Raw genomic sequence first — 288,358 nt, forward strand, 5'->3', positions numbered from 1 at the left:
TAGGTGCTGGAGCCCGATTTTATTGTCGGGGAGCACAGGAGTTTTCTTACAGAAAATGAGAAAGTAAGAGCAGTGTTTTTCACTGTGTGCCACATTTTACTTCATTTTTAATTATTATGGGCTTTTGTACTACAGAGTATAAAAAATTATATGCCATTTGCCCGCTGCACCGCAAATCCTTTGTTGGGGATCCTCAGCTCCACAAACCACACCAGCTGAATCACGAAGTTAAAAACCGGCAGGAAGGAAGCATCCTCCCTCCTGCTTTACACTACAGAAACTTTGCCACGAACGCGTCTGTGGATGAATTTTCATGGGATGCATGAACCATTCATGTAAGGTGAGGTAAGATATGGAAAAGATAAGCTATGGAAAAACAGATTTTTCCTGGGGAAATTCTAGCAGGGCATGTTCTGCCTTAACTCCGACCCCCCACGGAGGAAGGCGGCCGCGGCCCCCGGGCGCCGCCATCGCCTCAGGACGCCGCCATCGCCTCACGGCGCGGCCGCGCGGAGGGCGGGTCCGGCGGGGGGGAGGGGCGGAAGTCTCGCGAGAGCGGCGGGCGGGGCGGCCGGCCCCTTCCCCTGCCGGTGCCGGCGAGCGAGGCCTGCGGGAGGCCCGCGCCGGGCCGGGCCGCGCCGGGGCGGGCGGCGGTAGCGGCCGCGGCGCGGGGGCGGCGGCGGGGCGGGCGCGATGCCGGGCGGGCGGGTGTGCGCCGCGTGCGGCGGCTCGGAGATCGAGGTGGACGCGGCGCGGGGGGACGCGGTGTGCACGGGCTGCGGGTCGGTGCTGGAGGACAACATCATCGTCTCCGAGGTGCAGTTCGTCGAGAACAGCGGCGGCGGCTCCTCCGCCGTGGGGCAGTTCGTGTCGCTCGACGGTGAGCGCCGGCCGCGGCGGGGGCGCACGTGGGCCGGGCCGGGCCGGGGGGGCGTGGTGCTGCGGGCAGCGGGACCGGGGCGTGGGGGAGAGGGGGTGTGTGGGGCCGGGGCGTGGGGGAGAGGGGGGTGTGTGGGGGAGAGGGGGGGTGTGGGGGAGAGGGGGGGTGTGGGGCCGGGGCGTGGGGTAGAGGGGGGTGTGTGGGGGAGAGGGGGTGTGGGGGAGAGGGGGTGTGTGGGGCCGGGGCGTGGGGAAGAGGGGTGTGTGGGTGGGAGAGGGGGTGTGTGGGGCCGGGGCGTGGGGGAGAGGGGTGTGTGTGGGGGAGAGGGGGGGTGTGGGGCCGGGGCGTGGGGGAGAGGGGTGTGTGTGTGGGGGAGAGGGGGGGTGTGGGGCCGGGGCGTGGGGGAGCGGGCGGGGTGTGGGGCCAGGGCGTGGGGGATATGGGGACAGGGATAGTGCATTGGGGGTCCTGGGAAGGCATAGGGGAGAGCGTGCTGTGGGGACGTGGGGCAGCCGGTCAGTTCATGGGGGGCTGTGGGGCAGGGTGCCCCTTGGAGAGGGGCTGTGCGTGGGGAGAGGTGCTGTGGGGAGGTATAGGAGCAGCGACTGGAGAAGAGCGTGTTGGGGGATAAAGACGGCGTGTGGGGGGAAAGGGTGTTTGGCAAAGTGCACGGGGGACAACACAGGGAGAGGTTGGTGTGCGTGGGGCAGTGGGGATGAGGTGCTGTGCGAGGTGGGGGGACAGGGGTGGTATGGGGAGGTGTGGGGAGGCCAGGATGTATGGCAAGAGAGGGCAAGGTGGGGGAGAAGCTTCATGAGTGACAGGAATAAGGATACGAAGGGCTGGAGCTTTGTGTAGGAAGGGCTGGTTGCACGGGAGAGGGTTGGGGGCTGCGTGTGGGAGGGTGCAGAGGGGATGAGGTTGCGCGCAGGAGGATTTGGGGTGAGGGACAGGAGATGTGCGTGGGGGAATTGTCAGTGCCTGGTGGGGCAGAGGGAGCCCATGGAGGCGCAGAGGCAATGCGGTGGGAGTGAAGGGTTGTCTTATGTAGGACAGGGAGTTTCCCACTGGGAACTGAAGGGCTGGGGTGTCAGTGTGAATGCTCTGGAGGATAAGGGCTGTGTGCGGAATAGGGCCACATGGAAAGGACGTGGTGTTGGGAAGGGGAGAGGGAGAAGGAAAAAGAGTGTGGGGAATGTGTATAAAGAGAAAGAAACATAGGCAAGAAGCATGGGAGCGAGCTTTATGGAGGAACTTAGCAGTAAAACAAGCAGGACTGAAGGACCTGGTTGCAGGGAAGAAAGGAGTTGTGGGGGACAGGGTGCCAATGCATATTGGATTTGGGAGTTTGTAGTCTAGGATTACCCTAGATGATGTTGTCTGATGCCGTACTTGCCTGCTAATGCAGGGCAGCACCAGCATTACTTTCTTTTGCAGTTTATGAGTAACTCTTACATCCTTCACTTTTTCCTGTAGTGATGTGGTGAATACTTCTGTAAGGGCCTGTACTGCTTTTTTCCCTCCCACCCAACCACCGTTATGCAGGACAGATGGCATGCAAGCTAGAGCTCGTTTTGGGATGCCTTTACCCTACAAAGAAGTATCACAAGGAAAACTAGGAACTGCAGCACGCTGAGACTGTGTTTCTTCTACTGGGTGAATTGCACAGTAATTTTCTAAGTTTCTCTGAGGGGCTTTATCCCTTTTGTACAAGTCTTGGGGTGCTGTTGTTGGCTACTCAATTGCCCTGGATAGCATGTAATTCCTTGTTCTTGTATAGCTGGTTACTTACCATATATTACTCTGGAAGATAATTCTTGCACCTGTGAAGACAGATAAGCACTGTGAGAGTGGGTGGGTGTGTGGAAGTGAAGATATGATTGTAGCACATTCTAGCATTCTTACACTGGCTTTATCTGGCTGGCACAAGATGGGACTGCAGGGGCTTCACTATCCATATTGTGCCCTGCCAGCACTTATTGAGTCCCCGTGTGCATTAATGTATGTACACTGGTGAACAATATTGTTTGCGGAAATGATACAACAGGACTTTCAAAAACAGTGTTCTTTGTAGTTTTGCTGACATATTGCAAGGATGAGTGAAAGCGCTATTTCATGCATTGAATATTTTAAAGAAGTTCTATTATGGGTGATTTATACTGGTATAATTCTTCAAGTTCCAAAACAGTTGTTTCTGTTGTATTTTGAATAATTTTTTGCCTCCTTTAAACTGAGCAAGACAAGCTAATCTGAAAAGATGTCTTTTTGCTAGAATAAAGTGTCTTTGTGGTATATGCTTGTCTGTTATGCTTGTATGGCACTGATTTAAGTCTTTGCATGGGAATGGGGAGAAAAGTCCTTTCCTGTATAAGCAAGACAGAATTCATATCTATAGAGTGTTGTGCTGGCTGGAGAATTTCCAAAGGAATGTATATTTCTTTAAATCAGAAAACACATATTTGCTGAAAGCAACATTTTCTGGTCAGGTATAGCTTTCAGTGAATCTTCCTATTGAACGTAAGCAGGTTTCCATCAAAGTTACCTGATTTTAACACCTTTTCCTGTCATGTCTTTAGGCTCTTTTGGTCTGTGGCCCTGAGAGGTCCCCTGCGTGTGGAATGCCTTGGGCTAAGGCTCGCAGGACTGCAGTTGGGTGCTTGAGGGCAGCCCTATCCTATGGAGTGTCACTGTGTCAGGGTACAGACTCCTGGGCTGCTCTGTCTTTGAGACCCTGGCTCTCAGGCAGCAGGAGTGGGTGTCTCGGAGGGAAGGTTGTTTAGGTTTTGCAAGGTGTAAAGAGCTGTCTAACTGGGAACTTAGTAGCCCTGACTTCAGTGGGGCTTTTGGTGTCTAAGGAGTACAGATTTCCTGGTTGTACAACAAATCTTGCAAGATCCCCAAAACTCTTCCAGGCTCCATGCAGTCCATGAGGACTTCTCTTTGTTTGCTAATATATCTAGGATGTGTGCTTATATATCTTGAGTAGTTATAGATGCTTTTTTTCATTGTTTATTTTCATATGCATCAAAAAGAAGCAAAAAGGGAATGGAAAGCACTGAAATAATGTTATTGGCTTCCCTAAGGTGCATCTAGCAACATCTTTTAGTTTGGGAAGCTGTGTGTTAAGGATTCAGACTTTTGCATTTATATGCTGAAAGAGGAAAGTCTGTGCCTGTATGTTAATACAAAGTGACCTATCTGGATTGTGCCAGGTCCTTGAGAGTAAGCCCAGCAACCTCAGTATAAAACATGGGAAATCCCTCCTGTTGCTCCATCGGGGTAGGAAGAAGGTGTGAGATCCAAGTTCTGTTGCCACAGTCAGTATTTAAATTCAGTTATCAATGTGTGATACGAAGCCACAGGCTCAACACTGTTGTCTTTCACAGAGAAGTTTAGTATGTCCTGTGCTTTCCAAAGCAGGTATGCCAGTTTGCTGCTTTCTATGGTTTTGATAGTTTTAACAACTGAGAGTTGACATGCTGAGAAAGTGAGGGCTTGTGCTTGGATTTGGGTGAGAGATCTCACCCAAAGCAGTTTGGGGAAATGCAGACTGATAAATCTGTTATCTCTGTTGGGCAAATGGGTAGAAGCAGTGAAGGGCGAAATAGGTGGGTGTACAGGTAAATATGTGGGAAAAATGTTTTTCAGCAAAGCGAGGTCATGCCATGTGGATCTTTTGGAGCTTTCTGAAGAAGTCAGAAAGTATGTGGACAAGGAAGATCCTCAGATTTGTAAAAGGAATTCAGCAAGATCCTTCACCAAAGGCTTTTAAAGAATCTGAGCTACCATGGATAAGAGAAAGTCCTTACAGAGTAGAATAGCTGCTTAAGTGATGAGAAACATAGACTGGAAATAAATAATGAATCCCCTAAGGGAGGTGGTAGTGAAGTCCCACAGAGATCTGTGCTGTCTGATGATCTGGAAAGTGGGTGAACGGTGTCGTGATGAGGCTTGCACACTAAGTTTTTTGGGGTAGTAAAGACTGTAGAGGGACCAGTTGCTCTTAGTGGCTGCGTTACTACCCAGCACGTGGACAGCACATGGGATTCAGAATTTTTGGGAGAGTTAGGGTCATTCCTTTCCACCAGACGTGGGATGGTGGTCTCTGGACTGAGTGGTATCATTCAGGAAAGCTCCTTCGGTTGTAGTGGATAACTCTTTAAAAGCATTTAGCTCAGTGCTTGTTCGCAGTGCAAAGAAAGGTGAGGGAAGGGGAATGTTAGAAGTTAATTAGGAAGAGAGTATGACAGCACATGTCACTTACATATCCACAGTGCTGTCTGCAACTTAAGTACTGTGTACAGTTCCTCTATTTTCCTCTCTGTCCTCAAGAAAAGATCTAATAGAACTAGAAAAGGTACAGAGAGGGCAGATGAGATGATGAAGAGGAGGGCTTCTTTAAGAGCTTCTCAGTGAGGAATGATTAAATAGACTCATCTGCTTCAGGCGGAAAAAGAGATGATTGACTGGGGACATTGTAGATGTCTGTAAAATCTTGAATATCGTGGCAAGGATGAACAAATGTTCAGTAACTCATAATGCAAAATCTAGGGTAAATGTAAAGTAAGCTAGCTAGCTTACTTTAAAGCTCGCAGATAGCTGGTTCAGAAGCAACAGGAGGTATTTTTTCAGAACGTTTACTTAAATTGTGAATCTTAAGTTGTGGATGTTAAAAGTTTACATGGGTTCAACAATGATTAGACAATCCTGTGACTCTTCAGAGGAAGATCCTGTGCTTTTTGATATCTACAAAGATGCTTTTCAGAGTTTTGACAATTCTTTTCAAACCTGTCCAGGAATCTGAGGAAGATGGTTCTGTAATAAAAAGAATAGATATCCCTTAGTATTAATACCTGTTTCTTGCACCTTGTGTTTTGGCAAGTGATGAGCACAAAACTCCTCTGATGTTGACAGTAGTATAGTATGCTCTGTCTTGAAAAAATTTGGCTAAGTCTTCTGATCTCTTTATGAGAAATTGGTAGTAGAAATACTTATGACTGTGAGAAAGTCTGCAATAAAGTGTCCAGAAATCCAGACTGCAACACAAAGATTTATTTAGAGCAAGGTTTATCAAGTTACTTATGCAGTACTTTGCAATATGGACTATGAAATCTTCCCTGATGGTATTTGATGCATATAAAATGAGGTGGCGTGTTTATATAAATTAGCAAATAGAGAACTAGGCCGGCCATGTAGTCCTGTTTGGAAGCCCTTTGGAGGTGGGCATGTCCTAGCTGTCTCAGCATAATAATAGTAATGCTTTTCCCTGATATTGTCTTGGTGGAAATGGAGGATATGATTGCAGGTTAGCCTAATCCCACAATTGTTGTTAGTGTTCTCTGTATCAGGGAGTGGCAGATCATCTCTTAGCTTCTGAGGTACATGTCACTTGCTGATCATGAGCTGGTCATGTGAAACCCTTCACTAGGAAGAGATCCCCCTTCATGCCCTAGAAGGGGGCTACTGTGCATCTTTCCTTTGATCTTCTAGTAGGAAAGTCCTCACAAAGCTCAAGGTAGTGAAAGCTTTGATGGGCCCCATACTGGTCCAGTTAATTGTAATTCTTAATTCTGTTGCAAGTGGTCAGAACTAAGTAAGAATTTAGCCTCAACACTTAACCCTGGACATGTAATTCTCTTGAAGCTTGTGAAGGCCCTGTGTAAGAATGTCATTCTTGATATTTAGTTTTTAAGCTTGACTGATTTAACTCTGGAAAAATATGCAGATACTGTTAGAAAAGGGTTGTCATGCACATTTGAGCTCCAAATAACTGTTATTTGCAGAGAAAACGTTTGAGGAATGTGCTTTGTTGAAGTGAATCTAGTTTTGAAGAAAAAGTATCCACCTTATAATTGATGGCTAGTTCAGACTTTCATGAACTAAGATGTTGCTCTCTGTGGCTTCCTGCTGAATTCATGGAGGATTTGAATTCAAGTTCCTCATTCTCTTTATCAGAATACATGTAGTCTGTTTTTTCTCTTCATACCTAAGTTCATAACAGACTTACCGGTTATAACATTTGAACATATCCCAGCAATGAAATACTGCAATAGAAGGTCTGAGACTGGACTGTGTCTCTCCTTCTTCATTTTACTGTGGTTGCACTGGAAGAAGGAGCTCCACTGCATCCCTCTGTGGTCTGCACAGATATTTCAGCTGCTGCTTCTGTAGAAGGGCTAACTGTGAGTTGTGTGCTGCATTTGAAGGGAGTAAAATCTTTGATCGCTCTAGTACTGTGCCTTAATGGGAGTCCCCTAGGCTTGTGGTAGTTGTTGCGAGAAACTGTTTTCACAAGTATGTCTCCCGAGGCTGAAAAGTAAGTATGAAACTGAAGAGAGTAAGAGAGTAAAGCTCAATGTGGTGCAAATGTTGATAGTCCAGAGTGCTCTTCAGGGTTTCATTTCAAGAAACTGAGAAAATGGAAGTCTAGGGCTTCCATCCAACACTGGTTGAAGGAGAGGAAAAGAGTCTCATCTGAGAAGGCTGATTCATAAGCAGTCCAGTGGTAAGCTGAAAGACTAACTGAGAAAATAAAACATGGGAAAATGGCACCGCAAGGCATACTGAGCTTGTGTGTTCCTTTGATCCTTCTTTTGTTCTCAAAATTGTCTTTAAACGCTTGATAGTTAACGGAGAGAAATAGCATCTGGAGCAGCTTCTTAGGAGTAAACCGTAGGGCAAACTGGATAACTTTGTGTGTATGCAGTCCAGCAGCAGGAAGAAAGCTATCTACTTGTCAGGGCCTGGAGTGCCCTGCCCGGCCACGGGCCTCATCCGTACCCCGACCCATGGGGCACATCCCAGCCCAGCCCTGGCCTGTCCCCGTCCCTGCGGAGGTGCCCGATGGGCTGCTCCCAGCTGCCCTGCTCCCTCGTGGCGCAGTGGGACGGGCCCTGCCCTGGGGATCCCCCGTGGCCCCCGAGGAGCTCATGGCCCGTGCGGCGCCCAGCGCTACTTTGAACTTAACAGAGAGTTGCTAGAAAGCTTGTGGTCGCATCTCTAGTGAAAATTTAAATGAGAATTGTTTTGCAGAAGCTTTTAACTAGCTCGTACTTAACCAGCTGTGCATTTTTTAAAAAAACGCAGAAACTTATAGTTTTGAGACCTCTGTCCCTCTATCAGATTTGTTTGAAACTGGACAGTGGGCCTAGAATAAATGGGAGGAGACTGATGGACAGTGCGTTCCCCTAGGGAACCAGGCTGAAAAGTGGAGATCAGTGTAACAAACTAACCTCCATTATCTGACATAGATTAGTCCTAGAGCAAGAGTCCCGTTAGTTGCCTTTGAGAAACAGATTAAGTTTTGTGAAGGTTTTGTAGGTAAAGGGATTTTCCAAACAAAGGGAACTAAATAGCAGGGAAAGGACTAATGCTAATAATGGGGAGGAAGGTTTTATTTTTTCTGTATGAGACTGCGTATATAAAGATAATGCTAAGGGACCACCCTTAAGTCCTAGAAGCCCATTCCTAGAAATCCAGTGTGAGCCAGTCTGGGAAAAGAAGTTAGCAGCAGTCAGGGAGGATCCCCAGCTTGCGTTGAGGTGAAGATCTTGCTTTTCCTTATCTTACTCATTCTCTGCTAGACTTGGTCAAAAGAGTTATGTAGTCACGTGAAGAAAACACTGTATTGATCAGTTACCAGTGGCTGTCATAAAAACGTCCCTGGTAGGTAAGCGGAGGTGGTGGCGTTTCTAGTCGTTGTTACCCTGACACACTGTTTTCAAGCTGGCCGGTTCATGGCAGCGTGAAACAAGATCGTACATCCATTTAGCCACGGTCATTTTGGTGACAGAGCTGTGGGATGGAGAAAACAAGTTGGTGGAACTAGGGGCATTTGTCAACTCCAGATAAGGCCTACAGGATACAAATCAATCAAATGTGTGTTGTGGAAAGCCTCAGCAGGAGGATTTATAGAGTGATTTTAGGCTGGGCGCCAAAGTGGATTTCTTATCCTATGGAGCTTACCTGCACGTGGGACCTGGGTAAGTACACATCACCAGTGTGTCTGAACAGACTGAGTGACTTAAATTAGCATTAAATCAGACTTTAATGAAAAAATGTATTTTATAGTTATTTGGATTTTTTTTTGTGGCTTTCAATAAAAATACTTAATACCCCAAATTACAGATGCATATTTTCTCCAAATGCCAGCTTGTCAGTTCTTATTTGAACTATGCAATCATTGGTGTCTATAGGAGAAAATTGAGTGCTATGCATTAGTCTCTTAGCTTGTTCTCACTTGGTGAGTAGCCCAGGAGATTTGAGGAGGGTGACTATTACGCGGACAGTCACAGAAGTGGAAGGCTGCGAGGGGCATTGGGAACATTACTCCAGCTTCAGCACTGAGGCACGGTCAAGTAAAACTAGACTCATGGCTCTTGTGCAGCATACACACGTTAAGACTCCAAATGTTCAGGAGTTCACAAGACACTGAACTGAGTCTGCTGGGAAGAATGTTCCTGGTGGAAAGTTATTTGCTCCCTGTGGCTTGTAGGGAGAAATGAGAATTGTGAACTGGTAACCCAGAACAGACCAACAAGTGTTTGTTAAAGCTCCCAGTGTTGGAGGTTCCACAGCGTTTGTAAGTAGGCTGTTTCAGATATCTTGGCACTCTAGTATATCGGGGGAAAATTTCTTGCGGTTAAATTTTATTTTGTTGCAAATAAATTGTAAGCAGTTTACTGCAGTGCACCAAGTGACTTGCAGCGTGATAAATGCTGAAAATGTACTCTTGCTCTGCAAGCTTCCTTGGCAAATTTAATGTAGCATGCCCTTTAATAAAGCTGTGGTGTGTTCCATTTCTCAGGTATGCATGTGGAAGCTTACTGTGAAGTTTCACTTTCTAGTTCATCTTTGGTAACTTGCGTACGTTCCTTTATATCTAGGAGTGTGAAATATGTTGATCTCAAACGTAGAACTTTACTGGGGTTTGACTTGATGACAGTATTTCAGTCTTTTGGGGTTTGAAAATTGTGTGTTGGACAATGGAAAATTACAGTCAGCAAACTGGTAAGAGTAAGGGACTTGATACAGGGTGAAAAACCTTCTTAAAATTCAAGCCAACCTTATTAGCTGTTCATCTTATAAGCCTTCTTTTTTCTCTGGAACTTGATAACTAAGACAGAAAACTGACACAAAAAGTGCTAGTGAGGTGGCTGGTAAAGAGAGTGAATTCTGTATTCATATCAGATGCTTTAGTTTTGATTAATCCTTTAATAAAGATTATTGTGTATTTTGCTGTCTTACAAAAATGAAAGGATTAGAGGTTTTATTTTGAATCAGTAGTTAATGAAGTTCCATGTAGGATATGCTGACAGACCAAATCCTGATCTAAAATATTTCTATAGCGCAGTCTTGAGTAGTCCTGAAGCCGGTTGTACTGCCAATACGCATACTAAAGTTGAAATGAAAACAGTGCGTGCTGAAACAGAGAATAATGATAATGGCACCAAAATTCCCCTTACATGTGGTCCAGATCTCTAGAAATGAGACTAATTCATGGTTAAGCTTAAAATATACAGAGTGGCCATAATGAAGTTGCAAGAGAGAAGAAGTTATGGTTCTGCACCTACTGGATTTACAGATCTTTGGGGAAAACCTGAAGAGTACTTACCTTTTTTACTTTGTGCTAGATTGTCACTTTTCTGAGTACGAAACCAATGCATTTTCATCTTGTTTTGGGAAGGAAGAGGGGAAACTTGCATCTATTTCATACAAAAAATTACTCTCCACTATCCATTTTAGTGAGATGCACTAAATTTCTTTTTGCTTTCTGCTTCTCTTCTGAAATCCTCAAGGTGGCAATCTTGCATCACAGTTGTGTGTATTTTTTTTTCTGGCACTGCTTGTCTCATATGCTGTCCTTGTGATGGCAACAATTACTTGCTTGAAGTACTGCAGAGTATTCATCTGTCAGTTGGGAAAATGCTGAATCTTGCATGTAACTTTGGATACAAACTGGTTTGCACACACCTGTGCAGTTCTGAACTCAGGTGTAGTGGACATGGTAATATATTTATGTCCTTGGTTGGTAGTTATGAAAATAAGCTTATAGATAGTGAGCTACAGTGGAATAGACTAAAACTTTGTTTGTGTAAGTTTATTCAGCGTTAGCATTTTATCCGGCTGTGGTGCCTGCATATCCGTTCTCTTAGGTATAAAACTGGCTGACAGGAGAAAATAAGCACTCTTTCAGTTATGGACTTTGTTTTGTATGTTCAGAAAGGCTTAATTATATCTTTTTGCTGTTATCGGCCTGAAATGCAATATGACATTGACCTGCTCTGCTTTTGAGTTTTATGATATAACTTAAATAGAAAGCTTATTCATTTTTTGTATTAGATGGCCAAGTCTACCTTGGTTGTGAAACAGTTGCTTTCATACAGTCTGCAGTCTTTACAGGTTTTATGATGGATCTGTAATGTTTTAACTTTTAAACTGAAGCTTTTTGTTTTACCTTGTACTGAAGAAAGGACTGGAGTTTTCCAGTTTTAATTCACAGGGAGGGATGCTGATAGTACTGGTCCTATCAAATGGTAGATATCCTTCAGTTCAGGTTGCAAGTGAAGTTTCATCCCGTCTTCACTTGCTCATTTATTCAGAGGAAAACAAAATCTGTAACAAGCACTGCCATTCCCACTGTTTATGTTCTTCTAGTCACCGTTTAAAGTTAGCCACAGACTTCAGACTTGCTGTTTTTACTACCTGGGGAGCGTTTTTGTAGCGATGATTAGTGATGTGACTCTTTAGTCAATGCCACGGTACCTGGGTCTGGCTGTGGGCACGGCGGCTGTGCTGTGTCTGCGCAGGGAGCAGACGTGGCTGCGCTGCTCTTGGCTGCTTGAGGTGCAGTCGCTGTGGTTCAGCCCTGGAGGAACCCCGGGGGGTGGGCTGGACCTGGACCTGGACGTGTGCAAGCTTTGCCTCAGTGTTGTCTGGTTTCCAGGTATATCATCTCCCTCATGTTCTGTTCCCTTCTTTTGGTGTTTCAGGGCACTATAGCCTGCTGAGAGGACCCCCCCCCCCGCAAAAAAAGAAAAAAACCATCAGTTGAGTAGCTCTACTTTTGGGCTGCTTAATGCATCTCTTTACACTTTTACAGTCCAAAATTTCCTGTAAGTGTCCAAGGCTAAGATGAAGAGCAGAGTTTAGTTTACCAAAGCCTTGAGAATTTGAGTTAGTTTCTAAAAATAATCAGGAGATGACAGTGTATAACAGGAGGCGCCACCTCCCTTAAGGAGCCTGTATATGTTGACTTAGAGAAATCTTCAAAGAGTTTGCAGGCAGTACTTGCAGACACCAAATACTTCTAGGATATATATTTTTTGTTTATCTTGAAAGCTAAATGTGAAAAAACAAAAGCATGTTTAATTTGCTTTTGAAGCTGCAGAGGTAAAAAGTCAAGCTGGAATGTTGATTTGGTTGTACCTCATGATTGCTGTTCCTTTTCTTTTTGCTTTTTAAATGACTAGCTTTGTAGGGTCTTTTTTTTTCTTAAATGAATCTGATGATTTCACAGATTTTTCTAGGATTTATCTTTTTATTACCCAGCCGAACAGTTGCATTAATGAGTTTGCTTTGTGTTTTGCTTGTAAAGATTGAAGCTGATGGTGAGACTTCATAGTCGATCGAAACACTGGTTTGCAATTCTGAGAGCGTAAGTGCACAACAGACTAGTTTTCTATCAGTTTTCAAAGCCAAATTCTAATTCAAGATGCACAGTCTTCCCAGTTAACTTGCTGAGAAATGGGGGCATCAAATCTGATAGCAGAATTTGTCTTTGAGATAGATCTATTAGTATCTGCTACAGACTGCATATCTTTGAAAGAAATGACTTTTATGCCTAACATAACGTTATGCCTGGCATAACATAATGCCTAAAATGTGATACCTTGATGTCTAATAAGAAGGATCTTTTAATGAGCAAAAAAGAGCTGAAATCTCAGCTTATTTTTTTCTTTTTATTTTATCTGGATTTTAGCTTCTGAGTAAGTTAAAACTATTTTGTTAATGGTATTAGATCATTTGCTTAAGCTTTTTAGTAATAGGGAAACTTGTGAAACAGTAATGTAGCTGTTTTGATGATGGTAGTCCAGTAGAGTTCAGTATTTTGGTGCATTAGGACTGGTAAGTGCTCTAGAGCCGTTGTGCCCAGCAGGGGCCAATCCCTTGATGGTGGCTTTGCAAAACCTATCTATGAGCCTGCTGCCTTCAGCATGCCCTGCTGCTTGGTCTTGCTCTTGTCCTGCTGTTTGTGGCCTCCTCAGCTGTGTTGATGCTAGAGCGCGTGATCTCCTGCTTTAAATTAGACAAGTGAGATAGCCCATGGTAAAGCAAACCTTAAAAGAAAAAAAAAAAAAGAGAGGATGGGAAAGAGAGAATTTCTAAACTTAGATTTACTACTGAAGAAAATGTATGTAAAACTCTACTGCCACTGTTATTTTTATATATATATATATATATATATATATATATATGTATATGTACGTACAAGTGTAGGGCTGGGTGAGTTATTTCTGTATTGAGTGAAGAGGTCACTGCTGAAGATTTATCATCTCTAACTAGGATGATGAACTGTAATACTCAAGCTGTGGGACATTTACATCACAACTTCTGATTCCTGTTTGTTGAAAGGGTCTGTTAATGAAGGGCAGGTGAAGTCAGTTTGCTTTGTGGCTAGAACAGAAAACCTAATTTAAAGGTTGTGTGGAAAATTAGCTTAGAAGGCTTATAGCTAATAATTCTACAGGAATATAAATTTTAACCTTTTTTTTGTTTCAACATAAATGTGCATTAAATACAGTTGAGGGAAGAGTATCTGAGAAAGTCTAGTAAGAGTGTATGTGGATGAAAGTGCAGGTGACAGTTTCCCATCACTTGGACCTGTTACAGAAGTAATAAAATTCAGGGGTGTAGGAGAAATGTCCTGAATTGCTTTAACCAGTATGTCACTCCTTTGCATGTTCCTGTCCCAAAGCCATGCTAGCTGGTTCTGAAGAACTGGGCCAAGGTGGGAAGATGTGGTTATGTGAACTTCGGCGAAACTGTGTAAACACGATAGGGAACAAGACTTTTCTCTCTTACTCTGAAGAGCAGATTGCTGGAATTAAGTAGAAGTCCAATTACTAACAAATTAATTGTTTTCAATCCTATGCAATTTAGCTTTTTGGTCTCAGTGGCTGTTAAGCTGATAGATTCTAATATCCTGCTTGAGGTAGCCTGATTATTTTTTTAAAAAACTTCCTGCTTTAGTGAGAGACTATTTCTGTCCTGAGTAGTTTAATTCCCTGTTCTGCCAGATTGGTTTGCATGAGTAGCTCCATTGACTCCCAGAGGACTCCCAGCATTCAGACTGCTCAGTGCTGGCACTGATGCATAAAGCAGCCTCTAGTTTATGCTAATTTACAACTCTGATTTATTTTAGTCTCTAACCTTTCAAGGTGTAAACATAGCAGTCCCAGACTTGCAGTTTTTGTAGCCCAAGCTGCAGTGTGTGCGCCTAATGTTACACTGAAGTTATTTTAAAGTACGTGTTATGTGTGTACTAGCCAACACAGTCATTATTGAATGGTAACCATGTTTTCTGCTCTGTAATACCAGTAATTAGCTATTAAAATTCGGTATTGAATATTCTCCAGAGGAAAAAAAAAAAGTAACTAAGCAATTGTTTCCTCATTTACTTTGAGGAGTGTTTTACAATATTGATTTTAATGTTTTGCTCAAAGTAAGAGGTGTCACATTATTGTGCTTTGAAGCTGACATGGGGAGAGTTATGGTGTCACGTATTTTCTATGGTATTCCAAGGAGGAAATAAGCTGCACAGGGTTTGTGCTTGATGTTTTAAGCCCCTCAAGCGCCTCTGTTGCCTTTCTTAATGTAATTTGGCATGTTGTAAATTGTACAGATACTGAGTACGATGGTGCAGTAAGATTTCCTTTGATGTTTAAATTCAGTTATTGCCTTTGACATATCTGTCTTATTCTAATAGGTGCCGGCAAAACACCAACTTTAGGAGGAGGATTCCATGCCAACCTGGGAAAGGAGTCACGAGCACAAACTCTGCAGAATGGTACTTGCAAGCTTTAAACTTATTGATATGACTTTTTTTCTTCTTAATGCGATTGATTGCAATTAATTTTTAGTTTTGAATGTCACCTCAAAACCTTGGCAGGCCCCTCATTGGAGAGTAGACAAGTCTGCCCAGTGCTGATTTTACATTGTGCTCTCATTTGGTTTTTACACCTGATTTATGAGGTCGGATAGCTGGCTGAAAAAGGATAATGGCAGCTGACAGTATTATCATAGTATAAAAGGGTTTTTTCAAGGCTGACATGCCCATTTCACCTTTTTATTATCTGGTACCCTACTGTGGCTTTTTATTAATTTTCAGGGTCCATGGAATGCTTTATTTATGTTTATTTTCAGGTATAAGTGTTCAAATGCTTTTATTTGTATGCTGTGTAATAGGAAGATAATACATGCATTTATGCTCATCTCATAGTAATCCCATGCTTACTAGGAAGTTGTTGAACAGAGAGGGGAAAAATGGAAAAAAGATCCTAGTGTCCAGAGAATTTTTGAATAAACGTTTTGATTACATGCTGTACGTTTTAGCTGAGATCTGTATAATGTACACTCTTTAAAGAGAATGAATAAAAACAGCTTTTATTCCAGAAACAGAATGGTCTTCTAGTTTCAACTGTTGTTACTCATATCAATGGACAGGAGATGTCATTTTTGGCTAATTAATACTGTTGTTTCATGACTTTTGGAGATGACAGCTGATGGACTGTCATATCAAAGACTGAAAAGCTGACATTTAGTTAACCGAGGGATGTAGATAGGTTTTACTAATATGGTGTTTGTTTTTCGGAATATTTTAAATAAATGAATTTCCCTCAATTAGTCTTTCACATGCCACTTGAGAACAGAAAATCTTGACTGATATCATGTCTGCATAAGTATAGAAGGGACAAGATTGATTTGTGCAATGGAAATGTAGCCAGATTGCTTTACTGAGCTTTATTCAGCTGATTTATATACAGATTGTTTTATTTGGCTATTTGTGCTGAGTAGTATCGTGCCCTACTTGTTTGGCAGAGTAAAGCACACACTGTATGTGAGCAAGTATCACTGCTTCCTTCAGAATTACTGTCTTAGGAGTTTTGAAAATGCCTGAATAAACTCTAATAGTAAAAGCAGTTGAGTAAAACCATGAGAATGCCTTTCACAGTTAGTGATGTTTGTAATTGAATGAAAGTACTTAATTCCAAACTTTGATTTTGCACAGGTATTTTAAAAATAAATTGTCTTGTTGCACATAAGGACTGCCCAATTCCTTGTGTTTAATTGTAGGAAAGTAAAATGCTGAGGGGGAGGGAAATACTGTCCTCTTGCTTTTGGAGTGCTGGAATCATTTGAAAGCCCATTTTGTTATCCTGAACTGTAATCACAATTAAACACAACCTAGGTGTGCTGGAACCTAAACACGGCTTCTTTCTTGAATGAATGTTTGCTGGGGAATATGTCTGAGCATCCTCTATCCCAAGAGGTTTTGTGTATACTGGTCTCCTGAGGACTTCCTAATCACATACAATGATCTTTACCTGGCTAAAGTCTATTAGCATTGTAGAAAAGAGATTATAGTTGCTTAAATTGAAAATTTCTCCCAAGCAGTTTTAGAACAGGAAGATAATTTTTCTTTTTAGCTTCACCTGTCTGAGGCTCTTTACAGTTTTTCTTCTCTCTTTTGTGGTTATCCTTTATATAAGAAAAAAGAACTTGGGTCTTTGATTTCTGCAGCCAACCTGTATTTGTCACGCTGCCAATCTGTCTCTGAGAAAGTCCTTTTCAATGAGCTGAGCAATGTTTCTGTGCAGTCCCAGGCAGGACAACAGCAGCTGGTACTTCAGGTAGAGCAATTGGTGTTTGAAAGGCCCTTCTTTCTGCTGCTGTATAATGAGCTAGTTGTCTGCTGCATTTAATCACATTTTGAGCTTTACATGGTTCTTCATTGCAAATTGAGCTATGGCAGTGAAATTATAAAATCTCACTCTGTCACTGTCTGCCCATGATCGTGGCTTTCTTTTCTTTCTTTCTTTTTTTTTTTTTTTTGAAATTATGTTAATACTCTTTGCATTTGAAAGTGCAGCAAGCTAAGTGAACTTACGATATATATTTTAAAGGAAAAGTGTGGGGTTTATTCATTGAATAAAACTGAAGAGCACTGGTGGCTGACTCTACTAAAAATGGACTGTTGTCCTTGGAGCACTGTCTGATCAGAAAAAATGCTGAACTTTTTTTTTTTTTTAATTATTTATTTGCTGGTACTATTACACTTGCATTTCCAAATTATCCAAAATGAACTGTTCAGATGAGCTCCTGTGGAGATTCTAGTGAAGCACAACTCGTGAACACGTTTCGTATATGTTTCAGGAGCTCCGTTTCTTGAAATGCATCGGTGGTTCATCAGTCAGGGTTGCGTGCCACCTTTCAGCAGTGTAGGCACACCGTTTTCTCTTAAGTCGTGCTCTCTGTCGGATATTGCCAAAGGGAAGAAGCGGCGTCTGTGGGAAGCCTAGATGGGCTGTGAAGCCCAGACTGCTCTGGAGGTTGTCTCCAGTGCGTTGGAGAGCAGCTGAGAGCGCGTGCGTGTGTGGTCCGAGCGTGCTGGCAGGTCTCACAGCGTGCCTGCTCTGGCTGCCAGCAACCTGTAAGCTTGACGTGGGCCAAATTCTCCCTTGCTGTATTGTCTGTCTTTTCAGCTGAGGTGAAAGGGAGGTGATTTGGTCCCACTGTCTCTAATTTAATCACTAGTAAAGCATCTGGGATTGGCTAAATTTGTGATGCTGCTGCTTTTTGAGGCTTGTGATTAAGAGATGTTTTGAATGAGATGAAAAAGTTTTTGATTAGAATACCTAAAAGCAGTAATTTACGGTTTTGTCTTTTCCTCCATTCCAAAGTGAAGAAATTAAAAAGTAAAACCTCCAGCATCAACAGTTGCTTAACACTTCTGGATTTTCCTGCAAAGTTACAATTTTGCACGTCGATGTTTATTATACTGTCTATGCAAAGCTATGGGCAAACCCTGGTGGTTTTACAGTTTCCAGATTTGTGTAAGTATGTCTAATACAAAGAACTAGTCTCTCATCACATAAGCCTTTGCTGTATTTTTCCTTGCTGTTTATACTGCAGTGGTGCATGGCAGTTGGCATTCTCTGCCTTTCTTTACTGAACCAGGTGATGTTTGTGGATGTTTGGGAATTGGCTGTAGTTATAAAATATGGAATCTTATTTACACTTGTTAAACTGTTTATCCCTGAAAGACCCAATACTGTTGTATGTGTTAATAATTGGTTTGATTTTTCAGTGTGTTGTACTGTGCTATTTGACCCTTTCCAGCTCTGTAAGTGCTATAAGGTAACAAGCTCAGGACCGCAAAACAGTTCGTATCTGTTCATATAGAACTCATTTTTATAGTAAAAACCTGTACATCTGTGCCATGATGTAAAGAGCTGTTTCAGCTTTGCTTTAAAGGATTTGACAAAACGGCCAGTCAAATGGTGCTGTTATTTGTGAAAAAGAAGAGTTATGAATTAAATACTAACTCAGAGAGGGACCCTTTGACAAGACTCCTTTCTTTGTGTTCTAAGCCTCTTCAAACTGCTGTGTTATTGCCCAGCTTTTATGGGTACTTAGAGTGCTGAAATTCAGAACTCTGTCTCTTTAAATCTTATTTTACAGCTCTGAGCTATGTTACATAATCTCTCTAAATAGCTGGTTTATTCTTGTTTCCTTGCAGACAGTCTGCTCTTGCTATATCCATGTCAGATTCGTAGTTACAAGTGAGTTGTTCTTGACTTGGAGCTCTGATACTTTCAATAGAGTATTCAGTGGCCAAAAAGAAAAGGGAGAAGGAAAGGAAGGTCATTGGCATGTTTATAACTTGAAAACTTCAGTTACAGATATTTAAATTTGGTTAAAACTAAGTTTGAAGATTGCAGGTATGTTTAGCTTAATCCAGTTTCTGAACTGTTGTGCTGTGTTTTTAATCATTCCTTTAAATGAGTATGTGTATTTTCCTTCAATCCTCTTAAATACCAAAGCATAGCTAGCAGTAGTTTATATCCTAAACTGACCAGCATTACTGAAGATGTTCTTTAATGCATATTTTGACTGTTTGCTTTGAAACAATTTGCTTAATTTTAAATCTGTGTTACCATCACTAACTTCATAGCTGGTTTATTATGAGTGATTATGAGAGGCTCTACTTTCTACCAGGACTATGCAGTGTGATTTACACTGGGATTATAAAGTATGCATGAAGACTAGATGTATCCAAAGAACAGAAATAGAGAACATACCTTCTTTTAACAAAAAGAAAACTACAAGAGAGTAGAGGATAGCAGAATCATAGGATAATTTAGATTGGAAGGCAACTCTGGAGATTCACACTCAAAGCATGGTGGCTTTGAAGTTGCATTAAGTTGCTCAGGGCTTAGTGTAGTTGAGCTTTGAGTATCTCCAAGACGGATATGATGCAGTCACTCTGGGCAACCTGCCCTAATGCTTGACCACCCTCATTGTGAAGAATTTTTTTCCTTGCATCTAGTCAGAATTTATTTTGCTGAAAGTTGACTCTGTGGCCTCTTATCCTTTTGCTGTGCATTTCTGACAATTCTGGCTCCATCTTCTTTGTAATTTTCCACTGAGTAGTTGAAGATAGCAACAAGATATCCCCCTTAGACTTTTCTTCTAAAGGCTGAATAAACTCATCTCTCAGCTTGAAGTCATGTGCTTCAGCCTCCTAATCATCTCAGTGGCTCTCTGCTGGACTTGCTGCAGCATGTCAATGCCTTTCTTGTGCAGGTGGTTCCTGAACTGGACAAAGTACTCTAAATATAGGCTTACAAGTGCTGAATAGAGGATAATAATCACTCTTCTTGACCTGCTAGCTGCATTCCTCATAGTGTAGCCCAGTATGTAGTTAGCCTTCATCACTGCAATTGGGTATTGCTGACTTAAGTTCATTTTTTTGTTTGTGAGGACTCTAGATCCTTTTCTGCAGAGCTGCTCCCAAGTAGGGATTCTAGCAGTCCCCAACCTGTACTGTTGCCTGGGGTTCCTCTGCCCCAGGTGCATCCCATGGACTTGTGTAAGCAAGCCCAGTTTGCTTAAGTGGTCCCTTGCCCAACTGCAACTAAGTACAGAGACCTGGGAGGCCACTTAGAACTGCCATTGCCAGTGAAGACTGAGGAAAATCATAGGCAGCTGTAAAGCCAAGCTCGTCTCATGCCCTGCCTGCTCAGCTTCCTGCGTATCAGTACGGACTGTTTTTGAGTGTTGAGGAGATTGTCCTTAAAGACTGATCAACTCTCCTGGCCCCTTTGCCCTTTACAGCAGGATCCCAAGGGCTCCTGCTTGCTACTTCTCTGAACAAATTGAAGTATGCTTTTCTGAAATCCTGGGTTGTCATTAAGCCACTTCCCTTTCTCCCTTCCTGCAGGATCTTAAACTCTGTCATCTCAGGGTGGCTGTAGGCAAACCTGCCATCAAACCTGACAACCTCCACCACTTTTTCTTTTTTAGGAAATAGTAGATCTTCTAGTCAACTTGTCCAGCACCTGTGTCAAAAAATTGCTCCCGATACATCCTGGAAGTCCCTTGTATTGCTTCTGCCCCATTGTTTCCCTTCCAGCAGATGTTGGGGTGGTTAGAGTTCCCCATGAGAACCAGGGCATCTTCCCACTGTCTAAAGGAGGCTTCATCTTCTGGATCAGGTGGTCTGTAGCAGATACTCACCACAGTGTTCCCCTTATTGGCTTCCCCTCTGATCCAGACCTATTAACTCCTTATTGGCCTGTCATTTCTTTTGCAGGACAGCTTCCTGTGTTAGAGTTGTTCCCTTGCATAGAGTCCCCTGTCGCCTTCCCTGCTTGCCTTCCTGAGGGGTCTCTAATCATCCATCTCATGATTGCAGTCATATAAACTAACCCACCCTGTGTTGGTGATCCCCAGGGAGGTTGTAGTTTTGCAACTGCGTACAGACTTTGAAGTATTACCATTCGTTTCCCTTGCTGGGTGCCATCTTTTCTTTGATTCTTCGCCGCGTATCAACTACAAATTATCTGGTTTTGATTTCAGTAACAAAACTACTAGTCTAATCTCTTGTTATTTTCTTGTCTCTTCTGCTTTCATTTCTTTAGAGATACAAGCTTGTCCCAATTCTCCTGACTCAGGCCAGTCTCCACTTTTACTTAGTGTCCCATTGCATTTTTTTTTGTTGCCTCTTAAACAACTGTTGCTTTAAGTTCTCCTTTTCTGGGTCTGTCATGTATCCTCCTTAGTTTCTTTATTTACTAAGGCTTCGAAAGACTTATTCTTCTCTATTCTTCAATCTTATCCTCTTTGATCTGTCTGCTGCTTTGTCCCTTATGAGTCCTTTGTTATTGTTAACAACTTTTGTCTGATTCATTTTCTTCATCTTTCCATTTGATGCATTAGCTTTTTCCTTCTCTCCTTGAGGAGGATCTCTCTCCCCCCCCCCCCTTTTTTTTTTCATCGCTTCAAATACAACCTTTTCCTCTAGAAAATTTCTTCATACCTGACATCTCTCTTCCATCCAGTCCCATGTCATGGTTTGAGCTAGGGTGGGATTTAGCTGGTAAAGTTTACATGTCTGTGTGAGCTAGTCATCCTAAGCTCCCTTCACAGTCTCTGCAGAGAGGCAGACAGCTTTTGGGTGCGATTAATTTCAGCCAAAAGTGAGTCAGATGACTCATATTCTTAAGTGCCTGTTTCTCTTCACTCGCTGAGATGAAGTCTAGATTGACTAAGCTCAGATGCTCATCTCTAAAGATAAGGGTGATAAATCCTACGCTTCAGCATCTGTGTTTGCGTATCTTCTTGTTGACGTAGACTTAATATGGCCAAAACTGAACTACTGAATTGCATCCTGCTGTTTTGCCATCTTGCATGGTAACAAGCTTCCTCCTTTTGAGGGCACTCACAGCTTTCCCTCCTTGTCTCTTGTAGATCTGTCTTCTACAGCTTCTGCTAAACCCAAGCTGAGTCCTAGCCCTAACACTTGCATGTAAATTTCTTGCACAAGTGTCTCTTGACCTTCTTTGCTCTTCCTTTTTGATCAGAAAGTGCTCCAGAATTGATTTGCAGAACCACTCCCCCCTCTCTCAAATGTTCCTTGAGGAATTAACTCTTTTTGACAGTCAGCATGTAAAAATATTCCTCCTATTCTAAAATATAATATTGTGGGGAAAGATTGATGAGACGAAATACAGAATACAAGTGGAAATTGGGAAGCTGTCACCAAGGTACACTGAGAAGCATACTGCTAGGAGATGGTTGGAAGGAACAGAGGAAGGAAAACAGAAAAATTGTAAACTGGGATATTTAAAAAAATTTTTTTTTTTGGTATCTGAATGTCTTCATCAAATAACTTTAATAGGAATGTTGTTTTCCAGACTTGTTTGTCCTTTCACATTTATGATTGCTTTTGCCATAACAGTCCAATGGGGAACTTTTCCGAGGTCATTAGGCTGCTGTGTTTATTTCCCAGCATGCTGGACCTCTGTGCTGCTTAGGCTTGCGTCTCAGTAGCTACTGGGTTTCCTCATCCTCTACCCTGATGCTGGCTCTGGTGAGCTGGAAAAGTACCGCCCACAGCTCAGATGCTGCAGTCCCTGGTAGCTGACGTTCAGAGTGTATCTCAGTAGCTCACACACAGGAGATTTTGTGTTTACTGGTATTGCCACTAGTCAGTGCAGGCTGGAAGAGGCAGACAAAGAAACCATTCATTAAAAACAACAACAACCCCCAACAACAAACCAGAGAGAGAGTACTAGCTCTTCACTTCAGTTAGCATAAGATATTCCAAGAGTTTGGATAAAAGAAACAGATCAGTGCATTTCCCTGCCTGCTTCTTTATTACTCTTGGTGACCTGTGGAGTTTCATTCAAAGGCATCTGAGGGTGCTCCGGGTCTTGCTGTCCTGTTTGCAGCTTCTCCTCCGGCACGTGGATACTCTCTTCTTCCTCAGGTGACTGATGAGACTCTGTTTCATGATCTCCAGTTATCTCTGTTAAAAGACCAGTCAGGTTCATCAGTTGATTGGGGACCACATTTTGGTTATGTGTTGATGATTAACTCCTTGAATTCAGACTTGAAAAATTTTCTTGCCTTATGTGTTGGCCATCTTTGTTCAAATGTGCTTTGATAGGCAGGGACGAATGAACTGCACGTCTCAGAAATGCTTTCAGGGCTTTCTGTGCACTGGTTGTCCTCCCGGCATTACTGATGCAGAGGATCCAGGATTCTTTAAGTCAAAAGATTGGGATCTGCTAGAGCTAATGTGCTGGTAGAGTTTTCCCATGAGGATGATTGCGACTTTGAGCACAGCGTCTCACCCAGTTGAAATGTATGAGTGAGCCAGGCTTTACTGTGCTTCCTTATTCTGTTCTTGTGTTTGCTTAGCTAGAAAAAGAAAAAATTAGAAAAGGGAGTTTTAAAACCTGTTGAAGGTACTGGTTCAGTCCGAATTTGGACTCGGGCAGATCTCTCTGTTGTCTTTCTTTTCATTTTGAGATTGTCGTTGAAGCTGAAAAAATAAAGGAAAAAATTGCAGACTTAATTCAAATAAGTTAACAGATGATTTCTGTTATCATAGATAATAACAGAAATTACTTGCCTGTTTGGCCACTTTGAACTGGCATGATTGTGACCTTGAAGTTACAGGTGTCTTTCATGGTTCTTTTGCCCTGTCTTCTTTCCTGTCTCTCTTCTGCTTCTTAGTCCATTCGCTGGCTGTGGGTGAGAAAACTGTTGTGCCAGGGAAGCACAAATCTTAGCTTCGTTTTCACGGGCGAATGAAGAAGTTGCCTCTGATAGTCTGCACATTTATGAAATTTCTGACTTGGATATTAAAGTTTTGGCCTCTTTTACCTTAGATTTTTTTTCTCTGTTTTAACTTTGACAATTTCTATTTCTATGTGACGTAGAATAGGACGATATATGTCATGTTTGTGGAATTCATTGACGGAGACTGATCTCCCTGCAGCCTGGTGCAGGTAATTGGAACCTGTCATTTCTCTTGAGAGCAGTCCTTTATGTAAAGACAGTTTAGCTAGCCGGCTAATGTTTTTTAAAACACTCACTTTTTATAGTACCATTCATAAGGAGATGAATTTGGATATTAATAGGTCTGACTATCTTCCTGCTTGCACGCTGTGACAGACAATAGGTAACTGCTCCTCTCCCCTTTCTCCCCATTCCAGTAATGTCTATAAACTTCTCCTCTGGTAATCTCCTTTTTTGAAACCAGCTTCTGAAATAAACCATTTTAGCTCTGAAAGGGTGTTAGACAATGTAAAAGATACTTCGGGTAACAAAGCTTTGGCTTTAGTTCTGTGTAGCTGCTGCTCTCCATTTTTGATAATGAAAATATATATGCTATTCATATGATTTGCCTTAGCGTTTTCTTGCCAGTGAGTTGCTTCTCAAATTTTCCCTATCATTTATTCAGTTTGGATATATAGCCTACAGTGCTTCTTTCTTGCATTATGTACAAATTATTACTACTCTAAATCATAAAGCAATTTTTTTGAAGTCTAACAAAACTCCCATTACTGTAAAAGTCTCTTCTTTTTAGAGTACTAGATGTGTGCTGTAATGCTGGCATGTGGTGAATGTTCTTGGAAGAGGCAAAACTTAAAAGCATGATTAAAACAGGGCTGGGAAACTGCTATATAGGACTATAACTAAAAAGAATATCTGAAATGCAACTTATTTCTTGATGTGGTTATTCTAAGTAACATTGCTCTGAGTAAGATGCCATCTTGTACAGCTTAGAGCTTTTGGGGCAGCTGTGGCTGGGAAGGAACACTTGTTCAAGATGATGCCTTCTGCTGTGTGGCATAGCACTGGTTTTGGAAACGTTTACAGTTGATTCTTGAAATGTCTGTGTCGTTTTACAGGCATGATAGTTCAAAACGTGAGTGGTGAGGGGTGTTTCTTTTTAATGCTGTGTTCTCTGATAGCAGCTAATTCTATACTTTGTGCATTGAAAATGTGGTGTTATTGTGCTTCACTAAATAAATTGGAGAACTTGTGACAAATGCCTTTGAGTGTGTGCTTTTTCGCATGCCGTGATGTGCTCAAGTGTGGTGCCATACAGCAGACTTTTGGGGGAGGCATCTGATGCTGTATCCATCTCTGGGCCTCCAAGCCCGTACCACAAAATGCTGTATATGGATGCATCTTTTGCAAAAACTGCAACTACATATAGGAGACTTTGGTAGGCTTTTATCCAAGTGAGGAAAAGGCTGTTCATTAATCAACTGGTGTTACCAACTACCGTGGGCTGTGCTCGAAAGTGAACCAGCAGGCTGACCTACGTCAATCCCTTTGGCCTTGTAGCAGGAGATGCTCAATGCGGGACCACGTTGCGAAATGTGCTCTTTCTTTCTCCATCTTCTTTTTTTAGCACACGTTTATAACCCACGGTCCTGTTCCGTTCAGTCCTGCACAGCCAGAGCGAAGGAAGGTGTTTTCTGTTCTTTTGGCTTGGCTTAATCTGAGTGGGAAGCCTTTTAGAAATGTTCAGTTCTGCTGGCAGATGGATGCTCTCTGCTTGCAGTGCCGCAGGCCTTTGCGGCTTCTGTCCCCTCCCTGCCTGCCTCCTCCCTGCGCACGCAGCCTCGGCTAACGTAGTCACAACATAAAAAGGAATGATGAAGAAACAACGTGCTGCTCTAATAGCCTTTTTTTTTTTTTTTTGGTCATTTGCCGTGTCTTTAGGGAGTACCTCTTCATTTCAGGATCCCCAAGGATTTCTTCAGCGGTGTGGTAGTACATGTTCTGTGATATTTTGCTGGAACAGCAGGGAAAATACTTAATGCGTGAGGACCAAAATGCTCATTCTGCGTACGTGTGAATCAGTTCAGAATATACAGAATACATGACATTCGGTTTGAGTTTTCAAGTGATTTTCATAACCTAGGCTTGACTGTTGCTTGTTCTGAGGTGGCCTCTCAGCTGTATAAACTATACAGCAGGCCTTTAAACAAACAGTTCGTTAACTTGATGTGTTAAAACATTTGAATGAATTTCTGAATTTTGCTAAATTGGCAGTTGCTGTGTCAAGAGCCTTCCCCACTTACAAGCAGCAGTTGGCTAACACTACAGCTGAAGAGTTTTGTTCTTTTTTTTAATAGGATCGCAAAATGTTACTGTTTACTGACATGCATTGCATATATTTTAATTGAAAAGTTTCCAAATTATACATGACCAGAATTAAAACCCATTCTTCTACACACATCACTATGCCTTAATGTAGTGGATGTCTTAAATACTGTTACAGCTAAGATCACCAGGTGGTGCTGTTACACATTGTTTTAAAACACTTTTTTAAAAATAAGTTTTAATCCTGAAAGAAAATGCCATGGTCATAGTTACTCAGTTGTGATTTCATGGGAGGAGCTGGGAGAAGGAGAACGTGTTCTCTTTGACCACCTCTTAAAGCAGAGCTTTTCTTGAAAATTTTGTTTTTGCTCTTTTGCTAAGTGTCCTGAGTGAAATGGCCCACATATGTTTTTTACCTGTCTCCAGTCCAGAACTGGTATAGGGGAGAATTTAGGAGGTTGCGTGATGAGTATGATGGACTCTACCTAGGTTACAGCTTAGGTGACTTCTTCTCGGGTGATGAGCTGGCTTATGAAGTCCTACGTTACATGATAAGGAAAGATAACACGCAAGTACTATATGTTTTAGTAAAGATGGAAGAATGAAGTGATGTCCCCTCCTAAACTGGAAATAACCTGTTTCTTGAAGGGCATTTAATTTAACTTTCCAAGTTTTGAAAAGCAAGGACTGCAGCTTGCTGTGGAAGGAGGCTCCTTACCGAAAAAAGAAAAAAACAGGCACATAATAAATGACTTCTTTTTAGCGTGTTCACTAAATTTAATGCTGTTCCCCTTATTTTAGAAAAGCTTTAGATCATACATACAAAATAAAGTCATTTATTTCCTCTGAAGTTGTACAGTATTTAGAATTACAAGGAAAATTACTCGTTTCTTAAGCCTTTACATCAGTGGCTATTTTTAGATAAGCTGTGGAATGGGAAATCATGTGTTTAAAGATGCAAGTCCTTCCTTAAGATGAAGATTTTTTTTATTGTCTTTTTGTACTCAAGTAATTGACTCATTTTGGGCAATATAGACAACTAATTAGTAGTGAACAGAGTCTAAGCCTAGCAAATGTCAACCATGTAGGTAAAACTGAGGGAAGGTTAAATAATTGGGGGGAGAAAGGGTTGTCAAATGGATAATCCTTTTGGAAAATATTACTGTTACTATCATTTTATACATATTCCTTATATGGAGAATATAACTCTTCAAAAATGAATTTTATCGTGTTTCATAAACACTAGAATTTTTTTTTGCTTTGATTGTGTTTTAATAGAAATTATAAATGTCTATTTATAGAGGTAGAGATAGAAGTACAGTGTGGACTTCACGAACTCAAGCTCCAGTGGGGCTAAGAACTGCTACCAGGGTAGCAAGGAGCTGGGCTGAGCATGCTTAAACCTGTTTTTGAGCTATGCTATTCAGACCTACCCCTGGACATCAGCAGGAGCTGATTGCTTGGCCTTATTGTTTAGGATCCAAAATACGAATTTAGAAGCCTGGCTTTAATCATGTCGGTTTAAAGCCTTTGTACTCTTATAACAAAGCTCTCCCAGGCAAACACAAGATAAACTAAGTGAAAAGGTAAGTGATTACTTAGTTATTCTAAAGTCCATTCAGAGCACTTCCGGATTTCCAACCCGAAGAGGCTTTTCCTAAGCTGGAACGATAGAAAAATCAATCAAAGATGGATCTTTCTTCAAGGAAAAGTCATTAGCCCTGAATACAACAAAACAAATGGTTAATTATGTTCAAATACATTGTTCCCTAAGAAATTATATTACGCTAACGAGCCTGTAAGTGATTTTTTGGTCAAATTATTTAGGGATGGGGTTTTGAAAGAAAATGGTATATTTTTCCTTTACATGTTATAAGCCGCTCAGTTGATTGGTAGGCTTTTGGAGAGTGTGTTATGAAACATATAACACTAACAAAGCAGTTTAGGGTCACAGTTCCGGTATCTGGGAGTATACACAGAGCTGGGTTCTGGTACAAGAATAACTCATACATGAGAACGTGTGTCTGTCACTCGTTACACGTAAGAATGTATGTGAATGCTATTTACATTGTACCCTAGATGTGCTAATTTGATTGCTTTTATAAGTCAGTATTCAGGGAAAGCAGTCCATGCATTTTTATGGTAGGAATCATGAACCTGGTGTGGCTACAAAGGGGACTGTGTAAGTTTCAGTCACTTGCACTTTGCTTTGTAGTCCATTTAAGATGCATTCCTGAGAACAGGTTGCCCTCCAGAAACTGGACATTAGGGCTGGGCTGAGGTTTCTGAAAGCAATACAGAGCATACTGAACCTGAAGGTCACTTATACATTAATTTTGCAAGGACAAGAAATAAGTTACAGCCATCTTCAGGGCTCTTCCCTTTTAGAAAGCATCCCGTGATCTTGCCTAAAAGGGACATACGAATAGTGCAGAGTCACCAGCCGTGCGCTCCTGGGGTTTAGCACAGGTGCTAATCCTTAGCAGTCATTCTGTGACTTGCTTTTAGGATGTTGCAAAGCCACTTGATGTAGAAAGGCAGTTCTGGTTCCTTTGGGCGTGTGTACACGGACATGCAAGCTCAGATACACAGAAATCCTTTTCCATGGGAAAAAACACACTTTTTAAATCAGGCTAGGAGATTGTTCTCTTTGCTCATAGAATATGCATGTTACAGATTTTGAGGCGGTACAGACAGCTGTTAACCTGTACTTCCAAACTCCTTGTAGCATCTCAGACAAGTCAGGGGCATTGCGTATTACTGCTGAGCTGCTCTCGAGGCTTGCTGCTGCTGCAAAGGAGGATCTACTCCCTTTTCCAGCGTCTCACTTCCCTGCCTTGCTCTGGCTGTGGTGCTCATCAGATCCTGTGCTGAACTTACTGAACTCAGTAATCCGGGAGAAAACTGCCTGCTTTTTCTTTCTTTCTTTCTTTCTTTCTTTTTTCTTTTTTTCTTCTCCTCTCTGAGTTAGCAGCTCAGCACAAAATCTGAGGAGCAATAAATGGGAGATGGTGCAAGGGAGGGGCTAGACTGTGTGATGGAGATGAAAGGGGGAAGTGAGATTTCCCCTTTCAACCATCTCAGGGAACTTCATCCTCTGATATTTTACCTGATCTGTCATTAAAAAAAAAAAAAAAAAAAAAAAAAAAAAAAACCCACAGATTTCTTCTAATCACTAAAAGATGTAGGAGCGTTTTCCTAAAAATACAAATGATTAAAAGTAGAGCCCAGCTGCCCCCGTTGCGCTGACTCTCCTGACTGTGGTTTATCATTGCCTCTCTCTTATTTCTTACCATAGGTCTGCTGTGGAGTGAAAAAGGGAAGAGCAGGCCTAATGTGAAAAAGCAGGAAGTCACTAATAGCTCTTAGTGTACCATTCACTACTTTCTAACTACCAGCCTCCATTTTAAATGTGAGACGAATCCTCAGCATTTGCTAATCCAAATTCATCCGCATTTCTGAAGGTGAGCGCAGCTATCTCCCCATCGTCAGCAAATCGGCAATTGCAAATGAGGGAGATTTTAGAGGGGTTGCCTTATTATTCTGAGCCCCATGCAGCTTACCAAATCCAAGCAGGTGTTATATTTGCTTACTTCCCTGGCCGTGAAAGCTCTGTGAGCTCAGGGAAATAGCTAGAAATAAAATTATTGAATGTCAGCTGAAATCCTCTAAGTGATTTCATAAGCTGTACTAATGTGGGTGAATAGCTTTGCAAGTACAGTCCCTTTCCTGAAAATATATTTCCAGAAAATATATTTCTGTTCTGAAAGGCTTCTTTCTTTGGGGAGGTGTGTGTGTGAAGCTGGAGGAATAGTCTGACATTGTTTTTAGGTGCATGAAATCTTTGTTTTTAAGCTCAAATACAAGGAAAATAATTTATCAGTTTTCTTAGTGCTTTTACGGGGAAATGTGGATGCTGAGACTATTTAAAATCATCTCAAAGTTGATTTAGAGACTATGGTTCCTACCATGCACTAGGGAAAAAAAATGCTGCTTTTGGTGCAAGCTGAATTAGTCCTTGAGCATGTCAAGAAAGAATACCACTTTTCAAGTGATTTTTGGACCGAATCCAGGGTGCTTGTGAGGTGACGTTTGTTGTCTGAGTGGTCTGTGTTATTCCAGCTGGCCGTATACTAAAAGTTAACTCTTGCTTGCTGCCAGCTTCTTTCTTGAGAGCAAATGGGTCTCAAGCAAAATAGCTTTGGTCAAAATAAAGTTGTTGGACATCCTGTGGATCATAAACATACTTCTGTGTCTTTCCATTCACAGACCGCAGTGAGTCTGCCGTGCGTTGATGGCAGATGTACACTAGTCTCCTCAAGGGTAGTTTGCACCCTGTTTCTAATCCTGGAGAAGTGGGAATAAAAATAACATTGTTTCTGAACTGGAAATAGAAATAAGGTGCACCATTACAGTGGCGCTTCTAAAACAAGATGTAGCACATTTTCTTTTTGCCATTGACTAGACAATTCTCCTACTGTACGTATGGGTAGTTTTATTTTCCCCCTAACTATGCTCTTCACTTTTTGATCTGACAAGTACAACAAATATTTCATTCCAAGATCATTGCAGTGTTTGATATCAGCTTTAAGAAGAAAAAGAATCTTGACGTTGATCAAGGTCTTTGACACAGAGAACTAAGGCTTTGAGATGGCTTTGGATTTCTGAGAAACATTGATTTGTCATGCCAGGAAATTTAAGTTGTGAAATTACACTGGTGCTGAATATTAATAAACAAATATAACCATAAGGAAACTTCAGCAGAAGGTAAACATGAGCATCAAGGAGTGTAAGGGGTGATATAGAAGCAAGAGTGTATTTGGAGTGATTTTTTCCCTCTGCATCTCATCTGCCAGCAGAAGTGATGGACTGCCACGTACCTGAGCAGTTGACTGTGGAGAATCACGTGTGGTTTTTCTCCTCTTCCAGAAGTACTCGCTCACCAGTAAGCTGAGAAGAAGGATCCTTATGTCAGATACCCGTTGCTGATTTAGTCTGTGGAAAGGATAAAAGGCAGACAACAGCAGCCACTTGGAACAAAATGTTTCACTGAAGTTTGAGTGCTGTGATTTCAAAACGGTACCAGGCACAGTTACCACAGACTACAAACAGCGTTGATTCAGAGGCTTCAGAAATGTTTGGCTGTTACAGCAGAAGCCGAGTTCAGCTTCTCATCTGTAGGAGCATAGCTTTCAAGAGGTAGTTGAACACTGAAGCATTTGTAACTAAAGCCGGGTTAAACAAAGCAGGACCTATACTTGTTATATGATAGTGTGATAGAATGGTGATTTGACTATACAGAAATGCTCACCTAAGTGTCCTGTAGTTAACTTAGCTGCCAGGGCTCTTGATATATGGATATAAGGTCATCTTGCATAAAGTGAGGCAAAATTTCATCTGCCTCTCTGTTTTTCCTATGATCTTAGAGAAAAATACAGAAGGTAGGAAAGAGACGGGACCAAATTACAGTTGTTTTGTGGGGGGAAAAGCCTGGTCCTGGAGGTTGCCTAACTACTCTAAGTTCTGCTGTAGCTGTGGAACTTATGAGTATGGTATAAATAGAATTTACTTTATAGATTCTACCAATGCAATATGTGTGTTAGGTTCAAGATGATCCTGATATTAAATGACTCCTTAAGGCAGTTTCCTTGATTGCAGCTCCACAAAGTCAAAGAGAACAACTGTAAAATCTGATTCTGATGTTTACAGCACCAGCCTGATTGAAACTCTGGGGCAGGTAATGTTTTATAACAGACTTTTTATTTTTAAAAAAAGGATTTTCCAGACACAGTCACTAATCTGAAAAATGTTATAAAGTTGAGAGCTGTCTGTCGTCAGACTTGGTTTTTTTTTTAAAATTCAGACAGATCATTCTCACAACTGTTGTAGGAACTATTTCTGAGGTGGGTTGCAGTCAGTGCTCTTCCTTGTGTTAGATATCAATGTGTACTCTGTAGGAGCAGTGACAGTATCAGGGGGGAAGAAACCGTGTCTCCTTTAATGAGATCTCTTAGGTTGCTGAATAGCAATCATCACATAAATCCACTGATTTCTGTTTAAATCTTTAGTCAGTATGTTCTCTGATAGCTATTTTTCACCATGCCATATTACCTAGGGGAAAATGAATTAATAATGCATCAAGTCCTGGGTATGTATGTTTAATGAATGATCTCACATCCTATCTTGGAGTCATGCTGCACAGGAAAACGTGTTGTAATTGATCTTTGAGGTTTGGCATGTGAAGAACAGGAAAATGTAATTGTGCTTACCTGAAATTTCCTTTAACTACTAAGGATGGGCACACTGGAGGTGAGTGGATCATCCAGAAAAGCAAAGGAAGTTGATATCTAAAGATGTTTTTGTAGCAAAGTATGGCAATTTTCTTCCATAATCACACGCGTTGAGTTTATTCTTCAAAGTGTCATTAATACAGTATGTAATTTTAGGAAAATAGAATGGAGTTGTGACTAGGGGAGTTCTTTTAAGAGGCAGGAACTCGGGTGGGTGGGTCTTTGCTCTGCAGGTTGGTCAGATGGTCTGACTGGCGTTGGGTCTGTGTTGTTCTGCTACCAAACTGCAAGCAGGCCGAAATGCTGTTCTACTGAATCAACAGAGCTGGCTCATTGGGGAGGAAAGGAGGAAAAAGCTTTTTTTTGAGGCTGTATATTGAGAATACAGAATAATTCTGTCATGCAAAGTAGTTGCAAGTTTCTCTCTGAAGCTTTCCAGTTTTGCAAAAGCATGAGAACTTCCTTGAACCCGGTAAATCATCTCGCCCCATTTTTCTCCTTCTGCAGGACCATTCGCTATCATACATTCTTCTTATTTTTTGCCCTTCCTGGATTCGTGTGTTCCAAGCAGTGGGGGTTTCCGCCGGTTCCCTTGGGAAACTATTATAAGGTCCAATGAGTTGTATTGTAAGGAAGTTCTTGTTAATACTATGCTTACATTTTCCTTTAATTTCACATTATTAGTCCTTAGTCATGAGTTCATGCTTATATCTATTTATGGCTTAAACTTCCATTATCTTCCAGAAATCTGGTGATCTTCTGCTCCCTTCTTAACAATTAATGTTCTGTTATTGGATGAAGGCTAAAAGTTCAATCTTTGGGTCCTTAACACCTCCCCTCTCCCCCCTGTCCCCCCTCCCCCCCCGGCTCTCCCTCTTTAATTCTAAGATGATTAAGGGTTCCTGAGGAGGAGAGCAAAGTCGAGCAAGAATTCTCCGCTGCCAGAAAAGTTGCTAATGACATCCCGTGTGTGAGGAGTAGGTTCATGTAAATGGAAAAGATTACATATGTGCAGATGGATAGCACTCAAATATGCCAAAAATTTTCTAAGAGGGCTGTGTCGGCTTTGTAGACGCACATAGATGTCATTGTAATTTTAATTCTTTACTGGAACAGTCTGTAAATCTGACTTATATAAATGTTATTGTATAAAGAAATGCAAGGCTATTGCTGAAATATGTGCATTTTCTCTTTGAACATAAATCTCCTTTCAGCTCAAAGGTGAAGTAGATAGCGCAAGAGACGGGTTTGATAAATAACGTCGCAGATGCGCTTCATTGTTTAGCTGAGATTTGTGGCAACCTTCACTTATTTTTAGTTTAAGAAGGAAGGAAACATAAAAGTTGCGGCTGAAGCTCTGTCCATAACTTGTCCCACTGTCTATGGGCAGTACACAGACAAAATGATCTGGAGCAGTTGTAGCTCTGATCTGAATAGGTGTTTTGTATTGGTCAAGAAGAGCAGCCCCCTCAAATCCATCCTCCTTGCGTGTTATCCGTAGCCGATGGACTCAGTTGTCGGGGACAGACTAAGGGCAGAGTTTCATTCCCTAGCTGCGGCCTGAATAGAGATTAACTGATGCTCTCTTTCCCGACTGCTGGGTTTCTTCTTACCCCTTCCGTTTAAAGGAACGAAGTATTTGACTGCAGTTGTCAGCTTTGTATAAAAATGCCTTAAATAAGTATTAACCTAATACAGTCTCTCTTGCTTTTGTTACGCCTCCGTGCCTTTCCCAGCTTGATTTCACTTTTTTTCTCCCTTTCTGCTTCCATTTTTAGATTAGGTTTTGTCTCTTATCCCTTTGATATCTTTAATAACTGCCTCCCCCCCGCCACTACTTCTCTCTGTCTTCATCCCTTGTCCCTTGAGACTTTCTCACCACAATTCCACTTTTTGTGATGACTTAAGGAATTTGATATTTTTTTTGAAGTTTTTACTTTGGGGATTACTGTGTCCTGGGCTCCCTGCGCCTGTCGGTGAGGTAAAGGTCTGGATGGGGAGAAGCTGTGGTGTTAGTCGCCCATAGCATTAGCGATGGGGGGAGAGAAAGCCCCCGAAGCCAGGGCCTTTTTCAGTCCTGGAAAAAGCAGCAACCGTAAGGCCAAGTACAGCTTGAGAGCAGCATGGGTATTCATCTCTGTCAGTGAGGTCTTTCCTGCCTACACAGCTGGATGATGGAGAGTGGAAATAATTTACCGCTAACAGTTTTATTTTGACAGCACAACTGCCGTGCGGAGGGGCAGGCTGAGCTCTAGGGGGGAAAACCGTTTTGCATGTGTCTGAGGACAAGTAAAGTCTCAGACACGTTGCTGAAGGTAGGTGCTAAAAGGTGGAAAGCAGGGGAGGTTCGCTGAGATACATGGTCACCCTTTGGTGGAAAAAGGGAACGGGCAGACTGGCTTTTATAGCGGGGAAGCGGCTTTGCTGTAACAGCAACTATGAAGGTGGATTAAAGGGAAAGTGTTCTTTCTTTTTTTTTTTCTTTCTCTTCTTAATCAACCTCAGTACGCATGACCTTAGCCAGCCAGGACGGCAGCACTGCGGAGAAGTGGTAACTGCTCAGCCGCGGTGGCTCAATTACTTTTGATCGTGTCTTCATCTCCTTGGCCTCAGTTGCGGTCCTGGCCAGGGAAAGCCTTCACCTCCTGCTCCCCCGCGTCCTGGCAAAGCCGTGTTGTTGCCGCTGTTCTCGCCTCTTTCCAGGGTATCCGCAGGACTCTGAAAAAGAGCTCCTGTCAGTTTTCACTCCTCTTTACCGGGCAAAAGCCCTGATGGTTGGGGAAGGCGCTGGAGCTTTCTGTCAGCAAGCACGTAGCGTTGCACTGATCAACACGCTCTTCGAGTCCAATGAGCTTTTCATTGCAGAAATGGACCCGTTTGTGTTCAGAACCTTCATTTTTGTTTTGCTTTAAGGACACTGGTAGCTTTCCCCAACAGGCGACTCACGGTATCCTTGAATATTTTTTTTTCTTCTCCCTAGCTGGATAGATCATTAGCTAAGTGCTTTTTGCTTTGTATGCATAAAGCAAGTTCTGACCTCTTTAATGTTGCTAAATTACTGTTTTTAAAACTTTGAAAAAGTAATCTTTTCCCAACTGTCAGATTATGTCATGAGCAAATCCCCCCCCCCCGCAGCGATGTAGAAATGACTCTAGATTTTGTTAAAGTTAGTGTTTGGATCAGCAGTAATACTGTGTGACAGCAGAAATGTTTCACTTCTTGTTTTGACAAGAAGAAGAATTGGTAATTGATAAGTATGGGGGAAAAAAAGTTTAAAACATATATAGATATATAAAAATCTCTAGGAATAACTGTCATTTAAAAAAAGAAACACTGTCCAAGCAAAACAGAGGAAGATTAAAGCAAAGTCTGAATAATGGTGCTATCAGAAGAAAGTCTTGCATGCTCAATAACAACCTCTGTGCTAAAGTTCCTGGTATTTAAAATTTTTCTTTCTAGTCCTGTTAATGTCAGACAGGTAAGGGCTACATCCCATTATATGAATGATGCATGCGTTCCTAATTTAATGCACCCTTTCAGCTGTTTCAACTCTGCAACAGATGCAACTCTTAGGTGAAAAGAAAATTCAGTTGGCAAAACTTTAGGAATTAAAAAAAAAAAATCTGTATTTGCTTGCTTTTGAAATTAATCTTAAGCTACCTGAAGCATTTCACTATACAGACAACTAATGAACACGTTAGCATTTATTTAAGCTGTGATAAGAAGGACTTTTCTGTAAGCACAGTTGTCTGAGAAGAGCAGTGCGGGCTGGGAGCAGAAGCAGAGAAGCAGAAGCAGCCGGGGCAGAGCGTGTACTTTTCTCTTTGACCCATTTAGGCTGTAGTCTCACATTTGCCTTAAGTCGATCCACGTGTACGCTGCTGCTGACAGCATTTCTCCTCGCCCCAGCCACCTTCTGCCAGCATTAGTGCTTGTGAGGCTGTTTGTTGAGTTATATGAGGGAACTGGTCCAAAGGAAAATTTAACTTTTTGTTGGTTGGGCTGATTTTCGGCAGAGCAAGTTCCCTTATCTGTATCAGCATGTGGCTGTGTAAATGTAGTGCTGGAGGTGGGAACACTGCTTTCAGCAACAGCTTGGGCTTTAGCTTGACTGAAAACAGTCGTGATACCATGCCTTCAGATGGTAGCAAATCAACAGACCAGCTTTTTGGGTTTTGTTTTTCCTTAGCATCAGCATTGGCTGTGGTTTTCCAAATCTTGATTGATGCCAGAAGTGAAGAGAAGTAATCTTCAGTAAAAAATTTATTAGCAAAAAGTTCTTTAGCTATATTAAAAAAGTGAGCAAGGCTAAAAGCAGCAAGCCACTGTCTAAGGCTGATGGGGCACAGATCAGCAGTAGTTCAGGGGCAGCCCCATAATAAGCAGGTTGCCTTCGGCTGTCGGCCTTCGTTGAACTCGGGGTAGTGGTTAGATGGATAACGGGAATGCGATTACCAAAGTACCACTGGCGCAGGAAGCAGGATTTCAGGAATGGGATGCAGAGAATCAGAGGAACTGCTTGCTGTGCCAAACTCTACAGAATTATAAGGCAAATTACTTCAAATGGCCAGTTGCAGTATTTGAGAGAGTCTGTCCATGTGGGAGTGACATGTTATAATTGGAGAATGGCAAAAAGTGTGTGCGGAGGTGGGTGGGGGAAGTTGTGTGGGCACGTTGCAGGCCTGTTTTGGCATTGGTGCAATACAAGGACTTGCAACAAATTCTGAGCAAACGAATACTTAAAGTACAGATAAGCTCTGGGAGAGAGATGTCAACAGCAGGTTTTCTAGGTGAAAGAAAAGTAGTTTAGTATCGAATATTTAAGAAGTGCTTGGGGTCGTCACCACTAGCAGGACTTTTCTTTGCAGTTGTTAATATTAGAGTTTCGTGCGGGTTATTTTTAGCTGAATGAATGAATGTTTGACATGCAACGAAAGGGCTTTACCAGGGGAAGCAGTGAGGCTCACCTGGTAACGGGGCATTCGCCTGGGAGGTGCAGGGGATGGGTTTGGTTGCTGTCAGCAGGCGAAGACTTTGAGTACTGGTCTGTGCTCTGGGATGGTCTGGTTTTGGCCCTAAAAGATAAAGTGGGGCCATCAGTCCTTCAGGAAACAGGTCTGCGTTGAGTCTTTTTTTAATTTCCCGGTGTTATTTTTGACGTGGGTCAGCTCAGTGGTTTGATTTTCTGCGCGATGCCACACACAGTTGTGCTGGCGCAGCTGGTGGGATATCGCAGGGGAGGGGGGAAGGCTGGGCACTGTCTCATACTGCGGAGCAGACCGTAGCAGCCTCCGACGCGGGTCTGCCAGGCGACCTAGGCAGAAAGGGGGCCCCTGTCGGAGCGGGTTAGGCTGAAGTTAGGCAGAGCGTGGGAACGAGGCCAGCATCTGTTAACTGCTTTCCTTATAGGCAATTAGGTGTTGCTGGGAATAATTCTTAGCTATCCTTAGTAAAATAAAAGGTGGTTATCGTGCCAGGTCAGCACTGCTGTGATGCCCTACGATGTCATTCCCATTACTCTTCATTGGGCTTTTTCATTATAAGCTCACGGAGATAAAGCTGCTTCTCGCTTGCCGTAGTGTGTGTGTTGCTGGAAATACGCAGGCAACGCTCGGGTTTCCTTCCTTCCTTCCTTCCTCCCGCGATGTTACTTGGTGTTTAAATGGTTTCTTGTCTTTGATCACGGGACTCTGATGCTGATTAGGCTTCTGGGAGCAGCCCTGATGCGCGATGCTGTGCTGATGTTCCCGCACTGTCCCCGTGGTGGGTTGCTTGGTTTGTTTTGCTTATTCGTAATACAGATAACCTAGATGGAAGCGTGGCGTGGAGCAAAGAGCAGGAAATTCAGTCAGGCTTTGAGCTGCAACTTGCTGGAATTGGAAGACAGGACAAAGCACCCAGGGATGCCCACGCACAGAGGCGGCTATTTCTTCTCAAAGAGCGAAAATAAAAGGAATGAAAAACTGAACGCAGGATAAAATCTGCACACATAAAATTCAGTCGGTAAAGTAATTCGTATCCTGCTGATGAATTCCCAAGTAAACATCATCCAAAACATTTCCTTTAATAGGATATATAGTGTTTGTTACCATAACTTTGCAGAAAGGATTAGTGCTGTTAACACGACTCCTTTGCCGCATTCAGGTACTGTTAGTTCCCAGTGGCCCTGGAGCAAACTGCAGAAGGGGAGAAAATCTGTATGCCCCAATTTCGATGATGCATTTTGGTATTGTGATAACTGATCATGTAAGCTCTGGCCGGGTACTGCCTGTTATTTCCTCGGAAACTCAGGCTTCATGCCGCAATGTGCTATTTGGAAATAGCGGTGTTGCTAATAGTCGTTGTCTGTGGGAAGAGCTGCAGATCAGCTGGCAGAAGCCAGGTGAGACTAATATAGAGCTGTAGCTACTTGACATTACTGACTTTCAAGTGATCCAAAAAAAGGTATGATTCCTCTTGAATGATGGGAAAGAACAAGATGTTTCTGTAGTAACCAGGCCATAAAAAAAGAAAATTGCTTGTAAAGATTGGGCCTGATTTTCCCCCTTTCTCTATTTTGCTTCTATAATAATTTAAGCTGCAGTTTTGCTATCAACTGCCTCTTGTGTAAGCAGTTAATATTACCAAATTTTTACTTCAAATATATTTTTGTGACAGTGATTTCTAGCCCACACATGTTGTTTTGTAATAACCACTGTTTCCTCCATCAAAAGGACAGAAATTTTCTGAAATAAAATGATAGCAGAATTCAGCTGTCCTATCTGAACTTGTCAGTTCAAGTCTTACATGCCAGTCCAAAGCATTGAGCTTGGCATCAGTTGAGAAGATGATAGCGTTTTATTTCAGCATGCTGGGAAGAGTTTGATGGAAACACGTCTTTAGCAGACTTGGAACTGAAAACTGAAATAGAGAAAAGGGCCTTTTGTTTCTAGATGGAGATTCAGGAGCGTGATAAACTTTGCTGCTTGGTAGCCTGGGAACTTGATTGTGTGTGTTGCGTGGTGGGTTTTTTTTGTTTTTTTGGTTTTTTTGGACAGTATGTGCCTTTGAGAAATAAAGAGGATTGCCTGGTATGCGTCTTGTATTTCACAAAATTTCAGTAGTTTTTAGTTTTTCTTTTTCTCTTTAACTGAAGAAAATATGCTTGCTGTTTCATAATGGTGTGTATGGGGGATTTTAGTATCCTTGCTGGAGTACTTGCTTCGGAAGTATGCTATTCCCAGTCCTCTTCCCAAAGATACTAGGTCACCACTTTAATGCCATCGCTAAATTGCAAAGGGAGCACGAAGTGTAAGCTTTGACCTTAAAGACTGTATTTCTTTTGGTACGAAAATCCCAGCATCTGTCAAAGACCTGTAAGACCCAAGAAAGGAAACTATTATTACAAGCTGCCAATACGAAAAAGCTGCATCTACTGAGGGATGACTTGTTTTTTTCTTAAATATTCTACCTTTGCTTAGCAATTCTGTAATAAATAAGTTGTTAAAATACTACCAGAGTGGATGTGATATGTGGTGGCTCTTTTTCTGCCTGTTCCACATGATGCCATGATGCTATTCTTTCATAATATTTTCATAGTATTGCTCAAAGGAGTAATATGGCTCAAGTTATAATATGCTATTGCCCAAAGGACAAGGCAGGTTTAATTTGCTTTACTGTTTTCTGGCCAAGGAGCAGTGGATCACAAATCTTGAGATCACAGTTGCAGGTTGTTAAGGGATAATCCCCCCCAAACTTTCCCCTCAACCTTCTGCTGGATAAAATGGATGAGAGAGTCAGGAATTTGTTGTCTCGAGTTTTGCTTTATAACCCAAAGCAAGATACAGCTTACATGTCTGGCAGTTCTTTTCTCTTCCATCCAGTAGAGCAGATCAGTGCGTTTGATGAGTTCCTAACGCTGCAATGTAATCTGGTGAATACCGAGTTGAGCAGATTGCTAATAAATTGCATTGTAACGATGGATATTCCTACTGTTCTGGCCGAGATCTTAAGGCGTGTTGCGTTCTTGCAGATAGCTCGACTGGCTAACTGCACACTGGGACCATATGGTCAAACTGGCAGAATGGGCATCAGCCAGCAGTTAGAGCTGATTGAAACTGTGCTGGTAGTCTAGAGCAAACCATAGAGAAAATCAGGAGATAAACAGCAAATGGAAGGTTATAAAATGCCACCCAGCTTGCAAGGAGCAGTGGGAGTAGAAATGCTTTCAAAGGCTGATAGACATAATGGAGCGTTGTAGGTCTGCTGGAGGGAATTGCTTATCTCCTGAGCCCTGTAGCTTGCAGCTGCTCTGCAATTCCTACCCAAGTTGACCATCTTGCTGGAGGAGCAGTGGATGATTTAAGAGATACCGAAAAGCTTAGCAGGCTTGTGGATACCATTGCAAAGGTATAAGGACTTTTAGTGTGGAGGACTGGCAGTGTGAAATGGGTATTTGATCTCTGTCGATGGTAGCTGGAGCATTGGAGAGAGAATTTATTCTGGTAAATTATTTTCATATGTCCGAGTTCTGTGCATATGAACATCTGCTTTTCAGATGCAAACAGATTACATTGCTGTATTTATAATTAAATAAAATATTACAGAGACACATTTTTCAGCTCTGGAAATGTCAAGTTGATGAGACTGGCAGAAAAGCCTGGAATCACAAAACTATATTCTTTTAGTTGTCACCTGACTGGAATGAAGACGATTTAGCTGTTAACATTTTTTTTTTTTTTTTGACAGTTACCTTTTGAAAGGAGATGCTTCTTGAATCTGTGAAAGAACCTGCAGGAATGCAGGTGTTTCATATTCCTTATGTAGAAACGTAAAAAACCTGATTGCTAATGCTACCTTTTCCTACTGATTTGTTATGTTACATAAGATACCAGAAAAGTAGGTGTTTGTTGCTACATCAAATTCAAGAGAAAAAGGTCTTTTGATCTTTCTTTAATAAATAGGAGATTGGTTGCGGAACAAAAATATTTATCTTAGATGATGCTGTAAGCAGTAGGCTTCTGCCTCTTGTAAGAGATGAGGGTGAAAACAAATTAATTGTTGAGATATGCACCATTTCTAAGATTCTTCTTCCTGTCCTATGCTGAGTGAAGGTGTTCGTTTTGAGGATCAGTGACAGTACTGTAGTCATCTTATTTTCATGTGAATTGTATGATTGACATGATACCACAAAGCAGCTCGAGGGAGCACTAGCGCTCTGAAATAAAGCCTTCGTTGGTCTGCTGAAGGTTGAGTAAAACATTCAATGAAACATTTCTGAAGCGGACGAATACTGTTTTGGGCTCTCCAAACTCTTTTGATATTTGTCTGCAGACAATGACTGGCCACCTCTAAAGTAATTACATTTTTTAAATATTGATGCTGGATGAAAAGCTCAGCTCTAAAAGCATATATTACTTAAAAGCACACTGTTTACCTAGGATGGATTATGATGAATTATGTTTCTACATTTGAAGATGAGAAAAGGTTAGGTATGCAGAGAATACTAATGGTAACTTGGAGATGGGACCAGCTTGGTGGGAAAGGTTGCTTATGAAGGAACCTGATTTAAAATATCTTCCTCAATTGTTTTTTTTTTTCTTGGATGTTCTTTGTTTCCTAAGTGCCCTCCGAGGTGTGGAGCCTTGCAGGAGAACATGAGAAGGAAGGCCTCGTTCTAGGGACGGGCCTGGAGGCTGCTGGGGGAGAAATTTTGTGTATGCTTGCCCTGTTCTCACTCTTCTTTTTCTGGGGAGGGGCGGGGGGGAGGAGGTATGGTCTTCTAATGACTAAGGCAGACAGTGGTCATGGACTGTGGTCATGAGAGTGGGAGGGAGGAGGGGGAAGAGTCCACCTTACTTGCTTCTGCCCTGTCAGCAGCAGCTCCTCCAGTAGAGCCCATTTGGAGTCCTGTTGCCCCCCCCCACCCCCACCCCCATCCTGGAGGCTTGGAGTGGGAGACAGGAGATGATCCCAAGGTTTGTTTCTCTTCCCTGTTCTCCCTTGTGGCATAACTACAACACATGTGGTTGTCGCTGATGAACAGGTGACAGCTCTTGTCCCTGTCCTTGCCTTAGCCCTCACCCATTTGCTTCCTCTGTGTGTTTCTGGCACAAGGCTGCTTCCTGGAAGTTGTGAGAGCAGAAATCTTGGTTTGGAGTCCACCCTTCCTTCCTCAGGCCCAGGACCCACATGAGCTGCTGCTGTGGTGATGGTGTGGCAGGCTCCCTTTAAACCTTTTTTTGCTTGGTGACCTGCAGCATTGTGGTCCCACTGTCTTGTCAGGCTGGGCTGGCCCCATATACTGGTTCCGCCAGTAGTCCAGGAAGCATCCAGGAGTGCATGCAACTCTTCCTTGATGTAGGAGCCACTGCTCTTTTTATGTTTTTACAGAAGCTTTGCTTGTAAATATTGTCTGAATTGTGCTTTAAAACTTCTGAAATCTCTGCTTGGTGCCAGCAGCCTTTGTGACTCTGAGGACAATGAATGGGACTGGTTTTTATTTAGAAGGGATACTGCTCTCGCTGTTGCAGTATTTCCACTCTGGATCTCCCTGAAGCCAGGGAGAGAGGTGCATGGGCATGGCCGTGTCTGTCTGTCTGATGGTTCATCTACATGTAGTGCCTATAACCTCTACAGATGGCGGTTCTTTATGTCTTCATCTTGATAACCATGCGTGACAATATATGACCAGAATGGAGAATACCACTGCTGAATGGAGAAAGGCACTTCTGATATAAGTGCCCTCAGTAGCCTCCTTGGAGGTTGTGAACCTCAGGCTGATGGTTTTTGTATAAAAGGGGAGCTTCTTCTTGCCCCTCTCTCTCCCAGGAGCTTGTGCTTCTTGGTCCGTATGGCAGTGAATCGCTTCTGATGGGCCTCTTTGAGCTGCATGTCTGTTCTGTTGGCCCAGAATACTGGGCTAGACCGATCCAGTATGGCTGCTCTTGAAAAATAAGCTTGGAGGACAGAAATCTCTGGTAGGGCCAGACCAGAGCTGGCTTTAGGTGTAGGCAACTGTAACAAGGGGAGCAGCAAAATCAGCTTTGGTGTCCTGAAAGGCAAAAATGTTCCCTGTGTGCTGTGAGCATTGCCACAGGCTGCTACATGGCAGGTGCAAACTCCATGCTTAAAGTGCAGAGCAGGGCAGCATGATGGGCAGTGCGTCCCATCCTTGTGGGACTTGCTAGCTGCACAGCACCTGTCTTTGCTTCTGTACCACGCTGGGATGCTCTCAGACATGGTAAGCATGTGCAAAGCTTTGGGGATGATTACACCTCTCTGTCTTTCCCTGTGTGTGGAAGGGAAGAGGTGGGCTGAAGATGGGGGTCTCAATCCCAGAAGTGGGGACAGGGAGACCTGGAGTCACCTGTGCCACCTGCAGCCCCAGCTCTGCCCATGTGTTGCTTCTGGACCAGGCTCCATATTCAGTGCTGTCTTGTACCTTGCTGGTTGGGTCTTCAGAGGGATTGGATTGGGAAGACGGAAATAGGGAGCTTTAGTGATAGCTAGAGGCTGCTTTCCCTAGTCACACTGATATGACCCATGCTGACTTCTGTTGTGGACTTGCTCAGGGAGGTGGTGATGGGGGAAGCTGCTTTGCTGCTGTGCAAAACTGAATTTTAATACTCAAGGGTAAGTGAATTTTTACTGTCTGTAGATGAGAACAAATTGATTATTTCTCAAAGGCTTAAGAGGTGTGAGCCAGCCTTAGAATACAGGAGGCCTGGACAGGAGGTTGCAGGTGTGAAATAAAATTCGGGGGAGAGAGAGTGCAAATTAGTATCTTCATTTCAGAAAAATACAGTAGTTGTGTTTGAGACTCTTAAGACTAATAAGCACCTGTCCAGTGCCTGCTGATGTTAGTGGAATAACTATTGACTTAATGGGTTTTGGATTATTCTTGAGTAGCTTATTGTCCTGATACCTCTTGTGGAAGGTGACACACATCCTTCCTCTGTCACTGATTCTCCGTTTGGATGTGTTACACCTGATTGCCCAGAAGTGACCTCAGGGAGATCTCGTTAGTGAGCATACTAATTACCGGTTGTGCAGAAAGGAGAAGCTACAGCTTTGTAGCTTCTATTTGGCCAGTTTTACTTGTCCTGGTTGGGTTTCTGGAGCTGCAGTTTATTAAAGCTGAGGTGAAAGTGTTGCTGGCAAAGGTTGTTCAGAGGTTGAGCACTGTAGCATGTTGTTCATGATGATTGTGTAGGAATTTGCATAAGATAAAGTACAGCCTGTATACATACTGGTGTTCCTCTGGTAAATATTTTGTGATCACAGCTGTTTGTAAGAAATGGTGGCTAAACTACGTGGAAAGCTTTATGCCCGCTTCAGCAAAGCTACTTGTAACATCTCTGAACAGAAATAGAAGAGTGTTTCCCATAAAAACACATACTGGAAACATCTGTCCAGCACATTGAATTAAAGGATTTTTCTTGATGTACTGTCTGACCCCTTATGTTGAGGTACTTCAGTACTTTGTTTTCCTCCTGACTTCCCCCATCTTTCTCTGAAGCTGTCTTTTCGGCAGACTTTTCCATAGCTGGAGTTGTGAGACGGGGCTGGACGTTGCTTTCAGCATCTGTCTTAGCAGCTGTACTGCTTCCTGCTATGAATCATCTGCAGTACTTTTTTTTTTAAGGGTGAAGGCACATTTGCTTTCCTGAAGCCACAAAGTAATCTCTGCAGTCTGGCAGCCAAGCCTTAAATGAAACCTCTGCTGTGGAAGTGTTCGAAGGAAGGAAGTGCTCCCCTGTCAGCGGCGATCGCCGAGGAGCCCTGAGAACAGCTCCTTTCCTTACGGGTTGAGTTTGTGGTTAGAGGAACTGCAAACTTCACCGGTTCTCAGAGAGTTGCAGCAAAACATCTAATTTGTTTGCACCTGAGTGTCAAGCATGCCATGAACTGAGGTTTTCAGAAATTCGTCTCTAGAGCTAACCAAGTGCTAATTTTCAGACTCTCTTCAGCAGGGGAAGAACAGTCTTTTGCCTGAGAGGTCTTCACTATGTTTTGACACCTCCCTTGGGCTGAAGTGTGCACCTTCATTTTCCAGGGCTCAGGGATTGTGTGTGTTTGAGTACTGGGAGTCCAAAATGAGTCATAGACTTGTCTGTCTGTCTTTCTCCTGAGGATCTGAGGATTTATAGCTCCCAGAAACTTCAGTGAATACTAAATTCTAACTTATGTATTTCACACAGACATGAAAACCAAAATTTCCTCCTCAGTTTTGTCTTAAAAAAGCACAGAAAAAAACCTAAAGCACATTAATTGCCAAGTTGTTAAGCATTCTTTCTTTCTTGTTAATTTTTCTAGGGAAACGTCAGATTCACCACTTGGGAAATCAGCTTCAACTCAATCAGCATTGTCTGGATACCGCCTTTAATTTTTTCAAGATGGCTGTGAGCAAGCACCTAACCCGGGGGAGGAAGATGACCCATGTAATTGCTGCATGTCTCTACCTGGTGTGTAGGACAGAAGGAACTCCTCGTATCCTTTGACATGTGTGCAATATGAGAGTTATCACTCGGACCCCTAGATAAAATGCCTTAGCTGTTTGATGGGGGAGGGAAGGGGAAAGGCACTGTTCCTGCAGTGGCAATTAAAAAAAAAAGATACTTTTAGTAAGTCAATTATTTAGTTTGACTTTTTCTGAATTTGAAAAGGTAAGTGTTCAGGACGTAATTTCATAACTGCTGATTTTGTATAATGAAGTGAGTGGGAATTTTTCCTGTGTTCAGGTAAAATTTTTCTCTTTCTAAATGTACAGTACTTAGTGTTACTTACAAGGATCTATTAATTCCATTCCGCCTCCCCTCAGTAAGTCTTAATTTCTTGTTTCTCAACATTTTCTTTTGGGGGGGAAAAAAATTGTACTCTTCCTGCTCTTTGCTAGGTTTTTTTTTTGTTTGTTTGTTTTTTTGTTTTTTGGTTTTTTTTTTTTTAAACACCAAAATTTAACCCCAAGTCTCCTGTGCTGTCTGCATTAAAGAACAGATCTGAGTTCCGCTAGGCCTTCCATCAAGATACATGGATTTCCTTCTTTTAATTCCTGTGGGAAGGGCAGTATCATTACCATTTTGGTTTTGTGGGAAAAAGATATTTAAGAAATTACATAATTTGCTCAAAGAATCATACAGGAAATCAGTGACTGAAGATTGAACTGCACACAGGTTTAAGTTGCCAGTGAGTACTCATTGCTGTAGAGCATCCTTACTTTTGTATTGTAGAACTTTGTTAACATCCCTGTAAGCTTTAGATACTGTTGGGCATCCAAATTTATTTGTTTTATGTTTATATTTTTATTTATGTTGTGTTTCAATTATTGGAATTTAGATTTAGTATTGCAAAGCCAAGAGAAGGCAACTAATTACTTTTGTATTGCATTAGCTCTCCTCCTCTGCTTTAAAGCGATATTTGTGCATCAACAGTATCTTATTTGATCTGATTTGTTTTAAGTTTACTTCATTTCATTCTATATTTCTTATAGCAGTTGGACTGATCTGAGATTTTTGTTTTTTAGTTTCAGAAACTATATTCAGAATCTTAAAATTGGTGCTTTGTGGTCATGTTGTGGTCATTATGTTTGCGTGTTAAAAAGGAGTTTCTGCAGGAATAATGGAATTATAAAAGGAAGGCTTTACTATTAAACTTCTTTTTTTTCCAATGAGAAATCTTCTTGTAAACTTTGAACAGTGTAAGTCTCTGTCATTACTGTAAAGACAGTATTGAATTATAAGCATTGCCAGTATTTTTTTATGCTCATGATTTTTTTTTAGGAGTAATTTATTTGCAGCCATTATTTAATATTACCAAATGATAGCCTAGCCATAATATACAAATCCATTTTTCCCCCTGGTAGTGATAAAAAGTATTTGAAGCAATATGGCTGTAATGGGCGAGTAGGTATATTGTAGTGCAGCAGCCATCTGTGTAGCCAGTGTGGGTAACCCTTCCGGCAAACCACCAAGTCCTTTGCGTGTTTTACACATCCTTCTTCAAGGTGTTTCAGCTTGTATCCCTGCTATGTACAGCATGTACTGGTCTGGTTGACACTTTATAAGTACCTGAATTTATTTTTCCCACTCTTTTTTCCTTCTTATTAAATGGAGAATGCTTCCTGTGTGATATTTCACATATAAAATACTAGGAGCATGGTATGAATAAGACTGTGAAGATGGTCTCTATCATCTATATTAATATCACAAAGTCCTTCATCTTCTCTTATGTGGTACTTTGCCATCTGGGAATCGGGAAGTGGTAGTGTGTGACTGTATGGCTCGTTTTTGTTAGTGTTGATTTTTAAAATCTGTTACATAAACTTCATTTTGTAGTTGACATTAAGAATTCAGCTGTGTTGAAAATCTCTGAAGATAGGAGCTTTTTACTTTGGGAGAGTGAGTTCAGGTTATGGTGGATGCACTATGCCGGTGTTTTGCAAAGCCATTAGTGTTTTTTAGTATTTCAGGTGCAGTGTGCTAAAAAAAAAAAAAAAAAAACACAACTGTGGATTCTAACACTGAATTATTACTAGCTCTTCTGGTACCTTGCCCTTTCATTAGAAATTTGGAAAACTGAGAGCCACAGATGTGTATTGCTGACTTCTGAAATTAAAATACACTCAAGTCTCCACAGACCAATGGTGATGATCGTTATCGGTGTGTTATACTGGTTTCCAGCCTGGCAATGTACAGGTGGGCAATAGGAGGCAGCCTTACTCCCAAAGCCTTTGATCCAGAGGGACCAGGAGCCACCGGTAAAGGACAGCAAAGTGGCAAGAGGCTTTAGCAAGAGTGAAGCTGCACATTCAGGGCCATGATAAGCTTTCCAGCTGGTTTTGGTCTTCTGGAGAAACGAGTCGAGGATGGCATGCAGAGAGGAGAGAGATGCTGTACAAAGTGCATCAGTATTTATAACACTTTTAGATTTATATAATACCGCTAAGCTGTAGATTTAGAGACTTTAAAGTGTTCATTGTTGTAGTAGAACTTTTATGAAGAAATTATTTGGGAGGAACTTAAAAAAGGAAGTTAGGACTTTGAAGATCAGAGTGTATATTTTAGAGGAGAGAGATGTGGAAGAAGATGCAAAGGGCAGCATTTTCAGAAGTCAGAGGCAGTGCCTTGGTTTTGGGCTGCCCAAATGAATCAGTGGGGTGATGTGGGAGTCATAGAGGATGGAGAGGTTAGATAGGAACAGATTAGTCTTTGAAACAGAAGACAGCATTTTTCTTAAAAAATATTATGGTAGAAGGAGCAAAGCTATGGCCTGGGGAGGTACAGCCAGATGTAGATGTAGTCGGGGGCTGAAGTGGCAAGAAATGTGTGCTCACCACTGGCAGAGCTGAGGGAGTGGGAAGGGTTTGGAGAACAGGATTTAATTGTCTGCATTGAGTTCAGTCTGAGGGATGGAATGTATTATCTTGTGTGGATATCTGCTTATTCTCCTTTTTTCATAATATACAGCCAGCCTCCGTGAAAATATAAGGAAAATTCTAGCCAAGTCTAATGGAACAGTCTGAATTTTGCCTGAGTAAGCCTCAGTTTGCAACAGAAAAACATCAAGTTCTCCTTAGCTCTTACGTATTGTTTAATTAATATAAAAGTGCAAAATATTATTTAAGTAATAAAAATACACTTTTATGTTCTCTTTAAGTTATAAAACTTTTTTCAGGTTAAAAAAAAGTATCTGAAGTACAGCTTTTGTTTATAGCTCTTTGGAAAGTTTAGGACTGTATTTGAGATCTGAAATCATTTTAGATCAGTTTGTTTTTTATTAGCTTGTTCGACCCAGAAACCCACAAGGCAGTAACGTCAACATGGCTCTTCTTTTCCTCACCTTGTTTATACAACTTGGCAGTGCTCCATGTTTCAAAGGGAAGATGGCTTATTAGCTATCAGCTAAATTGGGGTGGCGTTTTATCCTTTTGATGAACTACCGGTGAAAACTTTAATTCTCTTTATAAAATGTATTTATATTATTAGTGCCAGCAATAAAGACATACTGCAGAATACATATGGAAGAAGTAATGATTTTAAGTCCAGCTTGGCAGAGTTGGCTGTCCTACTCGCAGGGTCCGGTTTGGGGCGATCCTGAGTGTTTCCAGTGACATCTGCCATTAGCTGGCGTCGTGGACACCCTGTACGTTGCAGAGTCTGGCTCGTAATTTGTTTCTTGGAATAGTAACAGTCCTCAGTTGTTTCTCTTTAATGTTTTGAACAGCTTTTCCACCCCTACATATGATTGAATGGAAACAAAAGAGCTTTTTAGCTGGCACTGCCGTTCCCGAGAGCGAGCGCTTTGCAAGAGTCAAGCGCAGGATTTGACCGACTTGGGGATTAGTGTGTAACCTGTGGCTGCCCTGGGGGTTGCGCCGAAACGAGGAGAGGCTCGGCTAGGGTTTTCCAGGGGGGTGATGAGTTTGTTTTAATCGAGGCACGTTTTGTTCTGTTTTTAACCCTTTTTGCTCTACGTGACTCTTATTAAAGCAAAACAAAACTGTATGCTTTTGTTTGTGATATTTTCCACCCTGTCACCTACTTTTTTTATCAGTGACATTTTGCATGGCAAATGTCTTTTGTCTCCTGCCCCCTCCCTTTTTTTTTTTCCTTTAAAGCTCTCTGAAAAATGCGCCTGTAGTTGTGAACCCAATCCTGTCTTATTAGTGCTTAGTAAACAAAACCTTTTCCACATGAGAAGAGTCCTCGCAAAGTTCCCTGGCTGGCTATCTTGTGTAAACATGCCCGTGTTTGCCTGCGGGGTGAACTCGGGGCAGGATCCCCCCCTGCAGCAGCAAGGCTGATGAGCCCGGGCGCACGTGTGAGCCCTGCGCTTCTGCCAGGGCTGTAGCCGCGCTCTGCTGCCTTCCCACCGCCCGAGGCCAGGGCGGCCTGCAGCTGAATGTCCTGAGTTTGGTCGTCCTGGTCATTGGAGTTTGGTCATCCCGGTCATTCGGCTCGTCTGCAGAGGCTCTTTGGGTTGTCAGAGGGAGGAGATGGCCTCCTCCTACAGGTCCGGGGCGCCCAAGTCAGGCCTCTCTTCTGAACTGTTCTTGGAGGAACCTGTCTGCGGGTGGTGTAGGAGAAACGGCCTCTGAATTTGAGGGTGACGGGAGAAAGTTTGCTTCCTTTGGTTTCCACTATGTGTGAACTTGCACTGGGTTGGGAGGTGTAGGGTGCTTTTCCTCCTCCGCTTTCTGTCCTCCATGAACCTCCCTTTTGCTCGAGGAAGGATCAGGAAGACATGATGGGCTCTTGCCAGGCAAGAAGGGTTTGGGGGGAAAAAACTGGGCACTTCCTTGTCGAATGGGGCAGGACTTTGTTATTTCCATGTAGATTTCCTATCTGTCTGCAGTGCTTGTGCTCTACTGCCAAGCTATTTGACTGCCTCCCGGTTTAATGTGTTTATTTTCATGTCACAGTAAGGGGAAGTTGAGAGTATTTATCTTCATTTTCCAGGTGCAGAACTGAAGTTAAGGGATACATTCAAAGCTACCCAGAAAATCTGTGATGGAGTAAGGAATTGAACTTGGGTCTCTGTAATCCTAGGTTAGGTACCAGCTACTGAACCATTCTAGGTTTTTGGAATTTGCAAGCAAAGTTCAGCTAATTTCCTTTGGAGCGTTTGCAAGCTCTGTTGGCTTCCCACACTGTCTTGGGAGGCTTTGTGTAGCCTCACCGTGAGAGCCTTTGATGGATACATTCTTTGTTTCCCTACTAACACTTCAAGGTCTATCTCTGCAAGGAAAAGGGCAAGGCTTCCTTTTTTACTCGAAATGAAAAATTAGGTCTCCAACAATCTTTTGACCTCTACTAAGCTTGCTGGAGCCAGCAGGCCCTAGTGTTCCCAATTAAAAAGTTAACTTTTGAAATTAGCCTTTAATCAACAAAATTTTAGAGCTCTAGTTAGGAAGGTAATAAAAACTTTTAAATTTTTCTTCTGCTGTGGACTTTTATTTTTTAGTCACTGTCCTTTTACTTTTGGTTAAATAGAGTTTCATTCAGAATTTTTTGTGTGCAAGTGTTGAGTGTGACAGGGGCATAACATAAGAGATTAAAAGCTGCTTTTAAACTGTATAGTTAAAAATACATGTGATATTTACTAAGACAAATTATTTCATTTCCCTAGAATTTTTTTGTGGGGTAAAAAGTGGTAAGATGTTACTTCCCAGACTTAAAGAAGTCTTGGAAAAGCCTTGTGCACTCACTTCCAAATGAAGTTTTAAAAGTGACGTGCTTTTGAATGCATGCATTTTAGTTAGTTTAATTTTTTTAGCCTATTAATGGAAATCTGCAACCTGACCTATGGTGCGGCTATTGTTGCCCTGTGTTAGTTGCATATATTTCCAAATAGTTCATGTTTTGTAATGCGTGGCTCATGTGATCATTCTCATTTTGTACTACAGGGGAAAATGCTATAGAAATTTAGGACAGAGGGCAGCCAGTGGCAGCAATAGAAATTTAATTTCTGCACTGTCAGTTCTCTCTCTCACCCTCTCCGCAGCCAAGGTTGGGACTACTCAATCGAGCAGCAAGGCTCATGACCTGAAGCCAGTGCATCCTGGCCTCTCTTCCACAGAGTGAAGCAGAATCATCTGAGTTTTTTCACTTAACAGTCCTGCCTCACACCTTTCTGCTGTGCAGAGAGATAGAAAAGTGTGTTGGTGAGAGAATGAAGTGTTTCATCTTTCCTGTCAGAGGAAAAGATGGACAAATTTTTCTTCTGTGTACTAGCTGATGTTGCATGCAGACCTCTCTGCGATATTATTTGCCATTACTCTGAATTTTGCCCAAATGATGTTGAGAGTTTTAACTCTTGTGTCTTGGGAAGCAAATCTCTGTCTGCTTGCTGTTGCACAAGGGAGCTTGTTTTAGAAACCTTGTCCTACTGCCATCCGGGGGCCAGTCCTCTATCTGGCTTGTTTCTTCTTGCAGCTGCTCTTCTCGCCGCCCGAGCGATGGGCACAGAGGCAGCACCCGCAGAGGAGGCTGGTGACGGGTGCTGTGCCACTGCAAGGTCTCTTGTCTGGTCTCCAGCCATACTCCAGAGGAGCTTGAGTTTCCCTTAGGTCCTGTGTCGTATCCGTGAGTCCCCTGCAGATCTCTTCATCCTGTGGTATCTGAGGTGATGCTGGGTACCTGTGCTGAACGCTTGAATTGTTCCACTTGTGTTTGATAGTTTGTGGTGCCTTTTAAAAATAATTCCCTCTTAAGAAGAACAGGACCTGAAGCCAGGGGGACAGGGCTGGGGAGGTGGTAAATGGCCCTCGGATGCTCCGCTGATCACTTGGAGAAGAAAGCCAAAAACCTCACTTGTGCGTGACTCAGATGTGGTAGGAAGATGGTGAGGGTGACTGCTAAATAGCGTTTTCCTCCAGGGTGCCCTGTCTCTGAAAGTCATCAAAGCTGTCCATGAGGAGACCGTAATTTTATTGTGGAGAGTTGGTACTTGGGTGAATTTCTTTGCCCTTTTAAGATTTTGAAAATAAAAAAGGGGAAAGGAACTTTACATTGTGGTGTGTTGCAGCTCAAAACGTTACTGCTTAAATCCTTGTGCTAAATAAATGCCCATTCTGGATGCTGCAGGGAGGGAGGGAGGGGGAAAGCTGCTGTAAGTGCAGTAGTGATAATTGACCCACTTAAGAGAGCTGCTCTAATTTTGCATGTTACAGCATCCTGGAAACTCAGATAAGAATGTTGATCTCTCCAGCTAATGGGATTTCTATATACACTATCCAAAAGGAGGAGGAGGAGGACTGCAATTTTGTGTGTGTTAAGGCTAATATTTTGTTTAAGAATTATACACTCTGGAAATCTGCTTTTCTGTTAACTTGTTACTAACTCAGGATAGAGAAGTATTTAACCTCTCGCACTGGCAAGGGGACACCTGATCCTGCCCCATCAAATCCACAGCCAAAATTTGCACTGGCTTCTCTGTGGAGGAGGGGCCAACTTTTTTCCCTTAGGTTACTGGCACCCAGCAGGTGGCTCAAATTGTCAACTTTTCCATAATGCAGCATTGAACGAAGTATCTAGAGATAACGGGAGGGACAGAGTCACAGGATGGCCTATAAAGATTAGGCTGGTTTTGATAGCTTTGTTTTTTCTGTTTTCCCCATTTAAGTGAAATTTTGAACAGTAAAGGTCAAAACACTCCTTTTTGGAAATTTGAGTGCAGGAATATTTTTTTGCTTTATGGAGCAAAGCGATTGAAGTCCCAAAGCAGTTCTTTCTCAAAGCACGTTGATCGGTATGACTGCTGCAAAATGCAGATTTTGCTGACAAAAGAGCTTTGTACAGAGACAGTTTTAATTTTGGAGGTCCTTTTCCCTTGCCCATCGCACCTTTCTGTGCTGGGACAGAGACAGTCATCATGATCCCTCCTTGGAACAAAGGCACAGGCTTTATCCTGTAGATGTTTGGATTAGTTCCCCTGAAGCCTTTGTAGCTGTGGGCTTAAATTACAGCATGGGCAGGTAGAACAAGCGTGTACTGTTTGGCAGTCTGGCGCTCTGTCACTGTGTTGGGCCTTGTGCAACACCGAGTTACTTACAGTAGAAGAATCTGACCCAGATTTTTTATGCATATAATAAGGGTCTATTTAAATTCAGCGGTGGTCTGTGTCTCGATAGTTTGGTACCGGGCTGGGGTTTCTGGAGGGGTGAGATATTCCCATGGTGGAAAGCAAGCATGGACAGAAAGAGGAGCAGGAACAGAAGAACTAAGAGGGCCTCAGTGATGCTGGGATAGAAAATACGAGGGGCAGCCCTCAAATACCAGCACCCCCGTGCGAGGGGGCGATGCTTTGAAACAGCGGTGGGGCCATGGGAGCTAATGAGGTGAGCGAAGGCAGGAGGAGTGCTGGGCGGGGAGACGCGTGGTGGGTGAGCAGAGGGAAAGGCGAGGGCAGAGGGGCCTGCTTCAACTGAAACAAATGCAGCGGCGGGACGATAAGGAAGGGGATCGCACCTCTGATGTCTGTGACCTTCAGCGATCCTTGCGTGGTTGTGAAAATAAATATTTAACAATCTTGCTAAAGCTTGTTTGCAAGAGGAAGTGATTAGGATGGCTCTGTGCTTAATTCAGAGCTTCATCTCTGGATCTGAATTTTGGTGCTTTTGTAGGCAATAACAGCGTTTAGCTGGGTAGCATTTTGACCTGATGGGAGCTAATATATTGCAAAAAACAGCTAATAAAAAGCAGCAGGGAATGGCCAGTGATTGTGTATCACATTCTTGCTTTTGTCAGAGGATGTGCTGGATGTGATGTGGGATCTGGAGGAGACGCTTCTCCTTCGTTCTCTGCACCCCTACCCCCCTTAAAAAAAAAAAAAAAAAGAAAGAAAAAAAAAGTTACTTGATGCTTTGTTTAAGTAAGTTCTCGTAGCAAACATGCTCAATTACTGTTGATGTTTTTGATACATTCACTGAAAAATATTCCTGGTCTTAGCCATGACTAATGATTTTTGCATTTTAATACTTTAGAAGTCAATTAGAAAAATAAATGCTCTCTTTCATTAAAATAGTTTTGAAGATTGTGTATTTGCATTTTAATGCAGTAAGAACGATGCCTTAAAAGACAAATCCATATTCTTAAATGCTTTAATTAAGATCCAGTAATACATAATAGGTTAAATAGAAGCCACTGCATTGACAGCTACAAGCACTTCTGTGCTTGCTATCTGCAAGTATGATTTTAGCTTGAGGTCTTCTAAAACTGTCTCCACTTTCATCATATTCTTAAGTCTTAGGCAGTTTTATGTCTTGTACTTTTTGATGTTGTAAGAACAGAGTGAAAATGTATCAGAGAAACAGTGTTCTCAAACTTGTTTTGGAAAAACACAAGTCATTCTCATACCTGGCCTTTCCCCATATCTTGAAAGAGGTCTTGATAATGATTTCTTACATCCTAAAAAAGTATAAGCGTTTAAAAAATTAGTGAAAGTATTTTTCAAGAGCTGCCTTATTTCTTCAGATGCTTGTCACTAGGGTTTTGTTTGCATGACAGTCTTCATGCATAAACTTCATTCTGGAAGTGCTTCTTAAAGAGTTTTAATCTCATGCCAAGCAAAATGTGAGATAAGCCTTTTCACTGTTAGCCTGTCTTTGTGGCAAATTCTCGTCCTTCCTCAAAGGCAAAAGAAAATGTCTTTTAAGTTTAATTGCCAGCCTGGACCAGCGTTGTCCTATGAATGAATGATGTCATACCTAATCATGTGGCGATCTGTGCGCTTCCCCCCAAGAGGGAGGATCGTCTTTGCATCTTATCCAGTTTCAGCGCTTTGGGAAAACAGGAGTCTTAAATGAGCCCCCAAACAACCAAAATCTTGATTTCTTCCAGAGATCTGCTTTTGAAGCAAAATGTTCCCCATGCCTCCTTTATTTTGACTTGCTAATTGGAAATAAGATGTTCAAGATAATGTGTGCTTTGAAGCTTGTGTATTGTGTATTTTATTTAGATTTGATTCTTTAAACATTTGACAATAAAACATAAATTGCAGCACTCTCATCTTTAGATCAGCTGTAAGTGAATCATTTAAGTTTTCAACATCCTTCCAGCTTGGGAGAAACACAGTAGTCTCAGTAATGTTTTGACTGCATGTGTTGGTAAAGTGCAATGAGATTTGCTAATCAGTATTTTTAAATGGAGATCTATAACTGTTTCTTCAATGGAGGAGCAGCTCGTCTGCCAAGAATAAAGTCTTAACTTATGCCTTGGCATGGAGTAGAAATGAAAGTGCTCTCCAGATGCCTTTTGTATTGCAGAAAGGTATGGTGAATGTATATTTTTTGTTACCACATATGAGCTATTGCTGGAAAGTGAATTCTGAAAGAAGGGAAAAATCTCTTAACCGTATAGGCTGGAGAAAAGAGTCTTTTTAGTTTGGACAAAAAATTGTATAGATTGTATTTCACCAGTGCCGTAGTCTTTATAATATGAAGAGAAAAACGTGCAATAAAAATACATGTTCAGCAACATGACTTTGGGATGTGATTAACTGAAATGTGCAAGTCTGTTGTATACAAAACAGAACTCTAAATATTGCCTCTGTCTTATTATCAGGAGAAGTTCTCACCTTATCTGTTTTACAGTATTTTTCTTTCTATAATTGGACCTTTTTACTTTTTTGTTGTGCTTGTGGAAAGCCTTTTGGCCTTGCAGTTTCCAAAGGGAAACAAAGTTGTTGTTTCCTTTCGGGTAAAGCAAAGTGTAGCAAAATTCTATGCCAAAGAGCTGGTAATTCATGTTAGACCGTAGAAAATTTGCGAAGTTACCTTGATAGTTTGTGTGAAAACACTGCTGTGTCCTTGTTGTGCAAGGATTTTGTCCCCTGCTAGCTAACCTGCATTGAGAACACACACTTCCCCCCCCGCCCCCAGTGAAGTCATGGCCTCAGACTTGGGGAGTTCTGCCTGTTCAGCTGTAAAGGTTGTGGGATTATAGATGCTCTTCTTGTGACTTTTCCTGTTGGATGAAAGAGTAGGGGTCTCTGAATTAGGAACGTTTCTTTTGACATTTGCCCCTGAAATTACTGGTGGATCATCCTTGATCTTCAGCAAAACTAGAAAAAAATGTAAGATAATATAAGTCATTGCTGAAGAAGTCTTTTCTAAAGAAGCATCTGGAGTTTTCAGCTGCTGGGTCTTGATCAGTACCTGAAAACAGTCTATTCTGTTCTTATTTGGAGTTGAAAGTCAGGTTTCCCCAGGTGAGTGTCATTAACTTCTGCAGAATCTAAGTTGCATTTTCTTTTCTAAACGAAAAATTCTGGTTCTTAAAGGCTCAGTCTTGTAGTGAATGCAACAGATGGACTGCATCTGTGCTGCTGTCTGTGAGGGGCTCCCACATCACTGCATTCTTGTCACATCTGGAGGACCCAGTTCATTGCCAATGATTATTTTTAGCACATATTTAGATAACACTTTTTCCACTTAAAAATATTTCATAAACCTTCAGTGTAATATTTATTGAGACCTACCTTTTGTCTTCTACCTAGATTCTAAGCTGTTGCTGTGAGAAAAGACAAACTCAAGTATTGGTTGCTGCTGTACTCATTCGTCAGGCTTTGAACTGGTGGTTTCAGTGTCCCAGCTGTTTCTCAGTCATTCAGTGATGAGACGAGTCTCCAGTCTTTGGTTTTCACGGACAATATTGGCAGTCCTCCCGGTGTGGCTGGTAAACTGGTCATTTGCTTTCTGTTGCGGCTGGAGAAGTTGGGAGCACAGACCTCTGGTTGAGAGGTAGGTGACTGGAACCAGAAGAAAGTGTCTAAAACAGAAGCTGGAAAACAAGTAGTACAACAGCGGTTGTACTTAGGAACCTGGAACTGAACATAGCTTTCCAGCGGCATCCTCGCAGGTACTGAGCAAAGGGGAATAATCACTTCCCTTGACTGCTGCCTGCACCCCTGATAATACAGCCCAGTATGTGCTTGGTCTTCTTTGATGCAAGAGCATGCTTGCTGCCTCTTGCTCAACTTGTCCATGGGGACCCCCAGGTTCTTTTCTGCAAGTTTCTCCCATGTCGTCAGTCCCCAGCCTGTACCGGGGTTATTCTGTCTCAGGTGCAAAGCTTTGCATTTGTCTTTGAACTTTTTGAAGTTCCTGTCACCTCGGTTCTCCAACATGTTGAGATCCCTCTAAATGGCAGCCCTATTCCAGTGAATTGCCTGCTCCCTCAACCTGACTTGCCCAGGGTGTCTTCTGTTTTGCTGTCTTGTTGTTGATCAAGACAGTTGCCCCTGAGACATGCCAGTAGTTACCATCTGCCAGGTGGACTTTGCACTATTAATCACAGCCCTTTTAAGCCTGACAATCCAGCCAATTTTATGCCTACCTTATTGTCCCGCTGTCCAAACCATATCTCGTTAATGTGACTGTTAAAGGACTGTGGGAGACTGTGCCTTTAGCCTTGCTGGAGTCAAGGTAAGCAGCATCCAGCGCTGTCCCTTGTTCTCTGAGACCATCAGTTAGGTTGACACGTAGAAGTGGTCAGTAGGTAATGCTTTGCTCAGTGGTGCTTCTGAAATGTCTTTCTGCTTGGCAGTTTGAGTGTTTGGCATGAACTGTACCTGGAGGATTTCTCTTTGCTCAAGATCCAGAGCACTCAGTCTTCTCCTGAGGGTAGAGACGCAGTGACAGGCGCTCATCGATTTTAGGGCTGGTGCCTAAGGTCCCTTCTTGACTAGCAGAAAACCTGGATTCTGTTCCGTAAGGGAAATTCAAAGCCAATAGACTCGCTGGGGCCCTGAAGCTGACTCTTCTCCTTTTGGAGCTGTTGTCGCTCTGCAGTCGAGAGCACAAGAATTGCAGGGTTAAGAGGAGAGCAAACAAGTGGAAGCTTTTCTGGTTGAATGATCAGGCTGTTTAGCAGAGAGGGGTTATATTTCATCTGACTTGCTTCTCTCAGGGTTATTTCTTTATGTTTGTTTAATTTTTGTTTTATTAATATATTTATTATGTATGATTATAATGACCATAATGTAAACAGCCCTAGCAGCAGGATTGCAACTTGAGTTTGCTCCATCATAGCTGAGGGTCCAGACCATTGAAGTACAGAGTTTATAGTACTTTATAGAGCAGGTCAGTATTACAATCCCCATCTTATTGATGGGGAAACCGAGGCACAAAAGAGAAGCAAAATGACTTGTTTAGCAGGGCAGTAATAAGATCTAGATCTTTTGTGTCCCGTATGCATCTGTACCTTGTACAGCTCACTGCCTCCCAGAACGTAGGAGTCCTGTTCTGCATATTATTCTTCTCTCTGATTTTGGTAAGACAGTGGGATATACTTATGCAACTGTATTTTTAGCTAATTGTGGAAAAAGTGTTAAGTTTTGCAGGCTCTCTAGTTCTGATGCTGCGCTGATCTTGACTGCAAAATTCTAGGCTGAATTTGTAAGTCTCAGCAGTGAGGAAAAGAAGTTATTTTTCTTGAAAGCTCTGCAAATGTGACACAATCAGCGAGCAGCTGTAAACATGGGATCCACAATAGCATTCTTATTCGTTGTTCAGAGTCAAGCCGTTTTTTTAAGAGATTGCAGTCAGTGCACTGTAGAATGTTATTTGAAATTACGCTGCTTCGTTACAATAAAACTGCTGCAACACTGTGTGAAAGGAGCCTGAGGAGATCTTTCCCAGCATATCACTGGCAGTTTTTATTTTCCCAGAGGCAGATGATATGTACATCATTACTGATTTTTTTTTTCTCTTGAAGACTTCCAGCAGCTGAGATAAGTTTACAGCTTCTTAAAAACTGATAATGAAAGAGCAGTCTCTGTGCTGTAAGAGAGACATGAGATAAGTGCTTGCCATTGCTTGAGCATTCAAAAGAAGATAATGCAGGGATAAAAGTTTAAAATGACACTTCAGGAGAAGATTCCTCATTTTCCATCTTGATTAAAGGCATTTAATGAAGGTTGTTAACTTTTAAGAACTTGAGAAATGCCATTTGCAAGTAAATTAACTTCAGTGTGTTCACTAACTGATGCTATGCAACATTGTATTGAAATGCTTTGCAAGTTCCTACTTAAGTGAAGTAAATATTGACAGTACCGTCAAGGGAATTGTAGTATCTGTGACAAGTAGAGAATTGCAACAGGCTGGGTACTGAAGAGCTGTGCATTTCCATTAGGATAAGTCTGTGCAGATTCTGCCCCCTTCCTACCCTTTGCCCCCCATCAGGGTTTTCCTATTGCTGCTTACGGATCCTCTCATGAAGAGGAGTAAATGATAGACAAGCAGTTAACATCTTTTTAAATGCTGAGAATTGGTACGTGTATGTGTGGAGTGATTTTTAGAGCAGACTGGTGTGAAATTGAATTGAATCTTAAACTGAATAAAGGAATTTAAGGCTGTTATGGGAGCTTCTTAGCCATGTATTTTGGGTAATTGAGGTATGAAAATTAGGCCTGGCATACTTGAGAGGAGAGGCTGAATATGTAATATGGATTGCCTCTATTTTCATTATGAAGGACTCAGTATGTCACTTAGCTTTTAAGCTTTTTTGTATTTTTGGGCAGGTGGGCAAATTTCTGCGTTGATTGGCAGAATTGTGAACTCACTGGATTTATCGGGACTTTGCCTTAGGACAGCATATAGCTTGGGTCTCTCAGGGGCAGGGAGATAGTGGAAAAAATAATTATTTACTGTAAACTTAACTACTGGGAGATTATACTGCAAATGCATTTGCAAGCTTGCATCTCTGGCTCTTGGGGGAGACTTGAGAATCCCAGAGTCCTAAAAATGTGTTCCAGAGATGTGTAATCAGAAAGTTTGAACGCATTTTACCAAGGAGGTCAAAACTGTCATCTCCATTATAGAAGCATGGTCTAGAAGGGTAAAGTGTTTTCTGCAGGACAGGCAGTGGCAGAACTGGGAACAGAAAGCCAGTGTCCTCAGCCCCAGCCTCCGGTCCCTCTGGACAGTGCCTTTCATTTTCGTGGGGAAAACTGATTCCAGAAGAGAGGCATTTATTTCCCACCCTCTCATGTAGATAAAATACAGACCGTATCAAATGCCAGCGCCTGTACTATCCCTGCTCAATAGATCATCTCTAAGATATATTCTAGTAATTGAACTCTCTGGAAAGTTAGCTACCTTTAAAATCTCAGATCTGTCGTCTGTCTTCCCTGCAGTGTAAACTCCTCCCTCCCCTGCAGTATTACACATGTTCAAGGACCAAATTTAATCTTGTTCTAGGGGCAACCTTTCAAGACATAAATTTGTCCTAAATTTAAAATCCGGTATTTTATGTCCTTGAAGAGGATTGCGTCATGTTGAGAATTGTATCTATTTCAAAGTATGATGCATCACTTGTCTCTAACCCTGGAAGGTACTTAAAATTGGTGTTTGACATTTTTCAAGTTAGAAAAGCTATTGCAGTTTCTTTTTCTTTCTCCTTGAGAGAGAGTTGGGCTGGCAGAAAGTAAAGATACCTTCTTGTCCTGACAGTGACAGCTAAAGGTGATCTCTTCCATTTTGCATCGCTGTGAAGTAGAAGCGCAGACACAGTTGCACATTGTGTCTTGTCTACAGGGTGGTAAATGGAAACAGGCTAACTCAGGAGTGCGTATGTATGGTAGTGCACCCAAGGCACCTGGCTAACTGTCCAAGGATGTAACGAGTAGAAACGAGCTTCTAGATAAACCTCCCTTGAATGCTCTTACGGCAGTAGTGTAAAGCATAGCCTGTGCAAGATGCATTATGCTTTATTTGGTAAAATGCTTTATTAGTAACTCATTTGGGATAAGCTGTTATTTATGAATCATAAAGTAAGCCCAGTTTAGAAAACATAACTTCTTAAGAAAATAGCAAATTGCGTATACCTCTGTGCTGCTATGACTTATGTAGGTTTCTGCCACAATGCATACTCCTATGCAGAAATACATTATACAACATATGTCAATATGATTCTCTTGAAGCTCTTTTAGCATGGGAAACTTAACACGTTTGGTCGTTGGACTTTCCGCTGGAGGCCATTTAGAAGTCATCAGCCTCTGAGTGGCAGGGATGGGCTGCCTTGCTTTTGAAAGCTCAACTTTCTTTTTAAATCGGGCCGCCAATGCCAGTAAATTTCTGTTAGATAAGAAAGAGTGGCACTGTATTACATATAAAATATTAGATAATACGTACACACGGGTAGATGGAGTTCATCGATAATGGCAGTAAAGCAGTGTTTGAGATTCTGGGCGAACTCTGCTGCGTCTCAGGGCAGTTGTGCAACAGCTGCAGCCCTCCTGGCTGAGCAAAACGCTGCGGGGAAAATTCTCCGAGAAGCAGCTGATACCAGTGCATTAGACTCAGTACAGGCATGCAAGCAAAGATGTAACACTTGGCTTCTAGCATGGAAAATACAAAACATCATGTATCTATAGAATCTGCTTTTGTTCTGGTTTAATTGAGTAGGGTAGTGCCACTCTTCTAGCACCAGGGTATCTGTGTGTTTACCGTGTGTAAGCTACAGCAATGCGATGAACTTCTGCACAGCAATGGTCTGCATATTTAAAGCAGCAAAGGTGTTACCAGTTTATCGAATTTTGGATTGCAATAAAGCAGTTACTCTGCAGGCTTTTGCTCCTTATTTGTTTTAAGGTTTCCCTTTCAGATAAGGTAGGTCTTCGTGTTTTGGGGCAAGCTGGGGAGCATTCTGCAAACAGTGCGACTTTCAAGAGTAATTTGAGTAGGTGGGATGGGTGGCTGAGAGATTGTCTTGGGCTCTAGTTTTGATGAATGCGTGAAGCCAGCGTAAGCTGGCGCGGCTTCAGAAAGAGGTCATCTCGCTTTGCCCTTGCCTGCTCATTCCTCCCCCGGTCCGTCCCCTGCCTCCTCTCAGGCCAGGTGTTTGTGCAGCTACATGCGAACTGGGGAGTTAAACCAGCTGAAAACAGACAACAAAACAAAAGAAAACAAAAAAAAAAAAACAAAAGAAAAAGAAAAAAACTGTTTATTTCGGTCAGTTCCCTGGGCTGGCATGCCCTGTCGCTGCCCAAGCAGCAGTCCCGTGGAAGGGGTGGTGGCAGCCGGTACCAGCCAGCGTGAGATTATTCTGCCCATTCGTTTTGGTGTAAAGTGCTGGGCAAACTATATAGCTTTAACACCTTTTAAAAAATCTTTCCAAATGCTTCGGTTTTGGATTTTGAGCAGAGCACAGTGTAAGGCTTGTGACAGTGCCATTTTTCCTTTGCCACCTCTGGGCAAGGAGTGGTTTTCTCTGCTCCTGATTTATCTCCCTTTCCTATCTCTGCCAGCTGATTCACGTTTCCAGGCTTTTTGGCCCTGTGCTGGACTGAATACCTAGTTGTCATCTCAGAGTAATTCTTCCAAATCTGCACCTCTAAGTTTTGTGAAACTTCTTTTCTCTCGGTGTTGGTACAAGGGCCGTAACCTCTGCTGCTGTCCTCTTTGCCAGCTGCTTTTTTAAGAGCTCTTTCCTAAATCCCGCAGTGAACATCTGTCTTTTGCCCATTCTGTGCAGTTTCTTGGACTGTGCAATTTTGTATGTGTGCGTAAGCAAACCTGCTTGCCAGACCTCTTTTTAGGCACCCACTGTTTTCTGTGGGGATTTTACCATTTACTTTGTTCCTTTCTTTTTCTCTTGCAGTCAGCGCTTTGCTGCTTTCATGGTGCCTCCCTGCCAGCCCCACTCTTAAGTTCTTCCTTAGACGTGCTGCTCCTAGCAACCCCTCTTGTTTTCCTCATCCGGGCTTGTGCGATTTACTGTGCAGGGGAAGGGTCTTTCTTTTTTTTCATGTTTGGAGACTCTTTGTTTTTTTGAATATAGCCAGCTTGTATTTATACGCGGTCACATCATCTGGGTTGTAGATTAACCACGCAGCACTAAAACCAGCTTTTAAATTAATATTTACATTTTCATTCTATGCCTTAATTTTCTTTCTCCAAAGTAAACACACTGGCTGGATTATCTTTCTGTAGCTTACTTCACATACTCTTTGCTGCTTCTCTCCGTCCAGCTTCCTGAATAATTGGGGGTTGACTGTAGAAGCGGTTTGGGGCAAGAAATGCATTTTACACGTTTTTTGTTGTGTCGCACTGTGTTATAAATTTATACCTGACTGTGTAAATAATTTGTAATGTTACACAGCAGATTTATTTTCCTGAGGTCAGCGACACAAGTCGGGAGTGGGCCTAGCCTGCGCTCTTTGAGGACTATACTCTCCAAGGGCGTCATTTGCAGAAGGGCCGATCACTCGCTGAGTATTCAGCTGGGTGACACGATTTTGAAAATGTTTCTGTAAATGGCAGTGACTCTGAAGACAATTATTAAGGAAAGCTACAGCATTAATTTTGTAAAGACTGGATTGTATGTGCATTTGGGAGTCTGAAGTTTAACACAGCTTGCAGGCTTTGGACTCGTCCAGCCTGGCGGGCTGAGGCTCCAGAGTCAGTACCGAGCTGCCCTAGAGCCGCTCCCTAGGTGCTGGAGATAGAGGAGCAGAGAGGGAGATTCGGTGTCAGAGCCTAATTCAGGTCTCAGGTGAGCTAGAAAGCTGAATTTCTAACCTAGACATTTCAGGCGAAGCCATAAAATCAGGTAGGCTAAATGTCTGTCTGCTTTTTAATAGCTCTGCCTAGGTTATCATACAATGCAGAATCGATACCATTACCTTTCTCACAATTGTTAAGGCAAAGGAGCTCCATGCAATGAAAAGGGACTACTAGCGAAACCCGCTGACGTACCCGGGGAAGGAGTGCGGCAGTACATTTTGTCCTTTAACAATTAGGCATTTTAGAATATAATCCTATGAAATACAGACATGCAGTTGTGTGAAAGGAAAAGAAAAAAAATAAATGCACACACACCAAAATGCAGTCCTCCTTTTGCCCATCCATTCATCTGCATGTCAATAAAATGAGCATGTTATGAAAATGGCATTTGTGCTTACCAGTTTGGTTTAAGTGCTCTGTTTATTGATACACTCAAGTGTAGCCTGTGCTGTGCATGCTTCCTTTTTGCATGGACAAAATTGCAAACTTGGGAAACTTTGGAAACTTGCTCCATAGGGTTTTAACCTAAAAGCTCTGTTAGAGTTGTAAGAAATGAGTTTTCTACGAAAGAATTGGTTTTGGTTATTGTTTTCTAATCCTGTTATTTCAGTGTAGCTGGGAACAGAAATGTTTACTTTAAACAATTATTGTTGTCAGTTTTATTTAATTGCTAGCGTGGGTAATGTTTGTAAAGCAGCACAGATTTAATTGTGGTAAGTCATAATGAGAAATTCACTTGCTGTATGAAAGTATGGAAAGGCGATTTTTTGATTTGGTTTGAACTGGAAAATGAAAACCCGGGTTTGGGGTCAGTCAAATGCTGTCACTAGTTTTCCATCCTGGTATTACTCCACTTCTTTGTCAACCCACCCTTTCTTGTATCTCCGTGTGCTTATATCCTAAGTGCTTCTGCAAAGTTCCCATCTCTATGTGGCTTATACAGGACCATAACATTGAAATTATCACTATTTTGTTTGATACAGAATTTGAAAAAAATTCTATATAATATTCAGATTTTTTCTTCTTGGCTTTTCATTCAAATTTCTTATTAATCTTTGCTTTCTTGTTTGCAACCAGCTAAATTGCTGTTGTTAAATACAGAGAGGGACTTCATATTTTTATATTTTATATATTTAATGGATCTGTCAATAGTTTTTGTTAGTAATAGAAAGCATCCTGGTTTCAAATGCAAAAGGGAGTGTTTCACTAGTGGACAGCACAGCGTTCACTGATGTCACACATCTGCTGAATGGATTGCAGCCCTGTAAGTTTAAAATATAAGTAACAGTTTTGAGACTAATGTACGAAAACAAAAAAAATTCGAATACCAGACTTTCTGCCTCCTCCATGCTGTTCCTATGTGCTTATATATCCTAAATATGACAGGCTAAGGATTTTGCTGCAGTAGCAAGAAATGATCTGTCTGAGAGTCTGATTATTGTAGCTTCTGTCAGAAGTTAAAACTAAGGCAATATTTTTTAGAAGAGGGAACAGCTCTACTGTAAACTATGGTCGTTACTTTAAAAGATGTTCGCAATTATCAAAAGCTCTTGCACAGTTATTCCTGCGTGTCTGTATATAACTTTTCCAGACGGCAGTCTTGCTCCTGGGAAATGACAGCACTGAAATCCAAAGGGATTTTGCTGCATATAAATACTTCAGAATTGCTAGAATATATAAAACGTAGGCCTATCTAAGGACAAATGCATGTTTGTTTTGGTATTTTGGGTTTTAGGTTTCCGGTACTATTCATTTCATCGTGAACTTTTGTTTCCTGTGTTGCCGAGAATGAGATCATTATTGCTGTGATTCATTGTGCTTTCACATTATCCACAGATTACTAGATTATAAAGGCAGAAAAGGGAGTGTTTTGACCTCTTGCATCACATTGGTCAAAGGAGCCTCTTGAATTCAATCTTCTGAAGTAAAGCTTTTAGATTCATCTCACTTTGATTTTAAAATTACCAGTGATGGGTAAGCAGTTGCATACCGTGGTGAGGCTGGTTAAAAAATAAACAGTGAAAGAAAAGCAGCTGAAACGGCTGAAGTATGGAGACTTGTTTTCTTTTCACTCGGGTCCATTTATAACCTAAGCTCCTTTGTGTTTATATTCTGTTATTTTGTGTGTGTATATCTGCGGTATCAGTAGCTTTCTCTCCCTTTGAGAGCTTTTCCATGTGCTGGCATTCAGTGCATGTAAAAGTATTATTGTTTTCTTCCTGCTTCAAAGGAAACATTTATCTTACGATTATATAATTTGAAAATACATATTAAGTATTATCGGCTGTTTTCAGTTGTTGTCGTATGTTCTCTTGCGCTGTTCCAGCTCTGAAAAGGAGCTGGAAAACAACTGCCTGTTTTTACAACTACTTCCTGCTGATAACTGGGCTCGCAGTGTGTGCAGCAAGGGCTGTCCCGCGCCACGCCGTGACTCAAGTTTCCCCTCCGCTCTTGCCTCGCTCCGGCAGCTACGCAGCTAATCGCAGAGTGCCATGGCTGGAGGCTGCTGTAAATGAAATCCAGAAATGCCACATTTTTTACCGTGACCTTTGCTTGCAATTTCAGTGGACACTTGAACTAACTTCTCCAAGGAGCAAAGCGACCGTGGCTTAAGCATCTATAGTATAGCTCTAGATTGCTGCAAAGCTAGCTGAGCCCTGCGAGTGAGTTTCCCAGCTTATTAGCTCTGATATTTTGTTCCTGCAGCTGCATGCAGTGTGTTCCCGGCTTCTCCTTACTTGGACAAAAGATTGGGTTTTTTATTTTTATTTTTATTTTTTTTAAGTAATGAAGCCTGAGCACTCCTAAGGTGGTGTTAAGTGTAGGTCTTCCACCAGGATATTTTTAACAGTTTGATGAAGATGAAGAATACTTCAGTGTACAGATTTGATGGCTTGAGCTGAAATGCCTAGGCTAGAAATCTAGCGCTCTGGCTCACCTAGCACCTGAATGGGGCTCTGATGCCGGTTTTCCCTGCCTCTCTGCTCCTCTGTCTCCAGGGCCTATGGAGCAACTCCAGGGCAGCTTCAGTACTGCTCTGTTTAGGTTTCTCATCACTATTTTTTCTTATGGATATATATATATATTTTTAAAGAAATTTCCTTACTGAATTAAATTTTAAGATTAATGTTTTGTGTAATATTTTCTATAATGGATTTTGATTTTTTTCAGAGAATTACTGAGATTTCCCCTAATTAATACGCTACAACACTGTGTTTTTAACGCTAAAATTCACTTTCACCTAATAATTTTAACATAATACGATGTACTGAATCTTGAAACAAATTTGGAGTACTAAATTCATGCAATTTTAAATGCAAACTAAGGATAGAAGTGCTCAAGGATAAAACTTCTTAGTGAGACAAATGTTTATATATAAACTGATTACATTATCTGAATTATTCCTCTTCCACAGCTGATAATATCTAGGGAAAATCTGTGGTGTGTTAGTTTGGTATACTTTAAAAAGTGTATACACTGACACTTACATTACCAGAAGGTACCAAATTATGGTGAGGTAACTTGCAGCTATTTCTGTGCTTCTCGATACTGGATTTCTTGAAACATTGCTATATCAAAACACACGTCTGCCCTCCCATAGATGTGTTCTCTGTCTGTCTGTCTTTCACGTTTTACTTTGACACTCCTTTTAATGGTAAAACCGGAGCTCTTTTACAGCCTGTGAGCCACACCTGGCTTGCTGATATCAAAGCCAGCATGTGATCACTGCTTTGGCATCAGTGAGACAGCCACCTTTGTCCTTGAAGCTTGCTGCTTTTTTTTTCCTTCTTCTTCGATATTATTAAGACAATGTATTTATACATGTGCTTAATCCCAGTAAAATCTAATGGAAAATTGTAATGATTGGGGCTTGTTGGATCCTGGTGTCCTGAGCGTAGGAGGCAGATGATGCTATACGTTTCTTAGATGAAGCGCAAGAGCGCTCTGTCTCATTACTATTCTTGTTATTTACTATTATTGGGTCTTTTTTAGAGTGCAGTATGTAGTGGGTAGCTGCAAGGCACTCGGGGTGTTGGCCTGTCCTTGGAGACCGTCATCCGACGTGCACAACCCGTGCTGTGCTGGCGGGATTTCCCCCGGAGCGGGCCCGATGCTCCCTGCTAGCACCCAGCACCCAGCCCGCACCTCACTGCTGCCGTGTTTCAGTTAAACCCCGCTTATTGCTTCCTTTTTGGGGGTGGTAATAAAATTAAGAAATGCTGTCAGATCATCATCATATTCCTTGACTACTTCACAGACATGTTACTCGACCTCAGTGACCTTCTTCAGGTATTGTATCTATTTTTATTTGCGACTTTTGTTGAATTGTTAAACTTTAAGATTAATTGCAAGCAAAGAGCTGTCAGTACGCGCTATTTGGGGTGCTTTAACTTATATCAAAAAATTCTGAATGGGAAAAACACTGGGTTTGTAAAGCAGGATAATTGTTAAGCAAAATTAAACATCAGATATTTTTGTTTGTAATGTTACAAATAATGCATCAGCGGTTAGTGTGATCCTTCCATCGGGGTCATTGCAATGGCACAGGGTCAGATGTTACACGTTTTTAAAATAACAGTTGTTGAAGACAGAAATAACTTTTTTTGGTAGGTAACACTGTGTAAACGGATTAGTGTGCTAGAGAGACATGCTCTGTAATGTGTATTTTAGGAGAAATGTGTTCTTGCTCTGTATGTAGAAATAGAAAGCTCTTATTGACGTAAGCTGTCTTACTCTCCTTCTCCATGTTAAAACTGTTTTACATACAATGTGGTAGGTTAGTTGTATCTATTTTTGTCTTCCCAGCTGTCTTTGTAAATGGCATCCCTCTGAAGCCTATTTATTGCTTAAAGCAATCTGCTGAAATTGCGGTAACCAAATGAATCTTCAACTCTTAAAATTACCAACTTTTTTTTTTATTTCTTCCAAATTCTCACTGAATTAATATTGATTATTTATAATGAAATATTGCCTGTGTAGAATGGGCAATTAAACACTGGTGATTTTTCATACCAGCTGTTATGAAATAGGATAATCACAGCAATGTGAAGACTGTTCACAGCATATGAAGAATCAGAGGTATTGTATCTGTGGGGGAGAAGGGGCAGAAAGTCACTTTTTTTTTTTTTCTTTTTTACTATATGTGCCAGCCAAAAAAGGTGGTGAGATGGGGCATAGGAGGAGCAGAAGGTTAAAGAGGGGTAACTGAAGAGATGGGAGAGCCAGAAATATATTAGTAATATGGAAATAATCATTTCTGGAAAGGGGAAAAAGTGGCAACACATTTTAAATATTAACTGTCTGTAATTTCCGATGGCCTCCATTTTCTAGCTGCTTCAAAGATGGATCTGAGTAAACAAGATCTTAAATGTCATTATTATCTTTAGTGAGCCAGAAGCAAAGGTCCTTTTTAAGGATGCATGAAAGAGCTTTTTAGGTCTTCTCTTGATTTTCTTTTTTTTGTTTGTTTTGTTTTCCTCTGGAGCTTGTTTAAAAAAAAAAAAAAAATCCTCCCCAGCTCCCCTAATCAACTATACACCTGGCTAAAATGCGGTTAAGCTGCCTGCAAAGGGCTTCCTAGGTGGTTCTTAGCTTTTGCTACTTCAGTTCCCTTTGCAGCTCATGGCAAAACAGTTGCTACCCGTGCAGAAAGCTTTGGTAGATTTTGCTTTAGATCAGTCTTTGTTCAAAGATTGCATGCCTAGGAAAGAAAAGGAATTCATTTGCTATACCGTGCTATTACCTTGAAGTATCTTTTTCAAGGACAGCTCTCTGAAGCTGGGATAAGGCTGTCATTAAAGAAAAAGAAAGTAGTAGCAGTGGTATTATCTGTCCAAAATATTAACTTTTTTTGACTTGTGTATACAAAATATGTGTTGCTAGTCCAGGTAATTGTTTTTCTCGGTCACAAATGAGAAAGATGTTAATTTCCTGCCAGGAAAAAATGACATTTGAAAGTCTAAAAACCCCCGAGTTACTGCTGAGTATCACTAACTCTGGCTTAAGGAGCTACTAGCAAATCACGTTTTTCTGTAGAATTTTCTGCTTGCGGCAGCTCTGCTGCTGCTGGAGGTGGGATTTTCTGGAGAGTGTTGCTAAGTAAAGCTTTATTCAGTGTCTTCCTAGAGGCTGCTGAGAAAATTACTGAACACCTCAGAGTATATTCCAGTACATTGGGGGGGGGAGGGAGGGAGGCACAACAGCCTTTCATGTATCTGTTCATCTGATAGAAAAACAAAAGTAAGCCTCTTAACTCCAGCTACCAACAAAAAGGATAAATGAAAGCCAGTGGAAAAGGCCATCCATTGCTTCCTTTAGCATCTTGCAGCAGGGGCAATAAATGCTGTGCCATGCTGCTCCCTCTGCATCGGTGACCGCTGACCAGGGACTGGGAGAGCTGAGACTCTCTGTAGCTCATGACCTCAAAGTTGGGTAGCTAAAAGTGAGGCTGATATGGAGAAGGCTAGAGCCTGGTGTTGCCTGCAAGTTGTTTTTTTACTCATTACCTATGATACATGTGTTCTTCCTCTCTTATTACTGGGTTTAGCTTTTCAAAACAAAAAAAGAGGGATGGATCTTAAGTGTGGTCTCCTAGGCTCTGGTCTATGCCTCTTATACAATGTCTTTTCCTGTCTTTATAAAGCTGCTTTAGGATTTGGCCCCCATTCTCCATACAAAAATTAAAAAGCCTTCCTATACAATATAGCATGCTTTTAGCGTAGCATTATGCTGCTAAAAATTATCAACAAAGGGGCTAGTTTAATTTTCATTGTTAATGGACAATCTATGGTTAAGAAGTCATTATCAGCTTTCCTCCTGTAGAGATGGCTGAGATGTGGGAGTCTGGCTTGTTCTACTGGAGAACAATAATTATGTTTCGTTCTAGTTTTTGGGACTTCAAAATTGGTGCTAGCTTGGAATAAAACAAAATGACCGGGTTTTTTTGGTACTGGAAAGGCTTGGGGGGCAGCACTTCCAATTTTTTCGTATTTTAATCTCCCCTCTTCTCTCCAGGTGAAATATATCCTCTGTCCTGGGAACTTCTCTTGGAAGTGTTGTCAGAGTCAATATGCCTCTGATGCATTTAGACTTTGAAGTGAAAATGTACAGACCACTTCTGCAAATCAGGCTCTTTCCTGGTACAGCGTGAAGGATCATGCTGCATGTTGATCGAGTTGGAAGCATGATCAGTCATTTCTCTCTCTCTGGGAGAGTACTCGTTTGTATTTTCAGATACTGCATTTTACTTGCAAATATAGTCTTTAGAGAGGTCTATAATCAAGCCTTTTGTTTCCTTTTTTGTTACTCCAATCTAACTGACAGGCCTTGCTTGTTTAGGAGAGTTGAGAAGCTTGTCCAGCCTCGGCCCAACTTTTGCACAGCTTTGGTTTGCTCATCTGTTTCAGAGCACCTTCATTCCTTCCACCTGGAGAATGACTTGGCTAAAATTTTGATCTCAATGTGGTAAAATATTGCCTTTCTAATAGTGGGAAATGCCAGTTTGTGTGTGTGTGTGTGTGTGTCTTTTTAATCTTGCTGTCATCTCTAGTGTTACAGTCTTTGCAATGTGGTCATAAAAGACTTCGGGAAGAGATGTTGGCCATGCTTTGATCTCTGATTTTTGCACAATAGAATATCATTTTTATTGTGCCTTCAATGTGTCCTGCTGTTAAATAAGGCTAATGCTTACTGAAAAGATGTTAGAGAGAACCAGGCTCTTTATAGCAATGTGAGGCAGGAGGATGAGCAGCAACGGACATAAATTGAAATGAGAGACATCAAGAAAAGGTTTTTCACCACGAGAACGGTCAAGCATTGGAACTGGTTGCTTAGAAAGGTTTTGAAGTCTCTATCCTTGGAAGTTTTCAAGACCCCGAGCAACCTAGTCTGATCTCATAGCTAACCCTGCTTTGAGCAGGAGGCTGGGCTAGAGACCTCTCTTCCAACCTGAATTGTCCTTCAATTCTAGGGTGTACAAGAAGTGAAAATTAATAAATGGGTCTAGATTTTTCTCAGTTTCTCTTCCACTTCAAAACTTTACTCTCGAGCCCCTATTTCCTTCTCTTGAGGTTGTCCAGTGAAGTAACAGTGTCTTCTTGTCCAGAAGCATCTTCATTGTGAGCTGTTTTTGGAAACTTGTAGATTTTGAAGCAGCATTGGCCTCCCTGATTCCTCTACATTTGCCACAAATTATTCTTTTACTTTCTTGCATAATTGGTATTACACGGCTTACCGTACAGCTGTGGTGTTGGAGGAAGAATATGAGGACGACAGCATATGTGATTAGCAGACGCAGACTCTCCCATAGGAGGCCCCAGACTGAAGGCAATGCTTTGCAGCATAGCTTGAGAGCAAGCTGCTTAATTTGGATTGGGGTCTCTTCTTGAACTGCAGTCTGACAAGCCGGGTTTGATACGTGCTTGTAGTCTCATGCATTGCTTGTCTTTTGGGGTTAAATGAAATGTTCTGGTTGTGGTATGGACCAAAAAAAAGAAGCTTCAGCTTATTGTGTGGAGAAGGGTAGAATAGAATAATTTTTAAAGATGATACTCATTTGCTTTGGTTTTTAATACTCTTTGTTCATTTAAAGATATTAACATGTTGACTGCATTTGCCTTTATTGCCCCTATGCAAATTTGTATGTTGATTGAGTTAATATAAACAACCTGGTTGGGACCTTCAGGCATTACTATAGTAGAAATGTTAATAATGAATCAAATAACCACAGGTGCCTCTTTCCCCAGCAACAGACACTCTCCTTAAAAACTCATTTGCTTTTCATGCTTGCTTAATTATTTAGGCAAGCAGCCATGGATGTTTCGCAGTGTGAATTCGCAGCGAGCTCCAACTGCCCAGGCTTCGTCTTTCCGAGAGACGGAAGACCTTAACCACTGCCAGCCTCTGCAGCCCTTTTGCAGGATGCCACCCCGTGATCTTGCAAAGCCTTTTTGAAAATTGCTCCTAGGGAAAGGGTGCTTGTTTATGAAGTTAGGGAACTTACTGAACGTTTTTGCTTGAGCCTGCTTATGGCATTATTGACTGTGGCTGTCGGGAAGTTAAAGTGATCTGGTAACGGTATGAATGTGTGACTCTGTGTTTTCCAAAGAGTTTTTAATTCTGGAGTACGTTAGATTGCTCAACAGTTGAATTCCCTGGTTGCTAGAATGTGGAGGTATTTATTATTATTTGGGAAAGTGGAAGTATACTGGTGTTTGTGACCACATCTGGTATGATGTGGAAGAAAATTGCAGAAGTTATGAAAGGGGAGAAGTGATTGAAGAGAAGAAAGTGCCCCCCCCATGGGAGTGTCCCTTTACAGTCGGCATCTGATGACTGACGGATGTGAAATGAAATGACTGTGCCTCTGAAAAATAATTTACTGTGAAGGGCACAGAGTATAAGAAGTAGGAGGATATTTCTACAAAAGATGTAACTAAATAATTTAAAGCCATCTCTTCTGCAATGGCTGCTTTTAACTAAAATAAAGTGTACCTGTCACATGAGCAGAAATTAGCTGTCAGTAAAGGGCAATGTCTTGCAGAATCTTAACTTCCCCTGTAAAAACTTAAGGGTAAAAATGGCTTGTTTTGCTGTGCTTTGGTAAGCATGTACTTTTTCTCTGAAAGATGTCTTCCTGCTGGAGAGTCTTCATTGAAAAAGAAAAGCAAGAACCTCAGAGTGGCAGGTCCATATGTTTATAAATGGATTGCTTTAAGTGGGGGCTGAATATAAAATACTGTGGGAAAAGCTATCGGGGTGTGCAGAGAGCTTTAAACACCCCCTCTGAAAGAGGGTGATGCCACTCTTCAGTGTATTGGATATTGATGCTCAAGCCTAGGGATTGCTTGAAGTTTAGGAAATTTTAAAATCTGTCAAAATGTGCCAGCAGTGCAAGAGAGCACAGGTCTCGTGAAAGCCTGTAAGACTGATGTTACACTTTGGCAATTGTACTTTGGGAGAATTTGGGAAAATACTGGTTTTTCAATGATCCTTGTAAATGAAGAAGTAGAGGAAAGAGACAGAAGTTTATGTGGTCAGCTTTAAAGTTGCACCAATTCAAGTCTAAGCCAGAGACATTCTTTTAGAAGGGCATTTTTGTTTATTTACCATACTGAAGACTCGTATAAAACTAGGTTTTATGTATGCAAATGTCACATGGTTCTAAAATTGGAGGGCTAAGCTTTCTATGGATTGGAGGATATGAATTTTCATAAGAAGTTCTTAATGAAGGAAGGACTAGAAATTAAAATAGGCCTCTAAATTAATTCTTTTAATTTTCTAAGCTTAGTAGAATGCAAAAAGCATAAATACAAATGATGAGACTAAAGATATCTATGGTTATTTATCAGTGATAAATGTCATTGTATATTGCACACACAGGATGTGTATGTGCGATAGTTCAAATTGGTGACAGTGACATCGAGTTTTAGTGGAAGGGCCTTTTTCCACTAAACCAGTTCCTAAACATCCTGCTTCAGCAGTGCAGCACTGTTCCTGGTTTCTGGCTGCGCTTTATGCCGTCTCTAAGCTCTTGTTTATGAGGAATGCCCCAGGAACTGTGAGCATTTGATAACTTTTCAAGATGAGAAATATATTCTTTTAGCATGCCTGAAGTATCTCTTAGTACAAATTTGCCAGGAAAACTGGAACCACTTAAATATTCCTTGTTCTTTTTGTGATTTTTACACTGGGATTAAAAATACATGACCTTTATGAAGGAAACTATATAGCACGTAATCCACTGCGTGTCATACTTCCTTTCTAAATTGGTAGTAACCAGACACTGCAAGCAACTTGCACTTGTGATCAAAAAAAAAAAGCCCTTTGTGCCATTTCTGTTTGAATTTATTGTTTTGTATAAACAGACTGCCTACACCTTGAAGTCAGTCGTAAAGCTCTGATGATGTGGGTGAAGTGGAAAAGCAGGTTACATTTAAGCATGTTACTTCTCAAATAGACCATGGATCTAGAGGCTTTTAAACCAAGGATAGGAAGATAAAAATCGGTCATAGGGCAATTCTATAATGCATTTGTCTCTGCTTTAGATTTAATTCAACTCCCACTTTGATTGTTAGAACATCACTTTAAAAAAGTGCTTCCTTGTGTCTCTTTGCATATGTTTGTTCTTTGAGTGCACTTACGGAAATTTTGCTTGGGAGGAGTTTCTTATAGAGTGACATGGTTAGATGGGGGCACACATGAAATATTTGGATATCCTGGCAAAAAAGCAGGAGGGAGGAATACTGGTCTGAATTGGAGGGTTTTTTTTGTTTGTTTTTGGTTTTTTTTGTAGACTAAAATGAAAGTTTGTGAAGCCTCTGATGGAAAGATCACATGTGCTTGGCTCTATTGAAGTAACTTTATTGATTTGTGCAGTGAAATCCTTCTTGCAGAAAAAGATCTAAGTGATGAAGTTTAAGATTTATAGCAACTGGGCTAGCCAACTAAGGAGGCCGGAACGACAGCCAAAAACCCCACTCTTTATGTTAATATTTTTAAACAAAGGTCAAAGCAAACCACCCCAAACTTGCAGTGAATCTAGAACATCTAAAGCCAACTGAAACACTGCAGATATTTTGCTTTAGTAATGTCTGTTTTATCTCTGTGCCTCATGGAAAGTCACATGCTCTCAAACTCCTATAGGAAATGTTGGATTAAGCAGATGTTTGTTTTTCTGTATAAATTTCAATGACTTAATAGCTGCGAAATACGCCCCTTGTTCAAAGGGTATATTTTTGATCACTTCCTTTCCACAGGAGAATATTTTGATCTCATCTGACATTTTTTTTGGGGGGGGGGGGGCGGGAGATAGTAAAATTTAAGATTGTAATTTTGTATTTTCTAGGCCAGTCTCACCATTGGTCAGTCAAAGTGTGGAAGATATTTAATGCTTTCCACTACATTACAGAGTGGATTAACGTCACCTACACTTGGCTGAACACTCACTTTCAGTTTATAAGATAATTCTGAAGACTTCTTCCAAGTTCTGTTTTTGTCTGAGTTTGCATAAAGAAAAATTCATGTTAAAATTTTTCACGTAAAAATTCTAAGTGCAAGACTAGGTGAAAACGTGTCAGTATTTTCACTAGCTTGGTAGGAGCATCTGCACATTTGGGAGGAGAATGTGCTTTTAAACTAATGTTTTTAAAGCACTTTTGTGAAAATGGAATACAAACCTGTTGCTGGGTATTATATTTCCATAGGCTGGAAGCATAATCAACAACTCCGTTGTGTGATTGACTGCTTTGTAAACACCTTTGTTATCCAGGCATAGGAAAGAGAGGCAGTTCTGTTGCATAAAAGCAATAGAGTATATGCTATCTTAAGGAAAAAAAACCCTATTTGTTTGCAGTGTAGGAGGCTGGAGTTTTTTATACCGTCTGACTTTGACCTTTATTTATGCCTTGGGGCAGCAAGGTGTGCATGGAGCTTCGTGGGAACATTCAGGGCTCATCAGGAACTGAAATAAACCCTGCCTTGCTTGCTGGCTGCAAAAACACATCTTAAAATAGTGAAATAAAACATCTTCAGACTTTAAAATACAACTGTAGTTGCCCATGCCATAAATTACGAAGCAGAGTATGGAGAGTAACTCCTCCGCAGCAGCAAAGGAGGGGACGGGAGCAGGGCCCTGGGCCTGGCTTTTTAGCAATCGGGTCTGAACTTAGTTTGTTTTGCTTTATTTCATTATGTATGGCAATGTCCAACCAATAAGAAATAGCAAAATATCCTTTGGGCACGAAGCACCACTCCTTGGTGGAAAATTTTGGTGTTTGGTTGTGCAATGCTTAATTATCCCACCTCACATGATTATACAGAGCTGAAATTTGCACTAACGTGATTATTTGCTCAGGTTTTGTTATGAGATAAATGACAGTTTATGTATATTGATGTTAAAGTCTATTAAATGCTTTAAGTATTAGGTGACAACTGAAAAGTTGTCCAAGTAATTAAGAACAACACAGTCCACTGAAGAGCGTAATGAACAATTTTTTTGTAATTCTTTTTAGTATAACTTGTGCTTTGATTCACAGTTCTACATTGAGCAGATTTTGACAAGCACCTGTATTATTCTGTACCTATGACTTGCAGTACTTTTTTTTAAAGCAGATTGCTTAAGATGTCAAAAGTAATTTTTCCTCTCCATGTAAATACTCTATTAAAATATTTGTGGTTTAAGATTTAAGTAATGCTTTTTGTCTTTTAATAGGTGAATGTCTATGTGCTGGGAAAAACTTTCCTTCTGTTGGCCAGAGAACTCTGCATAAATGCTCCAGCTATAGGTATTTTTTTTGAGTTGACTTTTGAATATTTGGGTATATTTTCTGCATGGTTACTTTTAAAAAACATATATATGTATGTATACATAGTATTGTGTCTTATATACTAAAGAGGTAACTTAAAGTGAAGCTATAATCAGTCTAGGCGTAGAAGTGGTGCCGACTGTAGGGACCTGTTCTTCTTTGTAGAAGACTCTCCAGGAGTTGGATGCAATTTTCTTTTACAGTTAATTCAGCTGCTTTTTCTGGGAGTAGTTCAAGCCATAATGAGACAATGGGCTAATGCATCACAAACTGGTGTTCTTCTACAAGTTTACACATGCCTGTCAAACTTCAGTTTGACAAAGATGCAGCATTAGATAAATGTTTGCCAAACTTAGTGTTTGTCTGTCACCTGTAGCTGAGATGATCAGTGCTTGAAATGCAAGTGGCTTGATGGAAAATGAGGAGCAACTTTTGCAAGTATGTTGATAACTTTTTAATTAATGTCATAATTGAAAAAATGCACTGTGATAGGAAGGCAGTTTTTACCATGTTAAAAGCTGGATTTGGTGCTAATAACCTAGGCAATAGCGCATACTCATCACATTTCAGTACTCTGCTAAACTTCGTAGCTTTTAGGCCAAGGGAATTCATGCCAATTCCAGTGAAAAGGGCAAGTTTATAGCGAGGTCTTGTGACTGTTACCCACCTCTGTTCAGGAATTTTTCTCCTGTATCTTTACCCACTCTCACTCCCACTCTCTCCTGTCTATATTGAGAAAATCGTGTGTCATTGTACTCAAGAACAACACGTGCACATACACACATCTTCACATTTTCTCAGTTGGTCACATAACTGCATTCCTGCTCTCTTAGTTTCCAGCAAGAGAACTTGCCTTGCACATACTGAGCACTGTCATACAGTATCCAGATAGTATGTGGCAGGGAACAGCAATCAGCCGTCATGGTGAGCTGGCTTACTTGCAGTAAAAAGCTGCCCTTATTTTCAAGACTTCAGTTCCCTGCCTATTTTTCATTGTCACTTTTTTTTTTTTCCCTTAAGTGAGAACAGCAAGAATTTCACTGCAGTTTAGTTTCAAGGTGAAAACTAATGATATACAACAGTGAGGAGAAAGCAGGCAACCTCCCCCTGCTCTCTCAATTAGATTAGAGGTACTGATTATGCATTGGGGGGAAGACACACACACAGTTTTAGACTGCTATTTGAGTACTCCTTCCAAGGTCATTGCATTTATAAAGAACACTTGGTATTTCCCATTGGATCATCCATAATGATTGTCAGATACTTCAGGAAAACACCTAGTTTTGCCACTCTTTGAGAAAATATGCTAGGTATAAAATGATAACTGATAGTACATACGAGGGACTATATATCTTGGTATAGGACAAGATGACCCAGCAGCTTTTAAGGTGGTACCTCATAATTAGTAATTTTGAGCAAACTTAATACACTGAGTGAACTTGGGCATTTCTCTCATGTCTGCTCCTAAATGTGAGCAATGATGTGCATGTAGATTTGCGGCTGTCAGTATTTTAGCTCTTGGCTAAATCAGCAACAAAACCCATCACTGTATTAGGGTTCAGCTGTATGTCTTGACTCTGGCTGTTCAAGTCTGTTGCAATTTGACAGGTGCAAGCATCAGTTTAACCTCAGATTGCCTCGGAAACAGTAAATGCAAAAGATGCCAAAAGCATAGCGTGAATGCACATCTTAAGGTTTCAGATATAACCACAGGATGACTTTAATCAACTTTGGTTACACTCAAACTTCTTGTCTGTGTCTTCAGCTTAGGCAACGCACACACAAAAAAAAGCCTGAGTTTCCACATGTAGCAGCTTCCTTCTTCCTGCAGTAGGGTAGTTTCAGGTACCAGGTCGGGGAACCTCTGTCTGGGTGGTGGTACAGATGCCTTCTGTCAATCACCACATGGGCCAGACTATGGCATTAGCACTATTGCTAACAGCAGATAGTTTAACAGACACAAGCCATAAGATCAGCAATGATCAAGTACACAGAATTTAGGGCAAGTAAAAATGTTTTATATTTCACAGATTCATAAACTGCTCTAGTTTAGAACATTCTGTTTAAGTCAGCTGCAGTCTGCAAGTTAGTTATCTATATACAAAATAAATGCACAGTACGTGCAAACTTTTAACATTTCTTCCTGCTTGTTGCAGTCTTAATAATTAAGTCAAATAGCTTATGAATAAATAAAATAAGATTAAATTCAAGAGCATTCCTTCACTTATTTGATAGCCTGATGTAGTAGATAGGTAAGTAGCATAACATTCCATACTGCTGTAGAGTTCTGTAGTAAAATTGAAAAATCCCTTAGTGTGCATAGCAGTATTGGAAAACAATCAAAGTGAAATGCATCATGCATAGAAGATGAGCTCAGGTATTTGTCCTCCTTGTACTCCAGTCCCATTAGTACTGTCTGAGGAGCACTGGAACTGGAATGTCACTTTGCCACACTGCACTTCAGTCATTCCCTCTTGCCCAAAGTAACTGAGTTCATTGCCATCAAGAATAGCACTTACATTGTAAAAAGTATCTTGCTCGACCTGCACAGGGTGTTCAAACCATACAGAGAAAGTATTACTGGATCCGTCAGAGGTAAACTTTGTCAGATTTTGAGCAAGGACCACTCCTAAGCGTTTCAGTTCAATTTTGACACTGTATTCAGCCTTGCCACAGCTCGACCCATACAAACCCAGTCCTGCTATAAATATCCGTTTGTCTACAGCAAACTGAATGCTGTCACACCGCCCTCTGTACCTCCACTGGTTACTGCGATACGCAGACGACTGGAAGCGGTGGCATCGCTGAGGTACAAGTCCTTTCCTTTTGGTCAGCGGGAACTCTAGTTTGGGTTTATTTGCAGCTGTGTACCATAGGAATATATTGTGAGTTTCCTCGAGCGTAAGGATGTCAGATTGGGCAGCTCCGTTTGCAAACTCTTCCAAAGTCATGGTTGGAATCCGCACCAAGTACAGAGCTTTTCCCAGCACATTCCTCTTGTTCCGCGGCGTAACCGGCAGCCCTTGCCGTTTGCATTCAGCCTCTGCCCAGTTGAGAACAGCCTCAAAAACCACCACTTCCTTGGTGTTGAGCGCCTCCCGGGTTACAATGATCTCTAGTGTTTGCTGATCTATTTCGCAGAAGCCTTCTGACTTCAGTGCCATTTCTGCTTGAGCATCAATCACTTCCCAGCAGCGCTGCGTCAGTTCTGGCTCCTCGAAGAGCCTGCTTTGAGACAGCAGGACGCAAGCGTTCTTCGCCTCTAAGCTCGTCTCCAGAAAATTGACACAAGCCTTTGCTAGGGCCGGCACAATGTACTTCTTGGCAGCATACAGCGTAGCCAGAACCGTGTCTGCTTCCAGGTCAATCTCATCACTGTACATGTATCTGGGTGGGGGGGGACAATAAAAAAAACACAATCCTGTATATGTTTTTATATATGGTTTCTTAGGAAGAAAATTAAGTACAGGCCACAAAAAAATTAATCTATAGTCAAATCTGCTGGCAGTGAGCAATCTGACATTCAGTATTTGTCAGTGCGCTCAAGTATACAACAACACATGCGAATTGCACAATGCCAATTAAGAGAGAGATATTTTGTAAGCTACTTTGATTATGTCCACACAATTAGTAGACTTGTAGTGGCCACTTACTTTAATAGGATTAGAAAGGCTGCAGGTTCCACATCTGGTATATGGATTTCAGATTTGACCTCTGCAAGATCACCGTAAAACATAGCGTAGAAGACAGAGCTACCAACTGCCAAGACATACTGCAAAATAAAGAAAGAAGCCTTAGTAGTGCATATTGGTAATAACTGGATGTGCTAGCTTTTGATAAGAGCTACACTTAGGGAGACTTAAAAGCTGCAGTTGAGACACAGAACTGTCTAAGGCAGTTTTCTTTAATTAAAGATGGACCTGAATTACTTTCAAGATTAGACAAGAACCGTAATTAGCAAGATGTAACCCTGCTTTTAAGGGGGGAGGGAGAGGGGACCCGTACAACACTGTCTGCACAAACCTTATGGGCAGGAACTTTCTTGGATGCCCCTGGCGGGCCGACGATGAAGTGAACGTCAGCCATGAGCTCGTTATTGAACATCAGCGCGTTCCTGCAAGTTCGGAGGGGGGAAGAGGCCGGGTCAGCGTGTGCAGCCCCTCACCCGGAGCCGCCCGCCCGGTCCCGCGCGCCGCCAGCCTCCCACCGCCTTCCCCCGCGCGCCGTGTCCGTCCGTGCGGTCAGTCCTTGGGGGCCGCCCTCGCCGGGGCAGCCCGGCCCTCGCGCCTCGCCCGGCGCAGGTGGGCGGCAAGGCCGGCGGAGGCAGGGAGGCCGCGGCGGCGGACCTGGCCCTTACCTCTCGCGCAGCGTGGGGTGGAAGGACTGCCAGTTGGCGCTCTCCAAGTTGTTGTTGTTGAGGTTCTGGAGCTGGGGCGGCGGGGGCGGCTGGGCGCTCTGCTGGAGCTGCAGGGCGTTCTTCTTGCTGTTGGCAGCGGTGGCGGCGGCGGCGGCGGCAGCAGCGTTGCTGTTTGCGATATTGGTGTTGGCGCTGGCAGGGTAAAGTTCTGCAGCCATCTTCTTCTTGAGGGACAGGGGCACTATCTCATAGCATGCTGGCACCTTGCCGTTTGACTTCACGCTCTTTTTGGACTTCTTTAAGGTCTCTGGAAGCAGAAGAAAGAAAGTCAAACACTTCATGATCCTGCCATTGAGGCACCCGTGGGGCAGTGGCATGAGCGAGGGAGCGACCGGCTCCCGGGCGCGGGTCCCTCCGGCGGGATCCTCCGCGCGCTCCTCGACGGCGGGGCGGCCCCTCGGCGGTGTCGCGGCCCGGCGGCCGGGGGCCCCGGGCGCCTCTCGGCGGAGGCGGCGCTGCGGCGGGGCTCGGCGCTCACCTCGGCCGCCGGGGCCCGGCGGGGCGCGGGGCGGGCGCGCAGCTCCTCGGCCCCAGAGCGCGGGCGCGGCGCGGGCGCAGCCCAGCAGCGAGACGCAGCAGGCGCGGAGCAGCAGCGAGAGTCAATCCACGAATCCGGCGCGGGCCGCGGCCGGGGAGAAGCGCAGCCAGCCGCCGGGGCCCCGCTGCGGGCGAGCGCCGCTCCGTCCCTGCCCCGCGCGGCGCTGAGGCATCTGCGGCGGGTCGCGGCGCCGGGCCGGGCCGAGGCGGCGGCGCTCCGCGGTCCCGCTCCGGGCGGCCCCGCCGCCCCTCGCTCCAACTTTCTCCTCTCCCGCGGCGGCCGCCGCCGCTCGGCGCTGCTCCTGCTGCCGCTGCTCGGCGCTGCCGCTGGGGCCGGGCGCGGGGCGGGCGGGCGGCGCTGCCCTGGGCGCTCCCTGCGGCGGCGGCGGCGGCGCTGGTGGCGGCGGGGGGACGCGGCGCGGCTCTGCCGGGCCCTGCCTCCGCCTCCCGCCCTAATAGGCAGCCGCCGCCGCGCGCGTCACGCCCGCCCGCGCCAATGGGGAGCGCCGGGGCACGGCGGGGGGAGCCGCCCCCACGCCCCGGCACCGTGTCATTCCTGCGCGCGCCCCCGGCCCCCCCCGCGGCAGCACCGCCCCGCGCCAGCGCCCGCCCGGGGGCGCTGTGCCTGCAGCGCCGAGCACCGGAGGGGGGGGGGGGGGTGTCTGTACGTGCAGCGCCGAGCACCGGAGGGGGGGGGGGTGTCTGTACGTGCAGCGCCGAGCACCGCGGGGGGGGGTCACCGCGGCGGGGGGGTGTCTGTACGTGCAGCGCCGAGCACCAGGGGCGGCGGCTGCACTAGGGTGCGTGCGGCGCCGAGCACCGCGGGGGAGCTGCACCGGGGGGGGGGTGTTTGTGTGCAGCGCCGAGCACCGCGCTCCGCGGGCGGGGGGGCGACACGGGACGCTCCGCGCTTCCCGGGCGGCCCGGGCGGGGGCGCCGCCGCGCCGCGCTCCGCCGCGCAGCGCCCGCGGATTGGGGCGGCCCGGGCTGGCGGCGCTCGGGGCTGGGTTACTCAAGGGGAAGTTGCGAGTTTTCTGGGATTTTTTTCCCTAGAGGAAAAAATCAGTATTTTTCCGCCCCTTCTCTCGTTTTCTTCCCCCGTTTATTTCGGGCGGGTGGCGGGGACTGTGTCACTCCCCCCCGCCCCGCGCCGAAATCGCGGCTGCCTGTTGCGGCTGGGCCGTCGCGCTCGTAAGCAGAGTTTCCTAGGAAAATTCATCCGTCCCCGTTAATTACCGTGCAAATCCCGGGACTTGTGCAAGGCCGCGCAGGCGGCAGGGCGCACAGGGCGGGCGCTCCTGGACAACTCCGTAAGGTTTTAGACACCTGCTTGACAGCCGCCTCGCTCCCCTTCTGCCCCCGTTATCGGCGCACGGCTGCAGCCCAGGGGGTCTCCCCCAGCCGCTGGCGCTTGGGCTTGGTCCTGGGAAAGGCGCGAGGTTTGGGTTCAGCATATGTTTTTAAACTTCTTTAATTTTTGAGAAAACTTTGCGGCCATATAGCAGCTGTGGACATTAACCTCGGCCCTGCACTTAATTTGGGTACTGCTCCCGCCACTTACGGCTCTTCGCTTTGCTTAAAACCAAAGCGCATTTTCTGACTGTTTTGGTACTTTCAGAATTTAAGGACGTGTAACATTTTGTCGGATGACCCATGGGCATGAAATTTCGGAGCAGCTACAATACAAAAGTGTGTAAATGCATGGAAATGGGAGGAGGGAAAGCTGTGAAGAGCTGACCCGAGTCCTGCCGCGCTGCCTTGGCCCCTCGCGGCAAAACCCGCCGTGGCTTCGGGGCGTCCCGGGCGCTGCTGCGATGTCGCAAGGAAGGTTTGAAGGTCTGTTGAAGCGGGCTGAAAGGTTTCTTTTGGTGTTTTGGAACGGGTTGTTTCTGCTTATGATCAATTCACAAAATTATACTTTTTTTTTAAAAAACTCTCATTGTGTTAATACATCTTCTCACAAGGAAATATTTGAGGATGGGTTTTCCTAAGCCGTTCTTGCAGATAAGATATTCATTTGTGACCGGCACCTTAACATACATAGAGTAGCTAGGTATCTGCCAGCACGTTCCTTGGATAATTAAAATACAGGAAAAACAGCCCTTATGAATCACAGGGGCTGGTTAATCTTTCATAAACGCTTCTTTTTGTATAACTGTGTTTGGGGAGTGACAGCGCTTTGGCGTTTCTCACGTTTGGAGGGAGATACATCTGGGAGCTTCTGCTCGGGACACACGCACGTGGCGACAGGGCACATCGTTAGGACGTTGTGCTAAACGAGGCTGCTTTGATTAATTGCGAATCTGTAAGACCAGTTGAGCGTTTTTAGCCGCGTTTTCATCTTTATCACGACGTGCCTGCGTAGGGGAGCAGCTAAGGAAATTGAGTTGAGACTAATAGTTAACAATTTACCAAACCTCATGGATTTTCGGTCAAGTGATAAAAGGCTGGCAGGAAATGAGAACCTGATCCCTCAAATAAGAGTAAACATGCGTCGAACATAGCTTTTACAAGATGGTTTGATAAATTATGAATTGGCTTAGGCAAAGCACTGCTAGCTTGTAGCTGATAACGCCAGTGTTTGAAATAAGTTGATACATCAGGAGGCAGGTCCTTGGCTGATGTAAATTGTTATAATGCTGTTGACGTTAATTGGGCTCCGGCAATTTATGCCGATGGAAGGTGCCTCAGTGTTTGTAATGAACGGCATTTTGTGTCGGTGGAATGGGAGTCTCTGGAGGAGCTGTAATTAACTCCGAAGGTGGACTTTTGCTAGGAACACAGCATTTTAAGCAAACGGCTTTTGTTCAAAGCTTAATTTTTAGGTAGGTGTGAGAGAAGACGTGCAAGTTAGTTTATTTGTTGCTTTGCAGGGAATGTTAAAAGTTTTGGACCTAAGTTACCTCCTTAGTCTGCAAAAACTTTTGCAAAAGCTTAAATGTGTGTGTAATTTCACCGATACCAGAAACACTGCTTGCGTGTTGGATTCAGCATTTGGACCCTGAAAAACATGTGAAAAAACAATATTGTGCAGTGCTTTAAAAGCTTCTGCCTGTAAAGCAAGAAAGGATTTTACTTTGACTGTACCCTTGCTAAAAAGGTGTTTCTAAAGTTTGGTAATCAGAGGATCTGGCAGCAGCAGAGTCTGCGCTGTTGCGAGTGTTGCTTTTTGTCCATGAACCATGTAGCGAGCCAGCCGTGACATGCCGGTGGTGCTGCTGCTCAAGCGACGTGTTTCAGAAATTCAAGCTCAGGATTAGAAATAATTGTGTTTTCTTCTGTTGCAGATCCATGCTTGTACATCCCTCGTTTTGCACACATGCTTGAATTTGGGGATAAGAACCACGAGGTGTCCATGACGGCCCTCAGGCTGTTACAGCGGATGAAGAGAGACTGGATGCACACCGGCCGCAGGCCCTCCGGCCTCTGTGGAGCAGGTACGTGAGATCCCGGGATGGTGCTGCACCCGCGGGGGAGCCGCCTGCTCTGTTGGATGGAAGAGCTTGGAGTTGGGTACAGATGCAAACTTTTGCATTTCCTCAGTGGTGCCTTATTCTCCGGGTTTTGTTGGGCCCCTACAGATTATCCAGCTCTTCATCTAAAGAGCTTCTGAAACTCACACTGCTGTTTTACTCCTTGCTCCTGCACGCCTTGTTCAGATCCTGTGCATCTTGCATGTTGGATCTGCTAACGTCCTTCCTGGCGCTCCTCTCACCTGCCATCTCTGCAGGCGCTCGCTGCTAAAATATTCCCTTCCTGTTGTCCTCCTTTGCCCCTTCGTTTTGCCTGGAGGTCTTCTGGTATCTTTTGCTCTGTCAGATTTTCACTGACAACATTGCTGCCCCTGTTCCCCCACCCGTATGGTTTCTCGTGTAGAGTTACCAGTTCCTTCCAACTTGTGCATGATGCACGTGTTCTGACTTGCTGTTTTCTCCTTTCTCTTGCCTGTGTGGGTCTGCCTGCTTGAAAACTCCTCTGCTGCTTCTGACTGTATCAACTGGTTTAATAAACATACCTCCTGAGCCCACCTACTGCTCTTTTCTCCTTAGATTATCTCAGCTAAAAGTATCCCATTATTGCAAACACTTTGATGTGTGTCTTTATGCTGCATCTTATGCAAGAAATGCCTTCTCTAAACGTATTTTTGAGGTTAATGCCCTCTCCTTCTTCATCTCTTTCCAAGATCCATTGCTGTTGTGGTGCTTCCAAAAATCTACTGGTTTGGAAGGACTAGATTAAAAGGTAGTCAGTAGCAGGCAGTGAGGTCAGAGTAACAGAAAGCATGTGTAGTCACACAGTTCATGTATGTGCTTTATTTTATTTGAAGGATCTTATATGTGCATACTTGAATGAAGAACAGCGTATAAACCTTAGGCAATCCACAGCTGTGCAATCTCCGTGAAACTTCTGGCCTCTTCCAGTTAGTGACACTTGTTCATTGCATGTTGTTCCAAATTCAGGTACGGATTCTGTGTCTAGACTCTGTGTCAGACGCATGAGCAAGTGATTTGGTTCAGAAAGCAAGCACCAGTAGGCTGAAGCAGTTGGTGCTGAGTCCCCTACACCCATCGGCATGTGTGCAGTTCACGGGCTTTGCTCTGGAGCAGGTTTCGTGTGGTCCCCTGGCCTGAACATCTGCGGCACGCGATGCTGGGAGCTGTCTGAAGGAGCAGCCGTTGGCTCAGACCCTGCTGCTCCCATGAGGAGCGGGAGCGCTTGAGATGCCCACCTGGAGAGGAGCTCGGGCTTGGCTTCCTCGGAAGGGAGCTGCTTTTGCATGCTTAAAACTGTGCTGCGCACTGAACTGTGCATGATGGATGGGGCTGATGAAGGGTTTGCTTCAAAACTGTGCTATTGCTCTGAATCAAAATGCCAATGTAAACACAGCCGGTATTAAAATAGGTATTGAGGTGTATAGCAGTACTGCGTGAGTGTGCCAGGGCGCTTGCAGAGCAGCGATAACAGTGACAGAAATGAGAATAACAGCTTAAGCAGATTCAGTGTTTCACTTCCAGCTTCTCCAGAGTTAACTGGAGAGTTTTATTCAAGTCTAGCAAATTCTGCTAAAAAGATGGTAACTTTGAAAATGTGTGAATAGTCATACATTCTTGTGCTGTATTTGAGTAGCTCACCACAGTTTCCAAGATGAGCTAAAGCACAGGGTTTTCCAGGGTACGGTTTGCGATCAGCTTAATTTTACTGAGTAGGAAGCAAAGTTTGCATAGACAAGTTAATCATCTGTATTCAAGTATACAGCTGAACATTAGCATTTACTGCTCTTTAACTGAAGGTAGGGACAAAGATAGGGTATGCTTATCTCAGGGTTTTCTGCCTTTCTTTGGGAGCTTTTCCTCTTTTTGACATTGACTTTCCTTGCTTCTTCTCTAGCCCTGCTAGTGGCAGCAAGAATGCATGATTTCCGACGCACTGTTAAAGAGGTCATCAGAGTGGTCAAGGTTTGTGAGTCTACATTAAGAAAAAGGTCAGTGGAATTTTATTGCTTTTATCTTCCGTTTACAGTACTGAAAAGCGGCGGAGTCTAAAATGAATGTGGATCAGAGAGAAATAGGTTCTTTTCCTTTTCAGATGTGCCAAGAATAAAATAAGTACAATGTGTTCAGCTGGTCACTTTTAAGTAATAACATCTTCCCCTTATGTAAGGCCTCAAATGCTTAGCAAAGTAAGAAGCATTGTGTCCCTTTAACAGGTGAGGAGTTTAAGGCAAAAAACCTTTATGTGAGAAATGTCAACAGCATTGTCGTGTATTCAGAAAAAAACTGTTTCTCAAAGCTGAGGGTGCACCATGGGATTTTTTTCATTAATCTGGAATACTTGAAAAGTCCCGTTCTACAGCTGCGATTGAGCAGAACGTCTAAAAATTATTTTGATAAAATATTCTTTTCCAATAGTGTTGCTCTGCTAGTCAGTAGAAGACAGCACAGTGAGTCTAATGATAACTTCCCTGAAGGGGTCAGAAGTCAAATTATCATCAGAACATGAACCTGAAAATGGAAATTTCCCATGTACCTTTGGTGTGTTTTTTTTTTTAAAAGATCTACTAATATTTTCCACCTTTTATGAAGGAAGCAGAAGTAAAAATCACCCAGTTTCCTTTATTTTAGGTTTGAAAAGTTATAGCTCTCTGTTTCCTCCCAGGTTCGGTGAAAAATGACCTAACTGAAATACCATGCTTTATATTGTCCCCAGTATGAATTTTTTCACCACTTGTATATTCTGAAGTTTGACCAAGATTTGTCTTTCGAGAGCTCCCTGGCTGTCTCTCTTTTTCCCATCTCGCTGAGATCAGCCTGAGCACATCCAGCTGAATCTAACATTTGTTGATAATATTCTCTTCTTAATTGTGAAAAATGTTTGTGCTCCAGATCCTCATTTGTGGAACAGGAGTAATGCTATTTCCCTACCTTGAATGGATAGCATAGGGATGAATTTAAATTAATGTTTGAAGTGCTTTAGGGTACTATGACAGCAGGGATGTATCAGTACAAACGCCACTTTTTTCCTCTGGTCAACAGATCATGTTTTTTAATGTGCATTTTGTATAGTTAATGATTTATGCAGCCGTAATCTACTTCAAGATGCTCTGGTTAAATAGTTAAAGAGTTCATTCTTACTAAGAAAATAAGCATAATAAATTAGCTTTGGAAGGAAAATTAATTTGAGCAATTGTTTCATGCGAAGAAATCTTACTTCAAAATTCATGCTTTGAAATGTTTACTCAAGTCACACGCATCAACTAAAATGACAGCCTTATTTACTTTGACAGGGTAAACGTGACAGCTGAATTATTTTCAGGCAGCTATAATTACAACTGTATTTATCACGAATCTATAAATTTGATTGATGTTTTTCAAATAAGAGCACTTTATATAGTATTTAACGAAGGCAAATAAAAAAATTCCTTTGAATAACGGTTTTGCACCGCAGGGTTTTTCCTCTTCTTTCAAGAATTCCTCTCAAAATGCCATTGAGTGGAAGTTGTCTAAATTAATAAGCACTTCTTATACATTCTTAAAAATTTCTTTGCTTCTCAATTTGATGTACAGTTTTATTTCCTTTAAATTATTGCTGCTGTTAATGGGATTTGTAAAGAGCTGCCCTTGCTTTGTGTGGTGGGAGAGGGTCACGTGTGGTTGGGTGAAAGTGGAGGACAGTTCTTGGGAGGCCGTTCGCAAAAACGTGGCATAACTTAAAACCTTCAGGTCATAAAATGAATGACCTGGGCATAAAGGGAAGCTGCTTTGGAAGGAAGATGCAACACAGCCTGCAAGTGGCACGTGGACCCTGTCCCCCATCCTTGAATCAAGAGTTCTTGATTTAACTACCTGCTTGGCTAAAAAGCTGCGTGTCTTTCAATTTTTGGTGAGATCTTGGTAAGAAAACATCGTAATTATTTCACAGAGCCTTTTAGCTTTATGTTTCGAAGCGCACAATTAAAATGTAAAGCTTGTTGCTGTTGTTGAGAGGGAACGTATTAAATATTAATAAATGCACTGATAATTCTATCTATCTCATTTCCAGTCTAATTGAAAGGATATTAAGTTATATATCACTTTATATATTCAAAGCACTGTACAAATATTAACTAATTAGTCAAATTGTTATTTTCTGTGTAATCATCTGTGGAGATAGCAGAAATTAACTTCTAATAAGCCCAACCCTTTTACTTGGTTTTATCCTCATGCTTACGCCTGTTTAATGCACCTGTCCTCACTACTGCCTTTTTTACCTTTGCGTATTCTGCTCCTTCGTCTGTTTAGTCACCTGTTGCATACTTTTTCTGCATACCAAATGATACCTTATCTGCAAGGGGAATAATTTTTGTGATATTTGTCCATTGTGCACTATCTAATACTGTACGGCCCTTATGCCTATTTGAAGATCTTAGGCACTTCTTCAATAGAAATTAAAATAAATCAGCTTATTGTTGTTAACACTTGCATTTTACTGCTTTGGCTTGCTCTCTTTATCTTTAAGTTGAACTGCTTTTTACATAAACATATTTCTTCTAAGTTCCATAAAGTGCTGTCTGTTATAAAACCTATTTATGATGAACTTTCAGGAGGAGTGAATTTCAGTAGAAATAAAGCTTCATTTAGAAGGAATTGAAATGAAGAGCCAGAATCGATTTAAAGCACTTGACATTTATTTTTGAGGTGTTTCTCTTCACAACAAAAGAGTATTTTTGGTGAAGGAAGGCGAGACTTCGTTACACAGTAACTGCAGTCACCAAGCTGGGTGAAGGTACTGCAGGGGTTTTCATGGGTAGGGTCCTTTGCTGATACCCTGTGGATCCAACTGTAGCTCTTTCAATGACTGCATTGGTAATTTTCTGGAAAAAAAATTAAAGATTCATGCATAGAGAGAAATATGTTGCCTGCAGCTTGTCTTATTTTCATTGCAGCGATATATAGCTCACGTAAACTTTGTGCCCAAAGAGCTAGCACAGTCCCAGGCTGGGTAGACTTCTGCAGCGGCAAGCGAGGAGAGGAGCGGTTTGCCGTGGGAGCGCAGGCTCGGGACTGAGGAGACAGTGGCAGGGAGATGCGTGGCTGCGAGGTGCTGCGGGGTTGGGACTCCGGGAGTACCGTAACCGTATCGAGCTCAGGACGCTGAAAGGAGAGGCTCGAAGAAGTGTGCGTTCTGCTGCGATGCAAGTCAAATCCGTGCCCAAGCCCCAGAAAAGGTATCTATCTGATGAGTTAAGTGAGAGGCATTTCCTTAAGCTGTGTGAGCGTGGAGAAAGGTGGAGGATGTGCAGGGAGGCAGTCGAGCAAGTGCATTTGGTTAAAGTGCTGCATGGAGAGAAAAGTGGGCAGGTTGCCCCAAGTGAAGGAGCTGCTGGTGGTTTCCCCTGTGATCGTGAATGAGCAGCCATGGAGCTTCCTCACTGACCGCTGCTCTGGTAAATGAAGAAATTAAACTGAGAAATATTTGATGTCTCAAGTTAAATAATTTAAAGTGGCTTATAAATGATTTCTAGAAATCCTTCTGGTAGAGTGGGTTAAAAGTGAGCTTGATCCATGCAAGTTGGAGGTGCATATCTCTGCAAGTTGGATTGTCTGTTTTAATGGAAAAAGGGCTTTATTTTTGAAGACTCCAACTCGCAGGCAATGTTATTATCTAAATCCTGCTTCTATACAACTAGTAAGCTAATATATTAATTAGATTCCTCATATGTTTCAGTACTTTGTACTTTTTAAAATTGGCATTTCAAAATTATTTTGTCTGTTGCTTTTGATACGGTAATTAATTTATTAGCACTAACTCGGGCTTAGATCTTGTAAACAGTTTTCTGTGTTTTTGACTTTCCTCATCTGAGTGGTTCTGTTAGGAAATTAAGCAATATGCCATTTTTCTTTTCCAGGAGATCATAGAGTGCTTTGACATGCCACGGTGGAGGAACCATGCTTATGAAACAAAATTTTAAGGAATGCTAAAACATTTTGTTTCATTGGTATGATGTGAACACTTGATGGGGGGCGGCGGGAAACTGGAACAAAAATCTCCGAAAGCTTCCGACTGACAGATTTCAGGGATGCCAAGGAAGATGTGTCAGGGAGATTATTAGTGGGTTAACCATGTGCAGAAATGTTAACCGGAGTTAACCGTATGTGTAGGTGTTTGCAGAACTTCATGGTAACAAATTTGTGATAAGTTTAAATCTCTATTTTGATGTAAGCAAGCAAAAGCAACTGATTCTTAATGGCACTTTTCATTGGTACAGGAATCAATCTTTCCAGGTATCTGTTCTTTAATACTTACAGAAACCACAGAGAGCTGCCAGCAAATGAGCACAACAAATTATTAGTCACCAGTTAATTTTCAGTAAACGGCTGTGTGTGCATGCTCCTAGTCCACTGCAAAAGAGCGGTGAAATGTATCATGTAACATATCGTGAAAGTTGTTTAAGTGAAGATATTTCTCTTTGCAGTTGCATTGGGCTAGGAACAAAGTAATCTAGCACAGTTCAGTAATTGTAAATTAGAAAACCATAGTAACTAGATTACTTCTGATTTTGTGCTTACCTTTAATACGAGATACTTGCTGATGCAGTCTTTAAGAATACCTTTGTGTATAAGTATAAATCAAGTTATAGATAGGTATAATGATTATCTGTAAGGACATTACACTTTTGTTTATTTTTGTATCGGCGAATACTGTAAAATACTTCTTATATATTGTAGGAAATATTAAGCAACTAGTTCTGACATATATCCTGTACTAAGTGTCACTGTTAGGGTATGTTTTTGCATACTTCCATAAATAGTTCACACATAAGCAATGTCTGGCGTGGGAAAAAAAATAAAAACAAGGGGAGAGAGAAGGCTGATGCAATAGATGGTTACATTCGTAGTATGATAAATAATGGTTGCTTAAAGTTTGCCACAGCAGCGTGAGCTCTGAACGTGTCTCGGGTTAGCAAGTACGCAGTGAGAGCAGGAGGCAGCAGTGAGGGATGTTCTGCTACGGCCATGGGGATATAGTGAAATGTTGTGACACTTCACTGAGATACAAATCAGTTCCTTACTTTTCCAGAGTCTGCAAACACTGGAGTTGTCAAATCGGCTGATCTATTTACTAAAATATTTGTAATTAACATGACAGCTAAGATTGTGGAGATAATAGAGGTCCAGCGCAACCTCTTTTTAAGCTATCTGCTTCCTAGGACCAGACATCGATTGTGTGCTTAGAGGCGAGTGAGGAGATGCTGCGTGGCTGACCAGACTTCGCGGTCCTCCTCCGAGCCTGGCTGGCAGTTTTGGTTGTTCTCCCTCTCATTTGAACGGGGAGGGACGGCCGGTGTGGCTTTCTGCTTTGGCCCTGCTTAGAGGTCCCTCTTGGACTTCCAGCTCCTGGGCCTCCAGGAGCATTTGGGCTGGACTCCAGAAGACCTTGCACGGTTAAGGGCTTCGTTGCGCCCCACCACTCCAGAATTGCGAGGAAATGGTGGAGCTGAGCAGCTAGCGCTGCGTGCGAATCTTCTTCTTAGCTGCAGACTGGGTTCAGAAGTCTCCACTGGACAGGCTCCCCGAATCCAAACAAAATGAAAAAAACATTGCTCATAACTTCAAAATGCCTGACCCATTTTCCCTTATTGGGAGCTAAATTAAGTGTGAATGGAATCGGTTTGCTGTTCTGTGCACAAGAGTGCTTTATCTGCACACTGGTTGAACAAAAGCCTTGGAAATTTTTCTCTGAAAAAAAGGGTTGAGGTTAGCGGCAGATGACACCAAGCTCTGGAAAAATTTTTCTCCCAGAGGAGTTTGCTTGAAAGAGCCTGTGAGAAACTCTAAGAGGAGCGTTTATACTGGAAGTTGAGCCTTAGCCTGAACTGCAGCGATTGCCTCTGCTTCAGCTATAAATAGAAAATACTTGTCTGCCAATTTTTAATTTTTAGAGCCCTTCTGAATTAGTGCCAAAGAAATAATATCTTAATTTGTGTATCTGTTTATTTTCCTCCTTCTATGCATGACTTAAAATGGCTACTTTTATTAGATATGTTCAGATTAACAGAAGTACAAAATGAACTTGGATATTGTTTTTATGTGGAACTTAAAAAATAGCCCGTAGCTATTTTTTCTTCACAAGGGCGCTCCCTTGCCCCTGAAATTATCATGCTTATAATTAAGGTTGCGTCAGTTTTCGTTAGCTGCCAAACTAATGTTACCTTGTTTTATGCAGCGTAGACTGCGGCGTGCATCAGTGTGTTGCCTTGATGGCATGTGTCCAAACACTGGGTAAAATTAAAGAAATGTTTAAAAATATGTAGGCAGGATATCATCCAGTGTAAAACACCAAGGCAGACAGGTGGTTGGCAAGCGCAGGTATTTATTTATATCGATTTAAAGGAGAAGATGTTGAGCGAGCAGATCTCCCTCCTGCACTGTGCTTATCGCCAGGCTGTGCGGGTCTCGGTCCCGCCACGTCCGTGTGCCTGCGCTTGCGTGACACCAGCTGTGGGACCCAGGGACCTTTGGTGGTCACCTCTGCAGAGCAGGGACCGCGTGTGGCTGTGGGGGTCCGTGTTTAGCAGACTCTCATCCTCATCGTGACTTAGACATCTCCATACCAGTAGTGCCCTAGGGAGTGAATTTAGCTGCACAACTTTCAAGCTGTGAGGCTGAGAATCAGGTGGGGCGCTTGGTTTCGGGAGGAGGGCTGGCCTCGTGGTTAAGGCCGGCCAGAAATTAGGAGATCGTGTGCCTCTCTGTGATTTGGGGCTGGCCACTGGGGGTCCTGTGCATGTACCATCGTGCTGGTGGTGCTCACGGCCAGACTGCCGGCCCTCGGCCACAGTTCGGCTCGGATCAGGACTGTGGCGGAGGAGTGCGTGGGCCTGAGAGGGACCCGGGTGGCTTGGTTGGGCGGCTCAAGCCGTGCCACACTGTGGGTTGGAGCTCGCCGTCCAACATGGCCAGCAAAGACCACGCAGATCTGTGCCGTCCTAGTGCAGATACACTGCAGGTGCTAGGATATACCCGTGCTGCCGGTTTAGCTCAGTGCTGAAGCTGAACCCTGAGTCGAGGCTCATGCAATCTGCCTGCAAGGTGGCTCACCCTTGGCGGGACATCTGGCGGGTGCAGGATGGGTGACGTCTGGTGGTGCAGGGTGGGTGACGTCTGGTGGTGCAGGGTGGGTGACATCTGGTGGGTGGAGGATGGGTGATGCCTGGTGGCGCAGGGTGGGTGACATCTGGTAGGTGGAGGATGGGTGACGTCTGGTGGGTGGAGGATGGGTGATGCGAGTCATGCAACAGGACGGACCGGGTGAGGGAGCACAGACTGGGCCTCTGGTGCCTGACAGGAGACCTGTGTGGGTTGAGGGGCTGAAATCCAGGCTTGGTGATCTCATCCCCTACCTTCCTTCATAAATGACTGGTTTTGTCACTGACATTTTCTCAGTTGCTGTGCACGCCTAGAAGTGTGGCCATTTTGGCGGGGCTGGGTGCCTGGGTGCCCATCTCAAACTCGGAGCACACATGGGATAAAGCAGCAAGGGATCTGTGCCAAAGCGGGTGCTGGCTTTTGACAGCAGGAGAGAAGATAATATTCCAGCTCAGTGAGGCTGGCTGGTCTCAACCATCTTGTTGAAGTGGGACTGCCGGCAAATGTTAGGCAAATACAGCTGAAGGGCAATCACATGAAGAGACAGATGACTGCGTAGTTTAATGATGATGGCTGGGAAACGCTATGCTTCTAAAATAATGTATGGATTTGGCATTAAATGAATCTTGAATTAAAATAATAGTAACGGCCTCATAGCCAAGTTCTGCCTCCAGCCGGGTGGATGAGGCTCTCTCCTGGAAGGTCGGTGATGCATGCTGGAAGCCCGTTATGCCGAGAAGCATTTCTAGTCTGTTAAATAAAAGCTAGATGCTCCCACCACCAACAGCATCCTCCTCCGCTGCCGACTTTGATTTGAAAGAGAAGGGAAGGGAGCAGGTCAGTGATGCTCTAAGAGGACATTTTGGCAATGACGTCAAGGAGCAGGTTTTGGGCTGGCAGTCACTCTCAAGTACCTGTCGAATTTGGTGCTTCGTGGAGATGCCCAAACTCTGGAAGAGAGACTAGATTTTGGATGCTTTCTTCTCCTCGGCAGTGCTGGTTTCAGCTGGCACAGCTGCGCGCGTGCTCAGGATGCCGCTCACTCCTTGTTTCTGTTTAGTAAGCTGATTTCTGCAGTTGATTTCTGTTTATAAGGTGAGGACTCCCTCTCATTTGAGGAGGTAGATAACTAAAATACAGGCACTGATACTGAGTTAGGGAGAGAGTGTGATCAGGTGCTCTTGGCGTTGGCATTTGAATTGGAGTTTGTTGGAAACTGAATTTCTATCGCAGAGAAAATTCCTACCTGGGAAGGATTTTTGTTGCAATTGGAGGCAAAAGAGAAAACCATGACTGTTTTTTGGGGGAGCGAAATACTGCAAGGTCCTGTTTTGGGAGCACTGAATCACAGTCTGTTAGTTTCCTGGCTTTGCAGATGGGAGCTCTTGTCAGCTTTGCTTCTTCTGGAAGATGGGAATACTGCAGTGAAGCAGCTGCAGGCCCGTCACTGCAGTTTTCCCATGGAAAATGTTGATATTATTAAAAGGGCACTTTCTGTCAGAAAAGCATTCTGCCAGACGCTCCCTGACCTGCCTTTGTACTTAACCTTTTGTCTTGTTTTCTCCAGCTGTAAAATGGATATGATCATTCTCAACCACCTGTACAAAACGCTGAAATTTGTGGGTGAAATTATGACAGAGTGGTCTCTTTTCAGTTTCAGTCCTTTGAAAGATTCAGCCGGTTTCATGGCAATTCCCTGTGGAACTATTCATCTCTCTCTTGTAGGTAGTAACTTTAAAAATGCAAACATGGAACAAGGGCAAATTACATCATTATACGATTATATGCATTTATCTAATCCGTGCAATGTGCAGATGATCCCTTTACTTCACGGCTGCCTGTTTGTGTCCTGGGAAGGTCATTTGTTGTCCCTCTTAGAGTCGGTTGAAAATATGTTACTTTAACATTTGCTTTGTGTGAATTAATCATGCTAATACATTAAGAATATTTTTGAGCATACTCTTATGCTGTAATGGCAGACATTTTAGTTTGGGAATCTGGGATATTTTTTGGTGTTGATCACAAAAGCAGCGGGACAGGAGGAATGAACTGTATTTCTCATCTCAGTTTTTTCAGTCTACACATAATTGACCTTAGTGCCTTCCCCATTTCTGTTCAGTGTTTGTTCATCAAAAAAGTTTTTTACATAATCTAATAAATCAAAGGCTAATTTGTGATATGAAAAGATGCTTACTTAGGAGCAGAGGAAACCATTAGTATCACTTCAATTTTAATGTCTTCTGTGTTTGAGCTGAAGTTTCTAAGGATGACATGTTTATTCTATAATCTAGCAGTTTGACAAGTTTTGTTACTTTTAAAGAAGTTCTTAAAGATGTTACAGTAATATACTATACCCTCTGGCAGGTTGACAGAATTTGAAGATACACCAACAAGTCAGCTAACCATAGATGAATTTATGAAGATTGACTTGGAAGAAGAATGTGATCCTCCTTCGTTTACAGCTGGTCAAAAAAAACTGAAGATACAGCAGGTGGGCTCTGAACTGGATGCCCTGTGTATTGCTCTCCTCTCTCCTCCCTTCTGTATTTTCCTTTTTGAATCAGTTGATGCTAATTCCTAACTGACCGGCCTCTGATAAGGTTTCGTTGCATCTATTACGAGGTTCTTAGGAGATGGAGGAGTGTTAGCGTGTATGATGCCCATAAACTTAAGGATAGTTTTTGCTTGTTTTATTAGCTGGGCTTCCCAGTAAATAAAAGTTGAGAAGTTTTTGTTCCGTATCATTTTTGCTCACTCCTCCAAAGAGGCACGTGCTTTCAGATGTGTGCCAAATGTAGCTGCAAATATCCCCTGACGAGGGATCGAAGCATGGCTGCAGTCTGAGTCAACCGCTGCGGGGAGCACGGAGTCGCCGCTTGTATTAGTGCACATCCAGGACGTTTGGTGGCTGGGTAGAGGAGCACCAGCCGAGCTTCTGGTTTTGCAGGATAGCAGCATTTGGTGCTTAGCACGTGACTGCCGTGTTGCAGATGAGGGCTCAGTAACTCTGCCCAGATGCTGCCCCTGTTTGCAAGGTGGTGCAGTTACGCGAAGTGCTGCTCTCTCCTTTATGCTTGCTTACCTGCTGCGTGTGTTTCTGTTCTCGTGCTCAGGGCTTTTACCTAAGCCTCAGATCTTTTGGTCTTTAAAAAATTGGGGTCTCTCATGTGACAAATGAAGCTGAGCTGGTGGCATGTAGATCTTGGGTAGCTGTCCTAACATCTGTACTTTTATATGCTGTATGCAGCCTCCCATCCTACTCAGCAGAGATCAGAATTGGAAAGGTATATGCTTTTTAATTAAGAGACCTTGTGCTTTTTTCAAGAAGATACCACAGTCGGGAGAACTGCCATTGCCTATAACTTTTTTTTTTTTTTTTAACACATATGAAAACACATACCCTAATTGCTTTAGTCAGGCTGCTCATTTTATTCTGTGGTATATAGCACATGCTGCCACAGAGACTAGTTTTAGTCTGTGGCTTAATTTCTTTGCAAAGCATGAACTAAAGGTGGCTCCGGAGAAGAAGATTCTGTAACCATCCTACCCACATCTTACATTATTCATGTTTCAGGGTTTTGCTTTTAATATGCTAAATATTATGCTATCATTTAAAGATCTGTTAGCGTGTTTATGGCATCCTCAAGAGTCTGTCGGGTATTGCCGGTCAGTACATCAGTCTGCACTTGCATGTGCGCTGTGTTCAGCGCTGTCCTTGCGCTTGCTCACGTCTACAGGCACAGTCGTAGGGACTGAAGAGCAGGGCCTTTTATGTGCCATTTGCCAGAATCAAAGTTCCTTTGGAAGAATCAGGTGAGAGAGAGAGATTGGTGAGATAATGCTTGAAATCAGTCGGCATTTCGAAACTTGTCCATCTTACCTGTCTGACACTACAAAGTAGTTTGAATTGTGATTCAGAACCTGCTTATTGCTTTTAAAATACCGTGCAGTTGTGTGTCTGAATATATAATTCACAAATAGTACAAAGGTTTTTTTTTTAGTAATTTCACATTTAATTTGTTTTGTTGATTTTCATTTCAGCTTGAGAAGGCGTTATCAAAAAAGCTGGAGGATTTTGAAGGTATAAGTCATGTTCAGTGTAACATATCACTCAGTTATGCAGAATTACATCAATGATGGCCGAGTTTTATTTTTATTTCATCGTTACAGGTGAAATATCGAGCTATCAAGATGAAATAGAGATTGAATTAGAAAACAGTAGACCAAAAGCAAAAGGAGTATTTGCAAATTTCACTAAAGACGGTAAGTCTATAAAATGTTGTGACTATTAAATAATAATGGGTTCAGATCCAGTCTTGTGTGTATGAACTTTATTGTAATAACTGTGAACGTGTATATGCTTGTATTGTAAAAGATCTGTATTTATCATGTTGGGGTTCTCTCTGCTTTTGGATACGTATTATCAGTTAGTTATTACAAATATCAGCCTTCAAAATAACCTGAGTTGTTTATTAAAATTACAGTTCGTTAATGACTTCAGTTGTTTTTCCTTCCTGGTACAGTCTGTTTGGCACTAGTACCTGAGAATGTTCCTTTTCTGCATCAAAACTGTAGTGGACCAGCACCTAGGCCCTTCTGTCCCTGAATCCCCTAGTTAATGAATTGATGTGGAAGGGCTTTGTGCAGGTTCAATTGGCTATTTTTTATTCATAATTATCTCGGTAAGTAGTTGGCTCCTGTCGCAAAACCCTGCTGTATTATGATAACACAATGCATCTATTTTAAATGATGACTGTATTCGCAAAAATATGTTTTAATAGCCAAGGTAATGAATTTAAAGAGCATCTGGAAACTCCATATATTCATACATTGTAAATATTGTGTATTTCTTCTGCAGATTTTCTCTAAAGATTTTTATTCTTTAAGTGAGTGCCTATTTATTTAGCTTCTGTAACAGATGGTGTGCAATGATTTGTTGGGTTTTTTTTTCCCCTGTACAGATTCTATAGAAGATAATACCTCTAGCATATTTGGAGAGGAGGAGGCAGAAGATGAGGAACTGGAAGCAGCTGCTAATCACTTAAACAAGGACTTTTATAATGAACTTCTTGAGAAGGACAGATTAAAAACAAATGAAGACGGAGAATGCAAAAATGGGAGTGAAGCTCCTGTAAGGCCACCCGCCCTGGAATCCTTGCTCGGCCCGCTCCCCACTGCGGCTAGTCTTGGCATAACGGAGTCCATAAAAGAGTGCATATCCACTAAGGACCGAGAGCCTGGTGAGTAAGAGAGCTATTCAGTAAATATCCGAGAGTGGAAATGTTGGACACGTGCAGCCAGTAGTGGTTTTGCTGTGTAATTTCCGTGTATCTTGATGGTTACTGGGGCAGCAGTTCTGTGAGGCACTCTAACATAGAGATATAGGAGTCATGAGACTGGATGAGAGCAGCAGTCTGAGTCATTGACATTGGTCATGGACATGTGCTCCTCAGGAAGACCTGGAGAGCCTCACATTTTTCTGAAGCTTGAGAATGAATATCTCTTAGGCAAGTAGGTTTGCAGTCATATGATAACTGATGGGCATATTTCGAGCCATGCAGACTCAATTATGAAATTAGAGGAAGCAAATTTCTGTAAATATAACTTGAAATTACAACCCGAGTATGAGAATTGTAGATCAAGGCAGGCTTTCTCAGGAGACATTTTATTGGAGTCAGACATGATGCAGTCTGTCTCTCTGACTGAGAATCTTCTGTCATTTGCAAATGGCAAATATTTAAAATGTTTGAAAGAGAAAATAACTGGTTGTATGTTTTTTTTCCTTGATACAGATTTTGGTGTATATTTTGTTATATTCCATTTTTCTTAAAACCCCCAAATCTATCTGTAACACATAGCACTGCATAGAACAGTAAGAGCAGGACTGATCAACTGAAGAATCTAATTTTGCCAGAGCCATAAGGCAGAAAATACTGCAAACAGCCAGTTATTCAGGCAGGTTTGTTTGCTTTTTCTTATGTGTGCTTGAGGTTTATGGTGATGGCATTGTTTTTAATTTCATCTGCATCTTAATGAAACTGAGAACTGAACATATTTAAAGGGCATTTTATTCTTTTCTTTGTCATAGTTATTTTTTCCATCATAAAATATACCTGTCTGAATCATTTTTGTTAGTTGACTTGGGGGTCAATGCACCAGAACATTTTGATCTCCAAACTGTTCTGATGCTAATTTGTGTTTAACAGCACCTACTTTTAACAGTGTTATCCCTGCCTCAGCAGATGAACTGAATGCATTCAGGTTCTTATTATGTTAGCATTTGCATCCCAGAAATATAGCTGGATGATTGCATGTTTATATTTTGCCCAAACTAAATCATATAGAAACAGTTGACTGGTTTTGTTTTTGTTTTTTAATTATGATTAAGAAAATGGATGGCTCACGGCTTGTCTTTCTCCAGGAAATCAGTGGTTCATGTCTAAGAGAGGTCAGTAATGGCTAGGAGCTGTTGTTGTCTGGCTAGCCAATGACCTGTAAAAATGAGTTCCCAGTGATGGACGTTTCTCAGCTGGCATCGTTATTGACCATTTTAATGGATGGGCTGAGGACTAAGTGAGATGAAGCTAAGCTAGTATAGCCAGATACATTCCTCTGAGTTGGGCTTCAGGCAGGTGGGCAGGAGAACGCACGGCTGCTCATACTGTGGCTTGTCTGCATTTTGCTGTTTTTTTTTCCAAAAGTGGAGGACCTGTCAAATTAACTGAATGTTCAAAATCAAATAGGTTTCAGTGTATTTGTTCTCTTTGAACGCATCTGGAGAATCATTGCAGGCATTTGAACAGGTACATATTTTCTTTGTATGCTGTGAAGATGGTTGCTGAATATTGCTTTGATTGTGTGTTGATTGTCGGTCCTGCCCAAAACTTTTTTTTTGCAGTGACTCTGACATTTTTAAACATTTAAAAGTTTTTTGTTAAATCAGATTCACTTTGGCTATGTCTGTACTGTGGGGCAGTTGCACTGCGGTGCAATTCCCTACCTCGAAACCCTTGCCACATTACGATGGCTTGGTGCGGCTGCAACAAGATGCGAGTGTGCATCATCCCTTTGAGGCCCTGGTTTCCTCTGGGAAGTCATCTGGGTTCATGAAGAGTAGCGGAGCCTCAATGCGTTTTGGAGGATCGGGCGACAGGGGCAGGCTGGGAGGTGCACCTGGGTGGCAGATGGCATGTGGCCAGAGCCTGTCCCTGTGCGGCAGCGTGAAGCAATGTTGACATAGCCTGTGTTGATGATCTCCGTGTTCTGCACATGAAATGGATAAATTAATTGTCTGAAACTTTGAATAAAATATTCAGAGTGTTCATAAACAAATATAATTAGTGAAGGGAAAGGGAGCCAGAAGGATATGCTCAGCATTCATGTCTGACTTTACTGCAAAGTCGAGTTGAGTTGTGAGCAGGTATTCCCAGTTGAATTGCTGCAGCCTAACTACCTAGTACATGTGTTATATACACATAGACTAACCCTCCTCAATTTTACAGTGTGATTTTTGATGTCTAGTTCTTATGTAGAATAAAGAAAACTACTTGTAAAGATGCTTCCTATAGCTCATTTGTGCATCATAGCTCTGAATCCTGCTGAAAAACAAGTATAGATGTTTCTGTCAGCACAGGCAAGGGGGCCTTGAATTCTGCCCCATAGCTCCAGTAAACGAAAGATTTGTACGTAGAGGTAGTATCTTCTATCAGGCCAACTGGTACAGTTGGAAAAATCAGACAATTTCCAGGCCCTACTTCATGTCTGAAAAAGAAGCGGCAGTTTTCAAAGCTAAATATAGGTTGAGAGCAGTTGCTCAGAGTTTAATTTGAGATGGCTCAATTACAGATCATCTCTGGAAATGAGTAGTTGGTACCTGTGGAGGGGATGCTAGTGGGGAGGAGGAAAAGATTAAAAGATTCATGTATTTATTCTGCGTATTTGAATTTAGTTCAAAATCAGTCTGGATTTGTTCTATGAATTTGAGCGTGAATTTGAGTGTAACTTACAGTGTGAATCTTGGTTGGCCATAAGTTTCTTACAGTACTTCATGTTCCAACGCCTAAGTCCAGCAGAAAAGGGAGAGAGTTATCATAACATTGCACCCTCAAGGTGAAATTCTGTCCATTTACCGCAGTTGTGTAAATCATGAAACAGAAACCTTTCCGTCTCTCTGGTTCTCCTTCAACCCCAAGTGATCTTGCACTGTGCAGAGCATCTGGGGTAGGTTGGGCTGGAGACCTTCGTCAGGATGGTCTTATTTCTCCTGCTGGGCTCTGCGTGTTATTGACGGATGGGGGCATTAAGTCCAGCCAGTGCAGTGTCTGGAGGCAGCCTACGTGTTGCTGCATGGTGAAGATTCACCGAAAACTTCATGGGGATGTACTGAGTGGTCGGGCAGGCTGCTATTAAATAGGAACTCAGCAAGCAGGTGCAGTACGTGCAATTTTTAGCTTCCCTAAATATAGGGTGTCTTCTCTCCTCTCTGTAATGATCTCTCTTCCTCAGAAAAAGTCTGCTGTAGGAACCTTCTACAAAGTCTTTTTATTTGGCTTTTGCATGTGGTAATTCAGTTTATAATTGCCTACATCAGCTGCTTTGGGAAATCTTCCACCTTTGTGCTACAGTGGCTGCAGCAGCAGCAGAAGGTTTCTGTTTTCACAAACTGCTTATGCAGATAAGAGTTAGGTGCAGAACCTAAGTATTAAGGGATATTTAGTATATTCTTGCTCCACTTACAATTTGTGTTTGAGCAGTGTGAGAGTGTCTATGTGAATTTTTTATGGAAAGTATAGTATTTTAGCAAATTTGCATTACAAAGAGAGCATGTAAGGTACTGGGTTAATGAGACTGAGGCAATAAAATGCTTGGAATAAACACTACATTTGACTATTTTTCCTACAAAGTATTTTAATTTGGAAAGACATTTAAGTTGAAGTCTTTGCAAACTGCTGCCTTCTTGTTCTTCGTACTAAAAGGGCTTTATAGTGGGAACACTGCTTCAGAGATGGAGGTCTGGTAGATCAGTCTGTCCATTCTCCTGGCAGTGCAGCATCCCAGCATCCTCTCCACTGGGATATGTGTTCATCCTGACCCTGAAGTTCCTAAAAACGAGGCACCATTTCTTTTAGGAGACTGCCACAGTCAAATACCATGGACTCTGTTCTCAAGAAATACATTCTTCTGTATAAAATTTCCCTTTTGTAATTTATTTTTTTGTCCCTTTGTACCACTTCGAATAATTTATCATCTTGCTTGGTGTTTCTGTGCTTCTGATGTCTGCAGAGTGTTTCCCTGCCCTTCCTGTGTCACGTTGCCAGGCTGTACAAAGTCTGGGTCATCTCTTCTTGCCACATAAATCGAGTCATAAGCTTAGTTCTGACCAGGGTTAAAACTGAGGAAGGTCTAATAATAACAGAGATAAAGGTAAAATGCAGGGTGTAACTTACAGACTGACTTTATACAATTTACCTTTGGTAATGTAGGTTGTATTTCAGACTTGGTTCAGTTTTTGTTTTGAATCAAAATTCGCACGTAGTCATTTTGGGCAATAGTTTCAAGTAATGGCTGTGAAGTGGGTGGTGACATGCTGCTGCACGTCCTCCTGAAAGTAAGCAGCTTTTGCAGGGCAAAATCGCTTTGCGTGTACCATCTTGCATTGGTTAGGTGCCCAGCTAACTGCGCACGGTACTCGTTTAGCAAAGAATACATGAGAGAGGTTTTGTGCTTACTCCTGTTCGTAATTAATAGTTTGCTTATTTATTACTCCTTGTATTTATGCCTCCGTTTCTGCTGTCGGCATAATCTAACGTGGGCTGAGGTCGGAAGATGTTTCCATTGATTTCTGTGGGTGTTAAAGACCCCATGCAGACAGCTCGCATTGATCTAATAGTTGTCATCCCTGCTACCAGCAGTTTTCAACTTATCGGGGGACTATGTGAGAAGTGGCTAAAGATGAAGTTGTGCGAGACGCGGTGGGCTGATCTACCAGCCGTCGCCGCTGAGAGGGTGTTTTTCCCGCCGGCTTCCACCCCGCGTGGCTGGTGAGGAGGCTCGCTGCTGCTCTGTTGCTTGCTGTCGCTTTTTAATGAATCCAATAATGTCGACTCCCGCTGCGGGTTGGTTTCTTCTTCTGCTATCTTCCCGTCTCAGATTTCGTCTGAGTGCATCAGTGCCACCCGTTTGAAAATATATGAATGTATATGTGTATATAAAAGTGTATAAAAAGATATAATCAGTAATTAGGGAGAACATTATGAAGCCCTATTAAATCATAATTACCATATACATGAGAAATAAAGCTGCTGAGCTGAGCCCTAATTATGTTATATATGCAAAGTACACTTGGTCATCAGTGTAAGCATGCGTGTCCCCATCCTAATCACTCTTCTTGCTCTGACTTTAATGGTGCAGTTGCTTTTGTGGTTTTAAGCACCACCTGTGGAAAACGGTAGCATGGGTGACCTGCTAGGTACCAGCTTCTTCGTGGGATACCACCATAGCACTTTGAGGATTTGATCTTCTCTATGTGCTGTTTTCTCACTGGAAAATATTTTTTGTGGCAGGACTAGCTCAATTTTGAGAACTAAGTAATAAAAACCTTGATACAAGCTAATCTTTCTAATCTAGCCACTATTTTCCTATATTTGGCAGTCTTGATAGACTGTATCCCTGATTGAGCCTTCATTATGTTGTTAATGAGATGTGAAGAGCTTGCTGCAGCCAGCATGGTAATAGGAGACCACCAGCTGCTTTGAATGCAGGTTTTTGATACCTGAAGTCTTTGGTATGAATTACAGATGACATGATTTTCTTATTTAACTATGTATGTCATTCACACATGATGTTGCGTGTTGCATGTGCTACTCTAAAATCTGTGTACGCGTTTTTTCAGGCAAGATCTTTGCATTTCATTCAAGGATAGGAATGCTGTAAATATGCTGCGCATTCATGCTGCAAGTTACTAGAAAGGTTAAGGGAAGAAAACTAAACATGTAGGTTGGCTAAAAGACTGCTGAGGAGGAAGAGCTCTCCAAACAAACGTGGAGAGGAAGTGTGGAGAAACCTGCAGTTTGTTACAGGCATCAGAGAGAGAAATTCGAGGGAAAGCATGAGCTGAAGCACGTGAGTATGTTGTTTGAGGCAATCATAGATAGATTTGTTAGGAATTTTCTAAAGGATTTGTTTATCAAAACAGAAACTCTCTGTAGGAAAGTTCATGCCATTTTTGTCAGAAGTCTTGGTCAAGAAACACTGTATACTGAAGGCTGTAGTCAATAGACGGTATCAGGGGTGAAGGTTCGGGTTCCTGGTCTGCATGGAGCAGACCAGTGACTTGACCCAGACTTGGTCATGTCCCAAGTGAATGTCCTCAGCTATTCAGCTGACACAACCTGGGTGTCCTGTTATCACAACTATTTCGGGGGAAGTCTGTTTCTCCCTTTCTCTCCCCTCTTCTTCTCTTTCTTATTTTTTGTTTCATAAAGTTCTGGTGTGGAATGGGAAATGTTTTAACATCTTAAAAGCTTTTCCGAGTTTTTTTTTTCCTCTGACTTGCCTGACTCCTGCATCATCCCCGCTGCACAACGGGCAACAGACAATGTCTTTTCTGTCTCCTGAATTTTTCTGATAAAAGCATGACAAAAAATCAGTTTTATTCTCAATTTGAGTAAAGCAAAGCTTTACATTGCTTTGTGATGAGAAGGCTAACCTGCTTTTTAAGACCTCATCCTCCCTCGCTTGGGGAAAAAAGGCAAAAGCTGCTTTATCCTCTCTCACTTCTTGAGCCAGCTGCTGGCTGGAGGCCCTTTGGAGGAGGAGGCAGCAGTAGCTGTTTCTGCAGCGGTTGCTCAGAGCAGCTCAGCTAGAAGAGTTTGGATGTGCCAAGTGGGGGCTCTGGTGTGTCATTCTGAGTTTTCATGTTTGAAAGATGTGTGCTGCTGCATCAATACCACTTTTTAATGGAGTAAAGCAAAGCAATCAGAGCATGCTTTCTATTTATTGTTTTCCTGTGCATTGAGGGGAAGTCCAGGTTTGCCATCATCTTCTGTGTCTGCTTTACAGGCTAGATTTAAAGAGATGAAGATGTCCAGAGACAGAGAAGAGCAAGCAGGGAGAAGGGGAGGGACTCGACTGGGGCTTTGGAAATGATCCTTTTGCCATGCATAAATAGCAGAATTACAAAAACAGTTGTTCCCCGAGTACTAACGGAGAGAGTTGTGCTTTGTGGTTGACTCAGGTGCCTGAGAAGTTTTAAGCTGCAATCTAAGATTTTCTGGTTGTTGGGGCTTTTCTCAAGGTTTCTCTCCTGTTTGCACTCACTAGTGTCTAAAAAGTTGCTAGATCTCAGTGTGGGCTTTCAGTGACAAGATACTTTCAGGGATATTTATAATTGCTCCCTTCTTTCCAGCTGCTGATTCTCATGGCAGCTATGGAAATTTAGCTTTGTTTGGGATCACCACCCCTCTCTTAAATCTTTGTTGAAATAGGCTGTGGATTAAACCAAAGTTGGGAGGATGACGACACAGACACGTATAGGCACACGCCCAGCTACAAATCTGAGCGACTCCCCGCTAGTATGCGAATTATATGATATTTCCTTTTCTGCGCCTGCCAAAACCTGAGCCTATTAATGATTGCAGTTATTTAGTTAGGTCTATTTTCAGAAGAAATGGACATTCCTGCCCTATCTTTCTGCCAAGAAAGGAAGAGAAATCTTTCACCAAAAAACTTGGTGAAAACTGAAATTGTCCATTAGAGAGTTGTGGAAAGTGCAATGTGTGGAGACTACAGAGAGGACATTAAATTCACGTAGAAAGCTAACTGCTTAGAAGAATGTTATTTGAGCAATTCATCATGGTATCTGAAATGTCAGGAACACAGACCTAGGTTCAGTTCAGGGAGGCTTCATGGTCTCAGTTGTTATTGAGACTAAAGACTTATTAACCTAGGTCAAGAAGCCACGAGACTTGCCCTTGGAAGACGGCAATGCAGTGCTGACAGATTTGCAAGGCTTAGCTACTTCTAGTTTAATATGATGGACAAAAAACCATGTGCGTTGCTATGGTGGATCCTGACCATTTTGCATTTGCCCTACATTTTCTGAAAAAAACTAAAATAATCCTCCATTTAGTGTTTAATTTTCCTGTGGTACAGATTCAGCTGCTCAAGCTAATGTTCTGCAAACTGAAAATCCACTGAAATGAGCAATTTAAATGGCATGTCATTTCTGTAATGTTTGAATATTTTTGTGTAGCAGTTCGGGAAATTTTGCTTCTGTTTGGTAGCTTTGAATTTAGCTTGCAAAATTAGTTCATATATCCTCTTAAGGTTTAACTTGGTCATACCCCTGTGTACTTCAACTGTTTTGTTTGTTAGTCTGAAATCCACGGGACTGTCGTGATAGTCAAGGTAAACATGTATATGGATATATATGAGTTTGTTGGAGTGCAGACTTGCATAGACGACCCTCGTAATAGGGGATTTTCAGGTAAGACTCTATAGATAGTAAACAATGTCCTGAGTTTAGCCTTATATAGTAGTAGTTGGACATTTTTGGTTTGCTGAATGCTTCCGTAGACTAAAATGGGTCTTTTATCCAATAGAAGAGTATTACTAATGTTGACGCTGTTGGCAATTAAAAATAATTTTGAAAACCAAATTTGTTACTCTGGTTTGCATTTGAAATAATTTGTTTTTCAATATTACTTAAGATTGGTTCATTTATTAGATCTTTTTTCTTGTATGACAATGAGATAATTGCTGTTTATTTTTTATTCTGTAAGCAATTATAATCAAAGCAGTCAAAAATAGACTGTGTTGACCTGGAATCAGAGTGACCTGTCAACATGAGGCTACAGTACTCTTCAGCTTTTCAATTTAAATTTTGTTTTCATATGTGCTCGCTGGAATGCATTCAGTAGGGCTGAAATAATTGCTTTTAGAGTTTTCCGTATTCATTAATTACAGTGATGCAAAGCAGTAGAAAGTGGCAGCTAAAACCAGCTTTAGGTTGGTTATTAATAACGAAAATTGTGATCTTCTGTTTAGGATTGTGTGGGCTGTGTAGGACCATGTTGGGTCAGGATGTCCATACTGGCCTGAGGAACACATCATCTGGTAGCTGCGTCGAGCGAGTTAGCTGGAACGGAAAAGAGCTGTGATTCTGCTGATTTTTTGCAGCTAAGTTTTGCTAAAAGAAAGCAGAAAATACATTCTTTTAGTTTCTAAGTTAGCATTTTTTCCATCCTTTTGACATTTAACTGAGTTATGTAATTTTTACTCAAATAAAGGTAAGGCTCAGATTCCAAATCTAAACGCGTATAGCTGTTTCTGTGATGAAAGACCTAGACATTTACAGCTGTATAGTTCGAATAAGAGAATGAGGATGAAATAAGGGAGAGTAAGTAATACTGTTAAGTAGCACCAGGAAGAAAGTTCAGGAGCAATGCTCTTGAGATAGGTATAAACTTATAAGCCAGATGTAAACAGCTATACAGTGGGTGGAAGGATACTACCTCTTAAGTGCAATATTTGATTTAGTTACGGTGGGGAAACTACCATGTGTTCACAGATGGTAAGGAAGTAAAACAGTTCTCTGTGGCCAAATTGTAACGGTTACATAGGAACAAGACGAATGATTGATTTTGGAAGTAATGCTCAAATGTTCTTTGCTGTTAGAGGAAAAATATGCAAATCTCATTACCACAGAAGTCAGGTATTGAAATGCAGCAATATCCCTGTCAACATGAGACTGTGTCACCAGTGTCAATATTGTATTCTGTTAGTATTTTTCACTGAATAAAACATATTTAAATGAGAAATTGCTTTTCCATGAAGTTTATTTTTGCACCTTATTTTCAAGTCAGACTTTATTGCATTTAATGGAAGTGCTTTCCCTGCCTCCATAATAAGTGTCCTACAACTCAGTAATTGCAGTCGTGTTAAGTTCTGCAAAGATAAAGAGCAAAGATAAGATTTTTTTCTATACTGTACTGATTGAATTTGGTCCCTGATTTTAACACAGAGCAGCTGTGACCAGATGTGATGTTCTGGGTGCAGCTGATTGAGGTTAAGGAGGGTCTGTGCTCATCACTTCCCCCTCAGATCTGCTGGCCTAAGTGCACGTGTAGTTGCCCCCCTAACCTGGTTCTATCCAAAATGCCACAAGTTCGTGCACACATTTTTAATAGCAGGCTTTTTAGCGAGGGTCATTTTGGCAGAACCAGATTAGGCAATGACGCCTTGTCGGGTGCAACGGCAGGGCTGTGGGAGGCAACCCCAGCAGCAGGGAAGGGGCGCGGGGCCGAGTCGCTGCAGGGAGAAACCTGCTCACCCCATGTGGCAGGGCTTGGAGAAGCCCTTTGGACCCTGTCCTCTCAGAGAAGCTGAGCTCTCCGTGTAACTTCTGGGTCCTGAGAGCTGTAGCACAGGAGGCATTTCTGAGCACCTCCTTTCAGTGTTTGGATTGTATTCCTCCTGTATCAGCATATTGCACTGGAAGTTCCCAAAAGCCAGATTGCCAGCTTTTTTTGTTCCCTTTGTTTCATGCCCACGTATGGTACAAGTGGACCTGTTCTGATAAAATCCCAGGTGTAGGCTCTTCTTTGTAATTTCAAAATTAAGTCCAGGAAAAGGTACATTCCCTGCCTTTGTGATAGCTGCTTTGAGTGATGCAAAGGTTAGTTGTTGCTTCAGACCCATCAGCTGATTTTCGGTCTCAGAAGGGCAGCCTGCTCCCCTGGGCTAGCGTGCATGGTGAGCCTGGGAGGGTACACCCTTGCAGGGATCCGGCGGGTAGCGATGCAGTGCGGGTAGCAGAGTGAATAAGGGCTGTGAGCGCTGGGTTGATGCCTCGTGGCTGCTCTCTTTTCCTGTAGACCTGCTAGGGCTGTTGCCCACATCTCCACTAGATCCAAGGTTGCTCATCTTCTGGGCAATATCTTGAGTGGGAACATGTATTTTTCAGGCTGGGAGTGGCATTTGTGCTGGCACTGAGGTATCAGTGCAAGAAAGGCTTTATGGCCCATCAGTGTATGGGAATGGGTTATTTTAGATAAGCTGTTTCCCAGCTTTGTTATGTATGCAGAGCCTTTGTGCAGCGAGCAAGGTTGATGCTTGAAGTTCAGCTCTAGAAATCCAAGGTGTAGAAATCTGTGAGTGATGAGGAAGCTTGGTATAACAAGGTGGAAAGGAGATTGAAAAAGATATGCTGAATTCTCCTGAAAACCAGTGTTCTTTTTAATTTAAAGTTTATTGCTTTAACTAGACTTTCAGAAAGCTTGCATGAAACCTCCTTGCCTTTGAAAGCTTGATATAGGCTCTTGAAGTATTTTGATTGAAACAGAAAATTTAATATTGAGACATTTTGAACACGGAACATTTTTTGTGGACAAGTAATTTGAACAGGTACTAATATGAAATGGTATTGTACTTGAAAGGATACAATCCATGTACACAAGCAGGGTAGAATATCACTGGGAGCAATAAAAATCCAGGAATTCTTCATACTGCTTTCATTGCAAACAAATTTTATGGTATGGCCTGTGAAGCAATTGAAATGCAGAAAGCTGGCACATCACTAGATTGATAATTCCTCGTGCTAGCTACAACTTATTCTCTGTACAGATGTCCCCAATTCTTTCTTTCTATCACATTAAAGCTTCCTGTCTCTTTCCATTTCATGCCTGCCTCAAATGTAGCATTTTTTGAAATTGTCCCTGCACTTTCTTGTGTATCTCTTTAAAAGTTTATATCTGATGAAATTTAGCTGCAGTTTTTTATCAGAGGGTTTACCCTTAAACTCTTAACAAGCTCGTTTTTAAGAACAGTCCTTCCTTGAGAGAGCACTTGGCTGATATATCAATAATTATGTAGTAATAAAGCAACTGTGTAAAAATGGCACCTACTTACTGAACAGATTGGTTTGCAGAGCCAATGGCAAAGATAAACGTTTATTACATTTTACTGCTTTTGGTCCTGCAGATGCAATACAGCTATTTTCTTTCTGGCGTAAGCATCGTGAGGACTAATTTCCAATTGTGGAATGTTTATGATAATAAGGACGTACAACTAGCGAGGGCCCAGATTGACTTTCAAATACCAGCTTGAGTTTGCAGTGCTGGCAATTTAGACAAAATAAACAAAGAAAAAATTTTATTTTATTTCTTTGCTTAACCAATTTTTTAAGCAATCACTGGGACAGAACACACATGGAACCCTGCAGTGTCATGTAGTTACTCTTCAGAATATGATACAAATTAAATGCTACTAAAACCAAACTGTATTAATTTTTGGCTCCCCCAGAATTTGGCAGCCTTCCTCATTCTCCTCACTGCGTCCAAAGATTTCTACTTTTAATTTTACTACAATATGGAGAAAAATGTAGTGTCTAAAAATAATGAAAGCCTGACATTGTTGTTCTTATTTTCTTTCTGTTTTTTTAAAATGCTAGTATAATTAATGCTGTGATTTAGATGACCATGAATTGTTCAAATCTGTCCTCTTCTTTTGGGCAAAATGGGAAATACTTAAGTCTGTAACTTTTAATATGGACCAGTAGCTGTGCAGTCGTGTCAGTCGGTCAAGCCTTGGCATTCTGGTTGATGCTGGTGCTAATGCAGCGGTGAAATGGTCTCCAAACAGCGCTTGACAGACACCTGGAGAATTGAACCTTTGTGGATAGAGACGTTCAATCGCTGCCTTCGTAGCCGCAGACAGGGCCTGGCGGCGGCTGTTGGGTGCTGCTCATGGGTGTGGACACGGTTGTGCCTGCAGCCTTGGCACGGATGCCCTGGCTACCTGTCAAGCTGTGTCTTAGCCCTAAGTGCTTACGTATTGACTTATAAAGCTCTCCTGAGCGAAGGCCAAAAGCCTCGCCAAGTCACGGATTCCCTCTTTTTCACTGCCAGAGTAATCACGTGGCTTGGCCTCTCTCGAGCCTGGCGTGGTGCAGTGGGTCCCTCTCCCGACAGGTCCTGCCGTGGGGTAGCTCCCGCGTCCCCCTGCTCCCGGGGCGGTCGCAGCGCTGAGGTCCGTGCTGCCTGGGGGACAGCGGCGTTCGCTCATGTCCACCCACGTCCACCAGCGAGGAGGACCTCTTTCAGAGCCCCGTTGGCTGCCACCTCCCTTAAAGTCGTTGTGGCAGCTTCTAGCTATGTCAGCAAACACTTTGAACCCAGATTATTCATTTTAATTGGCAGTCATTGACAGTAATGTTTCTTCGCTAGGATTTATTTTAGCATTTAAAGATTTTTATGTTGATTTTTGACGGCATGAAGGAAATTGCATGGGAATTTTAGTCTGGACTTTATTATTCTCTGCCGTATCTAGCTAATAAGATTCATACTCTTACTCTGTCAGGAGACAGGTTTTTCTCTGTGCGCCTTGCTCACTCTTCCCTCATCTGTGCCTTCTGTCAGCCCAGTTTCCTGTGCTTATTTCACTGCACAGCTAATGATGCTTAATCCTCCTGTGGAAGAAGTTTGCCTAGTTAAAGCTAATGTACAGAGCAGTCCGTCTTATCTAAAGAAATAAAATACAAATAAGCAGCTGTTCCATAGAAAAGGACACTAGGTATGAATTTACAAAGATGCTCTGGTGGTTTTTGTTTCATTTAGTAATAGAGGAGTAGTAAAATGTTATCCAAATCTTGGTTTCTAAGCATAAGTTTGCTTGGTTAGTTTAAAATAAACTTTCATGATTTCAAAGAAATGAATATTGCATTTAATGCTGAATGCTTTTGAATGAATTGGTACAAGAAATGGGCATCTCTGTCTCCAACTGGGCTATGAGCACATGGTCCTATTTCTGAGGATCACGTCCATAATGCAGTATGTTATCGTGAACTTAGATTAAACCTCTTGGGACAGCATCATTATCCAGTTAAATAAAGGAAACCAACTTTGATGTTACGCCATATGCTGTAAAATAAATGGCTGCATGGCACGAATGAAGCCATGAATTCTCTCACTTTATGGGAGACTGGGTTATGATTTGTGACCTTCGTCCTGCCTCTGAAGTACCAGTGTTATGTAGAGGCCTAATATGTTTAAATGAAGAATGAATTACATTTAATGGACTGCAGGACCTTATCTTTTCTAGTATTCTCCTTCTAATGTGTTATCAATCTATCTAGTTTTTGAGACTTACTAAGATTTTTCTAGCCTGATCACTTCACCTGTTTATAACTATTTAATCAACACTTGAACAGTTTCTTTTGTGTGCATATAACCCAGAGAAGGCTGGCAGGTTGGTGAAAACCTGTAAAGTTAGCAATGCATAACTTAGCTAAAATGACATATTAAATATATTCCTATTACTATATAAACTTTATATGCAACAGTCACATATTAAGATCAGCCAGAATGACAGGTTATGCAACCATATGGCTGGCCTTTCTGGTAGCCATTAGCGCAAAAGGCAGGCTTTGGAACCGGCTCTGTTATTTATGGGTGAATCATGCTGCTGAGCTTTGTCGGGAAAAGGTTGCTTTTTTAGCTCTGCAGAAGCTGCAGAAGGCAGAGCCTCTTTCTACAGTTCCTGGAGAATATGAAGAACTATTCTGCAGGAGCTTCACAACTTTCTTCTTTGGAAAGTTGTGGTATCAGAGGGCATTGGCCTGCTGTGATGCTGCGTCTCGAGCATATGGAGTACACATGCTAATTATACGGTGCTTATTTCATTCTATCCAAATGCCAAGGCCTTGGGGCCTCAGAGCTGCTGCAGGCAAAATATTAAAATCCTGCACCACTGTCTACTGTGCATCTGGGAAAATGCTCACTAAAATCCCCAAGAACATCTGGGGAGAGGAGGAGGTAGCAAACGTACGTCCTCTGCAGGAGTTTGGTAAAGTGTGGTGTCTGGGAGAGGATGTTGTTGTGATGTGATCAGATGAACCCAGGAGAACCTGCCATGCTGCACTACCACCAAAGCCTGGGCCCGCCTCAACAGTGCTTATCCTTTGGGCTGCAGAGGTCCTTATATGCATCCCCATAGCTGCCTGTGCGGACACAAAAAAGTCCTCGTCCCTGGGACAGGGCTCCTGAGAAAGCTCCATTTGTGTTCAGAGCAAGACAGAGAAGCACTTTACCACCTACCTGTTTCTCGGTCATTAGGCATGATCAGAGGCGAAAAGATAGCACTTCATCTAACCTAAAGCAGTGCAACCTCTGTGGTTTTTATTTAAAAGCATGGTCTGTGCTGGCTGCAGCCATGTGTTGTGTAGCAGAGTAATGCTCTTAACATAGATCCCCAGTTGTGTAGCTGCTGCCTTTGAAGGACTTCAGACCTGCATCTCTTCCTTCCAGGTCTGTATACCTAAGTGGAGGTCCTGATCACTAAACCAGAGTCAGGATCCTGCTGTGTGACCTGCCCCTACCCCACGTCTCTGATACTCCTGGCTGCAGAAAAGACTGCCCAGTAGCTGTTCTGGATCTGGCTGACGTCCACTGCAGAGGCACTCTCCTTTGGGACTGGTTTCCACATAACAGCTTCATTTACAAAGCTCTTGCTTTTTGTAGGGGAGTTTCTACTCTTGCCTGACTACTAGAATAAATAATAATAATAATAAACTTTTCTTACCTTCTCTTTGCCTTCCCCATCTCTGTAATTCACTGCTTGCTATTTTCATTAGCAATGAATGAGGGGAGAAGCTGGGTAACAAAATGAGAAATTTCTTACCTGATAATTTTCTTCCAGTTAACAGCTTCTCTCACCGTCCAGCCTGCTTGGATAGCATGGTAAAAGACCAGAATACAAATTGATTTTTTCCCTCTGAATGAAGACTCAGATATATATAATTTAATACACTGTATTAGGTTGTTGTCTTAACGCTAATAATTGCCTGCTGAAGCATTTCTGTAGTCTGTGGGGCTTCTGGTGGCCTGTCTTGAGCTTTTTGTCCAATCGACCATAGGCCAGCCCTGAACCTTGAAGAGGCGTAGATGTTACCCCACTGTTGCTGGGAGAAGAAAAGATTTATTAGAAGGAAATTATCACTGGAAAGTTCGGCTTGTTGCCTGTGTCAGTTATTTTGCTAAGTGGATTTTAACCTGGGGGAGTTTGGTGGTGCAGATCACTGTAACTGGCTGCACAAAAGCCAAGGAGAAGACAGTGTGGTGGGGAGGTGAGTGGAGCGGGGCAGGAGGAGGACTGCTTCTTCAGTGGGAGAACTGGCATATGCCGTGGTGAAGTGCATGTGAATGTGTGGCCTTTAGATGTTTAAAGCTGGCCTGTGTGAATGTCCCTGGAGGTGTGGGATTTGGGGGTAAGAGCGCAAGGATAAATATAGTAACACTGACGTGGTGAGAGATGTGTCAGAGTAAGGCTGGGCTCTGGTTTGCACTTCATCATGAGAGTTCAGCCATTTGTATTTCTGTTCAGGGAAACTTGCTCCAGGATACTGGGCCATCATCTGAGCCAACCTTGAGTTTTCAGTGAAGTCCTAAGAAGTTAACTGCATTTTGGAGTTCTAACCAGCTAAAGTCAGCCTCTAAAATGCTGCATTTTGAGTCGCTTGCATCTTGCTAGCTTAAAAACTGTGTGTATACGTGAGTGTATACATTTAATTTTTTTCTCAGTAGAAGAGAGATTGATTCATAATTTTTTTTTAAAAGATGAGAATAATCCAAGCAAAATTCCAGGACTGGCTTTTAAGTTCTTGGCACTGCAGAGCTCCCCATCTCATTTTGCTTGGGGCAGGGAGGGCAGTTCACTGCAGGTATAGATTTGGTTCTAAATAAGACGTATGTCCTGCTCAGGGGGGTGACTGCTGGCCAGGTCAGGATCCTGGGGTTGCTAAGTGCACTTAGTACACACAGCAAGATCTGGCTACTTAACCTGCTAGCTGCAGTTGCAGAAATGGTGCTTCAACACTTAAACATAAAACCAGCTGTTCCCTTTACAGCTGGCTCCCGTGTAAAGTGCTTGCTGTTTTACATAGTGATCTGGCAGCACAGAAAAAGTGACTTGGAGGCTGTGATCTTAGCCTGGTTTCCTTTGCTGTCTGCTCTCCAGAGCTTAATACAGCCATAGGCTTCTGCATGAGCTACAGCAGCACTTTACACTTGCGGAGTTTGAAGGGGGAACTGATTAAGATGCTGGTCAGTTCTTCTCCCTGGCCTTTCCCTTTATATAAACTGTTACTGTTGGATACCCTGCAGAGATTTAAAAAAATGCAGAAAATACAGGCCAGAAGGCACCAAAAGAAGGAAGGCTGGGGGAAGGGAAAAGAGAAAAGATGCCAAGAACAGCATAAAATCCAGTGGAGGAAAATACAGCAGGGAATTGGTGACTTTTTTCCGAATCAGATGGAAAAGAGCAATAAGTAGGAGAAAGCCTCTGTCTTTATAGTCTCCATTTTAAAAATGTCCCGATTTTTCAGTTCGTAACTACACAGGCAAAAGGGTTTGAAGGCGTGGAAGGGTGCTTAGGTCCGAGAGTGTGCCAGGCCTCACGTTGCGCCTTTCACGAGAAGAGCTGCGTATCCGTGCTGTCATTGCTGGGTGCAGAAGTCACACGTTGGAGAAGACTCGTGTCTTCGTACCAGAGCTCGTACCATTCCGGTGCCTTGGAGCTGAAGAATGTCATTTGTGATAGCTAATTAGTACGGTTCTGGGTGAACATTTGTCAAGCTGGTCATTGGTGATTATTGGCTTCATCAGCAAAAATAGCTTTTGTCATATTGTTGAGAGCAGTCATCTAAGCAGTTAAGACGTGATCATGATAGCAAGAATTGTGATCTTAAAAAAGGATGAAGAGTAACGTCAAGTGGGTTGCATAAGGGATTCTCTTTTTTTCACTGTTTTCAAAAGGTGTTGAAAGGACACAAACATGAAAGAAGAAAAACATCTGCCGCTAGTTTTGAGGACAATGTCAAGATGTTCTTCAGTTGAAAAGCTTAACTTTCAGCTGTATTTATTTTGGGAGGCTGAAAGGATTTTTTCCTAAGGGCTTTTTATTTTACCATGTAGTTCAATAAGCATGAGCTTACCTTTTCTGAAAAAAATCTTCAGAATCAGAAGGGTATTGTTTATTGCTGGATTGTTTTCTCTCTACCTGCTTTAAAATATATGTATCTGGGGGGATTTATGGAAAGAATGGAATAATTAACTCTTTCTGTAATTAGTTAGTGTCCAAGCTAACAGATTTCCATGTCTGCTAGACTAGTGGCCTAACCTTTAACTGAATACAAAATGTTTATGTGTAGTTTAGTTAGGTCCTTTGTGGATCGTGAGACGAAACAATAGAATTTTTATTTTCAGTGTGGATGTACTACCAGGAAAGCGGCATTTTTTTTTCAGTTTGAAATTTAGTTTCTAAAAAAGTATGCTCAGTAAATAATAAAAAGTTTCAGAGTCACAATGACAGTCGGAGAAGTGACGGTCGGAAAAGTGCTTCTCATAATGGCTAAATTCGCTGTAGGAGCTTATGCATATCATTAAGCACACCCATCTAAAATTCTGTTCTTGTGATGGGATGGTTTTCATGTGACCACAGTATGGATGCGGCTAATGCAATGAGGCCGTCAGATCTCAGTCAGCTGCCGCAGAAAAAATGTAACAGCTGGAGTTTGGATGTCAGTATGAGGAAATAGAGATGCAGCCACATAATAAGGACGTGTTTGTAACGCTGTGTTGAGTTAACATGCAATCTTAACGGGAAACCTCATTGCACGTACGGTGACGTGAGGTGAGCGTAGCGACTGCCAAGCAGCTGGCGGCTTACGCTGGCTCGGGCTCCTGGGTGCTCTCTGAGGAGCTCCCGTTTGCAGCAGACGGGAGCGAGGAGATGCTAACGCGCCCGTACATCCCTGTTTGGGAGAAGACTCAACCTTGCGCAGCCACTAGCTCACACTTGCAACAGCGCGAAGGTATGTGGGATTTGTTTTATTCGATGAGGCTTTTTCCCTTTTTGCCCTTCATTTGCCCCTTCCAGGCTTTGCCTTTCAGTCCGTATGTCAGAAGCTGGCTGCTGGGTATTTTGGAGCGCGAACACTAGCTGTCCTTGTGCTCGTGGGAAGCGTGGCGCCAGACAGCGCCGCGTCCTGCCATCTCCAGTCAGCAGGAATGAACGTTTCTGGGAAGAAGGGGCCTCACTGTTCATGGCGTGGTGTGTTTGCTTTCTCTTAAGAAGCTAGGAGGCTGGAAACTTGGCTTCAGCTGGAGAGGACCCCTTAACCTTGCCTTGGCAGAAGGAAATAATAATGTGACAGACTTCATTTATCTTTATGCTGTATGCATGGCCTCATGTGCTCTGTAGTCATTTAGACCTAAATTCTGATGTCGAATTGGCACTATGAAAGAGTGGACTGTAATTTTCAAGGTGGGTTCAGGTAGGATAAAAAAAATAAACATCCTCACTTAAATATGGAAATGCAATTCATGTGTTTTTGTGACACATGCTTTGTCATTACGGGCGAGTGATTTTACTCCATCCTTACATTTTGCTTTTCATTTGTGGCTTATTTTTGTGCCGACAGCACGTGGTGGCATTGTCAGAGGTGACTGGGGGAAATCTGAGCCTTTGGCAGCCACGGAGACAATGCTCTGGGGCTTGGGGCAAGGAGCGGTGGGCTGGAGCTGTGGAAGAGGCATCTTATCTGCAGTTCTCGTGTAGGGCAGTAAGCAGTGAAATTGCCAACAGTTAAAACTGCCAAGATAACCTTCCAGCCTGCTGCAGAGACTCCTAGCCCAGTATTAATAAAACTGGCAGCGTACCCTGCTCATAGACCCCACGCTCTGCAAACACCTTGACTTGTCGTGGGCTTATTTGTACCCAGACCCGGCATCCGTCCTTTTGCACCACACTGCATGCCGTGCTGCTGCTACCGCTGCCTTTTCACATCCATTTCTCTTCCACACCTGGCTGCCGCACCGCTTTGCCAAGCGTGTGCTGTTTCCGCTCCCCTCCCCGTTACTCAAGCTTAATGACTGTTCTCTTCATTCACCCCAGTAAATCAGTTTTCTTCCCTTCCAGATGGGTTCTTGTCCTCTCTGATCAACTAATCAATTATATGCTAGTGGAGTTGTTCGTTTTATTTTTGCTCGAAGCTACTGCCTTCTGGTAGAGCTCCTTGGAGCTCCAGAAGTGGCAGCAACACCTCTCGTCGGAGGTAGCTGCAAAAGCAGCCCTGTCCTGCTGGGTTCCTCCGATGACCTGCAGAATGCTTTAGTGGCTCCTGTTGTTTTAATCCCTCCCTGGAGAGCAATAACGAATCCAACTGTTCTGATGCCTGTGCTCAGGGGTCAGGTATTTGGTTTGTTGTTTATGTATTTTTCTTAATGAAAATACCCCTCCTGGCTATTTTTAGATTTTGCCATGGTCTGGCCCCAAAGCATTTGGGAGTGCTCACTGTCCAGCATTGTGTTGCGTAGGTAGAAGGTTCTTTGTTTGAACTGGTTCAGTTCTTTGCCTGCTATGAAATTGGGTGGCGGAGGATGTATTTGCTGTACGGGACAAGAGCACCAAGTGCCTTCTGTGCTATAAGCTCCAGAGGATTTCCTGAGGAGGGTTCAGCCTTCATTGCTGTCTGTAAGGAAATCCTCTTATCTGGGCAGTGCAATAAATAGTTCTGCCTCCTGTAACAGCAGTAGAAAAACACATTCTTAAAATGTCTGTGTTTAAAAATGTGGGTTTTTAAAATATATCAGCTAGAATTATTCTTTTGTAATAAATCCCTGTAATATCATGCTATATATACATTTAACTAGGTACACAGAGGTAGAGAGAGGGGAAGATTGTGTTAAAGGAGGGTTTAGTATGCATTCAGTAATGATGGCAACAGTAAATAATCCTGCAGGTTTACAAACCTAATCCACAGTGGCTGTTTGTAGCCCTCATGTCTGTTAAAGTTGGTTGGCAGAGATGTTAAAGGCGGTTAATAAAGGGCTTTTTCGCTTTGTATTTTTAAATATTGTGGGAGCTGGCTGGGTGACAGTATTAAGTTACAGGAATGTAGCTGGTTCAGGACCTTGGCTGCAAGCTCTGGAAGCGCCCGTCTTCCTCCGGCTGCAACAGGGAAACTAGGTGAGTAAGGAGTGGGCCGCTTCTTTCTCCAGTCTGAATTGGATTTTTGGGTTTTGCTGTTTTTAATGTAGAACTTATTTTTTTGTCCGTGCCCTGCAATAAAGCTGTCGTTTTTATTAACCGACGAAATCCACAGCGTAGGAGAGCCACGTCATGTGGCGCTATTGCTTTTAAATAAGCTTTTAAGAGGTTGGACCAGATGTTGGCCACATCTGTGTTTTCGTTTCATTGAAAATTTCATTTCAACCCTTTTATTAAAGGAGAAAATGATCATTTAGAAATTGTTTTGAAAAGTTTAGCAGCTGGGAAGATCTTTGTGGCATATAAAAAAACTAAGGGGCATACTTTCTGTGCCCTGGAGTGAGCTGGGTAACGTGGAACAGAGGAATGTTTATGGCTGGTCGGGTCTACTCGTGTTGGAAATGATGGCTATGGAAAGTTTTAGATCAAAATGGATGAGTCCATTTCTGAATTGGCATTCTATAGCAAAACTTAGCATTTTTTTTTAATGGAAGTCTTAAACTAGGGGTTTGAAGGTACCTTCTTCTCTGAAAAACTCCTTGAATTTAATGAATATCTATCACGTTGGCAGCAAAAAGGACTACTTGCAGGCAGAGTGGATACCCTGCAACTGCTCCCTGTACGGCTATTTTGGGGTCTAAGAGATGCTTATTATGTATAACTTGCTTCTGGTTTCTTCTCTGCCGCTTACCAGTTGGCGAACGAGTTTTTGGTCCCTGTTGCTAATTGATCCAATGAGAAAAACTGGCACCTAATTCAGTAACAAGTTATATTTAAAATGACATGTGAAATTGTTCATAGTGCCTGAAATTACATCATTTTCAGTCTGGCTGTATAAGGAAACAGACATCTACTGTACTGTGACATATTAAGCTTTAAATCTCTGATCCAAAAATATAGCAGCATATAGAAGAAGCGAGGTGCTTAATGACTAATAAAAGCTGTTGCAGCTTGATTTCAGTGGGGGTATTTTTATTATTTGTAAGATGCTCTGGCAGTCTTTGCAGCAAATAATTTTGGGATGCACAGAATTTTATGTGAAGTTGAGCTGTGCCTTGGGTCCAGAATAGTTCTCCGACACAGATACCAGATTTTGGTTTTCTAGCCTGGGATTTTTAAAACCTATTAGTGATTTTTGAGGACGGCTCCCCTTTTCTTTTTCCCTAATTCCAAGCCTATGTAAACATTTGATATTTTTGTTTATCTGCTGAAGGTGGAAAGCAAAAATCCTTTCTTGATTCAGATAAACCAAATTGAAAGTTTTGTTCATTTCCCAAAATCTTGAGGGGAGAAAAGGGCAGATGAAACAAAGAGGGGGAGAGAAGCTCCCTTCTGGGCCTCAGCGCAGTGGTTCAAGCACCTGCTCAGCGTACGGGAGGCCCTGTTTTAATCCCAGTTCTGCACAGACTCTCTCAAACCTAGCAGATAAGTTATTCTGGCCTGGGCGCACTCTGCTTTCGAGCTCTCGTATTTTGTGTAAGGAATGAAACTTGCCTTGAATCCGGGTGTACAATCTCCGGGAAAGGCTTTTTAACCCTGTGGTTTCACATGCTTCGGGCAACCGGTTGAAACGCTTGAGTGTTGTCGAAGAGGGGATCATCTGGGAATGCTCACGTTTCCTACCTCTGCTTGTTTCCACTCAAATCTCAAGGCCCTGCATCGCGAAAGCCTGCCGTTTGATCACTGAGGTCCTGCGCCGGTGGGATCCCCCTCTGCCGTCGCAGTGCTGCCCTTCTCGCTGGCTCTGCATTTGGGAAAAAATACCCAACTGGGCGAATCAGACTATTCAAAGGTCTTGAGAAATGGGGAGGCACATAAGCATGAGTAGGGAGCGGTAACCGAGCTGTTAGATGGACTGGAGATGACCAAATTGCTTCATTCCTCAGAATAAGTCTTCCTTGAATAATTTTTCTTCTTCTCTACCTGGACTGCATTAATAGCGCATTACTACTGTAGGTTAATGTGATGTGGAAAACCAGTTTTTGCTGCTGTAAATTATGCCAGTCCCTAAATAGGCCTCAGTTTTGTGCTATCGCACTTTTTAATGGATAGAATGAAAACCCTTCTGTTTTCAGAAGTCTTAATAAATATAAAACTAGAAAGTAAAATTGTAATTAAGGAAACTCATTAATCCTGAGCATTTATATACCCTTCCATAGCTTTTAAAAATTATCTTAAAATTTGGAAATGTTTTAATAATTCCCATTTTACAGATAGAAAAACGAATATACATCTTTTTACAGGATTGATGTGGGTTAAGTGGTTCTGAAAAATCAGATGATAAGTCAGAATCAAGATTAAAGCCATGGGAGGACTGTCAGCGTGATGTAGTATTCACGGTTCCACGCTGCTTCCCTGATAACCGAAAATATTTTCTACGTCATAATTTACAGACGACTCCTTGACCCGTGGGCTCGGACAGAAAAATTCATGTTATGATGAAAGAAAAATGGTGTCGTCTTCCTAAAATGGCTTCCCCAGCTTCCTAGTGAACATTTGTGGCTGTAAATTAAAAAGGGGGAAAGAAAAGCGCTACTGGAAAAGTCTGACAGATTTTCAGTACTGAAGAGGGCTGTAGTGATCCCTGAACTGTAAATTTTTTCCGAGTGGCGAATCGTTGTCTGCATACACCCGTGCTGAAAATAATCACGCACATGTGAAGCCTCGCTGGTGAAAGCGGAGGGACGAAAATTCCTGAAAGACGGTCGTTTTGTTAAGTGTTGCTTTCCCTGAGCACCTGACTTGCAGTCGATTTTGTGGGCGCACCCACCTAACCCGGATGTGTTCTTTTGCGCAGGTGAGAATACGGGAGATGGTGAATTAGATCTCAGCGGCATCGACGACAGCGAGATAGACAGGGTAGGTATCGGCTCAGCCTGCGCCCCCCGCCGTTTGCCCGTCGGAGAAAGAAAGACGATTCTCATCTGGTTTGTCCGCTCCCCTCCCTGCCTCTCCACTCCAGCAGCACTTAGTTTCGATGTATGTAGAGATTAAGTGATTTGGGCAGCCTGAGTTCAAAACGAATGTTCATACAGGCCCATGAATCGAGCATGTTCCTTGCCCATTTTATATATCGGGGGCTGTTGCTGCTCTTTCCAACCATGCTGGAGTAACTGTGTTTTAGAGCATCCTTTACTCTTAAGAAGGACTTTTAAAAGTTTTTTGGTAGCTTTAAACTTACTATTTAATTAAGACATAGTCAACATGTGATGCTGCCATGCAAACTGAACTGTAGAAACGGCATGCACCGCTTCTGTGCTCATTGAAAGGTTTCTGCAACTTTTTCTCTATTTATTATTATTTGTGTGGCAGTGAAAGATATCCTTTACTGTGTGGCCCAAATATAGGTGACGGACAGCCATGGAAAATGGCTTATTGAAGGTCACCCAGCAGGTCAACACTTGAAGGCAAGGCAGAGAGGCCAGCTCTTCTGATCCTTAGCGTGATGCCTTCTCCAGTCAACAGGCTGGTTTGAAGGGAAAGGTGTAATTTGAACAAATAATGCTAATGCTACCAACTCCTTTAGGAGTACTAAGTCTTTGAAAACTATGGGGTTGCATAGATATTGCTGAGAATTTAAGTTGCTCTGCAGGATATTGTTGGTGATGGATGGATGCGTAGGAAAAGGCTCAGCTCGGCATCAGCAGTGAAAGCAGGTTTGCCAGGCTGGCAGCTAGAAAAAGCGTCTTGGAACCGGAGTAAACTTGGTACGCAGGCAGCAAGGAGACCGTAAATGTGAAACCTCACAGAGGTGATTTTAATGCTTTCCCATATAACAGATCTGTAATTTAAACAAAAGCGGGGAAAGCGCGAGCAGATTTTCTCCTCCTCCTCGACTCTGCCGTGAGGTCATATTTCTGCTTTTATGACCTCACATTCATTTCCATGGCGATAGACTGCACTGTTGTGAGCTCGAGATTATGAACTCTCCAAAGGGTGAGGAGGATGAGTAACTGAGCCGTAGGGCAGCGAGCTTTCGCTATTACGACCTGCCTTTAATAGAAGCAGATGAAGCAGTGAAAATATTGGTCTGATAAAGCAGCAGTAGCAGAGCGGTTTTGTTTGCCTCGTTTGCCCTCATAGGAAGGACTCCTCCCTGCATCACTTGCATTTGATTAGAGCGATTTTTCTCCTAAAATCCTTATGTGCACCTTTTACCTTGGAAAAACTCTGGAAGGCTAAAAAATATAAAATGTAGAAATATCAAATTGTTTTACTAGCACTTAAACATCGTTTACAAGTTTTGGGTCAGCTCCCGTAAAAATAAAGTGTCTCGTTCATGAAAGATGATCCAATTTGTCTTCTCCGTTCTGCAGAAGTTCCTCATTCCCAAAGAGCATCAGAGTCACAGAAGCTTTGCTTCACGGCCAGTCGTGCTAAATATTGCCTTGACTTTTATACCTAAGTAGCTGAAGAAGGAGATCTCCCTCCCTCTCTCCCTCTTTCTGTCTGTCATTCTGTCTTTCTGTCTGTAATTTATCTGAATAGTTCTAGGTGTGTTTTTCAGCTCCACACATACTAACAATGTTACTGAGACTAAATGGATAAAACTGAAAAGGTTTAGATACAGGCACTGAACCCAACTCTCTAAAAGCTAGAGGACTAAAATACCAACAAACTAAACCAGTTTCATCCACAGGCAGTGAACTAATAATCCTAATAACTCTGCCTAAACCTTCACAGAAACCTAGCCAGAAGACACATGTTTCTGTTTTGGTAGCACAGAGCAATGGTTTCCATACTGTTTTGAATTATAGACCAACATCAACACCCAGAATTGCTTGCAGACTACTGTGTTGTCATGGTAGTCTCTCATATCATCTGAAAAAGATCATGGAAACAGGATCACTCGGTACGTTAATTATGGACCATTTGCAACGAGTCCTGGATGGCTATTGGTCACCCCATCCTGGTTTGGAAACCACTGGCTAACACTGGTTTCTTAACACATGCTGTTGTTTCTGCTAGCTTTAAAAGTTACTGGAAGTGCTCTGCTTGTTGCCTCTTGGTTATATTTTCCTTTGTTAATGTATTTTTTAAAACAAAATGTGAATAGACCTTGCCGGTGTTTTTTCAATTCAGTTTTTCTCTATGGTGTTCAAGTTGATTTCTGAAAGTAGATGAACTTTGTTTTGCATTTTAGTATATACTTAACGAAACAGAAGCTCAGATAAAAGCAGAGCTGTGGATGAAAGAAAACGCAGACTATCTGAAGGAACAGAAAGGTAAGTATATAGGACTGAAATTCTCCTTTTGGCCAGTGTTGCTGAAACAGACAGTCTATGTAATCTTCATGCCGGTTACCCTTTTGTCATCTTTCAGAAAAAGAAGCGAGAATAGCAAAAGAAAAAGAACTTGGGATTTATAAAGAACACAAGGTATAAAACTGTGTACTAACTGTGTTTGTTTGAAAATGTCCTGGAAATTCATTACATCTGTTGATCAACTGAATGTAGGATGTATGGGGATAATGGTACAGGTCACCACTATACCAGCAGAACTTATTATATGTCTACATGTTACTGAAATGCAAGGCTCTAAGTTTTCAGGTGGTGAGTAAAACACTTTCTTCTTGCCTGAACTTTTTTTAAAAATGACTATTACGAGAAAATGCTTTGCACTGCAAATTCAGAGCTAGTTCACTGCATTTATGATTACTGTTCTAATTGCTTGCTTATTTAAATACAATTCTTAAGACATGCCTGATTTTTTTTTTAACATGTGCATGTGGAATTTGTTTGTACTTGCTATAACTTCAGTAGTTTTCTGTGCTGTTACAATAATGATTTCTTTATGAAGAACTGAACAGATCTTTGTTACAGCAACTTGAAGGAATATTTTGTTCTACCTTTCATAAAGAATACGACATTTATGTTAACAAATGGCATGTCCTGTCTCTGAGTTGAAAGCAGCCTAATTGGCCGCATATTCACGATTTACAGCATTAGTATTTTGTGTAATTGAGCAAGTGACAAGTCAAATCTGTGCACAATCTTCCACATGCAACTAAAAATCCATGTTAGTTTTTAGTGTGCGTATCCTATATCTTTGCTTTGACTAATGTGAAAGACAGAGTTTCCTACTTCCCCTAGGTATTTCAACAATAAAAACAAAACCAGACAACGAACCACTGTTTTATGCCTCAGAGTTTCTCATTCATCCCGCGCTTGCAGAGACGTGGCATTCTACCAGCAATTTCCAAAATTGTATAAGTCTTTGGCACAGAAAAGTAGCCCAGACACCCACCTTTTTGTTCTGACAACATAGGAGTTTTTCTGTAACTCTGTATTGTTTCTGACAGCCAGAGTAGAACTTGATTAATATAGTGCTTTCCAATTTCAAGGTAGCACTTGACCCATGTAGGTAAACAGAGGGGCTATTATACATTAAAAAATAAATCTCCAGCAGAGCTTGGTGTTAAAACCTTCTTTTGAAAAGGCAAATGCTGAATGAGAAACAGAGGATCTTTTTTTCCTACCTACCCAGGCATGAGGCATGGATAGAAATGTTCTCGAGTGTCATTTCTTTGTCTGAATTTGTGCAACATCCAACTGTAAAGCTTAATGTTAGGCTTGGACTTGCAACTCTTGGCCATGATGGCAGGGCCTCCTGTTGTGTGCAGGGACGTCACCGTTGCACTTGTTGTGCGTCTACAACATTCCGTTTCTTGTCCCTCGGCATTAATGCCAGTCTGCGCTTGTAAAGCTGCTGCTGCTATTCTTGGCCTTTTTCAGCTTGGAGGAAGAGCTGGGTGAATATTCTCACTTGCAGCTTTCAGACCTCATCTAAAATACTGCTGTAGTCTTGATACAGCCTTATTGGAGAGGGAATAGTAACCCATCTCAACTCTAATTTTGAAGGCAATTTTAGCGGGGGAATTTCTTTATTTACATGTTGGGTGATTTTATCAGGATCCCAGTTCCTGTAACAGGAGTACGTTCCCCTTTTTTTTCACGTGTGGGAAATGGCCCGTGTTTCTTTTCTGGCAGCAATACAAGTACAAAACACTAATCTAGGTAAAGAATTTGTAATAAACTGTGTGGGCATTAGGCAAAAATACAAAAGGGCACCCTTGTCTCTTGGAGAAGAGAGATCTCTTGCTCCTGTTGAGTCACGGGGCAGGGAGCACTGACTTCAGCCGAACCGCACCACCTTCCCCGTCCCCCTGACAGCAGCACCTGTAGCAGGACTGCTGAGCTGCAGATCACCCCGCCGTTTCCTCAAAATTTTTGTTTGTGTCTACATCACTAATTTTATATTTTAATTAAGCCAAAGAAATCTGCAAAGAAGCGGGAGCCAATTCAAGCCAGCACAGCAGGAGAAGCAATTGAAAAGATGTTAGAACAGAAGAAAATCTCAAGTAAAATTAATTACAATGTGCTAAGGGACCTGAACAGCAAAGGAAGTAACACACCAAAGAAAGAGGATGACAGCACTGATGACAGCACCAACACCAAGAAGCTGTCAAGAAGAAAATCTATTGCCAGTAGGAATATAGCCAACCCTGTAAACAGTGTGGGAAAAAGGTACTGCAATTGTTCATTTATATCTCTGTCTGTGAGACTGTCTATGTATCTTTCTGAGCCCGACAATGTAGGTACTGAAACATTTGTTTGAGGCTAAAATAATGTTGGGGCTCTGTTTTTATTTATTTTGCCTGCAGTGCTGCGGTGGAACCTTATTTATAGTTCACATAGGAGAGGGCTGTTTTGGTGTGAGTTAAATCATCATGGAGCAAAAAAAAAATCTCAGTGGAAATTCATAAATGTGAATCTTTCCGCCATGGACACCTTTTCTTCATATATCCCTGACATTTGTTGTCCTTCCTTTCTGAGTTGCCTGTGTTCACTAACATGACACTAAATGTTCTAAAGCTTTGGCTTTTTGCGTGATTTGAAAAATATAGTTCCCATCTGTTTTGACAGCTAGCTGTTTTGATTAGCTTTTATTTTAGTTTTATTGCAAACTTTTGTTGTTAATTGATGACACAAATATAAAGCTGTACAGTAAATACGCTTGTCGGTTTTCTCGTCTGCATTTGCAAATGTTTTATAGTGTGATGAAAGCTACTACTTTAATGAGTAAAATATTCAGCCTTGCTGGGAAGATTTGTACTGTGCCGTGAGGTGTGTAAGGAGATTGATGTGTGCTATCTGCAATATTCAACGGTTTTATTAGTCTTCAGTTTATGAAATCACATCAGATGATCATTTGAACAGCCTCCACATATAGTAATTTCTTATTTGGATGTTATATGCTTATTTATTGCCTGAAAGACATAGCTTTTTGCTTCCAGAAGCGTAGGCCCTACGCCACAAGGAAATTTAGGCCTTTAATTCTGGATTTAATTCCTAAACGAAGCGGGTTTTGGGGGCGGGCGATTCCCAGCCGGCCGCAGGGTGTGGAGGGGTCTGTTGAGGCCAGAAGGGAGACGGGGGCTACCCGACCCGGGGAGGTCAGCAGGGATGGTGGGTACATGCCCCTCGGCAGCTCAGCAAAGCAAGCATGGTGCAAGAATAAAAGCCTTATTTTGATGTGATTTGTAGCATTCGGCTTCCAAGCCAAAACTGAAGCCTGCTTGCGTCGCCTTGCTGTCACTGCGACACAAATTTTCGTGATGCAACAATTTTTTTCCCCTCCTATTCCTTCTTTCTTCTGTGTTTTCTCCAGACGGCTTCCCTTTCGTTCATCTTCTTACCCTTAATATCAACAGCTTTTCTTTCCAGTTCTTTGCTCACTGAGGATTTTAGTCTCCTATTTAAGTTTCTCCTTACGGTCATGTCTAATGACCCAAGCACACGCGTTCTCCACTAGTGAAGGAAAGCAAATGTGTTGAGGATTAACTACCAGTGCTTAACATATGTGTTACTTGGAGTTAACAGATATTAATGAGTCATATTTCTGGTATTTGTAGTAAAACAAGGCTCGATTCAGTTGCCCGAAATGAAACGGTGCGATGGGAAGTAGGGGCTTGTGAGCATCCCGCCGCGTTGAGGCGGGAGAGCAACCGTCTCGCTGCTTTGCCGCACCTCTGCCTTGGCCCTCTGGGGCCTCGTCTGCAGGAGCGTCGGGCGCTTGGCGCTCCTGTTGAAGTCGGCACGTTAGACGCTTAACAGGTGTTAAACTCATTGGAAAATCACGCCATAAATATTTAATTTAACAGTGGTGCAACTTGAAAAGGTTTCTGAATAAATACAAATCAGTATTTTCCAAAAGCAGGTAATAAAGGATGTTTATTTTTCCCCTTGAGAGCCTAAAGTACATCCTTAAGATGCATAACAGAGTTTTCTGATGATGATTAGCAGATCTCAGATACAAAAAATTTTGCAGCGAGACTCTTCAGAGAAGGTTGAGGATACATGCAGATACATGAGTTAAGAAGATTTTGCACTCCAGAAGTAGGCAATGTTCCTGCTTAACTAGTATCAAGGATGTGGGAAACCATTAGTGGGTTTTTTTGCTTACAATTAAAGATTTATGGCATACTTTTCATTTTTTTTGCTAGTAGTCTAAATGCCATGCCTTTTAAATGGCATGCATAAATTTCTCTGTTCAGCATTGTTCTTATATGCCATGCATTCATTTCTTTTGTTCAGCATTGTTCCTCTGAGAGGTGAATGGCTAAATACTTTTCCAGTGATACAAAAATCATGGTAATTTATATGCAATTAATAATAATGCACACCCTGAGCATTGCTCATTAGAAAACGAATGAAGCACATAATATATCTGTATCCAGGAGGCATTTGCTGAGATCTTGCTAACCATTTTGGTTTGTAGTGATTTACAGTCCTGCATGTTTGTCTTTATGTGTCTTAAATATTTAGTAAGCTGTATTTGACTGCAGAAGCACCTTGCTTTAATCTCCAGCCCTTCAGTTCAGCTGAGTTATACTCAGGTTTTAAAGAGCTGCTGATTTAGTCCTGATCCCAATTAAAAGGTAACAGTACCAAGCTACTGTGTGCTCAAAAGACTAGGAAAGGAGTGCTGGTTCTTGGTGATTAAAGCAGAGATAAAAAAGTAGTATAGTGCACTGTTATTTCTGGGGAAAGGATCTGGAATATCTTTAAAGAAAGAAACTGTCCCAGCCAGATGTGGCGTAATTTCTGCGTGGTTTCTCTTTTATTTTAATACCGCAGAAAATAGCGGTTAGAGTATTAATCAGTTACATTATTGGGGGAAAAAAAAGTTTTGTTTACTGACGTCATAATGATAAGCAAATTTTGTAGTTTTGGAAAAAGTTGCTAATTTCCATCACATTTATAAACAGTTGGAGTGCTAAGCATGTTTCAGGAAGCTTGCTTAAGCTGGATAGTCTTTCAGTAAGTGGACCTTTTAATATAGCTTTATTATTTAATGTAACTTTATTATTTAATGCAGCTTTAGTTGGTTCCAAAGACAGTAGAAAAAATCCTATTTTTGAAATCTTAGAATTGCTTGCTTTTTTCTGAAATTCTGATAAAAAAGTACTTTCAAAGAACTTTTTTAAGGATCATGCAAAGATCTTCCTGTTTAGATGAACAGATACTATGTATCGGTATTTTCAGAAACAAACTGGATTTCTGAGAAATTTTCTTTACCACAAATGCTGTACAACTTTTTGACTTTAAGAAAAAGACAAATTTCCCAGAATTATTCTGGGGTTGTGCTTAATGTATCTGTCAACGTGGTAGGAAACTGGTAAAGGCAGTGTAAGTAATTTTAAGAAAGCTTATTTCGTGTAAATAGTTTTCATTACTTTTCTTACTGTCTTTTTTTTTTTTTGGTTCTAGTGGGTGTCAAGATTGGTGCTTCATGAGAAAAAGTCCTTTCATTCTCTGTGTGTTACAGAGATGTGGCACAGTGGATGTTCCGATAATAGATGTTGCAACTTTAATTTCAATTACCAATTGCACAGTTTATCTTCACTAATGTCTTCTGTGCATATGAAACAGGTGTCATATAAGTATAATATGTTGAACTCCTAGAAAATAATAATTGCCACTTTGAGCTACTTAAAACCTAAACTCTAGTTAGAACAGAGTCATGCTCTTGAGTTCTTCAGTAAGGAGGGGGTTTAGGTCTGGAAGCTTTCGATTACAAGCTTAATAATTTATTTTATATTTACTTGACCTGAATTTTATAATGTTACTCATGAAGTGAAATCTGTTGTACCGAGAAAATGTTGGAATGAAAAAGCCTTTCAAGTCACTACTTTTAAAAAATTTTGAGCCCGTTTATTGCAATGTACTTGAAATTGGTAATGATATCAGAGAGGACAGGGTATATTATCAGGGGAATAAATGTGTCAGGTTAATCTCCTGAAGAACTTGCCTTGGAAGAAATGAAGCAGGACTGCAAAGCACAGCTGAATCCACTGTAATAAAACAACGTTGTTCTGAATGAAAGCATATGAATATATAATAGAAAAGCAAATCATGCTTGCTGTGAATATGACAAAAGCCCTTGGTAGAGTTTTCAGATTTGATTAGATTTGGAAATACACCTCCAAATTCTCCCCGTGGTCTCAGTTGCATTTATCGACTGTCCATTTTGCTGGTGAATGCCAACCGTTGGCAATACGGCTCCGTGGGTGCTCCTGAGTCGCGAGGTCTGCCTGTGGCTAACCGTGCGTCTGAGGCACTAGTGCCCTGTTCCGCTGTCTGAGCTCCTGGCCTCGGAAGGACGCCTCAAATTAGCATCTGCTCTAGCTAGGTTTTTCCTATCTTTTCAAGGGGTCTTACGACACCAGAAAAATCCCCTTTTTCATTAGAGGGAATATCTGCAATACTGCATGTCCTGCGTTTTGCTCCGTAAGGTGGAAGTTTGTTTGGATCTGATTGGTTTTGCTGGATTATTTTTGGTGAAGTAACGTCAAAGAAAGGCTGTCGGCACCTACGGGCTCCTTTATTGCATTTGATATTTTGCAGCCTGACAACTTAGGTGTGGGAGTGAGAGGGCCTGAAATGCTGTTTGTCTTTTCCAGCCTGAAAATTTTCTGTCTTTTCCAGTCTCTTCAAATGCATTTTTTGATACTGTGCACGTCTAGCAGAATCCGTATCTTTTTTCCCCTGGCGAAGAAGAAGGGAAGAAGCCCCCAGACATTTGTTTGCTTCTCATCTAGGATCACTGATAATTATGAACCTGTTATTTTTTTGGTTTGCTGTTTGCACAGACAGAACCGTTGTACTGCGTGACACGCCGTTTCATTGCAGGACGGTATTAACTCAGCTGGAAGTCAATGTCCGTAACGCTTTTGCTACATTTACCATGACTTGTAATTTGTTTTTATAAACCCAAAGCAAACAGGTTTTTGCTTCGGATGTGCAATATTGCTATTTTATTTTACATTATGAGACTGGTATTTATAGAGGGGAAGAGAGTGAGCTCAGTTTTTCCAGATTACTTAGATCAATCCAAGACAGCATGAAACAAAGTTCATTTTAAATAATCCAAGGCATTTGTGGGCATCTGGAAAAAAAAATGCAAGTGATTACTGCGTTATGTTTCTGCCTAGCTTATATATCAGTTAGACCCAGGTATTTCCTTTGGTTACAAAGCACTTTTGAGTCACTGTATCCAGAAAAGAGCTGGGTGTTTCAGAACCCCTTTTAGTAGGAAAAATAACGTTGAAATGGTGGTTTCAAAAGTTGAGACCTGGCTATGGTAGAGGTTCATTGCTTGCAGCTGCCACGGGAGGCTGGCAGGCTGGCGTGCACGGGCCAGGAGCCGCTCCAGGTTCGCTTTTTGGGGCAGAGCAGGGCTTTGAAAGAGGCAGAGAAGCCCCTGTGTTTGGCGGATTTGAAGCTTTTTAGAGTCTTTTCCTGGCAGCTTTGGTATGCATTCTCTGTACAAATTGGTCCTTTGAGATGGGATCTTAAGTGTGTTTTTATATGCTTTAATTTTTCCGCCATTTATTTTTATTTTTCAGCATTGCCTTCAGCTCTTTGTCTCATTTACCTTTGATATCCTGTTTTTCCCTCTCCGCTTTGAAGCCGGTTACACGGCTTGGAATTCATGTGTACTGCTCAGTGGGAGACACTAAATTGTATTTCTTGTCTCTTCTTGTGCTTCAGGCCTTTTCTTTATATGCGACTAACATGCTAGCACGTATTTCCCACTTGGGATAAAATTCCTTACAGAAGATGCTCAGCCTGGAAGTGCTTGTTGAGATAGTCGTTACGAGATTCTTCTGTAGCTTAATTGATTTTTTTGGGTTGTATTTTGGTCAGTGTTTCCTCTTAGAGCATCTTGTGATGGCCAAGGGAGGTTGCGACTGTTGGTATGGCTTTACATGTGTGAACCTTCCCCGTGAGCCTACGGAGTCAGCTTTTGGGTTGAACAGAAGGTACTTGGTAAATAAATTCTCTAGGATAGAGATGCTGTGACGTAACTATTTTCTTACGTGATCTGTGCTTTGAGAATTTCTCTGGAGTATAATTTTATGTTTGTGCTTTGCTGCAGTATATAATTATTTAAATCAAAGGTTAATCAAAATGATTAATGATTTTGAACAGGAAAATGGTGACATTTGATGAGTACCACCACTCAAAATAAATCTTGCTGGTACTTTTTACTCTCCTAACTTTTAGAAGGACAAGTTTATAGAAATTATGTTTAGTATTTTATTTACAAAAAGCAAAGCCAAGGAAAAATGGTTTCAGCCCTTCCAAGCTCCTGCTTTTCAGGTCGTGCATCTGCCTCGTTAAAGGCAGTTGTACGGGGGGGAGCTTCCCAAAAGACCTTGAAAGGAGCTGACACACGCATGTACTTGTTCACAGTTGGCTTGAGGAGTCGATCTTGTAAAGCCTGGAGTAACGGTGTAACCTGGCTCCCGCTGCAGGTCACTGCTGTTCATACGGGCTAAGAAGCCTCTTGTAATAAGGAGATAAATCAGAGGCAAGAAGTGGAAGTACATTGATTTGACCCAACATGTTTTAAAATGTTTTTAATGTCTGTATGCTAAAATCTAGTGAGCAGCAGTCTTTCCCCCTTCATTAAAGGAGGACACAGGAGGAAAGAATATCTTTCCTTCTGTGCCTAACATCACATGCCCAGGCATACCCGGTTAGACAGGCACCTCCAAGAGATTTGGGAGGGAGAAAAGCAGCACACTGTTAGGGGAAAGGTAGAGCAGGTTTCCTTTCCCTCTAATTAATTTCTCTTCTTACTGAGTAAGGAAGGAAAGGAAAGATTATTTTATTTTATTAAGAAAAAAAAAAGTTCCTCAAACCCAACTGTGCAGGAGCTGGGTATTTGTTAGGATTTGATGTTTATTTTGGCTGTTCTGAAGCTGTTTTGAAGATTGATCCTCCAACATGGGCAGACCTCAGTATGAATAATCTCATTCTTCTTGCACATCTAATGGGCTTGATACCCCTGAAAGCACCGCTGCATTGAACTCTGAACCATGCATCTGTAGTGTTTCACATCAGGCAGATGTTCTGTACAGTCCAGAAATCAGCTCCTCGCCAGCTATTGTATTGCACAGATTCAGTCTTCAGCCTGCAGTATCTGGGCATATTCGTGGTTCTCCTGTAGGAACTGTTTCTGCCATTGACTCCCAAATCATTTGCAAGCGCGTAGGATAGAAGCTCTGCACTTTTCTGTCATGCAGAATCGGTTCATCAAGGTGAGGTTACCAAAAAGCTCATCTCTTCATGTGTGTGGCCCTCAGTCCTTTTCTTTATCCTGTAGGAAGGGAGTTACAGAATTGTTTCCCAACCTTTCATGCCTGTTCTGCCAGTGAGCTGACAGAACTGAAGTTTCATGTTTCCTAATTTGTTGCCTTATTAAAATGGAGTGTTTTTCCTAAAACCGCAGTTTTGGAATTGCTCACTTTTGAGTACTGGAATTTAAAATACCAAAATTTCTGTACCCACCACAAACCTGCATGTATTTTCACTCTGGAGTGTATAATTGGAGAGAAAAGCCCCTGGAATATCTTAATAATAGGACCAACCACTTAAAAACACCTTCTCAATGCAAACTAACAATTTTTGTAAGTTCAGTGATGCCACAAATCATTTCCAGTTGTACATTTAAATTTTATAGTACAGACATTAAATGCTGTCAAAATTTAGTTTAGTGTGAACATAAAGGAACATGGTCAGCTGTTACTGCAGAGAAATATTCCCATGTTGTCATTTATTTAGTCTTATGAGAATATTGGGGAAACATGTATAAATAAGCCCTTCAAGATAGGGTGAAGAAACATCTAGGGTTGTATGAGAGTTTCAGCAGTAACAAGCCTCTACCAGATTCGGTGCTTGGCTCCATTTACCCAAAATGATTAGAGCGCTTTCAGTTTGAAACTCCAAAGGCATTGATCTGGGTTGACCTTGTGGCCCAGACACAGGTCAAGTCTCCTTATTTTTACAGCAGCCTTGTTGTTTGTTTAATATAAATTGGATATTGCTTTTCCGCCTCCCACTCAAGAAAAGCATCTCCTTGTAGGATTCCAAGTGAGGTCAGCTGGGCTGCACAAAAACGCAGAATGGACTTTTGTGACTGTCTGAAATAATTTCATCATGCACTTGAGACCAAATAGGAGCAATTTTAGCCCAGAAGATAATTCTGTGTGACAGTTGTATTGAGAGCTCCTTGTTTATCTATGCTCTCATTTTCAGGTTTATTATAAGAAAATGCTCTGTGATCTTTTTCTTCCAAATTACACTCAGTATGTCTAATGTGAGACTTAATATAAATATGTATGCACAGTCTGTTGAACTTTAATAGTGTGCTAGCAAAAATAGCCCTGTGTGATTTGGGGGATGAGAGGGGAGGGAGGAAACAAAGAACTAGAAAGTGTTGCGGTTCTTGTTATCAGAACTTAAAGGAGCATATCCTGCTGTCACGGCTGAGAGTGCTTGAACGCTGTGAAGTGCTCGAGTCGTTAGTCTTCAGGTTTTTCTGATTTATTTCTTTGCTTTTCCCTGAGTGGAAAGTGATTGGCTTCTGAGCTGATTTTCCTTTGACCCTAGTCCAGCAGGGTCTGTTTGTTCATCTTTACAGTATATATTTGCTCGTTCTTTTTTAATGTAAAACAAAGGGTATGTCTAATGTGTTTTAGATTGCAAATGAAGTTGAGTTTTCAGTGAATATTCATTAACTGTTGAAGGAAATGGAGCAAAACAAAAAGTTAACTTTTTCTCAGTACAGTATGGCATATGTTATTCTACCAAAACTAATACCCAAACCAGGAAAGCAGTCAAATTAAGCAGTTTGTTTCTTGATGATTGCATACATTACCAGTCCAGATAATTGGCAGTCATTAAATTGTTATGATTGCAGTTTTTGACTGTAGCTGGGTAAAGTATTGGAAAGTTATAGCAGTTTTTTTGCAGAACTTGAGGTACTATGTTTTTTGTTCACGTAATATTTAACAGGATCTCCATAATTAGCTTTAAATTGGCCGGTGTACTGTAACTTACTCATTTATTTAAGTGCTATTCCATTACCCGGTGATGTTTCTGTTGTGCTGACGGATTTCAGTTTTGCCTTGCTGCAGTTGTTACTAAATATAGGATGAAACATATTGAGATAACTTTTAAACGTGGCCTTGGAAAATATATGCAGAAAATTTAACTTTTTCTTCTGTTGCTGATTTTCCAATTTCTTCTAAGTCAGAAACTTCTGCCCAGCATTTTCCCCTGCCTCCAATCCAACACAGAAATAGACTGAACAACCTATTTGCCATGCTTAGGATTTGCAGGGACCAAGATAACTTGCCTGTCCTCTCTAGAGCCACAGCTCTCCGTCTCTGCTCTGATACAAACCACTACTTTGTGAACCAGAAGTGTTGGGGGGAAACCACTGACTTTTACTACATTTTCCTCTCCCTCTACTTTGACACTGGAAGAGAAACCTGTGCTGTTACAGAGGTAGGAGGGGAAGGTGCAGGGTAGGGGATGATGTATGTGGACCTGAGGCCATGCAGCCTGTCTCCTGAGTGCACAGCAGCCGAAGAACCTTCCATCCTGGGCGCTTTCAAAGGCACCGGTGGCTTCAGCAGCCATCCCAAACTGTGAACTGTCTGCAACCTTCTTTTTCCAACAGGACTGTCATAGCTGGGAGTGAAAGAATACAATAAAGCCATTGTAGTCCACAGCGTGACATAGTGTGATAGATTTGAAATCTGTATTTATATTCAAAATCGATGAGCGTAACCTTGTTGGACTGGCTGCTGTAGGATACTTGGACATTGAATCCTTCTGAGGTCCCATAGAGAGCAGAGCTATTGGGTGTATATTAATAGTCTGTTCTCCCTTTTTTCAGAAGTGGTTTTAGATAAGGTATGTATGTGAAAGAAATATATGCTAAATACCATAGTGTTCTTTAAAAAAAATCAGTATGTTTCATCTCATTGTTTTGAGATCTGAAGTATGATCGACGTGCATACAAATTTGGAAGCTGAACAAAGTGTCTGGCTTATTTATTTCGTCAGGTTACCTTTGTCTTTCTGGAGTGATGAGACGGCAGTTTTAATAGAAAAAAAGTCTTTTGCATGGATTTGATTGTGCAATAATAAAGAAACAAAATAATTTAGAATCCTAATAAGACTACTGTTGCTGAAGTTGAGCAACACAATCATCAGATTAAAGCTATAGTTTAATCAATCAGTCAGCTGATGAATTAATAACAGAGATTAAAGTCAACAGTGAATCAGATCATTAGATGAAGAGAAGCAAGACTGAAATTATTGTGTTATATAACGTATGACTGATTATTACAAAACATTAAGCCTCAAAACCATGGCGAACATACTTTGCTTCCCAGCTCTCAGAGGCAGCATCCCTTCCAGTCTGTTCTTTAGTAAGTAACTTTAACAGTTAACTCTCTGCCTGAAGGCGCTACTTAGATGAAGGTGGTTTAGGCATTCATTCTTCCATTTCCTATCAAATGAACTTCGTGCCAGCAGGCTTTATTAAGCAATATTGGCTTTAAAAATTGATATGCGTATATAGTATGCCTTGAAGATGTTTGCACGTTATTCATAGCTTTAAAGATATTACGGAAGAATTGATGGGAACAGAGCCGGAAAAGGTTAACTCGTTTGTGCAGGTTGTTTGGGGAACGTCAGGGGCAGGAAAGCAGCTCGGGTGGGTCATGTCACTGATGGATGCCTGCTGTGTGCGGGCTTTCTGGGGGGGGGGGGGGGACTTCTGTAGCAGGCTGTGACTGGGGAGTCTCTTCTTCTCTTACTTGTCCTCTGGACGGCGTTTAGGAGATTAGGATCCTTAGTGTCACTTGGTGATGCAGTAGTGCCAAAACTCGACCTTTATTGCTGAGCTGTCCATTTGTGATACTGACTCTGCCCTACCTCTTGAAACATTCCCCATGCTTTGGTGAAATAACAGCTCTGTCCTCCTCCAACCTGGTCCAGTCCAAATGTGATTTTGACCTTTGGACAATTTGGAAAATTAAAAATTTTCAGGCCTTCCTGTCAATTTTTATATAATTTATTCTTAAAATCGGGACATGTGTGCTCCAAAAGCATGAAGAGAGGAGCTTGCTGAAGCAACTTCAGTCTCATTGTGAGATAACAGCTCAGAGTACTTGTGACTTAAATTTTCGTAACTTCCTGCAGCAATAGAAGCTACACTTCATCCATATATCCATATTTTCATTTTTTCAATATGTCTTAAAATATTCCTGTTCCTTTTCACTAGCAAAGAATTGAGGGAACGGAACAATTTTTTCTAATTGGATTAGAAAAGTAACCTTAACAAAAGCAGAGGTATCTGGAATAGTATACAACTAGCTTAAAATACTGCATTAGCACATCAAGAAAAAATGAGGTCTGTAGATACCAAACATAAAGAAATGGGCCTCTTATTGAGAAATGTGTTATGAGTGTACACACATTTACTGTTTTATGGAAACCGTTTACATTTCTGTTGATAGGTCTTTTTCAGTCAATGTAGTATTGCGCATAGGTGGTCTGTAAACTTTGCTGATCTTACTACATAATGTTCAATTTAAGAAACACAAAAATATTTTATATGGGCAGAATTTAGTTAGGAATTTTGGTCTGCAGTTGACATGTCCTTACAGTTTTCTTCCTTCTGAATGCTCCTGATGAGCTACGGCTCAGAATGCCACGGTGTTTTATGGCTCAGCTGGGCTGTGCCGTGCATTTCGTGAAAGTAAACCTAAATACTTATTCATCAACTCTAAAAGCATGAAATTATAATGCTTAATTCTGTTCCATTAAAAAAGAGAGAAGGGAGGGGCTCGGGAGCGAGGAAGGGAAGAAAAGAAAAAGAAAGTACTCAATGAAGGATTTAAAGCTGCTGTTTTTTTCCAGCTGCTAAATTGAGTCCAGTGTGAAGTGTGGCATGTGTAAGCTATAACAAATCATGAATTCTGTATAATGCAAAGTATCTGAGTACTATCTGAGAACAGTAAAAAGGTATCAAGTGACTTACTAGCTAGCGCGGTCTTGGTCTTATTTCTGTAAAAATAAACCTCATCTTGCTGCCCTTTGCAGACCCTTGCTGCCAATCTCTCAGTCCAACCTGAAGAGATTAGGAAAGCCCTTAACATCAAAGGGAACCGTAGCCACTATTGTCTCCGAGAGCCCCATTGTATTCTGCAGTGATTTATCAGGATGCAGCAGCCCGCCTGCTCTGGAGCCTTCACCCGCTGGCACCCACAATGCGGCAGTAGCCGTGGTGCTGTAGGTCAGACTTGCAATCTCCAAACTTTGCCTCGTAAAAACAACGCACATCTCATAACATGATAGATGGGAAACCTGTCTCCGTGATTCATTCGCCCAAACTTGTTTTGAAGATTTGCTGTTTTCACTGAATCAACGTTTTCAAGTGCTTCCTGTATTTCATCCCAGAGTGGAGAACTAAGTCATATTTTGTTCAACTAAAGAGAACACGAATATAATTAAATAATGTAGAAAATTTGTCTTTGAGCACACAGTAATCTTCAAATTCTGGATTTTTATATATATATCTTGTACAGAAAAAGATCTTTAAATAGCTGTTGGAGGAAAATGAAGATTTTATGCATTTATTGCCATATCAACCCGAGAATTGACTGAGAACATTTCTGAGATTGGATGATTACTAGGATGTAGTTTTTATATTAGCTTTAGGTTGCAATTTGAAATTGCCCCTTAAAACATAAGCAGGTCTTAAATTATGAAACGCTTGGAAATTCTGAGATCCAAGGCCTTAAGTGGGCGTGAAGTATAGTGTATATACATTATTTTGTTTCTACTTAGTAGCTCACAAGTATTAAGCACAGTGTTTTATTAACTTTTTAGTGAAGACCAGAGACTAGAAAACTTAGTTGATGGTTCAGCATTTGCTGATAGGATTTGCAACTTATGGAAATCCAAATCTAATATGGTTTTTACAGAGTACATGAGAGGAGAGCCTCAGTAATGGATGCATTTTTGTTTAAATTACTTTCCCTCTCCTTTCAATTTCAATATCTGTTGATTTCATTTTAAAGCCCATTTTAAACCAAATGAAATAGCTAAGGCTTTTTCTATCACAGTAATCAAGACCTTTAATATCCTACTTCTCTACAGACCATAGTTGTAAGAGCTCGTGTTGTGGTGGTGGCGGCTGTGTGGGACGTACCCTGTGGGAGATGTAGTGGAGCTGATGGTATCCCTGTTAGGCTCTAGTTTGAAGTGATTTTAAAAGTTGATCAAGATTTTCAGACTTTTAGGGCAATGCTCATCTTTTGCTGAAGCACACTCCTGAGAACAGCGGAGCTCCTCTCGTGCACGCGTAGTGCTCCACGTTGCAGAGTCAGACGTGTCTGGCGAGCTTCCAGGTTGAACTTCACTTAATAGGCTAAATCTGAAATGATTTAAACACTCCCTGTTTACCACCATAACCAAAGGGTCAGAGTCAGGATCCTTTGAAGCACTAATAATGTGTAAGAGAGTTCTTAGAGAGGAATTTAAATATACCTGCTGTAAAAATGTCATTAAGATGAGATGGGAAGTGTTTTAGATAAGTGATTTCAACTGAGTCCTGTATTAATGGATCACGATCAGATTTTATGTACTGTGACATACCTAGGGATGGATTTCATCCCAGTGACCTCGGGGGACTTTGGTTCGCTCTGTTAAAAGGTGGAGCAATGTGCATTTTGGTATGTGTACGAGCACCGCAAAGAATTGTGAGACTCAGTCTGTAATGAGGCAGACAGCGGAGGGAAAGTATGTCCTCAGTCTTTGTGCACACTTCTGGAAGGAAATGGTGAAACAATCTACTTAAGAACATCTGAATTTTTGCCAGTTTGTTACAGCTTTCCCTAATAAGTTCTTTACTATGTTGTCCATAAAAATTATTTTCCTTTTTTTTCCTTTTGCCTCAGTTATGCAATTTTTTTAAGATGGGCATCACCCATCATTGTGTTTAATGACCTTCCTTTCCTATAGCTCTTATCAAGTGTATTTCAGTGTTAGTATCTTTCTATTTAAGTTAGGCTCTAAGGTGATTTGTTGACTGCAGTCTTTTTCAAAATCTAGAAGAATCTTTCATTTTGCATGAGAAGGAAAAAATGGCAGTTTTTTTTCTTTTCCTTAGGACTTCAACAGCACAAAAAAAAAGATGACAGTAGGAAAATGGAGAAAAAAATAATTCAGAAACCCTGAGAGATACACACTGATAAAACTGTAGGGAACATTCACATATCTGTCATTTGGTCTCTTGAAGATCAATACTATGAGACTAATCTATGATGCTGCAGCAGTCTGTAATAACTCTAACGTATTATCTTTCAGAGTATTATTACTGGAATAAAAATTGCTGTTTTTAAAATTTGAAGATATTGGGATACTCATCTTGGCATTCATTATTTCATAAAATGCATCAACAGTGTTCTCTGTGTGCACACACAGTTCAATATTCTTTCAAAATGATAGTGAAGGGTGATCATGCTGTTCCAGTGATTCTGTCCAGTGCAGTTACGCTTGGATGGATACCAAAAAAGCAGAATTCAAAGCAAGCAAGATGCAGCTGGTTCATATCTGATGCTTAGTCTTTACAGAAGTATCATGTCTCTTAGTTTTGTGATGAAGGGAAGGAAAAGGAGTGTCTGTGTCATCCTGTTTTTGCACAGTGAGATTCACAAGACCAGCTTGAAAGGTTTTGCAGTGATTTCTGTTCCTCATAAGTTGGATTCTGAGAGTTTGTCATCTGGCTAGAAGGGAGAAGCGTGCTTAGTAATATACTTACTGCTGTACTGATAGACAAGTTATGAGGTTTAGGCTAATTATAATTTCCTGTGTCTCCATAAGTGGATTCAGAATGACTTGTTTGTTCTTGTGCTGTACTAACTTGTTTCATTTATTCTTTTTTCTTTCAAGCTGCTGAATGCCATATTACCTCTAAATTGGGAAAACATTAGATTTCCTTAGCTGAATCTTAGAGTCTTGTTCTTTCAGTTATACTTTGAAACATTAACGGACAGTGGTCAGTAAAAGCCAAAAAGGTAGAATTTTTACTGAGGCTGTATTTGAAAGCCTCCGTTAAACGTATGATCGTAGAGCAACCAGTCCTATGAGCAGTGGAACTAATAAAGTCGAGTTTCCTGCAGATTGCCGTCTTTTCCCTTGGTCATGCTCTTCCTCCCCTCCAGCAAGAGCTCCAGCTCTGCTGCTTCTGCAAGCAGAGCCTCGTCCTTTGGATATCAGGGTGGGTCTCGCTTTCTCCTGCAGTGGGGGGACTGCTTGGGGTCTCTCCTCCTACTTCTCATTTTCACAAAGCGCATAGGAACTTGGTTATTTCTGTGGCTTCTACTTCTGTCAGAGCTTGTCGTCCCTGGCCGTTCGGAGGAGTTGGAATGGGGCTTGGAGATGGATGGGCTGTCAGCACGTCATGCTGTAATTATCTTTTCCTTGCAGCGCACCTTATGTGTATGGGCAAAGACTTGCAAATAAGGAGAGAATTACTGTTACACAGTAGCTGGTTTAACAGAACTTTTGGAGGTTTTGGAGGTTTTTTCCCCCTCTCCCACTGGAGCAATGACTACTGTGCCGTTTCAAACATTTAGAAACTGTTGTTCTTTTGAGTAATTTTCAGAGTGACTCCAAAATCACAGTTTTCCTAGGGATTGAATAATGTTTAACTCTCAAAAATGCCTGCCTTAATGTTGCCTGACACTGGCAATGACTATGTAGGTGTGACACGTTTTATCAGCTTTGCTTGTAACTAACCAAAAGCAGTTTGTCATAACATGTGTCGCTTATTGATGACACAGTTGTCGGTGATTGATGAAAAGTGGCAGATTTATTTCAGCTTCAGCTCTTTCCTTTAGCATTCCTATCGAGCATCTGGCAGTGGAAAACCTCACTTGTGAGATAGGCTGTGATCTTGTTAAAAAACTATGAAATTTCTTAGGGCCTTTTTTGCCAATGTCCTGATGAGCCAGGAAGTTGTCAGTTTTGGTTTCTTGACTGTTCTTGTTGTGTGATATGGTCAAACCTGCTGTTGGGTCAGCCTGTGATTTGGTTTCAGTGTTTTTAACGGTTCTTAATTATTGCTTTGATTGCAGCAAATATTTAGTTAATGGTTATGCAGGTACCGTTTGGGGGGCTTTTACCTCTTTCATAGCATTCACTTGTTGGTTAGAATGAGTAGAAACATGTTTCTGCTTAAATGGGAGGAAAAAACCCAACTTTTTAAAAAATGGTACCTACTGATAAAAAACAGAACTTTTCCTGAAGAACTTGATTATGAAAATGTCATATCATAATCAAAATCATTTGATCATGCTTCAGATACCATGATCAAAAGCATTTAAAGATAGTGTGCCAAGGAGGGATGTTGAAGGGGCACAAAGTGGATTCCAAATGAATTGTGAGGTTCCAGATTTTGGAGTTGTCTGCGTGTCCATTAAACGGTAGACATACTGGTATGAGAGAAGTTCAGCGCTGTCGTTCAGTGGACAGTGACTGCTCAGGACGTTTAGTGGGGTTTAAGCTGATAGCAGTGTGAGTTACATCATGAGCCGAAGTGCCGCAGCTGCTCTGTCCCTAGCATCCCCTGGTGAATAATAGTATATCAGGGCTGTCTTCGCTAAACAGCTTTATGTGGCCTTTCTGCTGCAGTGTTCGGCACCTGGGATAGTACTGCTCTCTGTGGCTTCCCACCTGCAGCATCGCCTGCTCCCCGCAAATACGCAATTCAAAATAAAGGTTTGAGAGCTCGCTGTTAGGACCCCTTACACTTAGATTTTGCAGGGGCTTTTGTAAAGATTAGTTTCATATATGTGTTGCAGAGAGGTGAGTTAAGGACAGAGAAAGCACACTCCACATTAGTTTCCCTGTATTTGCAGGCTTCAATTATAACAGTGCCTTTAAGTCTTTGTTAAACACTTTTATGGGTTTTTTTGAAACATTTCCATTTCTCCTAGTGTGATAGATTTCTGTCCAGGATCTCTAAAGCCTGACCTTGGTGGCTGTAAATATTTTAAATGGCTCCACGGATGTTTCAAGCTTGTGGCTTCTTGAGGCACAGTGCACAAGGGACTGCCTCATAAATGGGCTGCGCACTGCACTTGGATTCTCACACAAACACTGCGGCAAGTGAAGGTGTTAAAAAAATATGCATGAAGGTCAAAGTGACAAATCTTGTTAGGAGATTACTGCAATAGTTCTCTTGAAAAATAATCTCTAACTTTTCAATTTGATACACACTTTTGCAAGTCGTGTTGAGGCAGGATAAAGATTACATAGATGATAGTTATTTGTGCAATATTTAGCTTTAGAAAGGGGCCGAATCCCTTATGTTTTTATTTTCCATCATTAGTAATGTTTATGCAGGAGTAGCATGCAATTTCTGAAAATGAAATCTTTTTGGATAGTGAGCTGGGATTGTCTGAAGCACATAAATAATGTATAGTGTAACTCATTTGAAGGTCTCCTATGTTATCTTTTTTGGTCTTAAGTAGGATAATATTGGAGTAATAATTTGGAGCAAATTTATTCAAACACTCAAAGGTACTTTGTGGAGGATTAAGATTTGTTTAAGTATTTCTCAAAAATTCCTTCTCTTGTCCGCTGTTTTAATTTTGCCATCACATCTGTAAAAGATCATTATCGTATTCTTTTATATGGGCACATGTCAAAGTGTTGCTCATTTCCAACCCTCAGTAGATTGTTTGATACAAACACTTTGAAGACAGGATTGCTAATGGAAAAGGCACAATCCTTCTGTGATAGTTTCTTAAAATTTCTTACCTGCAGGTTCATTTGTCCTGCTTACTGCGTTTTCCTTTAGAAACAATGCCTTTTAGCAGCTCCTGTTGCATTCATACTGTTTTTTGGATAACTGACCAGACTTACGCACAACACCATCTCAATGCGCTCCTCTAGATCTTTTGCCAGTTGTCTGCTTGAACACCATCTGTTCCTGGCAGAAGTTACCTTCAAATACCTAACAAAACAGGTCATGGGAAAAAATCTTCCAGGAGCTAATGGTGTTAACATACCCTGCTTCTTTACCTCCATTAATATTTCCCTCATAGCACTCAGGAAGCTTGGACTTTTTAGGCAGATTCGGCAACCCTGAGATCTTTCCTTTTGAGGAGTACCATTATCTGCCCAAGCAAGCACTGAGAGTGGTGCTAACTTGCAAGAAGATGTTTGATGGAAAGCTAGAACAATGTGTGAAATCCAGTGTTACTTCATAATGACATGGAAAACTGTGCTAATGAAATCTGCAGGAGACAATAAAGTGAGTCATGCAGCAAAGAACTCTGGAAACAGCAGTGCGAAACAGTGCCACTAAGAAAAAAAAATGTAACTGAGAGGAGGAAATAAAAAGAGCATCTTGGAAAAAGTCCAGGCTAATGCATCCAAAGAAATATAATCTGAAATGCAGACATACATGGGAGCAGAAGCTGTAAAAGCCAGAAGGCTGAAAGAGATGCAGAGATAGTGGACTGCAAATTAGATGAGAGTCTCTACAAAAGGGCCAATTTGGGCCGCATGTTCAAGAAATGTCATGTGACGAATTAGGGATGCATTAGGCCTTTCTTGGAGCACCGTTCAGCTCTGGGGATGAGAGAGAATTGGAGTCATTAGAGTGGTTTCAGCAAGAAGAAAAATGGTGATGATCTGGAGGAAATGCTGAAATACAGATACATAGGTTATAGGATTATAGGAGCCTACAAATATGTGAACATGCAAACATTTAAAACATAGATGAGTGAAACAGCAGCATGTGACATGGCAGATGATAATTTCAGTGGCCTAACAGAAGAAAGACATCTTGGTGGTGGTCAGAGTGGCTTGTTTGAAGACAGCACAGTCAGAATACAGGTTGAGGGCCAAATGCTGAAGTGATATAAGGGAATCTGGGCCTTTTTTGGAGCTGTGTCTGATTATACCAGGTCTGAATTTGTCCCTTCATCACAGAATGGTTGAGGTTAGAAGGGACCCCTGGAGACCATCTAGTCCAACCCCCCTGCTCCAGCATTCTTTGACAAAGAGCACCAAAACCTTGGGATGGCTGAAGCACTTACCACTCCCGTGGGTCTCTGAAGCTGGAGGCGAACAACCCAGCAGGCGTTGGATGTCCCAGTCACTAACTCCAGTTTGGGAAGATCAGGCCCCAGGAGAGGCAGCTGCTGGACTGTGGCATGGAGCTGCACTGTGTCCCACCACAAGCCGCTCCTGCTCCAGCTCAGCACCCTCAGGCTTTTCTTCAACTAATAACATGAGCAGAAAGGAATTGAAAATGTTTTGAAAGAAGTTAGTAAGTTGCTGGAGCCGATTTGTTTCTCCTAAGTGAGCCTGGCTCTTGCATGCTCTTTGAGGTGGTGCAATGGTGACAAACTTGCCTGTGAACAAGGGACAACTCCAGCGAGTTGCAGCGGCTGCCCCCGGCGCACAGGGGAATTGTCCTGACCTTTCTCCAGCGTTGCTTCTGTTGACCCTCTTGAAGTGGGTTTAATCTTAAGCAAATCTTCAACTAATTATTTCCCCACTCCAGTTGCTCTTCTCGGAGACGTTTTACCATTTTACATAGTTACTTTGAGAATTTTTTTCAATGCGGCAAATGGAAGATGGAAGTAAAATCTAATTTACTGTTATCCTGGATGCAGACCGCTTTCTCTTGTGGAAAAGGTTATATGAAAACAAGTGGTTTATCTGGTGATTTTGAAAGTGGTGTATCGTGCTGCTTAGTGAGCTGCATTTTGCAGAGCCTGCTTGTTGAAGCTCTTTTTCTGTAATATTAGTCTTGGTTCTCCTATAGAAGTACCATAAAGTTGCTTATTTCTCAGTCCCGTTGAATGTGCAAGGCAGTCCCTAAATGCGGTAGACAGAGCAGCTGTGACTGCTCTGCCAGCGGCGCGTGTTTGGTAAATGCTTGCAGTCAACCTTGAGAGCTTGCAGACATTGCCTTTCATTTCTTTCTTTCTGTCTTTCACCGTGCTGTTTAAATCAAGAGTATTAAAAAGTCCGTGAGATTTAGAGTGAGGCGGGGATCTGAGAAGACACCGCTGCTGCCTCCTCCCCTGGAAACGGTCCCCCTGGCCGGCAGGAGCTTCGGCCAGCCCCGCTGCAGAGCACGGTGGCCCGAGTCCCAGCAGTGGTTTTGTGTGTGCGGAGCAAGCCCGAAGCCTAGTTTATGGCTTTGCCTGAGAAACAGAGGGAGCAAAAGAGCCTCCAAAGCAGCACTTTTAATAGCTCATTTCCCCCCCGCCCCTTTCAAAATTTTTTGTTTTAGTACATCTGACACCAGTCAAGGAGGGAGGAAGCGCTTATGACCTTAATGCAAATAAAACAGTAGTGCTTAGAAAGAAATTCTGTTTGCTTTACATCTCTAGGCTGATGATCCTGACAGACCAGAGAATTTAAAAATAAAATTACACATTATTTTTTTTTCTTAACTTGTTTAGCTGTGTCAATCCATTCGAAGCCTGATTCTTACTTAGGAGAAAAAAAATACCTACAGCAATAAATCCATCTGTCTGTCATGCTGTTTATCTGTCTATCTATCTATCCCCTAAAGACTTTTAAGTGTTGTTTTTTATTTTTATACTGTTACTGAAAATCAGTTGTGACATTTTCTGTTTAGGCTGCTAAAGGTTTTGGCAGATAGAACATGGATTTTGTCTTTTGATGGTGAATTCAATTCAGCATTTATTGTAAAGTCCTCAAGTGTTTAAACGTGTAGTGATAGACAACTAAAGCTTCTGCTGTGCTAAACTCCACCAGGTCTCTTCAGTAGTTCTGCTATTCAGAAAGAACTGGAGCTTGTTTCATCTGTTTTTAATAACTGTGAATCTTGCATGCTATTTATAGCAGAACTAAAGCCAAGTGAGTGCTTCACTTTGACAAAGAGAGTCTAACTTTTTAGCTCTTACTTTTCAAAACAGCCACTCAATTTATTATGTTCTTGTCCTTTGAAAAAGGTGAGGGGCTTGTGCAGCATCTTATGTGAATTTCAGTGTTACAGTTGAGATATGAAGCAGAAGTAGAAAGCTGGTCTGCAAAAATGCTGGCTGTAGGAAGGAATACATCTGGACTTTTTTGCTGGCCGAGGTTTGGCCCGTGAGGAAGCTTGCGTTTGAGGGTAATCAGCTTTGGTTGTGTCCATGGCGCTTCTGCAAAAGCTGTTTCCACTGCTGAAAGTCTGATGGCAGGTTTTTTGAGCAATAGAAAACGAGAGGAAGATGAAGTCTGGTGCAGGGGTCGGTCATTAGCCTGGAGCCTCCTCTCTTGTCTTGGGCAAGTGGTTAGGCCAGGTCCACAGGAGAGGTCTGGTGATCCCAAGCTCCTCAGCCTGTGCTCTGAGCTTCCTGGAAGTTGTAGCACCATGGGGGTGTAATGTTGCATCTGAGCTAGTGTGCATTAAATACTGTTAGCTGTTAATGGGGGGCACAGAAGTACCGTGGAGATCAGTGTAAGGCGGACGAGGGAGGACCTTCCTGGTGTGGGTTTGTGAACGCACTTGCGTCACCAGGAGGGATCATGGGCCAGGACCCCAGGGTACGACCACTGGGACGACGCTCGCTTGGGGATTTGCATGTATTCCTTTTGTCAGGAGACGAGAGAAATCTGCCCGGGGGGGTTTCTGCGTGGTGCTGCCAGTCGGTAAAAATATCACGCCACATTTCTGCTGTTTCTGAAGTCTGTGTTTTTCACTTACATTCTGTGAGATGAATGTGGAATCCGAATGTTTAGACTGCTTGCATGGACTTCATAATTCAGCGGGAAGACGTAGATTTGGCGTTGAATGGATCAGCTTTTCCCATTGTTGGTAACCGTTAATACCTTTTTATGTAAAACAGGTTCATGTTAGAAGTATGCATTTTTTCATGAAGAAACAAGAGCTTTATGTTGCTTTCTTACTCACCTATTAAGATTTTCAAATAAGATGTTAAAAATTCAGAAGCCTAGCGGTAACAAGAGCCTTAGAGGTGGTTCAGCTGTAATTTTCCCAGGGAGGCCAGGCAAAACGCTACACTTGCGCACTAATACGTTCTTGCTCTGAGAATGGCTGTGCAAGTTCACCTCAAATCAAAGGGTCATAAATTGCTACCAAACTAATTTCCACATTTAATTCCATCAAGCATATCTTTAAACTTGATTCAGATCCGCAGTTTACTCTGAAAAGCATTTTCCATTAAAATATGCGCAGTGAAAAGTGATTACATCACCGTGTAGCACTTATGTTACATTGCATTTGACAAAAAATACTTTATGCATCTGTTTATTTGCTTTCATATTTTACTAACCAACAAAGCGAAGTAACATAGACATTTGTAGTGTAAGGCTGAAAACCCAACTGTTAGGTTGCCAAGTATTGATGTTCCCATGATATTTTGTAGATACTAAAAACTAAAGCAAACTGGAACGATGCTGTAGGGCTGGTAAAGGAAATATGGAGATTAAACAACTGAAGGGCAGACGTGTACTACAAATGAGTCTGTACAGACTGTTGGCTCACTGGGCCGAGCACTTCTTAGGCATTTGTTGCATATTTTGACCAAGTAGGGAATGTCGGAAATCTAAACTGAATACAAGACTTATGTTATTTTAAAAAAAAGTGGGTGGGGGCTCATTCTTTTTTAAAACTAGTTTCTTTTAGCTGATGCTTCAGAATTGGCTTTTGAAACTTAGAAAGAAAAACAAATGCAGTGGCGAAAATGAACAAAAGCAAAGTTACTCATTACGCTTAGTTAAAACTCAGTTGATCATTGATACAGATTTGCAGTATTTTCCCAGCATGACATTATTCTGCAACAGCTTCACTCTGTGGGCTTTTGTTTCAGTTAACATTTGTTTGAATGGCAAAGCAAGTTGGCAAATTTGGTGCTACTGGTCTTTGAAGTTGAGCCTTCAGCCCAAACAGCCTTCTCTTTGTGTGCGGCGGGAGCCCTTCTGCTTTGGAGAGGGATGCGCGCAGCACAACGGCTAGAAAGATTCTATAGATATGAAGTCTCACAGTACTTTCTAGCACTTACTTAAATAGCTCAAGTCTTCTAGGAATATTAGTTTATTTTTGGTGTATTTTTCCTTTACCTTGCAAGGAGTTAAAGTTCAAAATGAAAAAAAAAAAAAAGAAGATTAACCGGAAAATATTTTTTTACTGATCTTCAGATACAGCTTAGTATGTAGAAGGATTTAAACCTCAGTGGGAATTTACTTTCTTCTCTGCTCAATACAATTGTTATTTCATGACATAGTTCTAGCGCAAGCTCTTTGAGGTACAAAGGAAGAAGTAGAGATTTACTTGAGACGGATGAAGTTTGTTTCATGTTTTACTCATTTTTACTAGAGTTGCACTAAAATCTGCTGCATGTCAAAAATTGTCTGAAAAACTTGACAGAATACAATGACAGAATATGAACTGTAAGATGGGAGGGAGGAAGTTATTTAAATAGGACAGTATCTAAGAACTATTTATTGTAGTATTTGCACATTTCCCAGTCAGTTGAACACCTTTTACAGTTCCGCAGTCTGTATTTTAATTATTATGGTAGGAAGGTAGCTTGCATGGCATAGATATTACACATCCTCCTTCTGAAAGATCTGATTTTGTCTGTAGTTGTACGTTTCCGAGGAAGCGCGGTGCTGAAAGGTAATTACAACTCTTGGAGCTTTTGAGTATTTTCATATGTACAAAGTTTAGGATGTGCACGAGCAATTTTAGGTTGGGGCCTTGTGGTTGCATTAATTTTCTCTTTTCACAGCAACTTCTGTAGCACTGTTCAGTAGAGGAAGGGGTGTTGTTTAGCACTAGGAATCACTTGCTCTGCTGTTTACACCTACTTATCGCAGAAGCTGTATTGCTGATGACTGAACACCTAGCGTTGGAGGCCACAAGTTCTTAAGAGGGAAGGGTGAAAAAAGAGATGGGATAAAGGATTTTTAAACAGATTTTGTCATGTGGATTTTGCTGTGTTTTGTTTTGGCACAGAATTAACTTTACTAATTGCCAATTACAGAAGGTTCAACCTTCTGAATTTTCAAGATTGAGGTCAACCCTCCACCCGTTCAGATGAGGGCTTTGGGAGAGAGTAGACGTTGGGAGCCATCTGCATGGTCTGTAAGCCAAGGTCAGGGAAATGCGTTCCCTGCAGAAATGAGCTGTGCCTGTGCCCTCCCGTGTCTCGGCCGCTTGCGACCCCCCTCACACCTGCCAGCTGACCTGATTTTGTAAGTGCCCTTTAACCGATTTCAAAAACTCCAGCAATTTCAAAGGGCAGTAGTTAGCAAAGATCTCTCGAGGCTGACCCGGCTTGTTTTGACTGACGCAAACTGGGGAGCAGTGGCCCAAGCAGGCCAGCAGAGCTGCAGGGTGGCGTGAGCGGTGACGGGCAGCTGGGAGACGGCTCTGAGCTGCAGCCTCACGCCTGGCTTTTCACGGAGCTCCTCCGTTCATGGCCCCGTGCACCTGACTGCGGGTGACACTGAGGCGCGCTGGTTTAGCATAAAAAGGTTTTTTAATTGATCCAGTTAAACCAGTGCAAGGGACTGCAAGAGAGACATCTCCCCTGTAGTCTGAATGAGGTTTCTATTGGTTAAATGGTGTCTGTTAACACTAGTATTAAACTATATTAAAGCCAACCAACAATTAAATGAAAATGTCTGCTTTACCAGTAGCTTTCCACTATTCTAGCGACCCTAACTTCATTAAAGCAGTGCGGCATGGACCTTACACGAGACATTGGAGAAGACGGTGCTGTCAGGACCCAACATCAGAAACACTTTCCTCCCTTCCTGAGAGGCTTTTAAAATAACAATTAACTTTGTTTCCATTCCTAACACTTCCATTTTGATTTGTCTTTCGATAAGGAAATGTGATTACATTTTTACACTAACTTATTGTCTGTACAAAATGCATTACCAAGGAGATATGTTTTTTATAACATGAAGGTCTTTTGGGACCCAATTTAATGATTCATTAGTACATAACAGTATGGGCGAGCAAGCACTAATAATATGTAGCAGTGTACCTTTTAAACTTGAATCACATTTAATGGTAAATTGCCATTTTCCCTGTGATTTGTACTATTTTTGTACTTTATTATCCATACATGCTTACACCCAAGTGGAGACTTCCACGCAAGCATCTTCCAACTTTGGAATAAAAGGGTATGGTTTACTTTCTGGAGCTTTATTGTATCAGTAGAGATTGGATCCAAGCTTGTGAGAGACCTGTTTAAACTTGTACATTTACAGGATCCTTGACTTGGAAGGACATTCTTCTGACAGAGCATCCTAGGTTTTTGCAGAGACTTTGATTTTGAGAAGGGATGTGGGATCAACTTAATTTTAACTTCAAAAAAGGCTGTATGGAGTAATGTGTTTATGTTTGCACTGTATGCTAGCATCTGACAAATTCATGTGCTGGACTCGGTCTGCTGTTGCTGCTGGCTAAAATGGAGCAAGTTTGGCTATACCTGTCACGTTGCCTAGTCCTTTTGGTGTCAGCCTGTCCTGGTGAAATCAGAGCAGGTATCCCACACCATCTTTGTAAGGGGTAAGGAAGCCAGGTGGATGCACACAGGACATTATAGTATAAATGGTAGAAAAGCCTGGATTATCTTGTTATGCAAAGCTAACAGGAAGACCTGACAGACCAGTCTTACAGCTTGATTAAGGAGCCTAGTTTACACAAGACAGAAAGTACTCAAGTGGTTACAAGACAATCACATGCCAGCCTAACTTCAACCATCAACAGAGCATAGCTATGGTTATTAACTAAGTATTTCCATAGTGTTTGTCTGTACAAGTTATAATTAGAGCCAAGCCTGCCCCTAGCTAATTACAAGCTTGCTTAGAAGTATAGTTTATGTAAAGCTTTTAAAACTTTACATGTGGAAGATGTACATCCACAGGCATAATAGGAATGACGCCTTGTTTTCAAACTGAAATTTATAGGTTTTGGTGTCTCTTTCTCCCTCTCTCCACAGTACTATACCGGCTTTTTTGCATCCTCACCCAGTTTTTACTAGAAATATTGTCCAAGTTTCACCAACATGAAGGCATTGATTTTTGAGTTTTCTTTGCAGTGTTTCATTGTCAGTACTGCAAGAGTAATCCAGATGTTAAGATAGCTTTGAGCTTTGTGTTTGGAGAAGATTAATAAATAATAATTAGATCTTTGGTTAAAAAAAGAAAAGGAGTTTTGAAAGTCATGAAACTTTTTGTTGAACACAAGGGCTATGTGAATAATGTTTTATCTATTGAGGCTAGCTATGTGTTTGCGTAGATAATGCTACAGCTGCATGTTTTCAGGTCAGTCCTTTAGGGATAAAGTAAGACTGGCAGCATAACCACGTAACATCTCTGTCAGTGAAATTGGTAGTGCCGTGATGTAATTCCCTTCTCACCTTGGTGCACCATAACTGGTTCTTTTCTGATGGTCATCTGGTGTGGTGCTGCAAACCGCCTCGCTGGGGCTCCTTTAACCCCCTAAGCAGAGATATAGAGAAGCCTTGGTGAAGAGACACGTCTTGAATCTCACACACAGTTGTAACACGGACTAGCATGACTGTGAATGTAATGCAGTATTAGCCGCACCTGAGTGGTCATTGCCGTGCAATACACTGAGCTCTGCATCAGCCAAGTCCGTTCTTCAGGGTGACTCTGGAGAGCTTTGTTGCACAGGCAAGGCCAGATGGTACTGACATGGTCGCCATAGTCCGTCCAAGGTATTTTCTCTGTGTTTTCCTATTTATTTGCTATCTTCCCTTCCCCACTCCTAAGTAGTGCTCTCTCAGGAATGAAGGATGTCTGAAAGGGAAGGTAATTGGAGCCTGCAGAGCTTATGCTCTTGGCTTTTGACATCTTTGGTACAAGGAGATGCTTATGTAGCCTCCAGCTTCTTAGGAAGAAAAGCAGAGTGAAGTGCATAACCCTCGTATGTGGATATGGAAAGGAAACTCGTAGAAGAGCTCCTGATGGATTGTGCCTCCTTGTTTCTGTCTAGCCATATTTGAATTTGGTATTAGTTTGATTATTCAGGTCAGATCAGATTTAGGTCAGTTGTGATGGATTTTTTCCAAATCCTGTTCGTTTGATTCCTACTGTAAACGTTTACCAGATGACATGATGTGAAACTGGAACAGACTTGAGCTGTGTGATGACCGAATAAAATCTCAGTGGGAACTACTTCCACGTTCCTAAGATAAGTTTCTCATGTAATAAATTCTGTATCCAAAATTGTATCAAATACTTCTCTGACAAGAGTTCATTTTTTCCTAACGGACAAATCCCAGCAGAGCTATTTATAAGAAGCCTCTCTCTTGTGTTTGCTCTCACATGCCTGTTACTCAGACCAACACTGGAGAAATATATGCAAAAATTTAACTCGGCGCCTGTGCCACTGCCGTTGGATCCACCTTGTTTTGTCTTGCCTGACATCCTCTGCTACATGTCTTTGATATTCTTTTGTCAGTAAGGATTGTCATGGGAAATCACCATTGAAGAGCTCTCCCTGAAGGGATACTCGGGGTTTATTTGGTGACACCTTTTCTTTGCAGACCGTTGCAGTGCTTTGTTCTGCCTGATCCTCTCATGGCCATGAGGGATGGGGAGTGATTCAAGTGAGTGCTGTACCCATGCCAGGTGCCGCGCTATAGACTAAAACATGCTAAATCTCGTACAACAGGCAGTATCTGACGGGGTGAACACGTGGTACAGTGCTTGGTGGTATCCTTAGGCATAGAAGGAGCAGGCTAGTTCATTTTTCAAACACGCATCCAGGCACAGGAAAGCTGCTTAGTTGTTTTTTTTAGTATTAAATTTAGAGCTCCATTGGTTGAGCTTTAAATCATGAAATGAAACCAAGAAATTATTCAGAACTTTTAAATAGACTAACTTTTCTGCACATCCTGGCATGTTGAAGGGAGGTCTTGACTCCAGACTTCCCAGAGATGCATATCGTTTCATGTACTGCAACATGTCGATCTCTCATACATCTAATCGGGGAGGTAAGACACGTGTCCTAAGTTTTAAAAAGTCCTAGCGTATCTAGGTCAGAAGAGTAGAGCGGGTTCTTCCAATTTGCTTTCTTAGTTGCTGCAAACTTAAATCATCATTCTGCCATTAGGCTGCTTGATTAGATGTGTTCTATGCATACCTCAAAATATGTGCTGTTTTAAAGCTATATTTGCTATTTAAATAAGAGGTTTGCCTTAATTGGCTGTTATAAATTACAAGCAAGAAGGAATGATTTATTGCTTATAATTAGAAATGAGTTACGAAGAGAAATGTTGGTAATCATAAAATAAAGCTTGGAATACATTGATTTCCAGATGGCTGGCAGTGAAATTGCTCTTTAATGTATAATAGACCAGACACAAGGAAAAAAAAAACTATCATCCATCGTTATTCCTTGATGGATTACTTGTATGAATCTATAGTTACCTGAATTTTAAAATACTAGTTTTGGCTGCGTAATCTGATGAGAGATACTTCATTTGAACAGTGGTGTATGCTATCAGAGGTAGTAGAAGAGGTGAGTTAATATTTTGCCTAGGATGATTTTTGTCCTTGTAATGTCAACAGGGAAGATCTAGTGATAAATCTGGCATCACCTTTGGGTATAGCAATCTCTGTGGATTGTTCTCGGAGACTGCCGGTTACTAAGATGTTTTTCTTTTCATCTTTTGCCTCATTAGCTGTTTTTATGAGGTCGAGATTGATCAAAACACCTGTCCAAAAGCAAATATTTATAATCCTCTTTGCCGGAGTCTAGAGAAATATATTTGTACCAGAAATAAGGACAGCAGCGCTACTGCTGCGAACTTTTCGACAGTATAACGTCTCTGTTGGATGACAATGTGTTCACTTGACTATCTGAATTTAATTTCTGTTACTGCAGTTCCAAGCATGGTTTAAAAATTATTTGTATTTACCTTATGTGGTCTGTCCTGCTAATGATTGTGCTTTCTATCATAATGCATGCATTCTGTACTGCTACCATTTGAAACACTGCAAGATAGTTAGACGTATTTGGATTTTCACCATATGAGTTGTCTCACACCCACGTTTTAAAAGTGACGCATCATTAGACTTGCTTAACTGAGACCATCCTGATTACTCATTTGCCTTCATCAAAATGCTTCATAGCGTCCTCCTTTCAAGCAGTTTTTCCCAGCAAGGTGCAAATCTGCCTTGCTGCCATCATTTCACCTGGAAAAATTTCCATGGTGAAAGGAATAGCATATTTTAAACTAATATTTTCCTGAACTGTGGAGAGATGAGCTCATCAGTATCTTTATTGACAAACCCAGGAAGAAGGTGTGTCGACCAGAAATATTAGATCAGTCAGCCTTTCTTGTCCTGGAGCAATTGTAATTTCCCATGGTCTGCAGCAATTTCCTTTAGAATGAGATATGTGCAGAGATTGTTTTGGATCTGCTCCTGTAGCATAATTTCATTTGGTCCCAATAAGGTGGCCTTAGATTTCATTCTTTTCATTTTTGCTGTTGAAAATCTTTTGTTTTAGTCAGTGAAAAGAACAGCAGGTTGCCATTTTACAGCATCTAATTGAGGAATGAGTGCTACAGCTACACAGAAAAATATTACCCACTCTGAGCTGGGTTATCGAAGACAACAGATATCAGTAACCTCTGCCTCTCTCAGAGAAGCCTAGAGTAGATGTTTGGTTCACTATGCATTAGCAAGGTTTGTGCTTTTTAAGCTAGATGCAAAGGTGGTGAATGAGGTAGGTGCTTGCTTCTCTGCTGACAGATATTTCCTGTAGTGAATGATAGAGGTTCTTATTTTTTGCCTGTTTACCCCTGTGAGTTCTTGGTCTCTAGGTACTTAAGTCTGGATATTTGCTAGAAGAGGCCGGTCTCATTAGCGCTGAAGATGTTCTCAGCGCTGCGTTGTCTGATGCTGTGCTGATGAAAGTCTGGCTCCTCTGATCCAGCATTAAAGAGGACTGAGCTGGAATCAAAAGTGGGAGCAATTGCTCGTTTCACTCTATTTTTTGTTGTCACGTTAACTTTGCTTTTTCTGCTTGCAGAGGCTCTTTTTGTGGTTTTGCTCGCTTGAAAACAGGAGGAAAGCATAGGATACACTGGTGTAGCCAGAGCAGTTCACATAGGCATTTATGTTGGAGTCTGAGCCAGCTGGCTCAGGCGCTGCTGACGGGAAGGCCTCGCAGCACCACGTTCAGTGCAGCCTGTGCTTGCTCCCCAGGTGTCTGTTAGTATCTAAGATGCTTCAGAGGCTGCCTGCTGAGCCCGTAAGTCACACTTGTACAGCTGGCAGCACCCGGGTTAGCCAGGAGCTCAGGAGCTGGCGTCGTTGCAGACTGGATGCGCCCTTCAGCTGGCGTCGTTTGGCCATTACTGATGTTTCTGCAGTCCTGTCACTAGAGGCTGATTCAGAGGAACTGCAGGGCTGGGCTGTGCTACGTGGTGGCCAGCCTGGCCTTCAGAAAGCCAAAAATAACTACCTGCCTAACATTAAGCACATGTGGTTTCAAGATGTGAATGTCTGTCTTTAGAATATGATGCTCCCTGTGGCTGTGTCTGCCCTTTCTGGTGTGCCATGGTGCACCCTTATATCCTAACCACTTATTCAGCATGTCAGGCAGCAGCTCATCTGTGGCTCAACGAGCCAGTGACTTGGCCACGCACCTTGCAGTGAGGGGAATGGCTCTTGGGAGCACTTGGGTCTTGACCTGGCGTGGTCATGGAAGATGGCTGGGTGTGCAGGCAGAAGTGCAGACCCAGCAGTGCTCTGGCACTCCAGTCTTCATCCCCGTCTATATTTTGCCTTCTGGAAAAGAGCAGTGGTCCGAGTCCAAAGCAGTCGCTATCCTCTCTTGTACTAATAGCAGAATGACAGCTCAGTATCTCCTGATGCTGTCATGTTTCAAACAGGAGCATTAAATCCTTGCAAAGAGGCAATTCCCAGCTTTCCGGTAAGGATAACATTGATGGTACCTAATTAAAGGGCACGTTTAGCTGGGGTAAACATTTATATTAATTTCCTTCTTACACAGATGTCGGGTAAACTGACTTCCTGAGGCAAAACCATCTGGCCTCAGGTGGGAGGAGTAGCGCGACCAGTACGAAGAAGCTAGGCCAGGCTCTCGCAGAAGTGATTCTAAATAGCTTTTTTTTTTTTGTCACAGAAGTTGCATGAAGTGCCTGTGGTATGGTTATATAGGTTTTATGGACATTCGTCTTGGATGACCTGCGTAATTACACTGCAGGCTTGTGGTTCCAGGCTCCAGAGCATCTCCCCTTCCCATCGTGTATTCTGTGTTTGTGTAGAAAATTAGTATGTGTGGTAAGCAGCAATGAGACGTTCCCTACTTGGATGGATTAAATTAAAATTCAGTAAGAAACAAAGCTTTGGGTGAGTTTCCAAATTACTTTCTGGATTTTGCTGAGGAGATTGTTGTGGTATCATAAACCTTTTGGTGGGTGAATGGCCTAATATAAGTTACGCATTTTTATTGCCTCGTAGTGCTCTTTCTGTTTTGTGTACTGTGCCGTGTAATCTTCTGTTATTAAATAATAAGCAAAATAAAAACAGTTGTTTGTCACAGCCAGCTTGTTTTTCGAAGAATTTGTTTGCTTTGAAAGTTCAGTCTGTGTGATCTCCAGCCCTGTCAGAAGCTATTATATTGAATCTTCCTTTAAATTGTTAAGCTGGAGGACGAAGCCAGACATTACCGTGCGCATCTCAGTTGCGGGTGGAGCAGGAGCGGAGCAGCGTCGGCAGCGAGCAGCCTCCGATGCCGTATATTGTGCCATGATTTTTTGTCGAGACCATGTCAAGATTATCTGCTTCCAGTGTAACGTGTTGGCTGACGTGAGTGTTAGAGGATTCCTGTAATTTCTGAAGTAGTTTGAAACACGGATACTGCTCTTAGGGGCTGTGTGAATCCTTTTTTTTTCCTTTCTACAGATCACTTTGCCATTGAGAAAGTTGCTTGTTTTGTTACTACCTCCCACGAGGCACTGTATTAAGTTGCAAAGCTCAGAATGAATGTGCCCCAAGCTAGAAATCACTGAAAATGGTGAACAATTGCTGCGACATTTGGGAAGACCAGCAGCACAACATTAGGTTTTAAAGAGGGCCCGTTGGAATGCTTTGGCTTGCGTTGGGTTGTATCTTCATGCAGGAGACGACGTTTATTTATGGGGCTCGGCAACCCTGAATTCAAAGTGGACTTTGGTGGACAGAACACAACGAGGCTGCTTGGCCAGGGTTTTTTCACTTAAAGTATGTGTGTGCACGTGTGTGCCTTGATAGTGTCTTACCGATGGGGTTGCGCAATGCTTGTTAAAAATTAGATGAGATACTTTAAATACCCATTTTTGAAGCTGTTTGTTTGCTCATTAATACCCAGACCTACCCCAGCCTCGAAAAGAGTCATGCTTTTCAGTGGGAATGCACCACACTTGTTTCTCGCCCTCTCTGGGGCCATCAGACAGCAGAAGCTGTAGCCGTGGCAGCCTGTAATTTGATGTCCCATATGGCTGGTGTGGCAGCAGCTGCTGTGGTTGAAGGGGGTCAGGGCATCGGGGCATTTAAGAAACAAAACAAAACCCAAGCCCCACTATGAAACCTTCCTCAATCGTTTTGTACGGTAACAGTAGGGTTTTCCATGGATGCGGTGATGCGATCAGCCAGGGGAGAGAAATCACCCATTTTTTGTTTTATATAAATTTTAATCAAAGGCATTATTTTAGGGGGAGAATAAGTTTTGTTTCTATTTTTGTGATGGTTTTAAGTTGCTGGGTGCTGAAAAATGGTGTAGAGTGGCTCTTGGATTTGCCATTGAAGTTTACAAATAGGCTTTTCATAAACATCAATCTTTTTATTTTCATTAGGGGACCATTTTAATTAAAATGAAACTGGTATGTTTACTCTTTGCTTCCTATAGCCGTGATTGTTTTCTTCACTGTGTGAGCACATGTATAATTTGCTCTAAAAGACGTGTCAGCAGTTTCTGATTACCTTGTGGGTCTTGCTCAACAGCTCGATTCTAACTGGGGGGAGGAAGGATTTCAGGGTGCTCTCGGGAGGTCTGATGTCTGCCAGCAGCATGAGGCAATAGGTACTATCTTTGGTACAACGCTAATTGCAATAATCACTACCACTGTTTTAAAATAAAGGTCCTTCATTTCTTACCCCTGTTGATGTCATGTCATTGCAATAAAACCTGTTTCATGATTAGCATCCTTCAGCTTCATAACCTTTTGACATTGCTGCGTTCTTCTGTTTGTAAGCATCCAAACAAGGTGACTTGGCAAGCAGTGATTGACAGTATAATGCCGGTAGTCTCAAATTTTAGGAAAATGGTGTAACTCACATTAGACAGGGAAAAGAGAAGACTAGAAGCCTAGGTGGAAATGTGTCTGCCTTCAAACACATTCTCTCTAAGCCTAGAAGTCCACCAGGAATTGTAAGTAATAGATAATTCATGTGGGTCAAGAGTATCTCTTTCTTGAAATTTTTGATCATCATGAAATGTGACAAGTGTTATCGGTAGCAGAATAATGTGTTCCAGATCATTCAGCAGTAGAGCTCTTGAAGCGTTCCCGTAACATCTTTTTGTTTAGCTCTACTGTAAACAGTCACCTTGGACTAGTTTGATTGTTGAAATGCCTTTGAGGTCTTACAAAGCATTCCAGAAATGACGATTTTCAGAACATCTTTGGAGCTTAGCCAATATCTTGAATTTTAATACTGTCTTCTCCATCAGAGTTAATGATCTAAGGTCTCCCCTCCTTATTCTCTGGGGTTTTGTCTTCTATTGCTGATTATTTGAAATAAATAAATAAATAAATAAATAGGAAAACAACTAGTATGTGTGTGCTAATGGGGAAGGAATGACTAATAGAAAAATGAGAGGAAAGAGACTGCTTATCATGAAAGAAAGTATATCTCTGGAGATGTAAATTGGTATTCATTAAGTTGTTTGCCTAGACTTAGTTAAAAGACATACTTGAGGAGCTGTCTGAGCAGAATTTCAGTAGAGAGCAAGTCATCCTTTTCATAACTAGATATATCTATATGAGGAGAAAAGACCCGAAAGCAACACTGGATTAAGAACAGCCTTCCTAGCAGTAAGGAGACAGCAGGCTATAAAATGTTTTTCAGAAATGAATGATCCTTAATGCCTAATAAAGAATAATAGAGATCCATCTTTTCTCTCCAAAAATGCAGGTCTTTGTATCTGATGCAGAATTTTTAAAAATGTTCAATTTCTGTCATTTCTCTTTCAAGATATCTTGGGTCCTCGTGTTTTTCATAGTGTTTTCTGTAGGTTGAGATTAGAATTTTGTCTGTGATGATTATGATACCATATGTATATAATCTTACTTGTATCCTGCATATATCATTAAAATAAAGGGAAGTTGTTGCAGAGCAGCACTGGAGTAATTACAAAGTGAATGTGGCTCATTCACAGTGTCTGCTCTCTGCATTGCTCTGAAAAATCAGCTGCTGTGCCCAGAGCATGACTGCCCCGTCTCATGCCCATCCTCTGGCTGCGCCGCTTTCTGGCGGGCAGCTTGTGGACCCGGGTTCCCTTGGGCTCGGAAACGCTGTGGCCGCTCTTGCTGGCCTGCAGCCCCCGTACGGGGTGGCCTGGTCAGGAAGGAGCCTCTCACCAGGCAGCAGAGAGAGAGATGAAGCACTGCTGTGGGGCGTGATTGCTTCTCCTCTTCACTACTCACTCGAGTCTTCTGGTCTTTGTAATATGTGACAAAATCATCAGTTGCACAGGACCTTTGGGATGAGCTGAGGCTGCAGTCTGAGTTGAGGTTTTGCTACTGTACTTACTGACTGGTAGGTTTTCTTACTATCCCAAACTGGAGCAGATGCTTACAAGGCATGTGCATTTTAATTATTGTGGAGTATGTGGCTCTCCTCTATTGAACTTATTTTATATCTTTAAAAAAACAAGTGCACAGCATGATAACACTAGCAAAATGCTTTCATTGTTTGGAGTCCAAGTGAATACTCGGTGTCAAACTTCTCTGTGCATGGTATAACATTTTTGATGTTCACCATTTCTTCTTTTCTTCTTTCCAGATTAAGACCCTTGATTTCTACACAGCTAGCTAAGAAGGCTGCTACTGAAGAGGTAGGTAAGGTCTAGCAGCTCCCCCAGGGCAACAGTTAGAGTTTGGAAATTCCCACAAGCCTTTCTCAGCCTGGCCATGGAAATGTGTTGAATTCCATGCAAAAGGAATGAGAAACTTGTGCAGTGAGCAGACCAGGAGCTCGTTACTGTGAACACCGCAAAGCTGAGGTTACCTGTTCTCTAATCAAGGTTTGCCCTTGCATTAATCCATCAGTAACCTTAGCACAGGCTCATGTTCAGCATATATAGCAAGAATCAGTTTTTAGGCAGAAAAAGAAAAAAAAAAAAACCTGCAAGCATCTAGAACATACCAGACAAGGGGGTAGGAGGAATAGGCGAAAGCAGAGCTTGTGTCCGTTTCTCAGCAGCCGAACCGTCCCCGCAGAGAAGGGGGACGATGCAAAATGCTGCTTCTGGGGAGCAAGTGGTGACCCGGGAAAGTGCTGTGCTCCTGGGGACTGCTTCAGGAAAGTGGTGAGGAAACACAAAGTGACAGCTTACCCGAAAGAGCATGACTTGCTCTTTTTGAATTTGGCTTGAGAATACAATAGTGCCACAGAAAAGTTAGTGCTAGAAAGTGTCCACCGTCATAAGCCTTCCTTGGGAAGCTTTGCGCACGTGTGTTTTCTGCTGGAGGGATCATGATTATTAGCAGAGTCACAGCAATAACTGCTTTTCCTCACTATTACATTCACACTGTACAAAATAGACATACACATTTTGCATATGATAAAATAACTGTCTACTGTGTATCTCCAAACTGTTGCTAATATACCAAAGGAATCTGCCATTCCTGTTTTTCACATGAATATTTGACACTGACACCCTTTTGAAAGTGTACTAGCTAACTTTGATTGATAGTTTAACATGCTTTTGCAGTCATCTATGCTTACGTAAAGATATATGCCAAACTGAAGTCCAGGTTGTCTGGAAGCGAATTCAGGAAGTTCTGTTTAAAAGCATTGTTTGACAGCCTTGTTTTCAAATGGCTAAAACCCATTGATTTTCAGAAACAGTTTGATATCCTGCCTGGGGAAATACATTTTCACTTCTTATGCTGTGCTCATTAGAAAACTCTGCACATTTATAGAACTATAGCAGTCTGGAAGTGGACATGGTAATTAGATGAAGGTCATATTTTAATTAGCATGGTGCAATTTTAAAAAATAATGACTCAATCTTAGCTCCTTTATATTCACCCACTTTTTCAGAGCAGATGGATACTTTAAGCATAAAAACTGATATACATGATGATGCTGATTCTTCTCAAACTTGTGTCTGTTTCTGCTTATACCTAAAACCTAGGTGGACTCAGTTTGATCACTCTGGAGGCAAAGCGATGGTAGCAAATATATAATGAACTGTAGGGAAGTTCCTCTAAATAATATGATTAATTTCAACATAAAAAAAGAGATGAATACCTGTCTCTGAGTGATCTGAATACCTAAATACTTGATTTTCTATTAAAATTAATGGGTGTCTTTTGCCCTATTAATGAGCTATCGGAGCAAACCCTTAGGTGACTTTGAAAGTCTCAGGCAGTTTCCTTAGGTTGACTGGCATAGTATCTGACAAGTTTGCGAACAGCTTTGATGTTTGAATAATTAGACTCTCAGCTTTCTGGTATAGGGACTTTCTCTTATGGTGTCTCTAAAGTGTCTATAATTGCAGGGATTCTGGGAGTTACTGCATCACGAATAAATAAGGTAGGAATTACAACACCAAATCAGAACTTGTTGCCGACAGAAATGAAGAAAATGCAGCAGGCCTACAATCTCCGTAGTTAAAGCAGGGTCTAAACCCTAAAGCAATAATGATTCTTCTTGTGTTAGGGAACAGAGAAGGTAGACTTTCCTGGTCTCCTTTGGACCATTCATTTTTATGAACCCCCTATCACTGTCCTTCCCAGGCAAACAATCCCAGTTTTTTCAGTCTCTCCTAGTATGAGAGATGATGACTCAGTGCTGATAACTGATGACTAGTGACAGGTAATGTTACAAGCATTCGCAGTTCTCAAAATTACTTACGTGACAAAGCAGCGTTAATGATTAATCTTTAATCTTCTCCAAGTTCCCACTCATGGGATGTCCTTTTTGGGCCACAGTGCATAAAATCAAAATATTCTGAGTACAAAATTGAGGTGAAAATACCTTATTATACAGCTGGTGAAGAAAGCAGAGCTCCTGTGATGTTTCTTCCCTGCATGTGTAAGGGAGGTAGTTGCCTACATTGAGCACACTGTGGAAATAAGGGCTCCTGAGTGCCAGCTCAGAGCCCTTTTTGTACCCTGGGTCATGCTGGGGCAGACAACATTGCTTTGGGAGCCAGGACTGGTCCTTCTGGTTGCCACACTCCCCTTAGCTCAGTCAGTGAACTGAACACAGGATTGCCTTGCACTTTCAAGTTCATCTCTGTCTCCTTGCTGTGTTTCCCTTTCTTTCCTTACCTGCTATGTCTGTCCCTCTTCCTCCCTCTCTTCCACCTTTGCAGATGCTCCCTCATTTCCTCCTCTCACACTGCTCCGGTGCTTGGACTTCTGCCCTCCAGGAAGTCTTTCCAGCTGAGACTTTTCTGCCTAGGGGACCCTGTCCAGCCATCCCCCTCCCTCCATATCTGCTCACTCCTCTCCTCGCAGCTTGCACTGCTGCTGTATGTTTGAAGGCAGCTCCTGAGCTCTTGACCCTTCTGTAAGGTCAAGCTTACAAGCTTAAGCACTTGGGCCCTAAGGTAGCAAGCATTCAAGGACATGCCTAGCCTTGGAGTATATGGGTAGATGGATGTATGGAATGTGTCCCGGCAGTGATTGATTCCCAAGCTAGTGCTTGGAAATGATTATTCTGATGAATTGCATAGATGATGTTGTAGGTACTGGCATGTATTATCAACCTCGTGTTCTACCATAAAATTAAGGACTGTCTGAAGAGTGCTGTTTGTTCCACAGCTCATTCTGCCTCCAAATAAATCCAACCATAGCTGTCAAAACCAATACGTGTTGGGTTTTTTTCTGACGTGAAGAGCACATTTTTGCTATCATTAAACTGTTGATAGCATTGTTATTATGTAGTAGGCCTTGTGAGGGTCAAACACGATGAGGAAAAGGTTGTAAGATTGCCCACAGAGCTCTGCTGAGGAACCTTCACTCCCAGTTTAGCCTTACCTTGTGCTTGCGGGAGGATCCTGTTCTACTGGCACTGTCTCTGGTTATTTCAGTTACCTGGCTCTAAAATATGTGAAAACTGTGGATATTTATCCCTGACTTTCATTGAGGCAACATTTCACTGAGCATCTCGAATGTTTCCTAGAATAGCTAAGCCTCTAGGATTGGATGTGGGCTTCCAGCTGTCCTGTCCCTGCCATTTGGAAGCTACTAACATTTTTCTACAAATGCTGCATATAAGGAAGGGCTACTCTACTGTCCCCTCTCTTTTTTCAAGGTAACCTTTCCGAATGCACAAGCGGAAGTCTCTGACTTAGAAAAACCAGCAGCTGTGCTAGTGGAGAGTGGCCCAGTAGCTTATAACCCTGATGAGGAGGTGGAAGAGGAAGAAATAGAAGAAGATGATGATCACTGCATGAGCGCCTTGCAGTTAATGGGAGGAAATGGTAAGTTGGGATGTTGTCTAAATTGCTGCCTGTTATTTCTTCACTTGTGCTGTGGACTTTGTTGTTGCAGGGCTTGGGACAGACAGGATTCCCCTGCTTGTCCCCTGCCTGTCAGCAGTTCACGCCATCCAGAGTTTGGCTTCAGCTCTGTCCAGATCGTACATGAGCCCTATGGACCTGGCCATGCAGGTCAGAGCAAAATGAATGATCACACCCCATTTGGGGGGTAAATGATAGGAGGAGTGAGTTCTTCACCAAATACAGAAATCACGCTGATAACGTATGGCGTGCTGTATGGCACACAGATGTGTGTTAATTTCTTTGGGTTTCCCAGCAAAGCCACTCATTTAATTAGGTTTCTGTGCTGGCAGGAAAAGGCAGTATCCTCTCTGCTGTGTTTTTTTTCCTAGCTGGACACATCTATGTTTATCCTTTATTAAAAACTTCCCCTTAGAAGTTAAGCTTTGAAAATATACAGAAATATTTTTAAAATGAGGGTTGCTAATTCTGGATTGTGGAAAAGCAAAATAGCAATAAGTGTCTTACTGGAATGTTATTTACTACAGAAGTCTTTCCAGTACTATTAACTTAGCTTTCATGGACAATATGTATACATTTCATAAAAATGCGTGTTGCTTTTAAATTGATTTCTCCACTGGAAAATAATTGCTGAACCGTAGGAAAAACACTTCGTTGGCTGCATGTATTATTAGAATAATGTTCCCAAGAAAGTGCACCCATGCAGGGGAGGGTGGGTCTATGTTTATTAATAAACCCCCCCACAAAAATAGAATAAAGGTCACTGAGCTTTTTTTCTTTGTAAATGTTACTATTTTTAAACCATTCTGAGAACATTCCACTACTCCCTGTCTGGTCAGGACAACAGCTGAAAAATCAGAGTTTAAAAAAATTAAAAAGGAAGTGAGTATTCCCAGAATTCAAATGCAGGTGTGCAAAGCTGTTCAGCAAAACAACTAACTGTTTTCTAACTGCTTTGTTCATGGATTTTAGACCTGTCTGTCTGGAATAACTGCAGGAATTGCAGATGGTGAGCTTCACCCATTCTGTGCAAATTACTTTAGATTACACTTGATTCTGCTGCAAAGCATTTGTTTGAGTCTTTGGATTAAATGTTGCACTACATTGAATTTGGAATATAAAGATTAACTTCACTGAATGGTCATTTGTAATTGTTATCCGTAGGTTCCACTTCCCAACAGAAAAGATCTGTGTCAGCTTCATTCAGGAGCTACAGAAAAAGAAATTAATGTATTAGAAACATGCAAACATGCCTTCTCTCTGACACACACACAACACAGTCTTTGCAATCAGCATCATTTTAGAAAAAAAACCCTGGGTAATGACTGGGCAAAATTTTAAGTTGTTCCTCTAGAAGTAGTTATGGGAGATGTGAGTCAGTTGTATTGGTCACGATTCACTGCAAGACTTCTTGGGAATCTTTTGACACTGATGGGAATGTTACCTCTGAGCTTTCGCAGTTTCAGCTTATAAATCCATGAGTAATATAAACAAGCTAGCTTTTTTCTCGATGTTCGTGTCTAGTGAGAATCATGCCTACTTGTAAACGTATGCTTCTCCTTATCAGCCACCATGTTCCAAATTACTTTTGACAATCTGGCTTGATCACCTTAACCTCTAAATTAAACTTGGTATTTCACATATCCATGTGCCAGATATCCTTGAGTGAGGATTGACTGAGAAGAGGTATTTGAACATACGTGCTTACAAGTAACTTTATTTCATTAAGGAAAGCGCATGTGAGAACTTTGTTTTTAGCCATAAGAAAATACATGTTTTCTTACTGCTTGCTAAAATCTAAACTTACCATCTAGTTACACAGCAGGGCAACAACACGAGAGTAAAAATATTTTCATTGTATCTTTCATCTACCTGGGAACATTTGCATTTTTATATGCATTTGTCTGTGTGTTTTCCAGATTATGGCTGTGATCTGGAGGATGATGATGGCTACTAGTCCCATTTACTTCCAAAAGACGTGGGCTGTGTCTTGTTCCCAGCAGATCTTCAAGCTGTATGAATGGTGAAAGAAGTTGTCTTCGGTCAGCAAAATATAGTCGAACAATCCTTACTGTTGTAAAGCGAATTTTAGTCTGGCGTTGACTCTGGTTAGTTTACATTGATCCGTAACCCAGCAATAAAGTTTGGGTTTGTACTTGAATATTTTTTTTTAGTTCAGTGGATCATGTTTTAGGATGGAACTGATGGGAGGAACGTTTCAGAGAACAAAAGAAAATCGACTTTGTATAAAGCATGTGTGGCTGGAAGCAACACATCCCTTATTTATCTGACTGTGCTTTAGGTGTGCTGTTGAAAGGGAGTGTATGGAAGGACAGGTGAAGAAGAGAAGCCTCCCTGTTGATTATTTGAGTACACTTGGATTAATTTGCTTACAACGCTACAACTGAAAAGAAAATATTTCCAACTTTTATTGCAGACATGACCTTGTTACTGTACGCAAGCTTCCTTACCCAAACCTATCGAAGTTAATGACAAATTATATATTTCTAGGGCAGTATCTGTTCCTCCGAAATGAAGTAAATACTTCTTTATATTAATCAATCCACAGATTTCTTAAAAGGCATTACAGCAGAAGGCAGTGTTGCCATGGGAGTTGTCTTCCACTGTGAGTCGGGTGCTATTCCTATGGAAAGACGGAGAAAGTCTGGGAGAGGCAAGAAGCATATAGGGAAAGCAGGAGATAATGCCTTGGTCACGTGGCTTTCTTGGCTGTCCCTAGGGCCAGCTGTGTATCGTAAAGGCTGGTATTGCTGCAGGAAAGTGACTCTGACTGTCCCTGTTGACCTGCTCTTGTTCGACTGACTTAAGAGTGCAGGCCTGCTCCCTAGAGCTGCCTTTCTCTAAAACCAGTCAAAAGAAAGAAAAAAATGAGCTTTTTAATAAATAAGCTAGCATCTGCTTTGGCTGAATTTAATTTAATGTAATTTATTTAACTTTCTGTGGGTAAATTAAAGGTCACCATACAGCAGCCTGACTTTTACAGCTTAAATCCCCCCTTCGAATAATTGCTGTTACTTGAATAAGCTAGAACTCTAGCCTTGTGAGCCCCTAAATGTCAACAGGCTGGTCCTTCTCATCCAGAAGCCAGCCTTCACAGTGCTGGAGGACCGGCGATCACAGATGGAGCTGTTATTGCCGGATCTCACTCTGTTGACTTTGCCTTTCCCTGCCACTGCTAGGGCCCGAGGCTCTCCATTCAGTGAAAGATGCGGTACACATTGGATCGAGGTCTTGATGGTTGCAACTACAGGAGCTAAGGTGTTTTCATCTCCCTCCCTCAACTAGCGAAATGAAGAAAGTGTACTGTGTTGCAGACTTATCTTACACCAGGAAGAAATGGATGTTTATCTTACTGATGTGGCTTCTGTTAAGCTCTTTTTCCTGGCCAGCTTGTCCTTCCTACCCTTTTTGAGGAGCACTCATCAAAACAGCATCGTTCATTGCCCCCCGACCCCATGGAGGGTGGATAGTGGTGGTTCCTTCAGGGAGGAGTAGAAGCTGATTTGGGAAAATGTCCTGACTGCTGCCAGCTGGAGCGACAGAGGTAGGAACAGAGAGTGCTCGTACCTGTAGCAGTCGCCGAAGAGGGGAAGGGGCATGCGACCTTCTGTACCTCTTCTGACCCTCTCAGTAGCATGCGTAAGAGGGGACGTGTAAGTAGAGCAAGAGTGAGTGCTTTTTTTAGGAACAGATTTGATATTTTTTGGCTGGTAAATGTAGTCTGTGGCTAGGTTGTATTTGCTAGATGTTTCTGAGCCCTGAATAGGAATATTTCTGCAATGGCTCTGTTAACACCGGCACTTGGTAACAAAAGTGGTGTGGTGAGGCTGATGGGAAGTAAAGCTCTTCCGAACCAGATTTCAGTTATTTAATTTGTGGATCTTCAGTGAGAAAGAGGCGATTGCATATAATTCTTAGGGGGAAAGCTGGCATTTTTACCAAAAAGCTATGGATTTTTTCCTGATATTTTATAAATGCTGCATGGAAAATTATATTGAGGAGATAAACCTTTCTACCTCTCTTTTATCTACACCATGAATTCAGAATCATGCTATAAGCAGACAATTAGAAAAAATGGCTTTGTACTATCAAAATTCATGGTCTGCAAGTCTTTGAGACAGCTGAGTATCTGCATTTGGTTTGAAGTAATCTGCCGATAGCACTATTACAAATACCCATGCTCTCAGGATACTCTCAAAGCTTGGGTTTTATTCCAAGGTACACATTATGCTCTATGCAGGAAATAAACATGCATAAATAAACATGCTTATGACTCATGTAGGTCGAGTGCTTTTCTCAAATGCATAATGTTGGCTCTTAAGGAAGCCACTAAGACGAGTTCTTTATTGCTAAGGGTCTTTCCTGCAGTTTTCTGTGTAGGTTTTCGTTGGTTTGTTCCCCCAACAGAATACCAAGCCTGCTGCCAATGTAGTGACATTATGTGCGAGAGCTGAGAGTCCCCTTAAATACCTACTGCTAGTAAACTTGAATTTCAGTAACACATTGGGTTTCTGGGAACAGTATCTTCTGCACTGGAAGTAGACGATGTGTGTCTGTTGAGGACAGGGTAAAAACTTGCAGGTTTTGAATGCTCTCGTGTGATTCGATTAGAAAAGGCTATCACATAGTCTGCTAGAAGGGCGCTTCGAGAGCACAAATAGATCCGCAATTCCATAGCATCTCAATATTGCTGGTGAAGTTAATGGAGTGGGTTTCTGTACAGGGGCCCTGAAGGAAAAGGCCATGGTGTCAGATACGGAGATTTCACTCTGTGCATTGTAAGGATTCTCAAACTGTTATAGTGGTTATGTACATTTTTAATTTATTGGTGACTTACTGGGATTTTTATAATGTTCATTCCTTCTTGATTTAACTAAGCTCAGGAAATGTAAACAGATTAGAACATGCTAGTTTCTGTTTTTATAGCTAGTCATTAAAATGTAAAAAGATTAACACCGCATTAACTCTATTTACTACTGTTGATGTATCTGGACAATTTTGTTTTTTGTAAGTGAGCCTAAATTCACTTGGAGTAATTTGGACCCTGCTTTTTTCAGGATTCTGATTATAATGAAGAGAGATTAGAAGGCTTCAACATTTGTTGTTCTTAGATCTTCTTACCAGAACCCACAAAAGCTGTATATCATAGGTTTTCCTGCATAAAGCATGTCTCTTGCTGCAAGTCACTTTGTTTGACAGGCAAAACCCTCCAGCTGTTGCATCCAGCTTGTCTGCCATTGCAGCCTTTTAACACTCTTCTGTTGTGGAAATAAAATATGAAAGAAATAATGAAAATAATGGGATTCTTCACTGTGGTGAGTGCATTTTCAGTGTCTTAATCATTTAGGACATTTCTTTAAAATCACTGTGTTCAGTACAGCAGCTCTTAAATGGTGCCAGACAGCCCTGTCTTGAAGGTTAAACATGTTCATCTAAAAAGTTCTTGCCATCCTGATGGCTTATTTGTATTCTCTTTGGATTGCATTGAAACTCTAGTCACAGATGTATACAGTTAGCCTAGAATTTGCCTAATAAATGTTCTGTTTCTTATTTTTGTGTTGAATCCATGCATTTTGTTCAGTTAGTGCCAAGGAAATTAAACCTGTTTGATGTAAGCATATGTATCTTCCTTACACTATCACAATATGAGCCATGTTAAGCTTTTTTACTGTAATATATTTGCTGTAAATAAAAAAGTAAAACCCTTGCATATCCCATCTTTTATGATGCTCTCTTGCTAATTTCTGATTCTTTTATCTGCATTCCTCTGAATGCTTGTTTTTGATTGCTGCGTGATTGGTTGATAGTGGACAAAATTTGTAATCTGGAGCTTGCTTTCGTCTCTAAAAGGGAAGACATGTCTAATCAGGCAAGTGTGTTTTACAAAATATTGTTCCACTGATAAATGTAGATAGTTTCTGTAAACTGCATAACATTAACAAGGTTTTTCCACCAAGCTACATCATTAACCAAATGTGCGTGCAATATGTAGTATGTGTGCTTAGTGGAACTGTTCCAGTGCTTCTTTCTGAAAGGCTGCACCTTGACAGAGAAGGCGTACGCTGAATTTAAAATCATGTTATTTTACCAACATCTGGATACCACAATTTGGAGGCCAAAATCCACATCTACCCTTTGCACACTTTGGTGTTTGCTCATTCTGTTTTTTTTTCTGGAAGTGGAACTACTATTGGATTCTCAGGAATGTCAATTGCAAAGTTTTAGCATATAGTAGGACAGTTAACAGTAGTTTTGATAAAGGATTAAGTATAATCCAGTCCAAGAATTACTTCACAATGTGTCAAATCTAGTGAAGCTTTATTTTAGCTTCATTTGTCATCAGTAGATCATAGCATGCTTATTCTTAGGTTCGTGTATTTTACAACGGAAGAGACAATTTTAATTGTCTGGTCCAGTCACTTGTGTAAGAAGAGTTATAGCATATTATTCCTTTGCCAGCTCTGAAACCTGGCTGTGGTCTTGATGAGTGGTGTTTGTTCAGTGAGCAAGACGAAGTGCTCAAGAAGTCAAGCTGGGTTAAAATGCATGACTTAGAGCATAATAAATTTATTTGGTGAGTTCCCTTATCTTAATTGTTTTATTCTTTGGGGAGTTTGCATGTTCTTGGAAATGAGGGAGGCATATACATTTCATAAAAATGTGCACTGAAATTCTCGTCTTGCTGTGTGCCTCTACAAGCAAAGGATTTAATGACTTCTAGTCTGAATCTTATATTTGTTATTGTATGAGTTGGCAGTGGTACAAGTGGCATCGCACGATACACCAGGATGGCAGTCATTTTATTATGTCTGTATTGCGAAATTGCGACAAGAATGCTTTCTCACTGCTCTTCGTGCTCTGAGTAAGCTTTCTCAGTTCTTCAAAACCGGAAAAATACATCAAATTAGAGTAATGTGAACAAAGCAATGAAAAGCAACACAATGAACACTGTGCTTACCCGGTAATTTTTCATCACTGCTCTTCTGTGGGGAAGGTAAAAGGTATTTATGCAGGGAGATTAACAGGCAGAAAAGCTACAGCTTGGCAGCAACAGAGGTGAGGAAGTGGTGTCCGTTTTGCACACGAAAGTTCATGACTCCTTTTGTTTCATGGTACATCCTGCACCATCCCCATCATTTATAGACTAGTGGCCCAGCCCACTGAGTGACATTAAAAGTGATTTCTAATCCTAGCCTCAGATGCCAGCTGCCCACAGAGCTGTACTTCAGATTAATAGATCACAGCGTTCCCCACCACGGGCTCAGCACGTGGATTACCTGTTTTGTGCAGACATTTCCTGCTCTCCCCCTGCCTATAGTGAATTATTCCTGAAGAAGAAACTGCTAAGATTTCAGGAAAAAAGGGACATGTTCATTTCTCAACTCTGAATTTTTATAACCATAACAAAAAAATAGACCAAACCACTGACTGTAAAGCCCAAGTTGGCTTTGTGGTACCACCTTCCTGCAGAGCAGTAGTACGCAGTGGGAGATAATACTCAAGGCTGATGCAGACGTGGTCAAGTGTGTCTTGTAGCCAGCAGATTCTCTAAAACTCTACTGATGTGGGTCTCCTTAGTGGGGTAATTGAGGAAAGGATCAGGCAGACTACCTGGCCTTTCTTGCAGAGGTGCTAATCCTGGTATCAGTTAAATATGCTTATGCACACAAGGATTTTGGAGCAAACATTTTGAGAAGTCTCATGTGAAGAGTGTGATCTGTGTCTTTTCATAGTGAGGGATCTTAGGTTCCTAAAAATGCAATGGAATAATTTAAAAAATATGGCCACATACAGATATCCATGATAGATATTACAGTTGCTGTAAATTCATACAGTTCCTGCGACGTTGCGTCAGGCAACAAGAGCTTTGCTGGTTTACAGCAGTTGAGGATCCATGCCATTAATGGCAGTCCCAAGAGGTGACAGTGGTAGGAGAGGAAAGGAGGAAAGTGCTCTGGGGTAAAAGTAGTTTCGGATATTGTGGTACATCGCCCAAAGCCAAACCGTACTGCTGCTTATTCTGTTTGTCAAGCGCATCCTACTGCCTTTCCTAATTAACTAGGAGAATGAAGTTACCTATTCTGCTGATGTTAAAATAAATGAGAGAAGGAACTTCTGCGGTGATACGACTACAGCGCACAGCACATAATGCATTCCGCTTTAGCTCTGCATGAGAATGGCTGTGGCTGTCAAAACTATCTCTCTCTAGGTGGTAATAGACTACTCTGACATGTATCTAATTGAATAATGATTCTTCAGAGCAGCATCGTGTCTGGGAAACAGGCTTAATCCCTATATGTGCTTTGATTCCTCCCTGTATTCAGAGAGCTCACCAAAGGAGAGTCTACACATACATACCCAAACAATTCAAGTAAGATTCATGGGTTGTCACAGGGTAAAATATAGCTAAAGCAAATGGTTTCAAAACTGTAGTCACTGTTTTCAAGCAAACTGTTATGTAAGGCCACTGGGAAATTGCTACTGCTGCATGCTACATTAAATCAGTAGGACCTACCATAAGCTCCATGGTTTCCAACAGCAAATTAGTGTTATGTGAATCATTGTGTTTTCTTTCTGAACTATCCAACACCAAGAGGAAAAGTCTGAGTGAATTTGCTGTGTGCAGGTAAGATGCAAGATCTTCCATCTTGTCGATTGTCCCTATATATTTCATACTGATTCAGAGGAGCTGGCTGAACTGTATTAATAAAATGGGATCTAAAAAACTGTTAGCCACTGTGCTTGGCACCCACACAGGCATGGATTTTCAGATCTCTCCTGGCTTCAGAAGCCAGAGGTCTTGATACACAGGAGCAGTGCCAACCCCTGTAAAGCAGCCCAGCAAAACCCCCGAGTATTGCTGTTGTCTGTGGGTATAATAATAGTGTGAGGGGGCTGCATCTCAGGTGACTGTGCTTGATGGGGTACAGCTATTATTAGATTACATTTGCCCCAGCCTGCTGCAGACATGAGTGGGGAAAAGCAGTTGTATTAATACCACTGTGCAGAGAGGTAGGCTGGGGGTCCCTAGGGCTGCGTTCAGCCCGCTGATCAGTCCCCTCAATTTAGCCATCTCGACTGCTACAGCACCTGCGCTCAGAAGGATGATTAGCAGCAGGGACCATCTGTGTGCCCAGCTGCTGGACCTCACCCTCCCGGAGAGCTGATTGAGAGCAGTCTCTGCGACACCTGAAGGGAACATAAAAGTAGGTGGAGTACAGTGCAGTTACAGAGTTCAGCTAAGATTTGGGGGAAAGAAAGGCTGTGGCTCTCCCAGTATCATTTCAAGCCCTGCTTTCCCAGCAAAGGTCAGCTATGACTGAATTCTTGGATAGATCTTGGATTGACTGGAGGAATAGGATGGCTTCCAAACCAAAAAAAAGGGGGGGGAGTTGTTTGTTTGGTTTTTTTTTTTTTGGTTACTCCCTCCATTATTGTAAACGGCAGTGACTGTGCCAGGGATTGCAGCTTTCCTGCTAAGCAATCCTCAGTGCCCAGTAGGAGTGAGTAATCACTGCTGAAGAACAGAGATGTTAAATGGTACAAGAAAGGGGGGGGAGGGAGAAAACAGCACAGATGGAGAATCGTGGTGAGACTTGGAGCGTGAAAGCACCAGTTGCTCCAGGTGACTGAGCCAGGGCTGTCCCATATTGGAGGTGGTGGAGCAAGCAGTGAACGTGATGGAGGAGACAGCTCTGGTAAGCTGTGTCCTGAAATTCCTCCATCCCAGATGGCTCCCTCAAACGGCTCCCTGTGCTTTCCCTTATTCTTCACTGTTAACTGTTCACACGGGCATGAAGCCAACTAGCTCTTCCCTTGCTAGTGACTGTAACATACTCTCTGCCAGGTCTGGCCCAGATCTGAAGCTCTGTGGGCAGAGGGAGTCAGATGACACAGAAGCAGCTCCTTTCCCTTGAGAGAGGGCAGTACAGCTGTTCTGGGTTTTAACCCATTTTTTTGCATGTGATTGCTGCCACTTTTCTCTCTGTTTCATATATCTTACCTAAATTTCTTATTTCTTGCATACTATATATATATTTCTTGGGTTTCTTGTTGGTAATTTAAGGAACGTAACTAACGTGGGAGCTGAGGGAATCCAGACCTGCTATGGGCTTTTGGCAAATTGGGAGAGGGCTGCTAAGTTCTCTTTACCTTTAGACCCTTAATGCCTGTCTGTTTTTTGCCTTTCTCTGTAAGGTACCAATCACTGGCATTTTTGGAATAGAAGGACATTGTAAAATAATTCCTGGCAATACTACTTTCCTTTTGCATGTGTTAGTCGATATTGCAAATATTGTGATACCAGTCCAGAGAGGAGCAACATCCCTGTCACAGTAACATCTAGGAGTACCAAAAAAGACAACCATAAAGAAGAGGATGGGTGCAACATGTGAGAAAGGGCTGAGCTAGGAGCATGACATAGCTGTAGGGAGACACGAGTTTAACTGGAAAGCAGGAGTGATGGGTACTTGCTTCTTTACCAGTGCCAGGGGAGAGATTTAGGGACAAGAGCAGGATGGCAGCTCATGAAAACCTCAGGCTGCATTCTCAGCTGGTGCCAGTCATTGGTGCTCGGCGAGACTGAATCTGGTGCCACAGAGTTACCCTTATGGCTAGGTGGAAGTCCTACTTCATGGTCACCTCTCTACCAGTAAAAAGAGAAAAAGTCTCTGGAGGAAGCAAAACTACACCTCAAATATTTGTTTTATTACAGATTCCAGGGATTGCCATGTGTAAAATGTTAACAAAATGGAATGGAGTTAGACATGAAAGTGAAATCTTTGTTTTTTTAACTTGAAAACAGTGTGATATCAGCAATACTACAGTGTCTGTGAGCAGTCTGAATAAAAACGTGGATACATTCAGGAATTACGAGATTTGTACAAGAAATGTTCAAAGGGCTGAAGTCTTGAGTCTCTTTAATTAGTCATGGGAGTGAACATCATTGGTTTTAAGTGAAAGAACAGCAGATTGTTGCCATTCTGTCTTTCTAAATACATGTCCTGTGTTCCCCTTAGTATATTTCATTATAAAATACAATATTAAAGCTTTAAAAAGTCTTTATTAGCTAGCAGATGGTTTTGCAAGTCATTTTAATGAGATGAAGAAAAGTTTAATGGCAGGCTTTTAAAGTTACGCTTCAGCAGACTATTGCCTTTGGAAAATCTTGGGGAAGTTTTCTCCTTGTTTTGGTGGAGCTTGGCACCAGATTACATGTACAAGGAAATAGAACAGACTGATTTATGCCAGCTGGTTCTCTCCTGAGAGTGATTATACATCAGTGTAACATCATTGAGTTCCATAGTCACTCCATGATTTACAGAGGTACAAAGGGAGAGTGAAATGTCATTAACTTGATGCAGTTCAGGAGAAATATTACATTTCTTGTAAAGTTCCCTCATTCCATTTCCATGGTCAAGAGACTTTTTTGGAAGTTTACAGGCAGTTCTTTTGCAGGCAGGATCACAGTGAGCCTACACTTTTTGACCATCTCTCTTTCTGGATGTCAGCATCAACAGTGTGCTGGAATAATAAGAAGGAGACATTAGACTCCTGAGACCCTGTCCCTGTGGGACCTCCCTGTGAGTCTTGGCTTTCTTCTCCCACCCTTGCTAAATTTGCTGAGGTGTAAGATGCTTGTGCTGAAGGCGGGTAGGAACACGGTTGTTGACAAACCAACCTTTCAAGGCCTCGGTGGTTCTTGTAGGTCTGCATTTCTTTCACTAGCTGTCAGTACTGCATTCTTCAGAGGTGGGAGCTGTCTCATAATGTATATACTTGTATCTGGAACATCCAGTTAAGGACAAAAGAGTTTACATCCCTTTAAATATGCAGGTACTTGTTTGCTGGTTTTTAAGTGAGTGGATGCTCATATTCAGGCCTGCTTTCTCCAAGGGTTTGTTTTGGCTGGGCCAGGTCTTGGCACCACTGGAGCAGGGAGTGAGGATCATGTGGTGATTTAGTTGCACAGCCAGAGGATTTGGCTGTGTCCCTGAACATATCAAAAGATGGATCAAGCTTGCCAAAAGCAACAAAAAATAACTACTAAATGAGCAAGTACTGGCTACCTTGTTAGTCTTTCTAACCCTTTGTTCCTCCCCTGGACTTCTTACCTTGTTACACCTTATCAGACTTCAACATCAGCTTTTTATGCTGCTGGAGACCTTTGTCCTCCTATGTTTTCTGGATCTAGCTGACTTAAAAGTCATTCTTCAGAATTGGAAAAGTCTTGCAGATGTATACACTATACAGATAATTAAGGAAAAGCCTTCACCTTTCTGGATAGAGCAAGTAGGATCACATGCAGACCATCAAGAAATAATGTGCATTAACATAGCTAGGAGCTATCATGATGGACATGCTAGAAATGCCCTTTTGTTGTCAGTACAGCAACGTATAGAAGAGATTATAGGAAAGTTTCCTGGGACATAAACACTCAGCAGAACAGAATTTCTGTAGTTCTGAGACCCTCGGATCCTAACAGTTGCTCTGAAAAGCCCTGTGAGCTCCAAAGACTTGACACGAACATGGTTTCTTCTTCTAACAGCAGTGTATTTCCCTGCCCTGCTGCTCAGGAGCTCTGAAAGATCAACTGCCCTTTAGGATCCAATAGCAAAGGTTCCTCTGTATTGAGGGAAGTACTAGCCCTTCAGCTTCTCCTGTGCTTTGCAATACTAATGTTCAAGAGCAGATGGGGGACATTCACTGTCATTTTGCCACCGTCTCTACGGTCCTCTCCATCGGCTCTTGGGCTACTCTTCGAAAATAAAGACCTTTGCCATGTTTTGCTGCTCAATGGGGATAGGCAGTAAAACTTAGCTGTATTTTCTCTGTCCCAGAGCAGGTATTTCTGTGGAGGCCTATCCTGAAGGGAAGGGCATTCACCAAGAGAAAACAATTTCTCCATTTATAAGATACAAAAGAGAAGCATCTCAACACCCAGAGGCAGATGCACTGCGTGATGAGAACATCCCTTAAGCCCTGGCATGGGCACTTCTTGCAGTCATGGGGCCAATGAGTGGCAAATTGCCAGCCACGGTGTTGTGACTCTTTCAGAATGAAAGTTAGCTCACTTCTGCTGGGTCTGTCAGGGTTATAACCGTAGAGGTTGCATTGCCAAATTCTTTCCTTGTTCTCTCAAATTACATTACTGACTTACATGATGGTGAAGGGGGAAGATGGACCTCTACCATTTCAGATGGATGAAGAAAGACCATTCTAGCTGGGCTGGCTTCTAGGTCTCATTGTTCTGGGAACAGACAAATACACTTTTCCATGGCCTCCAACTTGTGCAAAAGCCTACAGGGTCTCACTTAGATTCTTGTTCTATTTTGACTATATACCTTTACTCTGTCCTATTTACCACACTGACCTCCAAATTCACTGCTCTGGGATCTAGCAGGGCCAGCCATGGCCACATGTAAGCACCTACGCTGTAGAGCGCTAGACTCTAGGAACGTTTTGCCTTGTTTAAAGTAGTCATCTTTGCTTGATGCCTCCCTAGAGTTGTCTGTTTCCCCTCCATTGAATATAAAGGGAGCTGAGGGTGAGTTGTGGGGACAGAGCTGTCTGCCTGGTGCTTACCTTGTGCTGGGTAAGGAAATCCTACTTCTCATGTGTCTCAACCTCTGTTTTAAGACCTACTTGTTTCAAACTGAATGCCTCTCTCTTGCTATTAACCAGCCATCATGTGCCGCAAAACAACACAAAAGAGCTTTTGATATATAGCCAGGCTGACTTGGCATTGTAAAATGTTGGCTCATAAATATCTTAGATTAATAATTTGTTTATTTCCCACTTCACGATAGGCAGGGCAAATGTTTCTAAGGCTGTTAAGTAGCACTCACGGCAACTAAATTTGGTGTTTATAATGTGCTCGTGCAACAGGCATCACCAAAATTTGTGAGGAATGAAGATGATTTAAAATGTTTGAAGCACATGCAAGAATAAGTTGCAGCTGGCCTATTTGCCCTGCACATTAATTGCTACTACTACCTTATTTATCTGGCATTGCCTACACTGGAGTTTTATTACTAAAGTATTCCCTGTGTTGGCATGTCCTGATGTGTGTCCATGTTTAATTTGGGTTACATCAGTGTAATCTGAAGCTCATACGAGTGGAGCTAAACCACATCCTGAATGATATGAATCTCCTCCTGTCCCTGGCCCATTGCTGTAATGCCTGTGTTGATGTGGTGTTTGGGGACTCATCAAAAATCCTCCTGGCTGCTCTGATCCCTCCCAAAGTGACTGCTGTAACCACAATTGAGAGCTCTTGTGACCCAGAGCAGCAGTGACCAGGGGCATCCTCTGTTCTGTAAAACTAAATCTTTGTTTGGAATGAGTCCCTTCCTGTGAGAGCATGTGGGTTATCGCGTCATGCAGAGGACAAGGATTTGTGGGATGAAGAGCCACGCTGGATTCTGGCACCCCACAAAGAGACAAGGGGAAAAACTCAAGCTATCCTGGAAAAGTGCCTTGGCTTTGTGGGACTGACAGCTGTCACTGGGGTGTCCCCGGCAGTGCCAGCACCTGGCAGCTTTGCTGAGAATGGAGATGCAGAGGATGGAGATGAAAAGCCAGGAGCGCTTTTGGGCCCAGGCTGAACCAGTGGTGCTGAGATCAGGGTCAGTGCGTAGTGAGGAAGGTCAGGGAAGCCTGCTGCTGCACGTGACTTCTTATTTTTCCTCCCCATTTTTTCAAACTCAGCCTCACCCTCACATCTCGGCATCTCTTTCTCAAGGCTGCAACTGAACACCACAGGAGAAGGAGCGCAGGAGCTGCCCTTTGCAGAAGTTCATTTTATGCAACCTCTCCTGACAGCCCTCGGCAGAAAAGAAGGCATTGCTGAAGCCAAGCCGTACGGGCAGGTGAAAGAGAAAGGCCAAGAAAACCAAACAAAAAAAGTTTAATCCCTCCCCAAGCCGTGCTTCTGAAGAGCTGCTATGTGTGGGACGTGAGATGGCGAGTTTGGGCTGCCGCACATTTGTGGCTGAGGCGAGGTAAGACGGGAGGCGGCAGGCTGGGGGGACGTGGGTGAGCCTCGGTGCGAGCCCAAGGCCCAGGCTGCTACGCACAGCACTGTGCTAATCCAGTGCAGCTTCGTGGCCTGCCCCATGCAAATCTGCAGGGGAAACATCCCAGACCTTTGAGTCGGGTGAGAGCTATTACCGTCTTGCACTTTGTTTTTACACAGCTGTTGTGGTTTGAGACATTTCCCTGTTTATAGTTGCTCAGTAAGGCTTGATTTTTGCAAAGGGAAAAAATGACTATTTACTCTCACAGGAGAGACAAATGGCCCCATCCAAGCTCTACAGTGTGTTAATATTTCATTTAAAATTCAGGTACCCATTTGTTTATGAAGCGAGGCAAACGCATGTTAGAGCCTTGTCAAGACTGTTGTTTGTGTCTCCCTTAACATCCAGCCCCTACCTTGCCCCTGCAATTCGAAGCCTTGTTTCCAGCTTCCTCTGTCTGCCCTCCTCTCCTTCCCACACCTCCATGGGGGGGACGTTTTCCCCTTTGCTTCCTGCAGATCATTTAAAATACAATGTGCAGCGATACCAAGGGAATATCGGACTCGAGATCCCCTGAGGACTTTTCTTAGCATCCTTTTGGGCTCCGGTGCAGACAGCGGTGGCCTGGCTACCAGGCACGGCCACCTGCCTTCTGCCCGGTGGCAGGCTGTGCAGACACGCAGCCTGTGTGCGCCCGGTCTCTAGCGAAACTGCAGTTTGTGCTGGCACAAATGCTCCCAGTTAAACTTGTTAAGATAGCCACGGCCTGCATTTCCAAATGGGCAACTTTTATCCACTTCACGCTATGCTTGGGCACAGAGCAAAGCTGCAGTAGAAATTCCCACGGGAATTAGTGCAAAGCCAGACTGGGAGAGGCTTAAAGCTCCTTGCACTCTTCTCCAGAGCAGCACTGGGAAAGGATGGTATGTCAACCTTAAACTGGAATTTCCTGTAACTTGTCAGGTTTTCACAATTCCTTGATTATTAAATGAGATTTTTTTCCTTTTGCTTTGCATTTGCTGGATGCCATGAATCAAAAAGTGGTTGGAACAGCTATCTTGCTCCAGTGTAATTTGAGTCTTCCCCCCCCCCCCCCCTTAGTATTTGATGAGAAACCTTTGTATTTTCATGCTTTAATACAATCTGGCACATAATTACAAATGACTCATAGATAATCTCAGTCATGGAGCTCTCTGAAATTAGATGATAATTTAGCCTGGAATTTCTGTAGAAATAACGAAGGAAAAGACAATTATAATTATTCTAATCAAGATATCTTTTTCTTTGCCTGGGGTATTGCTCTGTGAACTGCCAGAGGCCTGAAAGTATTTAGACTGTTTCTGCCGCTCACTGTTTCCCAGACAAACACTACTGATCACTGCGTATTTGCATCATTGTAGAATTTCAGTAAGTGTCATGGACAGAGAGAAAAGATGAAACATGAGAGCAAAGCTGCAGAGCTGTTTGCCGGTGGGGTACAAGAGGGCAGCAGCAAAAGAAATGAAATGATCCTGGGGGCTTCGTTCCAACGTACAGGACTTCCCACAGGAAGGGGCGATTGGGAGGGACCAAACTCTGCACAGCAGCAGAGGGATGTTTAGTGTCATTTACCCCCAACTCGTGCACCGTGGACTGAGGCATTGCAGCTCTCAAAGGAAGAGGACTGTATTTCCTGATCCTGGCCACTGAATCTCATGTATCTTCAGCTCCTCTGCTTTGCCAGTTCCTGTGCAAGTAGGTGCTTGCAGTCAAGCGTAGTGAGCTGGGCTGTGTGGAAAGTGCTGGCTGTGTGTCTCTTGCCCCATATGTGTGGCTGGACATCCCTGGGTCGCGGTCCTCATGGCAAAGGTGGGCCGGGGGCATTTGCCTGCCCTTGCTGCTTGATCAAAATTCTTCTGAGTGAGAACCGGTAGGCAACTACCACTAGATCTCAAATGGGCCTTGCATTCAATCCTGGTCACCCCTATAATAAAGGAAATGAGAACACACTGGTAGGAAAGCAGAAAATCTCTTTGGAGAGACTCCTAAGACTGTGGCTTGTCATCTCTAGCAGAGGCAAGGAGGGGATCTGAGTTCAATCTATAAATACTTCAAAGGGGCAAGCACTGGGGAAGGGAAAAAGCAATGAGAACAAGGTTGCATAAAAACAAATAAGAATAAATTAACTATGAAGTAATCTAGACTGAAAAATAGAAGGTTTGTCAGTATTCTGTAAAGTCTCTCCCAGTTTTATGTTCTATTTATTCAGGAGAGGGAGATACAAGCTGCCCCATTCATCCCAGAGGATTAATCTGAAATGTAATGACCAGCCGGTTCCATGCCAACATCGTTAGCAGTCCTGCTGATGATTGTTTCTGGCAGCAGCATAAAATTAATGTGCTCACGAATGTTCCCAAGCTCTCCTTTGCGCCCTCATAAAGGCCAGCACCTTCTTCTCATTGCCACCTCCATGGCTGCCTGAGGCTGACTCCTGACGGTTTCTCAGACAGGGTCAGGCACTGGGAATACAAAAATCCTGTGCTAGTTAGAAATGAAGAGATGTGAGGCCAATAGAAAAGTCGATTAAACTGAACAGAAAAATGTCATAGGAAGACTAGCCTGGCAATGGGAGGGATGGGATTGCGCTGATTTACATGATCAGCCTTGGCATTTAATTGAATAAAACTTAGTTTTCAGTTTGCGTGGTGGCTGCAGGATTCCCAGCCAGCTGCCTGAGGGTGCAATGGCATCCGGGCTTCACGGGAGTGGGGTGCGACAGGCTAGAGGGACCCTTGCCCCTTTCTCTTCCCGCTGTTCTTCCGACCTTCGATGAGGGTTTTGCCCTCTGCCCTTTCGTGAGCGCACGTCGCTCCCTTTCGCCCAGAGGCAGCGTGTACGATACGACGTTAGATGCGAGACGCGGCATGCGGAGGCTGGCTCCCGCGCTGTTGTACCCGATCATCGTCCGGCCGCCATCGGGCAGAGCAAGCCCGAGCGTGCAACCTCTCCTCCGTGAGCTCTGCTGTGGCTGGGTTATGGGAGAGGTCAAGGAAAGAAAACACCATTTTCCCTTCTGGAGACTTAAATTCTGGCTAAGATAACAAGGCGGCAGGGTCAGACTGACAGCAGAGGAGCCAGCTATTGACCCGTTTGCCCAGCGCCCTGCTCTCGTGCGGGCTGGCCAACACCTGGTCTGCAACTGGTGTCCTGAGAGCCCGCACCTGCAGGGGAGCACAACGGTGCCGGCTCTCCGGAGCATGGGAGCAGGAGGGCTTCCAGCACGTGCCTCCTTCGCAGCAACCTTCCCGTTGCTAACATGTGAGTTTTGGGTCAATTCCCTGCCTGCTGGAGGGGCGAGGGCTTGCGAGGTGACCTGTGAAGGAAGGCACCGTGCTCCCTCCCCTCGCGCAGTGGGTGCCAAGCGCTGCTCTCGCTGATGAAGCTATGTGTTAACAGGGGAAATCTCACCTCCTTTTTTTTTCTCTTCTTTCCCCTGCACCTTTATAGCTCCCAGCTTTTCCCACGCACCAGCTGTTTCCCACTTCCTAGCACATGTTATGTTTCGGGGTCAAACCAACCACCGCTCACCTGGTGGACGGACCCACAGACAGAGGAACCCGGCGAAAGTCTCCTTAAAAAGGGTCTGACCCGTCTGGTATGTGTGTGCAGACCTACATATATCTATTTATTTGTTTATATTTTCCCTCTTAAAGTAGGAGCTGTCCCTTGGCTCGGCGTCTCCCTTGCTTACCGGGTACAGCAGCGTTTTCAGCATGCCGGGATGCGGCGTTGGCAGAGCCGGTGAACGAAAGCAGAGCGAGCCCCGGGGGGGAAAGGCAGGAGTGCTGCTGTGCTGTGAAAGCCGCTCTGAGGCCGGGGAAGGTGGTAACCTGTGGTTAACGCTGCGTGCTGGGCTGCCATCCCGTCTTGCAGCCGCGTCCTCGGCTGCAGTTCGAGCCCTGCCAGCTGCTCTCTCCCGGCCGGCTCTCTCCCTCCCCATGCTGCAGCCACCTCTGTGAGGAGACAGGCTCAATGCCGAGGGCCTCCCGCCAAAATGGGGTCGGGCATGTTTCCCCCCATTGCTCCCCTGGGCGTGAGGCAACGTGGATGCCCGCCTGCCGGCAGAGCTGTGGTGGGTGCCCAGCTCCCCGAGGCCTGGGCCGCCGCGTGGTGAGGCTGCCAGCGCGGGGCTTGGCCCAGGTTGGGGGGCTCGGCACTGGCAGCCACCTCTGCCCGGAAAGGACAGCAGGAGCACACGGGCAGCCGGAGGGGAGCACTCCTGGGAGCCCCCCGTGCCTTCGGCAGGGCCGGCGAGGGGTGAGGAGAGGCCGAGCCGGCTGTCAGCCCAGCCAGGCCTCACCTTGGGGGCAGGCGTGCCAGCAAACCACGCTGGCTTCCGCGCTTGCCTCTTTCAGGGACATGGCGCCTGTGTTGGCGCGCCTGCACCCCCTCGTTACCTCAGGCACCGAACGATCCAACCGACCTGCTGGAAAGTGGCACGCGGGGGGATGGCCGGGGTGCCCCCCTTCCCGGGCCAGCCAGCCTCTGGTGCCGAGATGCTGCAGAAGTAGCAGGAGACTAAAGTCTCCGACAGATGCAAAAAAGAGGGGAGGGAAGCGAGACGGGCTTTGGCACAGCCGCTGGGAAGCAGAGGCAGCGCGGCAGCCTGCAACATGCCCCGTGCCTGGTGTCAGTGCATCGCGGTGACAGCAGCGCCGGTGCTGTGGGTTTGTTTTGGCTATGGGGGCCGGAGGCTGCCAGGTGAATGCGCAGCCGGGGACCCGATTTAGCTTGTTTTCACGTGTGCGGGTTTTTCTGCTGTGCAGCAGTTACTCCCGGGTTTGCTGGGGCTGATTTACTCCTGATGTCTGGGAGCGGGGCCCTACGGGAAGCCACCACCTCCGATGGCGGCGTGGAGATGCAACATCCCTTAGCTCAGATGGGACGGAAAGATAAGCAGGGCGGTGACCGGTGTTTAGATTCACCAGCTGAACTAAAACATCAAAACATCAAAGCGGGGGGGGGGGGGGGGGGGGATGCAATTCTAAACATTTTGCTCAGCCTGAGTCCAGATATTTTATTTCATTTCAAATAAGCTGCATATTTTCTTAATATTTATTCCCCCCCTCCCCGCTTAAATGTAAGTTATTGTAAATGCAGATCAAATGTAGATTAAATGTAAGGGGCTGGACATAAACTTCTGAAACACTGGTTCAAAAAAGAAAGGTCTAAAATGGTTTTTTTTATGTATTATAATAGAACTTTGCTCTGTCAGACATTCCTCTGAGTTCACTCGTGGCTTAACCAGTTTGACACGGACTTGCAAATTCTTTGGGTCCATCTAAATCTGCATTTTCTGTTGAATAAGTGCTGGACAAAGCGAGTTCGTAGCTATGTTGAAGAAAGCTATTGATGTAATCACCTGGCCCTGCTCCCCTGATGTCTTTTCTCCTCGGCTGGAGGGGGTGTTTGCATCACTTCTTTGGTCCAACAGCAATTTCGGAGTGTAAAATGAAAAAGCATCGTTCTGCACTGATGCACTTGGGGTTTGTGAGGCTGGGGCCTTAGGCGTTCCCGGGTCCTGGCTGTGCTCCTGTGTCTCTGTAGGGACAGCTTCAGCCTGTTCCTCCTGCTGATTTCTGAAGGAGAAAATTAGCAGGCATAAAGCCAGCAGCTTGGGAAAGGTGGGACTTCCTGACAGAAAGGGACTTCTGCAGTGCTGTGAAAGGAAAATTATTTCTATACAATTTAACATGAATAAGCATCTCCTGAAGATTAAAAAAGAAACCCAAGGAACAAAAAGGAAAATGTGTTTGCTTTAGCACCACGGTGGTGGTGCTGCTCAGGGGAGGACGCTGGAGACTCATGTTTTCTGTGCCGACGCAGCATGAACAGCCGGGCTGGGAGCAGCTCGGACCTTTGCCAGCAGACGGTGTTCGCCTGGGACAAGGCGAGCCGGCGGCGCAGCTATGGCCGAGGTGGGCACAAGGCCCAAGCCCGTGCGGGGCCAGAGTGGCTGCCCTGTACCTCTGCGGTGTGGTCTGTGAGACCTTCCTGAGCACCGGCCACTGCAGAGCTGTGGAAAGGCAGCGGTCGCTTGGTCCCTCTGCGTCTGGTGGCTGAGTCCACTTGTCCGCAGGCGTCCGCGAGGAGCCCCCCGCGGCGGAGATGCCACAGCTCCCCTAGGAGACCTCTGCCCGGTGTTCACTGCTCCCGTGGTCAAGTGGCGGCTCAGAAACCTGGTATCGTAGCACCACCTGCTCCTCTCTCCGGCGTGGCGCAGCACGGGTTCATGGGCAAACCTCAGAAGTTTGTTGGCAGTGAAGAAGTTTCACAGTGTTGTGGACCCAATTATGTAATGTGCAGCAGACAAATGTGCCGGGTGCCAGCTGTCCATCCTGCTAAGCTCTTCTGACATTATCTTCTGATTCCTATAATTAATTAGCTTTTCCTATGAAAAATCTATCTGGAATGTTGTGAGCTGGGAATGGGAAAGTAATTGCTCATAGATATGTATCTAAATTGCTGAACTGGTACCAACCAAATAACAAATGTGATTTTGACTAATGTTCCCACTGCATCCAGAAGCTACAACCCTTTGAGGAGTGGAAGGACCCAGCCAGCAGTTATGCGACTGGAGAACCAGTGTTTGACTTTTGATTTCATACTTAGCTTGAGATAATATATCAGCTGCATTTTACTTACCCTTGTACCTGCCTGCTAGGGGACTCTTGCATATCAAGGGCCTTCCTCCCATGCACCGCGCAAAGTCCTCATGTTACAGCTTCATCCGGAGGACGTGGAAAGCACCGTGGCTGCATCGTCGTGCTTAGTCCTTGCATCCCAGGACCAGCCGCGGGGGGACACGTTTCAGAGGGAGGAGAGCATGGCTGAGCAGACACGGTATGTTCAGAGACGGAGAAAGATTTTCTTTTGAATTTGATGTATGATAAGTGGGGAAAGGGCGGGACTTCCCAAAGCAGCTCAGGGAATTAGGTGCCTGATTCCCATTGATTTCCCTCTGACAGAGATTAATGTACTGTTTTCCACTCTGCGATGTGGCCAGATGCGTTGGCAGGGGAGGATAATATATCAATCAGTGGATAATATGGCTGCTTGCTAACTTCGATGAATGGTAGAAAGATATTTCACATTAGATTCTGAATCAAGCTTTTGGCTGTTCATCATGTTTTGTTTTGTTTTTTGTGGTGATTGCAAGATATGTTTGCAAGGGTTTATGGGATACTGCACCAACAGTGGGCAAGGCTGAATGTGGAGAGTGCTTCATGGGGAGGGAGGCAGCAGCAGGTTTTAAAAAGGCAAAACGTCTGGTTTATTTTCATTTCCCTCAAATTCACAGGCAAATGCAGGAGGAATAATTTGACTAAATGATATTTTCCAACCACCTTAGGCGTTTTGCTGAGGCTGCATTTGCATGACAGAGCTTTTTATTTTCCACCTTCTGATACCCAGCAGGAGAGGGACATTATTGTCACCAGAATATTCCCGATTCAGTGAAATTTGAGTGGGCTAATTAAATAATGTAAGAACCTTGCCAAAGCCCAACAGTTTTGTGTGAAAGGAAACGGCACGGCGTCCCCTCTCTTTATATAAATGGGAGGAGAGGAAATATGGGAGTCTAATGAACTCTATAAGTTCCTGTGGCTTATTCTGAGCAAAGCAACCTTTAGCACTATTTGCATTATTAATATCCCAGATGGGCAAGCTGGCTGACATTTGACACCAGATAAAAATCACATGAAAAACTGTATTAACTTCTTCCTGCTGTCTTCTTTGGATTCCTCCTCAGTCTCGGGGAGCGAATACCACTCCTTGGAAACGTGCTGGAAATGGTGTGCGCTTTCTGTCTGCTCTCTGTATTAAATTCATATTCTGTTTATTTAAGGACTGAAAGCTTCTGCCTTGGAAGTCAATACCAGGCTGCCATTTGTGACAGTTGACTTTGGATGAGGAATATGTTACGCTAGGTCGAAAGAAAGAGAGGGCTATGAAATTCTATCTAAAGAAAGTGGAAAATGGGGTGCGCTCTTTGGCTGTTCCTTCTTCAGTGATAACCCTTTCTTCAGCGGCTCAGTGCAGAAGCAAGCAGGCAGGCCTCAGTTCCCACAAGAGATCCACACTTTCTTCTTTTAGGGAAATTTGGAGTGCTTGCATGCTCCTCAGTGTCTCCAGTACTTCTTTCTTACCCTGAGCAACTGTTGGACTAATGGTCTAACCAGGACCTTGTGTTGCTCAGCGGCACTGCAGCATCTTGGCATCCGGATGTGACAGAAACACGGGTGCGATCTGTGGCTGCGTCTGGGACAGATCACCATGCCCTCCTCTCCCAAGGGTTTTTTTGTCTCTGAATACTGAATGCCTAAAATAATCCAGGTTAAAAATACCCTTCTTTGATATGTGCCCTTTTAACCCCAGCTTACATACCCAGCCGAATCCTGAATCATTTCAGCAGTCCAGTTGATAGTCCGGCTCGTTACAGCCTCTTCTTTGAACGTTACTGAGATGGCCATAAGCTGTGGGAGGGGGTGACTGTGAGTTCAGCTGGGAAGGAGGAACTTAAACTGGATTTGCCACTGAAACTAGGGGCTCAAGAAGCTTCACCCTCTCAGCTGCAGCTGTACCACACAAGGTGCCTTTGGACTGCTTCGGAGCCTCTGGGAACACTGTATTATGTCTAGGGCAGAACTGTGAAAGAAACCTCAAGAAAAATCTTGCAAATAGCTAAGTGGAGTGGAGCTGTGGTAAGATTCCCCTCCCCTGGCATGTCTGGTGTCCCTACAGAGGGTTGATGTGCCTTGTTCTCAGGAGCTTTGGATTGTCAGGAGCTTGAAAAGTTAGATTTGCACTAGGAGGATGGTCTTGCGTGTTTTTTCCTGTATGAGAGCTGAGATATGATGAGAAGAAATGCTTAAATCATTTTGTGCCCAGATTGCTGTTATAAGTGAATGCCTAAGGCTAAATGTTTCTGAATGATTGCACTGTCCAGTCAGAACCGTTGATTCTGCTCCATCAGGTGCTGGCAGCTTGCTGTATGTGTTAAGAATTGCTGGGCTTTTAAAATGCCTTAAATATACACTCTTGCCAGTGCTCTGAGAAACTTGGTAAGGTCCCCAAAAGGTCAGAGAGACCTTGGAAATGTCCCAAAAGATTTGCTGGAATAAAAGCTCCTCTTTTTGGTTCTCTGCCCTGTGGAAGTCAGCACTGCATCCACCTGCCAGCTCCTCTGAGATCTGCAAGCAGCAAAGTGCAGAAGCATGTGCTTCCCCTAAACAAGTGAGTAATATCATTAAAGCTGATAAGGCCAATCATGTGCCTAGCATTAGGTTTGTTTTATGCTCTCTGCTCAGTTAGGGCTTGACGTTTTATCAACTTCCTTTCAAGCTTCTGCAAACTCGTCTCTGCTCTGGTGTCTGCTCCAAGTCCCCATCCGCTGCGCAGCTTTCCCACCTACCCGACTGCAGCTCACTCCTGGCGTTACTCCCTCACTTTGGCATCAGCATGTTCCCCCTCCCCTCCTTGCCATGCTGCAGAGCATTGCATGCAGCGTGTGGGAAATACATTACCGCTGTTGTTTCCAAGCTCCAGTCAGTGGCCCCATAGTTCAGCAGCCAGAAAATTGATGATGCTGCAATTACAATCAGGCAGGAGGCAATGAACTGAAGAAAAGTGTTATTAAAACTGCAGCAGCTTCAGGTCGATCTGTGCATAACAGTTTGCTGCAAGCGTGCTTCCTGCCTCCTCCTGACACAGGCAAAGGCTCTTTGGTTTCTGTGCAAGTGTACAACAGGTGACACAGAGCCATCATCGTCATCCCCTTCCAGACCCCCCGCAAGGAATTCAGAAGGACTCTTTCTCTTCTGAGGCTGTTCTCAGACTGGTTTGAAACCACCTTGTTTTTCCTTCCATACACAGGCCAGTCCACCTGGATCATGGCTCAAAGATCTATTGAGATGCAGCTCTGCTGTCTCTCTCTCTCTCTTTTTCTTTCTTCTGGGGCAGAAGAGAGCAGCATGTGGCCCACACGCTGTGTTGATGGGGTTACATTTGTCACAGTCTTGCGTTGCTTGCTTTCTTCCATGGATGAAGCTCCTGATGCCCAAGCTGTAATCTGCAGACCTTGAGAGCTCCACTTCTGCAGGATGTGAGACAGTGCCATGTGGAGCTGTGGGGTGGGGGAAAGCCCCTGTGCTGGGCTGGACGAGAGTGTATGTCCCCCAGGGCAGCATGGCTTGGTGGCCTGCAGAACAAAAGAGCAGCCCCATGTGAGGACAGCTGCCCGTGTCCGAGCTGGATAGGTGAGCCTGTTGGCTACGTTTTGTGCTTTTAAAGGATGAGACTTCATAGGGCTAAATCTAGCTCTTGGGCCCCACCAGACTGTGCCAAGGCACATGCAATGTGGGAGACCACCAGAGCTCTGGAGACGAACACCTGTGGTCATGGACCAAAGGTTGAGGAGGAGTCATGGTGTGTCCCCCCAGGCCGTGGGTTACAGACACTTCTTGTAACACACTGAGACTTGACAAAGAGACCAAATGCAGCAGGAAGGGTGCAGGGGAGACTGAGAGGAACTGCAGCACCTAAGTCTCTGCAGTAAGGATTTTTGGCACACCCCCCCAACCCCCCCGGAAGCTACCCATGTTTCCATGCTACAGAGAAGGCAAGAAAGTCCTTGCAGTCCCTGCCAGTTTGATCACTTGAGCCTGGTGACAGGTTTAATGCCAACACACTTGGAGGCTGAAGGAAAACTTTGTGTCCTAAAGCTCTCTCCAGTGCTGGGCCAATTCTCTACTTGCTGCTTTATGTGCTTCTCTGCTTTCTATTTTTACCTGGTGCACAGGTTTGCTGAGCAAGAGTGCCCTCAGTCACTCTTAATCAGATGCCTCCCCAATCATGCCTGAATAAATAGAAGGGTAACATATGCCCCAAACAGCAGCAGAACTGAAAACCTTCTTCAGTGACTAATCACTGAGAAAAGGTGCACCACAGACCACCAGAGTAATTTCTGCTAAGCTCAGGCTAAAAATCCCAGGACAGATGCTATTTATGTTGCACAGTGCTTCAGAGGCAGTACTGCAAGAAAGCAGATAGACAGAAATGAAGGTCAGCCCAGGCCTTTTAAACACTACATTACTTAAATGGCTTTTTCTGCCTCAGCTGTCTTGCTCTGAGATTAGCCCAGCTCCAAATGAGGAAGATTTTTTTCCCTGCTACAGTAAATCACATGCACATTTCAATGCTAGTTCTGAGACTGGAAGACAGGGAGCGATCCTGCACATTTGCAAACAATTGCTCGAGCTGGATGCCTGGCTGGGAGATCCCTTCTAAAATAGTTAACGATTACAACATATTCCCAGATTGCATCAAACCTTTGATCTGCTTTGTGTTTGAAAGACCCACAACTCATTTTTTAAATTGCTGTCAAGTCTTTAATTTTTTAGATACATAAAGCTGACATGTGAATACGCCCTTCTCTGTAGCATAACCTTGGCTTCTCCAAAGTTATGAGAAGCTTTGAAAAGTTTGAATGACTGACTTACTAAAATAACTTGCAATGTAATTAACATCCATTGCCTTTCCAGGTACTAGAGAAATTGCATAATTGAAGTGCAGGTGATGGAGGTTGCATGGCTCTTTGTAAAAGCATCGAGTGTCCTCTGTACCTTTTTGAAACAACCTCATTAAAATAATAGAGCAGCATAATAAAATATTGTATAGCTTATGTTTTGGGAACAGCTACTACTCTTCCACTGTCATTTTTTTTCTGTTAGGCTGGCTGTAAAACTGGTCTGCTGCTCCTGAATGAGGGTTGGATCTTGGAAGATGCTGCATTCAGCAAGCTCTGTAAATGCTGCAGTTATTGTCTGGAGTATTTGTACCTCCTGACACTTTGCAGAGGCACAAGGCCAGATTCTGCATTTTCAAAGCAAGTGTAAATCCAGATTTAGCACCCCGTGGGTTACAGATTTAATCCCGTATAACAGAGAGCAGCATGTGGCCCGTACTTCAGAGCTATCAGTGGTTATAGAGTAATAAAGCTGTGGCTCAGATCTGAATGCCTCAGAATCCATCTTTTCCTAACTATGACCCCACCCTGACAACTGCGTGTTGCAGGAATGCGTGTGCCATGGATTAAATTTGCATTTACCAGCATAAAAGTTAACTCAGCACTGCTGTAGCATTTCTAATTTGAGTGGCTTGTCTATCAAGCCATGTGCATGTAAAGGCCTCTTTCTACCTAAATTAATATGTCCTTGACCCATTGCTATTTAGTTAGATTGCAAGATTATAAGGTCGCTTCTCTTTTCCTATGCTGCTTCGAAGACCTGCATGTGAGCTGCCTCTCAGTCAGCTGAGCGAGGCGCCCAGCAGGACTTCGTGCAAGGGCCTCAGCAACCTCAGGAAAATGCCTCTGCATCAGCTGCATTTATATCATGTTTTGAAGTTTTTCCTTGGAAATGTAATAGCTGAGGTTTTCTGAGACATGTGAGGCACCTGCCTGAGCCCAGGCTCCAGGCTCTGAACAGGACTGGGGAAGGCTGGGGGCACCGACCATCCCTTTCCTGAGATATCAGAGGAGCCAAAGGCCTTTTTGGCTTCAGGTATCCATCCGAATATGATAGAACTGTACAAATACTGGATTGTTTTTTGTTCATTGACCAGACTGAAAAACTGAAAAGGAAGTTCAAGTAAGATCAGGCTAAACTAGATTTTTTTAAAACTATTTTTGCAAGGTAAAACATTAAGCAAAATGGTTTGTTTTATCAAGAACATAATATCTAACTGGTAGGATACTTAGCTCTTTTCTTTTTTCCTTATGAAGTCTGGTTAATTCTGAAACAAAGCCGTGGTTTTAAAAAGCCTGAATGTCCATGAATTCCACTCCCCTATTTTTTTGATTTGGAACAAAACCAAAAAATTCAGTCCAAGCTAGTAAAATTTGAGCATCTTGAAAACTTCATGTTTTGGTAAATTCATGTTTTTACTTAATGTTTCTGGCCAGTTTTTCCTACAAGGAGCATCTAGTCAGAGCCCCCTGGCACCAGACCCCATGTGAAAGCTCCGGGTGAACTGACATTTGTATTTTTAAGATTTTGGCTTTGGCTTCGATAAAAATGCCTTCTCCAGCAGGGTGTCTCCAGTGACAACTTTGGGCAGCTTCCTAGGGATCTGGAGCTTTCTGAGCAGCAGAAGGAATAGAAATGTACCCAAAAATGTAAAACCAGTAATTAAATAAACTGGCAATGATTGGATATATCTCATCTAAATATTCTTCGGCACAGAATCTCCTGTCTGTATGTGGCTGAAAGGATTTCTTTCACCTTTGCATAAAACCAAAGATGTTAAAAATGCTATAAACAAATTAAAAAACAAGTTACAAAAGCTATAAATATACCTTTCAGCTGCAGGAGTCATGTTGCATTGAATTGGCAATTCCTTTGCAGTTGAAGTAAAAAGGTGCTGAACATTATTATATTGTAGTGTACACATTAGTAGAATATTATGCAAAAACTTACAATATTCACTGTTCTCTGTTAAATAGAGGTATATACACATTTAAAGAGGCACTTTAGGAGTCTGCATCATGACTGGGGTTTATTGCACCAATATTTTATTTATTTATTGCATGCTTCTTTTTACTGCTGACAAATATTTTCTGTGTAGTTTGAAATTCAAAAGAAATTGTCACGAGCAGTCATTAATGTTTAAAGTCACAGGATATTATTTAGTGTCGTGCTAGTAATATTATACATTATGCATTAAATACTTTTTGGTGGTACACTTATTAAATACAAATTGAGGAAAACCAATCCCTCAGTGGGAATAGACCTGCCAAATAACTATTTTCTTTTTACTTTCAATCTGACATACAAATGAAGATCTTTTGGATTTCAAAGCTGGTGCTGTTTTCCCCCCTGCTCTGTTTTCACTGTGAATTTGCAGGGCTATGGGGACTTGTTAAGGAAAGATCAAACGTTATCTATATATATATAAATGCATGAAACAGATATATTTACCCCCCAGGGGCACTGAGAATTAATTAGTCGCTGATTAGAAAGCGGTGGAAAATGAAAACCACAATATAACCACTTGATACTATTTTTCCTTTGAATCTGCAGCTGAATATGAAGCTCGTTGGAGCCTGTGCCTTGAAAAAAATCTGCAGTTTTGGGGAAATGGTCTCAGGCATGGCATCGTCTCAGCTCCGGTGAGCAGCAGGGCTGCCTTCGTGGGCATGCTTGGCAAAGGTTATCTGATTGAATTTTTAAAGTAGATTTGTTAAACTGCTTTAAGCCTTCGTAGGAACACTTTTAATGAAATCAGTCCATGCCTTGAGCATCTGCCTGTGTTGTTGTGTGTCCCCAGATGAGCTTCACGGTGGAGTCGTGTCCCTATTTTAAATTGACAGCATTGCTTGATTTGGATAAACCGAGGAACGGCCGTGCTGCGTCAGCCCACAGGCCCTCTAGCTGGCTGCTGTGCTCCTGGCCACGGCCACGCAGATGCTGAGGGAAGACTGCAAAAACAGAGCAAATATGGGATAATGGTTCCCCTGAGGGATCCCCCAGCCTCTACCAATTTTCAGCTCAGGGACTTCCTGAGCCAGCTGCCGTACCCATCCTCGAGGGACTTATTTTCTAGGAACACGCTCAGTGTTCCCGGGAGCTGTGTAAGCTGTCAATGTCCATAGTGCCTGTTGCAAGGAGCTCCACAGCTTCTGGAGCGCCGACACGTTGCGTGAAAAGGCTCTTTTTGTTTGTTCTTAACCTGCCAGCCCTTAGTTTCACTTGATGCCACCCAGCTCTTGTGTTAGGCAGGGAGTGACTGTTCCCTGTTCCACATTACTCCTGAATTTATAGACCTTTATCATGTCTCCCCTCAGTTATTTCGCTTCCAACTCAAAAAGCAACTCAAAGCCTATTTAGTAGTTTCTTGTGTGGGTTAATTTTCCTGAGCTTTCCTCTAAGGAGAAGGCCCGTTGGACCACTGACTGTGCATGGAGATCGTGGTAAAAATGAAGTTACAAGCGATGGGTTTTTCTAGACCGTCTCTGGGAAGAGGTATGTTCTCATGATGCTGGAAGGGGAAGAGGAGGGGAAAAGGAGATTGGGTTAGAAAGGAGTTTTTTGCAGTTAGCTCAGTGTGTGAATTCCTGTTCCTGTGTGAATTTTTGTTTCTGAATGCTGCTGCAGGTATTAGTATATTGGGATTGTAATTAGGAGGCAGGACAACCAGGGCCTTTGTGTAAGTGTCTTTTGTTATTTAAATCTTATACAAATATTCAAAGCGAGATCCCTAGCTGTCTGCGCTAGCTGTCCACATCATGTCTAACTCAACTGGCATTTAAATAATGGAGATGGAGTCAGGTCTCCCAGCTGTCACAGCTCAGGGCTCAAGTGGGGGAACAGAAAAAGCCTCTCTCCCACCTCTAGGACAGAGTTTAGCAAACGTGGCTGAGGCGTGCGCCTGGGATAGAGAGCTGGCGCGCGGCTGTGGGGAAGTCACCAGCATTGGGAGCATCTGCGGGGCTGTCTGGGCAGGCCCAGCCCTCCCGCGGGCAGCCCTGTGCTCCTGGGGAGCGTTTCTCAACCGTGGCTCCTGATCTCCTCTGGAGGGCACAGAAGATTGCAAAAGCTGAACAAATGCAACCAAGCAAAGCAAACCAAAAACGATAAAGAAAAATGATAAAAGCAAATTGTGATGATTTGGTAGGATAAGAAACATGTTTTTCAAGGCAGCCTTTAACCCTTTAATTCACAGCAAATGCCCTCAGAGGTTGTTCTCAGACATGAGCCAAAAGCAGGGCTGACTTTGAGAAACACGGTGCTAGGCGATTTCTTGTGGTCTCTTCCAGCTCTGGAGACTTCAGCTGAAACACAGGGCTGCCCCCTGGTCCATCAGCCTCTCAGAGCAGCTGTACCTGGCCAGTTTTTGGCCCTTCCTTCAGGAAGCAGCCGTGTACCATGGTGGTGGCCAGCTGCTACCACAAGTTGGTTTCTTCTTGCCCAGCTGTAGAGAACACCACACACTTTCAAAACACACTTTTAAAGAGCTGTATTTAAACATACTCTGAACTTCACCAGCTTTCCTCGACATGACATTTTTCCTTCCCTTGGGGACACAGGAAAGCATCCATACAGAAGCGTCAATCCGCGTATGTACTGTGGGCTGAGGATCGTCGCGGGAGTGTGTATACGTAAGTGTGTGACTCCAGGAGCGGGTTGTCATGGCACTTACTTGTGGCACACAGGCAGCATCTCGCAGCGTTGGTCTTTCTGCTTCAGCAGTATATGGATGGAGCAGAAACTAATTCTTTTTTCTCCAAAGCAGATTAAGCCTCAATGCATGAATTCCTCATTAAACAAGCTGTGCTGTGAACAGCGGAATTACTGCCATCTAGTTGCCTATAGATTTTGCCTTAGCCTCTTACCCGCTGCGCCTCCAATCCTGTCAGCTCCCTGTTTGGACGGCTAATAGTAGTACACGCTGTGATTTATTCAGAGCAATGCATGCTGTTTGGCTGGCCAGTGCACGCATGCTGCCTTGCCAGCTGACTACTGCCTTTAACAATAGTTAAGGGCCTGAGTTATAGCAACCTTTTTTATGGTAGCGGCATACCTCCTTTTACCGAAATCTTTTAGAAACTTAATGAGTTTGGTTGCGTCGAATTAAAAAGTCACGAGAGAAGACGGACAGGTAAATGAACAGGCAGGAGTAGAGACCAACAGAGAGTGATTGCTGAGAGAACTAGGATAAAAATATGCAAAATAGGAACCAAGGCTAAAAAAAGCGCCAATTTTTGGAGCCACAGGTTCCTCTGCAGGCTCTGTAGAAATTGAAGGACATGATGCCTCTGTGGGGAGGGTTGCAAAGCCGTTAAGACTATCTCCAACTGTATGAAAACAGGCAAGAAGCCAGTAAAGTTTTTACATGCCACCTAAGCCCGTAGTCAGGGAGAAAGAGGACAACGGATAGACGGCTTCTGCCAGAAGGCGGGATGGAGTGCTAGGAAAAAGCCCAGGAGAGCTAGGTGTGCTCTTCCTGCTACCAGGGAAAAGTTGCAAGGATAAAAGCGGTGTTTGCTGTTGTAACCCCAGCACTGGTGGGAGCAGCAGCAGCTGCAGCTGCCTGCGCTTCAACCCATGGCGAGGCCGGTTGTGCCGGCCGGGTGCATTGGTCCCTGTCTCGTCTCGTTGGGAAAAGGTCTTGGGAGAGGAGGGAGCGGCAGCCCTGCTGCTAGCCTGGCGGCTGCCCGCTCTGCCCACGGCTGAATGTGACCCTGTTTCTGACTGGGCCGGGGAGAGCTGAAATTGGGCTCCCGTCACTGGGAATTGGCAGAGGTGGCAATGTCAGTCCGGGCGCTGTCTGGAAGAATCCATGAGAAAAGAGCAACATCACGATTTAGAAAAGAGCCTGTTTACATCTTTGGTAGAGTGGGTAAGAGCATAAAACCGGCTGAGTTTATTTTAGCAAACATTTTATGGACTGTCAGGAATTTTCATTAAAGGATTATTTTTAATTTTTCTTTTTGTCCTCCTGGAGCAGGGAAGAATGCAAAGCCAAGGAGACCCTCCTGAGACCTGGTACGGAGAGTCTGACAGGGTAATTAATCCGTGCTCTCTAAGAAACTCTCCTTCAAGTCTCACAACTTCAAAGAAAAAAAACCACAGTACCTCTGGCTGCAGAGTGTCTGTGGCTTGCTGTCTGACATTTGATGCAAAGGGGATTCATTCTCCCACATCCAAGCTGAAATTCCCCAGGTACTAATCAGCTATTTCAGATTTTCAGCTTGAAACGATTTGTGTGAAAGCCATTAGATGCTGGGAAGTGGAGTCTAGGAGAGAGGAACTCACTAGGTCTTTCCAAAGAGGAAGTCATTTTTTATTTGCATTCCTTGATCAGTGACATTTAAGATGTTTGCCCCTAAATTTTAAGCTGTAGAAGGAACTAGACCACCCTGTGCTTCAACATTGACAGAAACAAAATCTGGCTGTTGAGTATTTGTGTGTTGTCTTAAACCTGAGCTTCCTTGCCGTGATATCTTCTTTAGTGGAAAATATATAACGTACAGTTGCCCCTGTCTACAAGGCTCATTACTGTCTGTCAGTTCTGACCATTATATCCACTTAAAATACCACAGGGAGAGGTTATTGGGATTCTTCTGATATACTATTCCTCAAAAAGTCAATCAAAAACCAATCTAGTGCACTTAGAGCTTTTACTGCTTTGCTGAAGACAATCTCCCAGTATCGGGTAATCTGCACAGTCTACTCCAGTAGCACAACGATTTTTAAGGGCATGTGAGAAGAGATTACCTACCTGTTTGTAAATGATAATAACGTCTCACTTTCAGTGGGGTGCGGACGTACGATTAGAGGTGACAAATGCAATTACACCTGCTTCTCCAGCCCACGGGGGGAAAAAACCCCAAGCACAAGGTGCTTGTTTGGCCTGCATCTAAAAATCTGTGGGGAGTTGCTTGGTGGGAGGAAATCCTCAGGGAGGTGAAAGGCTGGCAATGGAGCAGAGTTATTTTACTGACGTGGAGCTGGTATGCGGAGCAGAGTCCAGGGTGGTAGGGGAAAGGTTTGTCTTAGTCCCCAAGGGTCTTGGAGCCCTGTGAATTGCGTTGCTCTATGTTACAGGCAGGGCAACAGAGAAGCAGAGGCAAAGCTACACTGCAGGGTTTTTGGATTAACACTAAAGGGACAACCAGTGTTCTACTAGCTATGATTTTTAGTGTAATTTTATGTATTAGAAGCATTAGTCCTGAAAAGATCCTCTCTTTAAGCTCAGGCTTCTGCTGTGCTAGATGCTGTTTGGACAGAAAGGGACAGCACGTTCTCCAAAGAGATTTGAGCCTGAGCAAGCCCAGAGGCAGGACAAGATCCCCGAGCAGCCTGCGCACACTGCTCCCTGCAATGGATGGATGGATAGCTAGATGACAGATAGATACAGCACTATGCAGTTAGAGTGCCAGAAATGTTAAGAAAATACTGTGTCCGTAAAGAGGGTCTCTTGAAGTACAGAGGTAGACCAGCATCTTTCCCTTCACAAAGATGGGGAAACTGAGGCACAGAAAGCTTCAGCAATTAGCACAGATAATTCTGGTAAACCCAGGAACAGAACAGAGGTCTCCTTGCTCCCAGTTCTGCTTTAACTAAAAAGGTGTCTCTGTTATCTCAATTTAGAAGTAAATTTTGTTTCTACACTTTTCAAGACATGCAGTGTCTCTGAGGGCGGTTGCATTGAAAGTCTGTGTCACTCTGGCTTTCAGATGGCACAAAAAGCCTTTATATGTGCACAAGCCGTCCATGACCTAGGGCATTCATTGCTCTGCTGGCTCCTCTAACCCACCCTCAAGGGTCCCCTCAACTGCTTCGAGGGGAAGACAGCTCACACTCTGTGCCCATTCACTTCTTGCCCTCTTGTAGAGCCGGTGCCTTCCTTTTGTGCCCAAACTGCCAAGTCAAGTGCCAATTTATATATATTTCATGTGTAATTGAGGTGTCCTTTGCACTGTTGTACTGGGCAGTATGAACATAGAGGCAGATTGCCCCTGGTACAGCTCATGCAAAGGCAGAGGAGAGCAGCGGTGGGGCTTAGAGCAGCCTGAACATTGGTATCCCGTGCATATAGCAATAGAGCATTGCCATTTGCTCATTAGAAATGACTAGTGACTTTCGCAAACTCCTTGGGGCTCCTTGGGATTCAGGTTTGCTCCCTACTGTTTTACTGCACACCAAACAAGTTTCCCTGATCTGACTGGACAACAAAAGACACTTCCTCCTTTCCTGAACCCTGTTACGCCAACTTTCATGCCGGTTTGTGCATTTAGTCAGCTGACGCTCTTGAGTACCCTTCGGATGGCCTAGAGGTTGTGTTAGGGAGCTTGGCACTTGTTATGATGTTCCAGGACCCCATTTTTAATATACAGGGCTTAATGTCTCCATTAGTTTCTAGTACTATCTCCCGCAGGGAATCTGGAATCACCCTCTATTAACTCAAGTTGGAGTTTCCTTGCCTAAGGTGGTCACTGTAGGAGAGGGGAAGGTGCAGAAATGCAAAGCCATTCAAAGTTAAGACGGTCTGGGCTTGCCTATGCCCTCCATGGGAGTCCTTCCTTGTCTGTCTGCAGAAGTGGGGTGCCTGACACCACACTAGATGGTGGTGCCAGAGAGGGGTGGAGTCCCCTTACCTTCTCCTCGCTCTTCCCTGAGGTTCGCTGATTAATATTTCTTTTCTATGCCATAACTAGTGCAGTCTGAACATCAAGTTACTTGTTTCTCTAATTCCTTTCTGAAGATACACTGGTTAAACTTGGTACATTATAACATGAAAATATTAAATGCACAGTCTTTTATGAGATTTAGATGTGATCCTATTCTGGAAGCATAAAAAAGAGGCTACTGTACCACATGTGGTTAAATTGGGAATGGGGTTCTTAATTTGAATTACATCTCTCAGCCCTTGTAGAGATTTGCACTTACAGCTTGCGCTCTGGGATGCCCCATCACAGCAGGCCTAACAACAATTGCCCGCGAACAGATGCAGCCCGGGCTGCGCTTACATCTCAGTGCTGGGGATCTGGTGCCTTTGGTGGAGAAAACAGAGCAACAGTGGTTCCCCCAGCCTCCCCAGCCTGGAGGAAAGAGCCCTTTTCTAAAGCTAGTAAAGGCAAAGAAATAATCAGTACTGTGTTGCTGATTCTTCAAAAGCTGAGGCTGCCTTTCTAAGACTTGCGCTTTTACATGTCCCTGCACAGTCACAGCCTCTGACAGCACGGCAGAGTTTGACGTGTTTATCCTCAGCACTCTGGGACGCAGAAAAGTGCATTCCCCTCTTCTCCCTCTGCTTTATGGATGAGGAGCTGGAGCAGAAATACTAAAGCTCAGCCTGTCTTGCCTGTGGTCACAAAAGAAATCCACAGCAAAGACAGGAACCTACCACTAGGACTCCTCTGCCATGCCGCAGAGCCCAGGGCAGCGCTGCCCCGGCTGACGCAGCCTCAGCGATGGCCCACATTGCGGGGCAGTGTGACCACCCGGCCGGGTGCAACAGGGACCAGCCCTGGCAAGTCTGCTCTGTTGCCACGCTCACAGGTTCCCATGCCCCCAGTTCACGCCCTTGCTGTTCCCATCTCCATCCCTCCATCTGGAATAGATAATGACCTCGTTACTTCCTTTCAGAGGGGCCATTTTAAACACATGTCGTGGAGGCAAGCAATCCCCCTGCTCTGCGCATGGTGTGGCAAAGACTGGATGCTGCAAATGCTTAAGTAAGCATGACTGGATGGTTACATGTTGTTTTTGAACTGCTAAAGGCTGCATTTTCTGATTAAAACCCAAATAGTGTAAAAATTGTAAAGTGACTCATAAAGTGACTAACATGACATCTATATAGACTTCATGAGATATTCTCTACCCTTTTCATACGCAATCACAGCTTAATTCATCAGTTTGATAAAATAAAAAGTAATTAATATATTTCTGTCATGTATCTCCTTGCAGTCAGAATGATAAAATATTCACAAGAGAGGTGGCTTGGAAACATGAATTTGATGAAGCTGATTTAAAAAGAAAGAAACTTTAATTAAAGTCTAGAAAGGTCATTGAATCCTACCATCAGATAATGGTGAAATTATAAAACAGATGGCAAATGTCCCCAAGAAGAAGAGAAGCAGTGGTCTGGAAAAAAGAAGGAGTATTGTTAGCAACGTAAGACTCCACTTAGCAGAGGCATTGCTCTAACAGTCTAAAGAGCAGGGAGAGTGGCCAGACATTTTGGAGATGCAGAACTAGGGATTTTGATTACTGTTAAAAAGTTAAACTTTTGGAGAAGAACATTGTATTTGGGTTTGTCTCAGTCATTTTACTGATTTCTTTTTTCAGTTGTGTTACGGTAGTGAAAGACCCTCTAGTGTCTCCAAAGATAGTAAACCTGAGTGGTGATTTGAAGGCTCTTTCCTGAGTCAACCTAAAGGTGGGCACTAGCTGACCCTGCTATAGCTGGATAACTGTTCAGAGCCGAAGCTTCTAGTCAGAAGGTCCTGTTGGTGACAGACATTTGCATGTCTTAATCTCATTAGCTGAATAAGCTGTGTATGCATGTGGTTTGGACTGTGGCTCCGTCATCCCAAGGTTAGACGCCTGTTGTATTAGAAGCTGAAAACACACACAGAGTATCTCTGCACTCTTGCTGTGACTATTTAATCCAGCTAGAGCTGGAAATGGAAAGATTCCTTGTGAGGTGCCTCTGGCTAAAGAAGAGTTTTCAGCTTGGGTGGGAATCTGGAAGGGAGAAATCTCCACCTATCCTTTCACGATGGGATAGGAGGCTACAAAATCAGGGGTGCCCGATGGCTGAGCTTTTATCATTCATGTAGCAGAACTATGTGACCTGTTGTAATGCAGTATTTGTGGTGAGGAATCATGCAATGACTGTGGGAACTTTGAACTACCAAGGTCTTATATCATTTCTGCCTGCGTTTGAGGGAAGTAAGAAGAACCTTGAGGCTCCCCTCACCCCCGCCAAAACTTGGAATATATTTGGCTGCCGTATCCACATCACTGTGGTTACTGTCCTGCTCAGTGTGGGCTGTTACATGCCGCTTCCTACAAATCCCAATGCGGAGTGTTTTTCAGCAGCTGCTGTGGGCCAGGGCAGTGCCTGCTGGTTCCTGCCATGCTGGAGAAAGGGCTTCTTTAAGTCACCTCAATGGCCACGAAAAACTCTGGCTACTGCATCTATGAATATTCCATTTATATGTATTCAGCCCCATGTTCAGGAAGCCTGCACAGGTCTCAGTGTCAGGGAAGACCAGGCTCAAGGTTGCTCAAGCAACTCTAATTCACCGTGATCTCATCTTCACTTACCCTGTCACATGCTGTTTTTTTCCACTAAACCCTATGTCAGTTAATGCGATGAACTGGTGGTGCTCACTTACTGAGCAGCTATTTGAGACACTTTTCTCCTCATTGTTCAATGTACAGCCCCAGGCCTGAGCTACTATGTGCTCTGAAAACCCTCTTGGATTTTTCTTGTAGTGCCCATTGCTGCAAGAGAGTGAATGCTGAAGCACAGAGACATTAAGAGCAAATGCTCCCATGGAGGCTGAGTTCCCCGCCTGTCACCTCGTACAGCACCCAGTATGTGCTGTGGCCTCCAGGGGTGCTCAGCCCTGGCTACCGGCAGACCTCCGTGGACTGAGCCATGCACACAGAGAATGCAAAACCTCCATGAGTCACTGGAGAGGGAAGTGCTTGGGATCACACTGTGATTCCTGGGTAGAACAAATGGGATTTCCTTCTCTTCCCAGCCATTCTGCTCCCTTCTGACGTTGTGGGCAGATAAGGCAGCAGTACTGCCGACAGTGTATGCTCTCCCTTGCTACTCAGCATTGACTCACACCTTCAGCACATTCATGTAAGCGAGGCAGTGCTGTTGTGGAAGAAGTGCCAAGTGGCTACGTAATGAAATACTGTCAGCAAAATATATATACCAAATGACTTCCCAGGCCCTCAAAATGCCTCACAAACCAAACAGTAGGGCACTTTGCAAAGAAAACTCATTGATTTCAACACAGGACAGGTTTCTCGCATAATCTGAGTCAGCCTTGATGTTACTGACTATCAAACAATGTCCTTGGCTTGTGTCTCACACTCAGCAGGGGTATATGCAATTTGAAATGATGGTCTCAGACATTTAGATCACAGATCCTGTCCTTAATCATAGATAAAAAGAGGTAAAGAGACGCAAAATGAAGAACTTTGACACACGCTAGCGGGCAGGGTGAGCTGAGGGAGACGATCCAGATTCTGCCCCCAGCCACTAGCACTGCTTCTCTGCCAGCTGTTTCCCATCCTTGAGCTGGGTTGGCTGACTGGGGTGTTTGTCCCTGAGCCACCACACTTTTCAGGTATTTCTTTAATAATTAAAAGTGTTAACAAAGACAACCAGCAATTTTCAAAGATACAGTGGATTGTAAACTGTGACAGATGAGACCTACACCCTGGTAGAGAGCACAAAGAGGTTTGTACCTTAGCTGCGGCAATGAAATTGGTCTGTGAACCTCAGCTGGGGTCTGGTTTGTAAAACAGTCTTCAAATGCCAACAGTTGAACTCTCCATCCTCTGATGTAGTATCTGCTCTGCTGTTGAGTCATTTCTGTGCTTCAGCCTTGCCTCTGTCCGAGGCAGCTCAAAGTCCAAGCCAAACTTTATGTGCAGTGTTTTATTTGTACTGCTTGCATATGAAAGATCAAAGGTGGTCTAAGAGGGCTGTCGTCTTCCCTAACATCTTCAGCAACCCTTTGGCTAGTTGAGATATTAGATCTGATGACGGCATAGACCAAACTCTTGGTTATCTTTTCGGCGCATGTTGGATGGACTGAGGCAGACAAAAGCTAGATCTACATGCCTCTTTCTTCATTCTTTCTGAAGGAATATCCTGCATGCGGGGAACAGGGATCTTAAACACCAGATTTAACCATTTTTTTGTTTCTATGGCAATTAGTTGAGTTCCTTTTGGTTTGCCTTTTATCTATTAACACATCTACTATGTTTTCCAGAAAGGTGCTTTGCTTTGCAGTGCATCACAGATTCTTAAAGAAACAACTCTCCTTCCCTTTGCCTATTTAAACTGGTTAATGTGTTTAAACATTTTCTCCTCCTGCCAAAGGCAGCATAAAAGAAAGGCTTCTGCAGTGGAGTCCTCTGGGTGACTCACTGCTTTCATATGCATACCCAAGTTTACATAGTTTCCCTCCATCAGTTATAACATCCCATCATTCAGGAATGGAGTGATTTAGGTATACATCTTTGCCAAAAGAAAATTTGAAGGCTCCAGGGATTTTTTTTGTCATTTTACCACATGGCTAATGTTCTTAAAAGCAAAGAAAACCAAACCATTGTTATGTTACTGAAATCTAAAACCAAGTTCTGGTTTCATAATAAGAGCTAAGTAGGATGTGCCAGAAATGTTGAGATTTTGAGGAAGAAAGGTTGAAAATGAGGACATTTTTGTAAATTGACCCCTTCATCTGATTGTGGAATGGAAACATTATATTTTGATTATTTTAGAATGCTTCAAGTGGATCTTAACTTTTAAAACATGTAAAACTGTAAAACATATGAACCAATGGTTTTGTTTATGATAGACACCCAAAGAAAATATGGAGGATCACTCTCCTGCAGGTGTTCACAACTGAAGCAAGCTTTTTCACTGTGGTAAAAGATTCAGCTGCAGCAAAGCAGGAGCTTTTCTCAGTATTTCTCCCAGATAGGACTGGGGGTCAGCCACTGCAAAGGCCATTTGCATCCCAAAGGAATTGATTTCAGCTGGGTCTGGTTCTCAGTCAAGAGGTCTTTGGGAGCTCCATACATATGTGAATATTTGGAGAAAGACTAGAGCTGGGAATTTGCATGTTTTTGTGACATGTAAGGCAGACAGAAGGACTTCATGCTGTGGGCTGCATAGCACCTGCCCAGGTAGCAAAATTCAGTTTATCCCTTAGTAGTTGAATGATTTGCTAATGGGTCTTTCAGGCACAGGAGATGGCTGCACCTGGCCAGCCAACTGGATATTAGCATTTCCAAAGAGAGGAGAGCTTGCCTTAGCCCCGAGGGAAAATTGGTGAAATTACCTCCCCCTGGAGTGGGGGTCAATGCATCCTTGATGCAATGGCTGAAGGGAGCTTTGAATTTAAGGAGGCAAAGTAATGTGCTTCATCAGTCCAGCTCCCCCCCACCCATGAATGCAGAAATAGTGTCCTAAGACCAAGCTCCTGGTGAGGTAAGTGTCTGTAGGCTGCCAACTGACCACAGTGGAAAAATTTTCCTGTTGGTTTTGGCCTTATAATAACTATATTAAAAATCTGTTTCTTCCCTTTCTGCTAGGGATGTCCTTGTAAACCTCTGAAATGTTATGGTCTGTTTTAGATTTTTTGTTTTAGGCTTTTTTTTTGTTGTTTTTTCATTTAGGCTTTTCCTTAACTTTGCTTGTGCTAAGTGTGATTTCAAAGCGACAGACTAACATCAGGGTATTCATTTCTATGGTGTGGCAATCCTCAATATTGGGCAGTGTGAAGTCTTGCAGTGCTCTGAACCCAATATATTTCTCTCTGGAGAAATGTGCAGGTAACTCCTGGGCAGCAGCAGTAGAAGAAAGACACTTGAATCCTGAGGGGGTTGAGGAAGTTTGTAATAAGAGAGGTACATAGATATGCATGAAGTCACGTGTGCTCAAGAGGAAAGTGGATAAAATGTAGTCATGATCATGTGCACAGTGTATGCCAAATAAATACATGTATGTCCATAAACAGTGTAATACACTGCCAAAAATGCAATGCGCTTATATTTGGCAACATGGGATGTATAGCTATGTAATTACACCACACATCACCAGCCAGATGTGATAAATAGCCATATAAGCACAGCTTGTTTGTTAACTTGTATTTATGGTGTATTGTCATACAAACACAATGTATTCATAGTCTCATAAAATTTCTGCAGTTAATCAACTCATCATCTCGCTTCCCATCTCAGCAGAGAATGTCTTCTCTTTTACTTAATCCTCCAAATTTCTTGGCCCACTCTTATTATTTAAATGAGTAATTCTATCCTTTAGTTTCCCAGGTATAATTTGGGGATAGAGCTTGTATGAAAATGCTCTGTGAAGTTATGTTGATGATTCCTTGGTCAGGAGCAAGGGCTGGCAACATCTATGTCATATTTATGGAAATCTCATGACTAACCCAGAGTGTGCCCTGTAAGAGAAGGGGAGCTGAGCCCATAAGAGTTCCTACATAGTCTCTGTTTTGCCATCTCCTTGCTTCTGGTAGTGCCTAGGGTGCCCAAAGGACAGCTTGTCCACACCTGTATGTGGAGGTGCACTGAAGTGTAATTATTATTATTTTTTTAACTGACAGCAGGAGACTTGATGCAGTTCACAATAACCTTAAAATATCAATTTCTATTATAAAGCCCTTCCTGAATTTGTGTGGACACTGATTTTCCATTTTGTAGTGGGGTAACTGAGGCACAGGAGCTTGCTAAGGTCTCATGCTAAGTCGAGTAAGACAAGGTTTCTGAGTCCCTGCACTGCTGAAAAAGCTAGCATACAGAGTAGCTGATTCAGATGAAAGCTGCTCATCTGCTTTACTGATCTACACAATCATCTGTGATCCTGATGCTCTGGACAGATGACGCTATTACTACCCCATGGTAAGGGGATATTATAAAGGCTTTGTCAGGCTCATTTTGGTCTGATCCTTTACTTGGGAGTAACCAAGCCAGAAGTAATTCATAATTTGTTCCTTCTAGGCAACTGTAAAATCTTTACATCTTGTTCCTTTCTGTGAGGAGGTCTGGATATATAGGGTATTTCTCAGAAAAGCTATTCTGAAGCTTTTTCAGACAGTTTGATTCCCCTGCCCTGTCTTTAGCCTGCTTTCCTGAAGAAATGAGGCATATACAATTGCAGGAGCCATCCACCTGCAGTCTCTGTGTCTTCCCCTTGACCTTCAATAAGGGTGAACCCCTCAGTTGATTTCAACTAGGGTTGACAGAGGAGGAGATCTCAAAGATACCTGGTCCTTGAGAGATTTGTAGTAGGAGGAAGCCCTGTGGGGCCACCAGCAGCAGACTCCAGCATGATCTCCCCATAAGTGGGCATGGTGGGATGGTAGATTTGGGATGACCTGAGGCATCCTGGGGGTGGGAGGGAACGTGGCCTATTGCAAAGCGATATATCAGAATCCAGGGCACACGTGAAACGCGAACACCTGTGGTTCTCAGGACTGTCCTGTTCCCTCTCTAAATTCTTCTGTGGTTCCCTCGAGCTTTTTTGGTGTCGTGGAATCCAGTTGTCTGAGGTGGGGGGGAAAAATGCCAAACAAACCTGAAGCCAACTTGAAATTGCCTGGCATCTTATCAAGACTTTAATGTGCCATAGCTCGGGGATTCCGATGTTGTGGAACAAATGCTGCCTGTTCCAGGTTTTCCTTTCCCTGTGATGCTTTTTCCTTTCCCTGTGATGTGATGCCTTTTCCACGATGCAAATCCTTGAGAATCTGCTAGCTTCAACAAGGCCATGCCAGCTTCCTCCTCCTCCTATGAAATCTTACGTGATGCCAGCTGTGAAGTCTATCACCGGTTGGGGACTGAGTGCAGCTCCTGGGAAGGGACCAGCTAGGGAAGTGACCACAATAACCTGCATCACAGCTACATTGGGCCCTGGTCCCAAATGAGATGCATTGGTAGGCAAATCTCTTCTTCTCACCTTACACTCACTGTCATGCAAAATGTAACTAACCTTTAACACATGCAGGTTATGCTCTTCTGGATGGCAGTGGAGAATTGCTTGTGGGGCAGACAATGTATTGGTTTTGTTTCTAAAAATAGAAGGAGCAGCAGGGAAACTCCCTTGGTTGGACTCTGTCTGGGGCTGTTCCCTGAGAGCTGTAAGGAGAAGGCTCTTTTCCCTATGGAAGCCTTAGTTTGGGCTCTGGAAAGGGCACAAACTGGCTGAGATGACCTGGGTTCATGAGGAATTGTTGGGGTCCTTGCGGCTCCCCAGCTTACTGCGTGGTCGCTACAGTATGTGAGTGGTGCATTAGCCAGCATCAAGAGGCTAATGCTTTCCAGGAGAAGTTGATACATCTACTGAGCAAAGCTGAGACACTCTTAAATGACTGGTAAAGCAATTGAGGCACTGCTTGAATTACACTGACTCGGCCTCCTGATTTTTTTTTTTTGCCCTCTTTTTTTTTTTTTACCCAGCACACTTTCATGGGATGAAAGCCCAGTAAGTGACACTCTCAGCTGCTATCAGCTATGTTTCTAATGTGGACTCTTTTGAGGGAGGGCGAGGCCCCCTTGCCTGCCCCCCCCCCCCAAAAAAAAAAAAAAAAAAAAAAAAAAAAACAAAAAACACCCACATGTCTTCTCCCAGGGTCATTAGCTGACAGCTGTAGCCTGTTTGGAAGTTGCTTGCGCTCTGTGCTAGTTGGTCTACCAGACCTTCATTTGATGCCATTAGGTCACTGGCACGTGTGTCTGCTGCAGACAGAATAAGGCAGGAATCAGGGCTGTGGTTTTGGTCTTGTTCTCAGGTGCTTTGAGAGGACCTGACACAGAGCATTTCTGCTCTGTCCCTCCCAGGAGGGACCTACCCTACAGGTTGCAGGTGCTGTGGGGACACACTCCAGGCTGGGTCATGCTCCTGCTTGGTGGTATGAAACCCAGACTTTGGGGTGGAAGGGACAGCTTAGCAAATAAACTGCTTCAGGCTGACCCCAAATTGACTGTTTTTGGACTTGCAAAGTGGAAAAAAAGAAAGATGTTTCAAGGTTGAATGAGTGATTTATCTGACCAAAAAATGTATTATTTATGACTCCTATAAATCAGAGCAGAGAGTTGGACTCTCAGAACAGGAACAGACACCTGCCCACTTTCTTACACCACACAGCTCCTTGGTTATGAGACGAAAACCTGGAATGAGGAGACAGGTCTCCGTCACTGACCCTGTGGGAGGGCATCTGAAACATGGGCTGCTTTCCATCTCTGCTGCAGTTTGTGTGAAATGCTGAAGACCGAGGGGAAGATGAGACAGACTGACTCTACCCCCAGTTTGGTGAGGCCAAGCCTAGAAGGGAAATGCAGATCCCAGTCTATGGAGATATCCAGTATAACTGTGCCCACCCCAAGTATGTGCTATCGCCTGACGGTTGGGCTATTTTTGGAGGAGAAAGACCTTGAATTAAACAGGGAGGGGATTTGAACTGAGATTAGTGTCTGAGGTGCTGCAATAGAAGAGACATCAGCTGTTTCACTCAGTCTGTGGAAGGTGCCAAATGCCCTGAAACTATTCATACATTTAAATGTATTTGGTAAGTGCAACCCAGACTGTTTCAGGTTGGCTGAAACAGCATATTTTAGCAACTTCATTGCATGCTTCACTGCCTCCTTCAGCCTGCTCCACCACTGTGTCGAGCAGAAACACAGCCCATCTGCAAACAAGCTCCAGTGCTACAGGCTGAGGGTATCTGCGTGTTAAGGATATGCTCTTTTGGCAAACGGCAGCTGTAATTTTCTTGGTGTGGAGAAGGAAAATCACCCTGTGCTTGTTTAGTGGAAGTGCAGGAAGAGGGCATTTGTACCCACCATTTGGGTCTTGGGTCCATGCAGGGCTCTTTCCTGTCAGGGAAGAGTCACACCAGTTATCTGGGTTTACTAATAATAGCGCAGGGCTCTTCTGCAAGGTGCTTGGATTGCAGGGAGCTTTAGCAAGGACAGTGTCTGGGGGCCTGGTTCAGCTGTGGGGAGCCCGTGGGAGATGTGCTTTGCTGCTGTACTTGTGCTCCCTGCTCAGCCGGTGCACGGGGCTGCAGAGTCCTGCTGGGAAGGGAGGCTCCGCTTCCACCCCAGGGGTATCCTGAGGAACGGGGAGCTCCGGCCCAGCCGTGCAATGCAGGACGGCCCGCGAGCAGTGTGTCCCATGGGGCTCTGGGGACGCTCGCTGGCCGGGCAGCCTGTGCGCTGGGCCTTCGCTCTGAGCAGCTCCCGCCGCGGTGAGAGCCAGCGGGTTCAGCCAGGACCCTGTCCCTGCTCTGCCTCACCCCAGTGCAGACCCTTTACCTCTGTGCCCTGAAAACGGCCCCTAGGACCAGCTACCACGTTGGTCCAGTCCTACAGGGCCACCCACCGGCCTCCTTGACCTTTCCTTTTGTTCCCCCTGTCCTTATTCCCAAACAGGCAGGGACCACCTCAGCCCAAAACCGAGCACCTTAAAATCGCCTGCTATTTTCCACCGAGGGGGTTTGAACCCTGCTGTTCACCGCGTGCAAGTCGTGGCTGCCTGAGCTCCCTTATGGTGGCAGCAGCGTAGGAGACAAAGGGGAAGGATGACAGCAAGGCGCAGGAGCACGGACCTCCCTCCTCCGTCTCGGCAAAGGGCTTCACTGATGGGAGCGTGCGCACAAAAGGATGTCTCCTCAGCAGGAACAACGGCAGGCGCTTAGAAAGCCAAGTTCAGAGTGCTTCTGCTTCTTTGAACTTGGGTAGAAAAAAATTATCCCTGTTGTTACAGGTCATTCTCACTTCCTGGCTCTTGCTGGGTGAACTTCGCTACCTAGCGCTGGTGCTTTTTTACCCCCTGCAAGCAAGAAAACACCATTTTTGTGTAGGATCCAGGTACTGGGCCCAGTGATTGCAGCCGAGCACCACCTCCAGGAGCAGGGATGGAGGTGGGAAGCGATTCCTGCCTCCGCTGCAGCCTTCTACCAGAGCTACGTCCAGGCCGGCACTCAGACAGCTTTGGTAGAGCAGGTGAATGGGAAACCAGCCAAGTGCCCTGGGACGGACGCAGCTTTGACTGGCTACCCTGCGTTTCGGTGCCGTAGCAGGAAAACAAGAAAAACCCCATACGATTCCCCCCAGAGCAGGGCTTTTGCCAGCACAACTATGTTAGTTGCAAAACACACCTCATCACACCCAACAGTCGCAGCCAGGCTGGAAAAAGCTTGTCATCTTGACCTGGCTTAAGAAGCAGGAGGATTTAGCAGCTTCTTCCTTGCTGTGTTTTGAGAATTTCTTGAGAAGAAGAAAAAAAAATTTTTTTCCTTCCATGGGTGATTTCACAGGTTGGGAGAAAAGCAGCTGTTGGTGGTTCACAGCTCAGATTTCCCTGAGAAGTGTAAAGTCTCAGCTGGACACCATGATGATAGATTTTATAGATTTCTTCCCCCCCCCCAATCTACTAGGCAGTTAAACCCAAGAGTAAGCCACAGGGCCTTTTTCTGTGTTTAACTTCTCCTTGAGATAATCCATTTGCCTCTGTTCTTTGAAAACTTACTGAATAAGCCACTTGTTTCACACTGGTGGGGAAATAACACTTTGGGGGCCCCTTTTGTGCCTGTCTTATAAAACTCCATGCTTCTGTTATACATAAAGTCTAATAAATACCCAGCTCTGCCAGATGTTAACTTTTCTTTTTTTTTTCCTACTAGAAAGGAGGTCAGAATTTGAGTTCCAGACTTTAGTTGACTGCAAATAAGATGGGACTGTTTCTAAGAGACATGTTATGACAGTGTAAATTATCCAATTTTAGATGATGTTAAATATAGAAATGCCACTTAAGTGGGGATGCATTTTGTTCAGCATCTGATATTTGTCTTGTCAAGACATCCTTGTGCGATGGTGTCTGTTTATTATCTTCCCACCTTTTCACTCTACTATTCTGCTCCGTCTAGTGACAACAGTTAATGATGAAGTTATAGTCTTTTATGGGTTTTGCAGTGCTTGAGGGAAGGGGGACAGGTCATAGCCTATGTGGGGTGACTCCAGATTAGAGTAAGTTGGTGAAATTCTCACTTACAAGGTCTGCCCCTTCCTCCCTGTGAGAAACCTCTGGGTTAAAAGCAGGGAGCAGAGGTGGGTCAAAGATGCAAAAAGGATGCGCAAACCTACAGCTTGGTGGCTGCAGCCTGAGGAGGAGAGGTAGAGGCTGGAGAGAAGGGCCTGGCCAGGCAATGTGATATAGCCCAATTTGGGAAAGCCAAGGTGTGGAAGGAAACCATTTCCCTTAGATTGGAACAAAAATTGGACAAAATTCACCAAAGTGAACAGTTTGGAAGTTTGTTCTGTTATTTTGGCTGAACCTGGCTTGTTGATGGCTCTGTTTCCTTCTCCCATTGGAAAAGCGTGTGTTTGGTCTCATTTATAAAATTAAAAAGTGCCATTTTCTTTACAGTGTATGCTCTCTGTTGCTTCAAAACAGAGTGGTAATTGCATGGGAACTTGCACAGTTTATACCTAAAGGAATCTTAATTTTAATATATACAAAATTACACCTATTTAAGCCTCATTTAGTTAGAAGCAGTGCAGTTTTCCATCAAATGCCTCTCCAAACAGAAGCTGCTCTTGCACTTAAAGTGGATTCTCAGTTGTAACTTTATCTTCCCCACCTTGGTCTCGGCTCCATTAAACTTAATCACCATCATATACCATTACTGCTCAGCTTTTTTTCCAAAGGTAAAGTGTTATAATTAAGGGTTCTGCATAGCCACGATAGCTTTTGTGCCTTCAATGTTTCTTTCATTTTAAAAATTGCTCTGCACAAAATGAACCAAAAGGCCAGGAGTGCTTATGGGGCAAAGTAACGCTGCTCAGACAATGTGAAAAATAATCACGTAAGATTACAAGGCCACAGATAAAAATTTGCAAGAGGTTCTTGTCCCCGCCATGGATCATCAGACAGATTTGATAAGGCTCGTAATAAGTGGGCCAGTGTTGTGCAATAAATTAGTAGCAAAGGTGCTTCTATTCAGAATAAGACCACGCTGCTTTTAAAGTAATAATCATGCTGAGGTGTGATGAGGTATGTGGTCTGGCCAGGGAGCCTGGCTCATGGAGGAGAATTAGTCCATCCTTCCATCTGCAGCCCCTGTGGATACATCAGCAATTTGGAGAGGTGAGGGTTCAAGCCCAACCGAGCTAAAGTAAAACAGTTTGTTTGGATATTCACAATATCAAATTGAAGAGTTTGACAAAATTATTATATTTTGCTTCTGCACTAAGTGCATTTTGTACTCTCCCCCTAATCCCTTAAACAAAAAAATCCTACATGGAAAATTCCTGATCTGTGCTAGGAAAAAATATGTTCTTGTGTATAATCTTATGATGCACTTCCAGCTATACAGATATAGATGATTTGTAGCCATACACAAAGCGGGATTTTCAAAAGCAGTCTAACTACTCCCAGCCTAAACTACTTGGAGTAAAAGCAGGGAGTCTATAATTAAATTCACTAGGAGCTGAGCTAGTCCCCTGCTGAGTGCTTTTAAACATTCCTCTCCATAGACTCTACTGGGAGAGAAGTATACTGTATTTATAGCCATCTTGTTTCAATATAAACATGTCAAACTGTAAATTATAGCTAGACACAGAGATGGGCTCAAGCTGAAAAATTCAGATCCAGATTTCCAATATTCCCTACTTCAGATTAACTTCTCTGTGGGTTTTGAGTTTGAGGATCTGGGACTAGTCTTTAAATTAGGTCCAGCTTCCTTGTATATGGAGACAGCTGGGTTGAGGACCTTATGTACCCATGTTTCACGTGGCCCTGTGTCTTTCCTTCTGCGTCCCATACAGATAAGAACTGAATAATTCAACAGCAAACAGTAATAGTAGCAAAACTATTATTAATGTCAGAGAGAGTTTGTGCTGGGAACTGACTGGTGCGTGCAACGGGCCGTGCGCCGTAGGGCAGGCCTGTTCTCCTTCTCTGGTAGCAACCAGAGGCTGGAGAGGGGAGAACACAAAGTAAAACCAAGGGAACTTTGGCTAATTTGGAAAATGTCGGCAGCGGTTGGTGTGTTGACAATCCCAAGCTTGTTTAAGCATTAGATCTGAGGCAGAAAGGGGGGAGGAAAAAAATGTTACCATAACGACTGACACACGAATGTTGTTAGCATTCCCGGGAGGTGCGGGCGAGACGCGTGCATCTCCAAAAAAGGTGTGTGTACTTTGCAGATGTTTTCTCGGAGCCGGAGATGTCCTAATAAGCAGGTACATTGTTCCACATGTTTAATCGTGAATGGCAATGAATGGCTGCTTCAATTCTCCTGACCCTTTTTTCTTCCCTCTTGACCTTTTCCTTTCCTAGCCTGTCACAAATGAAGAATGATTATTAAAAGAAGAAGAGGGGGGAAAAAGAAAAAGAAAGTAAAAAGATTATGCTTGAGGGAGAAGGCGAACATAAAGGCGAGTGGAAGTGTGTTATGTAGCATTTGTTTTCTCTGCTGCCATTTTATTGCTTTTCTGGGAGCCCTGCCAGAAAAATGGCGAGTAGCACTTTAATTAAAGAAGGCTCTGTGTGCACTCCAGCTGTTCCTCATGTGACCGGCCTGTCTGCGGGGAAAGCAAAGGATGCTCCCGCCAGCTCGCCCAAATCAATGCTAACCTAATTCCCGACCACACACTGTCAAGCGTTCGTGCAAACCTGCAGTATTTGGGGCACTGTCTGCGAGCCAGACTCGCCGTGCCGCTCTGTATTCCTGGTATCCTCACGTATCTGCAGGCAGGATCCGGTGGCGGGATTGCCTGGGGTGAACCACTGCTCGGAGGGAGGTGTGGCTTCACTTAAAACATCTTTCTCCGCCTGTGGCAATGTTCGTTCCCCCATAAACAGACCCTGCTGCCTGGAAGGAAGGGCATTTTGGGGTTGGTGGTGGAAGACTGGGCCCCTGCTAAAGTTTCTGGGAAAGCAGAGATTGGCTGTAAACAAAGATGACTAATTTTTCAGCAGTAACCTAGATCTGAGATGCCCTGGGCTCAGGGAAGACCAATGTGTTGTTTTTGCTGGCTTTGGAGAAAAACAAATTCATCTGGAAAAGAAGTTGGCTATGCCGATGTACCTAAGCTGAAAACTGAGATGCAAATCTGAAAGGTGCTGTATGGATTCAACAGCAATGTTAAAATATCAATAAAACAAAGTTCCATAATGGGATGGAAATTGTCATGATGACCCTTTAAGAAAACTGCCATGTGAACTTACAACTTTATATATATTTTTTTAAATGAAGTTTTGCATGAAACTGCCTTCTGAACATTTTCTTCCATGAGAAACTATCTACTGCACTAATGTAGACTATAAGGTCCCTTAAGACAATGCCTTGGATCTAGTTCTTGTTTATGCTATGGGGCCACTTTTCAGCCCTCTGCCAGTGTGAAGGGCATTAAGATGAATGTGATGTTGTTTATGCCCACTATAAGACCATTTTTTTCCATTGCCAGACAGATGTAAAGCGGCCTTTTTGTGAGAGGCAAACCTGAGATTTCCACAGAGAGCTAATGTAATAAAACCCTGTGCTTGTGCTACAGCTGCTTGGTGGCATTACTGCAATCGTGAATGTCACTTCTGACGTACTAATTTAGGTGCGACATGAAACATCCGAGTGCAGCCTAACATGTTTCAAAACCAAAGTGTTTTTTTGTACTTTCATGCACCTCACCTACTGGTAACACAAAGCCCTTTTCTTTCCCACCAGTACAGAGCTCATATAAGATCTTTTTTGGGAGCTTTCCAAGCTCTTTTTTTCCTTTCTTTTTTTTTCTTTCATATCCTGATAATTGTTCCTTCTTCGTTATTTGTCCATCTTCTTGCATGCAGAAGTATTTACATGGCTTGCTATAGTGATGATGACTTAATTGTAATACATTGAGGAGATGCTTGAGTGACCTATTACACTTTAGAAAGTCTACTCCAGAGTGTGCAAGGACTCATGGGACCTTGTCGGGAGGGTGGCTATAGGGTCAGAGGAGTATTTCTGGGCCTTGCTTCAGAGGAAAGGCAGTAGCTTGCTGTCCTCTGGAAGTTGCTTGGCTGCAGAAGATGGAGGTCAACAGGAGGATGTGGTCAACAGCTCCTCCAGGCCGATGAGAGAAGTCACCTGCTTGTCTCCCAAGAGCACTGGTGGGCTGCCCTTGCAGGATAAGATGACAGGCACAAAAAGTACAAGATGAAGGAGAAGTTGTATGCATAGGGACCTTACCTGCAGAAGGAGGGAAAGTGGTGGGAGCTGGGAGTAGTGAAGACTGGCTGGACTTCTTCCACAAAAGCAGAGATGGAGGCAAAATCTGATAAGGGGGTAGATCTTATCTGAACATGGCAGAAAGACAGAACTCTGGGTGAAAGCTCAGCGTGCACAGGGGAGGCAAGAGTTCTGTCTGCAACACTTTGTCCAGCCTTAATATGCATGCCCAAGTCCTCATGGTGACTGATTGGCTGTTGATACGTATTAATAAAATTTAGCAAAGGGTCAGCCCAGTTCTTGCTGGTGGAAAAGACATGTTGCCAGCTGAGGATAGTTTCTGACCAGTAGCTGGAGGCTCTGGAGGCTTTTGTGAAATGCTTCTTTTGTGTATTTCCTGTTTACTGTGAAACCCAAGTGATGCTCTGGGCTCTCTGCTTCCATACCCGGCAAGCTGTCACTGTCAGATTTTGGGCTCCATCAAATAAAGCAATGTGTTTTCCTCAGATATGGAGATATGTGGGCGTGCTGCATTTACGCAGGCCCTGGTGTTGGAGTGGCTCATAGTCTGGCCACTGTAATCTCCTCCGCTTTTGAACTGGCCACATGCTCTTCTGTTGGCTGGAAATCCGAGGAGTGCAGAGCCTTTTTCTTTCACGCTCAAAGGCCGATCTCCTTTCAGTGACGCCATCTGTTCATTTGCACCTCAGCTCTTTTCTCTGAAGTGATTTATCTGTTTTCTGCAGTCCAGTTTCTCTTTGGGTGATGTAGTTACTGAAGTCTTCTATTTCTCTGGTCCTGCCTTTCATCTCAGCACCAGATTGTATCCTCCATCCATGCAAATTTCTTTTCCAAGAAAGTTCATAATTTTTTTTTTTTTTTTTTTTTTTTTTGCTAGGCAGTTTGCCCTCTCCTCACATACATCTGAGTGAGGTTTGTTTGTCCTGGCCTCTTCGAAGTGCAGGCTCAGAAGCAGCAACAGCTTCACAAGCTAAATGGAACTGGGCAAGTTTGGTGCTTATAAAAGCTGCTGAACAGCAACTTGCTGTTCTGTGTATCGGATGCTGGGGAGTAATGTGACACTCCCTTCTTTTACAATGATGTGGGCTACTTATTAGGAGAATTATTTCCCAAATGTATCTAGAGATAGTATTTATAGCATCCTGGCTTACTTCTGATGCTTCTAACAAACTCTTCCCTTCTGTAACTTGGGTTCCTCTTCCAGTTACAGGTGTGTTACCATGTCTTTCAGCAACTTTTATTGGGGTGGTGAGTTTTTTTTTTTTTTTTTTTTTGGGGGGGGGGGTTTAACTTTTTCTGTCCAAATGTTTGGTTTCCTGGAGCCACGTGGTTGTCAGTATGTAGGCCACCCTAAAGGCACAGCTTTTACTGTCACCCTGTTGTGGTCTAGCAGGCATCCTCATGGTATTTCGAGCTTTGAATCAGGGTTGTGTCATCTCTGCATAATTGTTATTGGCAGGAGATCTGTTCCCAATGTCTAACTGCTTCTGTTGTGTGAGGTGTTCTCTTGATAGTCCTCCTTTGACTCCCTGATGTGCAGACACCAGCAGCTGAGCTGCTTTCTTGGTCCAAGCCCTGCTCCTGTTGCCATCCCTGTGGGCTCTGTCCACTACTCTACAGTCATCAACAGCCTTATCTCCATTTCTGTCCTCAGCCGTAGCTAATTCATACTATGTGCGATTCCCGCCACGGCTTGGGCTGTTGCCCTTTACCATTGTTTCAAATAGCATTTGATGACCAGATGCAGACATGCCTATGTAGGCATAGTCATCTCTGGCCTATGGCATTTATTGTAGCTAGCTGCTTGGCTTGGCACTCTTAACCCTTTTTCCTCTGTCTTCTGTTGGGCAAAGGCAAACTACCCTGCATGGGAAGCAGAGACTTTGTTTTCAGACTTGTAAATCAATTTTCCATGCCTGGGTTTTCTTCCAGTGGAAATATATGGGTGTTGTAGGAACATGGACAAATGGGTTTCATTCCAACACAAAGTCAGGATGTGGTCAAGGTATGTACCCAGCCTGGTAGCTTCAGCACACCCAGTCCTACTGTTTCAACATAACTATGGTTTCTTCTCTGCTTTGTGTCTCTTTAGGCTGACTGTGGTCATCTTGTTTCATGCATCCTGTGAGAAATGACAGTATGAAAGGATGCAAGGCTATAAAGCTGAACTGGATCAGCACTGACAGACCTAGAAATGCTGCAGCCTAAGATAATGTTATCGTGATGTACAAACAGGCCTGGAACTGAAACAATTCCTGTCTAGGAGAGGATACCTAGGGAAACACTAGCAAGTCTACTGTACAGTCAGACATTGCAGAGAGATCAGGCTAGGGCCTAGGGAGAGAGCTCATGGGTAGGTAAGGGAGTGCTGCATGGTGAATTACTCATGATAGCTGGAGGGAGAGGGACAGCCCTTGGCACTGAGAATGACACTTGAAAAAGACTGAGCAGGCAGAGATGACCCAGTTTCAACTCTGCTTATCTGGCTGAGGTTGCCATTTAAAGTACGTCAAGGCAGGATCATGGTTGTAGTTGGCCGCGGGCCTGCCTGCATCGGGTGAACCTTACCGAGGTGCATCCAAGCAGGTTGGCACGTCCATTCAGCATGGTGTTGCACAGTGATGCTAGCTTGGTCCTGGAAGTGGGTAGCGGGGTCATGCCTGGTTTTGGATGGCCGAGTTAGCAGGGAAGGATTTTGCTAGTGCAGCTCAGCACTGCTGTGACTGTGCTGCTCTAGTTCGGCCCTGCCTGGTCCCACAGGGAGCAGGGATCTCTACGTGGGGCTGCGCTCCGCCACGCAGTGCAGCCCTAACACCCTCCCCACTGCTCCTCCAGAGCAACTCTGGCTACTATGCATCCTGCAGAGACCGAGATGGCAGCATCATTTTGAAACAAGTATATAGAACCGAAACCAGCTGGGCTGACCACACAAAACAGGCTGAGCAGCCACCTCTGCTCTTTCCAGCTCCAAAATGAGAAATATCCACAGGCCAATCATGGCCTTGGGCAGCTTGGCAGGATTGAAATCAGGCCTAGTGCTGACACTAAAAAGAACAGTTTAGAGCTTGGTCTCCACTCAGTTCTGTGAGCATTGAAATATGTCTGATGTTACGATACTAACATACTGTGCATCGTAAATATTAGAGCACTGTTTTGCACACAGCCTAAAGTAACTCCTAAATGACTTCCTGCGCCGGAATGGTGATACTGCAAGTATGGTAAAGTGGTTCATAAAAACCCACGCACGCTGCACATTCCATCCAAGCTAATAAAACATTACTTTAGCTATAGGAAAACAATACCTTTCTCAAGCAGGACAAGGCAGCTGACTGCATTCCCATGTAGAAAGTGTCTCGGGTACTTGTAAAGTGCGAATAGGATACAGGATCTTTGCCTATCTGTCAGCATGTTGAGCACAGTGCGGATGGGTATGACTGCAATGGCCACTGTGACACCAATCCAGTGCTGGTAGACTCGGTGGAGATGCATTAGGAAAAAAGCAATGGGAAGCAGTGGTGTGTCCAGGCTGAAGTGCTTAGGGAGTGCATGAAGCTGATAAAATAAGTGCCTTAAAGTTCTTTCAAAAACTGAATCAAGAGAGTCGATTTAAAAACTACTTTATGTTATCTGAATTCTGCATTGTCAGGTTTCAGTTTTCAGGTGGAAGCTGAAATGCTTCATTAGACCATAGCGAGGCTGAATAAGAGATCATACATTCCAGTGGTCCTGATTAAATGTGTGATGATGATAATACATCTGTCTTAATACAGTCAGGGCTTGTTGTGCCACGTGCTGTATTAAGAAAGAGCAAATATCAGCCCCTGCCTTACAGTGGTTGCAATCTAAATATAGGATTAGAAACAGCAGGCAGGTATATACAGATGGAGTAGCACAGGGAAGCAGTGCTGTGATGCCAGCCAACAGAGTAGGCTGTGGTGGCAGCTTCGCAGCAGCTTAGCCAGGTTTTGGGGGTGTCACAGCAAAGGGAAATATGAAGGATCAGCTTAGCTCACAGAGCAAGATGCAGAAAGCACCAGGGTTCCTGTTCCAAAGTGTGGCAGTGAAAACAGCATCCCAGGCTGATCTCTTGGAGGTGGCCTCTTGACCCAGAGATAATAGGTAGTCGGGAGAGTGGGAGGAAAATAAGAGGAAGTAGCCTGTGTTGGAGTCAGTACCATGCAGGGAGTTTTGGGGGGTGTAGAGGTGTGAACAGCCAGGGATGGGTTTCTGCAGCAGTGTTCAGAGTGGCTCTGAAGGGGCGAAGATTGTATTTCTGAGTGGCAGAAAAGATGATGTTGCCCTAACTGAGACACTGAGAATTTGGTGGCACTATTGGCTGTGCAGAAAGACAAGAAGGGCTGTATCTGAGTGGTGTCAGATGTAATGAGCCTGCAAGATTTAGCCTTGAGGTGCTGAACTTTGGGAAGATTCGAGCTGGAAGTGGCCCCCAGAAGGGTGACCCTGCTGGGCTCTGGAGAGGAAAGAGAGGAAGTCTGCAGTCTGTCTCATGGACTTGATCTAGGCTCAGATGGAGAGACAGTGCAAGGTTTTAAGCAGGTTTGGAGCTGGGATTGAACTGGGAGTTGTCTATGCAGATGTGAGAGCTGAGCTTGCCTCTGTGGTGTCGGTAAGACACACTGGGAGAAGGCGGCAGCATCAAGGGCAAAATGCAGTGGGACCCTCTCAGCTGTGGATAAGGAAGATGTGGTGGATCTTCAGAGATATTATGATGGAGGTGTGAGTAGAAACAAGGCAGAAAAGTATCATGGAAACCAAAGGAAAATGAATCCTCAGAAAGGTGAGATGACTGAGTGAGCATGGGGGGAGTACAAGGAGGATAGAGGTACAGAGCTGGTCTGAGATCATGGAGAGAGCTGTCTGGAAACTAGAGATTCTCTATGGCCAGAAATTCTGGTTTCTGAGTGTCTTCTTTTGATCTCAGTATGAACATTACTAAAATATTTCCATTTTTCTGGCAAAGGAGATGTCCCTGGACTCTGCAGCTGCTCAGTGAATTTAGCTTTCTTATCAGGATGGTGGCCAACATTGCAATGACAATATACAGCTGTTTGGGGCCCCTGCGGTCTTGACTGTTTCACCACCTGCATTAGGAGCAGTCGCAGCTCTTGTTGCTGACCGACTGGAAACCTCTGCCTTGTGTTGAGAGAGTGTTTATCAAACTTGAGATGCTTTGAATAAAATAATTCCAATTCCAGTGAACTCAAATGTTTAAACAAAACTTTGGTCTCATCCCCAAATCTCCCAGCAGCTCCAGCCATCGCTGACTTTGGCAACTGTGATTTGAGCTGAGTACGAGGTGAAGAAGATGCAGTATTTCTTTAGTCAGTGCCAGGTTATCATGATGGCTGATGCAATGTTTTGGCATCTAAGCCATAGCAATGAAGGTTTGTGTTGCAGGACTCGGTTCTAACAGGAACTTTAAAGCCTTCTTTTTATAAAGCACCTCACCGAAATGGCAAAAAGCCAAAGCATAGTACGTAACCTCTGAGCACTCCAGGAGTTTTTCATAGCAGCTGGATGAGAAATGAGCTGATAGAGATGGAGCAGAAGGAGTTCAAAGTGCAGCCCTTCTGACGATTTTTCACTGTGCTGGATTGTCTCTGTGCTCCCTTGGCAAGAAATCTAACCCAGACTGAACCCCCTCTCCTTGGCCGCCTCCTCACCGCTGAGCTGCCAATCTGTCTCTGTACCGGGAAGAGGGGTGTGAGGGAGAAGTGTTTGCACTTTTCATCCAGTGGGAAAGCAGGGAACACGAACACAGACACTTCAGGCTGTAATATGATAACAGATTTGCCCTCATCACTCACTTCTAGCGCTACTAATAAAGCGAGAGAGGGAAATTCCTCAGGCACGTGAGTTCTCCAAGCTGCGGAAGAAACCACAGTCCTGGTCTTCCCTTCTTCTTTGTTCAAGTCAATGGGCAAATTGCTGCTCATGATACAGACTAATGCCATAAGGCTGACTTAGATGCTGGAGGATATGCTGCTTGCACCCAGCAGGGGCAGATGTACCGGGGAGACTGAGAGGTGACGGCTGTGAGGTCTTGCTCCTCCTTTAGTGCTGCCTGGTGTCATGTGGCTCCATGGCCTGGAGCAGAAGAGCAACAGGGCACGCAATCCACATCCCCAGTGTGGCTGTGTCTCACTAGGGGCAGGGGAATAATCCGCTAAATGCATGGGAAGGTGACAGATCATAGTGGGTGAGTTTACTGAACTTAGAGGGCTTCCTACTTCTCCGGGAGTAGGAAAACTTATTTTCAGGGTTTTAAGATTTGGTCTTGGAAGGACAGATGCTGCTACCAGCTGTCACTAGGGGTGGGAAAACCACCTTCTCACTGACGTGGTGCTGTGTCAGCTCTCTGGCTCCTCAGGCCCAAAAAGCGGCGCGGGGAGAAGCCGCGGAGTGCCGTAGCAGGGTGCAAGTGCACGCGCTGGGTGCAGCGTGTGCCGAGGGCCTGCGTTGTCTGGGGCCTGGCGGAGCAGGGTGGGTGCTGCGGGGCTGGGTGCTGTGGTTGTGGGGCACCTTCCTTCTCGACACATCTAGGCAGATGAATTCCTGTACCATCGAACTCATATGGGCACCTGTCGCTGTAGGTGCTATAACCGGTGTTTGTTGCAGCAAGGCTTGAAAGGCCCCACTGGGGTCAGACCCTGTTTCCAGCAACGCTCAGCAGTCAGCGCTGCGGCAGAGTTGGTTGAAGGAGGCTTGAGGTGAGGGGGTGTTGCTGTGCTGGGGACGTGAAGCAGGAGATGTAGTCTGACACAGGGAGAGGCCATTCATTTCAGAGAGCCTGCCTCTCCCATGCTTTTGGGGGGTCCATGAAGCTCCCCAGAGCAGCCCATCTGTGTGTGGGGCCAGGCTGGGATGGGGAGAGACTCCCACGCTGAAGGACACTTGACTGTAGTGCCCCAAGGAGCAGTGCTGAATGAATGCATCCATTTTAGTCACTTTCTAACCATGCTGCCTCCTGGCTTCAATTTATGTCCTTCTCAACAGAGCATTTTAGGAGAGTGAAGATGTGCTCCTGACTACCCTTCTCCACTGGCTCCTGTAAAACCCATGCACATCCTCTCTTGTGCCTGAGAAACTACTGCAGAAGAGATGTTTCTTCTTTCGCTCTTTCTCTCCCCCCCTCCATTTTGTAATGAGAACAATCTTTCCTTGTTAGATTAATAAAAGACAAACTCTTCTATATCAGAGCTGGAGCCTCCTACAGCTAGCAGGGCCTTGTTTGACTGTACGCCGGAAAACGCGTGTTAAGGAGGTGGTGTGTGTCTGATTGCCTGTTGCTTTTCCTCTCACCTTCCCAGGAACTGCTGTAAAGCTGTTTCCTACTGTTGGGTCAGTACAGGAGTGTATAGGAAGGGTCTGGCTCAAAGGCCACTGCACGGTGTGCAGGGCACAAACTGCAGAGGATTTTGGACAAAGTCTTAAAGGAAAAAATCCGGGTGGGATTTTTAGGGAAGAGCCTCCTGCCAAGGAGAGCAGCAGCCCGCAGCCGGGGCTGTCCCCAGCTCTTTGTTCCTCAGGGTGGCCGCTTCCTCCGCCTGACTCGGCACAAAGAGCCTTTAGCTTTTGGGAGCTGGCACAAAACCGAGGAGTGGCAAAATGCGTTTAGTTCCTCTGCTTTTGTAAATGGCACGTCTGGCTGCCAAGGGAAGTTTCCGTATCCTGCTGCCTTCTGTTAGCCAGGGCTTAGCCGGGCCCCGCTGCGTTTGCGAGGCCTCGGGCTGTGACCGGACTCTGGGAGTTCTGCTCCTTCTTTTGTACATGGGTGGAGAAGACAACAGTCAAGTGTTTTCACATCTTCTGACTGATTCATGTTTATTAGGAAAAACTGGCTGTCTGGGCTCGTTTCCTGACACTGTGCGGGTGTCCTGGGGAACTTTGCTTTACTTCTGCTGAGGCTGAGCTTTTTCTGGAGATGGAGGGGCTGGTCCGAAACTTGAGGAAGATGCTGAAAAGAGATGGCTAAGGGCTCGGTGCTCTACCTCAGGCCCAGGCAGAGGGGTTGAGTCTGGGGCTGCCAGCGATGCTTCTTGCATTTCTGGCAGAGACATTTGCTCCAGTCACTCCCAGCTGGAGCAATAACAGATAAACAGCCCGGTCATGATCGCAGGATGCTCTGCCACAGTCAGGTGCAGCGGGGCTTGCATGGTTTCTAACCTCAGTCCTCCAGGAAAGATCCAGCCCTGGGCAGGAGATGCGTGAGCTGCCTTGCTCAGCAAGCACGTGCAGCGTGGGGAAACTGCCCCGGATTAGGCTTCCTGGAGAGGTGAGCGAGAGCCATCTCCCTCATAGCTCCTGGCTGCGCTGCGGCTTGGGTAAAGTGTAAGGGTTGTCAATAAATAACCTCTTCTATCAACTGAGGTGGTTCTTTGGTCCAGATACTTTTCTCGTGGTTAATCTGGCGGTGAAAAGGGAGTTTTGCCAACAGACAGGGCGCAGTATTGGGACAAACTGGTGCATGGGTTTCTTAAATGGGAACTGAAGAACAATATGTGAGACACATGAGATAAAATGACAGCATTTGGGAATTAGTGTCATGTGGAGAGACTCATCAGTGTAATTAGTTGATATTAGGACAGTGTTTAAGCTGTAAAAAACATACACAGTAGAGCAATGGGCAGCAGAGTCTGAGGAAAGAGGTAGGCTGTCTTTAAAGTGAGCATGCTATTATAGGATGTATTTTAATTTGAGTTTATTTTGAGTGTGGCGATCTTTGGTATGAACCCAGGTACTGCAGCACTATAGCCTGAGGGCTGTCTTCTGCAAACGCACCTTTCTGGTGATGAAGACAGAGCTTAGGTCCATTAGACTGGAGTAGTTGCAGGCAGCTATCAGACTGGATCAGCCAAAGATAGCACAAGCATACTTAATCTTGCATGCATGCATAATATGAAAAGGGGAATAACTGAAAATCTGCCATTTGTTTGACAAGAACATTGTGTAGTCTTGGGAAAACTCCGCTTGATGGCCGTGTTTTATGCAGAAGAGAAGCCAGACAACCCTCTCTCCACTCCCCCTGCTCAACCCTGCAGCACGTGCACAGAGAAACTCTGAAATGCGTTATGTGTTTGATATGAAAAGCATGCAAGACTTTTTCCATTTTCTGGGGGGAATTAATGTAATAGAGCTGTCACTTCTCATCAGTCAAATTTGGTGGCAGTTAAGCTCAGGGGTTGGTAGCAGAGAGAAGGGCACGCAAAAGGTGCGGAGAGAGCTGGAGTTTGCATAGTTGAGGGGAAGGGGTTTTTCCTCATGCCTCGAAGCAGAGTGGAGAGCTGTTCTTTGGGGCTTGCTTCTGTTAGGGGAGTTCTGGCAGAATTTGGGCTGGACCGAGCCCGCTGGGGTCGGTATGAAGAGCATCTGGGCATGAAACAAAAGTTATTGCCAAAGAAAATGGATTTCTTTTTTTTTTTAAGAGAGATTGTCAGGGTTAGAGATATGTTTAAAACTTGCTACTGTTTTCCTTGCACTGAGGAATACCTTTGTCTCTCAAGTCTTCCCTGAGGACGGCTGCACTGCCGAGTAGGAGGGAAACGTCCCTATCAGAGCTGACACCATCATGTGTCCCAAATGCGGTGGTGCTGCCACGGTTCAGCAGTGCAAGAGGAGCCAAGAGGGGCTCTGCAGTCCTGGTCTGGAGGGTGGAGACCCTGCTGGGTATCACTGAGAGTTTGGGTTTGGCGAAGCAGAAGAGAGAACCCCTAATCCCTGCGGGAGGTGAGGGACCCACGACTGGGACACTGGTGTCCCGTGGGTCAGTTCCCAGGGGGCCCTAGCAGGTGGTGGTACAAAGGAGCCATTATTTATGCTGTCTGTTTTCTTGTGCCAGCACTCCCTTCGCCCCGAGCCCACCTTGCACGTGTACACACATAGTGTGACCTGTCAGGGATGCAGAGAACTGGGCACTGCGAAGAAAGGAGCATGCTATACGGTTTCAGCAGAGGTGGTGTCTCTAGTGCAGAATTTTGTATTCTATAATATCCCATAGGAAACTTTAAATTCTGTGCATTCAGAATTTAATATTAAATATGTATGTGGACACTGTCTAGCACACTTAAGCTTGCTCTTTCTTGCCATGAAGTCATAACTCTGCTAGTTATTAAATGCCCCTGCTCCTTCTAGCCTACATCTTGGCTTTGCTAGTATTCAAGCACCTCCTGGGTAGAGCCAAATAATGTGAGGTCTCAGAAGAGCCCACATAAGTAAAAGACTCTCAGCAGTTCACCAAAAATAATGTGTCCCCAGGGCCTGGCCATGGTGTGTCTTGGCAGTCCCTGCAGAGCATTTGGAGGGACCATGCAGGGAATTTTTGGCACGGTCGCTGCCCTATTTGCCCCTGTGGAGCTGATGGCACTGGAGCTGCTGCTCCGAGATACGTTTCTCTTGGGCAGTTTTATATTTTCTCTGTCTTGGCCTCTCCGAGACTCTCAGGGTGGAACTGCCACAGCTTGCTGCAGGCATAAACCTGCTGTCCTTCTAATCGCTGCCCCCAAGGCTTTCAGCTGTACTTGGCAATGTGAGAATGGTCTGCAATTCTCTGTATATGTCAGGCATCTTTTTGTCCCTTTACAAGAGCCTTTCTTACCATGCAGCAGAGCTGAGCGACATCAGAGGAGCCCACACCAGACTGGAATTAACAAGAAGGTGAAGAGAGTAAAATTGTGCTGTTTCCCCCTTACTTTTTAGGAGACATGTCTGAAGCATCATGACATTCCTCCAGTGAATGATATAATTAACGAGGGATGAGCTCAGCTCTCCTATTGGTGGAGGCCTTGAGAAGAATGAGTTGTGAACAACCCCATTAGAGCTGCACGACTGCAGATAAGCCTTCCTCTTTCACAACTTGAATGCAGTGAGCTGGATCTCCACACCTGTAGGTGAATTAGGTTTCTGTCATCCTCTTTTCCAGAGGCAGTTGCACAGAGAATAAAATTTGGGTGAAGACCTGGGGATCTGGACATGTTTGCTCTGTCCCAAGCACCTTGAGTGGTGTGATGGGGAGGAGGAAAGGGTCCCTCTGTCGGACACAGATCAGTGAACTGGTTTCACCCAGCATGTGAGGCTGAAGAAGTAGAGAGAGGTGGAGAGAGGTAGAGGTCTTGGTGTGATCAGTGGCCAGATGGGGTGGTCTCACTCCAAGCAGGAAACCTGATGGTACTTATCTTTCTCTGCCTCCCTGCCTTCTTTCCTGTTACTTCACCTATTTTATAGCATCTGAAAACACCGTGCAGGTTGGCTGGGGCATGGGCTGGTGTTATGTGTGTGTGTGTGTGTGATTGTGCAACACCTAGTCCAAAAGGACTCTGATCCTGACTGAAGCCCTTGGGGCTCCCCCCTCCCTGCCAAGTGGATGTGTGAGATAGCCTCCTTTGACGTGCAGACTGACATACCCGCAGAGCCACTTGGAGCAAACAGGGTAGTACCGATGGCCCTGATTTTTTTTTCTGTTCAATCCCTTGGACAGTGTAAAAGTGAGAAGAGGCTCCAGTTCCCCCTCCTGCAGCAGGATGGAGTCTGTGGAGCAGAGGGACAAACAAACTGCTCACCTCTAAAACAACCAGTTTCGACCAAGTACTTGCTTGGCACCCAGACACTGAGCAAGAAAAGACAAGAAATTGTTTGAGCAGAACCGCCTTGTGGGGTAGCTGCTGGGTCTGAGACTGCAGCTGGAAATTCTGCTGAAAAATCTCCTTGCTTAGCATTAAAAAAAAAAAAAAAAAAAAAAGGCGATCTTCTTATTTGAAGAATGTCACCAACCTGTCCTTCCACCCCCTGTATCTCCAGTTGAGGTAACTGAAGTCTCTGGAGTATATTGTGTTAGGGTGACCTTCCCTAAACTAGCACTTGTGACCTTAGCGCCATGCCTGAAATAGATCTTTCCGAGCCTGCCGGTACAACCAGAAGTGTATTATGCAGAACAGAATGTGTTCCTTCTTGGTGGACCTGGCAATTGGTTTGAAACCTCCTGTTCAGTCCGCATTTCAGTCTTGCACAGAATGTGTTCTTTGCCTGCTTTCTAAATGGCTAATATTCTTCCGCTGCTTACTTTATCAGGTATGCATTTTTATAAGGCTTACACTTATAAAAACTGGCTTTCTTATAGATTGGCATTATCCTGTTATCTCATCAACACAGTTACCACAGGCGTAGTATAGATTTATTTCTTGGTGATTGCATTAAAAAATATGTGTTATTCAAGACAGGACACTGGCAGAATTTGTGACATGATTTGTAAGATTCAGGTGAAGCATTTGGTGATCTCTTGGATATTTAACTTAAAGAAGATGCCAAGCCTATCCTGCTGCCATTGCACAGGGCTTATATGAAATACCGGAAAAAATGGCTGTAGATCCACTCTTCTACAGGCAGCTAATGTACATGAAAAGGATTTTGTATTATGTCTTTGCATAAATAAAGGAAAGACAGCCTTACTGGGTAGGTAGTACCTGGCTGGCATTTACATCTGTCAAACCTAAATGAGAGCGGGGTGTTTATGAAGTGGAATGATTTAACATGCCAGTCTTCTCTCAGCTGTCATCTATTTCAGGAATTTCAAGTCTTTCTAAATTAAGCTTATTTCTCCATCTTGCCTGGCTCCAGAGTGGGGAAAACTTTACTGAAATAAACAAATAATTCATTTTAGTTAAATTATCCTGGTGGTAGGGCTACCAGGGAAAATGGCCAAGGCAGAATAGAGTAACTATTTTAACGATTTTAACTGAATAAAATATTGACATGGATAAGTTAGAGTGAATAAAAGGCGGGGAGAAGACATGATTATTCAGCATCCCAAATATGTAGTGTAAACAAAACTTTTTTGGTGAGAGATGGCTAATAATCAGCTCTGGATGTCAGGATGAAGAGCAGTTGTTCAGCCTGCTGGGAAGCCTAATTGCTTGGGTGATTGATGAAGTACTCTGTATTTATTCAGCAGCCTTTTTGTGAGCCAGGGAATCTAGTCCTGGTGTCAGGCTCGGACAGGGAGGCTGGCAAGCCATCACTCCTAATCCTGAAGGAGTGTTTCTTCTAACATCTAATCCTGCATTGCTGAAGCCAAGGCGAGTGTTACCCTTATACTGAAGGGCATCTCACAGAGTCACTTTATCATATGGTCCTCAGGAGGCATGTGAAACTCCCAGCTGGCTGGAGGAATTCTCCTCGCTATTTCAGACCTTCTCCTCTCCAGTCTAGCTCTTATTAATTCCTGCTCCCACCTTCTCATTCTCTCTGTCTCCCTTCTCTTCTCTACCTTGTCCTGGGAAAGGTCTTCCCCCACTGTCGCACCTGACCTGTGCTGCAACAGGATTTTTCCCTTAGGAAGCTGGAGGCACTTTGTAAAATTAATCCTGTCGCTGAAAGCTGTGGACAGTGAGCATTCAGGCAGCAGTTAGTGCGGCCTGAGCTCTTCCCTGTGGCATGATAGCAGGAAATGGGAGAGCATGGAATTCCCTTTGGTGGATTTTCAACAGCCTACTTGGTGTGGGTGAAATGAGGATAAGGTAGATAGCTGTTGGTGACTAATCGTACTTCCCCAAGGGCCCAGCCTTTGGAGGTCTTTCTCAATGCTAGACTTTTCCAATGAATGTCTGATAGTTTCTTGCCAGCTCACCTGTTTGGCTTCTTATCAGCCTGCTGAGCCATGAATCCCAGATGGGTGTCTAAAGACCCCAGGCACCTAACAAGGCACTGGCCAGTTACGCTGATGATATTCAGAAGACCTACTCAATTTACACTTGCACAGAATGTGACATGTTTTTTTGAAGGTGCATGCTTTTGAAGAGGGAGGAACAATGGATTTTAAACTTATTTCAAGGAGTAGGTGTGAGAGAAATCATGCCAGTTTTAATCTGAAGCAGCTACGGTTTCGTTTCTGGGTGCCAGACTAGCAGCTGGAGAGTGCTGGGGAGCGTGTTTTGCTTTGATGTTTCCAAAATGAAGTCCTGGGGGATTTCAGTGTAACCAAAAATGTTTGAAGTGCTGGCCTCTTGCCACAGTTTGGGATGAAGAATGTTTCTGAAAACCTTAACAATTTTGTGTGGAGCTGGAACGTATTTTTCCCATGCAGCCCAAGGGATGGCTAAGATGGATACACTATGGAAGTGTCTTATGGCACCTCTAATTCATAACCCCAGGGCAATAGCAAAATGCTAAGGGCCAGATTTTCATGACTTAGCACCAACTGAAGATCTAGTTCTTTTGTCCTTGGAGGAAAGGAATCTGCAGTAGTTCAAATTTCTTAAGTGCAATGTGATTTCTGATCCCTGTGTTTTTTATAGACTGGAAGAATGATATAAGTGAGGTTTGAGTTTGTATGTCTCCACTTCTATACCAAAAAAAAAAAAAAAAAAAAGAGCCCTGCAGAAAGCAGTGTCAGTGTTTTTTATAAGGCAGTAACATGGCTTCTCAGCTGAAGTGGCTGTAAAAGATAAAACACAAAATGTAAGCCATTAGATTAATTGTATTTAACACGTTTCTAATTCTGGCCTGAAAGGAATTAGTGTCACAGGAGGTTGGTGAGCAGAGGGAAAAATAACTGTGCTGTTTTGTCATTCTTCAGTGAAGACTCAAACATAAATTCCCCAGCTATCTATTAGAAAAATGCAAATTCTGGGGCTCTTGAAATGTTAGCAGACAAGGGACTTTGTCATCCATTGGTGTTACTGTGGCTTTAATTGGCAAAGCTAGAGGGACCTTGTCAGTCTACTTTATACAGAAGTCTTAAGAATGAAGCCCTTTTCCTCATTCTCTTCACAGATCCTTAGTTTGCTGTTCCTCCTTACCTTCATCTATACCTCCGTTTGGCTTGCTCAGCTCTTACACAAGTCACCGAGAAGTCTTCAACCAAGAAATGGGTTAAAAAGTCAGTCTTGCTGCAGACAATGAGTTTCTTCTATCAATATTCTAATTTGTCCTGCTATTAGGTTCTGCTTGTAATTACTGTAGGTGGGGTCTGACCTTAATAAAAGCCACCCCCTCTGGTGTGGTGGCTTTGTCACAGAGGATCCACCATGCTGTGACCCAGGTGACAGAATGGCAGACAGTCTGGATGGAGTTATAGATGCAGGAATTCGCCTCTGCATCGCTTCACCGGCCGTGACTGCAGATGGTGGTCTGCACGGGCTAATGTATCGAGAAGCCCCCTTGCTGGATGTCAGGGCGATTTGATTCGAGCGCCAGGTACCGCGCGGTGTTTGATTAGTGGAGCGTTCCTGGCTTCAGGTACTCAGAGCTCCACCACAGCCCAGCTGCCGAGGAAGGGCTTTAGATTAAAAGCCTTGATCACCTCCTGTTAATGCTTCATGCCAACGGTGGTCTTAAGATTGTCACAATGATGAAATGAGTGACCTTCACATCCAAGAGTTTCACAAGTGCCAGTGATGCCCTCCCGTTAGATTATTATTGCTGGTTATAATGTCGTGCTATAAATTGTGTTAAGATTAGGTATAGCACTGAGAGTTATCTGTTCTCTCCACTTCCCATCTTGCCAGGAGCATGTTTGTCTTAGTGCTTGCTGAGTGACAGTTCACACCTTCACAGTTTCCTGCACTTCATTCTGAATTTTGCTCCTCTGCGTTTTTTAAGTTGGACAGAGCAGCTTTATCCTCTAGAGCAGCTTCAATTTTCATGATAAAAGCAACTCCTCGCCTCATGTAGGGGGTGTCAGGTGCTTCTGGTCCATCAGCCAGATGTATAGCATTTTCCCTTATTCTGCAAAAATGGAAGAGAATTCTCTAAAGAGGCTGGAGGAGGGAAGAGGACAAACTCAAAATAAGTGACTGTAATGGTGTTTTTGTATTTCAAAGAGCCCTCACATGCAAAACAGGAACCTCTTGTCTTGCAGGCACTGCATGCACTTGAATTGGCTGATGCTTAACGTCTCTTGCTGAGTTCTGAAAGCTGCTTCCTGCTGAATTGTGCAACCTCATCTTGCTGTGCCTGTGCATATAACACAGCAGGATGGAACTGTACTGGGTTCAAGAAAGGTGCCAAAACTTTAATGAAACCTCTCTGAAATAAGTGGGGTTGGTATGCCACGCATGTTTGAAAAGCCCTTTTGTTGCTTATATTATGGGCACATTTTGAAAGTCCTTCCACTATTTCTGTCCTGGGCAATCCTTAATTTTTTTCTTCTCTGGTTGTTCTGGAAAGGCTTCAGAGCATTTCTCCTGCCATTCAATCACCTGTCAGAGCCTGGTTCTGCAGGCTGTCCTTGGATGGGTAAATCTGATCTGGTTGGTGCTGCAGCAAGCAATGGTGACTGTGGGTGGTGACTGGATACAGGTTACTCTTCCGAATCACCCTGCCTGCATGCAGCCCTTCATGCTTTTCCAGGTTCACGTGTTACTCTGCTTTTGTAGGTGGCTTTGGAGCAGTCATGAGAACGCACATTTCTGATAAGCTCGGAGGGTGCTCAGTACCTCTCTGAAAGCTCTCAGTGCCATGCTGGGCACATCTCTCTATTCCTCTTCTGCCACCAGTATTAGCTTGAAATCAATAAGGCTTCTCCCTCAGCTTCAGGTCCAGCATCATAAATGGCAATAGCAGGAATTCCCTGTGCCAGGAAAAGCTAGCGATTTATAGCCCAGGATTTGCCTTGGGCATGGTATTTTCAGGAGAGGGTCAATCCTGTGGTTCTTTATTTCATGCCAGTTGAACCCTTGGGCATGACACAAAATGAGACACCTACAAGGCATCCTCTTACCTCTCCAGATATGCAATTCTTTAGTCACAAGAAAGACAGATGCACTTGTGCACTTACAGGTTTGATATATAGAGGGTGAAAATCCTCCCATTAATGGCTTTTCTGTCCACAGACCTGACTCTTCCACTCCTACTCACTCGATTAACACTGTGTAGGTGGGGATACTACAGAACAGGGAGAGGGAATTGCTGTGGGATTACTCATGAGGTAAGGCTGGCAGGGTTAGGTCCATCTTCCATACCCCATCTCTCTGCCGGCCTTTGCAAGATCACCTTTCTGGCCACGTTTATGACTGAATGTTACGGGTTTTCAGAACGATTTCTGGAGTTCTTTCTAATGAACACCCTCACTCTCTGGAGGGCATGTTCTGACGTGATATTATCCTGCCATCCGTTCTAGTCTCAGTTTACAGCACTCCTTAATATTTAAATGGGTTTCTTGCTGCAATTCTTGTGCTCCGTTTACCCAAATAATCTATATTTCAATGACTTCTAAATCCACTTCACAAGTTGTTATATTCATTATAAATGAGTTGTAGTATAACCTGCATCACAAGTAGATATTCTCATCTGTAGGTCTGTGCCGACATCCAATGTGAGTAGGGAATATATTAAATCTATAAAACCCCCAAGACTTACCGTACCATATGAAATGAGCTCTAAGTACATGGTTTATTTCTCTTTATCACTTACATTCACCAGTCTTTCAATGGAAATGTAGTACGTGCACACCAGGCAGTCGTTCACACTGCCACAGTACCTTGTACCTCTCCTGCCGAAGCTTGGCAAGTGGCTGGCGCTTGTAGCAAAGCCATTTGGAGGTGGCTGAGACAGCGTGTTTCTGCCCCACAAGTTACAGAAATCCCAAAGCCTTCCATTTGTCCTGTGGGTCTCACTGCTTATGTAGGAAGGGCTCCATCCATCAGGGGACCACCAGGCTCACGAGGAGCTGAACATCCTATGCCTAGTTTCAAGCATGTGGCTGGTCTCACTGACTTCAGTGGCGCCGCACGTGCTAGATACGTTTTCAGAGCTGAAGATGCAGCTAGGCGTTGAATGGCCAAAGGACTCAAGGGGCAGGCAGTGACATGTCTCTATCTCCAGCTGCTTTATTCCTTCTCCAGTCAGCTTCATCTGCCCAAGTGCTTTGTCTGGTAGGATGTTAGAAACTTCTTAATCCCAAATCCTGGCTGATTGCTGTGCTAAAGCCAGGGACTGTGTCACTCCTAAAACACTGTGTATCTGAGAGTCCTGTATAGATGTTGCTTTTGAGATTTTACTTCCTTTTTAACCCTGCTGTTTTATCGCCATGGAGTAGTAGCTTTAAAAGGGATTTGAAAAAAGGAAATGGGGAGTTTGGAAGAGATTCTCTACCACGTTCTAACAATGAATGCAGGAGAAACGTTAGAACTTGGCAATATTCCTTTGCTTGTAAAATTTGATAGATTTAGATTTGACTGGTTTGTCTTGGATTGAGTAGGAATGTTATTAGTGCATGAAATTCAATGAGCTCTAATGCTATTTAAAAAGCCCTAATGAGAAGGGTGCTTTTGTGTCAAATTCTATTGTTTTTCTTCTTCCTTTTCTGCTTTCTGTATTTGAAGAGCTCTAAAAATATTTTTAACAGCTAAGAAGGGAAATAGACTTTTGTTTGAAGGACCTGAGGGAGGAGGGAGTCTGGGGGAAGGAGGGTGAATTGATTTGGTTGGTAGCTTTTGCTGTATGTATGTGTTCTCCTGTGAACCATTAAATTGGGGAGTTCACTTGGGTTACAGCTGGTGCTAATTGTGATCTGGGTTTACTGACTGGCATCCTTGTCTTTCCAATCAAGATTCATTGTCTTCTGTCTGTTGAGATTTTTGTACGAGTTACGGGAAAGTATCAGTTTAAAGGACAAAAAACTGAGATGATCAGTTTTTATAGTAAAAAAAATTTTTGGTGAAAAATTCTTCGATTAATTAGAATATTCTTGGAGGAGTATATTTTGTGCATTAAGATCTGTTAAGGGAATCATGCACTTTAATTGTTTTTTCAGTGGGAAATGCAGTGTCTGCAAAACTGGCATTTACTGTAAGGAAATCTTTTAATAAAAGAAAAAATTCAGGAGGCAAAAAAAAAAAAAATCCAAACTGATTTTTTTTTTTTGATGTGGATAAAAATATTTAGTTTGTTGAACTAAAATGAAGCATCTTGTGTTGGATCAGCTCATTGTTAACTTGGGCCTGCCCACGCCATGAAAGTGGTGGCCATGGTACAAGCCTTGTTCCTTGACTGTTATTTCTGCTTCGACTGGGCTTTGTGGTGTGCCATAGAAGTTGTCTCTGTACAAGCATCACAGGAGATAGTCTGGGTATCAAGCCCAACCCAGAGAAAGGATAAGAGCAATGCGCTCATAAACACCCACTTGCAGTAAGCAATAAGGACCATAAGCAGATTCAGTTACTGTCAAACAGCCTTGAAGCGAGCTGTTTCTAATGACATTTTAAAATAAAATCTTTCATGGTTTAGATGGTCTTTGAACTTTAGTTTTGAAAAAGACTTTGATACTTCAACTTTTTCTTCAGATTGGAGAGAAAAACAAACAGTGAATGATCAGAATTTACTGTGGAATATAAAGTCTGTGTTCTTTTTTTTTTTTTTTTTTTTTTTTTTAAACTTTGTTCTAATAATACACATACAAGCCAAATCTATCAAAACCTCCTGCTCTGGGTTTGTATTTTATGCATTTATACCATTTTGGTTCCAAAAGCTTGACAGGTTCCTGCACAGAAAGCCTTAGGATAAGGAACCCCAAATATACCATTTCCTTCTTTCTGACTCGTCTCTGAAAACAAAGTCCATATTTTATGTCAGCAGACAGAATAGCCTTTCTCTAGCTGCTATAAATCTGATGACAATTTACATTATATAAAGTCTTATGTAATGCACAGTTTATCTCCTGGGTAGAGTTTCCTTTGACTTTTGACTTAGCTGGAAATGCAGGCAATTACTCCTGCAGCAGGGTAAGCAGCACCTTCTGCAAGCGCCTCCACCCTGGGCTTGAAAATCTTTCTTCTGCTGTGCAGCATGGATGGAAGATAACACTTGGGTCCATAAACTCTTACTTCAGCCAAAGACTGGGTTTTAAGGTGGATTTTGCTTGACAGATTGGCTGTGTGGATTTAGCCGAACTGCCTGGAAGCCTGGAAGGTAGCTTGTGAGAAACCCTAAGATGTGCAAATGAGGATCTGGCATCTGGCACTGGACTGAGAGGGAGAAGGCACAGTGCAGGAGCTTGACATGGGTGTAAAGCAGCCTGTCTTGGCTGTGGTGGAATAACTCCACTTTGCACCTTCAGAAAGGCTGTTTGGGCTGCTGAATGGCTATGTCCATGTATGAGAGAAGGTCTGTGGCTCTGCTCTACAGCTGGAGTGACCCACTTTGCAGGGCCCCGTGCTCAGCGCTGCTGAAAGGATGCTCCCTGCTGCATCTGCACACCACCATCGCATCCTGGTTTCCCCACCCCATCCAGTTGCCGGGGCTGCGCAGGGAGACTAGGCACTTTCCAGCTTCTGGGTGGTTGCACCAAGCACTTTAACTGCGAGGACAATGGGGGTGAAGGGGAGAACGGAGGGACAAGGAGACAGGGCTGAGCACACGTACAAGCAGATGAGCTACTCCTGTGTGTAGCTGAGACCTGTATGCACCACATGGCCGCCTTGGCCCTGAAGCTGTGTGCACAGCTAAATCTTTCCTAGGTAGGATAAAACAAAAAAATCAGGCCTGCCTCTTGCAGAACCCAGTCAGATAACTGGCAAAGTGGTCCTCTGCTGTTGGTCTGCAGAAGAAGTGAGGGAAGTTCAGCATCCTACAGAATGCAGCCGTTATAAAATCTCCTGTGGTATCCTTCATGCCATCGTGCACAGTATCTGAGGTCAGCAAATAATTAATATTAATGATGTTCAGTGGTTGTTTCAAATCTGTTGCTAATTTTCCATTTTCAGACCTTCTGCTCTAGTAGCCCAAAGCAGAACTCCTAAAACACCTTGTGAAAGGCTACTCTTGCAGCACCTCCTCCTCGCTGGAAGGGATAAATTCCCATAAATCATGCACCAGAGCCTGATATTTGCAATCTTGTAGTGCAGGCTGCAGGCCTGAGAGAGAAAAATAAACAGCTCAGTCTGTGGATGCCTCATCCCCAGAATTAATTGTTTAGATTTTCATCATTATCTCTTGGCTCTTTTGCAGATTTTTTTTTCCAAGTTCATATAAGAGAAAGCTAAAAAAGAAGCTTGCATCGCAGTATCAAATGTCTCTCTATGTACACAAAAAATACCTCTCTCTACAGTTCAAAGATCTGATATTGTTCAATTAACTGTGTGACAGCTGCATATTGACACACAATTTCATGTCCTGGTCTTACTCAAGGGACTATACCACTGTTATATTGCTGGCACAGCCATTTTTCTGGGGTAACTGGTGCACAAGGGCAGTGCTATATTAAGTACAGCATATGCTACAAATCAGAAATGGAAATGCCTCATCACTGCAGTAGGAACACTAAGCCAAGGCTTAGTTAGCAGCTGGGACACAATATAAAAATAGTAAACCTGGGTGAGAAGGGCTCATAGGAGAAAATACAATAAAAGAAGCAGAAACTTCTAATTTTCGTTTTCAGAACTGTCTGGGGAAAACAGTCTCGCACAGACTTTTTTCATCAACATAGAAACAACGCCGCCCCCCCGCCCCCAGAAAAAAGGTTTGCTGAAATTGTCAGTGAAAAATCTCGAGGGTTTTGGCTGAATACTCTTGTTCTCATCTTGAAGTGGTTGTTCTTTTTCAGTTAAAATGGAAAATTTCAAGCAAAAGATGCTTCCTTTTAAAATCTTCCTTTAATCAAAAATTCAAGTACAAGCAAAAAAGGAACACTGTTGATATAAAACTTCTACACATTTTCAAAGTTTATTTCACATTTACTTACTTCCATATTATTTGTACACCTATTTTATTTGTAGAGTATATTGCTGATACTTTAGGCTCTTTGTCTAGGTGAACAGGGTGAATATATTCCAGAAAAAATTCTGGATGTAAGTCTCACTGTCACAGCACAAAGAAAACTGTCTTAGCTGGCCCTGAGATAACTGTAGACCACCAGGCAACTCGGCAATCAGGACTAAACTGCACTGCTGTGAGATGGGACAGGGAGCGGATGAGTGGAGCCTCGTGCCTTAGGAGGGCTCTCGGCTGGGGTAAGGGTGGCCTTTGGCTCCTCAGCTCTGCAGAGATGCAGCTAGCTCCATAAGCAAAAGTTGAGTGTGCTGGCTTACTGCATGAGTGGGCCCTTCCTAAGGCTGCGATGGGTGCTCTGATACTTGCAGTCAATGTCAGAAAGAAGCTAGTTCAAAAAATAGTTGTAGGCTAAACAGGGCCTGTACTGGTGTGGCTCCTTGGCTCGCGGTACCCAGTGGGACAGACTGGATGAGCTTCTGACCTGAAATCCTTGAAAGAGCAAAGGTGACTCTTTTGGGACTACATGGAGCAGGCTGCAAATCAGCAAGGCTGGCGGTATCAAGAAGGGAGCACACTGTGGGACACCTGGAAAAACAGGGAATCAGCGATCACGGAGCCTGGGAAAAGAAAGTCTTTGGGTTGGGATAATATTTTTCTCTCCAAGGCAGGGGCCTGTGGTCAGAGAGACCACAATGTCTGTCTCTGAAGCAGCTGAGCTGTCTCCTGGTTATATGACTCTGCCAGCCATGGCGGGAGTTTCTGCTTTCCTGTATGCAGTCAGCGGGTAATGTTTGGCACATTGGGTACCAGTTTAGGGTTTCAGATTGCTTAGCCTGTGCCTCCCTTCAGCTAATCAAGAGTTTATTTTTGAACTTTTAATAGTGTAACATATGGCTCCTTATAATATGCAGCTCCTCAAGATGCTTCATGCCTTCCTGGGGTGGAGGGTGGTGGGATCTATATAGCCACTGAGCTACTTGTATTGTGAAACTGCAGCCCTAAAAGATATTTAGGTTATTCCCTCTGAAGCACTGTAACAAGAACTCACAGAATAGCTGTACCTCTTTTATTTTTCCAAGCCTTTCTCTGTCAAATGCTGCACACTAACCAGAGATAGGATTGGTATGGTCAACTTCTTTTAAGGCTAATGGGCATCGTTGTTCAGTTGATACTGTTCAGTTTCTGGTGTTTCCTCGAGTCTTCAGCATTCTCCCTCTTTTCACAGCAGTGTTGATTCTTCCAGTGCACATTCCACAAAAAAGTGTGTAGACTTGCTGGATCGTGACCAGAATCAAATGTGGACAATGTGGACCTGGTCCCCACCAGCCCTATCAGTGTTGCTGTGAGAAACCTGGCTTTTGCCAAGCGTCCACTACAAAAATTTCCCCTCTGCATGCTGGAAATGCTGCCTTGCCAGATTGCTTGTCAGCCGTGCTGCAGGGAACATTGATTTAATGTTCTCAGTGGCACTCCAGCCCACACACCTGACCTGAAACCTGGTCAGCCAGGTCTATCTCAAGTGTCACATAAGTCCATTAACCTGAGAAAGGTCAAAGTACAATGACTTCTGCATGCTACATGAGCCCCTCTTGATCCCTAAAAGATAGTTTGGTGCTGCACTGACTTATGCTGATGGTGGGTCTGTCATATGCAAATGTTGGTCATGACAGCTTGATCCTTTTAATATGGTTTGTTGCTGTAGATACCATATGGCAGTGTGCCTTGAGGAAGCATTTGAAGGAGCAGAGGGTAGTAACTTCATGAATTAGTTTAAGGATGGCCTTAAAAAAAAAAAAAATCCATCCATGGCATCATCCTGCAATGTAGGTATCAGCACAAAGAACGGTCAATGTTGTTTACTGCTCCAAGCTGAATTTCCTGATAGCTGTGTTCAACTGGACTGGCTCTGCCAGTCCTTTGATAACACTGATATGCAAAGGAGGAAATGAAGCACACGAAGACAGTGCTATTGTAATAAAGTCACGACCTTGCTAACCTCTGGCCTCATATTCGCACAAACAATGCTGCGACCAAGTAAGACTACAGATGGAGAGTCAATACAATAATGCTGAAGGTTAATATATTAATTTCATTTACACAGCCAAGAAAATCCAGAATACAGCAGTTATAGTGAACATATTCTGCCCTCTAAGTTGACCTCATAGGAAATTCTAACAGAGCTATATAAAAGTGAGAGAAAATGGAAGATGCTCATCAAATTAGGAGAAGAAATTGCCTGAAAATGGCATCTGGGAGAGCAAGCTAGACAACTTTTAAATAATAGAGGTAGAAACACAATGAAAATAGTCCCATCAAAACAGAATATATGTGACAGAATTTTTACAAAGCTTCACCAGGCTTCTGTGAATATAATATGCAAGCTGGGAATATTGGATTCAAAATAATAAAGGGCTCCCAGTCAAGCTCCATCTCATTGCAAAGAGCTGTAGTGGCTTTAGGCAGATGCTAAGAGGTTGCAAGCAAGTGCTTAAGCAGTCTTACATAAGAGATAAACATGATGGATCCACATGTAGTTGAAGCATTTCTTAGGATAAAGAGAATCCCCCAAAATCACAGTAGTGGAAAAGCTGGAAGCAGTGATAGATTCATCTAAGGCTACTGTAGGAACTACAGCGTAAGAGGCCAATTAATTCTCAGGCTATACAGTGAGCAGATTATAGGATGAAGGATTTTTTGCATTTGGAAACCAAATGCAAGGTTAGAACTGGCAAGACTAGGAAGCAAGGAAGATCCTCAGAGACATTAATCCATATTAGATCCAGCTGCTCTCTGCAGCTGGACACATCATTTTTCTATGAGCTGAAGAAGTATTCACAGATGCCTTCATACCAAAAAGGTGAGACCATATGACCCAGAGCAGGCTTGATTCTGCTCTTAGTTATGCAGGCATAAATTCACCTTGGCATTGTACGACAGCACATCCAAACTGAAGTCTGGATGCTACTTTAGGCACAGCTTACTGAAGGGAGAATTTTACATGGTATGCAGCCCTAAAAATAGTTCTGTAACTGTCCTGCTTGGCACGCACGTGCTCACACGCTGTGTGATGAATGAAGAGAGATGTATGAAGGCTGCCTCTCCCAGCCCTTAGTTTAACTGCGTAGTTACACATTTCAGGACCAACACAATATGTGACGCATGTTACTTTTTCATAGAATACTTCCCAGAAATAAAATGGGAAGTTTAATCCCCCTCCCCCCCCCAAACTGTTTTTTTAGACCTTCTCAAATGAGGTTTCTATGTGCTGTAATTTGGGACCTGTATAAATATATTCTGCTGCAAAGGGTGATAATTACCACACCCACACAATTTTATAATACACACATCTAATTGTAGTACAGTTATTTGTGGCAGCCAAGCACCGAAAATATACTTTTATTGCATGCCTCTAAGCAACGATAAAAAGTCTTTTTGTTGCTACCTGAACGTATACTTTCAGGGCATTTTTGTCTAACTAATCTGCTTTTAGACTTTTCTTTCAGTGCGGCTTTCAAAATTCCCTTTGTGCAATTAAAAATGTAGGTAATAAGCAGGGACACAAAGAAGCTCTCCGGGAATGTCAGTCAGCACCTCACAGTGTCCTGCAGAGATACACAACGCAGCTGGAAAGACTTTCCCACTGGTACAGCAGAAGAAAATCCAGACATCTCCATTTCTTGTGGCGGTACTGCAGTTCGGTCCTGTCCCCATTCGTCTAACTTTCCTATCCATGCTCCTGAGTCCGTATGAACATGCGAGTTTGCAAGGGAACAGTCAAGGTCTGCATCTTCCCTCATCCTTTCAGATGTGTCTGTGCAGGGAGGGAAGGGCAAGTCCTGCACTCCCTTTCTCTCCTAAGAAGCATACAGCCCTTTCCACACCTAACCTGTGCCCTCAGAGGTTGTACCCGCACTGTCAAATTAGCTCCCTGGTTTGCTCCTAGATCTGTGTTCCTTGATTGTGAGCTCTCCTGGGATGTTGCTCTGATCCGAAAAAGACCCTGAGAGGGAATGAGCTATTTGAGTTCAAATCCGGGTGTTATTCTTGGAATGGCTCACTCCAAGAGCTGTTCCCTGTGCGCAGTCCCTATGGCTTCCCTTGTCTCCTCTGAGCTCAGGACCTGATCCTAAATCGCTTCCTGAAGCCTGCATTTATCAGAACACGTTTCAGGATTTGCTGGGCCTTAAGATCTGAGCCTGAAACTCTCACTCCTTCATGTAGTCTTGGCTCTCAAGATTTAGGACGTCTCGAAAGATTGTGTGCCATACAGTAGGTGTTTATCATCCGATTTGTGTGCTTGCCTTTTGGAAGGTGGAAGCATACAGCTGGCACAGCCAGAGTGAGCACTGGGAAAGATCACCAAAGGTCCTGCTGCTGACTCGATGGCTATGGCCATTTCTAACTCTGGGCAAAAAAAGTCCTCTTAGCCAGAAAACAATAATTAGCAATGTACTGAGTCGGTCAAAGATGCTGCCTCTCTGCTAGCTGCCCCCTAGAAGGAGGCAGAAGGAGATGGCTGTGACACCCCAAGCAAGAGCATCCAAGGGGCTGGTTTTCCTGCGCAGCACATCAGGGGATGCTGCTGTGTGAGTCACACAGATTTGTAACAGGCGCTGCGCAGAGAAATCCCTCTGCACTTCTGAAAGATTTACCCTCTTGAGCTTAAGCTGCTGCATTTTGACTGCAGAGGAAAAAAAAAACCCAGTTCAAAGAGGAACACTGGGCTCATAAACGGGATTATAGCAGAAAGATGGGGGCTGGGGAGACAGATGAGGAGAAGGGGGAATGGAGAGAGGCGGCATTGCAATTTTGCGTGACAATCTGATGAGACGGCAGGAAGCGAGAGTGCCCTGAAGAGCTGCTCCTTGCAGCAGGCCAGGCTCTGGGATTTCAGAGCACGCTTTGAGCCTTATCTGGGGATCTCCAAGTTTCAGCTTCACAGGTCAGAGCAGGCCTTTGCCAATCTTTAAGCTCCTTCTGTCCCCTTGATGCTTCCCTTCACCCTGTCAAAAGCTCTCTCCTTAAAAAGGGCGCACAGGCAAACCCTTTAGCTTTCAAAGCTAGTTGAGGGGTTTGAACACACTGCTCCCTCTAAAAGGAATTGCTGAAACCCTTCGGCAGTGCAGAAACGCTCAGTGCTGTGTTGCCCTGGAGGTTTCGGTGCGGGAGCACAGCGGCGGTGTCGGGATCCCCGCTGTCCAGCATCCTGCACCTCTCCTGCGGCTCAAGCAGGGGCAGGACCAGGCTGACAAGCTGCAGAGGGCACAGCTGCAGCCCAGATGCTTCCTGCAGCAGCTTGTTGCCAGGAGACAATTAATCTAATTGACTAATTTGAGGGACCGGCTGGAGAAGCCCCTCAGGCCTTGTCTCCCCTCCCTGCTCTGGCCCTCCCTGCTGCCTTTGCTAAGTGCTTTGGCAGGCTCAAGTCCTCAGTTAGGCACCAAATTTAGGTGTGCAAAGGCAGGCAGCATGGGTACTCCTGAGATGGTCTAGGTTTCACCCAGGATTGGCTGTAGCCTACTCTCTACGTATCCTCTCACCTCAAGGCTGCTGGGCCTTTCCGCTTTCTCCCTGGACTGCCAGCACAAATTTCTGTATCAGCCCTTCCAGCGTCTTCTCCTGCCTTTTCTTCCAGCACTTCCTGAAATGAATTTTCAAACCAGCTGTATTTATGGATCTTCTCTTCTGGTGCTCAGGAGGCTTTTTTTGTTTGCTTAGTCTATAAATCATCCACCATTATCATCTTTATCAGTTTATGGAGGTATTGCTAAAGGCCAGCCCAGAAGACTTCCATTACACAGTCACAGAGCAAACTTGCAAAGCATCAGCCCAACGCAGCATCCCCAGCTGTCTTTCAAATATGGTGACAGTAATAACTTTGTTGGTAGTTGAGTTGTCTTCATTGATTCATTTAGATTATTTTAAAATAATCTTACTCAGCATCTTTTTAATGTCCTGTCTGATATTGATTAGAAAATCTTCAAACCATTAGCTCAGTGGAGGTAAACAAATATGATAGAAATGTTGACGAGAGATATGTCAGGAATGCCACCAAAGGATAGGTCAAATATTGATTTTTGTCTGTCTCTGAGCCAAGGTGAGGCAGGCCACAATGAATGAATGAACAGTTGGAGGCAGGAGGATACTGCGGAAAGTTATTACTTTAGGAGCTCTTGTACCTGACTCCAGCTAAAAGCAACTCCATAGCACCTAGATGAGCAGCACAGTGAGAGATCCGGACCAGCATGGTCACGGTCACTGAGCAAGGAGAAAGGTGGCACACCCGAGCCACCTGCAGCCGGTGGCTGTGATAGCGCTGCTGTCTCTCTCCATTGCCACACAGGGAGCCGTGTGTGTTCCTCTATGGAAAATCATCTGAGGAGCACATTTATTTATTAAAAACGGCTTATGGAAATTTAGGGTGATACAGTGTGTGGACTGAGTACAAATGTAGCATAAATAGGTTTTCCATTAGAAGAAAGTAGTGGGAAAGGGTTAGTTTAAAAATACCAGCTTGAGTGCATCCTGTAAGCTCTGTGGGGAAGAAGACTGGGAAATTTTCTCAGAGCAGATATGTGGTACAGCAGAGTCTCATTGCTCTACTTGTGCTCCAAGACACAGGACCCAGATGTCCTGGCTTTCATGCCTCTTCTGCATTCCTTATAAGTTATTGAGTAATTGGGAATTGAGAATATCCCTGTGAATATTCTGATTTGACAAGTACATGCAGAGGTAATAACAGAAAGCTTTTATTATGGAAATGGAGATCAAGTTAAAAAAACAAGAGCCCTGTTTATTAAAGCTTCAGTTGCACTGTAATATGTTACATTTGGTGACTCACCCTAAAAGTCATCGGGACATGCATGCTAATGCTGATGGTGGAAAGCCACAAAATGATGCAGGAGGCTGGGTAATGAGGAGCGAAAGATCATTCCTGTTAGGAAGATGACTGGAACAGCTCTGCTCATTCACTACCTGCATCTCTGTCATGGCTAATGCACAGAGCACCTTATCTGTATCCCTAATTTGCTTAAATGCATGACTCATACAACAGGCCTGTGCCAGAATGATGATGGCTACAGATCTGAATGCTGGGGCTGACAAGCCCCCTCCCAGCTTGCTCACCAGCAGCCAGCGGGCTGAGCAGGCTCGGTGTCTTGGTCCTGAGGCTGAAACTCTGAGCCAGCGATGACATTGTATTGTAAGTGCTCTCGGCATCTTAGTTGCTGCCTCCGCTGGAACGACACAGCGATATTGTGAGCACGGTCACCATTTCGTGCTGGTGTCCTGGTCCAGGCTTGTGTGGGTCTCCTGGAGGCTCCGAGTGGGGAGGGAGTGTTTCAGCATATGAAGTGTGGCTGACAGCTGAAGCGTGTTTTGAAAACACAACTATTTTAAGAGTGTATAATAGACTGATAGATCCTCTCCCTTCTCAAGAGAAGCTTGGTTTATTTTATGGAGCCAGTCCTACCGGCCGATGGGCTCCCTGTCAATGCAGCCTGTATGAGTGCCATTTATGTGCGTACAGCCTGAAATGGCTCGTACCTGCTTATTGCAAGATGTGAGGATTTGCTCATCACCTTCAAGAGTGGGGACATTGCTCTAAATTGGTCAAATCGGTCCTTCTGCCAAAGGTACCTTACTGCCAAAGCACTAGGAGGGCCCAGAACTGCCAGCCCTCCTTTAGATGAAAATGAACACACACTCCTAAAATGACAAACAACCAAACTTCACACTAATGGCGTTTTGAGGGATCCTTCACGTAGACAGTTACACTGGGGAGATGGAGTGACAGAAATGACAGGAACAAGGGAAGCAGGCAAATTCATGCACTGGGGCCTGCCACTGAATTTGCTGTATGAACACAAGAATATTTTCGCAGTAATCCTCAAGTAGTCCAGGCTCACTGTGGAATATCTTGGCTTCTTCTCTAGCTACTGCTGCTGCTTTTAACTGTAAAGCTTGTCTAGATTCGAGATGTCTGAATGGATCAGGGCTAGGTAATGCTGATGGAGTGTTGCAATGTCTTTCCATTCAAGTGACAGGGAGCATATGAATCATCAGCTGGTACTGAAAGGGGGAGTTACTGTCTCCTTCAGTCTCATTTCCCCTTTGACAGGACTCCCCCAGGGCTTGTCGCACATGATGCTTGTATAGTCAAGGCCTTACTCTTGGCTTTACCCTGGGAACAGTAATTGTCTAGATAAGATGGGGAGATAAACATCTCCATGGCTCTTAGGAAAAGATCCAAAGAAGATGAGCCCCTAAAAGCCAGGTATCACAGCATCTAAATACTAGGTGCTTAGCCTCTATGCTGCAATTCAGCATTCAGTGGGAGCAGCCTGTGGTGCTGGAGGACAGTTAGCCCCATAGGACTGCCAAAATACTTAGCAGAGAGTTGTCTCCTACCAGCTGGCTGAGCCTGCAGCTGCTACAGCTAGGTGAGAGAGAAATACTCTGGGCTTCAGTACCTAAGTACTTTTCCGGATCTGGCTGTTGGCAAAACTCCTGCTTCTTTTAGAGCAGTTGGGAATTCAGCTGCATAGGTATTTTATCTGAGCTCTTCATTTAATTCTAGTCTGAGATCTTCCTGCCTTGACCCTGCACTTGGCAGAGGCAGTCAGGCGAAACGGCTGAACTGTATCCATCGGAGCCAGGTTTTTGTAGGAGTGGTATCTGTTAGTCTGTCAATAGACAGGTTGCTCGGTACATGCTGTTCAGATCTTCCAGTGATGCTGTCCTACAAGTACCTTTAGATGCACAGATTCTCATAGGGACATTGTGCCACTGGTCCAGAAGTGCCCCAGGAGCTGTTGTATCCATTGCAGCTTCAACTGTGCCTGTGGCATGAAAGTACAGAGCTCGACTCTGCTATCGCCTAAGTAGAAGTGGTGAATAACCAACCTTTTCCCACTTTAGTGACTGTTCCTCTCCCTCCCCTTCACTGGGGAAGGGCAAAGCACAGAAAATGCAGTGTTGAAAGTGTTGCTGCTGAAAGATCCTCAAACAAACCCTTTCTTTTATCAGCTAACATTTCAGCCAAACTGACTTGCTTGGGGCTTGATGGGAACTGAGCTAGAAACGTATTTAAGTTGGTGGAATGCCTCTGCAGTGAGTAACAGAAGGAGTCTGGTGACGCTGAAGGGGTGCGGTGGATTTTCAGCTCTCTTCCACAAGGAAGGAAAACCTCACACATCAGTGTACTCCTAACAGTTTGTTACCTCCTGATGTTCATCTACTTAGACCTTAGCCTCTTCACTGGGCAAATGGGAGTAATTTAGTCATTATTTCCAGCAGCAAATTGACTCCATTAGAGTTCAGCTGCCCAATGCTCCAGCTGCTAACGGGGTGGGTGTGGTGCTGTCTGGCTGCCACAAATTAGACATCTTCTTGGTTCCTGGTTTGCCTTTGCTGCTCTACTAGTGCATCCTTTCTAATTCAGTCCTTCGGCTGAGACTTTTTTAACCCTTTCTCAAAGCTCAGCTCTCCTTTTTGTTCCAGAGCACAGAGCAACACTGGCCTGATTCTTGGCAGCTTTGCCATCTTGTCTGTTGTGCTCCTGAGCTCCCTTTTCCCACCCTCCACCTTTGGTTCACAGCAAAAACAAGCAGTGAATGTGGCAGACACGAGGGAGAGGGCAAAACAGCTCCTCCCTTTACGACAAATGCAGGCATGGGCACTGCGACCATCAGGGCTTTGTGCCCAGGAACAGAAACACTAGTGACCCTTTGTGCTGTATTAACCATTTGTTAAATCTTTCAAGTCCATCTGCTTAGGCTGAAATCTTTTTAACGACTAGACACGAGCAATTTAGTGATGATTTTTCAGAAGAATGTTGGCTCTATTTGAACTTTGGTGCCCATTGCTCCAGCTGGTAAACTGCGGATGCTGCTTTAGTGACATAAACATGGCTTTGCTAGGGATCATTAAGGGCTGGTGGCCAGCCCCATCAGAAGAGCACAACAGATGTGGTTTTCTTATCTCTGGCACCCCAAGGCTGTCCCTCCCCACACTTCCTCTCCATGTGCCGTGAGAGATGCTGTTTGCTCTGCTGATTATTTCATTAGGCAATTACAGTTTTGTTGTTAAATGCTGATATTTTTCCATCCGCCTCCTCATGCTGATATGCATACATGGCTTACTGTTCTGGTTCTGACAGCCTTTTCCCAGCTATTTGTGTCTAAATTTCTGTCCCTCTGTAGCATATATTGATACCCCAAAGGGTCAGAATCATAGGGAATTGCATCTTTGAGATGAAGTATCTCTAAACAAACCACTCTCAAATGCCTCGGCTCTGAGTGATTTTTGAACAACATGTGAGTCCAGAAGTAAAAAAAAACCCTGGGAACAAGAAATGTGGAAAACAAAGCAACTAAAAGTCCTGCTGTAGGCAAGCATTTTAAAAAAGGGCAGGCTAGTTAGAAAAAAACACCAAGTGTTTTACTCTGTATCCGCAAGCTACACGTGCCAGCAAATAGGAATGTGGCAGAAGGTGACCTGATTTTGATAACAGCTGTTTCTGAAACCATTGATGTTTTTACTAGTTTTCCTGTAATTCAAGCAGAGGAGGGCAATGCTGAGGCTGTATACAGAAACTTGAGGAAAACTGGAGGAGTTTATGGTTGATCTGGTACTGATCTGGGACTGAATTGTTTTAGTGGAAGGATTAGGTCCCTGAGATCCTCACTGTATTCATGGCTGGGATATGGGGTAAAACTAATTCCAGAAGAATTAAACGGTGAAAATTAGCATTAGCCAAGTGAAGGAAGTTGTCCAGGTTGAACTGAGACGTATAAAGCATACAGAGATCCAGAACACTATAGGGAAGGAGACCCACAAAGAAAAGGGTTGTTCAAAGTTATGTTCAACAAAAAGCAACAAGTAACATGCTGTAGGACCACGCTGGCTGGATAGGACCATCCTACTATCCTACTAGAAGATCAGCGAAGCCTGAGATGAGGCTGTCACATCTATTTTCAGTAGGCATATTACCTCTGACAGTGATCCAGAGTTTTGTGGCATAAATTTAAGCAGTCTGCAGTGAGTGTATATTGCCGCTAATTTCAGTTATCTGTAATTCAGTGGACTGAAGGGAACCAATGTCAGACCTGTAAATTTTCTGCTAAACAGGTGCAGGTTCAGTCTCTGGTCTGGTCGTAACTCTGTGAAGTACCACCACTGCAGCATGAGTTGTTGCCTGCTGAAAACAAAATGTTAGACACTGAAAGTCAGTGACAACTTGCATATGTATAATATGCCAGATTGCTGCCAAAGCAAAGGCAGATAAAGCAAAAGGAGATAAAACTCCACATTACGCTCAGTGTAGTGTAGAGAGCCCTGCATGTGCCAGCCCTTTTGTGAGCATGGTGCTTTGAGTGTCTGAAATTGGAAACAAAAGCTGCAAATAGCAGCAGTGTTATAAAAGCTGCCCCATAGTTGTGTGGTAATGTCATTTAGAGAGACATGCATTCAGAGTAACGGGGAACATCTCCAGCTCCCAGGAAGTATGGCAAAAAAGGACACTGAGTCATAGGGCCTGAGAAAGTGTCAAATACAACAGCCATAGCAGGCTGAAATGGCTGAAACTTGGGCAGGAGATGGGCAGAATTGATGGATTTACTACTGCTGGGAAACAGTTGTGCTGATATTTCAGGGTGATCCATGGGCACATGCTAAAGATGCCAGAGAGACTGATTTAATGTTGGCTGCGGAAGGGAGTGTTAGAGGTGTATTTCTGAGAGTCTCTCTGTCCTCCAGAGCTAGCTTTGAGCCAGTGCTGTGTTGTGCCCAGGCTTTTGCTACACAGTGCTAATGGGACGGAGAGGTGACACTTAGGGTACTGCAGCCAGCAGACGGCTTAGCTTTCCGTGATGATGTCTCCCTTATCTGTGCTGGACCACTTCCCACCAGGGATACAGACACCACCATTTGAGAAACTGCCTTAGAAATACCACTTGGGGGAAGTGTTTGGACTTCACACGATGGCAGACCTCCCATGCCTGTGGTTGGTCAGCCAGTTTTGTTACAAACAACAACAGCAAAACAATGATCAGTGCTTATTTTCCAGCAGAATTTGTCTACCTCCAGCTCTCCTCCACTTAATCATGTTGTATTCTTCTCAGCTGGATGAAGAGACGCCCTTATATCACATGAAGATGTTAAGATCTTGAAAAGCTATTTTCATTTGGGTCTTGCATGATGTTGTTGAGCATCCTTACTGCAGCTGTGTCCTGGTAATTGGGGTGGGGGAGGACTTCTTCCTGAGTTTTTTTTTTTAAGGAAAAAACTGAGGGAAGATGGCCTGGTAGTTCAGGTTTTAGCTTTCTTCTCTGGGTAGCTGGGTTCAGTTCCCACCCCTGCTTTGGATGTAACCTCTGTAAGTCAAATGTCAGCTTCTCTGTTTCACCTTTATAGTCAACCTTGGCTGTTTGGGGCTTCTCACAGATCAGCAAAGGAGAGGTAAATGTGCAGAGCTGCTCCCTTGTTAGGGATTGTTTCGTTTCAGCAGAGCTTTCATTCATTTGGAAAGGGTGCACGCTGACTGGGCTCTCGGGGAGCTCCCCCAGCAAGGAACAGCTGCAATACCCTGAAACTGAAACGGCTCTGGGAGACAGATCCTTCTCTGTGGCAGAAATTGGTTAATTGTAGACCCATAGTTCCTGATGTTCGTCTTGCGGGTTTCATGTCATGAAATGAAGGGCCTTGCAGTTTGTTCTGAGCTGAGCGTTCCCTACACCTTGTTGTTGCACTTCCTAAGCCTTCATTAAACTTCATTAAGGAAATGAAACATGTGGTGTTTATACGAACTGACACCTTTTCATTACCGTTGAAGAGGATGAAATGCAATCATTTGCTGCAATTCATGCTTGTGTTATAACACAAATGTAAAAAACTGCTCAGAGCACTTATATTTCCTTGTTACCTTCTGTGTAGCAGCCTCAGCACTGTCTACCTGTTAATGGGAAAACACCGGGGCCCTGACTCTTCTCTTGCTTAGGTTGCTATCCCCCTCTTCGTGTGCACTTACACACATGCACACATTTTCTCCCCACTGCCCAGATGTTTAAGCAGTTGCTGACAAATAATTTGGGTTTGCACATAAAGAAAACCATCTATTTCGTAAGTCTTTGTATATATGTGATTTAGGGGAGGACTTTTTTTCAAACCAGAGCAACTTGTTCATTCAACTCTCTTCTGTTTTAGCCCTGAACACCAGCTGACAAATGGATGGACCATCAGATCACCTAATCCTTAGCTTTGGGTTGCTCAGCCCTCAAGCTCCAGTGCCTGCACTTATTCACTTAACCAGTCCCCAAACTTCGGCGATGAATAATGTGTGGCTGAGGGGAGAGCAGCAGGAAATGAATGGTGGAATTCAGGTCTGGAGGAGGAATGGGGATACGGGTTGAGGCTTAGAGTAGGCCAGAGATGTTATTTTTAAAGAGGGACTTAATTAATAAAGATTAGGTCGAGGAACGCTAACGGCTCAGGAATGGAGCACTTTTATATTTACCCAGTTTCTCGGCTAGACGAGATTATGTGTCTTGCTAATAAGAAACAATGATTTCTGACTTGGTGTGCAGGCAATCTGTAGCCTCCTAGTTTTTGATTTTTTAAATATATATATTTCATATATATATACGCAAGAGGGACGATGCTTAATGAAAAAGGAGGAAGGGGATTGTGACCCCTCTCCTTCCTCCCCACATATATCCTATACATCCTTGTACCCCTGTCGAGCATCTCAGCACTGTCCATCCAGCCACAAGCCTCTCCCTCAAGCTGAGGTCCCCTCTTCCCTGTTGCAAACACCACAGTCATCTTGCAGTTGCTATTTTCCGGAAGGAAAGAGATTACCAGTGACTTCTCTCTGCTTTTGGTCTTTGGCTGCTCTTCCTCACTTTGCTTTCAGGATTTGCTGTTGAGTTTCGAGTGAGAGCCCTCTGCTTTTTTTGGTATGAAGGCACTGGCAAAGCTAGACACATCAATCCTGTGTTTATTTACAGGTCAGGTACAGGACAGGCAACAGCAATCTGAGATTTCCCATGTTGCTCTACACAACACTGACCTCTGCAATGACCTGAACTTTTATGGAGGGTGAGAGGTAGTTCAAACTCTGCGTTAGCTCAACCCTCAGCCCACAGAGTATCATGCGGGATAGCTCAAATATGCCAAATTGTGTGTAGTGATTAAGTAGCATGGTCCATGATCTATTAAGATCTGAGCAAATTACAGCCACATTAATTAAACATAGGCTCTCTGGTTGAGCCTAAGCCACAGATGGCATCCCACAGATGGAATGCCACTCCTGATATTCACAGAGCCACTCAGCCCTTTAACTTCAGCTTTTGCTGATTAGCAGAGCAATTTATTTTAGGTGCAGCTATTGGCTTCTGCTGAGGAGAGTGCTCTTAAACGGATATCACTGACAAGGGCCTAGTATACAGAAGGAGACGCAATGGGGAGCATGGATAATGGAAGCTCCAAAAGTTATCATCAGCCACTCTTCCACCCAGCCTTTCAAAGCAGCGGGAAGGGAATTGGGCACTGAGTTCCCACTGATGTTCAGTGGCATTCGGTTATTTTACTACTTTAGGTGTTATTTTTTTGACTGATTGTAGCTGTGACCTGTTGGAGGATGCCATGATTAGATCTTCTAATACTGAATGTCGAGCTCTTTTATAATGGAAACATTTACCTTTTGAAGTAGAGTCCTAAAATCACCCTTGTTTCTCCCTACAGAAGGCTCAGGTTATGGCTCATTGGTTTTTGCTTTATCTTTTTGGCAGCGCTTGTGGGAAAGATGCACAGTAGCATCAAAGGGTTTATTTAGCAGTAATGGCTATTGGTGATAACCTAGAACAGGGCCCCATTCTGCTAAGCCCTCTGCATCCTCCATGCCAAAGAGGGGGAGGATGAGATGAAGTAAAATTTCCTTCAGCTGTCCGAAGGGTAACAAAAGCACTGGAATGAAAGGACTTTTCCAAGGTCATACAAGAAATCTGTGGCAAAGCTAAGATGTAACAGAAGATTGTCTGAGTACTAGGCCAGCCTAATAATGTCAATTATTATTATTAATGTCAAAGGAGGAGGAGGGAGGAATAAAGGAATGACATTTCTGTAGGGAGAGGATGGCAGGGAACTATTTAACGCTTTAAGGCATCTTGACACAGTGTGTAAAGATAAGTGTGGGATTCTAAAATCAAAATAGATTTCTTTTAAAATACACCATCTCATTTATTACATTAATTTTTAGTTAGAGAGGTGGGAGGGAATTTGCTATTACTGTCTTTGAAAGAAAGCAGCCTGTTACATCCATAATTAAGAGTGTTATTGGAAAGGGCTTGCATGCTTTTCTTTTGTCTCCTCCAGGACCTCTTTTACAACTGTAAGCAGCCTGGCTTTCCTGAAGATGCAGTGGTTGCCCTGATAGAGGGTCATCTTCAGAAATAGCATGAAGGCAGTTTGGAGGCTTTGGTGTGTGTTCCGGCTAGCTGGCTCCCCAATCAGAGCTGGCTTGTGTCTTCGAGCCTCTCTATTGCTATGCCCAAAGGCATCACCTGCCAACAACCACCTACTGGAAGTTGGGAGCTCACTGTTGTCCTTTCTGGAGCAACCCAGTGCTCTGGCAACTGAGATGAATGTTTGTACCTCCTTATAGATAGCAGTCAGGCATGAAACACCTGGAGACAGCTCGCCCACATCTCTTGAAGAGGCATAAAGAATTTTTAATTTTTGGAGCAAAGCATGGACAGTAAAGGTTGGAGGACAGCCCTCTGGAGAGACAGTGCTTCCCATCCAGTCCCCGCTCTCCATTGACATCTCTGGGGGACCAAACACAGCTTCTGCATCATGTAACAGAAAGTCAAGGCCCACTAGTTCAGAGGTGTGATGAACCAAGGGCAAATGGCTTCAGACCTTTGTTGTCTTCAACTGAAGCTTATTTAAGCTCTTTCATGTGGGCTGTGGTTGTTCTGGGAGTGTTTTTTTCTGCAAACAGCTGCTGGGAGCACTAGCTTTCTTTAGAGCAGCATCTGCAGTCACTCTTCACTTGGCCAGCAATAGAAGGCTGTGGCTATGCTTTTGTTCGTCATCATGTGTCCTGGCTCCAAGCCCAGACTTTTGGGCCGGACCACTCACACTTTGGTCCTTGGCAGTAAAGTTTGTGCCTTTGAGTCCCTGTGTGTTAAATCCCCTGTTTAAATAATTGCTTGTAGGTAGGGAAGACTAAGTCTTAGTCGAACAGCCAGGTACTGTAATTTAGTTTCCAAAGATTTTTAAGGAAGGGGGGTGCTGGAATAGTTACATTTTCATGACTTTTTGGGCTTTTTTTTCATTTTTATGAGAAGTGTAGGGTCTAGAGAAACTTCTGTGGTCCCGATAAGCCTATTGCTTAAAACAGGTTTCAGTGGACTTCTACTAAAACAAAACATAGCTGAATTCATCTTGGGCAGAATTAACATGCAGTCAGCTTGCTAGGAGTAAGAGCATTAAGGTTGATAGCAACAGTACCAGTGTGCAGAGCTGCCTTGGGGCCTGTATCTGGACAGCCTGGACCAAGAACATTTGGTTTCACGGTGGGAGCTCTCTTGATTCCAGGGGACAAGTTAGTTCTCTGCCAGTTTTGTGGCTGCTTGGAGGATTTCTTGGAGTCATGGTTGCCAACTTCTGCAGCTCATTTTGGGGGGGGGGGGTGAGGAAAAAACTATTTATTTCAGAAAAAATAATTAAAATCTTTTTCCTCCTACAGGAAACTTTGAGATTTCAAGTTTTCATTCATGCTTGGAATAATATCTATGAAATATTTGAATTCCCTACAGCAGGGAAATCCTAAGTTACAATCAGTTCTGGGTGGAGCTATATATTTCTTTTCTACTTTGGCCTCCACTTGATAGTTAAATCTCATTTTCATCTGGACTTTTTTAATCATAGCTAGCCGAGCTGGACGAGGTATTTTTCCCTGTTCTATGAGAGGCTTGTGGGCTTCTGGGGGTCTGTTAATTGGAGGCCTGCTAAAAGATCCATTTTCCATCAGCGTATTTCATTGCTCTAGTGAGCTGTTGGGTTGCTCCACTGGGTTTAATATTTTCAGGTGGTGAGACCTTGATCTTGGTTGGCCAAAAGTTCTACTAGGAAAGTCAAGTCATTCTGAGTCTGTTAGTTATCTACCAAAGTTGCTCTCAGACACACTTAAAACTTTGGAAAGGCTTCAGCTCATTTTATTGGTTATACGTTTAGGTCCTAATTTCATTATTTTCAAAATACAGAACAACCCTTTTTTTTTGGCCCCTCCATCACTTCTGAATATACAACTTCAATACAAGTATGAGCAAAATTTGCTTCTAACATGTATCAGTTTTACAATAATTAGCATTTTATTCAAAGTCTAATAATATATATTTGAATATAAGACTGTTAGTCATCTTTTCCTTTGGAAAGTATTTTTCTATGCTTTCTTTCTCAAGAACATTAATGTTGGGTGATCTGTTCTTTCCCAAAAGTGAGTTATTGGTATAGCTGGCTGTTACTGGTAATTATAACCTTCACAAATTAATAATCTCCCTTGGCTTGTACTTTATGAGAATGATGACTAGTTCTGCGGATAGGGAGCAGTGAATCTGAGAATTCTGGTAATTTTCGTTCAAAAATACTATTGCATTTCAAAGTTTTCACCATCTACTTGCCTTGATATGATGAGGACCTGTGGAAGGAAAGTGGACAAACCCCGGTTTATTCAGAGAGAAATGATATGAAAGGGAGTACTGATCATTCCAGCATCTCACCATATAACTCCTGAAAACTGGGGGAAATCAAAATCTTGCTTCCTTTTTATTTTGATGTAATAATTCTCATAAAAAGCATCCAGTATTGTCCCGGGTCTGTTGATAGCAAATCTTATTGATCATTTCTCTGTATTCATTGTGCCTTTCCTGACTCTCTTTAATTTGGATCCTGTGTGGGCACTTATATTTATCTTTGTGGTCACTGTGGTTTAATGTTAGTCACTGACAAAAGGTACACAGTTCCTGGAGTTTTCCTTGCAGGCTTGCAGTCTCAGAAGCCATTAGGCCCTATAACCTTTGGTCTCTGTCTCTGTTGTCATACCTCAGGACTGATAAGCTTCCTGTTAGTATAATGATATCCAATGGCATTTTCACTTTGGTCTTTGCAAAGAGACTTTCCATCACTTCTTATCCGGGTGTTTAAATTGTTATCCCCATGTGCATGATTAAATGCAAGGAGCCTTCAGCACCAAGGTCTCTACCCACACAGTCAGTTTCTGTGGTGTGTTTTTCTTCCCTTCCAGTGTGACGTTGAAGTGGCTGTGTTTATTTTGTAGGTCCAGAGTGAGTCAGCTCAGCTCAACAAACAAAAGTCCTATGCATTCAGCTCTTGGCTGGAGCTGGATTGAGCCCAGAATTGCGCTATTCATGCTCAAAGCTCTGGAGCTGAGCTCTGAGTCCAGGGGAGCGCAGAATTTGTTTAATGACGATGAATTTGGCCAATGTGCTGCCAGGAAGCAAGCCTGAGGCACAGGCTTTCTGCGCTAGGTGCTGCGTGTAAAGCAATGCCAAAGAGAACAATGAAGCTGTTATTAAAGCAGGCCCCGGTTAAGTGAAGGTAGCAATGCTAGACTTCAGAGAGTGGGTTGTTTCACCGGAGAAGCCAGCCTGTCAGACAGCCTCCAGCAATGAGCCCCAAGAGCCTGAATATATAATAAAAAAAGAACGAATGAAAAAGCTACTGAATGAAGACTTTGAGGCCACACAGTCATTGGTTGGAAGTATCCCCTACAATGCAGGTCTCTTGAGGAGTGTGCATGTGTGCGTGGAGAGACTGTGCAGCCCTTAGTGATACCTGACTGCATACTGTTGAATAGGGATAAAACATTTCAGACTAAAGGGGTTGGGACTGCAAGCCCTCTGTAGCAAAGATTCTTTCTTCCTGTGTTCACAGTCTACTCAGCAGGGTCCCTGATCTATCATTAAAGTTCTTAGCACTACCTCAGTCCAAACCACGTATATGATAGTTGACTGGCAGGAGCTTTGGATGGGGTAAAAAGGCAATTGCAAATTAAATGGAAGAGGGGAAATAAAGGAAAAATAGAAGTTATAGAACAGAATTGACCATAGAATGGAAAGAGAATCTCTGGAAACCTAATAAAGCATTATTACCTATTGCTAGAAGTACATCAAGAGCCACAATTGTAGAACAGGAAATGGAAAAAGTGGTACCTTCCCAACAACAGTTGTAGCCTTTGGATAGGATGCTGCTGGCCTTTTCTATCAGCCTTTTCTCCATGTTTTCACAAAGAAGCAGTGGCACTGAGGTGAATACGATGCTTCTGCTCTTATATTCTGCCAATTTTCCCCTCTTTGATTTGGCAGCAGTAGCATGCAAAAGTGTCTAACTGTCTTTTTCTATCATTTCCAGAAAAGGGTAGCCCCCATCTCCTCAGTATTGTCTGGGGTATCAAGGGGGATTGGAAGGAGGGGATTAGGTTAACACATTTTTCAGGTCTCTCTAGATAGTTGTTTCCTTTCTCCTTAGGAATATGTATTCAGTGGCCCTCCTTGCTTTTCCACTGGAGATCTGTAGCTGTTCAACATAGTCTTCTATCAGTATTTACAAAGCCATAAGAACTAGAGATTGAAATAAATCTAAACAATTTCAGCTGTAAGAATGTGTAGAAGTCCCTATTTGCTGTGAAATCAAACAAGGATAGATACCTGTTTAGAATCCCTGGAGTGAAGCCAACAAATGTGTTTTGTTACTATGACCAGAGGGAAAAACATCCTCTACAGAAATTCGATTGACCATAATAAAAGAATTCAAAGAACTGGAATGACTTTACTCCTTGTATTAGATTAACAACTGAAAGGCAGGCAAAATAGGATGATTTGCTTAAAACAAATTTATCTTGGAAAACTTTTATAAAAAAAGCAAACACTAACTTGTCCTGTGTACCTGCATTTTTACTGAACATTTCAGAAATAAGCTTGAACTGCCAACAACTATTCCTTAAAAAAGAAAAGAAAAAAGAAAAAAGAAGCCATTAGCTAACTGCTGTGTGTCAGCTGGTGTGTTTGATCAGCACTGCATTTTGTAGGGTTATGCACTGTCATTATAACAGTTGATTGTCCCTCAGTAGTAAAATATTAGCATGCACCTGATTGCAGAAGTTCAATTATAATAGCACATAGTGGTAATACATTGGAACCAGGGACAATGAATGAACACTAAGTAGCAGTAGCAAAGTACTACCTAATTGTCTATTTGAGGCCCATCTTGTCTTGCTTAATTTAGCTAGCTGCCAAGAAGTCCTTTTATATCCTACTCTGGATTTCTGGGTTTGGATGGGTCCTTTGACTTCTTTCCCTCTGCCCTTGTCTTTCAACACTACTCAAGAAAGTCTTATCTGTTTTACAAACTCTGGGTATTCATATACAATTGGTAAGCCAAGGACCCTGCTTTTTACATCATTTCAGGCTAAATAAACTTAAGAATCATACAGTTAATCTAGGATACTGTTACTGGTTTGATCTCCTTCCTTGGCCCTAAGTGTCTGATACATAACTATGCTGTATAGTCAGAGCAGAGACTGCTTCTCAGTTGTGTGTTTGCATAGTCTGGGATGTGGGGTTACTACATGGGAATGAAACCAGACAAACAGCGATAATGCAGGGTGTGCCAGTAAATGATTAGTGTCCTGAAATGTGAACTCTGCCTTTCTGATTGGCACTCTGCTTACTCTTCCTCCTTCTCCCTGTCCGCACAGCCTCGACCTCCCCAACACTTGGCCCTATAATCCTTTCTCAGTTTTTGGGGTGTTGCCAGCACAGTTGGGTGCAGGGATGCATGTTAGTTCTAGACAGGCATCAACTCACTCCCGTTCAAAAGCCTTGAAATGGGGTGAGCCCTGCTGAGAGACAGGACTCATTAGTGCAGGCACAGTGTGTGCTGATGAGTCTAAATAGCTTCTGGAGAAAGCTCATGGCTTGCCAGCACAGCGCGTGGGTGGAGCGTTGCACCTCACAGTATCAGCATCTCCTTCCCTGCTTCTGCTTTGCTGAAGTGCACGTTTCGGTGAGAAAGAGAAGAAAAATGGATAGATTTCTAATTTCTTGCCCGTTCCTTCCACAAACAACCCTTCCCTGGAGCCCGTAGATTTATCACAGCTGAGAGGGAATTTTGTGGCAGCTTCTTATTAAAATATTGGCAGCCTATTACTGTTCCTTACAAATGATGCAGATGGATCACCGACTGAAACAGTGCTGAAAGGCAGCTCTGTCTGAGGTGAAACGCTCTTTGTCCATCACTGCTACCTGCACTTTCCCTCACTGGAAAGTGGATTTTTTTTTTTAATTTTGTCTACCTCAGCAAATCAAGATCCTGAAAGTTATTTCAGAGGCTCTCTTATCTTTTAACAAATATCTATGGTCTGTAGCTGTCCTGACCTTGAATTGGTTACCTGTGCATTTCTCACATCAAGATTAGATTATTGCAACTCCCTCCTGACAGCCTGGCCTGATAAGACCCTGCACAATTTCCAGCCGGTGCTGAATGCTGCTGCCAGGCTCTTGTAATAGAGAGATGATCTCCATATTTCACCTCTGTCCAAAGTGCTGTGTTATTTGCCAGTTAAGCAACATATTGACTTGAAGAGTTCCCCGTTAAAGATGAACTGCACTTTATATCCACACACCCATGTGAATGTGCTTTCTGAAGTGAGATGAAAGCACGAGTATGTGCCCCACACAATGATGACAGGAAGGGCACTTGGCACCTAACCTCACGTTACCTTCATTACTGACAGGTACTAACCGATTACTGACAGATCACCTCTAAAAGGGTGACATGAGTCCAGCCTAACTTTCCCTTATCTTTTAAAATTCCTCACCTAACGGTAAAAACCTGAATTGATATCAGCTATGTCTGTATTGGCTGTAAGGTCCTGGCTGCACTGCTCTGCTGTCTGGTAGCTCCTGAATTTTTACAAAATTGGATGAAGGAGACTGCTATCATCTTCTGTGGCTAAATGCAGCTGTTTCTGTACTACAGAACTAAATTTGTAAACATCCTGCTTTAGTAGACATGTACTGTGTGTAGATCAGGAATCATCATATGCCATACGCTGTGTTGTGTTACCACAAAATCTGGTAGGCTGCAGAAGACTAAAAACTGCCAATTGAAAAATGAGTAGCGGGGGACCGTATAGGAGAAAGGTGTGGTGGACAGCTGAAATGTGATATTCTATGCAATCGAATAAAAACCAAGGTGGGTGGAAGACTACTTCACTTCTTAGAATTTAGACATTCCTTTTTTCTATATTTAGAAATATTTTCAGCTTCTGTGATTAGTTTGAAAAAGGAGAGTATGTTTTGGTAAGAAAGTTGTCAATGTTTTTGTCTGATTTTTTTTTCTTTACAATTGTAAAATTTTACATCCTTGACATTTAGAGCATATTGCCTAAGAGGAAGAGAGAAGAATGTTCCTCTCTGGGTGTGTGGGCAAAAAATCCTCCTCACCTTCCCCAGGCTGACCTGCTTCCTTCCTGCTCCACATAGGCTCATTTAGCCAATCTCCTCCAAATGGAGGGATTAACCTCTCTTCCAGTCTGCCAAGCAGTTGGTGTATTTTCCATCACTGGAAACTTTCATATCTTTTCTTAAGAGATATCTTCTAGTTTGAATGATTTTTTTTTTCTAAACAGTGATCATACTTAAATAAAGTGTCAAAAGTGGGTCCTTCAGGCTTTCTAATCTTTGATATCTCTGTAACACACTGGTGATTGACATAGGCTGGACCCCTCTCTCTTGTGCCTCACTGGCCCCAAAGGACACTCATCGTTGACAGCACTCAGCTAGAGGCTCCATTAGATTCAGTACCGTTCCTTCCTCATTGTAGAGATCCTGGTAGAATGAGGAAGTCTGAGAGTGGCAAAATATTTCTGGTCTGGCTGCTTTTTTGTCTTTGCCATGTATGGTGTTGCTTGTTGGTGGTTCAGCCATTTTCTAGGCTTAGATTAGGGTGAAGGTTAAGAGGGAGCGGAATGGCAGAGCTGGCTTGTGAGTGGGGCTGTGAAGGAGCTACCAAAAGAAGTCTGGGAGTTGGTCCAGTTCTGGATTCCCCAGTACAAGAGACACACAGAGCTACTGGAATGAGTCCAGTGAAGGGCTACTAAGATGATTAAGGAGCAGGAACATCTCTCATATGAGGAAAGGTGAGAAAGCTGAGACTTTTCAGCCTGGAGAAGAGAAATGAGGGGAGATCTTATCAGTGTGTATAAATAGCTGAAGGGAGGGTGTAAAGAGGATGGGCCCAGACTCTTTTCAGTGGTGCCCAGCGATAGGACCAGAGGCAATGGGCACAAACTGAAATACCGGAAGTTCCGTCTGAACATGAGGGAAAAGCTTCCTTACTGTGAGGATAAGAGAGCACTGGAAAAGGTTGCCCAGAGAGGTTGTGGAGTCTCCATGAATGGAGATATTCAAAACCCATCTGGACATGGTCCTGGGCAACGTGCTCTAGGTGACCCTGCTTGAGCAGGGGTGTTGGACTAGATGATCTCCAGAGGCTTCCTCCAGCTTCAACCATTCTATGATTCTGTGAGGCTTCACTGAAGCTGGACTTTGCTGTCATATCTAAAAGGGGTTTTATGCTGTTACCTTACCTTAAATTAACTGGGAACTTTCTACCTACTCTTAGCTGCAAGGGTAAAAGGGAAGTATCTGCAGGGCTTCATGGAGTCTCTTCCCTCTCTTCAAGATCATACCTCGGCAAGGGTTGAGGGATTTTGTGTTGCTTTTTTTGGCCAGACTTTAATAGTGGAGAGGGATGTCGATGTAATACAGATGTTTGTCATTGGTGAGACTCTCCAACCCTCGGGATTACACCACAAAGCAGCAATGTGGTATGGAGAAGTTAGTTAAAACTATATGGAGGTGCTTTGCACAAACTTCTTTAGCCCATCTTTTGCCATGATTTCTGTTGCTTTCACAATCCGGAGACTTCTAAATATTAAAAAAACAAAAAACAACAACAACAAAAAGCTTCTAAGCAGATGAGCTGAATCTGCTTCATGAAATATCATGTTCACAAAACATATGCACAGTACTCAAAATAGCTAATTTCCTTTTAGCAATGATGGTTCTGGAATACCCTTGACCTTCCAAAGAGGAGAGATTTGTACTAATGCAATATACAGGATTTTAATATTAAAAGAGGTTAAACAGCAGAAAGTGAAAAGCTCTTTGCTTCCTCTTTGGAAAGAAGTGAGCTAATGCCAGCAATTTCCATGGCAACTGCAAACAGACCGTCCTGTTCACTTCCATGTTATAAATAAAACAAAAATATTCTCTAAATTACATGCTGTGCCTACATGTATTTGCTATCACCATGTTCAGCAGACACTGGGAAATATTTCTGTATGTGATTTGTTAGAAAAGATTGCAAGGTTTATGCAAACTAAATAGTCTTGGTGGGCTATGTTCCTTTGAGGAAATAATAAAAATAACCTCAAAACAGTGCTATCCCTTTCACTGCTGATATTCTTTGAGTTTTGCAAATAATTAATTACAAGTCCAAAACAATAACTCATCAACAAGCTAGTGTAAGTGATAATAAACTTGCAGTAGCATCATTTTAAATAGGGACAAAAATATTTTTTAAAAGGATAGGATGGCAATTGAGACTTCTGCCTTTAAATCTCAGATGGTCCACACTACCTGGAAGGTTGGTCATTTTGTGTCCTACTTTTATACAGGTTGCAATAGAATAGACATACCCTGTTTGCTCTCGCTGAATCTTATATTCTGTTCTGCTTTTTAAATATAAATATAACCTATTCAGGTTCACAGCAATTCTTTAGGCATGGGTGAGGTTTTCTCCTGTCCTTCTCCAAGTCCATGAGGTGGTCTTTCCCATGCATACAGCTGCAGGGCTCAGAGTAGACGATGGAGTGAAGAGTAACGCACAGGAACTTTGTGCAAAAGCAGCTCTAGAATTTTTCTCCAAATTCCTCAGTCCCAACTTGCATTCAGTAGAAGTGTGGGCCTTGCAAAGGCATCTGGAGTACTGCTCATTTGTAGTAGTACTCCAAAGCTGGAGAACTATTTTTTGCAAATGTGGTGATGATCCCCATGTGCTGCTTCCCAGCCGTAAAAGAAGGGTTGAGATATGAGAAGAGCTCTCTGAGACTGCTACTTCCATTAACTGCTCCTTGAAGCCTGAGGTGACCTTGTAGGAATAACACATACTGTTAAAAGCAGCAAGATGCATTAGGCTGAATCTGTCTCTCTCTGTAGGGTTCTTGCTGGGACTGCCCTGTCCATTTGCAGCTTGTTCAGAATTTAGCAGCGCAATTGCTCACTGGCTTGAGCCATTATGATCCTATTATGCTTACTTTGCATTCTGCCTGCTGGCTGAGTGTAGATGACCAGATCACTTAACATTATTGGGTTTTTAAAGCACTTCTGAGTACTGGCCTTGCCTCTTTTCACACCCTGTTTCTCAGGCCATATGATATCAGCAAGTACGTGCACTCACATCTCTCTATAGAGTTAGCAGGAGATGTATATTTTGCAAATGTACTTGTTTCCACTAGTACCATCAAATTACTCCTCTGCTAAATTCAAATAAAAAAATCCTCATGACTTTCCTGTTGCTTTCAGGCAGAAGTCTCTAAGAACGCATTAGCCTTCCTGTGTGTGTGTAACTCAATGCTTTGTGGTTTTCCATCTCTTTATTATAAGAAGATGTTAGTTCAGGCTTGGTTGCTTAGGTTAGCTGCATTGTGCTGTGCTTGTGTGTGTGTGTAAGGAAGGGCATAGGTGTATTTAGGTTTATTTTTGTATCACGTATTTTCATTCCTGTTAAACCATCCAAAGATTGAATGGAAACTTGTAAATACTGCATAATAAACAGCTTGACATAGTGGTGAGGATTTAATAGATTTCCTTTATTAGTGATGAGTTATTTTTTCAATTAAAATTGCAGGCAAGGTTTCTAATTACAGTGCAAATTATTTCAAGCTTATTTTACTCTGTGAAAAATCTGCGCAACGGGCAGTGCTACACTTGAATTAGAGCTGGGAATCCAGCCAGAAATGTGACCCCCTTGATCCTTTCATTCTGGGATTTTTAAAAGCACAATTGAGGGTGAGGTACAGGAGGAAACGTCTCCATTTTCTGTTATTGAATGCTGAATCCTGCCTCATCCCAAACTTGGCTTAAGCACCTCAGGTTCTACCTTCCTGTTGTTTACACCAGAGCTCTCTGCTATTTACACCGGAGATCTCTGCAGTGCTCTTGAAATTACGCTGATAAGTTTGACTGCTTGTGTAGTGTCAGGCATACCGTATGCCAGTCTATGGCTTCATGGTGATTTTTAACTTTAAAGGAAGGGAGAGATCACTGAGCTGCTGCTTCAGTGCCGTGTTCTCAGCACGGAAGGGCCTTTGCACTCCGTCTGGAGGAGCAGCGTGGACGTGCCTGGGGGACGCTGCTCCTCAACTGGCCTAACCGGCGTCATGGTGGAGGCTCCCGTTGCGTGTCTCCTCCCAGAGGCAGCGCTACCCTGCCAGACGCGTGCTTTGCGTGAAGCGGGCGACTGTTCCCCTGGAAAAACATGAAAACACAACCTCTGTTAACCAGTTACTGCTGGTGACCCACGTGCATTTCACCTTAGGCCTCCAGCGACGCTTTAAATACCCACAGCAGGCCGGTGCGGAGGCGCCATTAGATCTTGTCAATGTGACCATTGCGTCAGCGCGGACACGGTGGAGGAGGACCTGGGTTGGGAGCTGGTGCCCTGTGGTCAAGTACTGGTGACTGACCCCCTCCGTCTTGGGGAGTGAGGTGGCGGGTCGCTAGGCAGATTGGGGTTGCCAGGCAACCATATGGCGAGGGGGCCCTGAGCAGGCTGCTGCCACGCCAAGTGCTGCCTGGGCTGGCCCCGGGGTGGCCCATGGCTGCCCTGGGGGTCTGTGAAGGAGTGGGTGAGGAAACACCTGCAGGGTGTTACCTGACCCAGCTGTGAGGGGCAGGGGAAAGAACACATTCATCCCTCATTTCACTCTTACCGAACACATCATCAGGGCCCTGAGGGCACTAATGGGCCTTAATGGCCCTGACCAGCCTCACCTGGGGCTCCCACCCTGCCCATGGGCCCATGAGCCCCATTTCAGCTCAGCCCTGGGCCTTCAGTCCCTGCCTGAGCAATGCTGCAGGTGAACTTGTCTTCAGTCCTGCCTCCTGGACAGGCCTCTGGCCTCAGTAGCCTGTCTCCTGGATGGACTTTGGACCTGTGCTGTAGCTTTATCTCTAGTGCTGTGCATGGCTGTGTCTCCTTTGCTCCTGACTGGACTCCCTGGTTGGGCCCTGGCCCTGGTGATCCCTTGCCTTGCCTGAGGCTGCTGCTGAACCCTGTTACCAGCACCTGGCTCTGCCTGCTGTGTTTGCACCCTGCAGGACTGCACCCACTGGCAAAGGCCCTGCCTGTGCTGGGGTTACCCTTGGCTCCTGGCTTGTCCTCCATCTCGGTGTGCCTGGCTGTCGCTGCTCTCTGACACTGCAGTGCAGAGAGGTCACTGCTCAAAGGAGCTCTCACCTCAGGCTGCCCAGTGCCCTATGGCCTGTAGTGGTGCTTATAGGAGCGCTGTCCCTCCCAGCCTTGAACTGTGCCTCCTGAGGGACAGCTACTGTAAACCAGGACCCCTGCATTTAACTCCCCTGATCTTGGTCGCTGTGTTGCCTTCAGAGGGGGGAAGCCTTGGACTGTGGTGTAGTGAGAACCGTATGGAAAATGCAGATCCCAGTGCTGCTTATAGCATGGCTCCTCCTGGAGCTTTGTTGTTTCCCTCCTGGCTTTGTTGTTTCTCCTACAAGACCAAGCATCTACGTACGTTTTGCCCTGCAGTCAGTGCCACTAAATGGAAAGACACAACAGACTGCTTGGCCTTTTCCTCCTTTGCCAGGTAACAGTGTTTTTTTTGTTACCCACTCCATGCGTTTCTCCTTTCTGTACTGTGTGTTTTGGTTGGGGGGGGGGGGAGAGGGAGAGGAGTATCTAGTATATATCTTTATTTTGGGAAATTTAAGTAATTGACATGTCTCAGTGGGTATCAGGGGGAAAAAGGGATCCTTCAAGCCTCTCTGGTTGCTAAGAAACGGATGCTTCAACTTTGAAAGCTTTCATGCACGCAGGGTATATTATCCTAGCAAATTGGACTTTCAAATGTGGCAGCAAGGGAAAAAAGGTAGTGTCCAAAAATAGAGGGCATTTAGGTGATCTGATTTCAGAGACATCTGTTCTCCTTTTCTAGGAGGGCAGGGGACGAGTCCAGTTTGTGAACATATGTGACCACATTATGCACATTAAGTTTTCTTGAGAGCATTTCGCTCATGCTCGCAGTTTGACCAGGTGACCCCCTTTCTCTCCTCCTTTTTGGACTTGTTAGTTTTTAACTTAGTCCTTGTGTACAAAGCTTGATTGTGTAGTCAGGCCGTGTGTAGCACTTGCTTTGAAGCCCAGAACAGGTTTGCATACAGATGGAGTGCATGATCAAATAGCGTTTTAAAGTTTTATTCCCGTAAGATCTGCAAGCCCTCCTTGCAAGGGCCTTCCGTTGACTGCCATGGGAGACCTACAGCACAGAGCTCACTCATCTGCAGCAGTCGTGTCTAGAATAACAACTGCCTCCCCGCACAGCTTCTCTGTGGCTTCTGTAGCTTCTTTGACCATGTAACTTCCTTCAAAAGCACCACAGGTGATTAATGCCAGCCAGCTTTAGGAAAGGTACTGCAAAGGCTGTGACCTCTTCTCTTCTGGACATTTAGACCCTCTGTGTCACGCGATGGCAAGGAGATAAAAAGCTAACACCGTTGCATTGCACCCTGTCACCAGCGCCAGAAGGCTGGTGGCACAATTCATGAAGGAGCGCCAGCACAACTGTGAGCCCCGCCGTGCGCTCCCCTGCCTGAGAAATGAGCTGGGAGGTTGGTGCGTGATCCAGACCGACTTCAAAGAAGCCCTGGAGCTTTCATGCAACTTCTGTCCAGCAAGGCATCCTGCTCACGCACTGCTCTGCCGGTAGTCTCTGCTCCATGGTTTACCCCGCAGTGCTTGCACGGCCTACTGTGCTAGTTTTAAGGCGCATGTTTACAGTGCAGCAAAGAGGGAACTGGGGACTGCCCAGTACTGCATCACCCCGAGGGCAAGGCTTTCGTGTGTTCTGACAAATTAAGCTCTTGCAGAGAGAAACTCCTGAAACTCTACCTGTTTGTGTCTGGAGATAAAAAGCGTTGGTGGTACCAGCTGTTTAGTGGGTACATGGTGGTTTGATTTGAAAGCAAGGTTCACTGGGGTGTACCTGAGTGTGGTGTGCTTAATTTCAAAGCACTGAAAGGACTCAGAGTCTCAAAGGTGTTAATGTGAATTCTACCACTTGTGCAATATTAAACGGCTATGTGAAACACAGGCTTTGAGTGCAAGGACTTCACCTCACTGGGTTCTGGCACAAACAGCTGCACTCTTCAGATGTCTTCACCCTTTTCTTAAAGGCACAGGAAGAGGAAAAAAATCAAATATATTTAGAATTTAAAATATGAAGAATGTCAAAATATGATATTCTAACAGTACCTCTGGTTCCCTCTCCTTGTGACTGCAGAAAAATCTTTAGAAAGACCCACCTCCTTGTTTGCTGATCCTTTTTTATGGCATTAAAGAAGGTAACAACTGCCTTTTGAGGGAGAAACAGGTAGCTGAGGCGGGCTGGAACTGTTGTTGCTCTTGCTTTGGGAGCCCAGTCCTGTTACCTTCCAGACTAACGTGTGCAAAAAGGGAGAGAAAAAAGCAACCCGTGAGGAGACCACTACCTCTGTTTCTGTTGCCAGGTGCTACCGACCCTCATTTGTAGTGAATGATAGGCCTGCTTCTCAGTCAAGCCTGTAGTGTCTGTTTTGTTTATGTGCAAGCACAAATCAGATCAGGATTGAGCCTAACACCAGAGAGCTCCTGAGACTGAGAGGTTATAACCTAATAAATACCAAAACTCTCCTTCAGGTGTGGATGTGAGCTGAAACCCAGTTGACCGCTAGGTAACCTAAGCTTGGCTCAGTGTCTTTTGGCTTTGAGCCTGAGCACAGGCAGCAACGTGGATGGAAAATGATGCTAAGTGCAGGCCTGCTCTTGGGTTGGTGCTTCAGCCAGCAATAAAGTGATTACTAACTTTACTAGGCTTTTTAAGATGTTGCTTTTTATCTACCTCTCTGGTCACAAGGCACGATAGCTTTGGAGAAAGACCAGTATTGGCCCCTAAACTAGATTTTTTTAAATCTTTTATTTTCTAAACAGAAAGTAAAAGAAAAGGAAGGAAAATACATTAAATTTGGAAAGAACATACACAAAAGGGGGAATAAGAGGGGGAGTTTTGATCTCCAGCTAGTGCTTGTGACTAAAGGCCCTTTCCTAGCCGGTTTCCTTTCAGGATCAGAACAAAGAGCTGTCTGTGTCACGGTGGACCAGAAACTAAAGGAGGTGATAAATATCGCGGGCTGCATGGTAGAGTTCAGGCTTTTCAGGTCACCTGTTCTCGTGAGACTGGTGTCAGATAAAGCAGTTCACTAAGTGGTGACAGAGCCATCCTGTTGGATATATTTTGCTCACTAATTTTCAGCACATGCAGTTTGGGCTTGTCGCTGTAGTCCCTTGCCCTTCCCGTTTGCCAGGTGTGATCTAAACTCAGTCCTCTCTGAGGCCCTATCCTCATTTAAGTGAATTAAACCTGTCAACAATCTTTGTTTTTCTTCTGTGCAAAGTCACTTAAGTGACTGGTTTTCATTTCTTATGTTGAACAATAGACAGTATGTAGCCATGTGTTCAATCTCACTCTTGATGCTATCCTTTACTGTGCAAAAAGCTCTGTATTTTTACCTGGAGAAGAACCAGCCCAAAACATTGTAGTTTTCCAGGAAATTAAGACTTGGAGCCAAGCTTTGTAATGCAGTCAGTCTCTCTCTCTCTCTCTCTCTCTCTTTCTCTCTTTTTGCTTTGCTCTGCTGCTTAATTGGAATAGCCTGTCAGTGTGCATTCCTAATAGACTTTTCTGAACGCTGCTCCTGAACCCTACATGGTAATGTAAAACCATTGCTCTGTGCTGTCTGTAACAGATGGGAAATGTAATCTTCTGGGTCCTGTGACAGGGTCTGCTCATTATTATATGAACAATGAGAGAAGAAATGTAAAAGGTGCAACATACATTTATTTCTTGACACATTGTATAAAAGACAGTGGGCCTGATTCTTACTCACTGTAAGGGCTGCTGGGAGCACTTTGGTGCAAAAGGCCTCCAGCATGAAAGAAGAGTTGCCTAATGTCATGTTTTATGCTGTAAGTTCCTCTCACCTTAGGCCTTTTAATCTAGTTTGTCATTCATGCAGCTAGGAGTAGTGGCATGCATTTATCACTGGGTGACAAGGCGATTCCCACAACTAAGTGAATCTCAGGACACTCGTTCTTAGAATGAAGTTTTTGCTTCTGTCTCAGACCTGAAGAGCTGCAGCGCCTTCTGTTTGCCTGCTTTTTCCAGCTGCACCTGTGTTTTTGTGGGTTTTTTTTGCGTGTGTGTGGGTTTTTTTTTTTCTTTTTCTAAAGACATATCTCTCCCTGCAAACCTGCCTCTCTTATATTCTTGGACCACTGAGATTGTCCCAAGAGTGGACCTATAAAGGATACTTTCGCTAGGACTTCAGTCTCTGTCTTTTGGCTCAGTGTCTGGGGTCTGCTGGGATGCAAACTGTCCTCTGATGAGAGTAGACGATGCATTCCTTCTCTGAAATGGTTTGTGTGTAGTTATCAGGCCTTATGATGTCAAAAGCACTGGAGATTCAGACAAGCAAGACTTATTAAATATCAAGCAGAGAAGCCTTAACAAAAGCTGAAGAGACCAGATAACTAAAACACATGTTTTTGCACTCCAGAGGTACTAAAGTAGCTTGAATGATATCCTTCAGATCATTACGAGAATCTGAGCAATGATTTTTCCTGTTGCAAAATGCCTTCCCTCTTCTCCTTCAGTGTCCTTTTCTTGCTTCTGACCCTTCTGCTGGCAGCACACCAGGCATATAGTCCCAGATATCTGATCTTCTGCTATCCTCTTACCTTTTCTGCCCCTGGAATGCAGATCCTTGTGCTACCTGACCCGGTTTGAAGTTAAAGCATGATGGACTCCATTTCCCTGTCAGGCCTGCCAGTCTAGCTGGTTTCAGCAATGTTCTGTGTGGGTTGGTGCATTACCCATAAGGAGTGGAGTTCTGGAGTTTCATGCCGGAGCTGTTATGGCCTACTTTTTTTTTTTTTGTTTTTTTTTGTTTTTTTTTTTTTAATGCTTCTCTACCATCAGCACCCTTGCCGAGATTTGAAGTCGGCATTGCAAGGGCTTCTTTGATCTTGCTTGCACCTTAAGTAACATCTGTAACAGCGTTTGCATATTGATTCCTCACGGAGGGGTTCATAAGCTAGACTTGGTTTAACAAGCAAGAGCTATTTTCCAATAATTCTCTTGTCTATGTGTACACTCACAAATGTGCAAACACAGATGAGCACACCTACTTGGATTTTGGATGTATTAACAGCACTTGCCTGCTATGCTGCAGCATGTCCTCATTTCACGGGAAAAGGAACGGCCAGATTCTGATCAGGAGAATGGAATTCATCCTGATTCATCTGAAGCGCTTTTTAAAGCCTAAAGCAAACACGGCTAATTTGAAAGCCCAAGCATTTCAATTGTCAGAAGTGTTTGACTTTTGTTACATGTCTTGGTCTCACCCAGTGCCCGCAAAATACTGTTGCTGAGTAGGTATTCGTCTTTCCCTTTGCATCTTGCTCTTTTGCCCAGGATAAAGGCGGAAATGTAAACACTCCTGTTCCCGAAGTGAAGGTATCGGCTACTGTGAAAAGTGCTCTTGTAGGGTGGTGCTGTCTAGAGCCAGATGAGTGTTACAGTGCCACCATGACTGTGCTGTGACATGTCGCATCAAGTACTGGCAATTAAAGAGTACTCCACTCCGTCAGGTCACCTTGGTACCCTGAGCCACTTACTAAGTTTTCCCTAAGAGGGTTCTGCAGCCATCAGCTCCTCTGTATAGAAACCAGCAAAGCATTTCTAAAGCCTTCCCTTCGCCGCTTCTCTCATGTGCTAAGTGTTTATTTCCAGTTACTAGTGTAGGAGTGTTGGGGAGGGGAGAGAGGGAGAGCAGCATAAAAACTGAGCTGTTTGTGTTTCATAGATCTAATTACTGTATCTCGACATGGAAATGTATACAGGCACGTGAATGTATATTGGAATTAGGCAAATACAGCACAGATATATCTGTGTATGGCCTTCCAGATGAGCTGAAACAACTGAAGTTTCAATGACTGATTTTGTTAGTATATGCAGTTGCAACCTGGCTTATTGGCTTATTTGTGAACAGCTGAGTGAGTGAGGCTTTATCCCTCCATAATATCTGCAGAGACCCAAAGTTGTAGCAAATAAGAGTAAATAATTATCCGTGAGTGTTTGTACAGTAAATGGTGCTGTGGCCTTCCTGAAATTCACTTGTCGCATGGAGAGTGCAAAAGGGAAGAGTGAGAATAAGGATCTAGCCACAGGCAGTGACAAAGTTCGGAGCATGCGCAGTCCCTCCCTGGTGACACTGTATCATTTCTACTGCTCCTGTGGAAAATGAACATCATCTTCCTTTCAAAGGTGTTTCAAATGTTTTGTAAATATTTTTTGTAATTTTTTTTTTCCTTATCTGGTCTCTTCCCCTTGGAGTGGGGAATGTCCTGCCCCCCATCCACTGTAACCCAGTGTTGGATGTGGGTTACTGCTCTTACTCAGTACAACCTTTCCATCCTAACATGCTATGTGGGAGCAGTGAGGTTCGCTTATAAAGCCTAAACTAGAGAGCTATTGTGTCCACCCAGCGTGCACAAGTCACTATTTAAGGCAATGTTTAAGATCTTGCATAGCCGCTGCTGAGGACAGGTGTAGGTCCTCTCTTGAATCAAGGAGACATGAACAAAATGGACTATTTGAGCAAGTTACAAAATACAGCGTGAGTTCCTAAACCAGTCCATTGCATATTTAAGAAAAACAGAATAAAAATGATGAAAATCACTGCCTTTGCTGGTAACTTGTGATCAGACAAAAGGGTTAAGATCTTGGAACGATGACTTGTTCATCCAGCTGCAGTGCATATGCAGACACATGTCAATGAATATTTTATTCATGTTAAGATATCAACAAACTCCATGTGTTGCACAGATAGCAAGAGGGACCAATGTGCCGAACAGAGATGCCTCGTGTCTCTTAAGGTTTGTTTCTATTCCTTTGAAATTGGTAAGAATTTTGCTGCTAACTTTGGCAGATCCAGGATTTTTCATTCAAATTGTGCAGGAATTTAAGCACTTATCTTTATATGGTCAAAAGTGGAAACAGTCTTTCTTACTGATGTGCAGAGGTGATGCATTCCTAATGGCTCATCAACTTAAATTTCCTCTCACGTAATCGAAGAGGGGGAAAAAAAAAAGAAGAACAATGGAGCAAAAGTAGTATGTTGAATTAATAATACAATTTAAACACTTAAAGGAATTTTAAAAATACCTTTCCATAGAAATTAGTTCAGAAATACATCAGAGGCACAAATTAGGCCCTCTGAGGTATAAGTAAATGTGAAGATGTAACACATGGTAATCGAATAATGTCATTTCATAGACATGAAGGTGATCAAAGCATTAATATAAATTCCAAGGTCACCTTGAATCCAGGATTTGGTTTTGAGTGTTAAATGTTTCTTTCAAACACTTATCTTTGGCTGGTGAGACTTGCAATGACTTGGGAAAATTCTCCCCGTTTGCATGAGTCACCGTAGTTTTAGAGTAATATAAAGCTGAGTACGTGCCTGTTCATCCCACTTGCTGGAGCTACTCTAGCCTATGCAGGGCACCAAGCAGCCCCAGCAGAAAGGATAATAAGGTACTGCGAAGGGACGGGTCAGACTGATGCTAGAGGATTCTTGCCTGATTCTTTTCCTTCCTCAGACGTATACTATTGCAAATAGAGACAGCTAAAACCCTAGGGTTGCCAGGTGGCAGGATACTGTGGGTTTTTTCATTCTCTCTCAGACTAAAACAAGCCTTCCTCAATACTTCACGTGAACCAAAAGACCTATGAAAAGTCTGTTTCAGACACATCAATACACAATGTTTCCAAAATGAAATATGCTCCCCAGATGCTGCGGCTTCTCAGAGAAATTGATGATCTTGTCAGTTTTGCTGCTGGTAGCAGCTGCTTGTGTCTCAGGATTTGTGGCTGGGCTTGAGCCAGTGCCACTCAGGCTTTCGCAGTCCCTGCTCTCCAGCAGAGACCAGTCCACTGGGGCTGCTGGTCTGGCTCAAAACTGCAGAGCCTGAAGTCCCAGGGCCTTTGGCTCTGGGGCAGTCTTCCAGACAGATCGTGCTCTAGCGACTGAGGCTGGGCCAGCAGCTGGTGAGACCATCTGAAGCTGCTGACCCTGGAGGCCCCAAGTCCTATCCAATGGCCATGACCTCCAGACTGAGGCTTTTCCACCCTTGAATGATGTGCTTGATGGCATGTCCCAGGGCTGGGGACTTGAAACTCCATCTCCTTAACCCTGGCACAGCCAACCTCATGAGTCGTTCCCAAATCTGGAACTGTGCACTGGCTGAAACACCCAACTTGGGTGCATTTCCTGAGATCTGTGGCCACAAGCATTCCAGAGCATCGTGTTCCTTGGTTTCCGCAACAGTCTGTGGATTCAAAGATATTCTTGACAAAATGTGAAGATCCTGACCCAAATGTGAAGGACCCCCTGACTGGACATAATTATAGCCTCCTGGCTATGATGTGGTTCCTGATTTACCTGGGGAAGAGTGAGAGACAAATCAGGACCCTGTGATGGCCTAAATGCATTATTTTCTTGTGGCAAAATTTGAGGAAAATAACAAATGCTTTAAATTTTTATATGCATGACTTAGTGAAGAACTCTTTCCTGGGAAATCATGAGGACTTTTTTGTTTTTGAAGAGAAACCCCTGAAAAGGTTCAGTCAAAATCTGCTCAGGGAAAACTGATTTAAAAATGGAACGCTTTCTGAAATAATCTGTTTTCCTTGAAGAGATTTTAAGCTCTGTAGAAAATCTAACTTTTTTGTTGGGGGGGGGGGGGAGTATCAGTTGTTCTGGATTTTGGGCCAGCTCTTTTTCTCCTGGGGTGGAATAGGACAAAGTAGTCTTAATGGCTGTCTAGAAAATGAACTGAGAATTTCCTGAAGACCGTGAGCTCACCTGGCCAGGAAATCAAAGGTGGGAGAGAAGGCTGGAGCAGGAGACACTGCTGATTCCTGGCTGGGAAGATGGTGTCTAGGAGATTGGTTTTGTAGCTTGATGGTAGACTCTGTGTGGCAAAACTCCATCCTGATGAATTGCAACTTGCCCCCAGGGGATGATTGGTAAGTGCAGAAACATTACGTATATTTTTTCCAAATAATTTCAAATAAAACAATCCCTGGCAAATGAAAAACTTATGACCAAATCCCCTCAGTCCTGTTAAGTGTTGCTGCTGTAGAAATGTCATGATCTGTACAGGGACGTGGTCCTAGCCAGAGACGGAATAAAGTGCCTGCACACTGCTAGTGACCTCGGTGGGAATTCCTGGTTGCTAGAGAAATATTGGTCTGTGCCTATGGGGGAGGCTGTTATGTGCTTAGTGTGCACTTCTGACATGGCACTAGCGCTTGTTTGTAAACACTGCCAGCCCTAGTGGCGTAATGGATGCAGAATCATGTCAGGTATTAATTACACTGTGAATAAATAAAGAAATTAAGAAACCCTATTTCTATCACTAGCTAGGTAGTGGGTATTTACTCTGCTTTTCTCAGTGCCGCTTTTCGCTTTTCATCTCAGCTTCATGGCATTGGTAAGTGCATTTGTTATGTGATTTTTGCAGATTCCTTGCAGCTTGGATTCTCTTCTAAGATGCAGCTATTAATGTGGCTTATAAAGCAAGCATCTAAAGTAAATTAAAGTAGCATATAAAGTAGTTTCTTAAAAGAATATTTAGACACTTCCACATTTGCTAAGACTTTCCAGAACTCTTCATTGCCCCACATGGATTATGTGTGTGGATGAAATGAAGCATGATTATACACTCGTGCATGTACAGCATGCATATTCACACCTACTTTATGTCATAGAATTTTATAGCCATTAAATTTCCTTTTCATTATATTTGATTTGCTAAAATGAAGGCTTGTTTTATCAAAACTAATTACATGGTATGTATTTAATGTTCTGTCCCTAAGGTTTTCATAGTAATAAAATTGATTGTTACTGATTAAAATGGTTCTATTACATCAGCTTAATGTCACTTGAGGTGAATGCGGTATTAGAAGAATGGCCATTTAAAAGGTTGGATAGGAAACAGAGGCAAAGAGTAAATGTATGAAAAAAATTTTTGAAGGGACAATTTTTTCTTAAGTTGGTTATGATCAATAATTTAAAAACATTTACTTGTCAGGGAGAGGTATCTGAGATGTACACAAAATCATATTGTCATTATTCCTTTTATGCAACTCATTGGATTGGATTCTACATCTCCTAGGTAAATGTTCAACATGTAGACTTAAACTGTCTTCATTTCTTGTGTCATTACAGTTGTGAAAAACACATACTAAATGAACAATTCTATTGTGTAAAGGTAAAGCTCTCTACAGGGTGGTAAAAATGAAGCTGATCACTTGAAAAAATCCTGCCTAATGATGAGGATCCTTTATTTCTCTGTCACAGTAAACACAGTAGATAATTAAAGTTCATTATGGGGGGAGGGAGGTAAGGATAAAGCCATGGGGCTCTGACACAGTTGTTGGAAAGGTTTGGTAATGGCAGTGGGAGCTGCCGGGGCTCCCCAGGCTGGGATGGGGTCGGGGTGGGGTGGGGTGGCAAAAAGGAGGCCTTAAAAACCAGTCAGCATCACTTTTGAAAGGAAAAATTAAACTCTGGAGCTTCCTCCATTCTGCTTTAGGTTGGAAAACACGAGCATATCAACTGTTTGTGTTGCAGTGCTGCTTTCTTTTCTACTACAGTGCTGCTCTGAGCTGTGTGTGTCTGTATTTTCAGTGAGGCAGTAGCCTCATGATTTGTCACAATATTCAGTTTTTTTTCTTGAATCCTCCATTCCTTGAGTCATGTGACAGGCTGAGAGCCTGATCTTTCTCCCTCCCTGTCTCCCTCTGACTAGCGTATAGTCACTCAAAAGACAACTAAAAGGAACCAGAAGGGCATTATTTCATAAATTTTGCATGATTTTAAAGCTACTCCTGTAGGTTATTTTGAGATTTGAGTAACATTTTCTAAATTCTCGTAATCAGTATTGTTCAAGCCTGCAAGTCTACTTATGACTGATTGCATTTCTTCCAGGCTTCTATCATGCAACAACCGTGAGGAACTGCCAGAAATTTCTTTTTCTTTTCTAATATGGAAGAAGGAACTGTAATAGAAATAGGAGAAAACTATTTAATCTAAAACTACTGTCTCAGTGTCTCACTTCAGAGCAGCTACCCAGAACTTTTCCCCATCCTCTCCTGTCAGTCTTCTTGCTTGAGATTTTTAATAAATTGAGAACTATCTGGCCATCTTCCATGCTTGGTCTCTCCTTGGTCTCTGACAATATTATCAATAATTCCATATTCCTTTTTCAGAGGCAGCTGGTGAATGTTAATACGTGATGTCATTTGCAGCTGAATGTTTTCTAAAAGAAGGCCAAAGTGTCCCACTACACTTCAGCTTAAAATAAACACCTTCAGAAGAGCTGAATTCAGCTGTATGGGTAAAACTGAATTTTGCAGAAGTGGCAGTGATTTTTTTTTTCCCCTCCTTAGTTTGATGTTTAAGAATATGGTAGAGTCAGAATGTGTTCTGCAGACCATGACTGGGAAGTGGCACGATGAAACTCCAGAAGAAAAGGCTTGAAAGTTTTGGGGAAGAGGAGGGATGGAAAAAGGGGAGAAGGAAGAGTCCTGAAAGCTGGAAAATTACAAAGGAAATCCATATAGTGACAATGAAACTATAACAACCAAGGTGGGCTTAGGGATTTCAATAATGTTTTCTTAGGGACAATAAACTCAGCCTTTCCTAAACTACTCAGAAAATATCCTGGACAGAAGTTATTCATCACATAAAAAGGCATTTTCTTGAGATTAGTTAGTGTATAGAAGGAGGTGATGATCCAAGTTGGGGAAGAGTCTTAACCTCAGTACTGTGAGATAGCAGCTGCTGTAGAATAAAGACAAGGAAGGAATAAACTTCTTCCAAGGTGGTATGAATCTTTTCCCATAGAGGTATGCTTTTCGAAACTTTTAAATGGGGAGTGCATTTTTCTTTCATTGACCAGTCTGTTTGAATCTATCTTTGACATTCCATTGAGTTGACAATATTGTTCAATTACAAAAAAGGAGAGCTTTGTATACAAGAAGAATATGATTTATGTTATTTGCCAAGAATAAGTGACTGGGAATTAGGCCCTTGAGGGAAGGAAGATAGAAGAGGAAACTAGGAAAGAGGAGAATCTGAGGCATCCTAGCTTGTAAAGTGTATGTGCAAAGAGTAATTATTGCATCTTGCCTGTTGCCAAGTCACAGCCAGTTCCAGTAAAATAGCTATTTTTATTCTACAGCTTACACGTGACTTTCTTTTCTATATTTAGACCACTTGGGAATATAAAAAGGCTACAAAATGGTGGTAGAATAGGACTTTTGGCATTTTCTGTGTCAAATTCCTCCCTGTTCTGAAGTGCTTCTGTCGGAGTCCTAGAGGAATTGCATTTTTCAAAGTAGTCTTTCGAGGGCTGGGAGTTAGTAGAAAACCTTCCATGTTGCTCCACTGCTTAGGGATGGTGGTTCTGGGCAGGTATGTGTGTGCTTTTCGCTGAGACCTAAACTAGAACTGGATGTTTTTCAGTTAAACAGTTTTAACTGTAAAATGAAACTTTGCGTAGACTGAAAATGTTTTCAGTTGGTACTGGATTTGGTCTGTTACACTTTCAGATTAAAAAGAAATGAGGAGAGATCTCTTTTGAAGAGTTGGAATGTTTCATTTTAAAGTTAAATCTTTAAACATTGTGATTCACAGTAGCATCTTGTGGTAAATTGTAGAGAAAAGTAAATTTAAAAAGACACCTCCAATTTTTTTTGCTTCAGTTCGAAAGAATCACACTGAACAAAATGATACGTTAAACAACTCATTTTGCTGAGACACTCAAACATTTTCATTTCAGGTCAACCACTGCAATTTGAACAGGAACTGCAAAGTTAGTCATTTACATGATTTCACCCAAAACACAGCTTTGGTACTGGGCAGCAGGACCTGATGCTCGACAGCTGTCAAAGTCTCAAAATGTCGACATTTTAGCAGAACTGCGGACTGGGCAAACTCCCTCTCTTTGTCCAATCCTTATTGTCAGATGATGAAAGGGTCCGTAAGGGGCACAGATATTTTGAGAATATTCACACCATCTTTAGGCTAACTAATATAGGTACCTAGTTTAGGACCCTAGACATGTTATATATTCCACAGAGAAGGGTAAACTCCTTATTTAGCTCTTAAGTCCTTTCTGAAGTCTTCTCTGACTGTAAGGCAGCCTAAGCAAGGCACTCAGATGCTTAGAAGTAGGCACCTTGGATTCCTCCAAGGGCCATGCTGGGGAGTTTCAGACAATATTTCCGATGTTTAAGAGGTGCTGGGGAGCAGCTCAGCTAGGATCTGGAAGGACCCAGCATGTTGTTTTCCAACAACGTCTGGCAGTGCAACCTGTGGGAGGACCACCCTGTCTTGTTGCATGTTTCACAGTTTACTGAATTTAAGTATCTTGGAGCATTTGCACCTGGGATACACGTGTAGTACCCAGTGAAATGACAGTTGTTCTTGTGTTTACAGAGTTAAGGAAAATGGACGGGAAGAGAGCTAGGAAGCAGGAAGGCGGACTGCTAGCAGTAATTGTCAGCTGTGCATGTGCAGGGAAGGGCATGAACCTTGTTCCTTTATGAAAACCTGCATTTAGAGCTTTTAAATAAGGGGGAGAGGCAGGAAGCAGTAGGAGTGGCTTCAGCAATTCTTAGCTGGATGTTTATAGCAAAGAAAGGGTAACTGTAACCACAGACTGAACTGTAGTAAAATAGACTGGTAGTCAAATATAATTAGCTCCATCTCCTGCATTTATGATATACCCATTGCAGTAGGTAGCTGGAGCCATAAGAGCAGAGTATATCTTCCCCCCCTTTCTTTTTCCTGTACATAGCATTTCCCCTAATGAAGATACTACAGAAAAGTCTGCCTAAAAGTGAAACGCTAACTCCTTAGCTGATGTAAATCACTGTAATCCCACTGAAGTCAATGCTGAAGATTTAACATCATGCTAATTGAAGTCAATGGAGCCAGGCTGATATACACCAGCTGAGGTAAACTCCCCAGTGCACTCTTCCTAGCTCGAACGAGTGTTTGGAGTGTGAGCTCTGGTTTGAGTCACAGAGAGACCCCAGCTGTGCAGTTCAAACCAAGCTCCTTATTTAGAGATGACCTTTCTTAAATTTCAATTATGGAGCTGAGACTGGTGATTTCAATCCAGGTTCATCCTTATTCTTAAATTTGTAGGCATTTCTCATCTTCACAGTCTTTGTGGTAGTGTTCCCTTGTGTTTGCTGATTTTTGCTTTTTGGCCTGTGTTGTCTAATTAGGTCTGATATATTTAGTTGTCACAGAGTACAACAATCTGTAGCTAGGCTTCTGTTATTATTGATGGTAATATTGTATGGAAGGATCCCCAGATGGCGTTAAACATAGTCTTAGGAGTTCCTCTTCTGGTGTGTAAGCAAATGTTCAGTCTGTGGAAGACCTGCTGTTTGATTTGGTCTTTCTTTTTTATTATTTTTGAGGAAAAGCTGTAGAAAATTGTGAATGTTCTCTTCTCATTCTCTGTAACTGATAGCAATTCATAGGATATAGTTTCCTTTTAGAAACCAAAATTTGGGTTTAGAGTAGGATTTCTGGAAAATAAATTTTGCCTGAGGATACTTGTGATGGTCTTCCTTCTAAGAATATGTTATATGTCTAAAAAAAATCAAATTATTTAGCCTTCTGACTTTCCTTCCACTGAGATGCCAATGTCAGAGGCCCCTACCCTCCTTTGTATCAGGACAAATGCTGTTATCAGCTGTGGAAGCAAAAGCCAGATTACATGTATTTTCTTCTATGGGGCCATAAGTGTGCATGGAGTTTTACGAATGCATTTCTTTAAAACAACAGTAAAACCAGCTCCTATTGTTATAGAGGTATAATCTGAGCATCAGCTCTTTGCACATAGAGTGAATGTGTCAAGAAAGGCAGGGACCCTCTTTGACAGCCATTTGTGCTGTTTGGCTTAGGTTGGTCCTGCTTATTCTTGTGAGTATTGGCAAAATTGGTAAGATGTAGATGGCTCTGCCAAGATAAGATACTAGCCCGGTGAAAAGAAGACTGTGCTACAGTACAGCTACAGTAAAGTGAGGGTTTGAAAGTGTAGTTTCTCAGGCTGTAAAGAATCTCAAAGCTAAATGTTCTCTTACGGAGTTAATATTTTAATCAGTAGGCTTTTATTTGAAAAACATTAATTGCAAAGACTATATCTACCTTTGGCCCTGTTTTAAGAGGCTGACACCAAGAAAGAGACTCCAGTGAAACCCTTGACTCAAACAAGGAGGTGTCTGGTGACTTCTGGGCTAGGTGGGAAAGGATGTGTGAATCACAGTCTTAGAATCACAGAGAATTTAGTCTCAATTAAACATCTAAGGCCTTTCTTATATTTAGCTTTTAGTCTTTCTGTGTAGTGGAAATAATTGATCTTTCATCAGCCCATGCAGTGGTATGTGCTTTCAGAACAATTTTAAGGGTTGCCTTAAATGTGCTCACAAAAACATGTTTGCAGAATGTATTCACAAACACACACAGATGTGTTTGATCATAGGATAGATTTAGGCTTCTGCCTTTTTGTGGACTAGGTGAGAATATTGGTTTGGATATTAGAATCGCTTACAAAAAGTGCTCTGTGTCGTCATTGCCTGTATTTTTAGTCTTTCTTTCAGGACAAATACTAAGGACATCACAGCAGCTGATTCAGAGAGTCCCTGCTGTGGAATGCCTTGCACTGCTAATGAGGCCCTGTGTGATCTCTTGTCACTGGAGGGGCCATCATTTGCAACTGGGAAGAGGCCTAGAGAGCTGGGGAGGAACATAAGGCTTTTCAGAAGCAGTTTGCTCAGAACAGTGGCTCCGCAAGAAACTTTAGGTTTAGCAGGCACTGTTTTCCAGATGGACAATACTGCTGTGAGCAGCTGCGGATGAAATCTTCAAAGTGAGTAGGGGAGGTGGAGATGAGAGGAAGGGAGGAGAAAATTCCATGAGCTGCTAAGACAATGAGGGAAGACAGTCATTAAAGTTATAAAATGCTTAAAAGAATGGGGAGAGTGCTCCTCCCTAAAAGAGCAACAAAGATTTTCTTTCTTGCTGCTTGGGGAACTCCTGCTCTGCTTCATCCTGACATTCCTTTTCTCCTCGGGGGAGTGCAGGCATCATGTGGAGACATTATGTTCTTGCTGCTGTTTTTGGTGCTGCCAGAAGGCCTGATTCTGGGCCTGCTGAAATCTATGGGGAAAAAAAATCTGTGGGAAAGCTCCTATGGCCTTCCATTGGTTCTGGATCAAGCCCAGGCACTAGTATTCCAAAATAGAAATCTCATTGACATCTTCCTAACCATCTAAGAATTGAGTGTTGTTAGGTTGAGTACAAGTGATCTGAAAGTCAGAAGACTTACATGGGCTGCTTTTCTTGGTGTTACATGGGTTTTAGGTATCTCATTTTACTTGGGACAACTTCACTAGCAACAAAAGCTGTCTGCATTATCTGGAACAGGTTGCCCAGTGAGGTTGCGGAGTCTCCATCCTTGAAAATACTGAAAACCCAAATGGACGTGGTCCTGGGCAACCTCCTCTAGGTGACTCTGCTTGAGCAAGGAGGTTGGACCAGATGATCTCCAGAGATCCCTTCCAACCCCAATGATTCTGTGAGTCTATAGTGCCCTTCTCTGCTTTGTGTTGGAATATGACTTTATGAAGCCTGCTACACTGTGCCACAGGTCAGCAGAGGAGACAGCATGCATTTGTTTGGGTAGATCTGCAGAGTTTGCCAAGTGAGCTGGCACTAGCTGGAGAAGAGTGTGGGTAAGATCTGTAGCTTGGGCTGACTGATAATGCCTCCACAAGGTCTGTGCTTGCTCTCAACCCTTGATCTTCTAAAGATCCTCTTAGTGGTTATGTATCCCTAAAAGTTTTGAGGGAGTGAAACAGCTATTTTTAAGGTTTACACAGTAGGAATAGGTGAGGCTGATGCTGCTGGGAAGACTGTCTCACTTCTGAACAGTTGGTGCCCAAGAAACCCCCAGGCTATCAGATCTATTACGTTGTTGTATAAAAGGCTTTCTCTTTGTTGGTCTATTTGGAGAAGTGCTGGGAAGAGTGACAGCACTAAGTCTGTGTTCCTTCATGACCATGCATATTGTGGGCAAAAGAAAACTGCCTGAAAAGTCTGTTCTGTCTTGTCTGCCATGGACTTGTCCTTCTACTGTGTTGTGGCAGCCTGACTTGGAGACAGATTCTGGCTTTATTACGAAGAGTCTGAAGTTTTCTTTGAGAGGCTGGAGTATGGGTCTGTATTGAAGCAATTCAAAGCTCCAGCTGGAAGAAATATTTCCAAGGCTGTGTTTTGATACAACCCGTTCGGCCTCTATCCCTGTTCTCATGGTCCATGAGTACAGGTGGGTAAACAAGGTTTGTCTGTGGTCTAACTAGCAGAATTGACTGAAATGAGTAGCTCTGTTCCCTTCAGCAGAACCAAAATGAATTAATCTGATCTGGAATTAAAACGTCCATTGACATGTTGTAAAACTTTCATGTCAACTGTGAATCTGCTCTAAGGTTTCTCTCATATATTCTGTGCTAAGGATATTGGCTAGTTAAAAAATACCTGAGTGAGTGGAGGTAAAGTGGCCATTACCTGCCAAGCCTGTATACTTCTTTCCACTTTTCCTTTAGTCAATGTGAAAATAAAAGGAATGATTTGCTGTAAGCCTACATGATTTCTAGAATAGTTCTTTGTTATTAGCAAAAATGAAGATTGAAAAGCCCAGCTCTGTGATGTGAAGTAGGCCTCTATGCTCTCATCCTGCTTCCTGTAGAAATCCTACAGTTTCCTTGAATTGTTGAGCTTCTCAGATGAGTGGAGAAAGGTAATATTTAACCCATCATGGTCTCGGTTTTCAGGAGGGATATATTTGTTGGCAGGGCTGTACTGTCTTGCATTACTAGTGAAACCTCTAGCATCTGGGGCCATTCAGGTTTGCTGAATTGCCTTGCTACTGTGCTCTTGTTCAGGCTCTGGTGGAGCCTGGCTAACACACGAGAGCAGCCTGTGGCTACAGCAGTGGTGGACTGTGGCTAAAACCTTCTCTTCAGCAGAGCCAAAATGTGGCTGATGCTTGTCTAGAAGGAGCCTTGCTAGGAATGTGTGGATTCTCTTCCTCAGGGGCTCCCAGGTGCACATGGTTGTCTCCTGAAAACACTCCTGAGAAGACAAGATGATGAAAACATCTCATGTCTACGTCTTGGCTAGTCAAGGGAGGAGCTGTGTTTCATAAAGATGAAACCACCTCAAAGCCTTTGCTCCTGTTTTCCATACTTCTTAGTGGATACCGTGGAGTAGGTACAGATGAAAAATCCTCTCACTTCCCTCCTCTTGTGCATTCAGTCCCACGCTCAGGCACAACTGAGATCTGTGCCAAGAGGCAATTCAGGTTAGGAAAGGGATATGCCATTTTTCTCTACCTCTGCTTCTTGTCACATTTTGTTAAACGCGGTCATGTAGCATGTAATGAAGACATCTGTTCGTTTTGTAGGAAACTGTGAAAAAGTGCATGCGTTTGCCTTGTGCCATCTGTTGCCATTCTGATAAACAGTTGAAAGCTCTGGCAAATACAAACAAAAACAGTGCTCTTTGGTGTTAACCGCACCATTTTCTTTCTTGGTGCTTTGTATTTGATCCTTTCCTTGTGAAACATTAAATATTTTGGGCTCTGGTCTGCTGTAAGCCAGATCTGATGCTCGGCAAACACTGCAATTCTTTCTTCTGCTCCTGTCTGTGTCCCTCCCCTGAACTCTGTCCGTGTCAAAGACCACAGTGAGATGGCAAAGACAGGCGGCAGCGCCCGAGCTGCTGCAGTGGTATGAAATATTGGCTGTGCCACCCGGACAGCTCAACTTTTCCCCCCAAATTTTGTGACTCTGAGTGGAAATTTGGCTGAATCACGAAAATGATTTGGGAAAATACCACTGATCAGGAGGGATTTAGATGTATTATACAGGATTATTATTATTCCAGAAGTCTGCCTTGGGAGCAAAGGTTCTGTGTTATAGCATGTGTTGAAAATAAGTAGCTTATAATGGATTTCTGGAGACTCTGTGAAGATGAAGCACTATTATTGTAAGAAAAAAAAAAAGACACTTGTGAGATTCACGTGCCATCAAAGAAGCACAAACAAGGCAATGCTGTCGAGAAAGGTGTGGGGGACAGTTCAATACGTAAAAGCAGACAGCGGAGAAAGAACATGCGCAAACTTTTGAGTGTGGCTTTAAATGCAAGAGCATATAGCAGATCTCAAATATTACTATATAAACCTCTTTCAAAGACCATGAGATATATTTGTGCAGAAGCCTTTAGCATGTGTTACTCTGGATACACCAGACTGAATTTACAGAAATAGTTTCTGTGAAGGGGAGAAAGACCTCTGTTAACTCCTTATGCTATGAGCTAACTAAATATAGCCTGTGATGGTGCATTTTTGCTGGCATATATAGACCATGTCAGTTAAGAGCTAAATTACCTTTTGTAGCTGTCTGCCTGAGTTGCATCTTAAGTGAGCTGTGCTGCAGATTGAAAACGAAATGTACTGTTCTAACAATTATTAAAATTCATGTCTCATAAAATACTTACCGAGTTTCACACAGAATGTCGAAGCCTATGCAGGTAGTCTTCTCGGGGCTGTTCTGACAAGGAAAACACTATGAGTACACAGTGGTAAAAATATCAAGAAGCTAGGAAAAGATCATAGGAAAAAATAACAGATCTTCTTTTGAGAGAGGCCATGGAAATGTGTAATTAAAAAGCACTCTAATGCATACTGACAGGGAGCAGAGGCACTATTCATATTGCAACTGTAGCTGTTCATAACCCAAAACAGAGTTATTTTTAGTCTGGTTTCCTTAGGAAACCAGGCTCGTGAGCACATGTGGGTATGTTTGTGTGTGTATATATATACATGCCTCTGCCCGCACACCTTCTTTACAACTTCTGTATCTACTGGTCTGCTCCAACGAACGCAACAGATGGTAGTTTGCATCCTGACAGGTTTCCTGAGAATAGATGGGAAAGGGGAGACAGGGAGGA

The 288,358-nt window shown here is 43.2% G+C and overlaps 2 protein-coding genes across 4 annotated transcripts; one reads left to right on the forward strand and one right to left on the reverse strand.

Annotated features, from left to right (window-relative positions):
• Positions 1 to 550: 550 nt before the first annotated feature.
• Positions 551 to 173,208, forward strand: BRF1 (BRF1 RNA polymerase III transcription initiation factor subunit). 2 transcript variants are annotated; one of them, XM_064511971.1, is made up of 19 exons: positions 755 to 880; positions 2,357 to 2,536; positions 14,868 to 14,948; positions 45,661 to 45,834; positions 68,607 to 68,638; positions 77,559 to 77,631; positions 85,894 to 86,043; positions 87,995 to 88,088; positions 97,597 to 97,723; positions 99,274 to 99,313; positions 99,403 to 99,495; positions 100,194 to 100,472; positions 124,073 to 124,134; positions 126,419 to 126,500; positions 126,598 to 126,653; positions 128,545 to 128,801; positions 163,772 to 163,823; positions 167,258 to 167,426; positions 169,385 to 173,208. In XM_064511971.1, the coding sequence occupies exons 4-19, from the start codon at positions 45,741 to 45,743 to the stop codon at positions 169,420 to 169,422; spliced, it is 1,698 nt and encodes a 565-aa protein (XP_064368041.1). In that variant the 5' UTR covers positions 755 to 880; positions 2,357 to 2,536; positions 14,868 to 14,948; positions 45,661 to 45,740; the 3' UTR covers positions 169,423 to 173,208. The 2 variants fall into 2 exon arrangements, with proteins under 2 accessions (XP_064368040.1, XP_064368041.1); XM_064511970.1 differs by lacking the exon at positions 2,357 to 2,536 and having other exon boundaries at positions 551 to 880.
• Positions 79,342 to 83,049, reverse strand: BTBD6 (BTB domain containing 6). Of its 2 annotated transcripts, XM_064511972.1 has the most exons (5): positions 82,548 to 83,049; positions 82,010 to 82,316; positions 81,676 to 81,766; positions 81,306 to 81,424; positions 79,342 to 81,039 (listed from the first exon to the last, which is right to left on the reverse strand). In XM_064511972.1, exons 2-5 carry the CDS (start codon positions 82,225 to 82,227, stop codon positions 80,007 to 80,009), a joined length of 1,461 nt encoding a protein of 486 aa, XP_064368042.1. In that variant the 5' UTR covers positions 82,228 to 82,316; positions 82,548 to 83,049; the 3' UTR covers positions 79,342 to 80,006. The 2 variants fall into 2 exon arrangements, with proteins under 2 accessions (XP_064368042.1, XP_025969799.2); XM_026114014.2 differs by lacking the exon at positions 82,548 to 83,049 and having other exon boundaries at positions 82,010 to 82,529.
• Positions 173,209 to 288,358: the final 115,150 nt, after the last annotated feature.

This window comes from Dromaius novaehollandiae, chromosome 5 (assembly GCF_036370855.1).
Source record: "Dromaius novaehollandiae isolate bDroNov1 chromosome 5, bDroNov1.hap1, whole genome shotgun sequence".
Classification (NCBI taxonomy): Eukaryota; Metazoa; Chordata; class Aves; order Casuariiformes; family Dromaiidae; genus Dromaius; species Dromaius novaehollandiae.

Coding starts and splice junctions, on each gene's coding strand:
- BRF1 (XM_064511970.1), top strand. CDS start 694: ATGCCGGGCGGGCGGGTGTGCGCCGCGTGCGGCGGCTCGGAGATCGAG. Junction 14,949..45,660: donor AGCACAAACTCTGCAGAATG/GTACTTGCAAGC, acceptor TAATTTTTCTAG/GGAAACGTCAGATTCACCAC. Junction 99,314..99,402: donor AAAGCTGGAGGATTTTGAAG/GTATAAGTCATG, acceptor TCATCGTTACAG/GTGAAATATCGAGCTATCAA.
- BTBD6 (XM_026114014.2), bottom strand. CDS start 82,386: ATGCCACTGCCCCACGGGTGCCTCAATGGCAGGATCATGAAGTGTTTG. Junction 81,767..82,009: donor CACCCCACGCTGCGCGAGAG/GTAAGGGCCAGG, acceptor CCGAACTTGCAG/GAACGCGCTGATGTTCAATA. Junction 81,040..81,305: donor GCCTTTCTAATCCTATTAAA/GTAAGTGGCCAC, acceptor CCCCCCACCCAG/ATACATGTACAGTGATGAGA.